General features: G+C 34.7%; 36 protein-coding genes, 1 long non-coding RNA gene and 1 pseudogene across 71 annotated transcripts; 18 read left to right on the plus strand and 20 right to left on the minus strand.

Moving 5' to 3' along the window:
• Positions 1-2242: 2242 nt before the first annotated feature.
• On the plus strand, positions 2243-3836 carry LOC140817394 (uncharacterized). Its single transcript, XM_073177052.1, has one exon. The coding sequence runs from the start codon at positions 2290-2292 to the stop codon at positions 3625-3627; it is 1338 nt and encodes a 445-aa protein (XP_073033153.1). The 5' UTR covers positions 2243-2289; the 3' UTR covers positions 3628-3836.
• Positions 3837-4145: 309 nt separating this feature from the next.
• LOC140816376 (uncharacterized RNA-binding protein C1827.05c) lies at positions 4146-7059 on the plus strand. 2 transcript variants are annotated; one of them, XM_073175599.1, is made up of 9 exons: positions 4146-4294; positions 4511-4645; positions 4738-4852; positions 4959-5014; positions 5160-5207; positions 5298-5395; positions 6324-6393; positions 6512-6622; positions 6790-7059. In XM_073175599.1, the coding sequence occupies exons 2-9, from the start codon at positions 4550-4552 to the stop codon at positions 6838-6840; spliced, it is 645 nt and encodes a 214-aa protein (XP_073031700.1). In that variant the 5' UTR covers positions 4146-4294; positions 4511-4549; the 3' UTR covers positions 6841-7059. The 2 variants fall into 2 exon arrangements, with proteins under 2 accessions (XP_073031700.1, XP_073031701.1); XM_073175600.1 differs by having other exon boundaries at positions 4147-4294; positions 4546-4645.
• Positions 7060-11344: 4285 nt separating this feature from the next.
• Positions 11345-13287, plus strand: LOC140816826 (cytochrome P450 77A2-like). The gene has a single exon (XM_073176299.1). It carries the CDS (start codon positions 11583-11585, stop codon positions 13149-13151), a length of 1569 nt encoding a protein of 522 aa, XP_073032400.1. The 5' UTR covers positions 11345-11582; the 3' UTR covers positions 13152-13287.
• A 732-nt stretch (positions 13288-14019) lies between these two features.
• Positions 14020-17341, minus strand: LOC140817389 (E3 ubiquitin-protein ligase ATL59-like). Of its 2 annotated transcripts, XM_073177047.1 has the most exons (4): positions 16703-17341; positions 15545-15642; positions 14462-14623; positions 14020-14365 (listed from the first exon to the last, which is right to left on the minus strand). In XM_073177047.1, the coding sequence occupies exons 1-4, from the start codon at positions 16859-16861 to the stop codon at positions 14212-14214; spliced, it is 573 nt and encodes a 190-aa protein (XP_073033148.1). In that variant the 5' UTR covers positions 16862-17341; the 3' UTR covers positions 14020-14211. The 2 variants fall into 2 exon arrangements, with proteins under 2 accessions (XP_073033148.1, XP_073033147.1); XM_073177046.1 differs by having other exon boundaries at positions 14020-14623.
• Positions 17342-21090: 3749 nt separating this feature from the next.
• Positions 21091-25596, plus strand: LOC140817392 (uncharacterized). The gene is made up of 6 exons (XM_073177050.1): positions 21091-21113; positions 21252-21295; positions 22391-22541; positions 22654-23081; positions 23409-23727; positions 24426-25596. Exons 3-6 carry the CDS (start codon positions 22434-22436, stop codon positions 25437-25439), a joined length of 1869 nt encoding a protein of 622 aa, XP_073033151.1. The 5' UTR covers positions 21091-21113; positions 21252-21295; positions 22391-22433; the 3' UTR covers positions 25440-25596.
• Positions 25597-25748: 152 nt separating this feature from the next.
• On the minus strand, positions 25749-32307 carry LOC140817393 (pleiotropic drug resistance protein 2-like). The gene is given in 19 exon segments (XM_073177051.1): positions 25749-26199; positions 26390-26644; positions 26742-26913; positions 27003-27230; positions 27307-27440; positions 27527-27610; positions 27689-28032; positions 28223-28559; positions 28643-28935; positions 29050-29215; positions 29321-29424; positions 29503-29663; positions 29779-30679; positions 30770-30860; positions 30942-31232; positions 31360-31444; positions 31533-31621; positions 31713-31833; positions 31925-32307. Coding segments are annotated over 19 exon segments (4509 nt in total). The 3' UTR covers positions 25749-25929.
• A 2859-nt stretch (positions 32308-35166) lies between these two features.
• LOC140816578 (serine/threonine-protein kinase AGC1-5-like) lies at positions 35167-37009 on the plus strand. The gene is made up of 2 exons (XM_073175930.1): positions 35167-35853; positions 36138-37009. The coding sequence occupies exons 1-2, from the start codon at positions 35402-35404 to the stop codon at positions 36931-36933; spliced, it is 1248 nt and encodes a 415-aa protein (XP_073032031.1). The 5' UTR covers positions 35167-35401; the 3' UTR covers positions 36934-37009.
• Positions 37010-37309: 300 nt separating this feature from the next.
• Positions 37310-39695, minus strand: LOC140817015 (pentatricopeptide repeat-containing protein At3g53360, mitochondrial-like). The gene has a single exon (XM_073176570.1). It carries the CDS (start codon positions 39534-39536, stop codon positions 37425-37427), a length of 2112 nt encoding a protein of 703 aa, XP_073032671.1. The 5' UTR covers positions 39537-39695; the 3' UTR covers positions 37310-37424.
• A 413-nt stretch (positions 39696-40108) lies between these two features.
• Positions 40109-41317, minus strand: LOC140817016 (copper transport protein ATX1-like). Its single transcript, XM_073176571.1, has 3 exons — positions 41248-41317; positions 40651-40726; positions 40109-40456 (listed from the first exon to the last, which is right to left on the minus strand). The coding sequence occupies exons 1-3, from the start codon at positions 41254-41256 to the stop codon at positions 40200-40202; spliced, it is 342 nt and encodes a 113-aa protein (XP_073032672.1). The 5' UTR covers positions 41257-41317; the 3' UTR covers positions 40109-40199.
• A 13159-nt stretch (positions 41318-54476) lies between these two features.
• On the plus strand, positions 54477-59746 carry LOC140816187 (uncharacterized). 5 transcript variants are annotated; one of them, XM_073175279.1, is made up of 5 exons: positions 54477-54929; positions 55954-56665; positions 57143-57512; positions 58519-58924; positions 59304-59746. In XM_073175279.1, exons 1-4 carry the CDS (start codon positions 54662-54664, stop codon positions 58567-58569), a joined length of 1401 nt encoding a protein of 466 aa, XP_073031380.1. In that variant the 5' UTR covers positions 54477-54661; the 3' UTR covers positions 58570-58924; positions 59304-59746. The 5 variants fall into 5 exon arrangements, with proteins under 5 accessions (XP_073031380.1, XP_073031378.1, XP_073031379.1 ...); XM_073175277.1 differs by having other exon boundaries at positions 59307-59746; XM_073175278.1 differs by having other exon boundaries at positions 59350-59746.
• A 457-nt stretch (positions 59747-60203) lies between these two features.
• On the minus strand, positions 60204-62814 carry LOC140817518 (endo-1,4-beta-xylanase 5-like). The gene is made up of 6 exons (XM_073177243.1): positions 62633-62814; positions 62379-62434; positions 62027-62276; positions 61723-61892; positions 61552-61650; positions 60204-61471 (listed from the first exon to the last, which is right to left on the minus strand). Exons 1-6 carry the CDS (start codon positions 62685-62687, stop codon positions 60338-60340), a joined length of 1764 nt encoding a protein of 587 aa, XP_073033344.1. The 5' UTR covers positions 62688-62814; the 3' UTR covers positions 60204-60337.
• Positions 62815-63801: 987 nt separating this feature from the next.
• LOC140816905 (diphosphomevalonate decarboxylase 1-like) lies at positions 63802-68418 on the minus strand. Its single transcript, XM_073176401.1, has 10 exons — positions 68006-68418; positions 67198-67396; positions 66531-66594; positions 66178-66241; positions 65994-66074; positions 65299-65385; positions 64989-65146; positions 64791-64839; positions 64479-64600; positions 63802-64360 (listed from the first exon to the last, which is right to left on the minus strand). The coding sequence occupies exons 1-10, from the start codon at positions 68222-68224 to the stop codon at positions 64138-64140; spliced, it is 1266 nt and encodes a 421-aa protein (XP_073032502.1). The 5' UTR covers positions 68225-68418; the 3' UTR covers positions 63802-64137.
• Positions 68419-69571: 1153 nt separating this feature from the next.
• LOC140816880 (ACT domain-containing protein ACR12-like) lies at positions 69572-81226 on the minus strand. 4 transcript variants are annotated; one of them, XM_073176373.1, is made up of 11 exons: positions 81144-81226; positions 74540-74693; positions 73948-74011; positions 72083-72205; positions 71667-71761; positions 71343-71427; positions 71130-71189; positions 70681-70736; positions 70404-70509; positions 70222-70290; positions 69572-69780 (listed from the first exon to the last, which is right to left on the minus strand). In XM_073176373.1, the coding sequence occupies exons 2-11, from the start codon at positions 74683-74685 to the stop codon at positions 69718-69720; spliced, it is 867 nt and encodes a 288-aa protein (XP_073032474.1). In that variant the 5' UTR covers positions 74686-74693; positions 81144-81226; the 3' UTR covers positions 69572-69717. The 4 variants fall into 4 exon arrangements, with proteins under 4 accessions (XP_073032474.1, XP_073032477.1, XP_073032476.1 ...); XM_073176376.1 differs by lacking the exon at positions 81144-81226 and having other exon boundaries at positions 72083-72202; positions 74639-74707; XM_073176375.1 differs by lacking the exon at positions 81144-81226 and having other exon boundaries at positions 74639-74707.
• Positions 81227-82829: 1603 nt separating this feature from the next.
• On the plus strand, positions 82830-91398 carry LOC140817436 (uncharacterized). 5 transcript variants are annotated; one of them, XM_073177106.1, is made up of 17 exons: positions 82835-83042; positions 83118-83158; positions 83669-84168; positions 84523-84763; positions 85273-85550; positions 85717-85875; positions 86060-86821; positions 86916-87007; positions 87420-87482; positions 87569-87657; positions 87744-87818; positions 88104-88751; positions 88989-89063; positions 89224-89294; positions 89405-89462; positions 90040-90253; positions 90454-91397. In XM_073177106.1, the coding sequence occupies exons 3-17, from the start codon at positions 83756-83758 to the stop codon at positions 91116-91118; spliced, it is 3903 nt and encodes a 1300-aa protein (XP_073033207.1). In that variant the 5' UTR covers positions 82835-83042; positions 83118-83158; positions 83669-83755; the 3' UTR covers positions 91119-91397. The 5 variants fall into 5 exon arrangements, with proteins under 5 accessions (XP_073033209.1, XP_073033207.1, XP_073033211.1 ...); XM_073177109.1 differs by having other exon boundaries at positions 82836-82991; XM_073177108.1 differs by lacking the exon at positions 83118-83158 and having other exon boundaries at positions 82830-82991.
• A 1627-nt stretch (positions 91399-93025) lies between these two features.
• Positions 93026-93513, plus strand: LOC140816295 (uncharacterized). The gene is made up of 2 exons (XR_012114527.1): positions 93026-93210; positions 93272-93513. It is a non-coding gene; the product is annotated as an uncharacterized lncRNA (long non-coding RNA).
• On the minus strand, positions 93334-97156 carry LOC140816293 (uncharacterized). The gene is made up of 5 exons (XM_073175458.1): positions 96898-97156; positions 96423-96555; positions 94699-94943; positions 94022-94193; positions 93334-93702 (listed from the first exon to the last, which is right to left on the minus strand). Exons 1-5 carry the CDS (start codon positions 97017-97019, stop codon positions 93451-93453), a joined length of 924 nt encoding a protein of 307 aa, XP_073031559.1. The 5' UTR covers positions 97020-97156; the 3' UTR covers positions 93334-93450.
• A 175-nt stretch (positions 97157-97331) lies between these two features.
• LOC140816294 (uncharacterized) lies at positions 97332-99261 on the plus strand. Its single transcript, XM_073175459.1, has 2 exons — positions 97332-98036; positions 98817-99261. Exons 1-2 carry the CDS (start codon positions 97493-97495, stop codon positions 98999-99001), a joined length of 729 nt encoding a protein of 242 aa, XP_073031560.1. The 5' UTR covers positions 97332-97492; the 3' UTR covers positions 99002-99261.
• A 4826-nt stretch (positions 99262-104087) lies between these two features.
• LOC140816827 (vesicle-associated membrane protein 727) lies at positions 104088-109581 on the minus strand. 2 transcript variants are annotated; one of them, XM_073176302.1, is made up of 6 exons: positions 109405-109581; positions 108591-108835; positions 108308-108506; positions 108092-108212; positions 104493-104555; positions 104088-104402 (listed from the first exon to the last, which is right to left on the minus strand). In XM_073176302.1, the coding sequence occupies exons 2-6, from the start codon at positions 108778-108780 to the stop codon at positions 104274-104276; spliced, it is 702 nt and encodes a 233-aa protein (XP_073032403.1). In that variant the 5' UTR covers positions 108781-108835; positions 109405-109581; the 3' UTR covers positions 104088-104273. The 2 variants fall into 2 exon arrangements, with proteins under 2 accessions (XP_073032403.1, XP_073032402.1); XM_073176301.1 differs by having other exon boundaries at positions 104089-104402; positions 109300-109576.
• A 432-nt stretch (positions 109582-110013) lies between these two features.
• LOC140816901 (large ribosomal subunit protein mL43) lies at positions 110014-112630 on the plus strand. The gene is made up of 3 exons (XM_073176397.1): positions 110014-110299; positions 111431-111537; positions 112234-112630. Exons 1-3 carry the CDS (start codon positions 110220-110222, stop codon positions 112404-112406), a joined length of 360 nt encoding a protein of 119 aa, XP_073032498.1. The 5' UTR covers positions 110014-110219; the 3' UTR covers positions 112407-112630.
• A 330-nt stretch (positions 112631-112960) lies between these two features.
• On the minus strand, positions 112961-115874 carry LOC140817080 (uncharacterized protein At2g38710-like). The gene is made up of 5 exons (XM_073176649.1): positions 115585-115874; positions 114707-114826; positions 113858-113972; positions 113595-113688; positions 112961-113400 (listed from the first exon to the last, which is right to left on the minus strand). Exons 1-5 carry the CDS (start codon positions 115686-115688, stop codon positions 113192-113194), a joined length of 642 nt encoding a protein of 213 aa, XP_073032750.1. The 5' UTR covers positions 115689-115874; the 3' UTR covers positions 112961-113191.
• Positions 115875-117047: 1173 nt separating this feature from the next.
• LOC140816843 (transcription factor SRM1-like) lies at positions 117048-119143 on the minus strand. The gene is made up of 2 exons (XM_073176324.1): positions 118670-119143; positions 117048-117540 (listed from the first exon to the last, which is right to left on the minus strand). Exons 1-2 carry the CDS (start codon positions 119044-119046, stop codon positions 117351-117353), a joined length of 567 nt encoding a protein of 188 aa, XP_073032425.1. The 5' UTR covers positions 119047-119143; the 3' UTR covers positions 117048-117350.
• Positions 119144-119619: 476 nt separating this feature from the next.
• LOC140817473 (transcription factor DIVARICATA-like) lies at positions 119620-121887 on the minus strand. The gene is made up of 2 exons (XM_073177179.1): positions 121386-121887; positions 119620-120082 (listed from the first exon to the last, which is right to left on the minus strand). Exons 1-2 carry the CDS (start codon positions 121757-121759, stop codon positions 119812-119814), a joined length of 645 nt encoding a protein of 214 aa, XP_073033280.1. The 5' UTR covers positions 121760-121887; the 3' UTR covers positions 119620-119811.
• Positions 121888-129933: 8046 nt separating this feature from the next.
• LOC140816876 (serine--tRNA ligase-like) lies at positions 129934-135014 on the plus strand. Of its 5 annotated transcripts, none has more exons than XM_073176362.1 (10): positions 129934-130131; positions 130274-130436; positions 130520-130590; positions 131350-131511; positions 131600-131704; positions 132094-132288; positions 133507-133610; positions 133770-133953; positions 134149-134328; positions 134541-135013. In XM_073176362.1, the coding sequence occupies exons 2-10, from the start codon at positions 130304-130306 to the stop codon at positions 134745-134747; spliced, it is 1341 nt and encodes a 446-aa protein (XP_073032463.1). In that variant the 5' UTR covers positions 129934-130131; positions 130274-130303; the 3' UTR covers positions 134748-135013. The 5 variants fall into 5 exon arrangements, with proteins under 5 accessions (XP_073032463.1, XP_073032466.1, XP_073032464.1 ...); XM_073176365.1 differs by having other exon boundaries at positions 129936-130131; positions 134544-135011; XM_073176363.1 differs by having other exon boundaries at positions 129937-130089.
• A 3427-nt stretch (positions 135015-138441) lies between these two features.
• LOC140816899 (transcription repressor OFP13-like) lies at positions 138442-139356 on the plus strand. Its single transcript, XM_073176395.1, has one exon. The coding sequence runs from the start codon at positions 138543-138545 to the stop codon at positions 139281-139283; it is 741 nt and encodes a 246-aa protein (XP_073032496.1). The 5' UTR covers positions 138442-138542; the 3' UTR covers positions 139284-139356.
• Positions 139357-140149: 793 nt separating this feature from the next.
• LOC140816406 (eukaryotic peptide chain release factor subunit 1-3-like) lies at positions 140150-143400 on the minus strand. Of its 3 annotated transcripts, none has more exons than XM_073175652.1 (2): positions 143292-143400; positions 140150-141708 (listed from the first exon to the last, which is right to left on the minus strand). In XM_073175652.1, the coding sequence occupies exon 2, from the start codon at positions 141679-141681 to the stop codon at positions 140368-140370; it is 1314 nt and encodes a 437-aa protein (XP_073031753.1). In that variant the 5' UTR covers positions 141682-141708; positions 143292-143400; the 3' UTR covers positions 140150-140367. The 3 variants fall into 3 exon arrangements, with proteins under 3 accessions (XP_073031753.1, XP_073031755.1, XP_073031754.1); XM_073175654.1 differs by lacking the exon at positions 143292-143400 and adding an exon at positions 142934-143265; XM_073175653.1 differs by lacking the exon at positions 143292-143400 and adding an exon at positions 141835-142156.
• Positions 143401-143802: 402 nt separating this feature from the next.
• LOC140817428 (protein SMAX1-LIKE 3-like) lies at positions 143803-147048 on the minus strand. The gene is made up of 3 exons (XM_073177096.1): positions 145579-147048; positions 145231-145468; positions 143803-145119 (listed from the first exon to the last, which is right to left on the minus strand). Exons 1-3 carry the CDS (start codon positions 146751-146753, stop codon positions 144004-144006), a joined length of 2529 nt encoding a protein of 842 aa, XP_073033197.1. The 5' UTR covers positions 146754-147048; the 3' UTR covers positions 143803-144003.
• Positions 147049-155480: 8432 nt separating this feature from the next.
• On the minus strand, positions 155481-169427 carry LOC140816643 (uricase). Of its 3 annotated transcripts, none has more exons than XM_073176036.1 (9): positions 169109-169427; positions 168185-168277; positions 167075-167150; positions 166523-166632; positions 166089-166180; positions 165772-165945; positions 165578-165671; positions 157006-157107; positions 155481-155499 (listed from the first exon to the last, which is right to left on the minus strand). In XM_073176036.1, the coding sequence occupies exons 1-8, from the start codon at positions 169301-169303 to the stop codon at positions 157024-157026; spliced, it is 918 nt and encodes a 305-aa protein (XP_073032137.1). In that variant the 5' UTR covers positions 169304-169427; the 3' UTR covers positions 155481-155499; positions 157006-157023. The 3 variants fall into 3 exon arrangements, with proteins under 3 accessions (XP_073032137.1, XP_073032136.1, XP_073032135.1); XM_073176035.1 differs by lacking the exon at positions 155481-155499 and adding an exon at positions 156581-156599; XM_073176034.1 differs by lacking the exon at positions 155481-155499 and having other exon boundaries at positions 156819-157107.
• A 1103-nt stretch (positions 169428-170530) lies between these two features.
• Positions 170531-173974, plus strand: LOC140817483 (uncharacterized). 2 transcript variants are annotated; one of them, XM_073177194.1, is made up of 4 exons: positions 170531-170717; positions 171849-172105; positions 172689-173134; positions 173566-173972. In XM_073177194.1, the coding sequence occupies exons 1-4, from the start codon at positions 170605-170607 to the stop codon at positions 173821-173823; spliced, it is 1074 nt and encodes a 357-aa protein (XP_073033295.1). In that variant the 5' UTR covers positions 170531-170604; the 3' UTR covers positions 173824-173972. The 2 variants fall into 2 exon arrangements, with proteins under 2 accessions (XP_073033295.1, XP_073033296.1); XM_073177195.1 differs by lacking the exon at positions 170531-170717 and adding an exon at positions 170782-171557 and having other exon boundaries at positions 173566-173974.
• Positions 173975-175300: 1326 nt separating this feature from the next.
• LOC140817285 (uncharacterized) lies at positions 175301-176068 on the minus strand. The gene has a single exon (XM_073176926.1). The coding sequence runs from the start codon at positions 176066-176068 to the stop codon at positions 175301-175303; it is 768 nt and encodes a 255-aa protein (XP_073033027.1).
• Positions 176069-179370: 3302 nt separating this feature from the next.
• Positions 179371-182753, plus strand: LOC140816926 (uncharacterized). Its single transcript, XM_073176434.1, has 4 exons — positions 179371-179579; positions 179964-180220; positions 180820-181265; positions 182243-182753. The coding sequence occupies exons 1-4, from the start codon at positions 179467-179469 to the stop codon at positions 182498-182500; spliced, it is 1074 nt and encodes a 357-aa protein (XP_073032535.1). The 5' UTR covers positions 179371-179466; the 3' UTR covers positions 182501-182753.
• A 1047-nt stretch (positions 182754-183800) lies between these two features.
• On the plus strand, positions 183801-187368 carry LOC140817186 (vacuolar protein sorting-associated protein 60.1-like). 3 transcript variants are annotated; one of them, XR_012114728.1, is made up of 6 exons: positions 183801-183997; positions 184681-184832; positions 185424-185517; positions 185947-186029; positions 186229-186298; positions 186397-187368. XR_012114728.1 is itself a non-coding variant. In XM_073176821.1 (5 exons), the coding sequence occupies exons 1-4, from the start codon at positions 183929-183931 to the stop codon at positions 186025-186027; spliced, it is 396 nt and encodes a 131-aa protein (XP_073032922.1). In that variant the 5' UTR covers positions 183801-183928; the 3' UTR covers positions 186028-186029; positions 186397-187368. The 3 variants fall into 3 exon arrangements, 1 of the variants encoding a protein (XP_073032922.1); XR_012114729.1 differs by having other exon boundaries at positions 186244-186298; XM_073176821.1 differs by lacking the exon at positions 186229-186298.
• A 2323-nt stretch (positions 187369-189691) lies between these two features.
• Positions 189692-191235, plus strand: LOC140817184 (uncharacterized; annotated as a pseudogene).
• Positions 191236-192010: 775 nt separating this feature from the next.
• LOC140817114 (uncharacterized) lies at positions 192011-197428 on the plus strand. Of its 5 annotated transcripts, none has more exons than XM_073176712.1 (10): positions 192011-192227; positions 192412-192553; positions 193508-193568; positions 193715-193847; positions 194122-194245; positions 194462-194518; positions 194665-194761; positions 194977-195184; positions 196180-196240; positions 196974-197428. In XM_073176712.1, exons 1-10 carry the CDS (start codon positions 192055-192057, stop codon positions 197037-197039), a joined length of 1122 nt encoding a protein of 373 aa, XP_073032813.1. In that variant the 5' UTR covers positions 192011-192054; the 3' UTR covers positions 197040-197428. The 5 variants fall into 5 exon arrangements, with proteins under 5 accessions (XP_073032813.1, XP_073032814.1, XP_073032815.1 ...); XM_073176713.1 differs by having other exon boundaries at positions 192415-192553; XM_073176714.1 differs by having other exon boundaries at positions 192031-192227; positions 192395-192553.
• A 413-nt stretch (positions 197429-197841) lies between these two features.
• Positions 197842-201249, minus strand: LOC140816799 (uncharacterized). Its single transcript, XM_073176255.1, has 4 exons — positions 200639-201249; positions 199882-200037; positions 199113-199793; positions 197842-198934 (listed from the first exon to the last, which is right to left on the minus strand). The coding sequence occupies exons 1-4, from the start codon at positions 200960-200962 to the stop codon at positions 197924-197926; spliced, it is 2172 nt and encodes a 723-aa protein (XP_073032356.1). The 5' UTR covers positions 200963-201249; the 3' UTR covers positions 197842-197923.
• Positions 201250-208271: 7022 nt separating this feature from the next.
• On the minus strand, positions 208272-216033 carry LOC140817470 (nuclear pore complex protein NUP1). Of its 4 annotated transcripts, none has more exons than XM_073177173.1 (9): positions 215643-216033; positions 214440-214486; positions 213576-213670; positions 212918-213116; positions 212467-212769; positions 212291-212389; positions 211485-212195; positions 210769-211208; positions 208272-210384 (listed from the first exon to the last, which is right to left on the minus strand). In XM_073177173.1, exons 1-9 carry the CDS (start codon positions 215929-215931, stop codon positions 208671-208673), a joined length of 3897 nt encoding a protein of 1298 aa, XP_073033274.1. In that variant the 5' UTR covers positions 215932-216033; the 3' UTR covers positions 208272-208670. The 4 variants fall into 4 exon arrangements, with proteins under 4 accessions (XP_073033274.1, XP_073033273.1, XP_073033276.1 ...); XM_073177172.1 differs by having other exon boundaries at positions 213576-213685; XM_073177175.1 differs by lacking the exon at positions 215643-216033 and adding an exon at positions 214935-215047.
• Positions 216034-216279: 246 nt separating this feature from the next.
• On the minus strand, positions 216280-223291 carry LOC140817471 (calcium-dependent protein kinase 1-like). Of its 3 annotated transcripts, none has more exons than XM_073177177.1 (8): positions 222848-223291; positions 221819-222684; positions 220843-220986; positions 220566-220718; positions 217968-218083; positions 217715-217882; positions 216915-217139; positions 216280-216797 (listed from the first exon to the last, which is right to left on the minus strand). In XM_073177177.1, the coding sequence occupies exons 2-8, from the start codon at positions 222600-222602 to the stop codon at positions 216666-216668; spliced, it is 1722 nt and encodes a 573-aa protein (XP_073033278.1). In that variant the 5' UTR covers positions 222603-222684; positions 222848-223291; the 3' UTR covers positions 216280-216665. The 3 variants fall into 3 exon arrangements, with proteins under 3 accessions (XP_073033278.1, XP_073033279.1, XP_073033277.1); XM_073177178.1 differs by having other exon boundaries at positions 221819-222706; positions 222979-223290; XM_073177176.1 differs by having other exon boundaries at positions 221819-222706; positions 222848-223290.
• Positions 223292-224409: 1118 nt separating this feature from the next.
• Positions 224410-225260, plus strand: LOC140817286 (uncharacterized protein C9.08c-like). Its single transcript, XM_073176928.1, is given in 3 exon segments — positions 224410-224763; positions 224766-224844; positions 224847-225260. Coding segments are annotated over 3 exon segments (477 nt in total). The 3' UTR covers positions 224891-225260.
• Positions 224997-227909, minus strand: LOC140816669 (GDSL esterase/lipase At5g33370-like). Its single transcript, XM_073176061.1, has 5 exons — positions 227585-227909; positions 227160-227290; positions 226760-227002; positions 225585-225837; positions 224997-225452 (listed from the first exon to the last, which is right to left on the minus strand). Exons 1-5 carry the CDS (start codon positions 227823-227825, stop codon positions 225220-225222), a joined length of 1101 nt encoding a protein of 366 aa, XP_073032162.1. The 5' UTR covers positions 227826-227909; the 3' UTR covers positions 224997-225219.
• Between the last annotated feature and the right edge of the window lie 13761 nt (positions 227910-241670).

Here is a 241670-nt window from a genome sequence, read left to right on the forward strand (position 1 = left end):
AATTTTATGACAAAAAAATTATTTTTTTACATTTCCTTGTTCATTTAATTTAGAAAATTAATATGTCTTTTTAAGGGTTTTTTTGTAATTCATTGTCTATCTTTGATAAATTTGGACATTAATTCACATTATTCTTTATTTTCTAAATTTTATGACAAAAAATTATTTATTTACATTTCGTAGTCGATTTTTGTGATTCATTGTCCATCTTAAATATATTTGGACATTAATACACATTATTCTTTTTTTTTCTTCTAAATTTTAAACTAAATTTATGATATAATCTTTTAAAAAAATTTAATCAATATAATCTTTATAATAAATATGAACTATATTGATAGTTTGTTATATATTACAATTTTTATATAATTTTTTTAATTAAGTATTACATATTATTTTATTTATATATATTTTTTACTATATATATTTATTTGAGCGGTATTATATTAAAGTTTTATTTTTCTTAAATTATTAATCATCAATATTAATTTATAAATGATTCATTCTGATATAAAATTAATTATCTATAATATGTATTCTAAAAAAACGTAGAAATTAAATAAAATCCGCAATGTGTTAAAAGTTAGTAAAAGCAAAAGTGATATTTACCTTAAAAACAAGTTTAATGATTTTATTTTAACATTATTATGATGATTTAGTAAATTAAGAGAATTTTATTTGACGTTTGTCTATGTATACTCTATTTAAGTCAATTTAGTTTTGATTTTGGTAAAATTCACTATTCTGATAATTTTATTTTTATTGTTTTTTTTTTCATTTTGAATGAAAAATAATTTTGTTGATTTATCATTTAATTTTGATTTATCATTTAAGAGAGCTGTATTATGTCGCGGATTGAAAAATGTTATATAAATAAGTGAATATATATTATTTATAATCATGATGTACTTTTATGTTTTGTGTTTCGATATATTTAGATTGATAAATACTTATAAACATTATGTTATTTAAACGACTTTAAACAGTATCTAATTCTCGTTATTATATTTTTCATTATTAGTCACCTACGTGCATCGCACGTGTACATTCCTAGTATATATATATATACTAGCCACCGAAGCACACGCGTTGTATGTATCATTAATATATGAAGCTAATATATTAAGCATTCATGACACTTAGCCATAATCACACCCAAACACATAATATATATTTATGTAAATATCGTTAAAATGTCACTCACCTACTAATATAAAAAATTTGTATATCATTGACCGACACTTCATCGATGTCCAAATAACTTACACGATAGATGTGTAACATATCAAAATTATACATCGCTCTAGGTTCATCATAACAAAAAATTAATTTTAAAAAGTACATTTATCTCTCGAAATTGTATCAAAATTATATTTATACTCGTTAACTTTAAAATTTACATATATCTCTTTATAGTTTTTGTACAACTCATATTAGTATCAAACTTATATTTACACCAATTAACTTTAAAAATTACATATATCTCTTGGTACATTTTTAGACACCTTACAATTAGTCAATTACTACATGTTCACAATATTACAGAGTATGGAAATTTTAAAATTATATTTCTTTAAAAAAAATTAAAAATTAAAACAAAACCAAAATAGATATTTTATTTTGACTGTGAATGTTAAAATTCAAAACAATATATTTAGCCGGTATATTTTAAAATTAAAATCATAAAAGCAAATCAAAATAAATTTATAATTAGATTTTTTTAATATGTTATTTGCTTTTGTTTTAATTTTTTGTTCATCATCAAACGTCTCGAGATGTAGTTCATAGCTGAGAAAAAATATACAAGAAAAAATAACAAGATAAAAAAAATATTTAAAAAACTAGAATATAAAAAAAACCAAAAAAAATGAAACATAAAAAAAAAAGTTTGATTGTGTTATCTTTTTCCTTGTTAAGCCCTTTTTTATTTTTATTTTTTAACATTTTTTATAAATTAGATTATTTCTTATATCCTTTAAAAAAAAATATTTCTTGTATTATATATCTGTGAAAAGAAAGTCATATTCATTTAGTCACTAGCTATTTGAATTAAAAAATTGAAATTTTATTGATATATAATAAAATAAAAATAGACGATGACACGTTACTCTGTAGGAAGAAACTTTATAATAAGAGATATAATCACTAATTTTTATAAAAAAATTAATCATCAAGCATTATAAACATTAAACTCTCCACACACAAAAAAAAAAACTATATTTATTTGGTAATATATTTATGTCATAATTTCCGAGAATATCTGCCAGTGCAGCACAAATCTATGCTAAAATGTCAATTCATCCCTCCACCTTCGCAACGATCGAACCATCCCGCTACATCACCTTCACAATCCCAAATTCTCCGGCCTCCCGCCACCATCTTCTCCGCATCGCCGTCCTAGATTCACCCGCCGTGACCATCAGCGACGCCAATGGATTTGACGCCGCCACCGCAGCCATGTGGGTGCCAAAAGGCCGCGAATCAGATTGGATTTTCTCCACTTTCTCCGGCCACCTCCACCTCCTCCTTTCTTCGCCAACTTCCTCGCCTCTCTCACGTTTGATCCTGATTTCCGATTCACAATCATACGCCTGCCACGCTTCCTCAGTCCAACCAAATGTCGCCCCTCTGGTATTGGCGCTGACCCCCAAATCTGCTTTTCTTGATAACGGTGAAGTTCCGGAGATACCATTCTTGATATACGAAGATGAAGTGGTCACAGGTTCAATCTTGGAGACTTGTGAAGGGCCTTGTGTTGGTGAAATGCTGATAGAGAACGTTGAGTTGAGGAATGACGATAGCGTTGTTCGAGAATTTAGGAGGAGGTTGAGGTTTAAGAGAATGCCGAATTTGGTACAAACCCAGATGAGAATTCGCCCGAAAAATAAGTTTTTATGCGAAGAATTGCATGATATGGAATTTGAATTAGATGACGATGTATTGGTCCATCCATATCTGAGTCCCATGGTGGCTGGCATTTCAGTCATTAGCGCATGTTTGGAAGAGCGGATTCAAGATGGATTTAGGCCGAAAGCTCTGTGTCTGGGGGTGGGAGGAGGGGCATTGATTGGATTTTTGAGTAAAAAGTTGGATTTCGAGGTTGTAGGAGTGGAAATAGATGTCGTGGTCTCGGAAGTTGCGAAGAGGCATTTTGGACTGGGGAACAATGAGCTTATCCATCTACATGTCGGTGATGGGATCGAATTTCTTAGTGATCTAGCGATGAAAGTGGACGGGGCTTTTAAGTTAGACGTTATAATGGTTGATCTGGATTCATGTGATGCATCAATGGGAAGTTATGCTCCGCCTATGGAGTTTGTGCAAAAATATGTTCTTTTAGCTGCGAGAGCCATTCTCCATGAGACCGGCGTCGTCGTTATAAATATCATTCCTTCGAGTGAGTCGTTTTATGGGAGGTTGATTAGAGAGTTTGAAGAGGTGTTTGAAGAGTTGTATGAGATTGATGTTGAAAATGAGGAAAACCTTGTTCTTATTGCCACTAAATCGAGAATTGAGTGTTTTGATACCCGCAGTGACACATTCTTTGATAAGTTGAAGGCGTGCGTTCCAAGATCTTACATGGATTCCATGAGGAAGATTTCAAAGACAGGTCGTCCTGTACTCTAACCAAGCCTATGCACGAGGAGGACTTGTTTTTCTCAAGTGAATTCTTGGAGAATGCTAATGTGACAAGGGACACGGATCAAAAAAGAAAAAAAATTCCAGTTTTGCTTTTGAGATTTGAGGAGTTGATTAGCCCGTAGGCTCGAAGTGGATCGTGCTGATACACTGGCTAATGTGTTTTGTTCAGTGTTCTTTTACTGATGAGAATGTCATTTTGTAGCTCTATCATATGCCTCTCTGACGGCTTCTTGTTTGTTGATGAGGGGCGAGCATGTATAAAAAATTGAATATTTCTTCCAAAAAATATAATTCCCTCATTTTACTAATTATCTTACTACTATTTGATTAAATATCAATATAAGATATTACTATATTTTTTTATTATATAATAACCAATAAACCAATCCACCGTTGTTCAAAAATAAATAAATAAATAACTAACATACAAGATTTATAAGAGAGTAGATAGCAACCAAATCTTTGGTGAATTGGCCCAATGGGCCAACATATATCAGGCCTCATTATAGTGAGGTGATGCACACATTATTAAAAAATAAAAAGTAAAATAGGTTAAGTCTGTCTCTTGGCCGCAGCCGTCTACTTCCGCTGTTGAAGTATCTGGAGAAGCAGAAATTTTGTGGAATCAAGAACGCGAAACTTGAAGTTTGAGGTAAAATTCGTAATTTATATCATAATTTTTTGGTTAATCGAACGATTGTTGTTCTTTGTAATTCAAATCCCATAAATTCGTTCAGTTTGAATGAAACAAAATCTAGCCTAATCCCTTCAAATATCAATTCTGTGTTCCAAACTTGCAATCTGGTGCCTCTAAACAGAGGGTTAATTATTCTTCCCGTTATTATGAACTGCTCTTTTATTGGCATAGATTCGATCAACAATTATATCCACGCTTGTCTGTAGAAAAATGGGGATAAAAGCTAAGAAGAGAATGATGGCCAAGAATTTGAAGAAGGCCTCTGCTGATATCTCTGCTTCGAAAAAGGAATCACGTGATTTCCTGGTATGCTACTGCCTGTTAATTTATTATAATCGATCAGTGAGTCGGGAGTTGTGACATGTTTTGAACTTTTTGTTTGGAAAAATTATTTTTAGCCGCTAGAGGGTGGTCCAGCGAGGGATATTCTGAAAATCGAAGATAAAGAGAACAAAGCAACCGTCTTGTATATTGGGAGAATCCCGCACGGATTTTACGAGAATGAGATGGAAGGTATTGGTTTTTCGTTATTTGGCTGATGTATTTGTCGAGTTCTTGAATTTAGCTCCGCAGGTATTGTTTTGTGTCGCATTCCCATAAAAGATGTGTCGATTTACAGGTTTCTTCAAGCAGTTTGGTTCTATCAAGCGGCTTAGAATTGCAAGGAATAGAAAGGTGTGTTTTTTCTTGCTATATTTTGTAATTTTTCATTAGTTTTTGAGCTTTGTTGGTAATGTTAATGTGCATGTCATCAACTCGAATTTTATGCCCATAGCCTATGAATTCTATGATTGATTTCTTTTTCTATCTTGCGTGACAGACCGGAAAATCAAAGCATTTTGGATTCATCGAGTTCGAGTCTCCCGAGGTTGAATTTCTGCAAAGATATTATAATCTCACTTGCTTCAGGATGCGCTTTTGATAGTCGGAGTCTTCATTCTTTTGTTCTCAACTGCAGGTTGCCAAAGTTGTTGCCGATTGCATGCATAATTATTTAATGTACGAGCATTTATTACAAGTGAGTCTTGTTCCCCCGGAACGTGTTCATCCGCAATTGTGAGTAATGACATTTTACCATTGCAATCCCCTTGTTATGCAATTGCCTAGTCATCCCATTTTATGATTATAATGATGCTAAAGTTGGAAGAAATTTCCTCTGGAAATCATTCATACTTGGCGATATCTTTTCTTTGACGTGAATAAATGAATAATCAATCCTATAGTATGTGATAACCTATGTAGCACGGATACCTTAAATTTTTTTTTTTTGGAAGTATCGGATACAGATACGATACGGATACGGATACGACACGCGGAAACACGTGTCGGATACCTCAAAATCCGTATCGTTGACTTTGTTTAGGGTTGACCAGCCGGATACGTTGTGGACACGGCGAGGACACGCCATGGATACGGCTTGGATACGTTTGAGCAAAATTGCAAATATTTAAAAGTTTTAGGGATTAATTAAAAAATTAAAATTTCTAGGGACTAAAAGAAAATAATTTAAAATAAATTGGGCTGGATTTTAAATCCCTAAATAAATTTGTCCATCTCTTTCATTCCATTTCTGCGCAAGCGGCTCTCAATTCAACCGATATAGATGTTTGATTTCTTTTTACTTAAAGATGGATTTTGCATTTAATATTTTGTACTTGAGATATTATGATTAATGAAATATTACATCTATCTCTATAATTTTTACTTTTCAATATTAAATTTATATAAATATAAATATATATAATATTTATATATATTTTAATGATTTTCGTATCATAACCGTATCGTGTTCAAAATTTGACGTGTCGTCGTATCCGTATCGTATTCGATACGATACTCGTACCCATATCCATGCAACATTAACATGGGCTTGATTCTTATTTGATGATGGGTCAACACTTAAACGAGACATCCTTTTACTTGTAAAGATGCAAATCTCGAAGGCTCGTTGAATTGGTCATTGATTGTGGCTTGACTATTTCAGATGGAAAGGCGTGAACCGCACTTACAAACCCTTGGATTGGGTTCAAATCGAACGGAGACGTCAAGATAAGGTATAAACTTAATTTGAACTTATCATGCTATTTTGTTTAAAGATTGACGTAAAGTTTGTGAAAGCACAAATCTTGCATATAATTCTTAATCATAATTTTTGAATCCTACGTCGTCCAGGAGAAAACTTTTGAACAACAGCAGAAATCGGTGATGTCTGTACTGAAAAGAGATAAGAAAAGACGAAAGCGGATTGAGGCTGCTGGTATTGATTACGAGTGTCCGGAAATTGTAAGAATTTACTGGCACGAGAACATTATAAAATCCTCATACGTTTAATGCCCATGTGCTTTACCTCAAAAACTATTCCATATTTTGATCAAATAATAAATTTATAGTGTCGCAAGTGTTTGATTTCTAGATTTAAAAACTGAATGATTTGACTGAACTTTTTTCAGGTGGGTGGCGCCCACGGTGTTCCGAAGAAGATTAAGTTTGATTTCGAATAGGTACTATGAGTCTCTTCTTTAACGCCATCATACCCTTTGTCTGATGGCTTTTGAGAACCGCATTATCATCTCATCAAGCAATATGTTGTGTTTATCTAACGCCACCATATCTTGTTATTTTGGATGAGACAAGCTTCATTTGTTTCTAGTAAAACATGATTTTGGAGGTGTTGGAATTTCAAACAGCCCCATATTCTATTTGAATCTTGCATAACTATTTGATCAAATTTGTGGTTGTGGTTTTATTTAGATTTCATTTTATGTTATGGCTAAACTTGTTTGATTTTTGTTTGACCTTTTTTCTTTATATATATATACTTCATGTCTTTGTAGAGTTCATAAATATAATTTCAGTTAATATACATACGCATGTACTTGAGAGTCATGTCAAAAAAGTCTTAATTCGTTGAAGTGGTTAAATTTAAGGAAAAAGAGTAATTTTTGGGGACAAGTGAAATGCCCGCTATTTATGAGTAATAATATTAACACAGGAGTGTGGATTCGATTGGGTTGGTGTATAGTACTATTTAAAAATTGATCGATCCGAACTCGAGTCCAATTCAACCCGAAAACTTCCAACCCAGACACGACTAACTTGTTTAACTCCATTAACTCGATTTTTTTTAAAAATCTAATTATTAAAAATAAAATATATTTATAAAATTAAATAAACAATTGATTAATGAATAAAAAATGTAGAAAATAAATATTAAATTATGACAATTTATGATATAAATATATAATATATATTTTTCAGATATACAATATATAAAAATATAGATAATATTTATTAATTATTTTTTAAAAAATTAAAATTTTCGAGTCAACCAAATATGACTCATTCGTTCGTTTTTATGGGATCAGCTATCGAGTCTATCTTTAAGAATAAAGAATAGATGTGTCAAAATGAGTCAGCAGAACTGGTCGATCCGGAGTCTAGCAACAACCCACCATTTGGCGGAGCTGGACGGGCCGACCACCATTTGGGCTGGTTAGGATATTGCCAAGAGCGGGACGAGCAAACACGTCAATTTTAATTATATTTGGCGGGGTTGGGGTGAGACTACCACGTTAGAAAGCGTGGTACAAAGAGGAAAGCACAATGTTCAACACTTTTCGCGAGTGCAAAAAATTCAATTAAAATATTTTGGATATTGTTCAATTTATATTACAAGTCCCCACCGAGGCATCATGTGATGTGATATATATATATATATTCAATTGATATAACAAGTCTCCACCGAAGCATCATGTGATGTGATATATATATATAATGTGAAACGATTTCACATATCTATGTGAATGAGAAAGATCGACTCGGTCCATACATATAATGAAAAAATACTATTATTTCATGGTCTGAGTCAGATCATATTACAAAATTGATCCGTCACAATATCTCATAATTTTTTTTGTGTTTTTTTAATATTTTATATTTAATATTATTTTATAATTATGGATTCACCCTCAAATGTTTGTAACCTATGTACATTTTAAAAGATACTTTGATTTCAATTACATATCACATTCAATATTTATCTTTGCATGCCAGAGAGTCCCAAATTTAGCATACTAAAAATTTCACTATCTGAATTAAAAAATAAAGTAGATGTTACAAATGTCATATGGAAACAATAAAAATAACTCATAAATCAACGAAGTTATGCTACTCATCGGACAAACTTTTTCAGACACAACAATAGAATAATTCAATTTTCCATTACCAGCACCCCATTTGGTATCAGTAATTTTCATAGAATAATTTATTTTTAAAAATTAGAGACACGAAGATAACTTATCACCACACATCGAAAATGTAAAATGAGAAAAGTTGCCCGAAAGAGTGTGTGTATATAATGACAAAAACTTGTGTGAGACGATCTCACGAGTCGTATTTTTTAGACGGATCTCTTAATTGGATCATCCATGAAAATATTATTTTTTACGCTAAGAGTATTACTTTTTATCGTGAATATCGGTAGGATTGACCCGTCCTACAGATAAAGATTCGTGAGACCGTCTCACAAGAGACATACTCGTGTATAATATACATCACGTGTGTGTGTAAAATGGGAGAAGTTAGCTAAAAGTGCAATCTGGGGAAAAAAATATAACATGACATCGCCCAAGTATAATAACAGCAATTACTATGGCAAAAACTCTGTCAATTTCCAGACTTGTTTTCTCGGATGTCATCTTTTTACCCAATAAAAAGAACCTGTCAGAAAACAGAAGAGATTGTTAATTTTTTTTATTAAAAGCATACACATTCACCTACAAATATTTCAGTATGAAAAACATTTTATTTTAATTTTTTTAAAACAACATGTAATATAAAAAAAGAATCTCATTTACACTCCCTGATAGATAGATACCTCCGTATATCACAAGTATTCACGTCTCTGTCAAGATTGGAACTTGGACCTAACTCAACCACAAAAGTTAGTTGGGGAGGATTGTCCAAGCTCATATATACAACTCCCAGGTTATTGATCCAACCGATGTAAGACAATTAGCACACCCCTCTCACGCTCAGGAATGAACATCTAGAGCGTGGAATTTACAAATGACTCAATTATGGGCAAAACGGATGGCCTAATTATAGGCAGTCTAGCACATAATGGTGGAACCTGGGCTCTGATACCTTGTTAAGATTGAAACTTAGACCTAACTCAACCCCAAAAACTAGTTCAAGAGGGAGAGAATTGTCCAAACCTATATATACAACTCCTAAATTATTGATCGAACTTATGTGAGAAAATTAATCATCTCTCCCTATCTTGGGCTAGTCCACCATCATGTTTTTATTATTAGGATATCGTCGAATTAATTTATTATTTAAAAAGGTGCCTCATTATAATTTTCACAAATCTTGTGCAACGTCACGTGCATCCAACTGATTATTCAGTCAATAAATGAAATCATTAAATACTCGATCCATCTTTTTGACTTGTTTGATTGAAACCATGCATGGTATTGCATTCGACATTAATACATTCCATTCAACGGTTTTGTGAATAATTTAATTAAATAGATTCATGTGAAATGTTTTTATGAGTCGATTTTGTGATATTGATTTTTTATTTTATGTTATTTATAAAAAAAATATTATATTTTATTGTAAATATAGACCATTGAAATTATAATTTATTATTAGATTGATTCTCCAAAAAAATTTAGGACTCGGGTCTTTTCAAAATATTCCTAGGCAAACCGATGACTATAACTTATATGAGGCAGACCTCACTTTTTTCGGATAATTTTTTAGTTGAAAGAATTATTTATTATAATTGAATATGAATTTAAAACCTTTGTACCAGAACACCTATTACAAATATAACCTCTCTACCAGGACAACCACCAAAATTTAATTCCCGCGAGTCAACCCATTTGACTCCAATTCACACACACATACATATATATACACATACATACATATATATATATATATATATATACACATATACATACACAGTTTTGATATCCTGTACACCTACCGTACACACTTTTGTGGCACCGATGAGGTGTCATTCACCAATTGGATGCGCAATTTTTCTATATCTCATCACATCCAATGGGTGAGTGACACCTCATCGGTGCTCACAAAAGTGTGTACGGTAGGTGTGCAGGATATCAAAACTATATACATACATATATTTTGTGTGGCTAAAAAAATGTTTTGGAATACAATATAATCTATTGACAAATACTGAATTATTTTTATTCCCTCAGTCCTAAATATATATTTGATTGTTTTTTCATAGATTTTAAAAATACTTTAAAAACCAAAATTGATATATAAACTTTCTATTTTATCCTTGTTTAATTTATTTAAAAAATGATTGCACTTTTTAAAATTAATATATATATATTAATAAAACCAAGATAAAATACAAATAAATGTACAAATTGTTGACCCAAAAAAAAAAGAAAATGAAAGCCTATATAATTGAAATATTTGCTGATATGCAAAAATTTGTGTAAGACGGTCTTACGGATCGTATTTTGTGAGACGAATTTTTATTTGAGTAATCCATGAAAAAAAAATACTTTTTATGTTTATGCTAAGAGTATTAGTTTTTATTGTGAATATGAGTAGGGTTGACCCGTCTCATAGATTGAGATCCGTGAGACGGTCTCACATGAGACCTACTCTTGCTAATATTAAAGACAAAATTTTGTGTGAGACGGTATCACGGGTCGTATTTTGTGAAACAGATATATTATTTGGGTCATCCATGAAAAAATATTATTTTTTTGCTAAGATTATTACTTTTTATTGTGAATATCGATAAGATTGACCCGTCTCACGGCTAAAAATTCTTGAGAGCTTCTCAAAAAAAAAAAAAAAAAAAAAAAAAACTGTTCACTATTATATTACCTTCTAGAAAACAAAAACTGGCGGTAAAAACGTTGTTTATTGGCACTGCAAATTAAATGATTGACGAAAGTGGTTGAAATTTATTAATAACCCCCAACCTCTTCTCTTTCCGCCGTATTCCACTTGCCACCCAACTTCGTTCACAGCTCACTGCATGGATTCTGCTTAATGAAATTCAGTGAAAATTGGTATATTTCTACGCTTATAAATACGAAAATACAGAGTAGCAGCATTTAACGCCAATGTGCTTTATTGTTGAATATTTTCAATAGCTTTAATTGATCCTACCCGTAACTTCGAGCTTTCCCTGTTGATAAACTCGCTCTCCAGCACCAGGCGTCTTCATCTCTTGCTTTCATCGATGGATTCACTCTCGTCTTCCCCGCTTTCTCCTTACTACCATCTCATTTTCACAGCTTTCGCTTTCCTTCTCTCCGGTTTGATTTTCTTGGTTACGTATAAGTCTCAGTCCAAGAAGCTGAACTTACCGCCGGGGCCGCCGGGATGGCCGGTCGTGGGAAACCTGTTTCAGGTGGCGGGGTCAGGGAAACAGTTCTTTCAGTATGTTCGGGACCTTTTACCTGAATATGGCCCGATCTTTACTTTGAAAATGGGGACAAGGACCATGATTATAATCAGCAGTGCGGATTTAGCTTACGAAGCTTTGATCGTGAAAGGTCAAATCTTTGCCAGCCGGCCGAGGGAGAACCCGACGAGGACAATCTTCAGTTGCAACAAATTCACCGTCAACGCCAGCCTCTACGGCCCTGTATGGAGATCCTTGCGGCGGAACATGGTTCAGAACGGGCTCAGCGCCACCAGGCTGAAAGAATTCCGGAACGCGAGAGAGATGGCAATGGAGAAACTTGTCGACAGGCTGAAGAATGAAGCGGCGGCCAATAACGGCGCAGTTTGGGTTCTCAAAAACGCACGATTCGCCGTGTTCTGCATACTCTTATCCATGTGCTTTGGGGTCGAAATGGACGAGGAAATGATCGAGAAAGTGGATCAAATGATGAAAACTGTGCTCATTGTTCTCGATCCAAGATTGGACGACTATCTACCCCTTCTAAGCCCATTTTTCTCCAAACAAAGGAAAAGGGTACAAGAAGTAAGGCAACAACAGATCGAAACTCTAGTCCCATTAATCGAGAAGCGCCGCGAAGCACTTCGAAATCCAGAATTGCACAAAAACGCCGCTTCATTTTCATACCTCGACACCCTCTTCGACCTCAAAATCGAAGGCCGCAAATCATCCCCGTCTGACGCGGAGATCGTGACCCTCTGCTCCGAGTTCTTAAACGGCGGGACCGACACCACCGGCACGGGCATCGAATGGGCCGTCGCTAGACTCATCGAGAACCCCAAAATCCAATCAAGATTGTACGAGGAGATCAAGTCCACAGTAGGAGAAAACAAGAAAGTTGACGAGAAAGATATCGAGAAGATGCCGTACTTAAACGCCGTCGTAAAGGAGCTCTTGCGCAAGCACCCCCCAACCTATTTTTCACTAACTCATGCAGTTACCGAACCCGCTAAGCTAGCCGGGTACGACATCCCAACGGATGCAAATGTTGAGTTCTTCCTACCGGGTATTTCGGAGGATCCGAAGATATGGTCCGACCCGGAGAAATTCGACCCCGAAAGATTCTTCCCGGGACGGGAGGATGCCGATATTACCGGCGTAACGGGCGTAAAGATGATGCCTTTCGGCGTGGGGAGGAGGATCTGCCCCGGTTTGAGCATGGCCACGGTCCATGTGAATTTGATGCTGGCCCGAATGGTTCAAGAATTCGAGTGGTCGGGTTACCCGGATGAAAATGGTAAAGTGGATCTTAGTGAGAAGCTGGAGTTCACTGTAGTGATGAAAAATAGCCTGAGGGCCAAGATCAAGCCAAGGGCACTATCCCTCGTCTATTTTAAAGACTAACTTTGGGGTAAGAGAAACGTTTCATTTCTTGATATGTGTTCAGAGTTCCATCATGTAATAATTAATACTAAGATAATTTGTGATTTTGCGCTTCACTTTTATTACTCAAAGTTTTAGGCCACGTTACTTGTTATTATGAATATATGATTTCCCGACTCCAATGGAACAATATACGATTCTGCATATACATAAATGCACATGCGATGGATGTTTGGCCTTTGGACTTAACCATCAACATATCCAGGGCCATGCTTATTTGGAGTCAAATGAGTCCAATGACTCAGGCCCATCTCTTTTTTGGAGCCCAAAATTTTTTTAAAAAAATTATTATATATAATACTAGATAGCCCCCACATATGCATATATGGAAGCGAAAGGAAAAATCCAGTTTGTGAAGAAGTAGTGCGGCCAAAACATGAATTTTATTATTAAAAAATGATAGCCCCCACATATGCATATATGGAAGCGAAAGGAAAAATCCAGTTTGTGAAGAAGTAGTGCGGCCAAAACATGAATTTTATTATTAAAAAATTCACTCGTAAAATTTTAAGAAATTATCGGTCCTCTTCGAAATCAAAGTCAGGAGTGGATGAAATAATCTAGTTAGCAATAAGTTATTGGTATGATTTACCAAGGCCAATTGTATTTTTATGGTTAAAATCTTACCCGTAAAAAAAAGAAACTCTCAATGTTGACAAAAACTTGTGTGACCGTATTTTGTGAGATATATATTTTATTTGAGTCATCCATGAAAAAATATTGTTTGTCATGGTAAGAGTATTATTTTTTATTGTGAATATCGGTAGGTTTAACCCTTCTCACAGATAAAAATTCATGAGACCGTCTCACAAAAGACCTACTCCTCAATGTTTTGCACACATTGGATGTGAAGAAACATATCAAAATTATATATTTTATAAGTGATCATCACCTCTATTATGGACATGTACATGGATAGATACGGTTGGTAGAATATACAGAAAAAAGAAAAGAATGAAGAAACATTGTGAAAAAAAGTTAGCACACTAGGATCGTAGTGCAGCTGAAAAATGGCTTGAGCTCACTGATTCGACGGGCTCTCGACTTTCAAATTTACGGAATCTTTATCCATCCGATCTCGATCAATCAAGATTGTGCCACCGACTCTACCATCAGGACCATCCCTCTCCTGGATTGGGCCCATTATTCGAGTGTCATTGGATCTCAACGAGCACCTATGCTCATGAAACATACAATGACAGTGATGTGCATTGATGGATTGCATGGTATACTGGGACCGGATAGCAGAACTATACATCGGTTGCACGTACCATTTTCGCTCTGGAAGATCCCGAAGAGAAATTCTACAAACAGGGCACGTGATGTGCTGGTGCAGCCATGTGTCAATACACGCAGAATGAAATGAGTGTCCACAGACAGGCAGGATGCGTAGCATATCCTCATTGTGGTATTCCGAAAGGCAGACGGTGCACCTGAGGCAAATTTTATCTGATATTGAAAGGATGACCAGAAAACAACAGAACAAGAACTGCAAATGATAATTTAGCAACGATGATATACATTAGATTTCAATGATAATCGAGACTAGTATTTAAATGATAATCGAGACTAGTATTTAGGCCACTTCAACGGGAACTGCACCGGGGTCTGGCCCAGTTGAATAGTTGAACCGATCAATTTCATAGGTTGAATGTGTAAAAAAGAGTCCAAGAAACATGGAATGATTCGAAATCCAGGGGTGAAAACAAGGCATACTTGGTTTGTGAGATTACATGATCAACAAACATAAGAGCCCTGAGGATAAAGCTACATCATGAAATTTCAAAAACATCATTAAGTCTTGGTGACACATCAAACTCTGCAAAGAATACTAAGAAAAATAAAGATGTGTAGAATGCTATTCAGACAGCCTCTTTAATTTTTAAGAAGATTGTGTTGGGATCTGAACTCTGAGAATTTTAAGCTCAATAAATTCACTTTTATTGTTTGGCAAAATAGCTTTAAAAGCTGACTAGTTTAAGTGTTCGCTATACCATTCAGAAGACGTGAGCATTTTCCCTCTTTTTTCTATTAGTTTCCAAGCTAAGCACATGGAGTCCATTGTAGTTACGTTTTTTTTTTTTGCTTTTAGAAAGATAGTTCTTCATATTTGCAGTATATAGTTTACCCTGAGAAGAGGAGCGATATGCCCCCCAAAAATTTCCAAACATACCCGTGAAAACATCGTTATTTAATCACACGTCACATTTCTTCAGAGAAACCATTACCATGTGACACCATGAACCAAAATAAGTAACAAAATGTGCATCCCCACAAAAAAACCTAAATGTTTTCCTGTTTAGCAGACAAGTTTCGTGTAAACTCATAGGATCACAGAAGATCGATGAACTTACAGAGCATTTTCTTTTGAGGATGAGCACAGTTCTCCATACTTTTTCACAGGAAATTTGGATACCTCGAGAGGCTCAAGACAGTGAAGACCACGCTCCAACTGTACGAAAAGGTCAGAAAAACAATCCTTTAGATCTGAGTTACAAGTGGTTCAAAGCAAAGATAAATCAGGATTCTCATGTGTCATTACACCATGACAAGACACACACACAAAAGGATCAAGTATCAACAACAAAATTAACAACAGAATGGTAGTGTCTTGATGTGGTTAGCAACATAGTACAAGTTGGTGTGCTAGCCTGTAACAAGGATGTGATACTGACGGTGTGGACTGAGTGGGGTAATTAGCAGGAGCAATTGGCCCCCTTACATTAGAAACAAAATCAAACGCCCTACGCAATTATCTTAAAATGAAAATTCAGCTTCCAAAATATACAAATGCGAGTGATTGGGTGAAGAATCTAACAGTGAAAAGTAGAAATAAAAGGTTAATAAAAGTTACAAAGACTCAAAAATACATTTCCTAAAAAATATTCAAACATGAGAAGACTTCAGAAATTGCTCGAGCAAACAAGCAGAGAATGAGCAGGTGGCAAACTTCAGCTTCTAAACCCGTTGCTCTTACTCCTATCGATCTGAGCCGAAAACCCAAAAAGCCTCAATTCGAGGAAAGAATATTTAGTGCCATGCTTCGCATGATGTAGTGGAGCCAAAGTTCATTTCTAGATCCCAATGAACATGGTGGTTGAGGTAGAATCCAACTTGACATGTACATAAATAGAACAGGCACAGGATACACAGAAAGGGTGAAATTTGATACGTAGAAGTGGTTTTCAAAACCGATATAACGCAATAAATCTGTTTGGGAGCAAAATACTAGTTTGTTAGGTGGAAGAGCCCCAATCTTAAAAGCCACCACGTAATTGCTTGTCAACCACCATCACAAATATCCAAAAGAGTCGCATACTATACATGACCTAGCTTTAACAACCCAGAATAAATACAAAATGCAGCTACACAGTAAACAAAAGACATTGAAGTACGGCAGAGCAAAGACAAGCCAACGAATGTTTAACACATCATGGGCAAAACATGTGAATCAAAATCTTCAACCAAATGAAATTCCTCAGAAAAAAAAGGTAGTGAAAACAAGTTCTTACGATGCCAGCATCAGATCTGGAAGCCCTGGCTAATGACCGCCTCGTCGCAGTCAAATATATCCGAGCCCAAATGAGCCTTGTGCACACAAATACAATAAACAAAGTACTCACCGCAAACCCAATCACCATCATCACCAAATTAATACCTGAAAATATCATTTTTTCTCCTTTTTCTTGAACTTTTTCTGTCCACGAAAACAACCCAAATTGTAACGTTATCCCTGCTTTCTATGATTTTCCATACCCCGAAATAAAATTCCAAGAGAAGTAGAACTACTGTAATGCTTTACATCACAACAAAAACCCCTTCTCAGGAAACCAATACTTTTCAACCTATAAAAGCGTAAAAGGCAGCATCTTTGATCATCAGTCCTAATTTTGTCCGTTCCACGACTAGAAAAAATCAGATCTTTGTTCTGTTCCTCCACCCTCCCTCACTGTTCCCGGTAAAGTCTCCTTTTTCGCTTCCCTCTGATTTCCTACGAGTACAGGAGTGTGTAATATTCAATGGCGGCAAAACAGAATCTTTTATGGAAGTGGGGTGAAGCAAAGTTTAAGGGTTACCCACGTTGGGGAAGAGAAGACACAGAGGAATAAAGATTCAGCTTTGAAAATTCGATTGACTCAGAAGCAGGAATTATTATTCAAAGTAACAGTATGTTTTAAAGTAATTTTATTTTAAAATAACATAATTTTTGTATTAAATATAATATTTATCTTCGACCTATCTATTTCAAATCCTGCTCTTAAAATAATTAATATCATATTATTAATAAATACGATAATATTATTAAAATATTTATCTTTTATTATATTTACATTTAAATTATCTGAATTCGAATTCGTATTTTTATTTTAACTGTATACTTGAATGTTTAAATATTATTCAATAAATTTGTGTGCTAGATTTTTAATTATAAAATTATTTTAACATCTATTTATCAATTTTCATAATTAAATATTTCAATTTTTATAATTAAATATCTAATTATTAAAATAATATAATAAATATTTAAATATTTGTGTGTTAGATTTTTAATTATAAAATTATTTTAACATCTATTTATCAATTTTCATAATTAAATATTTCAATTTTTATAATTAAATATCTAATTATTAAAATAATATTATATTATTATATAAATAATATTTATAATTTTTAATACAAATCTTAATAATAAAAAAAAGTAGCTTCCCCTGCACCAATAGAAAATTGGAGCAGCGTCCGTTGGAGGACCCCTGCGCCAAAAATGATGTGAAAGTTGAGATGCCCTAATAAGGATGCAATGGACGTTCTTATTTCCAAAGGACAAATATTATCCAATTATGTTTGTAATATATATATATATATATATATATATATATATAATCCAATTATGAAATCAGGTCAATCTAAATTAATATTTCATTAAATAAATTGATATAATGTATGTAGAATATATAGATAATTACATTAAACAATTTTTTTTTTAAAAATGAGAATCGGTGACCTCCAACTTTCGGAGTACATCCTTAAATCTCAATATTAAAACAATAACCTGCATACTACGTTAACTAAATAAATAACATCAAACAAATTATATACAACAAATTCTTCGAAAAATGTTAATAAAAGAAATAATACATTATACATATTTGATACCATAGACAAATATCCCATATATTTATATTATATATGTTACTTGATGATGTAGGTGGTATATATGTCTTTGTGGGACGAGTTCGTGCCGATGATTTTGGATAATATGTTAAAATTTTAAACCAATCCCAATATGTTCTATGATTTAATGTTTTCAAATTCATTCATTTTTGTAAATAATTCATTCTACAATTGTCAAAATCCCTTTTAATTAATAAAAATAACCAAAAAAACGTGAAAAAAAGGTTGTAAATTTTTAGTAGATATTATTATGTTCTTGGTATCAAAAAAGAGTATATTTAGTTCAAAATGTTGACAAAAAATTAATACAAATTCTTGAATTCATATTTCACAGCAGATTTTGATCACACCAACTGCTTACATCGACACACAACTACATGTCTCTTTATCCACGAACGTGATCACCCATAATCTAGTATAAGATATATACAAGTTCTCACCCGAAAAGTAAAAAAGTACAAATAAATCAATAATTGAACAGTACATTTATTTATAAAAATCAGCCAATATTTAAGTAAGAAAAAGTTCAAAAAAATGGGTTGAATTCACTCTGAATCCTTAGTCGATCCCCCGAGAGTTGTAGTACCACCTCGGCCGTCTTCCTCGATCACGATCGGAGTCTTGACTTTGAATCTCTCAAGCTTAAACTGATCATCAATCCCATCATCCAACCCTCTTCCTCTGACTGCATACGCCGGGCCAATGCTTTGGCTCCGCCGCATGCTTTTCTTCGTCTTCATCTTCATAATCTTCTTCATGGAAATCGCATCCCCGATTTTTCGGAACAACTCGTCATGATCCCCCGGGAAAATTTTCTTGAATAAACCACGCCTTTTCACATAAATTTCCTCGAACGATTCCAACAAGGCCAGAAGCCTCGGATCGACCTTCTCGCCCGACGTCCACCGAATCGTTTCGTGCGTTTCCGGATAGCTACCAGAATTAGATGGTACTTCCATATAACAAAAAAGAAGTCTTCTCTCTATTCTTGAAAGTAGCTAACTCAATTAAACAAGAAATGGGATTTTGCTTAGGTAGTTTGAACTTCCAAGGAACCGAAATGTTGTTGCGTAAAAATTTGAGTGCGCGTTTCTTGGAATATATGAATTTTTTATATTAAGAGAAAGAGTTAGGCAAGACAATGGCAGCCGCCGCCGCCGCCGCCTTCAACTCGTTGTTCTTGTTTGACAGAAGAAAATAATTGGTCTCGAGGAAAACGTGGTTGACTTGGAATTATCCATACTGTTCTGGATAAACGATCTTATAATTCATATTACATAATTTTATGAAAATTATTTGTCTGAATTCTATTTTAATGAATGGATTTTGAATCGATATTTAAGCTCATTATATTTTTTTTGGAGACATGTAATTTTTTCCAGAATTTAAATTATGTCTTATTTATTTTAAGCTAGAGTTGCAGCTATTTCCATGGATTAAATTATTCTAGAATAGAGTAATTTGAAATTCAATTTCACGTATAAATATGTAGTAATTTCAAGATAATCAATTTGGTTGGATTGGTGTTACGTCTTGGTGATAGTCTCCCTCTGTTCGTCTTTTTTTTTTAAATAAAAATAAATAAACAGTGATTTTAGAAAAATAATAATTCGTGTAGATGTTGAAAATTAATTTATTATCAGCATCTGTTGGAAACTCAGATGTAGAATATTCATATGGAATAGAATGAATTACGTGTTGTGATATTGCCTCTTTTATAATATAATAATAATAATATTAGCACACGGAACATATGCTAAAATGTAAACATTATTTAAAAATTTGTTAAAAGTTTTTAAGTTAACTATTTATTTTTTTGCAATTTAATTATTGAATATAGTGAAAAATGATAAGGGTAAATTTGGACATCCATTAAAATGACAAAATATAATTTTTTTCTTAGCAATACACATTATAATATAGAGTATGTCTCTTGTGAGACGATCTCCCGAATCTTTATCAGTGAGATGAGTCAACACTACCAATATTCACAATAAAAAGTAATACTCTTAGCATAAAAAATAATATGTTTTCATGGATAGCCCAAATAAGATATATGTCTCACGAAAACTTGTGTGAGACGGTCTCACATATCGTATTTTGTGAGACAGATATCTTATTTAGGTCAATAGGTCATCCATAGAAAATATTATTTTTTACTATAAGATTATTACTTTTTATTGTGAATATCAGTAAGGATTGATCCGTCTCACATATAAAGATTCGTGAGACCGTCTCATAAGATACTTACTCAGTATATTAAATATTATTATAGTTATAATTTAGAAATGTTCAAGTTGAATCAACCAACCAAAAAAAAAAAGATCTATTGTTGAAAGGGTCCAAGCCGAAACAGCACGTTGCTCGTTTATGACAATAATATCTTTTTGGACAGATCAATAGTTAGGTGGATATTTGTAAACTTTTTAATTGGGGAAAAAAAATGAGGAAGCTAAAAATTTATTTTTAGATTTATGTTTTTTCTTTTAGAATTTTTTTTTATAAAAATAATATTTAAGCAAATATTTGACAAATAATCATATATTTTATTTTTTTATCAATATTTTTCGAACGAAAACACGTGAATATAGTTCATCTTCATTTTTTTTTTTAAAAAAAGAGTAACTTGAGCAAGAAGGATAAAATAAAAGAAACCATTGGAGTACTTGTACAATGACACTTTGTGATCATTACTGAATTTAAATCGATAAAGAATCACCATTTTTGTGGCAAACTCAGCCAACTTCTCCAGTAAAATCTGAAGTGAAAATCATTGATCTGATTCGTTGGTTCTATTTCTAAATTTTAAATTCTTTTCACTGTGTATATTCAGATACATGATTCAATTTACTTTGTCTTGCCCTTGAATTTTGTTGTTGCTTCTTATAGGAGCTAAAAAATGCCAATTCGGTGAACGGAGGTCAAGAACCGAGGTAATTTCTTCTTTCCCTTCGTTATTAACCAGATTTTGTTTTTTGTTTTTTTTAATCGTGATTTGTTTTAGTTTATGATGTCCAGGCAATTTTCCCTTGGGTCTTTGATCAATTTTGGTAATTTTCATTCCGAGTTTGTCTTTATGCGGGCTCTAATGTTTGGAAATGTTTGAGTTTTGTTGCTTTTGTGGGAGCTCTCTGCCTTTGATGATTTATTTATTGGGGTTTAGATGGTTTGTAGACGAGCACTGTATGACGCGAAAATGGATAGATTTTGTGCCGATAATGGACCACTGTTGGCCAGTCAAGGCTTCTGCTGGCAAGTTTTCAAATTTTCGGATATTCTGTCTTTCCTGTGGTTGAATTTTTTTTAGGCTTTAGTTTTTCCCCAAAACACGAATGCATATGGTCGAAGAACCTTTGAAGCAGAGTTTCTTGCCTCTGGCTGTGTGCATTATCACAAACCAGTTCAACTATTTTAGCGCTCGCTGCAACACACGAAAAGATGTCACAGGGTTGGGTTCATGTGGTTGTGCCCGTTATATAGAACCTACTTAGAAATTCCATGTATTCTGCGAAGTCACTTAAGCTGTTCTTGTTGGTGTCATCAATTGAATACCCCCATGGTAGAAATATTTATTTATCAGGATATAGGTTTGAATTTGAGTCATTTTGGGTGCCTGAGTATGATGTTTTTTTTAATGTTGTTTTGTTGAAGATTTCACTGCGATTTGCCTTCTAGGTGACTATAAATTGGTGGAATGACATTTCATCAGCTGCTCAGATTTCTTTCTATATATTTATTTAAGCGTATGTGTGAGAATTTTTTTTTGGACACAGAGTAGCGTTTGCCATGAACTTAAAAGCTTACTCTCTACTCAACAAAGTCGTTCTTCTAAAAAATGTACAGTATATTGAGGGAACTTATACGTTGATTATTTGGCATCGGATATAATAATTTAGATGTTATATTTCTTGTGTTATACTACTAATATAATGGCAATAATTGTTCTGAGAAATCAGTAATAATCTTTCTAATCGTCAAGAACAGGACATATTATGTGCATTTAGCTTGTACATGTTGTTTTGTACTAGTTCTCAGCCTTTGAATTACCATAACATCAGAAAGAGCACAAGCATGGAAGATTCAAATGCGATGACAATTGAATTCCTCCGGGCAAGGTTGTTATCTGAAAGATCCATCTCAAAAACGTCCACGCAAAGAGCTGATGAGCTCTCCAAGAGAGTGAGTTCATGGCACATATGTGAATATGTGCATATTTCACTTCCCTCCTGTCCCCTGTCCCATCCAGTCGTCATTTCAAAATAACAGTTTCTGAAACTATATGTACATCTAGGTGTCTGAATTGGAGGAGCAACTAAAGTTTGTATCCCTTCAGAGAAAGAAAGCTGAAAAGGCAACTGCAGATGTTCTTGCAATTCTTGAGAACCATGGAATAAGTGATGTGTCAGAGGGTTATGATTCAAATTCTGACCACGAGGAAACCCTACATCGATCTATGACTGACTCGTTGATGACAAAAGATATGTCAACCAACTTGAAAGTAAGAAGAAATGAAATGGAGTCTTACTCTAGCTCTGAACTTGAATCATCTGCATCAATTGGTAGAAGCTTGTCCTGGAAAAGTACAAAAGATTCTCAGTGTTCTCTCGAAAAGAAGAAACATGTGGACCCTGTTAGAAGAAAATATAATTTTCCATTAAATGGTTCTTCAGCTAGACGGGTTGGTAAATCATGTCGCAGGATAAGGCGCCGGGAGACTAGGTCTTTTTCCAACCTTGGACTTTGATCTCTGGCCCATTATAACTTTCCTGTTGGCAAATATAACATGTGATCTTTAACTCCTAAAATCTCTTTGGTGCATAACTGAATGAACTCCTTCATGAAATCACATAAAAGTTACATCTTAATGCAATTATTTGTAATTTCTTTGTAATTTCTATTATTCCCTTTGGTTTCATTTGCCCGATCAATCAACACAATTTCTAATTATATATATACATAATAGTAATTGCATTTAAACTAAGTCATTAAGCTAACCAAAGTCTGTCATGCTGCACCAAGGATGCTACCGTCTTTTTTGTGTATCAGATCAATGGAAGAGTTTCAAAATGATAGGCCTGTGAAAGCCACATCTTCAAGAGATGTTTCCAACGGCTCTTATTCTAATCCCGGATCATTGAGAGAACACACGGAATATGATAGTGAGAAGCAGCCTATAGAAAACTTGATGCTAGAATCAGGTAGTGAAAGTCGGAAGATCAATGAACATTATAGTAGTGAACATGAGAGAGATGATATGGAAAATGCTTTGAAACATCAGGCACTACTCATTGTGCAATTTGAAGAAGAGGAGAAGGCCCAGAGAGAATGGGAGGAGAAGTACAGAGAGAATAACAGTGGCACACAGGTATGCTTTACCAGCCTCAGATGTTACACCATTAAAGTAATCCAAATGTCTTCAGTTCATGCACCCTTATTTTTCCATAACTTCCACGTTTTGGATTTAATATAATATGCTCTTATAGGTCTGTACTAGGCTGAGTTTATATTATATGTTTTTAGTAAGTTTAGAGACGCCAATTTTGCACGTAAATAGACGAAAAGAGAGGAAAGAGGGAGGAAACCGGGTGATGAAGATTTTCCAGGAATATTTATGATGGAAAGAAGGAATGATCATATTTTGATATGTTGGGACGGAAAACATGAATTTAAAAGATACACTTTTTTCAGCCAAAATTGAACGGAGCACAAACTATGTGTTCATTCTCGAGTGGAAGCCAATAACATTTCCTTCACTTGAAAACTGAAACAAACAGCCGATCTTTGTAGTTATTAAATAACATTGAGAGCAGATACTCAATGTTATCATTTTCTCCATGATTATTAGGATTAATCAGTCCATGTATGAAACATTTGAGGTTGGTAGATTTTTTTCCTATTGTCCTACTACTTATGTTTAAATACTAATTTATTTTCCTATCATTCTTCTTTATATTCATATGATCATATATTCTTGAATGTAGCTTCATCCAAATCATTGCTGTGACATATTAATGTTGTTCAGAATAATTTTAACCTTCCGCTATCTTGTCCATGAATCACCAGGATTCATTTGATCCCAATAGCCATTCAGACTTTACAGAAGAACAAGAGGAGATGAAGTTACATGGATTTTCAGTTGCTGGTGGAACATTGAGTTCAAATAAACTAGAAATGAAAGGAAAGTTACTGGAAACTCACTCTGGTGAAGAACTTGAGACTCACCAAAGTTTTCTATCGCCCCCAGATGAAAAAAAAGGATTATTTCAGGATCAGGGGTGCAGCCACGTAATTACTCGTGAACCTCCAATGCTGGAGTCCTCAAGGAAAGATCACGAGGCACCAAGTTTGCCCATATATTGTACTATGACACACTCTTCAACAAATATTTCTTCTAATGCAGAGAAAATCTTTCCACCGATTGTTTCTGCGAGTAGCTCTTCATCCAACAAGCTTCCAGTTGTCCTGCAGGAAACTTCGAAGGATTTAGGATCAGTTCTGGAGGCACTTCAGCAAGCTAAATCTTCACTGAAACAGAAAATCGCTACCTCGCTACCAATAGCTGGAGGAACTTCAAACACTTTGGACACTTTCAGGTTTCCCCCAAGTTCACCGGCCCTTTTCAGGTTGCCTACGGATTATCAAGCAACTTCGACAGCCAAACATCCTGTCATTGATGCAAAGTCAAGTTTTGCAAATTTCTCTCCAGAAATTTATGGTGATAAACTGTATCCCAAACCTTATATTGATCCAAGAAATGCTTTATCTGATGTCACACTTCTCACATTTCCTTCCAGCCCTTCAACTGAATCCTGGCATGGAGCTACTCCACAGCAGTCCCTCAGTTATCCAAGACCTAGTACTGGTCCACCGTCTCACAATATATTGTACAACACTGCTCCTTACACAAATACAGTTCCTCCTGTTCGATATTCTTACCCGTTTCTCCCTGACATTACACTTCAATTACCATTGAGCGATGGAACATCAAGAAGCCTTTCCAGTTCTGAAACCAGTGTACCTCCAGTTGCACGCTTTTCTTCAAACGATGAAAGTTTTAGGCGATATATGAACAGGTAATCACTTGCTGTGGCAAGGCACTGCTGATAGTTGGAGGATGAAGGACACTGTCATGTAATTTTGTCTGTTCTGTTCTCATTTGATTTTTGTCATGTTAACTTGACTAATTTTGTATTTGGATACCGTGTGTTTTGGTAATTTTAATTTGCTTCAGCTATCTTTTATGGTTGAAGCTGAGTTAGTTAAATTTGCAGAATCACTTGCATTTTAACCTTGAACTTGTGCATACTCTTTAGCGTGTAGAAAGTGGTAGTATTTCAAGTGATAGCCGTCCTTACAATTTGGAGATTTATAAAGAATGCAACACAAAGAGAATTAAATTTTATTTCCTTCAGAGTCCAAATTACACTGTACAATCACATTAAAAAATCAACAATTGAACCATGAAAAAGGATGTTAATAATAAATCACATTTCCATCATTGAAATATTTACTTCTCTGTTATTTAAACTGAAGGATGCTAGCACTTTCTTGAATTCTTGAATCCTCCCTATCTTCTCTGAAAGTTCAAGACCTTGATGCCATACACAAACACAAAGAAGAACAGCAATACCCATCCAACATGAGCCAAAGCAACATATCCAAGGAAATCAGAATCGTAACCTAAGAACTGTTTAAGGTAGTCCTTAATTGGGATGTCACCATGTTCCGGCACATGAACATTGTCCATTTTATCACCTAGCTGAGATGTTACAAGGCCGTAGATCGTCCATGCCACCGGAGAACCCCAGTAGTACCACCTCCACCAGATTGGAATTTGCTGCAAATTTTGAGAGATTTTGTCAACAAAGGTCCCCTTTTATGTCCAAAACACAAATTTGGGATAAAAAATGACGACAAAATAAAGGGCTGGACCCAGCGAGGGGCTAACACGGTAATTTTTCCCCTCAGTTAAATTCTTGGATCCATGCTCGGAAAAACAAGTCGTATAGTTACTTCAGTATTTTTACCATTCTTGGAATGAGGAAGCCAGAGAAGAGGTTCCAAAAGCTGAGGAAGAATGACATGACAATGGCAGCTATCTGGTAACTTGGTGTGAGTGCCACAAGCATCATCCCATATAATGTGAAGTACACAAAGCACATGAATACATAGTAATAGAACCACATGAACTTGGTCGCCCCCCATTCAAATCCAATCATTGAGTAAAGGAGAAGACTGTACACAAATGTTTGGATGCCAACATAAATTGTTTCTACCGTCACCTGTACAAGAAGGAAAATTTGTAAAGATAGGTTACAAGATAGAGCTCGTTATATCTATGCTCGTCTTGAGATTATACTGTCAGCTTTGATTTTTTACCTGAGCAAATGCATAAGGCAAAGCTGAGAACATCCCAGCTGCTTTTTCCCGATAAAATACAGTTCTTTCAATTGCAACTACCGATTGCACAGCTGAAGTGTTTGTTCCTCCAAGGAATAGAACGGCAGCATACATGGCTCCTAGAAGATTTGAAAGGTCTTGCTGTTTGTGTCTGTCGAAGGCGGTGCTTCGTGTCAAATATTTAAACCTTGGAGCTTAAATATGCAGAAGTACATTAAAAGATAGCAGATTATAACTTACATCTTATCTCCTTTATTCCAGAAGATGATTCCAAATATGAGACCAATAACTGTTGTCATGAAAAATCGGATAACATTGTACTGTGGATTCCTCCAGTAAGACCAGTGCTGTTTCCAAATGCATGCCTTGATTTGTGTGAGGAATGGTTGAGAGTATTTAGTAGGGAAGTATAAGTCTTGGGTTTCTTGTGTTGGAGTGCTTAGCTTTCTAATAAGTTCTCCATTCCTCCTGAAATTTGGAGAGCGTAAGTAAGAAATCCATGTTTGAGTATTATATGAGATCTTGAAACATAATCTACCCATACCTATTTAAGTCAGAGTTGGAGTATATTTCCACAAAATCCAAGTCAAGTTGAGATTCAACTGCTGCAGAACTAACTTCCAGCATCCATGTGGCTGGATTATAGCCGTATTTTATCTTAGACACGCCTTCAATCGCCTGAAAGATACAAAAGTCGAGAAATATTGGATTTAGATCATTTTTCAGTTCAGAATGATTCAAGAACCTTAATGAATAGTACTTACTTCAAAGTATTCTATCAACAGTTGTGAATTTTGTCCAAGAGGTCCTGCGTAAATAACTTGTCCTCCTCTCTTCATCAGAAATAGCTGCAGGGACATTCAGAGATCTCATACTTTTGTTCCTAGAATATCTGGGTATCTGTATACCTCAATAAACAGAAGTACCTCATCGAATGATTCAAAAATGTCAATGCTTGGCTGGTGAATTGTGCACACTACAGTTCTTCCTGTGTCCACAGTGTTCCTGACAGCTCGCATGACAATTGCAGCAGCTCTTGCGTCAAGGCCAGATGTCGGTTCGTCCATGAAAATGATAGACGGATTTGCTACCAGTTCAACAGCGATGGTGAGTCGTTTTCTCTGTTCAGTTGATAGGCCATCAACTCCTGGAAGTCCAACCAACGAGCCTTTCAACGTGTTCAACTCGACTAGCTCCATCACTTCCTCGACAAACATCTGAGGAAAATAGGTTGGTAACGATTACAGGAAGGAAATACGATTTATTGCATCTATGTTTTAAGAGATAAAAAGTGATCCATGAAATCATGTGGTTGCCACTAGGTTAAAGTCCATAGCTATTAGTTATGTTGCAGGCTTGCAGTGTCAGGTTACAGCTTTGACACGATCTTCAGGCATTTTTTGACAGGGGAAATGATGTCTAGGCCAAGCAAGATGATAAAAAGTATATGGTAGAATGACTTGCCTGTCTTGTCGCCTTGTTCACATCTGCTGGAAGACGCAGCCAGGCTGAATAGAGAAGCGACTCGTAAACAGTCACATGAGGAGAGTGAATATCGTTCTGTTCACAGTATCCACTCACACGAGCAAACGTTTCTTGATTCTTGGGATAACCAGATATACGGATATCACCTTCTATATACCCACCGGTTTTCCTTCCTGCTAAAACATCCATCAAAGTGGTTTTTCCTGCACCGCTCACCCCCATCAATGCGGTCAAGACTCCAGGTCGGAAAGCACCACTAACGTCTTGTAACAATTGGAGTCTCGTCTCCTCAACTCCTTGGCTCTTCATTTCCTTGAAATTACGCAGAACCAATGATGAGGGACAAAATTAGCAGCAATTTGACAGAAAAAGAGAAACAAGATTCAGTTGCTTACTGCTGGCATATCAACGTAGTAATTCACGTGATCAAATGAAAGGGATAATGCCTTGAATGGAAGCACCATTCCTCGTTTTTTAGTTGCAGTAGTTGCATCACTTGCATTCGCTTGTTCTGGTGTGGTCCTCCCTGCATTATCAATAAGGTTTGACGTTTGCATAGATTCTTGAAATGAAGAAAGAAGAAAAGAAAAAAATTCAAAATTCCCACCTTCCATTTTAGAGCACGCCGACTTATTTTTCTTGCTTTCATTTTCTAGGTTTGAACTAACCGATTTGGACTCTCCCATTGCTGCATTGGAGTTTGGATTCTAACTTTAATCTTCTTCGAATTAATGAATCAGAAAGCTAAATTCGTTTGGTTTCTTAATATTTATATCTGATCAGTATTGAAGTTTAAACTTACGTTGTAAGAATGTCAATGCGGCAACAAAACAGAGATTGAAGAACAGAGAAAAGCCAAACAGCGCAATGACACAAATCCAATACCAATGTTCTTCAGTAAACATTCCTCTGGCTGCTAAAAGTTCCAACCCTGCTGAGCTTCCGGCAAATCTTTTATCGTCGTTGGGCTAAAAAAACAGATCAAACATCACGCGATGATTGAAAAATATGATATTCACCATGACACCATATAAACTAGAATTTTTGTTTGATAACAATTGATTTAGCTTTACCGTGGACCATCTTGGGTCAAGAAATTCTACGAGTACAATTGCATTTTGTCCATAAGACATGGGTGAAAGATAGTAAGCCCATTTCATCCATGGTTGAAGGTCATCTGCAGTTAAACGACAGAATGATTTATAATGAACTGTGTACATGAAATAGGACTTTAAAGAAAATATACAATGGTAACCTTTGGCAATGATGAATCCACCAAGAACGAAAACCAGTAACAAAGTGAAGGTTCCAAGAGTATTGGCAACGACTTGTGTTCTTCCAAGGGCAGCAATGAAACGAAATAGGCCTAAGGCCATCTGATGAACGCCCACAAATGCCAAGTATTGCCGGAAGAACCTATAATATTTATGCATCATTCATTGTTCATTGAGTCTCCATTCTTCTGAGTATTTTTTGTATGGTTAAGGTGTATAAATATCAAAGATAAAATGTTCCAAAATTTAAATATTACCTACTAGCTGCAGGGGCAAATCCAACGGTGTAATATGTTAGTATTACCCATATTCCTGACTCCATTATCGAGATGGGAATCCTAAGGAGCCAAATGGGAAGAGCAAAAGCCCACGCCGGGTAAAATAAGGCATCCCTTTGTTTGAAAAACACGGGAAGTCTGAAAATTGTCATGGCAAGCTCAGCCATACCGTTGAACATGACATTAATGAGACTAAAGAAAAGGGCACCATAAAATTTTCCTCCATCGTCTATATAACCAGGCTTCATTTGTGTCCTGAAGAACACGGTGAATGTAAAAAGAGCCATAATTGTGATCTGTGTCGTCTTGAAAATGTACACAAACGAGTTACGTTTCATCAGCAACCATTCTCTTGATAAGCATGCCTTGAACAAGTCTTTGTTTGAAATACCATATTTCTCCTTCACCAAGGCTGCTGGATGAACTTGGCTCTTCTCGTAAGGGATTCTAAGTTCTTCAAAGATCTTTTGTCCAATGTAGAAAGATTCGAACCGATGGACGAATTCCGTTACTGAAATGTATCGGTAAGGTTCAGTTTTCCTTGACCAGTACTGCTCTTGGTCTTTCTTAGATGTAACCTCTTGCAGAAAATCAGCCACTCCTTTTCTCTCGGGACACTGGAATCCTACACTCTCGAAGAAGTCAAGAACTTGATCACGTGGACCTTGATAAACAATTTGTCCTTCAGAAAGCAATATCAAGTCATCGAAAAGATCGAATGTCTCAGGGGCCGGTTGTAAAAGGGAAACGATCATTGTTATATCCATTATGTGAACCATTTGCTTCATGCATTTGACAATTTGAAATGTGGTGGAGCTGTCGAGACCGGTCGAGATTTCATCCATCAGAAAGACTTTAGCTGGCCCAACCAACATTTCTCCTGCATATCAAGCAAATATTCAAAAGCCACATTAGCATATTCAGATTCTAGTTTTGGTAAGTATTGGAAAAATGAAACCAGTGCACATACCAGTGGTAACACGCTTCTTCTGTCCACCAGAAATACCCCTTCTCATTTCGTCACCCACCATTGTATCGGCACAGATATCCACTCCAAGAACCTGTTAACCGAAAAACATCAATAAACAGCTAAAACTGCGACGTTCATTCGATCAATTCAACATCTTGAAAAGGAGACGAACTTTGAGCACATTATCTGTGACTAAACTGGTCTTCTGTCCAGCTACTGCAATGGCTTTCATGAATGAATCGATTCGAGGGTCTGGTTTGATCCCTGACTGCTTTTCACGCCTCGATAATTCTGCCAGCATTTCATCTCTCGCACCGACTCCAAAGCAACGACCCGAAAAATTCAAGGTTTCTCTTACTGTCATCTCACCATGGTGAAGATCATGCTGGCTGATGTAAGCACAAGTTCTCTGAGGAATAAATTCCCTCAATTCGTGACCACAATAAGTGATCTTTCCACTCACCTAATGTATTGGAATCCAGCAGAAATAGGCGATTCAGAGCAAGTTTATGCATAAAGAATCACATATTATCAAGATATATTAGCAAGCGCCTTGAGCAACGGAGTAGATTTTGGCATAAATTTCTCACCCTAAGATCTTCCCCCAGCTTTCCAGCAAGCGCCTTGAGCAACGTAGTTTTTCCTGAACTTGGAGGTCCCAAAAGAAGAGTCATCCTGGTAATTACAATGTATATCCAATTTCAGAAAAATTGCATGATAAACACTAGACTAAGAAGCTCATTTCTGATGCATGCAGACGTACCTCGATGGCTTTACTATGCCAGACACATCATTTAGTATTTTGACTGCCTTCTTTTGAGATGGGAACAGCCTCAAAAGGCCAAGAATTCCCTATTTAAAACAAGGATTATTGGCTAGATAATCGATGTCTTATTCTACCGCATATCACGAAAAATATAAAAAAGATGACAGGAAAGACTACCTCCAGCGCGTTTATGGTAGAATTGTATAGAGTTGGAAGTGCTCTGCTTCCGGCAAATGCATCACCTTCAACTGACAAATGCTCGAACCTGATCTCACATCGTGGGACATTGATTCCGACCCTATTCGCACAAACCCGAAATATCTCAAGAAAACTTTACTTTTCATCCAAACTAGATCAGATAAACAAAATCACAACAACATGTTTTTTACCTATCAATTCGCTCACGGAGTCGTAAAAGCAACCTCTCGTTGTCATCTTCGAAAGCTTTCATCATCCCATCCATAATATGCTTCTTATCCTGCATGCTTAGATGAGTAAAATCAACTTCTTCATGCACAACCCTTCCATTGTCCAAAACTTGCTTCAAGATTCCCTTTCTCATTCGATCATAAGTAGGGAGCCTCTCGATGGCCGCCCACCGTAGCTCTTCCTCGTCGTCCTGCCTCCCGCTTTTCTGAAAAATGTCGTCTCCTGAAGCCACGATTGCCTCATGAATACTGGCTGAAGCCCAACCTCTTTTGCTCGGGGACGAAAAGCTGGATTTCCTACTCATGGATCTTGCCAGCTCATCTCTTGTCACTGCAGCGGCCATTTTAGCTCACTGCAGTCAGTGGTGTGTCGACTGGACAAGATCAAAGGAAAAACCTGAGTTTTGTGGAAGAGCAGAAGACAGATTCAAGAATGCAGATTGTTAGTGTTGATTAAGGTTCTTTGGATGGTGTTGTATATATAGGATTTGGTAGAAAAGTTTCAAGAATGGTATAAGCTAAAGAATTTGAGAGAGCGCATTTTTTATATCAGAGTGATACTATATTTTGTCGGCTCTTTGTGACAATCTCAATAAACTACGCTTTCTTAAATATTCATGTTTTTGTCTTTATTTCTTTTCTTGAGCTATTTTTATTATAATTATAGCAGCGGTAAAAGAAGAGTGTTTCGCTTGATTTTCCTAAATTTTTTATGAGTGAGTCTCGTATGAGACCGTCTCACGGATCATAATCGGTGAGACGGATCAATCCTAACCATATTCACAATAAAAAGTAATACTCTTAGCATAAAAAATAATATTTTTTCATGGGTAACCCAAATAAGAGATCCGCCTCACAAATACGACCCGTGAGACCGTCTCACACAAGTTTTTGCCATTCTTTATATATATTTTGAGTTTCTTCTCTCAGGAACATTTAAAAATTAAAAGATTATGTAAAAAAAAAAAAATTTGAGAGATATCTGTAATGAGTATCTCTACCCCAATATATACTAGTAAATTGATCAAATAATATTAAACAATTAATACAAAATTATTTTCAATTTAAAAGAGTTGTTCGATTTAAAAGTGAAGTTTTGTTTAGATTTTTTTATATGTAAAATATAGAGTGATTTGAGGAGATTTTTAGTAGGGTAAGAAGAATAATTATGGTATTAAATATTTTGATGTCCTTTAAAATAGTTACTCTAACCGTCTCACACTTGATAATATAGTATAGATTAAAAATAAATATTCTATTTTTCAATAAATACTTTACTTGCCTTAAATATTATTTCATTTTTCACTTATCTCAAATATATAGTCAAATATTTATATTCACAGTATTTATTATATATTTTTTTAACTAAAATGCCTTTATTGAATAAATGATTTATTTTCCACAATTGTTTGTTATCATTAAAATACTCAATAAATTAAAATGAGATTAAAAAAATTTATTTATATAATTGATATTTCCAATTAAAAAACAACGATGTCAAGGACGAGGTAGTAATAATTTGGGTTTGAAGTGGTCAAGGAGAAAGACAAGAGCCGTGAAAACTTGGCAACGAATCAGAGCCCAAAGCATGTGTATTTCGATTTGTCATTTAAACACAGTCTAGCTTAGCCTAGCCCAGCCCAGCCCAACCCAGCTGAGCCCAGAGTATATGGGCTTCGAATTGTATCCTTTGGAAGCCCGAAACATATAGATTAGGGTAAAGTTTAATCTGGCCAAACCAGGGTTTGTTTCACCCTACCCCTACGGGCACCGCAGGGTCAATGAACGGCCCGGATCACTCTACATGAGTGTTCTGGGCCCACCTCCATGTAAAAAAAAATTGACTCGGAAAAATTCGAGCCGTTGAATCGACCCCTGCGGACACTGCCCGCTTGTGAACTGGATACAATACAAAGCTTCCGCGGAGTAACAAACCACGTAATCTTGATTCGGGATAGATTCTGAAATTTTGAGAAGAGAGATTTATGATAAAATAAAAGTTTAAAATTGTGTCAAATAATAGGAAAAAAAATACGTATGAACTAGGTTGACCCGTTTTATGAATATAGAAGTTTGAGACCTATTTACAAGAGAACTTCTCTAACATTGATATTATAGATGTTCATCGGTCGGTTCGGTTTGATTTTCGATTTAATAAATATATAATCCGATATTCGAACCATTTTCCTTCGCTTTGGTTCAGTTTTATACCAAAACAGTTCGATTATTTCGGTCGGTTAATTCAATTTTTGTATAATTATTTAAATTAATAATATAAATATATTATAAAATATATTATGTTAACTTTTTAATAGTTTTCTTAGTAAAGAAATATTTAAATATAAGTTATAAATTAATTAAACAAACAACAATTAACTAAATTTTTTTCAAAATGGTTCTTCATTAACTAAATATTATATCAAAATATATAATATAAATGAAAATAAGAAATTATTAATTTAATGAAATTTCGATTTTTTCGGTTTTGACATATAAAATCCGAAAACAAACAAATAAACTTCGGTTTTAATATTTATATCCGAATTATAAATTCGGATCTTGGTTCGATTCAGTGTTCGGTTTTTTCGATTTAAATTTTTGGTTTTTTTGGTTTTATCTCAAGTTTGAATACCCTGATTAATAATATTCACGTGTTGAGAAATGAACATCTGGATACATGATTTGAGCATTACCTTAAGGTCACATGTCATTAACAAGAACTACTATTCGTACTCGATCTTCGCTAAAGGCGCCAAATTGTGCAACACTAAATCCAATTTTCTTGTGGCAATACCTCTGCCGAATCAATCGTTAGTAAAACAAGAAAAATATAATTTCGCGTGAAGATAGATTCAGAATTTTATCAAAATATTAATTTCTTTTTTTTCATGTATGTATTTAAACTTCAATATTCTGAAAGTTCATTATTCTAAATGTTGCTATAAGTATTAACTACATTATCTAAGATTTAGAATCATAATCAATAGATGCTCTATCGACATTATTTATTTGGCTTCATTCAACTTGAAAATTTAGTCAAATTAATCAAAGATTAAAAAAATAAATAGAATATATTATCAGTCTTATTTATTTTAAATAATAGAGCCAAAAACTTAAGGCCACATCTGGGCCCCAACCCAACTAAAAATCGCCGGCATGGAGACCCAGCCCTCTAATTGCCGGCCCAAAACGTTCCCCCTCTAGACTCTTCAAAAGATCCAATTCTTGATTTCTCCCCTCCTATCTACACATTCAACAACACTCGTCTCCTTACATATAAATCATCATAAATACTTCTTTCTTGGTATGAAATTCGCCCCATCATGGAAATATACGTATTCGATATGGCCGATGAACGCAAAACCCCGAGTTCCGCATCTACCATTACTACCGCCACTACCACCACTACTACCACGACTATGGCCATGAACTGATCACATGGGCGAGGCTACCAATCCAAAAACGAGCTTTGGCTCTGAAACTAGTCGTGATATCGAATCCATCGCCGTCGAAATCTTTCGAGATGCCAAGAAACGAGGGTCCGAGACTGTGACACAAAAGCTTACTCTGCATGACTTCTCGTTCATCCGGAGGCTCGGTAGCGGCGACATAGGCACGGTTTACCTGGTGGAGCTAAAAGGATCTAAAGGGTCTGTCTTTGCAGCTAAGATGATGGACAGGGAGGAGTTGGTTTGTAGGAATAAGGAGGGTAGAGCAGGGACAGAGAGGGAAATACTTGAAATGTTGGACCATCCATTTTTGCCTTTCCTTTACACCACGATTGAATGTTCGAGGTGGTCTTGTTTGTTAACCGAGTTTTGTCCCGGCGGCGACTTGCATATTCTCCGGCAACGCCAGCCGGAGAAAAGATTCGATGAAGACGCTGTCAGGTGATTGTTATCATCATCTTATTTTTCATGTGTTCATAATACATATTTTTTCCAATTCGAAAACGTCATAAGTTGTTGATTTTGATGAGATAGATTCTTGAATATGACATTCTATTTACTTGTTTAACAAAATCATGGAAATATAATATTTGATTATTCAAAGTTTTTAAAAGTCCTCTAAGAATGGTGAATTTAGTTAAACTACTTGAAAGAATTGGTTTTAATAATTATTATAAGAATTCTGATATACATGAGGCTTGATAACTTTGAATGTAAAATTTCAGGTTTTATGCATCAGAAGTGATTGTTGCACTAGAATACCTACACATGCTAGGCGTAGTTTATCGAGACCTGAAGCCCGAAAATGTACTCGTAAAATCCGACGGTCATATAATGCTTACTGATTTCGACCTCTCCCTAAAATGTGATGGTTCGACATCAAAGCCACAGATCGTCTACGATCGACTCAATTCAAAAACTCACAAATCGTCTAGTTCCGATTATTCATCTCGTAGATTCTCCATACCCTCGTGTATGTTACCAAGTTGTGTCGTCCCTAGCGTCTCCTGCCTCCGCCCGACCCGGAGGAGGTGTAGGAAGGGTAGTAGAAGTACCATAAAGATAGTAGCCGAGCCCATCGAGGCACGATCAATGTCATTTGTCGGGACGCACGAGTACCTAGCCCCGGAGATCGTATCCGGTGAAGGTCATGGCAATGCAGTCGACTGGTGGACGCTCGGGGTTTTTATATACGAAATGTTCTACGGGGTGACACCATTCAAGGGGACGGACAACGAATTCACCCTGTCGAACATCGTGGCTCGAGAGCTCGGATTTCCGAAAGACGTCCCGTCGGTTCCGGCTTCGGCTAAGGATCTGATCATCCAGTTACTGAACAAGGATCCTACTAAAAGAATGGGTTCTACCATGGGTGCAGCTGCCATGAAGCAACACCCTTTCTTTGAAGGTGTGAATTGGGCACTACTGAGATGCACGAAGCCACCATATACACCAATTTCTAAGGATTTTGCTTCATTTAATAACGATGATCCATTCGATGTAAATGTTGAGTATTATTAAAAATGCATGTGTGCGCACTTGCGCACGTATTGAATTTAAGTAGCTACATAGGAGTATCATTTTTATGTTTTCAATTAATGTTAAAAAAAAGTCAATTTCGTGAGACAAACATTATATTTGGATCATTCATAAAAGATATAAGTATTATTTTTCATTTCAAAAATATTAAATATGATTGTTATCCAATAATTTTAACATTCATAAAATTTCTACCACGGACCAAATGAAATATTAAGATGGCATATTGTTAAGTAAATAATATAAATTTGAGACATCATGTGGGGAGTGTATAGAATAAACTTTTCTACCCTAACCCAGGTGTATATGACTTTTCTCCCACGATCTTTATAGGCTAAAAAATGGTTTAGAAAGCTAAAGCCATAACTTCTGAACACATTATATACATCAGAATTCAAAACACACTCTTCTTATTTTGGTCGGTGAACTATTTGCCTTTGATGTTAAGCAGGAAAAGTCGCTGAGATGATGTGTTAATTGTTTAGGTCCCCATTAACCAATGATATCAAATCATCAGAAACACATCCTTCATCTAACAGTTGAGCTGACAGTCCAGTCAAAACTTCGCGCACCCCATTACCTCGAAGCTGCAAACAATCGTCGACAGAGAAACACGATACTTTGTCACGCAATTCTGTCCAGCTATACCCAGTTTCTTTTTTCAGCGCCTTCTCTTTCATTAGTTTTCTGACCTGCGAAGATTCTTTCCACATGTTTGAATCTGCATAAATATTTGATAGCATGATATGGGCAGATGTGTCATCAGGATCAATGCTCAAAATCATTTCAGCAGCATACTTAGCTAACTCCAGATTTTTGTTAGTGATACAGCCTGATAAAAGACATCGCCAAACTACTTTATCGGGCTTTACAGAGAAACTTCTAATGAAATCATAAGCTTCTTTTGTTTGACCTTTTCGCGAAAATAGACTGACCATACAAGCTAAATGATCAGTTTTTGGGATAATTCCAAATTCTTTGGTCATTGAGTCAAAGTGATGCAATCCTTCAGCCAAGCTTCCTACATGGGCGCAGGAAGATAGAACTGAAATGAATGTGACATCATTTGGTTTAAACCCATTCCGTAGCATAATGTCGTAAATGTTCAGGGCTTCTCTCCCAAAACCATGTTGAGCATACCCAGAGATTATGGCATTCCAGGAAATCAGATTCTTATAGGGAAGGATGTTAAAGACTTTTCGAGAATCATCGAGTCTCCCACACTTTGCATACATGTCAATGAGAGAACTTCCGACTACCACATTGAAATCAAATCCAGGTTTTATGATGCAGCAATGAATTTGCTTACCCCATTCAATTGCTGGTAAATCCCCGCAAAAGCTTAAAAGAGAGGAATATGTGTAAGGGTCAGGGTCAAACCCATCTGAAAACATGTTCTGTATAAGTTCAGTTGCTTCTTCAAAACAACCTGAGTCCGTAAATCCAGCTATTAAAGCATTCCAACTAACATTATCATGACTATTCATTTCACGAAATATTACGATGGACTCCTCAAGGCGATCAATTTTTGAATAAAAATCTAAAATCGAGTTGGCAACACAAGTAAAAGCTTTAAATCCCAATTTTATAATCAAAGAATGGAGCTGCATCCCACCCCAGGTCTCCTTCTCCTTCCCAAAGGCTCCAAGCACAGAAGCAAATGTGAGCTCATTTGGCTTCAAACCTGTACAGAGAAACTCTTGAAAAAAATTGATAGCCTCTCTGTATCTTCCCAGCTGCGCACAACCTCCGATCAATGCAGTCCAGGCTGTCAACCCTGGATTTTCTGCCTCTTTCAAAGCTCTACGTGCTAACTCCAATTCTCCACATTTTGCATAAAAATTAACCAATCCAGTCACAACAAAATGATCCATTTTAACACCACACTTGATGGCAAGGCATTGCACTTCCATTCCAACTTCCAGAATCTCCAACGCAGCACAAGCACCTAATACAGTTCCATAACAAAACTCATTCATCTTTACTCCCATCCTCAAACACCTCAAGAAAACTCTCAATCCTTGCTCATTCTCCCCACACTGAACACAACTAGCAATAAACGAAACACAGCTAATTGTACCGGGCTCCGCTATGGCATCAAACACCTGCGCTGCCATCTTCAATGACCCACATTTCCCGTAAAAGTTGACCAAACAATTAGTAATAAAACTGTTAACATTTTCTCCACTCCTGAACATCCTTCCATGTACTTCCTTCCCAATTCTCAACGCTCGTATTCGAGCACATGCAGATATCACGGCAACATATGTATAATCATTCGGAGAAATCCCATCATCAAGAACCATTGATCTAAAGCAATACAAGGATTTTTCCGTGAACCCCGCGTTAGAATATGCGGAAATTAGTGATGTCCAGGAACAGATGTTTCTCTCAGGCATTTTTTCGAACACATTCTCAACGTAATTAATTCTCCCAAATTTACAATACATAGCGAGCAAATAATTGTTTGTTTGAACATCTGGATTAAACCCGGACACAATGATCCGACCATGAACAGATTTAGCGTCGAAAATGGATCTTGCTTCAGTGCATGATCGAATGAGTCGAAGTCGAGCGATTGACATATAAAGAAACGTCTAGTGTACATTTGCTGGCAGTGGCTGATCTTTTGCTGTGGATATTCAAGTTTCGGACCAACGGCTTAAACTTCTATAAAAATCACTCAGTTCTCTAAAGTCTGCCTTGTAAAGGTAACTCTCGAGGAGTTCAGCACCAACAATTTTAAAATTACCCATTGACACCCGTGGATGCCCGTTATCTCATGCCACTCTATTATTTTTCAGCAGCATCTTTACTGCTCTTCATATTTTTAGTCTCTGACTTCATCGTCGGAAGACTTACACCAAGACACTATCCTGGCCTCGCGGTCTTATTCGTGATTCCAGGCTCAGTATAACTCTAAAATCTGCGTCTGGACTAGTGACATTGCTGAAATTGGACTCTAAATTTCCTGTGAGTATCACTCATCTACCCAAATTTACGTGTCCAACAAGTTGTAATACATATTTTTGTCATAAAAAAATTTTGACCAATGTCATATTCCGTAATAAAATATGAAATTCGGGATTATAAATTGTCATACATACTCATTATATAGAAACTAAGAAGTAAAAATACCGTAATCCAAACACGGACGAACCCATAACAATTGTTCATAACATCGTTATATAAACTTTATTTTTTTTATTCCAAATACTTGTTAAATAGAAACATTTCTTTTCGGTACACTATGCAGCAACAACAGCGTCAGCAGACTTTGATCCCGACTCAGGTGTGGCCTTAGGGTCGTTAGGCTTTGACACTGGTTCAGGTTTTGCCTGGGGATCATTAGGCTTCGGCACAGTTTCGGGTTTCGCCTCGGTTGCTTCCCAGAAGGAAGTCACCTTCCCAGTCTTCAAAACAGTCTGTAGAACAGACTCTGGCTTCACATTGCCCTTCACCGTCACCTTTTGCTGCTCCAAATTGATGTCGAACGAGTTGACGCCTATGAATAAGGAGCAAGAAATCAATGACCACGGAAATATTTAGCTAGACAACGGCAGATATGCTATTTGGACGCATCTTTTTGCAATATTCAAATATAATTGAAGCTATCAGTGAACACTAATTGCCATCACTTCAGAAGTACGAAGTTTCTATTAAAAATAGAATCAAGCAATCCAGACGGAGACGTCGAACCTTCCATTTTCGAAAGAACCCTGTTCACAGCCCCTACGCAACCTTGGCAAGACATCTTAACCTTGAGCACAACAGTCTGCAATTGATCACAAAGCTATGAATATATGTTTCCCAGAAAACAGATCAATGTTACACAAGTGTTGTTTCTTGGTCAGATGTAAACACAGAAAGTACTGCAAAAGATGCAGCATTTGTGCACAAAAATGTACTAGATTTCTCACAGAATAAACTCCCATAATAGCTACACCATCATTGGAACCAAAAGTAAAGAGGAAGATTCAATGCAGTACTTGACATTGTTTAGCTCAAAAATCATCTCTACAAAATGATAAAACAAACACTTTTGAATCTACAAAAGGTCTCGTCTTGCTCCACTTGAAATCAAGAAACCAAAGATAACTCAACCGACGTACAATTTGATTTCCAACCGTAGAATAAATTTTTGATTGATGACCATATAACAAAATCAAGTTCGCAGCAAATTTCAACAGATAATTGTTATGGGCAATGGCAGAAACTCATGCAGTATATTCAACGTGAAAATAGCATGTGATGATTTTAATATTCTAGAAAGAGAATTCAAAAACTGAAACTTGCCTCAGACATTTTGTGTATTTACGGTATGTATATTCCAACAAGAGCAAAAATATTTTCTTGAGGGAGAGAAAATGTGGTGATAATGAGAGAAGCTTCACTCATTGTTGCGATATTTATAGAGGAAGAAAATTAATAAAGAAAGAAGGTAGCGTGTAAGCTGAAGTATCATTTCATCGTGATCATAATTATTATTAGTTCATTTTTAGAAGATTTAGTTAAAGTCGTGGATTTGTTCACAGAAAATCTTTTCTCACTTTGAAAGCGTAAAATCCTACACATGACGCATGAAACTCGCTGTCACTAATTTTCCATTTTTGATTACTCCTCTAAGTGATTTTGAATTAATATAAATTATATATGCAGATTTTTTGTCCATTACTTCTTTCTCGTTATATGGTAAACCTTTAACGAAGAAGATTTTGTATAGGATGAAAAGAAATTAAAGAATAAATATTGACGTTGAGTTTGAATCTGATTTAGAAGAAGTATTGAAGAAATATATAAATAAACATAAAAAGTTAGACATTTATGATTAAAAGCAAAAACCTGCCTGGTTGTTAGATGACGGGTGACCGTATCGCCTATCGTTTTTTAGAAAAATGGAACTTAGTAACCTGAAAACTATTTTAAGAACACCTTGTGCAAATCAAGTATGACAAACTCATCTGACAATGTGTTGGTTCGGAGAATTGAGCTCATAGTAATTGATTAAACTTTTACTTACTTCGTTGAATCAACACCAATCAGCGTACCAAAAAATAAATTATTATAGCTACTAGTGCAAAATATACATGTATAATAAAAAAATGTAGTATTTTTTTTAAATAAATGGCATACCAAAGTACCAAACCAAATTAATAAATTCAAACTCATCTAGCTTCCCTTCGTCTTTAATCACATTTTTGGTTGTAATACCAATCAAAATTTCCTCCCAAGATTGAATGTGATATGGATTAGATGGCAAAACCGTTGTTAGTTAAGTGTACGTCAATGTGACAGTATCGAAAAAAATGTTTTTATGAATCCCGAAAGATCAGATGATGTGATAGGTCAATTGTATTAAAAAGATGGAATATTTATATCAAGTCATTATTGATGGAATATACGTGTTGTACTCGTTATTCGAAATAAAAGTGGATGTCGTTATAAAGGATATATACGGTGATTAGTCGATCCGATATGAAACAAGAAGGTGGAGATGGATTGACTTTGGTATGTTTGGCTAACAAATTTTGTTGGACACCAACCCTTTAAGGAAAACATGTGCTCTTGGTGAACTCATACCAAAAGCAAGCTTCTTTTGATTGGTATTATGTGTAGTACAAGACCCTTTATGCCATGGTACTGCATGAGAAAAGACGTACCACTCTTTTACCCTGACGTACAAGCGTGTAAATTCATTGGGTAACTTATTAATTTGTGCTTTTCACTTTAAGAAAGAAAGAAAGAAAGAAAGATTGCCATTCATACTCCCCAAAATTGTTATCCATGAGCAAAAGTATTACTCGAGCGTAATTGATTTTAAAGTATGTCTCTTGTGAGATTTTTTATCTGTGAGACGGATCAATCTTACCGATATTTATAATAAAAAGTAAAAAAACTTTTTCATGGATGACCCAAATAAGATATCTGTCTCACAAAATATGACTTATGAGAGTGTCTCACACAAGTTTTTACCTTATTTTAATATACAATGCAAATTTATATGAATTGAAAAGAATTCAAAAAATATATTTATGTCTTTGTAATTATGCTCTTAACCACTAACCACTAGAGTATGTATTATATGATTTGCAAAAATAATTTTTTAAATCTTTAAATTTTAATATATATTTAAAATATTATCCAAAACACTTTAACAAATTTTGGTAAATCAAAATTTTGTAAACCCCATAATTTTTATGTATTTGATATTACAAAAAAAAATTGACAAATCTTTTTTTCACCCTACAAAATCTTGAGATAAAATATGAATAATAATACATTTTTAGATTTTTAAAAATTATTATTTTATATCTTATTTGCATATGAAGAAAAATTATGACAAAGAAAGCTACTGCGTTTTGAGTTTTTTTTTTTTTTAAGCAAATAGAGATTTTATGAAAGTATTATTAGAGGTAATCTCGTCCACAAGGAAATTAAACAGAGAAGGTGGAGTGATATTAATATTTTTGGAAATAATTAAAGTTAACCACGATACACTGAGTTTATCCATGCGTTGCTCCGTTTTGATTTACGCTCAACATCTCTTCCTCATCTTCACGACTTATCGAAGTCGTTGCCAGAAAACAACACGAGAAACACACTTGTGAATGGTACTCAATAATCGAGAAGACGTGTCACGGTGCAAGACTAGGAACTGTGAAGCTGTTACTGCTGGAGCTCAAGGTTCTGTCATTCACTTTGCTGCCAATCACGACATAGATCTCAGATTTCCCCCACTAGACTTTAGTGGGTTTTTTTTTGGAAACATCGACGGTAATCAACCAGCCGTTGATGATCTGAAAGAACAAAAAAGGAAACTTGGATAATATTGTCAACTGTGAAGTCTTTAAACAATTTTTGAGAAAGCTGTGTACGGGTAAACCAAGTTCAGCCACCTTGCCATTCATCTCACGCATAGCAGTATTTGCAGCCTCCTCGGTCTTGTACTCTATGAAAGCGTAGCCTTTGGACCTCTTAGAGATCTTGTCCATTATGTCTTTAACTGCAAAGAAAGGAAACTTAAAAACAAATAAGGCAATATATGTTTATATGACCTTCTTCTAACGTAAATAATCACTACTCCTTCGTCCATGGCATTGTACCTTCAACTAGATCACCAAAACCAGTAATCAAGGTTTTCTCAGGTGTGTATGAGGATAGGCCTGAAGAGAGAAACCACACAGCAAAAATACTCAGATTTAGTAGGAAAAAAGTGTATTATATTGTGTAACGTATATGGATCCGCAGCCCGATTGCACATTAAGCGAGGATAAAAAAAGTCATGGATCAAGACTTTAGTGGGTTAATTACTATCATCTCGTGTAACATATGTATGCATTCAAAATTGTATAGTAGATTCAAGAAACAGCACCCTTAACGTAGCCTTGTCCACAAACTAAGTCTCCTATAGAACTCTTTGTTATTTATTCACTTAAAAGGAGAGCAAACTGACATAATCAGTTCAAGTATATGCCTACAGCATAGAGTTTCATTTCATTTTCTTTGTTTAAGAATCTGTTTTTGACAGTTGTTAGCACATATCATTCATTTTAAACAATTGACGCAGAAAAAAATACTAACCAGCTAACTCTTGAGCACATTCATTGTCTAGTTCACGACAGAAACCATAGTTAGATTCCCAAGAAACATGATACATGCATATCTGAGCATCTTTCTTACTGTAATAAGGATACGTGGTATGACATAAGAAAACTTCACGGAAGAAACAGCAGAAAATAAAAATTCAAAACACAAACATGGCCGCACTTCCCCAAAACCTCAATAAGACTTGGCTGTAGTAACCAACTTCACACGCCTTCCTAATGGCTCCAACTGCTGGCCTACCCATTCGAACAAGCCAGTGTTGAGTAGTTCCAGAAGGAAACAATAACGTCTTCCCATAAAAATAAGTTGATTGAAGATGGAAACCATTGTTCAAACTACTGTAGTTTTTTTGTACGGAGTCAAAGTCGGGATCTGGCTTAACCAATAGTACCTGAGGCCTGCCTATGAAGAATTGAAAGCAAGTATCGATAACTCAAGATCATTCAAATACACTTCGAACTTGTAAAACTTCAATAATAAAACCGGAGATCATCCTTAAAACATGGTGTCAATGAATTGAGAAGTACCAGATAGTTCATTAATTAGCAGTTTCCTATTCGATATCACAGCAGAAACCAAAATGAGTATCAGAAGAAGCATCATGCATACACCTCTGAGCAGTGAGCATCCTCCTTGCTGAACAAACCATAAGTCAGAATATAAATCCCCCCAACAAAAAGAGACAGCAAATGCAGAGTAATGATCTCAAGAAAAAAATACAACTCCATCATCGAAAGCAAGTCACCAGAAAAAAATGAAAATGATCAAAAATTGAGATGTTATAACAAAAAACTCACCTGCCTAAAACCCTTTCAAGTACATGGAAATAATAATCAATTGCTTGAGGTCTAGCCGTGAGTTTCTGTGGCGGGGTTATGTGACATGTTCGTCTAAAAATTGGTAGATAATATTATGATCAACTGATTAATTACAAATATACACAAGTTTATTTTTCTTAATATTTTTTTTTATTAAATATAATTTCTTAATCTTAACTCCACATACATTATGGATGAACTAGGTCTTTAATTAATAGGCTTCTAAATGTGCCGATAATTACCCGACGAAAACTCTACAACACTTGAGTCAACAATTACTTGAAAAAATTCTCCCGAGAAAGCAAATTTCTTTTAAGAATAACACCGAGAGCATAACTTCAAAATACGAAATGTTTCCCTATTTACAAAATTTGTGATGGAGTGTGAGCTTGACAATATACATGTTCATTTTTTTAGTAAATGATAAAATACTAGTTGGTTACACATATTTGTTCAATCAAACGTCTTAATATATATAAAATATTAAAATTATATATATATATATATATATATATATATATATATATATATATATATATATATATATATGTACATACTAGGAACGAACACGTGCGATGCACGTGTGTGACTAAAAATGAAAAATATAATAACGGGAATTAGATAATATTTAATAATCGTTTGAATAAAATTTTGTTTATGAGTATTTATCAATCTAAATACATAAAAAACAATACATTATGACAATAAATCATATATTCACTTATTTATATGACATTTTTCAATCCGCGTGATTATAACATAATGAAACAAAAATATTTTCATCCAAATATCATTCAAAATGAAAAACAATAAAAATAAAATTAATAGAATAGTGAATTTTATCAAAATCAAAACCACGATGCACTTAAATAGAATACATACAAATTTCAAATAAAATTATCTTAATTTACTAAATTGTCATAATAATGTTAAAATAAAACTGTTAAAACTTGTTACTAAGTTAAATATCACTTGTGCTTTTGCTAACTTTTAACCCCTTGTGGATTTTATTTAACTTTCTATGTTTTTTTTTAAAATACATATTATAGATAATTAATTTTATATCATAATCAATCATCAATAAATTAATATTGGTGATTAATAATTTCAGTGAAATAAATTTTTTTAACATAATATCACTCAAATAAATATGTGTAGTAAAACACATATATAAAATAATATGTAATACTCAGTTAAAAAATTTCCTATGTAAAATTGTAATATATAACAAATGATAATAAATTATCAATATTATTCATATTTATTATACTGATTATATTAATTAAAAAAATTATCAGGATTATATCATAAATTTAGCTAAAAAGTAGAAAGTAATTTTCATTCTTTTTAATTTATCATTACTTTTTATTTATATGAATAAAGTTGAAATAGATCAAACTAATCAAATTATACTGTAAATAAAATATAATTTATTTATTTTTTTTTTTGTAAAAAATCATATAGAATATACATGAACTCAATGTTCATTTTCATTGGAAAAGTATCATAAGATAAATGATATTTACTGACATTATTTTAATAAAATTTGTAGAAAAGTATAAGCTTGAGATATATATTGAGATATTAATTAAATATCATAATTTAATAAAATAAAGTGTAATATTAAGGTATTTTGTAATATTTATCGTTAATTCAACCAAATAATGAAATAAGGTTATTATCATTTTCAATCAAAATCCTTAAATATATTTTTCTCAAATAATTTACAACACGTTATTAATTTAGTTAAATTATAGTTATATTAATCGAGTTATACCTGATCACAAATCAAATGATCTCATCCGAAAGCAAACCAATATACTATCATAACCACACTTTACCTCAACTATTTCATCATGACAAATTTTGAGTGGAGATGATAACGATAATCATTTACCCACACATATGCTCCGTTGAGTTACAATAATAATAATAATTATTATTATTATTAGTAATCATGACTTAGTTAATGTGGTGTGGTAAACAACATGAACAATTTTGAAATTTAAAAATGAGGTTAAAAGTTCTTGATGTAACAAAACTAAAATAAATATTAACTAATATATAATTCGGAAGATGAGAACTTAAAATGACTATCAAAATAAATCATCGGAAACTAATATAATCTCATAATTTTGTGAAAGATGATAAATTTATTAAATAGATTAACCGAACTGTAAAAAAGATGAAGAAAAAGAAATGGTAACAAAACACGAACCATCGATAAATTAAATTAATTAAATTAAAGAAAATAACGTAACATCAAATAATTAAGTTAAAAAACTAATAGAAGGAGGAAAATAGATAATCACTAAAAGATCCAAAACATTAAACAAATTAATGTAATAAAAGTAAAATAAATATACACTATATAGTTTGGATAGCGGAGCTCAAAATAACCATAAAAATACATCCTTAGAGACCAAGATATAATCTTCAAATTTTGTGAAAGCGATAAGAAATTACCGAACTCTGAAAAAAAATAATTCGGAAGAGGAGAACTTAAAATTACTATCAAAATAAATCATTGGAAACTAATATAATCTCAAAGATGATAAATTTATTATATAGATTAACCGAACTGTAAAAAAAGACGAAAGAAAAAAATGGTAACAAAACACGAACTTTCGATAAATTAAACTAATTAAATCAAATAAACTAATGTAACATCAAATAATTTAGTTAAAAAACTCATAGAGGGAGGAAAATAGATAATTACTAAAATAAAATGAAACACTAAAAGATGCAATGCATTAAATAAATTAATGTAAAAAAAATAAAATACATATACACTATATAGATTGGATAGAAGAGCTCAAAATAACCATCAAAATAAATCTTTAGAGACCAAGATATAATATTTAAATTATGTGAAAAGTGACAAGAATTAACCGAACTCTGAAAAAAAAAACAAGAAAAAGCCATGTAGAACTGCAAGACGGAAAAAATAGGAATGAATTCAATGTTTTCAATGAATATTAATGCTCATATATTAATAATAAGTAATTAGTTATAGTTATTTAAGACAAGCAAGTAAATTACAAGTTAACCCATATTAGAATATAACTTGTTAAGCTAGATAAAGAAGGACATATAGAGAAATTCACAATTGGAAGTGATATATTTATATTTATAAAATAAAATAAAATAATAAGTAGATAATTATAGTTATTTAAGACAAACAACGAAATTACAACTTAACCCATATAAGAATATAACTTGCTAAGCTAGATAAAAAAGGGCATATGGGGAAATTCACAATTGAAAGTGGTATATTAATCTCAAAGATGATAAATTTATTATATAGATTAACCGAACTGTAAAAAAAAGACGAAAGAAAAAAATGGTAACAAAACACGAACTTTCGATAAATTAAACTAATTAAATCAAATAAACTAATGTAACATCAAATAATTTAGTTAAAAAACTCATAGAGGGAGGAAAATAGATAATTACTAAAATAAAATGAAACACTAAAAGATGCAATGCATTAAATAAATTAATGTAAAAAAAATAAAATACATATACACTATATAGATTGGATAGAAGAGCTCAAAATAACCATCAAAATAAATCTTTAGAGACCAAGATATAATATTTAAATTATGTGAAAAGTGACAAGAATTAACCGAACTCTGAAAAAAAAAACAAGAAAAAGCCATGTAGAACTGCAAGACGGAAAAAATAGGAATGAATTCAATGTTTTCAATGAATATTAATGCTCATATATTAATAATAAGTAATTAGTTATAGTTATTTAAGACAAACAAGTAAATTACAAGTTAACCCATATTAGAATATAACTTGTTAAGCTAGATAAAGAAGGACATATAGAGAAATTCACAATTGGAAGTGATATATTTATATTTATAAAATAAAATAAAATAATAAGTAGATAATTATAGTTATTTAAGACAAACAACGAAATTACAACTTAACCCATATAAGAATATAACTTGCTAAGCTAGATAAAAAAGGGCATATGGGGAAATTCACAATTGAAAGTGGTATATTTATATGTAAGTAGATATATTGGTTTATTATCCAAATATTATACATCATTCGTCAAAGTTAATATATTCTATTGATACCCCCGGATTGAGGATGGGCTCGGCCCGCTCTCGGTAGCCCATCTAGTTGAGAACTCGACATTCAGGGAAGCGCGAGAGGTCATCTGGGAGGTCATCCCAGCCGACCTCCCATAACAGCAGTTCCGTAGATCGGGAGGTCAGTCGACCTCCCACGCCGAGCTCCCATGCCGACCTCCCAAGATGATGCCGAGCCGACCTCCTATAACAGCAATTCCATCGATCGGGGAGGTCAGCCGACCTCCCTCACCGATCTCCCAAGGTCATCCCTGGCCGACCTCCAAGAAGGTGATATCGGGATGATTGGAGATTCTCGGCCGAGCTCCCATAAGGTCCTGGATTCAGGCGGGCTCATACCTACGAGAGCTCTTACTCAGATATTAAGCGCGTAGCCCACAGAGATCAAAGCCCAGAAAGGTAAAGCCCATCAAAGATCTAATCAAATCTGGCACGATATCTAAACCAAATCTGGGCAAGATCTAATCAAATCTTCTGAAGATTCTGAGGATCCTAATATGCCAAACTAGGACTCTATTGTTCTCCTATAAATACCAGGTTCCATTCATTGTTTTATTGATTCATATACACACATTCTCTCAGCACACACGTTCTCTCAGTTTTCAATACTCTGACTTTAGCGTCGGAGGGGCTACTCCAGAACAACCTTCCGGCCCCCCTTCTAACACTCTTGTTTGTGTTTCTTGATTTCGAGGTGTTGGATCTGAGCTCCATAGGTGACGTGCCGACCTCCCAGCCAGCGTATCGCGGTTAGATCTGAGCTCTCCAAGCAAAGACCTAACCTCCCAGTTAGCATCACCGATTTTAGCAATATCAATTGGCGCCGTCTGTGGGAACACTGAGCAAAGACGTAGACGTGAGAATGCAAAAGGAAATTGGGTGGAAGAGCTCCCAAGCATGCTATGGTCGTACATAACCACTCCGAAGATGGGCATCAGGGAGACGCTTTTCAGCTTAGTTTATGGAAATGAGGCAGTGCTCCCGGCAGAGATGACGAAGAGACCTCCCGAGTAATATTCTATGATGAACGAAACAGTGAGAGGCGAGCGGCGGACTTAGATTTCTTGGAAGAAAAGCAGGAAGCCGCGGCCATAAGGATGGAAGCTTACAAGAGACGCACAGCCCAATCGTACAATAGAAATGTCATTCAGATGGGCTTTCAAGTGGGAGACTTAGTTTGGAAGAAGGTTCAAGATGTGGACGTGGGAAAGTTAGATCCAAGATGGGAAGGACCATTCAAGTTGATGGAAAAGCTTAGTTCGGGTGCCTACTACTTCGAAGATCTGGCAGAGAAGAAATTGAAGAGGCCATGGAATGCTTACAACCTCCGCAAATAACATCACTTAGATATTATACCTTTAATTTCTTTTATTCTGTCAGTTACTTTTGTAGAAAGAACCTAAGTATTCGATGCTATATTCAGTTACATTATTAAAATTACACATTTTCTTTCAAAATTATAGAAGCTTACACGGGTTTTCACCATGTCTTGCAGAAGCCCCGGAGCTCACCTCGTCTTGGTTACGCCAAGTTTGAATAGGGTTTTCACCCTCAGTCAGTTCAGGAGCCCAGAGCTCACCTCATCTTGGTCACGCCAAGTATGATAAGGGTTTTCACCCTCAGCTAGTTCAGGAGCCCAGGGCTCACCTCATCTTGGTCACGCCAAGTATGATAATGGTTTTCACCCTCAGTCAGTTCAGGAGCCCAGAGCTCACCTCATCTTGGTCACGCCAAGTATTATAATGGTTTTCACCCTCAGTCAGTTCAAGAGCCCAGAGCTCACCTCATCTTGGTCACGCCAAGTATGATAAGGGTTTTCACCCTCAGCTAGTTCAGGAGCCCAGGGCTCACCTCATCTTGGTCACGCCAAGTATGATAATGGTTTTCATCCTCAGTCAGTTCAGGAGCCCAGAGCTCACCTCATCTTGGTCACGCCAAGTATGATAAGGGTTTTCACCCTCAGCCAGTTCAGGAGCCCAGAGCTCACCTCATCTTGGTCACGCCAAGTATGATAAAGGTTGTCACCCTCAGTCAGTTCAGGAGCCCAGAGCTCACCTCATCTTGGTCACGCCAAGTATGATAAGGGTTTTCACCCTCATCCAGTTCAGGAGCCCAGAGCTCACCTCATCTTGGTCACGCCAAGTATGATAAGGGTTTTCACCCTCATCCAGTTCAGGAGCCCAGGGCTCACCTCATCTTGGTCACGCCAAGTATGAAAGGGGTATTCACCCTCAGTCAGTTCATGAGCCCAGAGCTCACCTAATCTTGGTCACGCCAAGTATGACAAGGGTTCTCACCCTCAGCCAGGATCCCAGAGCTCACCTCTTCTTGGCTATGCCCAGCATGACAGGGGTCCTCACCCTCACTCGGTTCAGGAGCCTCATAGCTCACCTCAGCTCGGCATAAATTTTACGGTTCAAAGTTATGGCTAAGTGGCTGACCGAGCTCCTATGGACAAGCTGAGCTCATCGCTATTTTATTTTTACCCGGTCATTATCGTTAAGTGGCTGGCCGAGCTCCCATGGCCGAGCCGAGCTCAGAAATGTTTTTTTTTTACCAAGTTATTATTCTATTAAAAAGTTCAGCCGACCTCCCATGGCCGAGCCGAGCTCCCACAGCGCGACCTCCCATGGCCGAGCTTACCTCCCACATCATGATATTACAGAGTTATTATTTTATTGAAAAGTTAAGCCGACCTCCCATGGCCGAGCTTACCTCCCACAGCATGATCTTACCGAGTTATTATTTTGTGAAGGGTTGTGCCGACCTCCCATTGCCGAGCTTGCCTCCCATGGCCTAGCTTACCTCCCACAGCATGATCTTACTGAGTTATTATTTTGTGAAGGGTTGTGCCGACCTCCCATTGCCGAGCTTGCCTCCCTTGGCACGCTTTTACCGAGTTATTATTTCATTAAAAAGTTCAGCCGACCTCCCTCGAGATGACCTCCTCGGGTTATCATCTAAGTGTTGGGCCGAGTTCCCATAGCCCGATCGACTTCTCTCTGGATGACCTCCTCGGATTATTATTTTATGGTGTTGGGCCGAGCTCCCAATCGACCTCCCTGAGGATGACCTCATCAGGTTATTATCTATCAAGTGTTGGGCCGAGCTCCCATAGCCGGACCAACCTCTCTCAGGATCTCCTCGGGTTATTATTTTATGGGGACGTTCTCCCAGCCGACCTCCCTGAGGATGACCTCATCAGGTTATTATTTATCAAGTGTGGGGTCGAGCTCCCATAGCCCGGCCGACCTCTCTCAGGATGATCTCCTCGGGTTATTATTTTATGGTGTTGGGCCGAGCTCCCAATCGACCTCCCTGAGGATGACCTCATCAGGTTATTACTTTATGAAGTGTTGGGCCGAGCTCCGGTCGACCTTCCTCAGGATGACCTCTTCGTATTATTATTTAATGAAGTGTTGGGCCGAGCTCCCGATCGACCTCTCTCAATATGACCTCATCATGTTATTATTTAGTGTTTGCCGAGCTCCAAGTGCCTGACCGACTTATCTCAGGACAGCCTATGGGCCACAAAGAGCTCAAACCACAACGAGCTTTGGTCTACAACGTCAGCTCGACTTGAGGGGGGGACTCGTGATACCCCCGGATTGAGGATGGGCTCGGCCCGCTCTCGGTAGCCCATCTAATTGAGAACTCGGCATTCAGGGAAGCGCGAGAGGTCATCTGGGAGGTCATCCCAGCCGACCTCCCATAACAGCAGTTCCGTAGATCGGGAGGTCAGTCGACCTCCCACGCCGAGCTCCCATGCCGACCTCCCAAGATGATGCCGAGCCGACCTCCTATAACAGCAGTTCCATCGATCGGGGAGGTCAGCCGTCCTCCCACACCGACCTCCCAAGGTCATCCCTGGCCGACCTCCCATATCAGCAGTAACGACGATCGGAAAGGTCAGTCGAGCTCCCAAGCCGACCTCCCTGGCCGACCTCCAAGAAGGTGATATCGGGATGATTGGAGATTCTCGGCCGAGCTCCCGAGCCGAGCCGAGCTCCCATAAGGTCCTGGATTCAGGCGGGCTCATACCTACGAGAGCTCTTACTCAGATATTAAGCGCGTAGCCCACAGAGATCAAAGCCCAGAAAGGTAAAGCCCATCAAAGATCTAATCAAATCTGGCACGATATCTAAACCAAATCTGGGCAAGATCTAATCAAATCTTCCGAAGATTCTGAGGATCCTAATCTGTCAAACTAGGACTCTATTGTTCTCCTATAAATACCAGGTTCCGTTCATTGTTTTATTGATTCATATACACACATTCTCTCAGCACACACGTTCTCTCAGTTTTCAATACTCTGACTTGAGCGTCGGAGGGGCTACGCCAGAACAACCTTCCGGCCCCCCTTCTAACACTCTTGTTTGTGTTTCTTGATTTCGAGGTGTTGGATCTGAGCTCCATAGGTGACGTGCCGACCTCCCAGCCAGCGTATCGCGGTTAGATCCGAGCTCTCTAAGCAAAGACCTGACCTCCCAGTTAGCATCACCGATTTTAGCAATATCATCTATCTTATTAAAGTTGAAGACATGATAGTAACCATCTAAGAAGGACACCGATTTTTTTTTCCAACTTTACCTTTATATGATATTAATATTACATTTTTATTTTTTTGTTTTTTTTATTTCATTACATATTTTTTTTTCAACAATTTAAATATCAATTTAGTCCCTCTATAATTTGTCAAATTTCACTTTAACCCACCGATAATGATAAAAAAAATATGTACACATATGTATCACATGTGCAGCGTAACTAGTATTTAGAATGATTTAAGACCGAATTATATTTTTTAGAACACTAACATTAATGTTCAACATCACGTGTTCGAACACAAATGTGGTTTCATAACCTATTAGTCAAAAGTTCTATAAAAATTAAAGCAATACATAGAAAAGTAATTTTGAGCAACCTAAATTAAACTTTTTACAACATACGATTCTGCATCACGTGCTACTCACGTGCCAATCCACATTGCCAATAAAAATATCCTCAAACCCTATCTTCATTTCGTTTTGTCGAAACCCTAAATATTATTTTCTGGTCTTGTAAATCACCCAATGATTTGGATGACATTGAGCTGATTGTTCAAATCTAGGCCTCGGAATTCTCCTGGATCCAATGATATGAAAATCTGACATCGACCTCTAGATTGTTGGAGAAGATTTCATGGAGAGTGCAGCGGCGACGTCCTTGGATGCGTTGGATGACGGTATCGCTCCACCGGAGTCGTGGGAGGTTGCCGATGTGGACGCCAGCATGCGCCGCCTCATGCTTTCTTCTAGAAAAGATCCAAGCTCTACTAATACTAGTTCGAGTCAACCTGAGATAGCCGAGGGCTCGGTGTTGGTCTCAGACTCTAATAAAGATGATTTGATTATGTCAGTGGATCAGTTTTTGCGGGAAGCCATACAGAATCCTCGCGAGCGGCTCTCCGGTGAGGCTTTGTTGGAGGCAGTTAGGATTATCGATCTGTTCGATATTTTTACCTCTTTTTATTTCGTTCCTTCTGAATACACTATTTTTTGCTGTTTGCAAAAGTTTTGAATTCAAGTTTTTTTTAATACGGCTCTGGTGATTTTTGTGTAAATTATGATTGTATATTTGTTAAACATTTACCGGGCAAGTAGTTAAATTTTAGATTTCACGATAAAAAAATTGCTAGGAAGGCTTAAAATTCCATGCTCCCAGAAATAAAACTTGTCAGTTTGTTGAGTAATTGGAAACGGAATTCAATGAAATTTCATATTAAATTATTTTTTCTTGAAAATGGAAGCGTTTGTATGTTTCTCTAGTTTCTAGCATTTTTCCACGTTTCACAATTTTCTTCAATTAGCGAGTTTTGCTGAATTTGACTGATTTCCCCGATGTATTTGGCATTTGATAATTATATCCTTTCAAAGAGAAAATTTAGTCAATCGGTTAAATACACTGATCAATAATTTAATGTAGTTTTCAAATGCAAATTTGTGACACTGGATGGGGCTCACACGCTATTGTCAATAAAATGAATTTAGACTGTATATGCACGGCACTTCACCAGCACCTGTTTTTGAATCTCTAAAGACCTTCCATATGCGATAAACAATGATGTGTTCATACATTATATTGAATCCAAATTTCTACATTATCTGAATATACAGTCGTGAAATTTATTAGTTTGTTTTAAAGCGATTTTGAACTGTAACATCGGTTGCTATGCATGAGTGAGATAGCCCCATCTACTTTATTTATGGTCTGATTTTGTGTTGTTTCTAATCCTACATTTGTATCCCTTTGGTTTGTTTAAAAAATAATGAATTTGATGATATGCAATGATGAGATGGCTTCAATCTCCTTTCCTGATGGCTCTGTGCAATTTTTTGATCCTATCATTGAGCATTGTCTGTCTTTATTTCTTTGTTCTGGTTTTTAATTTGCCTTTGATGCTTGTGAGGATAATGATATTCTGGTATGTTCAGTCCTGCGAATGGAGCATGATGTTGAAAAGTTCATTCGCGATCCAACTAGGGAACAAATGGAATTCCAACATCTTCCTACTTCATATTTGAGATTGGCTGCCCATCGCGTAGCCCAGCACTATTTTCTACAGTCCATGGTTTTATTGGATAATAATCTTCCTGATGGATCTTGCTCTAGGATCATTGTTCGGAAGACTTCTAATATTCGGCTTCCTTTGATCCGTTTGGCTGACATTCCTGTAAATCTTCCTACTGAAGAGGGTGGAGATTTTAAGGTTGCAATCAAGCAAAGGCCACAAAAGGGATCACAGACTTCAAACAACTCAAATCTGCATTTAGCCAAATCCAATAGTTCTAAAAGTGTGGAGGAAAGAAAGGAGGAATATAATAGGGCTCGGGCACGGATATTTAGTTCCAGCAGTTCTGGTGGAACTTCCAGTGGGAAACCAGAAACTGAACATAGGACTCAGGATGGTTTTCAACTTGGCTCAATGGGGAATAAAAGGGCAGAAGAAAGACTTTTTCCAGTAGGTGTCTCTGATGAGAATATTGGCAGAAGTTATTCTGATTCTTCTGTAATCAGCAATAGAATAACTGGAAGTATGACTGAGAAGGAGCCCATGGGTAGGCACAAAACAAATAATAGAGTGGCTATCTTTCGGGATCGTGATGGTGATCGTAAGGATCCCGACTATGACAGGAGATACGACAGGTATGATGGACCCTCTTTCCCTCCTTGCCGATTCCACCTTTTTGTTCATTTTCAATATCGTTATTGCTTGTGCTTCTCAAGATATTTGTTATCATTGTGCTTTTTTGTTTTTGAAGACAGGATCACATTCAGATTGTTTTCTGCTTAAAGAGCTTCGCTCTTCTGTTTTTTATTTAATTGTGTTTGTATTTTGGTTTATTATTACTCTTTGCATTTCGTTATATTTAATCAGTGATACAAAATGGATCTTATTGATTCTGTTAAATATGAAATGTTTTAAATTCTTTTAATAATGATGGTTTTCGATTAACAGGCAACAACTCGTTTTGCTGATTGTACTTGGATATTCTTTGGGATTACTTTTGGACACGGATCTAGCTTTGGTCTACTAAGTTACTTGCAAGAGTGTGAAAAAAGGAAAACAAATATTTGGTCATCATTGGTTGGGTTGGAGCTAATGTTTTACAATTTTCTCAGGTACACACAAAGGTTTGACCCTGGTTTTGGATTTAGTGGAGGGGCTTACACTATTCAGCCTATGTATGCACCTGCATTAAACTACAACACTGAATTTCCACAGCTTGGACCTAGTCACGGACAGTCCTCAATTTCTTCTGAACATCAGCCTCGACCTGTTCCCCAACATCTACCACCATGGGCTTCACAATCAGCTCCTACTGGTATTGGGTATGGTCCTACAGAAGCCATGCTGTCCCCATTTGGCCTAGGTAATGTCAATGTGCACGCAAACTCTGGGCTCTACTTGAATTCTCCTCAGTATCCTTGTCAACCAGCTGGATATCCTTACATCCACCCTCACGAACAGATTCACCAGCCTTTTTCACAGGTATGATTTGTAAGGATGTCCTATAAATTTCTTTGGTTTGATTAATTTGGCTACCTATGAGCGACTTCCTTCCCATTAACGAAAAAGTGGCTCCCTTGTTCACAAGGGTTATTTTTTTCATAGAGCGAAGAAATTGCACAATACGTGGAGGTAGGCTTATAAGTTATGTAGGGTTATAAACTTTGGTGCCCCTTTTTATTATATTTTATTAGGACTTTGTATCACATTATTGATAGCTCTGCTTGTACTTGAAAATCTTTCAGTAAATTGCTATTGTTGTGCCTGACAGATGATGTTAGTTCATAGCATTCTGCTTAACCCCTCGAGACAATTATTAGATTGTAAAGTTTCTGTTGATCTGTAGTTATTTGAAATTCACAGAATATTCTCTCTTCTTTTGGAATAATTCTCACATTTCGGCAACCTAGCCTTAATTGTTTGTGTGAAATGATTTTGGAGCCGCGATAGTAATACTTTTTTATACTTGGAGTCACCAGTATATACAGAGGTATTAAGTCGATGGAGGAAGGGTATGGTGGGAGTGGATCAAATATAGTGTAATGCTACTGGAATATTATGGCAAGTCCAAATTTCATAGACAACCAATTTACCTATGGGCGATTTTTTATTGTTTTACTCCCTCCAAGAAAAAAAATCCTTATCTAGCGTGGGGCAATGTAAGAGGGGATCTTATGGACTAGAGTAAAAACATATTCATTTCTGTTCATCATTTTTTTAAGACCCTATTGTTTTGAGAATTTAAATTCTGATGAGGCATTTATTCATTTGCAATGGTTATTATCTTTGGTCAAAGGCAACTCGAATAATCTACGCATTTTTATTCTACTTCCAGTTTAAGAGTTCTCTGTAATTAGACAAAAATACAAAATGAGATATTTTTTCCCTTTGAAATTGTCCCTGTTTGATATTCAGTATTTTTTTGGAAAAAATTGTTGCTCAGACATATGGCCACAGTCCATAACCTTTTACTAATTTCTCATTTCAGTCTCATCAGCAGCAACATGATGCTAGTTTTGGAGTAGCCCGGCCTCGGTGAGGGGTCTGGGCCATGCCTGCACCCAGCCAGGAAGGTTTTGGGCTTCCTTGAATGTGGCTGCTAGGGTGGCATATTAATTCCCTGGCTACGGTGCAGGCATAAGTTACTGAGATGAGCTGGGTAGTGGTTCTGGATTTTGCATTCCCTACTTTTGATCCATCCAGCGAACCTCAGTTTGATTGGGAGCGGCTTCATGCTTGATGGAGTTTGTTGCAGCGGCATTGCTAAAGATAGGCGACTTGAGCTCCCTAGGGCTCCGCCTTTCTGCTGCTGGTACAGGTGACGATGATGATAAAAATCAACACTGAAAAAGGAATATCAAAGCTGTAAACTTGCATACCGATTGTGGCCCCAGGTATCTTCAGTAACTTAATACTTCATTTTTGCCAAGTTGCAAATGTCATCTACGTCTACTGATGTATGTTTGCAAATTACACAACCCATCCTCCGAAAATTGTAGATTTAGGGGTGGTAGTGAGTTTACTTCTCAGCAATTCAGTCAAAATTTGAGTCAAGCTTGACTGGTCGAGCATTTTATTATAGGTGAAGTGCTAGCTTAGCTACTAGAAATTTATTGTTCAATTAGCCCCGCCTGAAAATGACATCTAGATGATCTGTGCTCAACCTGGCTCATTCTCCCCCCTCTCATGGGGTTTGTAAATTATTCTCACTTTGGTAAAAATAATTTAGATATATGTCGAGAGATAAATGTGATTATCTGTTTTCAAAACCAGCAGGTTATCTTTGTATTGAAAGGATTTTCACCATACTGAATTGTAGAGTGAATTTAAACTGTGGCAGCACCTGTGCTTGTCAAGAAAAGAGATCCAGGGTGCTGTGGTGAAGGGTAGACTATTGTTCGGTCATTCACAAAAAGCGCCAGCGGGTGCGGTGGCTTCAACAATGTTTAAAGCTCTGATATCACTTGTCTTACAATTTCGGAGTGTTAGCTTAATATGTCAAACAATATCTAAGTTTTTTCCATATTAAATGCACTTTTTTAGGTGCATTCTGTTTGTTTGCATCGGTTATCAGGAAATGTTTAAATTTAACTTTTAACGGGTGATTGTGCTTTTTGAACTTGTTTCATGTACGTAGATGATGACACACTGTTTTAATATATATAAATCGTAACATTATTTGGAACGAAGTGATTTGGCTATCAATGATTTTTTTTTTCATACCGCTACAAGTGTATGAGTTTATGGTCTGTAATGGTGAAATTAGGGCTGTAATTTGTGTGCAATTGCACCATGGCTGCGACACCTCTGGATTCTGTCTACATATTCGGGCGTACATTTTGTGAGATGAAAACAAATTATTTATAAAATTTTGATGCAAGTAAATTTAACAAGTTGAAACAAAACCAGTATGAAATTTCGATTTAAAAAAAAAAAGAAAGAAAGACTGTTTCTATTGATCAAGTATTGGTGCAACATTATCCATTCAAAAAATCCATCATTTATAAAAATTTGATGCAAGTATGGAATTAAACTACCAAATACGATGTCGATGTTCCCCGACGTGTTGAAGACATCATCTTTTTTAAATGATAGCTGGAGGTAATATGGGAAATTGCATGTGTTCAATAAGTCATTTTTAAGATAATATCGAATATTAGAGTTGGTACTAGCTTTTTTATCCCCATTGCAAGAAGGTTTTATTCCTTTTCACAAGCTTTGCACAAGTTCATTAGTTTTTACATCTCGTTTACCCAATTACATACATACATATTTTCATCCGAATTCTTGGTTCTGTCATTTATTTATCACGCGACCGGGAGGATCACCGGATCTTGTGGCTCTAGAGTTGGCAACACCAGGAATCTCTCCGAACCGGAATTCGTGTCGACATGAGCTTCGTATTCTCCGTGAAAGAGCGATGCCTCGAAATAACCATTGCTATCAGTGGTTCCATGCACACCATCTCCATGTTTCACTTCATCTAAGAACTTGTCCAGCACATCTCCTGTAGCCAAGTTCTTGAAATTATCATCTGTTAAGCACATCCTCCAGCACCCTCTTGGCTGTGGATGCCATGAACCCCAAAGCAGCATGCCTTGAACAGTAGGGTGAGAATGAACCTCCCTGATCGCATTGTTCAAGGCCCACACCCTGTCCGGAGCGTAAACGGAGACATCCAATTCAGTCACCCAAACAGGCAACTTCGTGGAAGCGAGCACATCCAACGAAGCTCTCATATACGGAAGGCTCAACCAGGTGAGATGGCTCTGCAACCCGATACCAATCGTCCCGTTGAACCCCTTTTTCCTCAGCTCCGCGATCTTCTTCAAATAAAGAGGTGGGGATGCCAGCTTGTCCACTGCCTTCTCTATAGTGAAATACTCATTCAGAAACAGTGGGGTTTCCGGGTCGATCTCGTGCACCTTCTTGAACAAATCGACAGTCGTATTAGGGCCCAATTTGTCTTCGTAGAACGAGAAATGCATGTTCTCATTCAGGACATCCCAGTGAATGAATTGGCCCTTGTATCTGTTGACCACCGACTGCACTCTCATGTCCACTGCTGCTTGGAAGTATTCACGGTTCTCGGTAAGGTTTCCGACCCAAGGGGGTAACATTGCCGGGTTTTCCCAGAGGATTGTGTGGCCTCGGACGTTGAGGTTGTGTTCCTTGGAGAATTCGAGTAATCTATCCGGCACCGAGTAGTTGACGACGCCTCTTACTTTCTCTGTGGCCTGCCATTTGAGATCATGGTCGAAGACCGTGTATCGGAATCTGGGGAGGAACCAGTTCTGGTACGCCGTGTTGTTGAGGATGTGCTCGGTTAATGCGCTACCCAGTGGGAAATGAGGCTCCATCTGTTTGATGGATAGTTTGGCGTTGGGTACGGGTCGACCTGCTTTGTCCACGGCTTGGAATTTCACCTTGGTCTTGCGTACCTGAAATGGATATATGAATTGTTGGCTCTGCTGGCATTATATCATGCATGCATGAAAATCTAATGAGAAAAATGCTGTACATTTTCGATGGTTTCATATTGGTGAGATCTCCATTCTTCATATGTGAATGGCTGCAATGAGATGCTATCTCCCCATATTTCAGCAATGGAAAGGTCGCTCTGAAAATTCGGAAAAGAAATTAGTAGAACAATTACGAGGATCTTTCAATGAAGATAACAGAATAAAGTCACCTCAAAGTAAAGGGTCGCGGGACCGGAGACGTCGACGATGAAGCCACCCTTGAGCATGGACCAACAACCTTCTCGAGCCTCGACCCTGCCAATAATAATACTGACATTGCTCTGTTTTGGTTGGATCCTAGCTTTTATATGGGCCTCTCCATCCCTTACTTGCAACCAAGCTACACAAAATTATAACAATATATGTTATATATAGTTTCAGAAAGCAAGAAATCATAAGATAATGAATATTAATGCAATCAGAGAACTCATGGAAAAACAGTACTGGTTGAAATGGAGTTTCGGTTGAACGTACCAGAGAAGGAGTAGAGCATGTCTTTGTCGAGATGAAAATCTTGTGCAAAGCTATGAAAGGAAATGTTGGTGCGGGCGGAAGCAGCCAAGTCGGTGGTGGCAGCAGTGATGTATTTGTTGCCATCTTCATCAGCTACTCCGATCCTGATTCTGGCTTTTCCATATCCTTTCCAACCAGTCAATCCTTGACTCAGTTCAGGATTCACAACCATCCCTCCATCGTATTGGGGTTTCAGTGGTGTTTTCAGACACTGCATGCATGTAAAATTCAAGATCGGTGATAAGATACACGATAATTAATACCCTGTCCTACATCGGTTTATTTACGAAATCAAGAAGAGAAGCTAGCTTGCCTCAGCTGTGTATGAGTAATCATAAGGCCGTAATGCGGCATAAACTTGGGAATTACCTGTGAAACACACAAAAAACAGCGTGCAACTATTTGAAACCATTCTGAATACTATAGCATAAAATCTTATTGAAATACCCAGTTTGAATCTTTAAATACTCTGCACTATATTTATTAATAGTAAATATTAACATGTCATAAAATTTTGTTTGGAAAAAGTGAAGGGAAATGGATGTACAATATAATTAAAATTCGTACCAAGAACAAAAACAATGACAAAAAGAAACAGGCAATGTTTCAGGAACTTCGCCATTGTTGAAAAGTTTTTGGTGTGTTTCCAAAGAAACGAATGGAAGACGAATTTTTCCGTTCCACCAAAAAACTTCACCTCCTTTTTGGTGGGGTGAAAAATATGAATTGGTTATTTTGATCCCAAGGGTTTAAATGGAAGAAAACTCGAGATTTTTGGACCACAATTATCTCTTTTTTACACGCATATTTGTATGGTTCATTCTTCGTTGTGTATTATTCCCTTCCATTCCCTCCACGAGATATTGAAAGGCGGGGCCTGATTCTTCGAATTTAATTGTGAAAAACTATTTTTAGTAATATTTTCTGTAAAAAAGAAAGAAACAACGAAAAATTAAACATACTAGCATTAGCATAAAGATATTTTTATAAAATAAAATCACAGAAAATCAATCTTGAATTATTTTGATTTTTCAGCTTCCTATTGCTTTTGTTTCAGGAAAAAAAAAAGAGGGTACCTATTGCTTTCACTAGCTGTATCTACGAGTGGGTTTATTTATATGGAATAGACATTCTTCTTTCATGAACAACAAACGGAGAACATCCAACATTCTTCTGCACAATAATCATCTTTTCTTAAAAGAAATTATTTAAGAGATAAAATTGTTGTAATTAAATTTCGAACTCGATAAAACGTCTCAAACATTAGACTTTATTATCTCGAACTATTTCTGTTAAATGGAATATAAATCATGTACAATAATTATCCATGATTACTCTGTTCCAATGTTGGTTCCACATCAATTCAAAGCCTGAATAGTGTGCGTGTGTGTGTGTGTGTGTGTGTGTGTGTGTGAGAGCTAACACCATCATCGTTGGTTCCTTATATATTTCCAATGATTACTCCTATGTACACTAGCTAGGCTACCTATATGTGTGTGTGAAAGGTCTGGAATTGGAAAAAGAAATGATGCTGTTCCTTTCTTCCCACGATTCATACTTTGTGATACATTGCATCGGAACTAATCAACCCAAAAAATTATTGATGCTTCATTTTCTGTTTTTAAATGTTCAGCAAGTTTTTGGTTTCAAATATGGTTCCATCTTCCATTGCATGAATTTCCAATACTCCCTTCCGCTAAAAGTTATAGATAATTTTGAGAAGCAAACATCATTCGTTACATATACAAAATATAAGAGGAATTAATAACAAGAAACACGAGTTAAAAAAATGAAGGCCGAAGTTAAGGGAAATTCGCCGTTAAGATTACATCGGTTTTTAACCAAGAATCGAAAAACAAAAGAAGCCAACTTATTACATGAGCCGTTGACAGACTCAATCACACTGGAATATTTATTCGGCCGAAGAAGCCGGAGATTATGGTATTCAATATTATCAAAAATAAACTGAACCATGCGTATCATATTAGTACACTTGACATCAGAATATTGAAAAGGCTCGAACTTAGATTAAGTTGGGCTAAAACAAATCCAAACAGTAGAACCTTTTCTTTTCACTTTGGCAACCCTGTCTTGGTATCGATAAGAGATTGGTTTTCGTCTGTGAGTACTATAGGACCTCTCCCAGGACCCGTGCAGATAAAGTAGCTAACGTCTCCCTTGTATCTATGCACTGGAACATTAGCATTGATCTCCGGGGGTGGAGCCAGTGTTTCAATATCCTTCACTTCCTGAATGCCGGCATCTTGTAAAATTGTTTTGTCACCAATAACGTAACTGCGAAAGGGGGTAGCATACATCCGAGGATACATGAGATGGATTCATATCGCCACAGATTGGAGAAGTGAATAGTAAAGGTGACATGCTTGGAACAAATTTTGAGGCTGAAAAACACCTGTTCAAATCGGTTTCTGGTGGAGGGAAGTAAAAGAGCAGCCTCTGAAGCAGAAGAGCGGCAGTCTTCCTGTCGCGTGAAATTAAAACTGCATTTGGCCCGGCATCGAAAGTGTAAGCAACCTGTCAAATATCTCGTTGTTAGTTGCTTTAAATGAATTCTAATTTAAATGTGGTTCAGGGAAACAGTAACCATGGTACTGATTGATTCTGCCATGAGTAACAATAGGCTTTTGAGAAACTATCTAACTTATTTGAGTTGGACACTGATGACTAATTAGCTCAAAGGTCAACTGAAGATAGAGAAAAGAACCTGAGGTGTCCCTTCGAACCGATTCCATTTCTCGACGCAGCTGATTATTCTGAAAAGTAAATGCCCAGACTAGATTACTACGAAGTGCTCCTTTGGTGGTGTGGGGGGGGGGGGGGGGGGGGGGTATTGATGGTTTGGAGGATTTGCATATAATAAGAAAATAGACAACCATAATTAAAAACAGAAAAAGGAACTTGCCTATGGGAAGTGTCATTCATGTAAAATATAGGAGGGCAGGTATCCAGAGCAACAGCATGAAACTGATTACTATCAGCACAAGTCAGGGCAGCGAAAGCAGGAAAATCACGATTTTTAATTGCTTCCTCCATTTGTATTATCCGTTTTGGCACTACTACCTGTAAAATGAAAAGAGGGGCGACCCTTAGAAGTTGTCAAAAGAACAGTAGAAACCATTGAGGTCCTTAAAATGACCGAAAAACAATAACCTTTCTGATATCTAAGAAGCATTCCTATACATCTTAAAACTACTGGGAGGAACATAATATACCTTTGCTCTATGTTCTACCAATGCACTGGTTTCAACGGTATCACGCATCCCTGAGGTACTACTTGTTTCCTTCTGTCTTGAACTTACCTGAATTCGACATAAAGCCCAAACACAAAAGTGAGATATAGCTAGTCTCACAAATAATCAAACAAGGGATCAATTAATACATGGATCATTATCTTCATCTCAAAAGAACAAAAAATGGAATAAAGGAAAAAAGAAAGAAAGACGTCGATGGGTTTACATGCTGTAACACATGCGAAGCTACACCACAACAGCTTAAAAAGCTAAGGAACTTTATAACAAATTATTTCTAACACAATAATTGGACTAAAATGAAGACAGTAATGTTGAATATACATCTGATAAGTTTATCATTTTTATGAATGTCATTAAACATTTCTCACTTACTCCCTATTAATTAGCAATAGATAATTCACACTCAAAGTAAAGGACAAAATAAAATCTGTCATATAGATTACTCAACTGAGCTAGCAAAATTTTAAAAAAATATTTAGACCCCAAAAGTGATAATGGGATCAATTAACTAAGTGCAATTAAAAGGGAACCCTGTGAGTAAAATCTATTTCTAATGAATTGAGATAGTTTAATACTATTGAAAACAAAAATAGATCAGTTACATGCAAACTAAGTGACTTGCATTTTAATCAGAGAAAAGATGGAGACACACACACCACTGCAATGATAATAACAAGGTCATCCCAGTGCTTCTCGTCTGCAAGTTGAACTGCAATGCTGTCACTTCCATTTTCCTCCTTCAACCATAAAGAAAAGTAATTTGAGAAAATTTTGAAAAAAAAAAAGATATTTACATACTTTCAAAAGAATCCATGACAAAAGATAAGAAACTATACACACTTTTCCCATGATCCACTTAACAAATCCACCATAGAGACTTCGGCAAGCACTTCCAGAACCTTGCCTGGATATGAAAACATAAAAAAAATTCTTTACGTCTGCTGACATCTTTTAAATTTTATACAGAACAAGGATCGCCAATTAACAAAATATAGAGACATCGTCAATTACAAACAGAAACAAATACAGAGAGTGTGGTGTGTGTATTGGCATGCATCTGTGGACTTGCACGTCCAGGAAATAGACAATAAGAATAAACTTTATCAGGGCACTAAACTAAGCCTGCAAACTAGCAGATAATGCTTGAATAAATAAAATGACTCGGATTTTTTAAATCAAGAGGCAACTGTTACCTGGCTATAGCGGATAGTTTGCTATGATCTTCTTTGACATTCATAAGCTTGGCAAGGGAAAAAACTGGAAAAAACATAAATCTTAGTTTTTGTTGCTAAAGTTAATTTAAGTAAATAAAAAAGTAAGATTTAAACCCTGCTATTATAATAGAGATAGCTACATAATAAACACTACCAAATCTACATATCGAATTGTACTTTACACTCACATATGAAAACTGTTGTCAAACTGAACAAGCAGATTAAACCAAAATTGGAGTTGGGTCCCAAAATTAAATGATCCTCGGTACCATGAACTCAATTTTATTCGAAAAATAAAATACAATCAACTAGGACATATACATTTTTAATATCGATTGCAAAACAAGATTATTTCTTATGTTTAACAAGGGTGATACGAGGTGCAATCAACTACTTCACGAAAAATAACAACGGAGGATAATCAGAACTATCACAAGAAACACCAGCATAACAAATATCTCTGATCGGTAATCCACCTCCTCTTATCTCAATGGTTTTCAGTGTGCAAAGACAATAATAGCGACATCCAGTCAAAATCAACCAAAAATTTGCTTATTGGTTGCTTATTGGTGATGTGCCATACTTGTCCCAAAAATGTTAAAAAAAACTCTAGTGAATTCAAGTCATGGAGGGACATTCAAGTTACCTAGGCAAGCCAAGCCAGCAGCTGAGGAAGCCAAGCCAGCAGCGGTAGGGAAATTGTTATAGGAAACTATGTGCACATGCATCTTGTCCCAATCCTTTTTTGCGATCTTAATACCTTTCTCATCATCCTCAACATCATTAGCACGGAAGCGAAGTTCCCTCAAACAATTTTGGAATCTGCCTCCAGAAAGAGAGATCTCCTACACTAACCAGAATTCATACATTCACTAATATATCAGAATCTCTTATTATCTGCATCTCGCTCTGTGCCATGATCAAAAAAGAAACCCAAAAAACGTTTCAGGAATATGTTAAGGATGCCTCCAGTGACTGGCAGATTCAAACACAACAATAAAAGAGGGAATAAAATAGTACAATTGCACAATTCAAATCTATTAAACTTTATTCAGCTGGAATATTTCTTTAACTGGCAATCTTTTATCTGTTATGATAACAGACTTATGAATTAATTCAAGCCATTTAAAATTGTAAGCAAACTGGACCCCCTTCCAGCTAATCGAAGCCAATACTTCAGCTCAGGAAGAACAACTAAACATTCAGAAACTGCCCAATTTAAAATTCCCCTCAGTTTTGACTCAATGGTTCATATTTTGCATCAAAATATCAAATGAGAATGCAAAGAAAATTATAATGAGTGCCCAAAACCAAAACTGAGATTCAAGGCAAATTCAAATGGTAAATAGCATTAAGAAAGCCGAGAACAGTGGAAAAACAATGCTTTCAGCTCAAAACAGAAACATCGACATAACGCCAGCAAAGGAAAAACAACGTAAAAAAGGAAACTTTACCTTCCCATTCAGCCACATTCGATCGTGCGTGAAGGAGGGGCTAACACCAACGGAAGTGGTGGTGCAGAGGTGTGCCGGATCGAGAGTAACGCTAATACTATCATTAATAGGGAGAATAAGGGATTCATCCCTTTTTCCCCAGTACTTAATCACAGCTATATTCGTCGGCGTCTGCGCCGTCACCGCTAACACCCAATTTTTCACGCCGTCTGCCTCCATTTTGCGTCACTGCAAGAAAAAAGAAGAAATACTTTTGCTTCTAGCTCGGCGTACGTGCGTGCGCGTTGGATCGGATCTCGAAATTGGGAGGAAATCAAGCTTTGGTAAATGCGATTGTGGGTACACTTCTCTCTACGTATATGCGCATGTGTTTTAATTGCGTCGCTCTGTGTGTGTGGTCAGAGAAGAAGAACTGCCTTGATTTAGTAAATTAGGTGACAGAGGGATCCCTGTACCATTAATTTTGTATATGATTTTTTTTATATTTATTTAGAAAAGCAACAGAAATGAGAATAATAATAAAAAAATATAGCTAAAACTTTCTTTAATTTGATTATTTAAAACTTATAATTTTATTTTTCCTAGTAATGTTCAAACAAGCAAGAGAATTAGTTAAAAACAATAAAAACATATCATTTTATAGCATATGACAAAATTGGTTATCCTAGTTGAGTTCAAACAAAATATTTTACATACAAAATTTTATCGATATCAACTGCATACACATCAAAAAAATATTAGTGCAGTAGAAAAATATTGTGTGTTTGTGTGTATAGCCATGGGGCTGGTGTGAAGATATTAGTTTTCAATTTGACGATTATAATTTCTTTTCAACAACGGGTCGTATTTTGTGAGACAGATTTTTTATTTGGGTCTCTATGAAAAAATATTATTTTTTTATGCTTAGAGTATTACTTTTTATTGTGAATATCAGTCGGATTGACCCGTCTCACAGATAAAAATTCGTGAAACCATCTCGCAAGAACCCTGCTCTCTCTTTTCCAACCAACCAACATGAATTTCAGTTCAAATAATTCACTCTCATAGTTAGTTAGGCACAAATCAATTATCGACGTTAATGGAAAAGTCAACTAACGGCACCCAAAATTTGTGGCTATCAAGATTCGTATAGTTTGGACATTCGACAAATTCCATGATGTTTGAATATAAACTAATCGCCACAAGCCAATTTTTTTTTTTTTTTTTTACAATTGAAGACCTTGTGTCCCATTTGGTACTTGTGGGCGTAAAGAAAATTTGCCATTTCCAAAAAAAAAAAATTCATATTAAAAAAAAACCCATCAAATAAAAGTTTTCGAGTAAGATATTTAATTGATAAAATTGCAAGAAAATTGATTTGAGCAAATTTGTCTCAAACAGTGTCTATGATTGATCAAAATTTCTGGACGATCATCATCATGATTGTTTTTATTGAAGATATTTAATAATTAATTGGATCTTTTAAAGCAATGTTCCCGAGCGATAAGGATGAACAAAATGACACAAGGTTTCCATTATCTTGATATAACTCAAACTCAGATAATTAAAATAAGAAACACACAATAATGACAGGAAACTCTTATTACACTCACAGCAAAGTTGTATCTATCATACAAGAAAGGCTTTTCTTCCATACATAACATTAATAACTGAAACAGGAACAATCAACCACAAGTCCCAACCAACACAACGAGTTCATGGAATAGTACTATTCAGTAGCTCTCCTCATCGGTTTCTGGCCGCCGCAGGTAGTAACGCAGGCAATTCACAAGAACCTGCAAGTTCAAATCATATTTTGTTATTGATGCAATGATGGAGCCATTGAGAAGACCGAGAAAAAACAAGAAAACAGAAAGAAATCGAAACCATTTGATCCATTCACTACTTATTTAGTTATGTAGGTAAAAGGTGGACACTGCTCATCACGGTGAATTTCCTTAATTCACCATTGCATAATATTCAATTCTGAATTCCAAAGAATCTATACAATTTGCTACTCTACAGGCATCCTTCCTCGTTTCACAAAAATTATTGTCTCAAGTTGCCAAATGAATTCATTACGTAATCCTGTAAGGCCTTTCATACCTGTCACACAAGGACAGAAGGATCGCCCCTTCCGACAAGAATTTGTACAAAAAATGCACAAATTGCCGCACAGGAATGCAGAGAAAACTATGTAAAAATACCAGCAAGTAGAAGAAAGTAAATTCGATTACCTGAGACAAAGAACTGTTCAATGCTGCTCCACGATAGTTGACATGAAACCGGTCTTTGGCGACCAATCCCTATATGGGTTTTACACCAAGAACTGAGTATATGTAGCTAGCGACAAAAAAAGAAGGAAACTAGTCGAAAAATAAAGCTTATCCGAGTGATCCACACAGAGAAAGAGGCCTACCTCGGTGTCAATCTCCGCTGATTCAACTGTTACATTGATATCTGACATTATTTTGATTATCTCTAACAGCAGCCCAGGTCGATCCGCTGTCTCTACAGAGAGTAAGCTAAAAACACAACAAAAATGTATATCATAAAAATTATGTTCCATCTGAACAAGTGGATTTCGAACCAAACTAACTCTCATTACAAATGTAGTTTATAGGCTTTTCGAGTTTCGATCTAATTAAAAACAAATATGAAAATATTCGAGAAGTTGACCATGGGAACAATAATACCTCCTCCTAGGTCCATCTTCCTTAACATGTATATGAGTAGCAATTTCAACATCGATCTGCACGAAGAAACCAAAACCAAATTATAATTTGTCGTTGTTGAAAAATTAAGCTGTTTCTTCTGTTCAAGTATATCACTATTGCGAAAAAAGTAGTAAACCACTATTGTATAAAGAAAAAGTATACAGCTATTGTGCCAAGAAGTAATAGACGGTAGCTGCAGATAGGTCAAGATTATGATACCAGAATTCCCGATTAATAACAAATTTCTTCAAAACTTTAGAACGGAAACAAGTTGCGAAATTTAAACCAGTAGAAAAATAAACACTGCAGAAAATAAACATCAATAAAGCCCGACAATCGGGAAACAGATGACAAACACATCCAGAAGAGGATGCAGACAAACTGGAGAAGAAAATTGAAACAAGAACTGATATTTTGTTTGACATCACCTTTTTTTCCGGGGGTTTTACTCCAAAAGCTTCACCCATAGCAAGCCGTTCACTTGATTCCTGTTATGACAAAAGTTTCAGGTAAAGACTCAACGCCATATGAACATGGCAATTAATTTTCTTAGATCAGACAAAAAAAATCTCCACAACCATAAATATGGCCTGAAAACAGGAGATGTTTATCCAATATTTGAATCAGTTATATGAAAATACCGGATGATACTTGAGAACCTTGTTGATGATGGTCAAGCGAATCCTTTCCAAGACATCAGGATCTTCGACTTTACGTCCCGTGGATCTGAATAATATAATAAACATTATAATTCTGAACAACTCAAACAGAAGAGAGACAACTTTTAAGAGATCATAACATCTCATAAAATAAAAGGAACAGATAAAACAAGATACGGGGGGTGGGGGAAGTAAAACCAAATTCTGGATCAACAAGATTCAAGAAATTGATATTCTATATAACTAGTAATTGCAAATCACTTACTAGTAGAACAACAAAAATGCATAATGCAAAACCATACTCACAGTCTTGTGATAAAAAATTTAGTTTGTGTGACAGAGTTCTCAGTAGTGACAGTTCCCTTTAAAACATCCAAGCCTAGGTCCTTAAGTGCCTTCATCTGCAGCAATGAATAAAGGTTTCTTGATGGCAAACTTTCAACTAGAAGGTATAACAGACTTACCAAGTAACGTTAATGTGTTATACATAAAGACAGAAAATTAAACAAGCTGATATACAAGTCAGCATGAAAGCAACACTGATAATGAACAGAAAAAAACACAGATTGGGTCGACAATAAAGAGAGAGAAATATGTACTCCATGAACAAAAATGAGACGCCAGTCTCTTAACTGCCTCATCTCAAAGTGTTGTGCACACAAGTGAATTTTTAAGAAAAGCCCAGAAATAAAGAAGTGGAAACAAAATAGAATAAGATTTACCGTGTCAAGAAGAGCACCAAGGCGATCTCCAAAGCTAAGTTGCACAATAGTTGCATCAGGATCAGTATCTTGATCTATCAAGACGATTGGCATTGGAACATAATCAGTCTCTGGCCCAAACTTCTGTGGCGAATTGTTTTTTCAATGTCAAATTTCTTGAATTTGAAGAAACAAATATATTTTGCCATAAGTTAAATGTGCCAATATAAGGAACATGCGAAAATTGCATATAATAATTTTACAAATTGCGACAACAGTGACTGGTCACATTGCTCAATAATAAATAACTAAATCGCAATTTTAGTGTCCCAAATTTCCTTCTTCAAAAACTATTTCAACAAAAAAGTTCAATTCCAAATGAGCTGCTGGGCTACAAAGCTTACAACAAGGTGTGAGTGTAATTCCACCAAAAAGCTCAAAAGATAAATAATACTCTACTACGTAAAATAGTTGAATTGCCCGGAGGATGTAGCTCAAATTTGAACATTCATTTAGTTGTACGCTGTGTCGTGGTCCCGATGAATATCAGATCAAAGTTTTAAGGCAGTATCATAATCAAGGTCTTTACTTGTCTACTCTAGTTTGCACTTTTCACTGACACTAATTACTTAATTGAGAATGACCAATTCACTATCTAAATTCTAAACCAAAATAATTCCCTGTCAAGGAACAGTTATCTTTCCTCTCTACCATGTACAATCTAGGTCCTTCAAGAGTCTCCCCCATTGTTAGAGGTAGATTAGTAAGCATATATCATACACCATGAACTGGTCTTCACTCATTTGAGTAAGATGTCATAGTGTCAAACTAAAGATCCATCAAAAGCAATAAATAATCAATTTTGTGATCCTTGACTGTTTCCAGCAGGAGCCATAAGTACAATTTAACCATGCAAATATATCCAGTCATCCATTCTAGGATACTGGCAAATTTGCATGCTTTTCTCTCCCATTTAATTGTTCGAGTTTGAAATCTCCGATTTCCTCTATTTTTTGAGTTCAAAGCAAGCCTAGCACTCAAAATATTGAATTAAGAAACAGATGATGTCTGCATAACATGAGATTATGCTACAGGCAATATAATGATTTCACATTTAAAGTCGTCTCAATCTCAACAAACCAAATAGGCGATATAATTATTCAAGGTGCGAGGAACGTGTGGCCCTCAATTATCCACATATGAATAATATAAAGATAAGTAAAATTGGGCAATACGTAAACACACTGACCAATTTTCATTTGACTGTGTAGGGAAAACATTAATTCCGTGCATTTCAAATTTATCCTGCTAAACTTCTCATTAAATCCATGGATCATTCAGAAAAACTTGAAAGTCTTTCCTTGAAAAGGTCATCTGGATTAAAGCCTATTTCCCTCTTTTACATGAAGGTAAAAAATTGATACCCAGAAATAACTGTACAAGTTTAACCAGTTAGAGTAATTTAATCACCAAGTCCAGAAATAACTGTACAAGTTTAACCAGTTAGAGTAATTTAATGATATAAATCTGAAAGGCTCAAGTTACACAGTAGATACCCAAATTCAGTTTTAGCAGGACAGCATAAAACTTGGAAAGGATAACAATTTGGTCCCACAACCCGCTTCTCTCTTTATTAAGAAAATCATTCATGCATCACATCCAAAACTCTATCAAGTATTTTCAGCTCAAGAAATCAAAGAACAATAGAGTTTACTAGAAAGTCTTTAAAAGCTACAACAGTTCATCAACTTTCACCTTGAAAAAACTCCTTACATAGACAAATTGATTCAAAGCATATCAATTTCCAGAAAATGAAACTACGGATCACCATTTTCGAAACTCAAGCGCATTAGAAATGCAAAAAATTGCAAGAGAGACCAACTTACCAAAGAAAATGAACGTGAAGTTATTGAGTCCACTCCATCAACAGAGGCACACATCATAACATTCCTACATGCAAGTTCAAGCAAGTCAAATTGAATAGCATATGGGTAATGCCTCGAAAAATCAATTTCGGAATGAAATCAACGCAAAATTTTGAACTTTTTCCCCCAAAATTAACACTGATCGCCCCTGTGGCTGCCCTAACTAGTATCGATCTATTCACATAAAATATCGATAAATGTCAAGAATAAGCCATTTTTTAAGACACAAGACATCATTTATCAATCATCAAACTAAGACGACGAAACGCTTTTGACCAAAAATAAAAAATAAAGCCCAGAAATCAAAAGGATTGAATAAGCACCCACATCCTAAAATCATAATAACACCAATCAGTACTGCGACAGATTTTTAAAAAATGAATTTAATATACAAATGATCGGGCCATGAAAAAGCACAACCATTGCTAGCAACTAAACGTGCCAGGAAACTCGGTAAGCCAAAAAATCAACTCGCACACAATTTTTTTTCAAAAAAAAACCCATAAATCATAATATTAAGCTAACATCCGCCGATAAATATATTTCACTATACTTGTTGCGCGTTGAATCGATTCTCGGGGAAACCAATAAGTAAAGATGAGATTTTGTGGCGGGGAAACTCTTAACAGAAGAAAAATCTGAAGATCTCAACCGGATTGAAGTGAAAGAAGAAGTGAGGTGAGCATTAGCCACCGCCATTGATGCTGCAGAATAGTTCAAGTTTTCGGGAAATTTAGGAAGATAGCATCCAACAACATCATATTTAAAAAACTAACACTCACATTTAAAATGTCTATTTTACCCTCATTTTAAATATTTTCAAATCTTTTTTTTTCTTTTCTTTTAAATCCTAAACTAACGTTTCTTCCTTTACAGGGCCTCCTTTACACCTAATTGTATTTGACGTGGAAGTCGATTGAATTAGATGCGTGGACCACCTTTTTTTAGGTGAATTTTTGCTTTGATTCAGCGGTTTGTTTCTCGAATTATCGGGGCGATGATGATGATGCTATTGATGGATTTGTGGGTAAAATAATGAATTTGTTTGGTTGATTTTTGGATGAGTTTTCGAGTGAAGTGATTCTTGGAAGTACGACAATGAGCAGCGAGAGACAATCTGTGAGTGTGCGAGACCTCGTGGATGAAGCTAAGAAGCGGATTGATGTTTATTTCACCTGATAACTAACGAGATTGTGCTGCTTTGGATCACAAGTTGTAATTGCATCTTTAAGTTTCTGCTCATTTTTACGCATGCGCTACGGCGCTTGAAAAAAATGCCTTTTTTATTTTGTGAAATAGCTTCTTGATTTATACTAATGTAGGGAATATCATGCAGGAATCTAGAATTAGTTCGATGTTCATTTTACCTGATATTATAGTATGTTTTCATGTATAAGAAATTATGAAATTAAACATAGTGTGAAACAAGACAAAAATGACTGAGGGCGACCGAATGGCGACTGGGAGCGACCGAATGGCGACTGAGTGATATGGTAAAAAAAAATGAGCAAATTCGTGTTTTATATCATATTTACTATATTATGGTATGTTTTCATGTATAAAAAATTATGAAATTAAACATAGTGTGAAATAAGGCAAAAATGACTGAGGGCGACCGAATGGCGACTGAGAGCGACCGAATGGCGACTGAATGATATGGTAAAAACAAAGTGAGCAAATTCGTGTTTTATATCCTATATACTATATTATAGTATGTTTTCATGTATAAGAAATTATGAAATTAAACATAGTGTGAAATAAGGCAAAAATGACTGAGGACGACCGAATGACGACTGAGAGCGACCGAATGGCGACTGACTGATATGGTAAAAACAAAGTGAGCAAATTCGTGTTTTATATCATATTTACTATATTATGGTATGTTTTCATGTATAAGAAATTATGAAATTAAACATAGTGAAATAAGGCAAAAATGACTGAGGGAGACCGAATGGCGACTGAGTGATATGGTAAAAACAAAGTGAGCAAATTCGTGTTTTATATCCTATTTACTATATTATGGTGTGTTTTCATGTATAAGAAATTATGAAATTAAACATAGTGTGAAACAAGACAAAAATGACTGAGGGCGACCGAATGGCGACTGGGAACGACCGAATGGCGACTGAGTGATATGGTAAAAACAAAGTGAGCAAATTCGTGTTTTATGTCATATTTACTATATTATGGTGTGTTTTCATGTATAAGAAATTATGAAATTAAACATAGTGTGAAATAAGACAAAAATGACTGAGGGCGACCGAATGGCGACTGAGTGATATGGTAAAAACAAAGTGAGCAAATTCGTGTTTTATATTATATTTACTATATTATGGTATGTATTCATGTATAAGAAATTATGAAATTAAACATAGTGTGAAATAAGGCAAAAATGACTGAGGGCGACCGAATGGCGACTGAGAGCTACCGAATGGCGACTGAATGATATGGTAAAAACAAAGTGAGAAAATTCGTGTTTTATATGCTATTTACTATATTATGGTATGTTTTCATGTATAAGAAATTATGAAATTAAACATAGTGTGATAAGGCAAAAATGACTGAAGGCGACCGAATGGCGACTGGGAGCGACCGAATGGCGACTGAGTGATATCGTAAAAACAAAGTGAGCAAATTCGTGTTTTATATCCTATTTACTAGTGATATACCTATTGGTGTTTCGGCAGGCCTTTTGATAAGACAAAAATGACCGAGGGCGACCGAATGACGATTGTGTGATATACTATACTAAAATAGAGTAAATAGACCACGAACGTGAAGTTGCTCCTATTTTCTATTATAAGAATCATATATCACTCAGTCGCTCTCAGTCGCTCTTTGAATTATTTTACGCCACTTTTACATTTTATACTCACACGATTATAATATACTATAATATATTAAATAGTTTACAAAACATTAATTTGATAACCTTTTACACATTGAATAGTACAAAATATCTTCGATTCATTCATACTAAATCATTAATGTTCAATTACATTTTAAAAAAAATCCAAACTTGCACTTCCAAAAAACTATATTGTATAGAACTTCAAGTGGTTCTATTAGGATCACTCATATATCATTCAGTCGCTCTCAGTCGCTCTTTGTATTATGACATTATTTTTATATTTTACATTATCAATCCGTTATACTATACTAAAATAGAGTAAATAGACCACAAACGTGAGTTGCTCATATTTTCTATTATAAAAATCATATATCACTCAGTCGCTCTCAGTCGCTCTTTGAATTATTTTACGCCACTTATAATCAGTCATCATCCTAGCCGGAAAAAAAAAACCGAAAAAACACAATTAAAAAAAGAAAAAAAAACACGAGCTCCAAATGAGATCAGATGCTTTCCCAAAAATAAAATAAAATGAGAAGTCCAAAAAACATTCATTACAGTTTCATCAAATCCATTTCCCTGCGTTTGCTGGGGGAAGACATGATTCTTGATTTCTTTTCTTTATTATTTTCGATTTTTTCTTGGGATTTCAGACTGATTAAAATTTGTAAGCTTTTTTCTAAATTAATTAATTATTTTTTTAAGTGAGTGTTATTTATCAAATTTTGAGTTGTAAAAGGCTAATTTTTAAATCTAATATTTATTTAAGGTTAGTTTTCAAAGTGGCCCCAAGTTTTCGCCCGATTCACCAAGGAATATTTTGGTTGCTTTTGGCGGAATGCGAAATTTAGGGGAAAGGGACTCAATCCTGATTTATTTAAAAAAAAAAGATTCACAACTCAATTTACAAAAATATCCTTTTGTTTAAGTGTAAATTAACTATTGACTTAAATTTTTAATATTAAATTCATTTAATCGACTCTAAATTAAATTTTTCTTCCCCAAAAAAAATGGTCGAACGAAGCGTTTTTGAACTTTACGTAGGTCGACCAAAGCTTGGTCGACCCAACATTCTGGTTTGGTCGACCCAAATTAGCGACGGTTTACCAAACTAAGTCGTCGCTAATTCAAACTTTGCGACAGTTCTATTAAACCGTCGCTAAAAGAAGATCTGCGACAGTTTTTTAACCGAAGATCTGCGACGGTTTTTTAACCGTTGCAATTGGCGACATTTTAAAAGAACCCGTCGCTAATTAGCCACGGTTAACTCATAACCGTCGCAAATAGATTGTGTAGACCATAATTCTGCTTGGTAGACCCAAACTTTGGGTAGACCAAACGATCCAGCAAAATGTTGGGTCGACCAAAGCTTGGTCTACCCAGAGAATATGGCTTGGTCGACCCAACATTCTGGTTTGGTCGACCCAAAATTGAGGCAAAGATTTTTTGGTCGACCCAAATTAGCGACAGTTTTCAATTCAAAACCGTCGCTATGTCATCATTGGCGACGGGTGTTATAAATAGTCGCGAAACTTCGTGTTGCGACGGTTTAACATTACCCGTCGCTAATTAGCGACGGTTAGCTCATAACCGTCGCAAATAGACAAGCTCTATCCAGCAAAATGTTGCTTGGTCGACCCAATATGTTGGGCGATCCTGTTGATCTCTTGGTCGACCCATGTTGATTTTGGGTCGATCAAGGTTGTTTTTGGGTCGACTCTTTTCTGACACATGAATCCATAGATTTGACAAATATGACCGATAATTACTTAATTTTGACGGATAATTACACAATTTTGACTAATGTGGCATGTTTTTAACATATGAATCATATAATTTCACAAGTATGTTCCATAATGTTACTTGTTATGACATATGAGTCACAATTTCACAATTATGTTATATGTTTTGACATATGAATCACAATTTCACAACTATGTTATATGTTTTCACATATGAATCAGAATTTCACAACTATGTTACATGTTTTAATATATGAATCATAATTTCACAATTATGTTATATGTTTTTTAACTTATGAATCACAATTTCACAACTATGTTACATGTTTTTACATATGAATCATGATTTCACAATTATGTTATATGTTTTTTAACATATGAATCATAATGACCAATGTTGCTCGACAACCGTATATGTTTAATCCATTAATTGATTAATATATGAATCATATAATTTCACATATTTTATAATGTTACATGTTTTGACATATGAATCACAATTTCACAAGTATGTTACATATTTTAACATATGAATCACAATTATGTTACATGTTTGAATATATAAATCCCAATTACATAATCACATGTATAGTATGTTCTATAATGTTATATGTTTTAACTTATTGTGTTACATGTTTTGACATATAAATCACAATTTCACAACTATGTTACATGTTTTAACATATGAATCACAATTTCAATTGAATTACATGTTTTAACATAAAAATCACAATTATATGTTATCACAATTTCAATTGAATTACATGTTTTAACATAAAAATCACAATTATATGTTTTAACATATGAATCACATTTATGTTACATGTTTGAATATAGAAATCATAATTACATAATCACAAGTATAGTATGTTCTATAATGTTATATGTTTTAACTTATTATGTTACATGTTTTGAAATATAAATCACAATTTCACAACTATGTTACTTGTTTTAACATAAAAATCACAATTATATGTTATCACAATTTCAATTGAATTACATGTTTTAACGTAAAAATCACAATTACATGTTTTAACATATGAATCACAATTATGTTACATGTTTGAATATATAAATCACAATTACATAATCACAAGTATAGTATGTTCTATAATGTTATATGTTTTAACTTATTATGTTACATGTTTTAACATATGAATCACAATTTCAATTGAATTACATGTTTTAACATAAAAATCACAATTACATGTTTTAACATATGGATCATAATTTCACAACTATATTGCATGATTTAACATATTAATCACAATTTCATTACATAATATTACAAGATTTAACATATGAAACACATATTTAACTTGGGTCGACAAAGTAACATTTATGTACCAACTTGGGTCGACCCAAAGTGTCAGCCTTTTGATTAGACCCAAAATTCCAGTCTTTTGGGTCGAAACATGTAACATTATAAAGCATACATGTGAAAATATGTTATTCATATATTAATCAATTAATGGATTCATATACGATTGTCGAGCAACATTGGTCAAAATTGTGTAATTATGATTCTTATGTTAAAAAACATATAACTTAATTGTGAAATTATGATTCATATGTTAAAACATGTAACGTAATTGTGAAATTATGATTTATATGTTAAAAAACATATAACATAATTGTGAAATTTGTGAAATTATGATTCGTATATTAAAACATGTAACATAGTTGTGAAATTCTGATTCATATGTGAAAATATATAACATAATTGTGAAATTGTGATTCATATGTCAAAACATATAACATAATTGTGAAATTGTGACTCATATGTCATAACATGTAACATTATGGAACATACTTGTGAAATTATGTGATTCATATGTTAAAAACATGCAACATTGGTCAAAATTGTGTAATTATCCATCAAAATTAAGTAATTATCTTGGGTCGACCCAAAATGTTGGATCGACCAAGCAATATATCTTCGGTCGACCAAACAACTACCTAAATTTGGGTCTACCCAACTTTTCTTGATCTACCCAAAAATCTGGGTAGACCAAGCTTTGGTCGGTCGACCCAACATTTTGGGTCGACCAAGCAACATCCTATAGGTAGACCAAGCCTTGATCGACCCAACACTTTGCTTGATCGACCAAAGCTTGGTGTATGCAAAATGGTATACACATATTTGCGACGGTTATGAATCACCGTCGATAATTAGCGACGGTTGTTAACCATCGCTAAAAGCGACGGTTAAAAAACCGTCGCCGATCTTTTTTTAGCGACGGTTTTTTAAAGAACCGTCGCCAATATTACGTTTTTCTCGTGTCGACCATGCCAGAATATTGGGTCGACCAACACCAAATTGGTCCACCACAAAAAATTTCTTCTTGGTCGACCGAAAAAAATATTTGGTCGACCAATTTTTTTGGATGGAAGAATAAATAGGCGGAAAAGAAAGAGAAAATAATAATTAATTTATTAAGTTAAAAATTTAATTAAAGTTTAATTTTATAATCAAGAGTCAATTCCTTCTTTTTTTTAAAAAAAAGTCAAAGTCCTTCTTTTTAAAAAACTTTACGTCTCAATCCTATTTTTTTAATTGTCCCCAGAATAGCTGATGAGCACATGTTGTGTGTTGAAGATGGATAATTTGAGTTGTCTGGCTTTGTGGGCATTTCCACGTCATACGAGGCAACTTTTTTTATTTGCTTACGGTAATAATAATTGAAGTTTTAATATTTTTTAAGTCCTCGATTCATAGTTTTTTTTTTTTTAAAGAAAATTATCCTTCTAACGATAATTATTTTCTGATTTCAATCATCAAGGTTGATAATTATTATCGACAAAATCACATGGATTTGACGAGGCAAAAAGAGACAGTGTGGTATGTCAGAAAAGTATGGTATGGACAATCATCTTGTCATAATTAGTAAGTGAGCACTGAAAACAAGGTAATCATTGACTTTCTTTCTATAAATATCAAGTTTGTTTAAACATTAAGGGATTCATTCATATAGATTATGTCCTCATCATTTACTCTCTGAAAAACACCACCAATATCGCATTTCTCCTTGCTATATTGATTTTCTTTATTCACATGCTGACTTTAGTATCAGAGTGGCCACGCCGGACATTCTTCTGGCGCCCATTCACGTGGTTATCCTCTTGTTTGCAGATCAGCAACAGCTTTTCTCGAGAGCAAGATCTCTGTCGTTGTGCTCTCATCTCTTATCTCTTTTATAACCCGACCATGTGAAATTGCCAACATATATCACACTCATTTTTACCTGGTCACATCAATGTGTCATGATGAATTCTAGTAGTAAACACCCTCATTGTTTATGGAAAATGAAATCAACCGCCGGTGCCATCCATATACCAGTCCCACTTTGAGCAAAAAATTTTGGATATCTCACTCACCTCCTCCCAACAAGCAGATTCGAGATTCTGGGTATTTGATTCAAATGATTTATGTTAAGGTTGGTTACGATGTCGAGATTGGAAGCTACGACCCATATTATTGTTAAGAAGTGCATTTTATAAGCTAGTGAAAATTTCTTTTGTACTATCACAATCTCACCTAAAGTTAAAAGTGTTCTAGTGGAGAGTGCTTCATAATATTATCCATATGAAAGCGAACCTGATCGCTCACCATGTCCTGGCACGAGGCTCCTGCACATTATGCTAATATGGCCGTGACTCAACATGTCATGCGTTGTTTGGTGTCCCATTATCAAACCTTGATCGAAGAAAACAATATTATAACAACCTTTTAAACATGTTAGACATTTCGCCATTATCGATATATTTTAAAGAGAATCTTGGTTGAATGGTGCATTTCTTTACTAGATGAGTTTCAACACACTCGTATTTCATTGAATACGTCTCTCCGTCTTTCAGCCGTCGTTATTACGCTAGATTGGATAGCTCCTTCATTTAACCAATTTAGATTGGATGTAGATGCAATGTATAACGAGAATTCTAATAATCATATGATTAAAGATGTGGTGCGTAATCATGAAAACATATAGTTCTAACTTTCGGAAAGAAGATTGATAAGCATCTTTCGATTGTATTTGCAGAACTTGTAGCAGTCATAGATGAATGGCGCACGAACACATGTTGCAAGTCCATCAGATTTCAACTAACTCGCTCTTCTTGACAATACAAATAGTCACCAGCCTCGTGGAGGATTTAAGCTACACTGGTGCCATTATTTTGGATACCGGGACTACAAATATATCAATGTACTTTTACTATTTTTCGATATTTAAAAACTTACCCCCGTAGTTTTTCTATTTTCCATTCAGCGGCGCAAGAGTCGTCAGAGCAGAAACGAAGATTAAAGGAGAAGAAATTAACAAGACCCAGTACGCGCTTTCGCGGTCTCTCTCTAGATTTTACCATCTTCATGTATTCTCTCTCTTCGATCCCACCTCGATCGATGAATGCAGGTTAATATCTTGACAATTCTCGTAGTCGGCGTGATAGAATTGTGCTATGAGGTGCGTAATAAGTTCAAAATTTTGAAGAAAGGGGGATTTATGGATAAACCCTAGTTTTTGCTTTGCTTGATGTAGTGTTTTTGAGTTTTGGAATGAACCGTGGAAGTGTCTGACGGGTATGATTTGCGTTATTTATACCTTTAATTTGAGTTTTATCTGCTGAATTTGATGAATTCTCGTTTTTTTCCATGGCTGATTTTACTTGGAAATGTTGTGCTCAATGCTGTAGTTTATCGGATGGTTATTATTATTTTATGGTTTTTGTTTTATCTTTACGTGTGTTTGTGATTAATCAAGGGTTTATGTTCTCTCATGAGGAGCCTGTTCAGTTCGTTGTGTGAATTGATGGATATTCCTAATGAATGATGGTTGTCATATGTCTTACTTGTTGTGAAGGCGTGAAGCCTGGGGAAAATTCAAATGATAAGAGGACTTTTTATTGCACCATATACGGGATATGGCTGTCAGTTTGTTAAAGAAAAATTTTCCACCCCGTTGATTTGTACTTCTATTGCAGCTCTTTTTTTTAAAAAAAAATGTTACAAATCATTAAATCTGATGTGATGGACAGAAGATGGGCTACGATTTATGTCTGATTTGGCTGCTTATATGGCTTGTTTTGTTAGGTCTTGTGAGTTTGTGGCTGCTTAAACAGCAGACAAATATTGTTGAAGAGAAAGGATTCTACAAATGTGGAATATAACATTCTAATAATGGCTGGACATGCTAGATATGAATTGACATCAGCAAGCCCTGACTCCAGTTTTTCAGGGAACTATCAAAATGGTCAGAGAAGTTACTCGGGTTCCACTCTGGATAGGCCTTCAAGCTTCAGGGAAAACGCAGAGAGTAGGATGTTTGGTTTTGGGAAGGCAACTCCTAGAGGGAGTGCTACATCTTCTGACATGCCTACACTATCTCAATGCCTGATGTTGGATCCAGTTGTCATTGGAGATAAAAAAAATGCACATTCTGTTGAGTTAAGGAGGGTTCTTGGTTTTTCTGTCGGGAGCAGTTCCGAAGACAATTCTTTTGGTGCTGCTTATCCGAAGAATTTATCTCCATTGGCTGTGGAGGAATTAAAACGACTGAGAACAAATGTTGCAGATTCTTGTGTTAAAGCCAGGTTAATTTTTAATATAATATTTATTATCTTCAGAACGGATGAAGAATTGAATTTTCGGTCAGTTTCAGTTCGAATTTTCTGCCACGTCCATGTCTTTTTTGTTGTCATATAGATGAAAATACCGTCAAATGGTTAAATCTGTTTAAAACATGTGTATTTGTATCTTTTGTGTCACTGTACTGGAAATTTCACACTAGAACACTAAATAACATTTGCTGCAAGGGGTATGCTTGAAATGCGTTTACGAAATCTAGACAGTTGCTTAGGTCATTATTTTTTTACGAAATCTAGACAGTTGATTTGGTCATTATTCTTGTTCTTTATAAACTGAAATATTACCTTTTGTTTGGGTAGTGGTAGAGCAAAGAGGTTGGATGAGCATCTGAATAAATTATACAAATATTTTGATGCTATGACCTCTAAGAAGCAGCAGCGTGTTGAACTGATGACCAATGAACGATCAAGTGGTTCAAATTTGAAGATTGGATCCCAGATGCATCGAAATTCATCAGATCTTGGAAATCAGAAATTAGATGATCGGTCTAATAATGTTGTTCTTAACAAGCGCATGCGGTCATCAGTTATGGAAACCCGGGTGTGTGATAACCGTGCATGCTAGTTTTTACAGAATTTTCTAGTTAAGATGATATTTTTTTTTAACAGAACACTTGAGTCTTTATCTTGACAACTCTTGATGGCAATGCCTATTTGTCACAGAGCATATTTATCAGGGTTAAAAACAACTTTTTTGGTGGGAAGAGTATGCCACTATTTTACATTGTTTAGCACATCTCATCTCAGAGATTTATGCCTTTCTTCCTCTTGAGATGTATTCTAACATTAGCCATGGAAATGTTATTTCAGTTTTTGCTTGAATCTGTGGCAGACATTTCTATGCAGGAAAACCAGCCAAGAAATGCTCAATAGGAAAAAGAAAGAAAAAAAATCCATGCAGAAAATAGTATCATGTTTTCTTCTGACATTGTTTTACCTCATAAATGTTTTTCTTATGTTTCAGCAGTTATGAATTATGTTGCAGTGGACATAACATTTTCCTGTTTTATTTAATTTGTCGAAATAGTGTAAGACTCTTCCCATTTTCAGGTTGAATCCCGAAATAATGGAGTACCACGATCATCTTTGGTGGCAAAAGAAAGAGAGCTTGTTAAATATAATAATGCAGATCCTGATATGGCTGAAGAAAAGATAAGGAGATTGCCTGCTAGTGGAGAAGGCTGGGACAAAAGAATGAAAAGAAAACGTTCAGTTGGTGCTGTATTCTCTAGATCCATTGAATGTGACGGGGAAGTGAAACGACCTATGCGTCATAAGCTTACAAGTGACTCTAGTCTGCAGGTCTCTGATTCTAATATTGGTTTCAGGTCAGTAATGGTTGGTGTGCTTATTCTGCCTGTTATTAGGCCAGCCCTGGTTTTCTCCTGTGAAATGAATATTTCTGACTCGAGGCATGATTTCTTTAAAGAATTCCTTTTGTATCTATTATTTAGTTTTAGTGTCTAAAGTTTTACCCTGGAAACTTACTTTCAGATCTGGGGCGTCTAGTGGCAGTAAGAAAGTGGATTCTACATCTCCTGCTGTCTCTAATACTCGGGCAACAATTAAAAATGATCAAGAAAAATCTGCACTCTCAAAGGATTTTTCCATTGGACAAAATAAGGAGCGAGCCTTTGGGAAAGGAAATTTAAAGTATGTGTGTTTCATTTTTTTTTAATTATTCAGGAAATTATTGGATGTACCTGTTTTTATAGCTGGTTTGTCTTTAGGAAATCCCCTATTTTTCTATCACTTGATTAGTGGATGGTTTTGATGTTGTTTATTTTCCTTGAACCGGATGTTTCACATTGGTGCATCTTCTGGATCATTCTATTAGGTTGAACAATCGTGAGGACAACAACACTAATTGTCCTAGTCCAATAGTTAAAGGAAAGGCTGCTAGGGCGCCGCGAAGTGGCTCCACTATTTCAACTAACTCTGCTTCTAACATACCTCGTGTGCTTGGAACTTTGGAGAGTTGGGAACAACCCCAGGGTGTAAATAAGGCCCCTTCAGTTGCTGGGGTTAACAATCGCAAGCGTGCTATGCCTGCAGGATCGTCTTCTCCACCTATTACTCAATGGGGTGGTCAGAGACCAAATAAGATTTCTCGAACGAGGAGGACTAACCTTATGCCTGTGAACCACGATGAAGTGCAGATACCGTTCGAAGCATGTTCTCCTTCAAGTTTTGGTCCTCGTTTAAGCACTGCAGCGACCAATCTCTCCAAGAGTGCATCGAATGTAAACCAAAACTTTAAAGCTAAACCTGAAAGTGTTCTGTCTCCTTCCAGATTGTCTGACAGTGAAGAATCTGGCGCTGTTGAAAACAGAGATAAAGAGAGAGGTGTTGGGAATGGAGGCATGGAGGAAAAGGCTGCAAATGCTGGTATGAATGTGACACGTTCTGTAATTCCTGTGAAAAAGAACAAAAACATTGTCAAAAAAGAAATTGGTGATGGTGTGCGGAGACAAGAGCGTAGTGGAAGGGTCTCAGCTTTTTCTAGGGAAAGCATTTCACCTCTGAGAGAGAAGGTGGATAATGTGATACCAGCCAAGCCTCCGCGTAATGTGAGGTCTGGTTCTGACAAGAATGGAAGGTAACAAATTATTTTTATAGCACTGAAACTGACTTCTATGTATAAGGTTTCTAGTTTTTTCATTCTCGTCATAAATATTTCTGTACTTCCACAGCAAGTCAGGTCGTCGTTTGAAGAAGCTTGCAGATCGCAGAGGTTTCCCTCGTCTTGGCCATTTAGCAAATGGGGGCTCGCCTGATTGTAGTGGTATACCTTAAAAAAGAATTTTCTTTAAACTTGATTCAATTTTAGCAATTTTTTTTTTGCACCCTTCATATTATCAATTGCAATACAAGTTTTGATGGGAATAAGTCCACGTACCGGTCTCGTTGTCCATTTTTTTCTGCCTCTGTGGCTTTGTAAGGGATGTGCTGCTTGCTTATGTAAGCTCTAATGCCCTTGGTTTTTGGAGATTTGTGATTGTTGCTGTTCTCTGCGTGGTTTTATGATTGCTGAGTCTCTAGAACAGGATTAGTCTGGAGCTAATTTAGTTTTCTTAGGGTCCGAAGTATTAAGTTTCAGCATCACTTACATGCTTTTAGCTGAGAAAAGAGGGAGAAACAATTCGATTGGTTGATTAAAATTCTGAATTCCTAGTTACTAATGCATGACTTTTCAGGGGAATCTGAGGACGACCATGAGGAGCTTTTAGAAGCTGCAAATTTGTCTTACAATTCTAGCTGTATGTGCTATCTTTTTGGTTTCATACTGACATTAAATTTTCATGTCTACTGGAAGTGATTTACGGTCAATTTTTTCTTTATGCAGTGAATGCATGTTCGAGTGAGTTCTGGAAGACCGTTGAGCCCTTGTTTGCTTCAATGAGTGAAGAGGAAAAATCCTACTTAATACTGCAGGTTTTGACTTTAATGTTTTCATAGATTGTTCTGTTTTTGGTCTATGTTAATTCTGAAATTTTTGCTATTTTGTTTTGAACTACCAGGTGAAACTGGCTGAAGAGTCATGTGGATGTCTGTCTCAAAACTGTTGTCATGGCAATAATCTTCCTGTGAGATTGGTTTGTAGTTGCAATATCTTATCTTATTTTACTTGCACATCCTTATTCATGAATTTCTTCGGCGTGTTTCATTTTGCATTTTTCAATTGAATAATTCAGCGCATCCTCTTTTCAAAAGGAGAGAAACATTTTTGCACACTCGATTGAGCACTTTTTCTTGCACTAGCATGTGTTTGTCTATCTAATATGTTATGCTAGATCCTTGGAAAGAAAAATTAGTCTGAGTCTATGTAATTCTATGAATCTGCTTCACAGTGTTTAAAAAGCATACCACTTTTGTATCAGGATTGCTTTGGCCAAGATGAGATTTGTTCATCTGATGTCTTCTCTTGCGAAATAAGTAGACACATGAAGAAAGAAATTGGGTCGAAGGACTCATTGGATAAGGCAGAATTTGTAGACCAATTTCAGAATTCTTCTTTATTTCAGTGTCCAAGTGAGCAGAAAGAATATGAGATTTCTACTCCATTTTATCAGAGGGTTCTATCTGCTTTAATTGTGGAAGTTGACATTGAAGAATGTGAAGAAACTGGATTTGGAAGACCTGGGAGTTCAATTAATGATACATGTCTCTTCATTGGCAGCGAAAGTAAACAAATGGATATGCTCGAATTCTGTGAGCCAATACTTGGTTCTCAAACTCAGAAAAATGGGAATCCACGTACTGTTTTTTCCTTTAACGGAAATAGAGATTTCAATAGCCGCCCTAGTGCTAAAGATCATCTCTGTAATGGCGAGCTGTTTCAAAAGGATGGTGAATATTTGCATTCAGAGATTGAAGTGTCAGTCAGATTCACAAGAGGCGATTATATTCCACCAAAATTTCCTGCAAATAATTGTAATGTTTTTCCCATTGATTATGCATACAAGCAGATGTCCATTGATGAAAAGATTGTACTAGAATTGCAGAGCATTGGACTTCTGGAATCCATCGTAAGTCTACTATTTTGGGGGCATGTGGTGATGGGTACTTTCATCTTTAAGTGAAAATGTCTGTGATACGTTTTCATTACCCTCCACCTACTTCTTCCGTTAGCGGTCATTGACTTCTCTGTATGAATTGCACAATTTGAAAGACATACTGCAAATTTGAATTATATAATGTATTTTGTTAAGCTTTGAACTGGCAATTTTTCTAATATGCAATTCTTATTTGTTTCTATGTTGCAGCCTGATTTAGATGATAAAGAAGACGAGCCAATTAACCAGGATATTGTTCAGTTAGAAAGGAGACTTAATGAAAAGGTCATTTTGCATCAGACCATTTTGATAAATTCCCTTTTTTAGTGATTATGCCAAAGTTATTGCTTCCTCGGTTTTCTTTGTCATATGGATAATTATGTTGCAGCATTCATTTTCCATTAGTTACTGAGTGCTTTTTTGCAATTTGTGCTCCATGCTTCAGAACGGAAAGAAGAAGATGTCCTTGGATAAAATATGCAAGGCTGTTCGAGAAGACAAGAATGACGGAAGATGGTAAAATACTATGTATTGAACTCCTTCATGAGCATTAGGTGTCACTAACGAGATAAAATAATGTTTGAATCATGTAATAAGACCTACATTTTTGTTGGTTATGCATGCAGTGAACCTGAGCAGGTTGCGATGGACAGACTTATTGAGTTGTCATACAAGAAACTTTTGGTGAGTGTTGATTACTTTGAGCCTGTCCCTTGACTGGCCTCAAAGGACTTAAAGCTGTATTGACACGTACATTTTTCATTAAACTGCAATTTGTACCAGGCTTTTTTGGTCATTTTACTCTTTAGATATATATATATATATATATATTTTAATTGATGGCATAGCACTTGAGCCTTTCCTTTGTTTTATCATAATTATAATTATAAAAGACTAAATATACGCTTTCTTGTTATTTCAGGAGAACCAATTGATCCAGATGTTGGTTCTCGTATGTAAATAATAGTAAATTGCTGATTAGCCATCAAATGCCTGTTATAGATAAACTTTTTACAATTATGTTCTGAGAAAATGCTATGCCTTGTTTCATCACAATCAATGCTATCCTTTTCATGCAATCGTTGAAAATATTGACAGTTTTGATTTTCTCTATCACGCATACTGGAAAGCTCAGTCTTTCATTTGCTGTTCCAAATTGCCAGAAAATTCTCAAAGACACTTTCTGCAATAGTTTTTTTATTGTGAATTTCTTAGCTTTTTTCCTAGATTAAAAGTTAATTTTATTTGGAATGATTGGCAGGCTACCAAAGGAAGCTTTGCTTCTAAACATGGGATTGCTAAAGTGTCGAAACAATTTGCTTTGGCTTTTGTCAAGAGGTCCCTCGCAAGATGTCGGATGTTTGAAGATTCAGGCGCTAGCTGTTTTTCTGAGCCTCCGTTTCGAGAAATTATTCATGCTACTCCACCTCGGTCCAATGAAATAGAGCCCCTTTCTAACCTGGGAGTTGCCAAGGGTAAGACAGCGCTTAAATCTTTTACAACTTAGCATCGGACATTTTCGTAAAATAGTGCTGTGGCAAGTTGGTTATATGGATTTGCACTCCTTTTGTCTGTTCTCTGCTTATATTTTTCTGAATTTTGTTTATGTCTAAAAAATGTTCTTTTAACATTGTTCTACACTATTTAACAGACTATTCTTTTGATGGATATGCAGATGGTATTTCATCGGATGCTTTTGCAACTTTGACTCATCAATCTGATTATGCATTTGCTAAAAAAGGGCCCATATCAAACAGAGGGAAGAAAAAAGAAGTATTGCTTGATGATGTTGTTGGGGGGGATGCCTTTAGAGCCACGCCTGCTCTTGGCAGTTTGGGTGGTGCGAAGGGCAAGAGAAGTGAAAGGGACAGAGATAGAGACACTTCAACCAGAAACACCGTCACCAAAGCTGGGCGGTCAACTATGGCCAGCTCTAAAGGTGACCGGAAAACAAAATCAAAGCCCAAGCAGAAAACTGCTCAACTTTGTACATCAGGTAATGGGTTTGTTAATAAACTCACAGACGCCACAAATCCGATCTGTACCTCGGCCAGCGGTTCTGGTGACTCCGGCAACGATATTGGCAACAGGAAACGAGATGTTAGATTTAAATCGACAGGTAATATCCCCCCAAGTTCAGCAAAAGAAACAAAAGAATCAGCGGACGCCACAAACTTGTCATTAAATGATATCAACGGTATGGAGGATCTAGGCATTGATTCTGAGGTTGGTGTGCCACAGGATTTCAATTCTTGGTTCAGTTTGGATGAGGAAGTGGGCCAAGAACATGATTTTATTGGCCTACCGACTCCTATGGATGAGCTTGCAGATATATTTTGATTGTAGCATTGCCTTGTACAGCTTTTGCGTATATAGTTGACTGGCTAGCAGCGCCTTTTTTTCCCCCGCTCAATGAGTGGGGGGGGGGGGGGGGGGGGGGGGTAGAGTAGGGTATGATTGCAGTTTTTAAGATATGTCCTCGCCCAAATGGGCAGTTGTAATTATGCAATTCTTTTCTGTATCCTGCTAGAATGTTAGAATATCTTAGTTTCCATTTATCCCTGACAATTTTTTTGGGAATAAACATTATACCTCCTGTGGCATCTAATTTATCTTATCTCATTTTTGTACTGACAGTTTCTTACGTCTGAGGTTCAATGTTGAGATAATTTCAGAAATTTTCCTGACCGTTGACTTCCCCACACTACGAGTGAAATCGGCATTCAATGCAGGCCGAAGCATCTGGTTGCCGGGGTTGGGTCGTCGGCTCCCTTGTCATCAGGTCACTAACTTCTTTGATTTATTACAATATTCACCATCCAATAACCAATTTGGTCCCAAGATAAAGAATAACCAGCGACCCAACCCCATTGCCATCAGGTCACTAACTTCTTTGATTTATTACAATATTCACCGTCCAATAACCAATTTGGTCCCAAGATAAGGAATAACCAGTTTGTAAGATATCTAATGATCGGAAATAGAATTGACTAGCGATTCCGAAAGAAATGGAGATCTTTTCGATGACGGACACCGTGTTTAAATAAGGAGCAAAATTGTAAATAGAACTATACTAATAAAAGAAAAATTGGTGTGCGAGCATTGTGTTGTGTGTGTGTATATATATACGCGTTAACGAATGCATGGTCATCTATATCTCTATGTATTCACAAACTTTTCAAGTATTCTAGTGATTTTTTATTTTTTTCAACTTCCTTCTATTAACTAACATGAAGTACGTGCCAACTATATAATATATATACTAAAAATTAAAAATTTAATATATGAAATCAAATACACAGTTAAAGGAGATAATATTAGCAGGAATTCATATATTTGATCTCCTGCTAATATACGAAAATGGACACATTTATTATATTTTCATGTATTTATAATTTAATGTTACTTTAGGCAAATTTGATGACATTCAACAATTGAGCATAATAGAAATTCAATTTCCTTGGTGCATTTAGACTCGTAGCCATGTTCCATTATCCTAAATTTTATATTCCATTTTTCTGAGTTTTGGCACCCATTTTCCATCGAATGTCCATGCAATTAATTTAAACAACACACTTTTATATCTAGAATAGATATATCAATCTTATATGAGGTTAACTTCACAAAAACAATGATGATTTGAAAACTAATTAAATTATTGTGCTTAATGTGCTAAACTAAAAAAATATATACACCAATTAAATGAATAAGCGACACATTGATTTTCACAAATTCAATATCTCAAATTTAACCCTAAATTTTCCACCATTTTTCACTCAATTCACTAATATAAACAATACATAATTTTTGGGCAAAATAGTAAAAACACAATACAAAAATTTGCTCATCATTCATAAAAAGAAGTAGATATTCTATTTTCTCACCATCTTTCTGTTATTTTAAATTCATATTTATTTCAATTTATGTTTTCAACTAAAATAGTTTATTCAACAAATTTTTTCTTCACACTTTAAATTAAAAAAAATAATTCTTTGACATACATAATTTTGTTGAGATCAAACGCTTACCACTAGTCCAAAAACTATAGTTGTTAGCTCATACGCAACTTTATTTTCTTATACTCATGGCCGCGCAGACTCCACATACTTGAGTGCTAATGAGTCGAGATGGTTAGGCCATGAGTCTAGGGAGGTACGTGTCTATCTGCTGGAACTGCCTCATTTTCTTTAGAGATCAGTATTACATTTTCTTTTCCACAGGTCATGTCCCTAACATAGAAAATATTACTCGTTAAGATCTGACGTCACTCTTTTGTGGCTCACCAAGTCAACTAGATCAATCAACGCAACATCAACAGTTTGATGCACGAAAACTTCCCAAAAAGTCACTCGTCCCAATATTACTTTTACTCATCTATGTTTAACCCAACAAACTTTATTTTGCACATGTGTTTCGTATGCATTGGATAATAGTGATTTAATATGTTGGTTTTTTATTTTCCAATCTCGAATATGATTGTTGTTATTTTTGAGGTAACAATGACAAATATGTCAAGGTAACTCTCCAATTCCCAAGTCTTTTATGATCTAGCAGATATATATGATCATTATGTTATATTTCACAACCATTATATATGTTTTTGGACAGTCCATGTTGCAGCATCTGCCTTCATAGACTCTATTATACAACAGATATGTAGCCAAAATCATACTCATAACTCCGAAAACCTGGCTTCCTCCTCGTAGTCACCATTTTTGAATTCGAGATGGTTTCTGGATAAATCAAGGGATAACCTGTCCAGCTTACGCTGAACCGGTACAAGATCCTCGACAGTCAAAAATATGAAACTCGAATTTGGAAGATGGAGCCCCATGTTGTACACGTCCTTGTCAAATTCAGTCTGTTTTAGCGTGCTCTTGTAACTAGAGATGGCAGTTCTTGGATGGCCTCTGGCAATGGATAACTATAGCAAGAAATGAAACGCCCCTTGATCAAGAACCAATCAATAGGGTTTGACAATAAAATCAAACACTTCGCAGTATAGACCAACTAGTGAACATAGAAAGGACTATTAAAAAATCCAAAAAAATCGACAAACTCATTAGATCATGCAGCCTGAGGTTTGTTACCTGACGCAGATAAATTATTGTAATAAAAGAACTTGGAAAAAACTATATCTTTTCAGCAAAAAGGGACTGGTACTACATATTAATTTATCTAGAATACCACCTTCTATAATTTTGAATTGAAAATAAAAGCAACGGGAAACTCTGAAAACTAACCGAATGGTGTTGGTCCAGTTCTAGTAGCCAGAATTTCCAGTCTTTCAACTCTATTCCCGCAACTTTGGCAGATATGTTTTTCCAATCCGTGTGGTGGAATTCAACATCATCCAACTTGTAACCTACACCAGTACCTAAGGCCTTGACATAAGCTTCTTTCAGACACCAATATCTGCAAAATTGACAACTTCACAGTGAAAAGGTTTTCATTTTCTGAGTGTCATCCTTTTGATTACTGAAAAAAGAGTCACGATAGCAATAATTTCACCCGCTGTCATGTCTAATTACTTATGTGCCACAATAACTGATGCATAGCATTAGGGTTACTGACGATTTCAACAATTTATCATCGCCATTATGGATTTTGGTACAACACCAAATACTCAGGTCCTACAATTTAATTGTTTGCTAGACATGCTTTCACATCTCAATGTTTCACAATTGGATTCCAAATTCACTTCATATCAATTAGATTGAAGGAAAACCGAAGGTGATACCAAATGGGAATGATTAGATGTTAAAGTTCCATGATTATAATTTATTTGTCCAAAGAAGTATCTCAATGTTGAATGGTTTATAAAGACAAAGATTGCTAAATAAAATAAACAAGTTGTTACTACTTACTACACTAGGGAAGTTTCAAATAACTCAAGGATTTAAAATTAAAATTAGCATACCTGTAAAATATTTTCAGCTTCTCATCCGAAGAACCACCACTGATAATATGATACCATTCTAAACTAGAGAAGTATGAAGAGAAGTTTTGAATGAACTCCTGAGCTGTTTCATTTGTAGGAATGGAATGAGAAACGATATCCAAACCGACAAGGCATAAAGGTTCTGATGCTATTGCAACGTAGTCGCCATGATGGGATGCATTAAAATTAAAATTTGGAAATCCAATCTCCGTGTTTTCACAAACCTAGCAAAAATAAATACTGAAACTTTATAGACATACACACACACACTCTTATGTATATATTTTAATATATTCATGTCTTGTGGTGGTGAGTATGCATGATATATTGCTGTTTACAAACGCAACAAAGAAAAATAGACAAAAACCTTACCAACCAGTTCCTATTCATTCATGGAGAGATTCCCTTTTCAACAAAGTACATTGAAAAGTTTAAATAAGCTCTCGTCCAGAATGATTATGGAAAGGAAAAATTACTAGGCCAGAATATCCAGCTCAAAACATCATGCCAAGACCTTGGAAAGGGTAAATGAATCCCATGATGATTCATTCAGCCTTTGAGCATTTCATCACACAATATTAGCTAAATATCCCACATTTCATGGAGAATAATAATAATGGTAGCTATTGGCTCTCTTTACACTCGGATTTCAGAAGGGGAAACGTCAGAGGCCCTTTCCAGATTTTAAGTTATCTTTTTCCGTAATCTTCTGATATCTCATTAGAGGTAACCACAAGAAAGCAGGAGCAGTCCACTTCGAATAGGAGTGACAAGATGGCAGTTCACCTTGAGATTTCATGATAGTCCTTATGGCATTGAGAGATTTGAAACGACGTGGCGCTTATTAAAGTTGGTTTTATAATTTTCCTAAGATGCACATCCTAAGAAAGCAACTCAAAGACCATGACATTTTCTTTGCGATCAAGCTTCCATTCATTTTTCTCTTCTTCTTTTCATCATATCAAAGAAAGATAGAGAATAAGAAAACCCAGCTTGTAATAGATGAAATTAGTTGTATCCCCGGCCAAGTAACTATGACATTTGCACTCACTATGATAGAAAGTTAGAAACTTTTCTTGACATGACTCAAACACCTCTTTATATCATTTCATAATTCGTAAGTGATGAGAAGAATCATAGAGCTAAGATCCTAAAACACAAGCAGACCGAACAAAAAAAAAGATGGCCTATTGGTGTGACTACTCAGACCCATTACAAGCCTTGGATTCAGTTAAATGAAAAATACAGATTAGGATTGAACATGCACTGTCAATGATATACTCGTAAGTTGGATAGTATTTTAAGAATAAAACTCTTAAATCACAAAAAAGGAGCTAGGAGGTCTTCAATGATGTGCAGTTTTCCTCAATCTCCCTCAAAACAAATCATTCTATCAATTCTAGTCTTCTATATATAGCATTTCTTCTGATTCTCACTACCTTATTTATATAGGTGACACCATTTTTGTTTAGATTTCTCTTTTTTAAGATGCAAGTTTTTCCATTACCTAAACACAAATATTAATTATTATGATTGATCTCATTTTACCTTATATCATGATGCTAAGTGCTAACTCGACTAAATTAGCTTAACGTATGATATCTTATCCTTAAACATCAATAGTTTTATCCCCATCATGCACAAAAAATTGAAGCTTAGCACAAGCCAGAAGTAACAATACTTTGATCAAGGCGTTAATATACCAAATAAGGTTTTCCCTCCACCGTGCGCCGAATGATGATTTCATCAAATGGGATCCCTAGTATTTGATGAACAAGGGCATACTGCAACAACCGGCTTACTAGAGCACGTTTTTGATCCTCCAATTTCACAAACCTGATAAATCAAAGAACCACCAACTAATCCATTGCCATCCTCTTAACATGAAATAAGAATGGTTCGACAGTTCATACTCCATTACAAGATTTTCTTTTTACTCTGTGAACGACAAGAACAGGAGTTTTTTTTTTTTTTAAATTAACTAAAACCAACAAAAAGGATCATGGCCGATTTAAGATTCTAGCTCATGGAGACTGAATGTATTTTCAGAACAAACACGTCAAATTCGAAATTCTGTGTCCAAGGAGCCGCACACAGTAATCTCTTTACACAAAGCAAACTAGTTGAATAAACTGAGGAAATGGAAAAATTGAAACACACACATGGCATAAAGATTACCTGTTGATGGAGGAGTGCTCATGCTGAGGAAGAAGGGAAATGAAAAAGGACAAGTGATTGACAGAAGGCTTCCACTTGGATATGTCAACAACCCATCTCTGAACCCCCTTTGCCACTTCCATTTTCTTGGATTCTCTATTTTTTAAAAAAGAACGAACTGTTTGTGCGCACCTGATTTCACAGTTTCTTACGGTCTTGTTTTTACCGGCGGAAACTTTCAGTCAATATGGAGTTAGAGCCACAGTCTAGTGGGTCCTCTAGTGGGTGGGATTATTTCAGCTCCAGCGTTGAATAACAATCCCTTTTCTTCGGTAAATAAATACACGTAGATTTATAAATTCAGAGAAGAAAAGGTATTTCGCGTGTAGTTGAGGGGACAAAGTGCAATTCGCAATCATTTTTATGGGTAGATTTTGGAAAAAAGTCGCCGACCTCGATTACCTATTGGTGTGACAGGTCGAAGCGATCACAAAGTCTCCTCCTTTGTTCGTTCTAATCTTTATCTGTGCGTCTCTCCATTTCTGTTAACTCAAACATTACAGTTTTCAAGAAGAAAATTTTCCACGCACAATTGTCTATCGATTTAAGAAAATTAATGGGTGTCGGTATATCTTTCCTCATAGGCCTAAAGGCAGCAACTTTATTTATTTTATTTGCATCTCTTAGAAATTTCGGCTTCACTTTGGTATCAATACCAGTTCTGTATGCATCTTTAGTATCATTATTGGTTGCAATTGCTTCCCATCCTTCCATAAATCTACCAATGCTTCTAGGAAAAGGTTCAGATGGGAAGTTCCCAATTTGGTCTTTGGTTATGTTCAGTCCTTATTTATATTTCGTGAGAGCATTTTCGGCTGTTAGAAGATTTACTAATAGAGAGGATCCGTACAGTAAGATCAGTGAAGGTCTGTATGTAGGAGGTTGGCCTTATTCACCAGATAAGTTGCCACCGGGTAATCTGGCTATAATTGATTGCACATGTGAGTTGCCCAGGAAAATGGAGGTTTCAGGGCATGCATATTTTTGCATTCCTACATGGGATACACGGGCGCCTCAGCCGGGCGATATTGAGTCTGCGGTGAAATGGGCTTGTCGAAAAATTGCTCAGAAAACTCCTATTTTTGTTCATTGCGCATATGGTATGATATTAAGGGCCTGTTGTTAGAAATCATGAATTGCTAGTTCATTGAGAGTATTTTTCATTTTATTTCATATTACTTCATCATGATGTTTTCTGACTTCTGCTGGATTTGAATAATTAGCTTGTGGGTCGGTTTTGCTTTTTCAGCTTCGATAACCTGATACTACCCACCAAGAAAAAAAAAGTACACAGTTCCGCCTGTGCATTGTATATGTTTCATGTTTTCTCTTCTCTAGGATACTATGCTATTGAACATTAAAAATGAGATGCAATAAGTTTAAAGAGAAAAGGTTTTTATCGCTTGTGCATGGAAAAAGATGGATAGACTTAGCATACTGGTTGTTTTAGGCTTTTTGAAAGTTGACTTGTTTTGAGAACGATACCAGAGTTTCTTCATTCAAATGAAAGATTAGGCTAGGCTTATGTTATGTTCCAGAAAGACGGTGAGCAGGCTTTCATTGATTCTAATTTGGCTTGGATCTTTACGTTCTCCAATGAAGTTGTTTCTCTCTCCTTTTCTTCTTTAGTTTCAGCCGAACTCACTTCCAAAATTTGGTTTGAACCTATGCAATTATCTATCTTTTGACCTGAATTATGAACAGTTCTTGTTCAGTTTTCCCCCTCGGCACAAATATTTATGCTATCAAGGTTTTTTACATTACATCGAATGACTTCATTATGTGAGCTTTGTTACCGTGGTGAATTAATTCTAGTCCAAAAGCTGAAAACATTTTGCAAGTTGATGAATTTGGTACTTATCATTTTTATCATGCTTTAGGACATGGACGAAGCGTTGCAGTAATGTGTGCTCTGTTGGTGGCTCTTGGCCTAGCAGAAGATTGGAAAAGCGCCGAAAAATTAATTCGTGAAAAAAGGCCTTGCATTCGTATGAATGCTCTTCATCGTGAGACCTTGGAAGAATGGTCGAAGCATAGGTTGTCACCATTGAGAAGTAATGGATAGAGTCTGGCATGAGTTCTGTGATTTTTTCTTGTACTTCTGGACAATCTTGATTACACTGGTCATGACACTTGAAGTGTGGAATAGTTTCTTCATTTTATTGTAAATTCGAACTGAACTTCGCAAATGTTTATGTGGAATGCTGTTAGAAAATTCGCTGATGTCTCTTTCTCAGTGAGATGTATCCTGGAAAAACAGTTGTGAGTCTATTTGTGAGCCTTTTGCACTGGTTCTAAGCTATATTATTCGATTCTCTTTTGCAATTACTCGATATCACACTTGAACATGTCCCGACATTATTTTTGAGCCAGAATGTGAGTTAAAGTTATTTTATTCCATGTTTGCGAGTCATTTATGAGTTCTAATTAATATTTTATAAATATACTCATAATTGTACGAGCATATATAAAATGTGATAATTAAAATTCGAATGAATCAAATTGAGCTCAAGCTCCAACTTCAGATCAAGTTATTAAAGTAAAAATGTTTTTTTTATTTTTTTTATATTTAGTTTTTTATGAAAAAAATGATATCATAGGAAATGAGTATTTTGGAAATGAAAATTGGTGTCTTCAATTTTTTTTTGAAAATTGGTTTCTTGAAGATCAAGAGTGATTAGTACAAGAATTTTGGTGATTTATTTCTATCCAGAGAACCTACCAAATCAGGACTCCATAGGCCGGTTTAGTTTCTTGAACGTAATTTCTGCTTGGTTTTTCTTCCCTCTAGCATGCGCGCTGTTCTACATATATGTTCTTGTGTACATAAGAAAATAAAAGCTCAAAGCAACTCATGATCACGACCTACCACCTTGCTTGGCTGCTTCAGAATTGTTCACTGTCAAAAAAGACTCTCCACAGCCACACTGCCCTTTGGAGTTTGGATTAATGAATATGAACTCAGATCTGCTCACGGGTCGTATTTGTGAGACAGATTTTTTATTTGGGTTATCCATGAAAAAGTATTACTTTTTATGCTAAGAATATTATTTTTTATTGTGAATATGGGTAAGGTTGACCCGTCTCAGACCGTCTCACATATTAAGATCTGTGAGACGGTCTCACATGAGACTCACTCCAGTAATTGACTCATGAGACCATCTCACACGAGTTTTGTGAAATACATAATATTAATTGGCGCATTAAGCTGTTATTATTACATCGTTCCTTGTATTGGAGTTTTTTAAGGTAAATTTACAGCCAAAAACCTCAACAAATATGTACATTTGCAATATTAAATAATTTCATGAGATCTTCGACTTATAACGAAGAATGTGGTGTACAAAAATATTATCTACTTAACTTATTTGAGTTTGTTCTTTTTTAAAAAATTTGGTTTTAAAGTTTTTTTTTTAAAAAAAAAAAAACAACACTTATATATATGTTTTATGTTTAGTAAACTATACGCAATCAAATATTTAATATAGATTAAAATTAAATGTAGACCATTAAATAGATTTGATATTGAAAGGGAAAATTTGCATTTGGAATTTTAGTCTATCTTTATTATAAAATTTTACTTTTAATCGCATATAATTTAATTTCAGGCAATTTTAATCCATTTTCATGATGTTGTATTTGACATATTGACACCTCGGACACAGGGGCGGAGCCAGGATCTTGGTTCAGTGTAGGCAACAATATATTATAATTAATAAAGAAAAAAAAACAATGATTAATCGACATCTAAAAATAATGTGTCATAAAGTTTGAACACAAATTACGCACAGCTAGTAGCATTGAAAACAATTGAATGATCGACAAACATTGAACGAAAAAACGAACCTAAAATTTGGTAACATTTTGGATTTTTTAGAGATTATGAAAGATGAAAGCAATAATTAAAATGAATTTGAATGATTGTTAATCAAAGTATATGACGTTCATGTCTCGAGAAGAGAAAACACATTAAGGAGGCTATAGAGTATATACTTGGATACTAATAACATGTAAAAAATGGAGTCTAAAATTTGGGTTTACAAAATATTAAAAAAAAAATTGGATCAGTATAGACAGCTAAACATATAATAATAACTTACACAAATTAAAAATTTAGACATAAATAAATATATATATATATATATATATATATATATATATATATATATATATATATATATATATATATATATATACATAAACATATAAAAAAAAATTTTGGCCCAGTGTAGGCACAAGCCCACACTGGGCCTGAGCTGGCTCCGCCAGTGCTCGGACATCAGAACTGTATCGACACCACATCAATGACACATAAGAAAAATGATTAAATTTAAAATAATGTAATAAAAATAAAAAAAAAATTAATACTAAAATTCGACGAAATTATAGAAGATAAAAATCGGAAAAAAAATAAATATATCAATTTTTCCCCATTCTATACTACCCACATATGGATTTGACGGGAATAACCTTTTTTTAAATACGAAAACTCAGATCATATAATGTGTCAATTTTGTAAGACGAAATTCGAAAAATATTTACTTGTAACTATATATATCTATATAGTTATATATATGTATGTATGTATGTATATATATACCGATCACCCGTATTGTGAGGAGTCGCTTATTTCAACGCATAATAAAAACGTAGCTAGTCTTGACACGATAATTATTGTTTTTAAAAATTGGATTTGTAGATTATTCGTATTTGTCCACTGTTTGTGCATCTCAGCTGCTGATTTTGTCTTTTTCGAAACAAATCAATTATCGATATATAATATAATTGTTAAAATAAACGAAAAAAATGAATTGTTAATTAACCAAAATATAATTATTCAATTATGCAACTTTGTTGTTTTATTAGTGTATCGTTATGTTTAAGAATATACGTGACGACATAATTGTGCCGATTCTCGTCGGATACGCATGCATAAAACATTTGTCATATAATTCTAAGCAACATTATTAATCTAAACAAAATTATTAATTAATACTTTATTATAGATTTTCCAATTCATTTCATTTATATTTTAAAAATATTTTCAGACATAGATTAACTGTGGATTAATATCAAAATATTTGATTCGAGTTAAAATTCAAAGGTCAAACAAATATTAATGTGATTTGGTTTCCATTTAAGTGTCCGATTTAATTCTAAACCGCATTGATTATTTGACATTACTCATAAATTCAACATTGACAAATTCAATTCATGGATAATATCTTAATATAAGATCGTATTTTTGTTAATAAAAACAATAATTATTTCTTTATTTTAAATCTAGAATATATATATATATATATATATATATATATATATATATAATAAATGTATATATACACAAATTATGATATATTTTTAGAACAAATGAAAGGATAATGATAGAAATTTTTTTAAAAAAATGTTTACGAATTTAAACAAAACAAGCAATGGGAATCCCAATGTGAACGAATACATACAAACTGGCTTATCAAATAATCAAAATTATTGTCGACGATTGATTTTGACAACTTACCCAATTTGAACCGGTTCGCAACATCGAACCCACCGGTTCAACCACCATTGCCATTTTGCTTTTTCCTTGATTGACGTTTCCCGGACCCCGTGGGAAACAATGAACCGAACAATCTCGAAAACCCAGTTTTCTTACCGTCACCGCTCTTCAAGCCAACCTTTCCGGTACAAGAAACCCGAGGCGACCCCGGGTCAGAAACCTGTGGAGCCATATTTCCTTTCGGTTCAGACCGGCTCCTAAACAACCTCAACTTTCCGACCTTGTTTTCCCCAAGATTGCCTCTAACAACACATGATATCTTAGCGTTATGAAGCACCGATGCTTTAGTTTTTCGATCGAATCGGAGTTCAGAATGATGAGAAAACGAGTTGGATGCGTGATGTAAACCGAGTTTCCGAGATGTTTTACGTTGCATGATTGCATGACGATGATACCAATCTTGCTCGTTGTCTATCGGGATAGAAAACGATTCTGGAGGAAGATCGTAGAAGCTTTCAGATGATTCTAATTTATATTCAGTTGCCATTTTTGCTAATGTTCTTGCTTTGGTGCAAGAGTGGGAAAGAGAGGAGGATTTGATATATCGAGGGAAGCACAATATTACATTGAAAAAGTGATTGCTTAGTTTTCCACGAGATAATGACAAGGATTCAAAAAAAATTAATTTCAAATATAAAGACAAATTTTATACCCTCCTATTCAAGATGGCGTTTTGTCAAACTCTCTAGTATTTTACTATTATTATAAATAATATCTTTCTTATGTGACGATCTTACGTATATTTATCTGTTCGATGAATCAACTTTGTCAATATTTATAATAATAAGTAAATTTTTAGCACAAAAAGTAAATTTTTTTTTATTAGTGATCCAAATAAAAGATAAGCCTTACAAAATCGACTCGAAAACCTTCTTGCAAATGTTTTTTTGTGTATCATACAAGGTAAATTCATTAACATAATTTTTTGTTTTCTAATCGTCGTTGTTAGGAAAATTTATACGACATGGGAACCGATGACTTTTCGTCCATACATTTTTTGGCTGTAACATACATTATCATATAAAATTTTAATTAACTTAACATTAAATATAACTCTATCCAGTAATAAATGTTTTATATGAATTATAATGATATTGAAATGATTTTTGTTCGCAATAAATTTCATCTCGAGTTTTATGTAATATATATATATATATATATAATATATATATATATATATATATATATATATATATATATATATATATATTGAAATGATTTTTGTTCGCATAAATTTCATCTCGAGTTTTTATTGTAATATATATATATATATATATATATATAGACACACATATTGTCACGGCTAATTATATGCTGCTGATGACATAGAAATAGAATAGGTATGAACGAGGAGCTTGTTTGAAATTAATGAAACCCAAGAAATTTCAAGTCAACCTAAGAATTTCCAATGAATTTTCAAGTCCAAGAATGAAATATTCAAATAAAAAGGCGTACAATTCAATCCTCAAACCCCACACGCATGGGTTGGGGTGTCAAATATCACATGAAATTGTAAAATCCTGAGATATAGACGACGACACCTTAGCTAAAAGAGCCTTTGCAGATCGATCGTGCGTAGTACCATCCAACACCAAAGTTCGCATAATTAATAAGATGAAATAAACTGATCCGGAAGGAACATACGTGTAATGTGCAAGAACTTTAACAATGCCATGGTGTTGCACCAACAACAAATATATATACAGGAACATACAGTGTTAGTACCAGAAAAGAAACGAAGTTGACTCACAAAACGATATAGATCCAAACTCTGACAAGTTTAGTGAAATATGAACCAGAGGATGAAGAGTAGGACAAGAACAGCTCCTCCAATCATCAGCTTCATGTGAAGATTTTGCAGCCACATTTTACGGCGAAGCTGCCTTCCTTGCCTTTGGAAGCTGTCAGCCTGAACAAGATATCCTCTTGAACATGTTCTATAACGTGAAATCCAAGCATCTATATTTTCCTGCAAGTTTAGACAGAAGAAAATTCTCACCTGGAACTGAAGAGTTTCTGTTTTATCGACCAGTAGCTCAATCTTCTCACCACGATCCAAAACCTGAAGGCAAAAAATTAGTTCAATTATTGGTGCTATGTTGAAACTGCTTAGTGTAAAAGCTTGAACTCATGTCAGACAACATAACCAATAGCTTTGTATTCTAATACACCTCCAGATGTGTTAGCCAAGAGCTGGGAATATATATATATATATTTCAAAATCCAAGTCGTGAGTCAATTTAAATATGGGATTTTGCTCTCTTCCCAGAGTCTCGAACCTTTGACCTCTTGGCCATAACCATATTGAGTCAGTTTGTCTCAAAAGCACGAGCTAGTGGGAGGCTACAAATTCATTTGTTTATATTTTACAAACCTCACATACTTAAAAGGAATCATTTGGTGAACTTGAATGAGAGAGGAAGCCTTTTAAATTTAGGTCCCGTAAGTTAGAAGAAACTGAAGTTGATGCTTCCCCCAGGCTTAGATACCAACTTACATAGATGCAACAGTGATACATGAACTTCATTCTTTTTTTTATACAATCCAAATAAAGATAATCTCACAACATGAGTCTCGCTCTGACATAATTTTCTCAGGTCGTCTCGGTGGATTTTAAAAACAATCAAGGTCACTTGCAGCCTATTCCCTACCACATAGCAAAGTAGAATATTCTGAATTGGAGTTTTCTAAGTCTGATATGTTTGGAGTGAATCATAGGACATGCTAAACCCTCAACACACATTTTTTTTCCTGAGCCTCTTGCGTATAGTACTTTTCACCTTGAGAACAAATCTATACATCTAATTCATAAAGCAGTCCTAACATCCTAGTAATACAGCATATCTGTTATCCTCGAGATAAATTCTTCCGTAATAACCTGTAACAACCCAAATAGTAGCCAAACAGTTTTTAAAATAAAATTCAGTGATATAGTTATGTGTAAAGTTTAATTTTGGATAATAATTTAAAAACAAATAAATCATGCATAATATGATTTTGGTATTATCATATAATTAATAATGAGCTCTTCTAGATAAACATCATTAATGTTTTAGGTTAATTTAATTCTTTAATTTTGGACTTAAAATATAGATTGAATAAAATCCCTTTTCCATAACAATCATGCGTTAGAACCCCTAGTCCTAAAACTATATGTGCCGTACCAAAAACCCTCAACCCCTAACATTTTATGTGCCCGTTTAAGAAAATTAATAGAAGAAAATCATCCCAAGCTTCCACAATTCCATCAGATTCTATTGCTTTAAGATACTTGTATTTCAACTATGGGTTATCTTGGAATTTGTCGGTTTGGGAAAATATTTTATAGATGATGTTGAAATAAGTGTGACTATAATGAAGTTACGAGATTATTTTAATATGGTATTATGAAAATTATTGCAACTGATAAGGATGTGAATGTGAGTTGAACGTATTAATTCCTCATAATTGCTAAATACTATTTTAATTAACTAGCACATAATTGCGTACTTAGACTTTAAAAAATTATTATTAAATTATTGGATTTAAATCCCAATTCATGCACGTACATATTTATAAACAACAGTGAATATTTAGAATTTGTTTTTGTATAAAATTTGATTTATTGTAAAAGTGGGACTTAGAATAGAATTATATTACAATTACTTGAATGTTAAATAGCCATCATGCACTGGTTACATTTTATTTGATATTCTCATGGTTTCGACTAATTATCACATTAAGCTAAGATCCAATGTGTATACTCCTTTCAACATTTATTTTGCAAAGCTCACATAAGGATTTAGATCATATTGTTGTTATGGTCTTTTTTTTTCTTATCTGTTGGAATTCTGCATTCGGCTATGTTCTGGTGATATTCTAGTTGTGTAATGTGCACCACCTCTTGGTTCTTACGGGTCAAAGTGCTGTATGTGGAGATGCATGTGAGCCACCTCTTATTTTCCCATGGTCAAAGTGTTGCATGATAGGTCGTTATGTTATGTCTGTCATGTGAATCACCTCTTGGTTCCTACAGGTCAAAGTGTTGCATGTGAGGAGCATATAAGACATCTCTTGTTTCCCTATGGTCAAAGTGTTGTATGTCAGAGATTCTGATCAGGATTTTGTTATTTCGTTCCTCTTTAATTCTGACATCTTATATGCATGTGAATTTATTATTTGTTATCATGAAAGCTTTTGTCGTTATCTTTGAGATCGATTTAGTGGTTGAATGTAAGAGTCTACTGGATAATTTGTCTTTAGGTAATGAAACAGATGATGAAACAGATGATGAGGAAGAATACATAAAATATGTCGGAGAGATTGTCAAGGAAGAAAACAATCCGAGACGTCAATTTGTATGGCATGGAGATGTAATAATTTTCTATTGTAAGTTTCAATTAATGATATTGGAAGTTTCTATTCAGAATCTAACTAAAATAGGATGGGCTTACTTAGAAATATAACTATTTTTATTAACTATTGCATGTGATTCGAGTGAGGAAATATGGGCCTTACATTTTGGTATCAGAGCATAGGCTTAAGGTCTTTTGTGGATTTTAGAATTGGGATATGACAAGAGGGAGATGTTAGCAGCGATCTGCATATGGAGTGTTGGGAGAAGTTTATGATTTAAAGTAGCAGGAACATATGTAAAATTATCAGAGTGCGTGGAGGAAGCATTGGTTTTGTTGAAAACTAGAAATTTATGAAGAAATCATAGAAGTGTTACTCTACAAATAATGGACGGAAAAAAATTAGTTTGGGTATGAAAATTATACCAAACTAGTTCAAAAATTGCAAGGACGTACATCAACATTGATTTACAAACATGTTATTTTGTTTGATAGAAAAGTAAGAAGTAACTAAATCAACACATCCTTATTTTCAAATTATGCATGGCATTAAATAATCTATCTGTATGTTTTGCATGAGCATATGCATGGTGTGCATTTCAAAATATGGGTCGAAATTTTTATAAAGATTAATTTATAACAAGAAGTTTGGCATTTTCTGCCTACCCATCGCAACATAGTGCTTGAATATCCTAAAAAAACCACATTCCAAAATGGGTACAACATAGGGCGGACTTTCGGGAACAAAATGGTGAACTGAAGTTCATCATTCGAAACTGCTTAGTGGCATGCATTAAATGCTAAGAAACAAGAAATAAAAAAAGGAGCTGATTTCACTATTCTTAATCTAAGATCCCTAATGATCGGAAAAATTGAGAGGTCCCTCCTTTAAGAAGCGCACATCCTTTTCACTTAGTTCTTCAACACATTTTAGAATCTACTGGTAGTGATTCATGGACCATTATGTGTGCATGATAATATGTTAGCAGAAAATCTTCTTCTGGCTCAAAATTTAAAGCCATGCTTGTTCGCAAAGGATGAGAAAACAAACAGGTAAGTGTGAGATAAATTCAATATGACGATCCAAGTGTTTAGTCCGAAGTCCAGCTCACAAAACTTCAGAAGAAATTCATCGTACTCAAACACAATAAATAAGCATTTTTATAGCACACGGACATGATCTTCAGCACATTTCTTTAACACCCAAGCAACAATTGACCTACATTTACATTCCATCTAACATTATAAGAAATGAGACGATTACCTTCTCTATATTGTCCATCATGATCCCTTTGACCTCTGTTATTTGTGTCTTCAATTTGGATAGCTTATTGATTTCTTCAGGATGATTCATGCAATATTCCATGTGCTCTTTAAGCCTTGGCCTAGTAAAGAATACAATACAAAATTCAGCAAATGTTTGGACATCAGAAAATTTAAATCATCATGCAATTCCACTCTAAATAAGCTATTTACGCACCCAAATTCTCGGTCAAGATTATATGCAATGCTAAATCGATCCTCAAACAAATCATCGTCCTCATCATCATCTGCTAGAGGGTGTTGATCATCATTCTTGATGCTCTCTCCATACCGTTGTTTGAAATCATCCTTCACTTTCTCAAGAAATATGAAAGGTACACTTCTTCCCATTGATTCGTCCGCAACAACGAGGAAGACTGCAAATCAAACGAGTATTATAATGTTTCTAAACATAATTTGAGCTGATAAGGACACAGTGAGCATGTTAAAGGATCAAGTACCAAATCCATTGTCGAGGAGGAAATTGAACGTGTGACCATCGCATGAGTAAGTATACTTGCTGCTATTAGAAGGAAGCTTTTGCAAGCATTGGACGGCAATTGTACTAAAGTTTCCAGAATAAGGAGTGTGCTCGGCCAGAACAACAGTCCCTTTGGCAACAAAGCTGTAAATCAAACCTTTTGGACTCATTTTCCGAAAACCAATCCCAGAAAACGAATTATCCCCAGAGACGAGTCCTTTTCACCTAAAGTAAGAGGGGGAAAAGCACTTAGGCTGTTAGGCAGACAAATGAACCACAAGCTCAGTAAATGTACTCCCTTTAGCAGAACCCCAAGCAAAGAAAAAATACAAAAATAAACTACGAGACCTAAGACCCAAATCAGCTTCTGCATGCATCTATACAATTTCTTCAGAGCCAAAAGAATATATAACCCCATAACCCTAACCACGAGCAGTCAAAATAATAAAATTAACTACCACAAAACCAACAAAATCAACGACATCGCAACGAAAACCAGTATGCTCGCATTGCAAGTCGACAGTAAATGAGTGAAAATCGAAACAAACCCAGATAACAATTGCATACCTCAGGCCGAAAACGACGATAACAAACTGTTAACTCAAAATAATCACAGTAAAACAACAGCATGGTAATTATCATCATCAGATAAAAGCTAAATCAAATCGATAAAACGATTAAACTGAAACCTGTGATGCGAAGAGAAATTAATAGATTCCGATCAAGTTCTGGAACGATATCAATTGATCTGGGCGGATTGCGTCGTGGTTAAGAAATCGGAACTAAATGAATACCAGAGGATAGTAGATTGAATGATTGCCACCTATCTATTTCATTTCCACCAATTTGCATACAATTTCTCCTTTCTTAACCAAAATTGTTCATATAAAAACAATCCAAAACTTGACCAAGATGAAAAATGTATCCGAAAATTTTTATCCAAATGTAATAAAGTTCGACCTAAGTTATAAAAAATTGACCCAAACTTAAAAAAATGGGACTCAAAATTTACATTTTTATTTAATGAAATATGTGAGAATGAACCATAAAAATAATAATTTCAAATAAATGTAATTAAAAAGAAACTTATTTTCAACGGTTGGAGGATTGACCCAAAAATTATCTTTTCCCGATCAGACCCGGTTCAAGAATTCCAAAAATCTTAAAAGTAAGCGACAGTTTATCATACACCGTCGCTAATATTCAGCGACAAGCTTTGTAGACCGTCGCTATTAAACCGTCGCCGATGCTTATGTGCGACTGTTTTTAAAAGCCGTCGCTCTTACCGTCGCCAATAGCGACGGTGTACTTAAAACCGTCGCTAAGGGCGACGGTGTTTTCATAAACCGTCGCTATGATTCTATATATAACGAGTTTCGCGAACATTTTCCTCAGCGATTTTCGTAATCCAAAACACGTTTATCTATTTTCATCATGAGTTTGCGCAAACTACCAAATTAACCTGCGTGCATCCCATCCCATCCCCTTTTTTTTTTTTATTTTATCATCGGCCTCCAGCGTTGCTTCAACAGTGAGAGTGAAAACTCTGCTCAGATTATTTCCAGTACAGTGTTGGGGAAGCTGCGATATTTGAAAAGAAGAATTGAAAATGTCACTGAGAGGTGTATGGCAACTACAGAAGCTGGTTGTGAGTTTCTGTAATTGGGGCGGCAGTAGCAGAGGCATCAGGTCGATCAATCTTTCCACACTTTGTTTGAGCTGTTAGTTTTCTTGGTTGATTTGTGGATTATTCTATTTGATTGGCTTTTTTTAGATGGTTTATGGGTCTTGGTAGTTTTTTTTATTTTTTTATTCAAGGAATTCGCTTATGAAGTATTAATGATTTTGATAGAATTTGGGGAGAAAAGTTTGAGTAGTGAACTTTTTGTCATGCATTAGGAAATAATGAAGATATGGATTTTTTTGGGATTGGTTTCAAGAACTGTAGTTCACCTGACCTATAATAAAGAAAGGGAGTTACCCCTTTGTTTTGAATTTTTGGTTTTGGTTATATGGGGAATGAGAAAGAAGTTGTAGAATACTAGAATAAATTCATAGCTATGAAGAGTTGTTTAATTGTTGCGCATTCTAAGAAGAGGAGGATATTTAAAAACACTGATTCCATTGGTCGTGACATTATGCTTAAGCTACTTTAGATTTTGTTCAGTTTGTTGCTGATAGAAGTTTTATGTGTATCCTATAAAATTCAATATTTATGTTCAGGTGATGGAATGAGAAATATGACTCAATGTGTTCATATGGGTGTCTAAATTTGCAAAAATGGTGGTATATGGTATGATAAGGACGCTAGTGATATGTCCTTAATTCCTTAGAATACGAAAAATACAAGCGTGTTCAAACCCCCCAACACATTGAACGGGTTTCATTCCACCTTTCATTTTGCTCCATGAATGGCTAGTCATGTGATGGATGAAGCTTTTGTGAGCTTAGAGATTAACACATCAGATCTAGTATATTATTTCTTTTAAGTGCAATTTGGTATTGCCACGAATGAGTACCTTTAATTCTCTATTATAATTTGAAGTTTACTATTTTCCCTTGGTTAAAAGCTGTGTCTAAACATATCGGATGATAGTCCACAATTCTTGTCTCGGATAGTGACATAACACATTGCCGTGTAGTTATTGTGTCTCATGGTAATATGTAGTGGCTGGATTTGAATATCGTAAGAATTTCACGGTCATTTTTTGCATACTTTACGAAATGGATCAACAATTTATTTTTTAATGAGTGAAATGGTACTGATTACTTCTTTATATAACTTATAAACAGGACTGAGTATTTTGACTTTGATTTTAGGGAATTTATGGAATCTCATCTTCCAGCCTTTAGAGAAAAAAATCCCCATCTGGAGGTGGTCACTGAGCTTAATCGCGGTTATCATCCTCTTTTAAAGGGTTTATATCGTGAGATCTCTACCTAGTACCTCCTTTATGTCTCGTTGTATGTCTATGAATGTTTTAATGCTTGCACATATGTGTTGGAAATGTTCATACGGAAAAATATGCTCAGCTTGGAATCAATTTACTCTGGTAACATCTGTTTGACATAGGAGAGTTTATTTGGAGTTTGTTACAAATTTTTTTGTCTTACTTTTTGCAGTTGTAAAACACGACAATTTTGCTGGCTGTTATCTCCATTTTTAAATGATATTTTAAGTGGAAAAAGGTGAAATTACTCGAACCATTTTCCGAAATACTGATTTTGCAACATGAATGAGAACATCGGAAGAATGGAGATTCCAAATTTGACATGAAAAAGGGGGAAAGTGTTCAACATTTTTGAGAGAAAAATAAAGAAACTTGACTTTTTGTCAAAAAAAATACTGGAACTATAATCGATCATCTTTCTTTCATTGAGCTGAACACCAACAAGTCATAGTGAGAAAAATTACAATCTAATGGTTTTAGATACAAGTCAAACACTTATACGATAGAAAACTAAATCTCCAATTGCAGTAGGATGGAATTGATGCACATATAACATGCGAACTGACCATACTTGCCAATTATCCCAAGCTGCGTTCTTTTGTGTTCTTGGTGCTGATGCAAGTGATTCGTCTGAAATAGATCAGAATGTTTTATTATTTATTTGTTATACAGGAAACAAGAATGAGCGTGTAGTCTGCATTAAGAATTTGACTCCAGACGAGATACTCCAATGCGCGACCAGGCTAAGAAATTCTCAGGGAAGAAAGGTGGTAAAGCTGAGGACAAGGCATGTTACAAATAACCCGAGTGTTCAAGGGACATGGACAACCAGCACCGTGATTTGAAATGCAGCTTGGTGTCAGCTGCTGTGTTTTGAGGGAGTGTTGAATAAGTTTTATAATCAAATAGTGTACGAAGTTCCTGGAATTGTTACAAAGTCGGGAGGGTCATTCGGTTGTGTCTTTTCAAGACTTTGATTTTTTATTAGCATTCAATTGGATTTTGCGGTTCTGGTCCTTCTGGATAGTATGTTTACTGAACTTTGCTCTAATTTTTAATTTTTAATTCACTCACGGGCTAGCTTCTTGCTCATGCTTGCTTTGGAATTACTTGAAATTTGTATGACCCCCCTACCATTTTAAACGAGGACATTTGAACCCTGTTTTTATAAGGTATTAATACCAACTAATAAGTAGATATATATTACTTTTTTTTGGAAACCGAATCTATAAATATTTTTGAATTTGGTGCTTTTGAATCGAATATTGCAAACGATACATACGATTATAATAATAGTTTTGGGGTAATTTGATTATAATAAAATATTCTATTTAAAAGGTTAAGACCTTCAGCTCCCAATGGAACTAACCTTGAGGTAAACACCATTGACAAGACCATATGCTAACACGCTTTAAATCAACAATTAACCAAAATATGATAATTAAATAAAATGAGTGAGACCAATAGTTTCATTCGGGGAAATTCAAATAAATAGCATCTTGACAATGAAATGGCTTTTATGGACTTTGGTACATATGCAATCAGTCCCATTCAGCTTTTTGCTGAAATCAATGATACCTTCCCTTATAATCAGCCAAATAGTTCGAGGCTGAAACAGAAGGTGGAGGAATTACCAATAATTGCTCGGTTTTGCCCCAGAAATAGTCGGAGCAGCACCTCGAGTTGTCTTCACATAGGCAACATAATCACTGTATCGCATGGTAAATAGAGTGCTCTGGTAACGGGTCAGTCGAATGCGTCTTCTCAGGGGTTCGGTTATGGGGCCGTTGTAGCCTGCCTTTCTCATTAATGAGTCAACCGCTTCAATCTTTGTCCAGCCTAACATGATAAAAACAAGTTAAAATGTTGGGAGTGTGGAGCCAGATGGTATGCAATATGCACTAGTGAACAGTCTTCCATATTGCTGAGTGGTTCACTTAGAATTTCAAGAGTAGGGATTTAAGGGGCGCAAGTATTTTGGAGTCAAGTTTTACACAAGGGGGAAATCAAAAGGAACAGAACTCAGAAGTCACCTTCATGGGCAGCAACCTCAGGCAAGTAGGTTGCGCTTCGTGATGTATTGTAATCAGGATCAGTAAACTCAATAATTATCCCATGCTTCCCCACCTGCCAGGACGATGTAAATACTAGAGATTTGAGAATAAAATTTTACGAATAAGGTCACATGCACATCATCCGTATAGTTTGATACATGCCAAACCCGAAAGTTGGACGTCAGGCATACATGCATTTACACATATTTCACAACAGCTTAAATTTCATTAAAAGCTCTGACCTCCCAGTCAAGGTAGTCACGAGCAATTTCATAATTAATCAGGATGGAAACTGTACATTCCAAGTTAGGTAACTCCTTTGCCTGTATAGGGGGAAATCGTCGGTCTCTCAGGGCACTGCAAAATGTGAAAAGGTGGAAATATATAAGATGCTTAATGATACAAATAAAGGCACAGACATCTGCACTATTGATAATACTCGGTTTGATATCGAGTCAAGTGTACAACTATTGCAGCAATGCTTTTGATTAAGATGATTTAAATTAGGAATAGTCGAGAACAATAAGAAGTTAAATCACATTAATTATTCATAATTCTGTTCCCACAGGCTAATTATAAAGTAAATACTGTGAATACTACAACATTTTATTGATGACTTGAGAAAGAAAAGCGTTTATACATGTGTGTACCATCCAAAAAAATGTATATAAATATGTTTAAGCACAAGACTGTCAACTTTACAGGCATGAACAGATTTGTAATTTTTCTCTGGCTCCATTGTAGAGCTATTTCTATCACATACTTATCAACAGACATACTTATAGAAGCTTATCAGGAAGGAGACAGCAAGACACAAAAAGGCAGCAAAAGAAGGAAAATCGAGAATCCAGGAATAAGCATATGGAACTGGAACCACTTTTATCATGGCACTAGTCTTGCTAAATCTCACCCGTGGATCAAAATCGCAAGTGCCAATCCGAATTCTGTAGTGCATGATAGAATAATCAGATTCAACATATGATTCACGAGAACATATGATAACACTACACCTGCCTAACGTCTTAAAAATGCCAAGCACCAAGCAAAGCAGACATGCAGTACAATGGATCAACATATCTAATTCAAACAACCTTGTCAAAGCATAGTCCTTGAATCCATTAATTAAGCCACGAGCTTCAAGAGTTCCTATGCATCCACGTAGTCGAGGCTCTCCACCATTTACTGCTTTCTTCCAAGTCACAAACAAGGGGCTGAAACCAGAGTAAACTTTCAGAGAGGTATATGTCACATATCAAAAAAATTCTGCTTGGTCGCCATGCACTTCTTTTTCAGCAAAAATCCTCAGACAAATTGAAAACATTAAATCCATATTTTCTTAGATTAGGAAACGAGAAAGGGTAACCATCACCGTTGTACAGGCAAGCCAAATTTTAGAAAAATGAAAAGCAAGATGTGAATGTTTGGCATCTTACTCAGGGGACTCTAAAGTATGGTCAAGACGCCAGAATTATTATTTTTTTTCCCAACCCTTCAACTCAATAAGGGGTGGAACACCTGTTTCCGATAGTGAAAACTTGTAGTTCGTACAAGGCAATCAAGAACAATTGTTCAAAGACACTGACTACCAAGCAAATAACTAGCGTCATACATAAAAATTAGACCTTGATTTCACAGAAACTAAAATCAAGTAAGTTACGATTTCTTGACAGAAGGAACCAGAAAGAAAAAAGAAACAAACAAATGTAATACGGCAAAAAAAAACACCAATTTTGGAATCAAATAAATGAACAGAAAGTAAAAGACACAAGTCAAACATCACTGAGAAATGTCAAACAAATTTGTGCCAGATCCATCCATTGATTGATCCAGCTACAATTTAATAAAATTTGAGAAGAGAACCAATAAATTTTAAAAAATTTCATCAAATTCTGATGCTCCTTAATCATACCCATTAAACTTAATTCCATAAAATACCCCATAAAAGCAATTTAAAAAGGAAATCGCATACTGTTGACCCTCATCAAAAGCAGGGGGCGGAGCTTGTTCGCTGTTATAGTGCGCCACCAGAGTGTCGAAGCAGTAGACCACCATCTCTCTGTTAGCCGACACCATTGTGTTCGTTTCGTCGCCGATTCCACAACAAATTCCAGAATCGGTTGATTATGATGATCGATTCGTATGGCTTTGGATGGATTAGGTGCCTGACTAGAGGAAATGTTGGTGTGAAATGGAGATGAAGAAGGGAGCTTAGCTTCGCTTGCTTTATGCTTTTTGCTTCCGAGAATAATGATGGGTCGGCTGGCCCTTCAAACATAATATTTTTATTATAAAAAATAATTATATCTTTAATGTAAATTAAGTTAAATTGAGTGAAATAATAAATATCTTGAAATAATAAATATCAAATAAAATTGATTTATGATATAATATTTTTGTTATTATAATTTTTCTTCTTAAAAAACATAAACTAACAACAACGCAATAATAATAATAATCATGATGATGATCAAAAAACAATTTTACAAGCTTTAAAAAATATGCAAAAATTTATGTGAGACGATCTCACGGGTCGTATTTGTGAGACGATCTCTTATTTGGATCATCCATGAAAAAGTATTACTTTTTATGCTAAGATTATTACTTTTTATTGGGAATATGTGTAGGGTTAACCAATCTCACAAATTAAGATCCGCGAGATGGTCTCACATGAAACTCACTCTAAGAAATAAATATATATGTTGTTGTCATATGATTTTTCAATCCTTCGATTAATTCTACCAAAATATATGCGACTTTCCTAACATATCTCCTTCAATTTGTATTAAAGGATTCAAATAGGGTTTGTTTCACTCTGTCCGTGCAGGTACAATGAACGGCCCGGATCAGTCCACATGAGTGATCCGGGCCCACCTCTATGTAAAAAAAAAAATTGACTCAGAAAAATTCGAACCGTTGGATCGACTCCTGCGGACAGTGCCCACAGGGATAGGGTCGACCGTAGATGTTCATTCACCTTTTTATGGAAAAATCATCACATGTGTTTGGTAACAAAACCAAGCGACCATTATGCAAATAATAAAAAATGGTGATTGATAGAAAGTTATTATTACTAAATCATTGAATTAATCAAATTAATTTACAAATTTTATGATAAGTTATTAAAAGTTATTAAAATTAATTTAATGTGATGTGACAAATAAAAAAAAAGTCAAACCCAGAATAGATGTTCAATTTGATGAAATTGATCATTTAACTAATATTCATGAATTCAAGTTTCTTTATCAACATCTTATCCTTATCCAGCGAATGTATTGCACAAGACTTGTCTAATGCGATTTATCTGACTAACATGATTTGCGGACTACTGCGTAAGCCTGAGAGTTTACTCGGTGCGTATCGAAAAATAACGACCACGAGTTTCAACATGTCGGAAAATTTTTAAAAAGAAAAAGTAAAAGAAAATAAATGAAAAAATATGAACAACCAATCCTTATAGATCAAACGTATTATTTACACAATCTAACATATGCATGTAACCAAAACCTACTACCTTGAAACCCCAAATGCCAATCTATCCCTGCCAAATTAAACCTCTAATCACTAGCCATAGAAAACCCCCCCCCCAAAAAAAAAACCTTTACAAATTTGAACAGCAATAATCTGTCAGCTCTATCTAACTAGAAGGTACATGATCTTTTGATTTACAAATGTCAGACTGGAAATGTTGAAAACTTATTTGATCTGGGACTGGGAGATTCAGCTGTGCGGGCACGGTTAAGCTATCAATGGCAGTTGTGATGTCATTGATGCTCGACTTTTTTTTTCTTTTTTCCAATCAGATTGACGGAGGAAATATGTTTGAGCATGACTAGCGACTTGGGCCGGAGTTTTTGAGATGACAACGTTTCTAGATATGCTTCTCCAGTCGCCTTTGCCATATCTATTGAGTCCGATTAAAAATAGCCTGTAAAAGTTTATGTGAATGAGTTCATGTACAGAATGGATCACAATCACATGATGCATGCAACAGATGGTATCAGCAGGACAGGTCAAAGTTTGGGTGAGGGCAACTTAATATAATTAAGGGGATTGAAACTTAAATTTTTAGAAAGATTAAACAATCATAAAATGAATTTTCAGTAGACGAAAGAAAAGACAATTAATGGGCTGCGTCAACTAGTATCCTTTGGTTCCTTTCAATTTTCATAGTTGACTTTGATCCACTTTTACAATCAAGTTTTTCAACATCCTTACATCATTCACCATAAAAAAACAAACCCGGAGAAGCAAAAATATTTCACCCACAACACACTAGCAAATATCACAGTACCAACTTTCCATTTTTCTTCCCCAGCACACTTAATCATTTGTTCAAAATACTTGAACAATAAATAGTAAAAAGAGCAACCAACGTGAATGGCAACCCTGAGGGGAAATCTTATAAGGACTGGTTCTGATTATAGTTCACCATTGGATCCTTCCAAAGACTAAACAAATCCCTTTTTTCCGAGACCTGTCTTTGGCCTTCTTGAATCGACAGATATCAAAAGTCTTTCTTTTCTCCTCTTTATTTTCCCAGCATCATTCTTAAAACACATGGATCTAACGGACAAAAGTTCAAACTGCCTTTCCAAACTCTATGAATCAATTTTTAGTACTTGCTCAATTGCTCTATCTCAAAGCTTGATAGTTTGTTTGGTAAGTTTGTTTGGTAAGCTAAAATCTTCTAAACATCATATTGTCAAACATTGTTATCTTTTATCATGGTAAATATTTTTTTAGTTCTGGCTTCCCTAGCTTCTTTTATCGCCTAGTTTTTCTATAACTAATATTTCACCTCCACGACCTTTGACCTTCACATGACGGGCCAAGCAATTTCTCTCCACAAATACTTTTCTAGCCACGATTGTAAGTGTAATTCTCTACCAAACCACCACAAAATCCTATGAACAACGTCTTCCTATCTCTAACACCCTTGGCCAATACGAGAATCAATATTAAATTCGTTTTTTAACATAAACGAACAAAGATCCATGTCACGGTTAAAGAGAATAATGACAAGCATGAGTGAAGAGATGCGAAGGAGAAAAAACCTATGCTCATCTTTTGTCCAATGCATCCTTTTCTTCGGCTCAACCCCAAGATGTCTGCTCCGATCCGGTGCCGATGCGAACGAAATCTGACCGGAATCCCTCAACTGTGACCGATCATCACAACCAAGAGAGATAGTTTCATCGGGATAACTCGGCGGCGCGACCTTACCAGAATCAATCTGCCACACATCGAACAACAGAGCCTGGTAATGAACCCTCACGTCTTCTGGTGATTTCCCAGGGATACATCGAGCGATCATCTTCCACCTCTCCACACAGTCAGGAATCTCCACCAGACAATTCTCGAAAATCTTGTCCTCTCTCCTATCCCAAGTCGCCAAGTAATTCAGCGCCATTGGTGAGAAATTGGCGTGCATCGTGAAGACAATTTCTTCGAATTCTTGAAGTATTCTTTGAATCGGGGTTTATACAGGAAGATTTGGAGGGAATACATATTATATATACAGAATATGTCGGATGGTTTAATTAAGCACGTTTTTAGTTATTAATTAGTATAACAGCATCTTTCCTCACTGGTGAGAGTCGAAGCCAACTTCGTTAGCCACGTCACTCTGGAGTTTTCTATTTAATTATTTGATCACAAAAAATCAGATAAAAAAAGGTCAATTTTACGAGATAGATTTATGAATCAAGTCGACTCATAAATATATTATTTTTCTTTCATTATAAATATAATTATTATCGACTCGTTTCACAAATTAATATTCGTGAAATCATCTCATAAAAAATATATATACTAATATGTGATTGATGATGCTCTAATCTCAAGGACACCAAAATTTTAATAAAAACTCATTACTAAAGTCCACCAAGATTAGAGACAGGGCTCATCAGGCCCACTTTGGTAAATAAGATAATATCATTTTTTTGGCTACATTATATATATTAGACTTATATTGAAAATATAAAATAAAATTGATAATATTTCAAAACCTGGCGGGTATTATTTTGAATAAAAGTTAAAGTAAATTACATTTACATATTTATTTACATCTAAATATATCTGAACAAATCGACTGCCTATAATCTGTAGTCCACCATATAATAAACCTTTAAATACACAAAAACTCATTAAACTGTGTGATCTGCAACTGTTTCTAACGGATACAACAAATGTCTATTTACGGAGTGGCATCTTGAAACTGGAAAGTTTGAAAGCTTCTTTGATTTGGGGCAGGGAGATTTGGCTGGGCTGGCACGGTTAAGCTATCGACCGAGGTTGTGATGTCGTGAATGCTCGACCTTTTTCGCTCTTTCTTTTCTGCAGATTGACGTATATAATATTTCTGTGCGTGACTAGCAACTTGCGTTGGAGTTCTCGTGATGACAACATTTCTTGATATGCTTCTCCAGTCACCTTTGCCAAATCTATCGAGCCCGACTAAAAATAACCTGTAAAAGATGATGTAGATGAGAGAATGGATCCCAGTAAAATAGACTTCGGAATTCTGGTGCATCAAATTATGTAAACATAAGGATGATTTTACAGTAGGTGCAAGAAAAGCCAATTAATCCATAGCACCGACTATTAGCTGTTTCTCTTCATCTATTTCTATCTGACTACCGAAATCAGGTTACTGACACCATCTTTGCATCAATATTTATAAAATAAACTGACTACACTAACACGATTTTAAATTCTATATACCTATGCGCGGAGTCACTTTTATATGACAAAATAGAACAGCAGCTCTCGATTACTTTCCATACACAGCAATCATTCATAGTTTCAAAATACACAAGCTGCGAAAAATAAAAAAGTTCAACCAAGCATGACATTAGTGATCAAGTTACAATCTTGCAGCTTAATAGCACCCAAACGTAAAATTCCTTGAACATTGGCTCCTGTTTATAATTTGTCACTACTGCCAAATCCTTTCTCCAAAGCACTAACTTTTAATTAGAATTTTAGATCCATCCTCATCAAATCATTCATCATTTGAATGTTTTCCATTTATACAGCCCAACAGTCTCTATCAAACAAAATAGTTGCACCTATAAAACTTTATGTTTTAACTAAGGAAGCATTTGTGATCTCGTAATTTCACATCGCACTCTTTCACTTTACACATCCAACTTGATCGTGCTGCAGCTTTTATTTCGTTTTGTGGAACTAATACGAGATATCAAAAGGCTTATATGCATGTACTTGAACTCAATCTACACTCACTTCCCACTTACAGTCCTAGTACAACTTAATTGGCAACACATATGATTCAGTCAGCCTTACTTCATGATTTTAGCATTGCATTGAATCAAGACTTTACTACCATCCTCAAACAAAGAATAGCATAAGCTTTTGTTTGTTTCTAAGCACGTTCCAAACACTGAGAAATGATGTTGGAACATGCTATTTCTCAGTGTTTGCTTCGTTATTATATCCCAAAATCTGAATCATTTCTCAGTGTTTGCTTAGTTATCATATCCCAGAATCTCCTAGCATAACTTGTAAACTAAATTCCTATTGGAACTTTGGAAATCCCCTTATTTACGGACAAGCATCATATAAAGATACTATTGATTTACTATAAAGTCACTGTTGTCATAAGAAACTACGAGGTTTGGTTATAACTTATAAGGCCTACCACCATACAAAGAATGCACAACTTGCTAAAACTATGAGTAATCTTCGTCAATTTGACTGACTCTCCCAAAACCAACTGGCGACGAGATGCATATCCATTTCATAACCAACCTGTGCTCTTCTTCAGTCCAGGGAGTGCCCTTCTTCCTCTCAACCTCGTTATACCTACTCCTACTCGAACCCGGCCCGAAAGATATCTCACCGGAATCCCTAGCCCGTGCCCGATCATCCCATCCAAGAGGCGCCGTTCCATCGGGATAACTCGGGGGCTCGACCAGACCAGCATCAATCTTCCCCACGTCGTGCAACAGAGCCTCGTAATGGAGCTTCACGTCTTCCGGTGACTTCCCCGGGATACGATTAGCGATGATCTGCCACCTGTTCTTCACCGAATCAGGGATTTCCACCAGACAATTCTCGAAAACCTTGTCCTCTCTCCGATTCCACACCGCCGAGGATTTCAGAGCCAGCTGATAATCATGCATCGTTTATCAGAATTAGTTATCCCTCTGTCGGGGAAATCCGAGATTTGTTAATAGCAGGACGAGTTGAGAATTGGCAATCGAATTTGGTGGGATTTTGTTTAAAAATCATATCGAAATTAAAATCGATTGTCTTTCTTCCACGTACGCACACGTGTGTTTGATGTTAATTACTTGGACGATCTTCCAAACCTTTGGACCTCTTTCTTTGAAATAAAATATTTCTTTTTTATAAATATATTTAAAAAAAATAAAAACATCTCATATATCGTATTTTGTGAGACGAATCTCTTATTTGAATTATCCATAAAAAAGTACTACTTTTTATACTAAGAGTATTACTTTTTATTATGAATATTGGTATGACTGACCCGTCTCACAGATAAAGATTCGTGAGATCATCTCACAATAGACATACTCTTTAAAAAAAACTAGGACCGAGCTTTACAACAAAAATTTAACATGAGATTTATTCTTCAATACAACATATAATAATATATGAACTATAATAGTCTATAGATATATTTTAAACTAGTTTCTAAAATACCTGAATCACGAAAAAATTTAAGACCAAGTTTCAAGCTTTATAAATTCAAGCAAGCTTGAAACGATATCGACTCATTTTTAGTTTTTACTATGTCAAGTAATTAATATATTAAATAACTCTCGTCAAAAAAAAATATATTAAATAACTTATAAACATAAATATTTTAATAATAAATGCATATATTTCAAGTCATCAAATATATGAATGTGTAAATCATAAATTGTGTAGAATCAAAATTTGTCGATTGTTAAGTCGCAGAAAAAACAAGAAAAGATTGTTAAAAATAAAAATAACGTGGCCGTCTGAGCAAAGATATAATAAGGCGTCTTGGATAAGAATCAAAGACCAATTCTTCGACAATGCACACGTTTTTTTGTAAGGATATCAAAATTATTGTCCTTATTATAAAATAGTTTGTGTGAAGCTGACTGAATATCGTATTTTAAACTTATATATAATCCACTTTTCAGATATATTTTTATTAGAAACTAAACAATTATGAAATCAATATCTTGACTGACTGCTGTAAAAAATTGATCTACGATTGCTTTCGGGTTGGTTATTATTTTCTAGACTGGACATAGAACATAAGATTATATCACTTTCATGGTGGAGGAATGAATTGTAACACACCAAAGTTATATTGATGTAACTAGTCAACCGAAGCACACGTTGCGTACTTGTATAATATTTTTTTATAATTCATTTGATTTATATTTAAATGAGGATCAAAATATAATTATAAGAAATAGTGAGAGACTACACTGTAATTTTGATATTAAATAAAAAATCAATTGAAAAATAAAAGAATAAAAAATGACCTCAATAAGAATTAAACTTATAACCTAAACCCCAAGAAACAATGATTCAATCCGCTGAACTGCATATAACTTGCATTGAATTTTTAACATTTTTATTAATATATATAATATTTAAAACAGTCCATGACATCAAAGTTAGTTACTCTAAGTATCTGAAATTAATAAAATAGTATAGATTCAATAATAAGAGTTAATATTTACGCTGAATTGAAATATAAATGCGTAGATTTCGGTTTTCGATTGAAAATTAGTTTATCTAAATTTTTTTAATTCCATCTACACAAATAAAATTAAAAAAGGAAAACCAAATTCCACAAAAAAATTGCAAATTTCAAGCTATATTTACTTGTGGATATTTTCATTATTTTTTCGTTAATTTTTTTTTTAACTCACAACTAAATAATTTCAGTGGTTAATTTTATTTTGGATAAAAAAAGGCTAAAATCTAAAAAAAAAAATACAATTAATGTATTAAAATACAAATGAACGAATAACTGGATTAAAATTGACAAAAAAAAATATATGTTTCATACAAAAAAAAATTAATATAAATAATGAACTAACAAAAATGAAAAAAGAAAGAAAGTGTTGAAAAATAATTTAAAATGTGTGTATTGAATATTTGAATGTTGAAAATAAGAGTTGTAAATATTGAAAATTAGTGTGTGATGATGTAGGTGATGATGAATTTTATTTTTGGATTATGTGTAAAGAAACTCTATAAATAGATCTCTCATTTGTGAAGAAAATCACAATTGAGTAGAGAGAAAAATATTATAAAGTGTGTAGTTTGGTAAATTTTGAGAGTTTGAGATTTTTACTTTTTACCATAAATTTTTACTTTTTCACAACACGTTATCAGCACGAAGCTCTAAAAGTCCTAGATACTTTTCCAAGCTCCAAACAGAAGAAAAAGGTAACAAAAGTAATAGTATTTATTTTACTGTTATTTATTTATTATGTATTTATTTAATATACAATATAATATTATTATTAGAAATAATAAAAATAAATTTTTCATAAACTTGTTATAAATCTTGGGAGGATGTTAAGACGACATCTCACACTCCCGGTAAGAGATACGACAAGTATAAAAGCTTATAAGGTTTTTAAACAAAATAAATTATGACACTCATTATAATATTATGATATGATATACATAATTATTTAAACATGTCTAATATTATATATACCATATTATTACCATAAAATTATACAAATACATACCTTTATTTTTTTGTACACCAACGGTCATAAATAGTAAAAAAACGGCTAGTTTTTGCCCTATAAATATGATCTCACAAACACATTCAATCACTCCAACTTTCTCTTCTTCTCTAAAAATTATTCATCATCAAATTTTTCGAAGAAAAAAGAAGATGGCTTTCTCAAGGATATTTTTAATTATTTTGGTTATCATACTCACGAGTCTTGTATTTATCGGAGAATATGCTCCTCGTACGTTTTCTTTATTTTTACAAATACTTGTACTTGTTGTTTATCCGTTACTTTGTATTACAATATTTATTAACTAATAAAATGTATCGTAATTTTTTTAGTACCACCATGTCAAATTTAACAAAGCTCGAATTTGTTGCGCTCGACATCACGGGAAAGAATTATATGCCATGGACTCTAGATGTAGAAATGCATATTGAGTCATTGGGTCTAAGCGAGACCATTAAAGAAAATGGCATATGCACGTCACAAGAAAAGGCAAGAGCCATGATATTTTTGCGTCGACATCTCGACGATGGATTGAAATGTGAATATCTAACTGAAAAAAATCTCATGGCTTTGTGGAATGGATTAAAAGAAAGATTCGAACATATAAGAGAAGTTATACTTCCGACCGCCCGGATGAATGGAATACATTGAGATTCCAAGACTTTAAAAAAGTCATTGATTACAATTCGGCGATGTATAGAATAATCTCGCAATTAAAATTTTGTGGACATGAGGTCACAGAATCTGAGATGCTTGAAAAAACATTTTCCACGTTTCATGCATCAAATATTACTCTACAGCAACAATATAGAGTACGTGGATTTGCGAGATATTCTGAACTCATCGCCTGTCTTCTTGTGGCGGAAAAGAACAACGAGCTATTAATGAGAAATCATCAGTCCCGACCCACAGGATTAACAGCATTTCCAGAAGCAAATGCTGTAAGTAAAAATGAATTTAAACCTGGAAACCAAAATCAATTTCAAAGACAAGGTTTTGGTCGAGGTCGAGGTCGAGGTCGTGGACGTGGACGTGGAATTGGTCGTGGTCGTGGACGCGGCCGTGGTTTTGAAAATAATAGAGATAGTTATTTTTATAACTCATCTCAAAAGAGCGTCCCAAACCATCCACTGAAAAGGCATCATGAGAATATAAGTGTTAATGAGAATCACTCAAAAAGATATGAAAGTTCTTGTTACAGATGTGGTACTCCAGGACATTGGTCCAAAGTTTGTCGAGCCCCTGAGAACCTTTGTAAACTTTATAAAGAATCATTAAAGGGGAAAGAAAAGGAGACCAACTTCACTGAACGCAGTGACCGTTTGAGTGATTCAACTCATTTTGATGCTGGTGATTTTATGAATGATTTCTCTGGAAATGATCAACATGTTGGTGGGATAGAAATGAACAATTTTGATGCTGCAGATTTTCTCAATGATTTTTCTGAAAATGAACCATATAGTGGTAGAATATAAATGTACAATAATTTGTTTTTCATATATTCATATAATAATATTTTATTGTACAATTATGATATGTGTTATATTTATATAAGTATTGTCAGTAATTTTATTTCATTGCATATTTTTTTGAAGTTCAAATATGGAAAATGCTATGAGCAAAGCTGAAGTTTGCATACCCGATAGTGGTACAACGCACACTATCCTCCGAGATAAAAGATATTTCTTGGAACTAAAACCAACAAAAACAACGGTGAATACAATATCAGGTCCTGTAGACTTGATTAAAGATGTGGTAAAGCACAATTTTTGTTACCTAATGGTACAAAATTTTTGATCAATGATGCTTTATATTCACCACAATCGAAAAGAAATTTGTTGAGTTTTAATGATATATATTCTCATGGGTTTGATACTCAAACAATGAATGAAGGAAATGGGAAATATATGTGTCTTATCACATATAAATCATGAAAGAAATATGTGATTGAAAAACTACCAATGCTCCCTACTGGATTGCATTATATACATATAAGTCACATTGAATCAAACATGATAGTTGACAATTCTTCAATATTAACAAATTGGCATGACCGATTGGGACATCCTGGTTCAACAATGATGCGAAGAATCATAGAAAATACACATGGTCATTCACTGAAAGACCAGAAGATCTTTCAGAATAATAAGTTTCAATGTAAAGCATGTTCTCTTGGAAAACTTATTATAAGACCATCACCAGTCAAAATCCAAACTGAATCACCAATGTTTCTTGAACGTATTCAGGGTGATATTTGTGGACCAATCCATCCACCATGTGGACCATTCAGATACTTTATGATATTGATTGATGCCTCCAGCAGATGGTCACATGCATGTTTATTGTCAACTCGAAATGTTGCATTTGCAAGATTACTTGCTCAAATAATAAAATTGAGGAATCAGTTTCCCGATGATGGTGAATTTACTTCCCAGACTTTCAATGATTATTGTATGTCTATGGGAATCATTGTTGAGCATCATGTTGCTCATGTACATACACAGAATGGATTGGCTGAATCATTGATTAAACGTCTGCAAATGATTGCTAGACCAATGATTATGAAAACAAAGCTCCCTATTTCTATATGGGGACATGCAATTTTACATGCTGCTTCATTAATTCGCATCAGACCAAGTGCATATCATAAATATTCTCCATTACAGCTTGCATTTGGTAAAGAACCAAATATTTCTCATCTGAGAATTTTTGGATGTATGGTGTATGTGCCTATTGCACCACCACAACGAAAGAAAATGGGACCTCAAAGAAAGGTTGGAATTTATATCGGTTATGATAGTCCATCAATCATTCGATATCTTGAACCTCAGACAGGAGATGTGTTCACATCACGTTTTGCTGATTGTCATTTTAATGAGGAAATCTTCCCAATGTTAGGGGGAGAACATAAACATACCGAAAAAGAAATTACATGGTATGAATCATCATTGTTACATCTGGATCCAAGAACAAAACAATGTGAAAAAGATGTACAACAAATTGTACACTTGCAAAGAATAGCAAATCAAATACCAGATGCATTTGCAGACATAAAAGGGGTAACTAAATCATATATACATGCTGCAAATGCCCCTGCTCGAATTGAAATTCCAAATAAACAAATTGAAGATACTCATGATGTCATTAAACGCTTGAAGCGTGGAATGCCAGTCGGTTCCAAGGATAAAAATCCTCGAAAAAGAAAATTCATAGAGAAACAAGATGATCACAAAATAAAGAATGATGTTTCTGAAAAAACATATGATGATCACAAAATAGAGAATGGTGTTCCTGAACAAACACATGATGATGAAAATGTTCTGTCAGAACCACAAACTGACGAGAATCATGAAATCTCTATCAATTACATTAATACTGGAAAAATATGGAACCGAAAAGATATAGAAGAAATTGATGATATATTTTCTTATAATGTGGCAATCGACATCATAAATGATAATGAAGATTATGAACCAAAATCTTTTGGTGAATGTAAAAATCGGCAGGATTGGATAAAATGGAAAGAAGCCATCCAGGTTGAATTGGATTCGCTAAATAAACGTAATGTTTTTGGACCTATAGTCCTTACACCTGAAGGTGTAAAACCTGTTGGATACAAATGAGTTTTTATTCGAAAGCGAAATGAGAAAAATGAAATAGTAAGATATAAAGCTCGACTTGTTGCACAAGGTTTTTCTCAAAGACCTGGAATTGATTATGAAGAAATGTATTCTCCCGTGATGGATGCAATTACGTTTCGGTATTTGATTAGCTTGGCGGTATCTGAAAATTTAGAAATGCGTCTTATGGATGTTGTTACAGCTTACTTATATGGATCACTTGATAGTAATATATATATGAAAATCCCTGAAAGATTTAAGATGCCTGAAGCACAAAGTTCAAAACCCAGAGAATGTTATTCTGTGAAATTACAAAGATCGTTATATGGGTTAAAGCAATTAGGTCGAATATGGTATAATCGACTAAGTGATCATTTGATGAAAAAGGGATATGTAAATAATTCAATATGCCCTTGTGTTTTCATTAAGAAAACAACATCCTGGATGCATAATTATTGTTGTATATGTTGATGATTTAAACATCATTGGAACGAAAAAGGAAATTCAAGAAGTTGTGTCATACTTGAATGAAGAATTTGAAATGAAGGATCTTGGAAAAACCAAGTATTGTCTGAGTTTACAAATTGAACAAAAAGAATGCGGAATGTTTGTTCACCAGACAAATTATACAGAAAAGATCCTTAAACGTTTTAATATGGATAAATCAAATCCTTTAAGTACTCCAATGGTTGTTAGATCATTAAACATAGAAAAGGATCCATTCCGTCAATGCGAAGATGATGAAGATATTCTTGGTCCAGAAGTACCATATCTAAGTGCCATCGGTGCCCTTATGTACCTTACAAATTGTACAAGGCCTGATATATCTTTTGCCGTGAATCTGTTGGCAAGATTTAGCACATATCCAACAAAGAGACACTGGAACGGAATTAAACATATATTCCGTTATCTACGAGGAACGACAGACTTGGGACTTTTGTATTCAAAAGATGCTAATCCAAGTATAATTGGTTATGCCGATGCTGGATACTTATCTGATCCACACAAGGCACGTTCCCAAACTGGATATGTATTTACTCGTGGAGGCACTGCAATATCTTGGCGTTCACAGAAACAAACGCTCGTAACAACTTCATCAAATCATGCCGAGATTATTGCACTACATGAAGCAAGTCGTGAATGTGTGTGGTTAAAATCAATGACCCAACATATCCAAGTCTCATGCGGATTATCATTCGATGAGAAGCCTGTGATACTATATGAAGATAATGCTGCATGTGTTGCTCAAATGAAAGAAGGATACATAAAAAGCGACAGAACTAAACATATTCCTACTAAGTTCTTCGCATTCACCAAGGAGCTTGAGAAGAATAAATGTATTGATGTTCGTCACATTCAATCAAGTGAAAACTCATCAGATCTCTTCACAAAGGCACTTCCCTACGGTCAATATTCAGAAAACACATATATAATATTGAGATACACAATCTACGAAATTTGTAAAGAATTGTTAGTGTCAACATGAGGGGGAGTTTACGTGACTGCACTCTTTTTCCCTTACTATGGTTTTTATCCCAATGGATTTTTCCTAGTAAGGTTTTTAACGAGACAGTACAAAAACACGTAATGAAGACATCATCGTATCATGATCATCATCACAAGGGGGAGTGTTGAAAAATAATTTAAAATGTGTGTATTGAATATTTGAAAATAAGAGTTGTAAATATTGAAAATTAGTGTGTGATGATGTAGGTGATGATGAATTTTATTTTTGGATTATGTGTAAAGAAACTCTATAAATAGATCTCTTATTTGTGAAGAAAATCATAATTGAATAGAGAAAAAAATATTATAAAGTGTGTAGTTTGATAAATTTTGAGAGTTTGAGATTTTTACTATTTACCATAAATTTTTACATTTTCGGACAGAAAGAAATTCTCCAAATTACGTTGGCCCATTTGATTAAAAATAAACGGGCCCACTCCCTTCTCTCTCGCAGTATCTCTCCCAGACTCCCACATCTCTTCCCTTTCCTCTACACAACAGCATACGGGAAAATTAGGGCAATAAATTGACCGACTCTCCGTTATAACGGCGTTTTTTCTCGCCGAACGCCGACTGAAAGCACCTTCCTTTACACCCCAGAATTTCGTCCAGGTGATCTTCGTCCCCACTCCGATTACGGATTCTGCGAAGCATGTAATATATGTGCTGTTCCACTGAGTTCATATCGATTCTACAGATTATTTTAAATTGTATTCATTATTTGTCATTTGGCATTTCAATCTAGTAAAGATCATAACCGCTTTCCAATTTTTTTTTAATTATTTGATTTTTGCAGTAATATAATAGGTAGGAGGGGTAGATAAGCATGTTGGACATTAATATCTTCCGGAAAGGGAAAGGCGGGAACCCGGAAAAAATCAGGGAGTCTCAGCGTCGTCGTTTCGCGAATGTTGAACTCGTCGATGAGGTCATTCAACTCGACGGACTTTGGCGGGAACGTAATTATTCATGTCAACTTTCTAGTTCCTTGTTCATTTCGGTCTGTGGCTTTGTATGCAACTTTGATGGGATATTATTGCAGGACAATTTGAGCTGGATGAGTTGAAGAAGGACTTTAATCAGATAAACAAACAAATAGCCAGTCTCAGAATTGTGTGTACTTCTTCATACTTATATAACACTTTTTTCTGGTGCGAATTTTCTTTCTTTCTGTTGGTTATTTTTAGAAGCAGGGCTCTACTAGTAATATTGACTATGATAGAGAATGACAAAAAAACAAAACATGAATAAGCATATGCTGTTGCCTAATTATTTATGGTTTTTGCACATAATCATTCTTTCTGATTTCAGAGGTAGATTTGATGTTTTATTTTCCATATTACACTGTCTGTATGGTCCGGATGTGAAGATTGCACACACTAGTAGGAGCAGTAGCTCTGCTAGTAATATTGACTATGATAGAGAATGATAAAAACAAAACATGAATAAGTATATGCTGTTACTTAATTATTTATGGTTTTTGCATGTAATCATTCTTTCTGATTTCAGAGGTAGATTTGATGTTTTGTTTTCCATATTGCACTAACTAAACCAGTGTATCTGTATGGTCCTGATGTAATGATTGCACACACTAGTAGGAGCAGCAACTGTAAATATGAAAACTGGCTAATACTGAGGTTTGCACTCTAGCCTTGTCCAATACAGTATATGCCATATGGAAAGCCTGCAACATTATTAGAAACAAACCAATTTCTTTGTCATTTAAATTGGGGGGCTTTGTAGCTATAATTTATGGAGTTTGACTCACACCACCCTTTGGATCTATTAGGATTTATCAACGTTACCGAGTTTTCTGCTCCTCTCATTAATATTTTGGATATCAGACTGAATACTTTTGTTGGATATTGAAAGTCAGGTGATGATATCAGTAAAATGATTGCAAGTACAGAGGAAAAGAAAGAACTTATTGCAAAGAAAGAGGCAGAGGTGCAAGAAGCTCTAGCAGCATTGCAGTCTAGATTGCAAATTATAGGAAACCTTGTACATGATTCTGTCCCCATAAGCAACGATGAGGTATGCCGTTTTCAGAAGTTGTTTATCTTCCGTAAATCAGTGTTTTCTTTTGATGAAACATTCCTTTGAGAGATGAAATATTTTGTAGGCAAATAATGCTGTTGAACGATCATGGGGAGAGAAGTGGACTGCACCAAAGCTGAAAAATCATGTTGATCTTGTAGAGCTTCTGGGAATTGCGGATGTAAAAAAGGTATGGAGCGTTATTATTTTTTATATTATCATGTCTTGTGCACTTCCATACTGTGTAACTGTATAATAATCCTGATAGTGTTTAGGTTGATGTCTAATTTCTTACTTTTGATTTTTCTTTTTTATTTTTTGATGAATGAAATCTGTTTCTCAAGGAGACTCGAGTATTTCCGTAGTTCACTTGATTGATGTTATGTGTGATTCTGTTTTCTCGATAATAAGTTACTGATTTGGGCATAACTGATTATTATCATGCGTGAATGGATGGGTTTCAGAGCCTCACTGGCAGCAGCTGATGCCTCACCCCCAGTCGGATATTTTGAACTTTCACAATTATTGCACATTTTTATTGTGGTGGCCTACTAATTCAAGTAGATTTGGTGTACTTTAGGAGCAAATGTAGCCGGAGGCAGAGGTTTCTATCTCAAAGGGGATGGTGTGCTACTTAATCAAGCTCTGATCAATTTTGGTATCAATTTTTTGGGAAAGAGGGGATTTACTGCATTGCAGACTCCATTCTTCATGAGGAAAGGAGTTATGGCCAAGTGTGCTCAATTAACACAATTTGATGAAGAACTTTACAAGGTAATTTTTAACATGTTTTACAACTCAAAACCTAACTGTTAGAGAAATTTCATGCTACACTTGGAGCTGTAATGGGCTTGAGTGTTGAACTGGTGAAAATAAAATAGGAGGAAAATAAAACAAACAGTCCATACTCAACACTTAGTAAGATTGATATGTTGCGCACTAGAAAAAATTTTAATTGATCAATGGCTCGGATGGGTTCCCGGGTTTTTGAAGAGCTTATCCTAACTGGCCACTATTTGCTGCTTTTGTAACGTTTACTAGTGCGTTTTTGCTGTTTTTTTTACGTTTTCAAATGTTTAACCAACTCGAGATTAGTATTATGAGACAACTGGTGTAGAGAATGCATATTTCTTTGAAAAGACCTCTGAGTCATTGTTATTACAAAATCTATACGGTGGCTGGAGACAGACCTTACTTCATTAAGCAATTCGAAGCGGCAAAGCATGTAATTTGGAGACCATATGTGAGTTTTTAGTCCCAAATGGCTACCTTCATTGTCATACATTTTGTGTTGCAGTGCCATATTTTACTGAATTTCCGGTTGGTGTCTGTCCCATGAGAATTATCATTTTGCCAAATATTCTTTGAAAATTTACTGAAATCTCATGAAGGTAACCTGAAGAATAGAGTTATTGTGATTTGATGATCCGAGGAGTCGTAGAAATTTTTGCAAGATATATATTTTTGTCCTCGGTACACTTGCAAACTGGAAGTTACCCGATCTTGAAGTTTTTAAATTGGCGATGTTATCAATGTCAAGAGAAAGCATTATTAGTAATGTCAAAAAAGGTAATGTTAGAGGATACTCATAATCATTAAGGTTTGAAATGGAGAAAGACAGTATTTGAGTTTAGTCAGACCGCCTTGAGGTTAGCGTGTGAAATGAGTTGAAATATTTGTTGGTTTAGCATATGATTTCCCACTTTATGAGTGTTGGTTCACTACATGTCTACATCATGTAAATGCTATTATTAACCGGTCGAATGAACTTATTCAATTTGAGACTCTCGGATCAGGTTTATATTTTGTTTGATAGGAGTTTCTTCATACTATCATATGATAAATTTATTGTGCTGAATCCCACATTTGGAATTTTTTTCTTGATGTGGTGATGATATTGCTTGCAATTTCGTTCATACACTTAATGGCTGTCTTAATGGAAAAATTAAATTTTTTGGTTATTACAAGTTTGCCTGATTGTATGTTCCACAGGTAACTGGTGAGGGAGATGACAAATATCTGATTGCCACTGCTGAACAACCACTTTGTGCATATCACCTAGATGATTGGATACATCCTTCGCAACTGCCTTTGAGGTAGATTATCTCCATACATTTATCACCAATCGAGTAGCTTGGCCTGCTATAGTCTTATAGCTAGATTTTTGGGTTTGACTTGTTCTTTTGCAGTCATTTAAGACTTTATTTTGTTTACTTTTTGTTTTTTCTTTACTTGTGAATAATGTGTTCTATCAGATATGCCGGATATTCGACATGCTTTCGCAAAGAAGCAGGTTCACATGGTCGAGATACTCTTGGAATTTTTCGTGTTCATCAGTTTGAGAAGGTGGAACAATTCTGTATAACCAGCCCAAACGAAAATGACTCATGGGACATGCACGAAGAAATGATAAAAAATTCCGAGGACTTCTACAAAATGGTAATCTCCTTCAATTTACCTTGTTTTATCGATGATTGCGTCAACTATGAAAATCACTCTATATGGGTTGTAGTAAGATTATGTTTTGAAACCAACTCTATGCCTGCTGATTTAAAGGTCACATTTTGTTTTTCTTTATATTCACACCATGAATTAATTTAAATTATCTTTATGGATTATTTATTATGTGAACAGCTGAAAATTCCCCATCAAGTTGTAGCCATTGTCTCCGGGGCACTAAATGATGCAGCTGCGAAGAAGTATGACTTGGAGGGTTGGTTCCCCGCATCAAATACATACAGAGAACTGGTCTCCTGCTCGAACTGTACAGATTATCAGGCGAGAAGATTGGAAACTCGCTATGGACAGAAAAAGGTAAAATTAGACTGCATGGATTTGGCAGCCTCTCTCCATGAATTTTACACAAGGCCAAAAGACAATTTATTCCAGGGCCTCTTTAGAATTAACAAGAAAGACAAATTTATACAAGACCTCAACACTATCAATATTGATTTTTCATTGTTGTAGCCTCACAATCTTTATTGTCTCCCAAAGGCGTAACTTTTCTCATACAAGTACATGTGCAGCAGGGTAACGATAAACCTAAATATGTGCACATGTTAAACTCGACCCTCACAGCAACCGAAAGGACATTGTGCTGCATCCTCGAGAACTACCAAAAGGAGGATGGGGTTGAAATACCAGATGTTCTAAGATATTACATGGGCGGTAAGACCTTCCTTCCTTTCAAGAATGACCCTGGCAAGGAGACCAATGGAAAGAAGACTAAGTAATGAATCCCAGTTCCTTATTCCCCATAGATTGAAGACGAGCAAATGAATTTGAATTAGCGCCTTGACCAAGGTTTTTTTACTTGTCCCATTGGCCGCGCCTTTTCCATGGCAACGATACATTTATTGGCGCTGTATATGCATTGTGTCGAATTACATGTTATGAGATTGTTGTTACGATTACAACTGTTTTAATTTAAGAGTTTATGTTCAGCAAAAACTAATTTTGATATATATAGACACATGCAGTGTGGTAAGTACTAAGTTGGAATAAAATTGCAAACGGCAAGGTAAGCAATTGTTCTTGTTACTATGACTTAAACAAGATATAGTAAGTTATATATATATTTATATATAAAGTTTTGATATGGTGAGCATCCTATCTAAGCACTGTTGAGATAACGTCGGTTTATTGGATTCAGGTATTCTGGGTTTATTGGATTCAGGTATTCTGGTAGAATACCCTTTTTATTGCTTCCTATTTCTGTAAAATAATCTCATGTCGCAAAATCATATGCAACCGACCATAGGCATCAAGGATGACCAACGTCCATCTTGCATTAATTTGTTTTCCAAATTTTAATTTTTTATATAAATAAATATAATAAAGATTTATAAATTATATTCTCTCCGTCTCAAATATATATAAAAAAAACATATTTCTTTTTTCATATGTAATATTATTTTATCAATCAACATTCATCATTAAATGCATTAACTACTTCCAATATTTTTTCGTTATCATGTTAAAACACTCATTGAATAATGGTGAAATGAGAATTTTTTTTCTTTGTAAAATTTAATTTTTCAATAACTTTGTTAATCTGTGTGAAAACACACACAAGCTTAAATATACGATACACAGAGAATTAGATTATCAATTATCCATTAAAGTTCTTACCCACAGTTAATTTTCTCTTAAATTAGATCTGGAAAAATGTAATGAATATGTTTTAATTTTCGTATTATTTTCATTAAAGTAAAAATTTTGTTCAAAAGGTGATGTAAAGCTAATTAATAAATTTTCGAAAAATATAATCAATCTCATCGCCACTAAACATGCACTAAGTACACAAGCACATGCTTTTTAATTATTTCAAAGGAAAGAAGCATGCACGCTGCATTTATTATTACAATGCATGGCCCATGTCTCGTCTCCATTTTATCGTAAGTTCCAAATACGACAAAAAAAAAAAAAAAATTAATGAGATGTCAACCTTATTACATTATCTTAACTCTTAAGATTACTTACAATGATTACTAACATAAAATTCTCTGGAATCAATTTGGTCTTTCATCTGACTTAACTCGTTGAAAAAATATTATTTTTTGTTATTACTATTTATAGTAGTTATGGATCAGATTAACATATCTCACAGTTACATATTTGTGAAACTGTCTTACAAAAAAAATTACTCATACACTAAATCAAGTCGATCTCAACCCGAAAAATAAGGGGGATACACACTTGCCGTTATAATTAATTTTTTTACATATTTCTTTTCAAATAAGGCGGGGTACATGAAAAATAAGCTTCTTAATTAGAAAATGATTAGTTCAAATCAGGAATAAATTAAGTCAACTTAGCATGTGCATGCTTATAATTAATTTTGAACCTTCTCCATAAATCATAATTCATGGTAGATGCGAGACACACCAGTTCATTACAGCGCACAATGTTTTAATCTTACGAATGATAATCGATAAACTATTAGAAGACAATTTCAATGTGTAAACTTAATGATCGAAAAAATTCGACTAACTCGCTTTTGAACTATTCGGTTCGATATGTTCGGTTTAATCTGATTATCTACCATTAGATAAACATCACATCCGAGACGAATGGTATACATTATTCAATCTTCATTCCTCTACTTCTTTCACAATGTGTTATTTAAAAATAAGTGAAAAAAAGTAAATTAAATAATAAGAAGAACAAAAGAATGATAAATTAGTTTGTGCAGAAGGGGAACATGCTCTATTTTTGTCTACAAGTATGGAAATGTGAGCTAAGTTATGTCATTTTGTTGAAAATAGAAAGTATACGAAATTTAATAAATTATCGATGAAAACGTAAAAAGAATTCACATTTGGAAATATCTCCACAGAGTTGAAATCGAGTTTCACTTTATACCCACTCCTGTTTTTGAGCCAGCACAGGTGGGGGTCTACTCCCTACAAACCAAATGACAAACCAAATGAAATGTCACTGCACCTCATTTTAAGGGTTTGTTTCAACCTACCTGTCTGTACGGATAATGAACGGTTCAGATCACTTCACATGAGTGATCCGGGCCCACCTCCATGTAAAAAAAAAAAAAAATTGACTCGGAAAAATCCGAGTCGGTGGATCGACTCTTGCGGGCAGTGCCCGCAGGAATAGGGTCGACTGAACCCATTTTAAGTTGATAGTACAAAAATATTTCTATATATATATAAAAATTATGCATAATTATTTTTAACAGTGATTTATAATGTAGTTACCAAAATATTGACACTTTTATTATTATTATTATTATTATTATTATTTGGATCGGAGAAAATTAATATAACGGAGTCTCGAACCTCATATCTTATCTCAAGTTTGAGACATTTATGTCAGATGAACTATATGTCATCGACCATAAATCGTTAGTTAAAAAATTTATATATTAACATAATGTATTTTTAAGCATATATATCTTAAAAGATACTTTTATATATATATATATATATATATATATATATATATATATATATATATGTATGTATGTGTGTGTGTGTAAAACACCATTTAATGTGTTGGCAAGGACAAGTAAGAATTTTGTGTACAATCAACTGTTTATTTATTGACTCACATGATATCTGGCTCTTCAATTCACTCATTTCTAATTTTATTTTATATTTTACTTAAAAATTTGTAATTAATCTCTGATTTTCATCACTGGTCAATTATATATAATCCGACATGACAGACATTTAGAAAATACTTTCTATAATATTTTATTGGACGGCTTTAATTCTTGAATCTAAGTGTATATATAGGATCAACGAGAGATGGTTGATGAAAGGAAATTACAGAGAGTAGTAATTAATGTTTTATTTTAAAGAATGTGGTCGGGTCATGGGTTTCCCATGATAAATAAAATTAGAGAATATATAGAAAAGAGTTGACATTAAATAGAAGTGGGGACAATCTGTCATTTTAATATTCCAAATTGAAAATAATATAAGATTTGAAATATATTATATGTATATATTTGTGTATTAAAGTTGACATAGTGTAGTGTTGGTTCATTTGTTCTGTACAATAATTCTTTAGTCGCAAACTCAACTAATGAAAAAATATTATTTTTTATTATATATATATGAGTCTCGACCTGATTATCGTGAATATAGGTACGTGAGACGATGGGAAGGGACAGATTCTCTTGGTCAGAGGCGGAGCTATGGCCTCTTGTACCCGGGCTGTCCAAATTTTTTTAAAAAATTTATTGGTAAATTTTTGTATGATTTTGGATAAATTTGATATTAGTCTAGGAAGATCAATTTAAAATATTAAAAGATGTTAGAGTTTAAATTTCTAGCCCGAGAAATACCAGAATCTTGGCTCCGCCAATGCTGGTTGTGAGGTTGCATTAAATAATTGTAAAACTGAATTGAATATACTCATGTGAGGTTCTACCACCTCAATTCATTTCCTCTAGCTTCCCACCGATTTATATTATATTATACGGTAGCCAATATTCCTCCTCGTTACTATTAAAAGCTATCATTTTTCAAAAGAGAAAAGGGAAAAATAATCAAACATCATCCCGTATGATGTCCAAGAAAATGAAGATCCCTTCGATTCTCAAGAATAGAGAGGCAAAGCGACCATATTGGCAATGGCCCTCATGCAAGAATCCTAGAACTCTCTCTTTTCGAGCGGGCGACGACAACATGTTCAAGACCGTTAACTCGATATACCTCGACCCGGCCTATGTGGTGGAGACGCCGGAGTCATGGTTCACCAACACCTCGGAGAGCGCGAGCTTCTCGACAGATGAGTTCTCCGAGGAGAACATGAATTCGGGGGCGGAGTGGTTGGAGACGATCATCCGTGGGGTGAGACTATCAGAAAGGCTGTTTTTCGAGCCCGGAGGCACGAGTTCGATAGTAAAAGTGGACGAGAAGGACCAGGGAGTGTTGCCATTCAAAGAGAGCGTGGCGTTGGCGTTGGAATCCAGTGATCCTTACATGGATTTCAAGAAATCCATGCAAGAAATGGTGGAGAGCCAAGGGTTAAAGGATTGGGATTGCCTGGAAGAGTTGTTGGGATGGTATTTGAAGATGAATGGGAAGACGAATCATCGTTACATCGTCGGTGCATTTGTAGATTTGCTTGCCGGACTCGCTTCTGCATCTCCTACAGAATCCTCTGCGACTCTGTGCTGTAACTCAGACTCCACTTCCTATTCATCGGCAGCGTCGTCTTTTTCTTCTTCTCCACTCTCTCCGACACGAGTAGTAAGTCCGGAGAGAGCCATTGACGGGGAAAATATTGTATTACAACCTTAACTTTTTAATGCATCGTAAATAATTTTGTGTGTATAGCAATATATACAACACTTATTAGAACCTGTAAAAACAAGTGTTTTTCTTTCTCCCTTTCTCTGCACATTACTTTGAGGAATATCTTATTTTAGGATTCATAAGAAACATCTGGTAATTTTGTGAAACTTATGAATCTGTACGAATAATAAAACATTAAATATGGTGGGAAATTATAGCAATAGGATATGAAACAAAAGGAGAAATTTATACACACACACACAGAGACACCACACACACACATATTATTTTGTACTTGATGTAAAATAAAATTTACATCATTTAATTAATAAGGTGTACAGCTTATCTAAGATGGTCCTTAATCCTTATCGAAGATAACTAATCTATGATCAGATGGAAGCATAGAAGCAAATGAATCACGGTTTCGCATAAAATATGACGGGTCCAAGTAGTCCAAAGATGCTACAGGACGAGTATGGCCAAAATCGTTAATTGAATAAGAAGGAAGAATAATAATTGAAGAGTACATAAATTTGACGAAGAGATGACAGCATTTTTCAATCAGAAGTTTATATATGTTTGTCCAGACTGCATAAGATTTGAGTACGCATATTGAGTTTGTTACCTTACATTCTCCACATGTATTTCTGATCTCGACAATGATCAAATTGCACAGTCAACAGATCATATCTAAATAACTAATCATCCCATCAAGTTTACCACTATCTTCTCATTATACCACGTTCTATACCATCAGTAGGCACGAGAAGCCATTGATGTTTCTTGAACACAAATCATAAAAGTTTTTCACTTATCATGTGCCCGCAAAAGTTTGCTTCAAGTAATCACCAAGATCTCACGTTTGCTACTAGTAAAGGAACACACAACTGGACTTCATAAATATAATATCACAAAACAGGTCCTACTCAAAGAACCGGTAATGGTGACACAGAAATTTCAAAAATTTTAATTAAAAAAATCAAAAAGAAATTTAAATCCATGTAATGGAAACTCAAAATCCAAGCTACACCATCTCCAAGGGGTCACAAAATGTCTTGATGGTCATCAGTATTCAGTAAGCCAGGAGAGCCTAATCTGAATCCTCGTAAATTTCTCCTTCATCAGATGGCTCGTCAAAGGATCGCATATCAAGTTGGTAGCGAAGAATTCCACCAATGCCACCAAATCCTCGGCAAAACTGGGATCCTTCTTGAGATCTATTAGTGACAAACTCAAGCGCACAGCCAAAGTTTTTGTATTCATTGGCAAACCACTCGAGTAACGGCATTTTGTCTTGAACCTCCAATTCTGCAGGAGTAGCCGAGTCCTTGAAGTTGTTCTGGTCAGTCTCTTGATCCTTAGTCAAGTATTTAATGACGGTCTCATTGGTCACACTGTTTTTGAAAACATAACGATTTACATCCAAGTTTTCCCATACAATTAACGTTTCAACAGCTCCCATTTCTAGAGCTTTTATAGTGTCATCCACACCAAAAACATATTTTCCAGTGTCTTGACTGATTTCTTCAAAAAATTTCCCTATCAAACGCTTCTCTTGTATAAACTTCACGTTGGATAGAATCTCAGCAGATAATTCAATGGCCTGATTGAATCCATTTTCCCCTCCATATGACACATCAGCCACATTAAGTATCTTGGCTTGCAGGCGAGGATCAAACATGTCAGATTGACTCAGCTCAGTTTTAAAATCAGCAGAACCGGCAAGTATCAGCCCCGATACATTTGGCTGGCTGGTAGTAGGATTAATAAAGAACTGAGTTGCAAGCTCAGCAGTCTTCCGAACATAATTATGGCGCTTTTCCATTCGAAGACGAGCGAATCGAAGAGCTGATTGCCCACCTCTTCCATGTTTTTTAGGGAGATCAACCGTGAACTTGTGAAGCACTTCGCGAGTGTTACCACTTAAGGTCCCGAAAAGGGTACCGTTGCCATCCATGACAATAAAACCAAATTTTTCATCAGATTCTAAGAGTTGAGTCAGAGGTTCGGTGTGAAATTTATTGTCACAAAGGTACAAGGAAGCATTTATGGGCTTAAAAGGCATAAAGTCAAAGGTGACCTTTTTTTCTTTTCCATCATCAGTGACTATAGTTCCGGTGTAAAGAACTAGCCCATTTTGGGGTACTTTGTTGTACAACTTAAGCCTCTGCTGTGCAGAGGTTATAGCACCTAAAACAGATTGACGATTCACCCTACTTTTAATATTTGAAGCTGTGCCATATTCTTCAGCGAGCATTTTAGTTACCCGGGAAACTTGATCACCAGGGGGAATGATAAGGGATATCATGCTAGTACCATTTCCTCTAGCAGACTCTAAAGCCTTGATCAATTTCTTTATTTTCCATATCTCGATATTCTTATCATTTTCTTGACCATCAGCCATGGTGTTATCTTGTCAGCCGCAAACAACCTTAAAAAAGAACAAATTGAAAAGAAAAAGTTTATAGAGATTAAACAGAAAAATAGTACCAAGCCCAAAGATTAGATATGCTAAAAAGAAACGAAAAATAGAAATGCCACCAAGGAAAAATTCTACCACTATACAGAGAACTGTGTCTTAGCCTTCCAACACGAGAAGCTCTTCCTCCACCACATTGCCAAAACAAACATTTAACAAAGCAACAATTCATGATGCACAACTTTAAGCATGAAAAGCTAGGAACAATACCGGGAAAAACAAAGTTAACATGTGATTCTTTTTACTACTGCAAATTGATGTAATGGACTGTTTCCCACAATCCATATACTTTCCACAAGATAGGATGAAGAATTCAAGACCCCTACCTATGACCAATATGGATAATCTGATCAAGCTAATGTGTTCATCACTTAAATTTTTTGAAGGTAAGAAAGTCTCTCCTATTTTTTTGAAGGTAAGAAAGTCTCTCCTATTTTCCTTAACATTCACTAATTCACATAAGCCTCATCTAACTTATGTTAAAAAGTTAAGGCTTAGCAGAAGTATTACTTCAAACTTAATATCTATGTAAATTGCTAAGGATTTAATACAAAAAATTTTCAACTCTAGATCAATGTTAGTGCTCCAAATCCGATTAGAAAACAAGGAGTTTTAGAGTTGCAAACCAGGCATTGGACCCAAATTTAGTCAATGAGAAGACATTCCCGAGAAGGAAAAAAGAACTTCAGGAAATAGAAATAGAATGACCATTTTGTCATCAGATCAAGGCTTGCAACGGAGATGTAATCCGACCACAAATAAATAAAATATAAAACTTCAGATGTTACTTGTTAAAAAATCGAGTTTCATGACTTTCGTCCCCCTAATTCCCTAATTACATAGTCACTCCCCCAAATTCTATAGAGGCTCCCTTAACCTATTTTCGACCCCTTTTCCAGGAAATGGCCCTGCCGTTATCTACTTGTGTACATGTGCGCGCACACATGCTAAATTCACACTTATGTTTGTCTGAACGTCTTGACACAAGGGACTTATAGTGTGTTTTCTTCCTTCACGACTCCCTTACTGCTTTGTACGAAAGAAAAACAAAATTTTAGCAGACAAGGGAATCAGATAGCAAACAATTTAGCAAATCTTTCCCTCTGAAACCATAAAATGACCGCAAAAAATAAGAAGAAAACTTCAAAGTAAAAATTCGAAAAACCATAAGTTTTACCAGAAATACCTCGACACCCTTGATCAATTCACTGAACGGGCCTTTTCATTTTTACCACGTTCATCTCCACTCTCCTCATCGATCTCTTGAATACACATGAAATAGGGCCCGAGAGACAAAAACAAATCGAAAACAAAAGGTAGTAATCCCGATATAAGCACGTAGAAAAAAAAATCTAAATTCAGACCCATCATAAAAGGGCTGAAAATATTCAATCTTTACATCAATTCAAACCAGTGGATACACTAAAATAAATAGAAAAACGATATTAAAAAAACGCAGTGATTCATATAAGCCAAGCGTGTTTAAGCACAAAATAATCCAAGCAACATCAACCGCGGAGATGTAGCTCACTCACCTCAGATGGGAGCAGAAAATCCAGTTTAATTTATGAACGAGTTTGAAAGAGCTATTTTTACTAGCAAATGGCCGCAGCCATCCACCGATACAGCGTCTCAAAATTCCTCCTTTTAACTATTTTAATTTAATTTTTATTTTATTTTATTTTATTCCATCTAAATTCCTCTTTATTCATTTATTTTTCTCTTTTTTTATTAGGACTAAGTTTAGCAATATCGATTCAACGATTTATTTTATTAACGTGGAGATAAAATTCTTTAATCTATTTAAAATAGGTCCTGTTTCACGAAAGATTCGACGTACTCCGATATGATCCGTTCAAAAAGGTATCATATCTTAAAAATATTCGACCATGTCAAACTAAAATTGAAATATTCGTCCAATATTTGTTATTTCAAAATCACATGTCACAATCTAACAATTTATGATTTATTGGTGTGACAAACATATAAATATGAGAAACAAAAACAATTAATTGTTAATATAACATGGAATGAAAACATCATCATTTGATTTATAACAAGTTACAAATTAGTCTAATAAAGAAACAAAGAGGAAGAAAAAGAAATAATAGTGTATAAGGTTAGACTAAGATCAAGTAATAAAACTTACAACTCAAAAGTATACCATCACCCCATATGAACAAAGGTCTTAGGTTCAAGACATATAATAAATAACAAAACAAAGATTTTGCACCTTTTTCTTACAATTTAAAACACCTGAATCTTGAACACAAACTGCTCGTCCACTAGCTCTAGAATCTCATTATCAGAAACTGAATGTTTCTCACCAAGATTATGCTCTTCTGTTGCAATATTCAAATCCAGCAGGCCACATTCTTCCTCTGTCATTTTCTCATTATCCATTTCTTTGATTGGAGGAGAACAAGCTCTTGACACAGAACTAAAACTAAAGCTTTCACAACTGAAGATGACAATGGCATCCTTAAAAACAATTTCTTCTTCGCTGTCTGGAAGTTTAAAAATCCCATCTTCGGCTGCCTTTTCGAAGCGCTTGAGAGAATGGTGATCCATTTGATTGAAATCTTCCAAGAAAAAAACCCGACTGGGATTCTCCTGGACGCCTTCCAAGAATCTATCGAAAGGGCTTCCACCATGCTCGTTTCTTGCCCTTTTGTTGTTGCTCACTTCTTCAGTTGAATCGGCTCTGGTTGACGAGAAATTGCTGAGATATATCGGGTTGAAACTGTCGTATGAACCGAATATGGTCCTGGCAAGTTCTCTTGCAACTGTTTCTTTGCCATCAGAATCAACTCCTAAGAAAAGAAGCCAACTTTCTTCTCTCTGTTTGATCATATTCTTTTTGCTTTTCATCATCCCAGACCGGCACTTTAAGACGGTATTTGCTATCTCAGGAATTATATCCCTCTGCCAAGGAGCATTCTTTCCTAAAGTTTTGCAAAGGATCTTTATGTTCTCCCTATTAAACTCCTTAAATCTGTGTGTTAGCTCCATATCTCCACTTGTTTCGCTAGAGGAAGCTGAATTAGGACTAGAATTTGGGTTAGATAAGAGGTCTGGCTTTGTTTCTGTCAAGTAGTTCTTAAAACATGGTTTAGAAACTTCGGTTTCGTTATTGTGTAGAAAGATTTGGGGCTCAATAGGTGTATCGTTTGGTTCAAAGATCAGTGGCCAATCCAGAAGGCTTTTTTGAAGCTTGGATTTGTTCTGATCCTTTGAAGATATAGAGGTCGCAGGAGATTGTGCAGGTAAATCGAAGATTTTTTCAAGAAAATGCGGCTTTTTATGAACAGATGTGCAGATTGAGTTCCATTTCTTGCAAAGATCTTTGATTTTTTCATATTCCTGAAAAACCATAATGATATCACAAGAAAAAGATCAGATACCACCTATATATACATCTCATTGAATTATAATCAGTTTTCAATTCAAACACGAAAGAAATAATAAGTTTACCTGATCATTGCTAGGTTGCTCCATGTTCTCTTTTTTGTACTGTTGGAGCCATGAAGGCAAGTTCGAGCTGCAAGAAACAGCGGTGAACTCTTGATTCGGGCTCGCTAATCCACGAGCTTCTCTCTCGAAGTTTGCTGAACAGTCCGAACAGCAAATCAGATGTTTCTTGACTCCAGCCTTTTGAAATAGCCACTTGGAATCATCAACTGCCTCTTTGCTGACCCGATCATACTTCTCACTGCTTCGAATAAAATAAATAATCATTCAGTGAAAAGAAACACCGCAAAATCAGAATCCAGATTCCAACATCCCATTGTAAAAGATAAGAAAAATGCAAATAATTTTTACCCGTCGAAGCTTAAACTAAGCGCCAAGCTGCTGCTATCCTGGATCGTAAGAGGATAAAGACTCCAAAGTGTCTCTAAAGAAGGGTGACCACTTCTGCATTTTGCATAAGTTTTAAAATTAGCAACTCCCATAAGCCACAATCTTCTGTCTTCTCCAAATCCATTGATTAATCTGCTAAGTTCCATCATCATATACTCAACAGGACATGAGTAAAAAAATCCTTTTCTTTGCTCTCTATACTTGCACCAAAACTCAGAAACCCAGTCGAGATTTCCCAAGTACAAAACCACCCCACTATTCACATAAGCTTTTACGATGGACCTTAGCTCTCCAAGCTTCACTTCAAACTCTTGTTTTGAGATGTTTTGTAGTGTAAAAAGTGGGACACTTATGAATTGCACGGACTTCACGCCACTAGGAACGTCTCTCCTGTCGAACTTATCGATCACTTTCCGAACAATCCTCTCAGCAGTAGATGAGCACTCACTAACAATGACAGCGTTTCTTGTTTTCTTGTTCATCAGTGCCTCGAAAACACTCGTCACATCATCGTTCTTGGCTAAATTTTCGGTTCTGCCGAGTGACAGACCGTTTCCAAGAACCAAGGATTTGGTAATTTCCTTGGAGGGACAACTTAAAGCTGGACTCTTAGACCTACAAATCTCCAAGGAAACAGCTTGCTCCACATTGATTTTCACTTGCGTGCTTGAAAATCCAGCTTCCCTCATGACTCGACTAATGCTAGGATCATCTAAAATCGAAATGATCAGCTGTTCAATCTCGATTTCAAGTGCTAAAATCGGCTGCTGCTGCTGGTTTTCAGTCGAGCCACAACGTTGGTGTGCTTGAGCTCTTTTAAACGCTGCAATAAGGGCGTTAGAAAGAGAAAGAAAATGAGAATGAGGGTTTGAAAGAGGACTGGAAACAGCGGTAGGAAGCCGATTTAGAGCAACATTGAAGCAAAGTTCAAGTGCTCTACACTGGAGTGGATGAGAATTGGACTTAAGACAAGCCCTTTTTAGCAAACAAGTGGATGAAGCAAGCATAGTACTTGCCACATGAAGAGGGGTAACTTGTGCATGTCCCCTCCTTCGAGCAAAACTGATCGCTCGCTTAACTACAGCGGCCGATTCGGGGCTCAGAGATTGCTGAAGTGTGTATCCTCCACTTCTCATGGTTGTTTCAAAATTTCGAGTTCTGAAGCTATTTTCTAAAACGCCAGGCTCGTTTCTAAGGATGTTGTGCTATTTTCTTGATGATAGTAAAACTAGCTAGGTAGATTAAGGCCGGGTTTTCTGAGTTTCATGATCTTGTGCGGTATTGGGTATGTGCATGGGAAGTTTGAGTTTTAATAAGAGATGAAATTAAGTGTGAAGTACTGGATGTGTTTGTGCTTTCCTTGTTGTATTAGTTTCGAATGCTAAAGTTGTTTTAAAGAAAATTTGCGTGAATGCATGTGAAACAAAGCTAAATTGTCTTGTCTCTTTTGCTAGTACAGAGGATAAAGGTGGATTGATAAATTTGAACAAGTTAGATTGCTTTTTTTTTTTTCTTTTTAGAAAGTAACAATAATATTTGGTGCATAAAATATGCATACTTCATTTGTACAAAAGGACTCAAAATGGGTACCAAAAAGAAACAAAAAGAAAAGAAAATGAGTTGAAATAATATATTTTCTGTCCAATCCTAATAAATTATTTAATTAGTGGCAATCTTTGTCGATAGAAGATACTATGATCATCTCGAGCATCGTTCCCATTATGGAATGAATGATATAAAAGTAATTACCATCAACAACAAAAGAATTTATACATACAAAAATATATACATCTGATTAAGGAGAAGTTGTTTCTTTCATACATAAAATAAATTATATTTTTAAATTAATATTTTTTGCTCAAAATATAGTAAATGATCTTTATTCTCAAAGATATATGAAACTTCCACAAGGGAGGAGGCATATATATAAATGTGGTCAAAAGAACTTTGGTAAAAACTTGTGTGAGACGGTCTCACAGATATTTTGTGACACAAATCTCTTATTTAGGTCATCCATGGAAAAATATTATTTTTTATGCTAAGAATATTACTTTTTATTGTGAATATCGATATGGTTCACCCGTCTCACGAATAAAAATTTGTGAAACCATATCACAAGAGACCTACTCAAATAACTTATTTTCCTTCTTAAAAGACTCGTTGCACGTTTGCTTTTAATTATCTTGTTTGGTTCAAACTTTTAATGTTTTGCCAGAAAAAAATAAATTATATAATCTGTTGGTGGAATGTACCTATATATATAATTTGCGAAGTTCATCTTGCCTGGATTGTGTTTAGTCTGTTGTCATTTCCAATCAAATATTTTAAGTGCGAAAAAAGAGTGAAAAAAATGATTATGCGTGAGCTTTTTAGATAAAAATTGTTTTTGTAATCTCTACTATTTTATAAAATTTGAGCACTCTGTACACACTTTTTTAGTTCGACCTCATTACACCAACATCATTTTATATTTCTATCATTGAAAAATATTATTTTCTTCCAAAAATTAATAGACAAAACCGACAAAATTCCACTCACTCTCTCCACCAAAATCACATATCTATGTATCATCCTCTTGAGTAACTCTTCTCCCCCTACAATACAACAATCTCCTAGATTTCTCATCATTTTCTCTTAACACCATAATTGCTCAACTTCCACTCAATTAATTTTATGAGTAAGTCTCTTGTGAGACAGTCTCACGAATCTTTATCTGTGAAACGGATCAACTATATCGATATTCACAACAAAAAGTAATACTCTTAGCATAAAAAATAATATTTTTTCATAGATGACTTAAATAAGAAATTGCTTCAAACTTTGATTAAAAAAATTATTTAGACACCCAAAAAAATTTGGCTAGTAATCCTAAGAATATAATTTGATATCAACCAAAATTATATAATTTGATGGATTGTTTTTTAGAGAGAGGGGAAATGAATGAAATAGGGGTGTGATGTGATGTTATGAAACCTTTTTTGCTTTCACAAAAAACAATGAAAGGCTTTGGATCCCTCATTCACTATTTGGATTTTGTAACAAATAACCAAGAAAAAAGAAAAGTGTATCCAAATTGTGTTGTGGGCCTATTTCTCAATATGGATTGGGTTCATGACTTGGTCAAAAAAGGACACTTCAGTCTTCACATTTTAAAAAAAATATATCTGAACGAGAATGTTTCCCTTTTTCTTTTCATGAACTAATCATCGTTTGATATTTTTTTAAGGAAAAAAAACAAAAGTTAAAAAATTTATAACTTTTTTTAATCAAAGTTTGTCATCTATGATTTTTTTATAAATAATATTTTATTTCAAAAATTTGAAAACCCTCAGACACACATTATTCAAATTTAATAGGAAGAGACTCGCTAAATTCAGAAAATGATATATGTAAATTGAGGGTTATAAATTGAGTTATAAAATGCATTTGAAATGATAAAATTATCCTTACATTGTATTTGGAAAGATCTTCCACAAATGTATTTATTGTTGAAATATTATTTAAAATGTGAAAAATATTTGTGTTGAAAATGTGAATGTTGAATGTTGAAAAATAGGTGTTGAATATTGAAAATTAGTGTGTGATGATGTAGGTAATGATGTATTTTATTTTTGGATTATGTGTAAAGATTTCCTATAAATAGATCTCTCATTTGTGAAGAAAATCACAATTGAGTAGAGAGAAAAATATTATAAAGTGTGTAGTTTGGTAAATTTTGAGAGTTTGAGATTTTTACTTTTTACCATAAATTTTTACTTTTTCACAACACGTTATCAGCACGAAGCTCTAAAAGTCCTACATACTATTCCAAGCTCCAAACAGAAGAAAAAGGTAACAAAAGTAATAATATTTATTTTACTGTTATTTATTTATTGTGTATTTATTTAATATACAATATAATGTTATTATTAGAAATAATAAAAATAAATTTTTCATAAACTTGTTATAAATCCTGGGAGGATGTTAAGACGACATCCCACACTCCCGGCAAGGGATACGACAAGTATAAAAGCTTATAAGGTTTTTAAACAAAATAAATTATGACAGTCGTTATAATATTATGATATGATATATATAATTATTTAAACATGTCTAATATTATATATACCATATTATTACCATAAAATTATACAAATACATACATTTATTCTTTTATTCACCAACGGTCATAAACGGTAACAAAACGGCTAGTTTTTGCCCTATAAATATGATCTCTCAAACTCATTCAATCACCCCAACTTTCTCTTCTTCTCTAAAAATTATTCTTCATCAAATTTTCGGAGAAAAAAAGAAGATGGTTTTCTTAAGGATATTTTTAATTATTTTGGTTATCATACTCACGAGTCTTGTATTTATCGGAGAATATCCTCCTCGTGTGTTTTCTTTATTTTTACGAATACTTGTACTTGTTGTTTATCCATTACTTTGTATTGCAATATTCATTAACTAATAAAATGCATCGTGATTTTTAGTACCACCATGGCAAACTTGACAAAGCTCGAATTCATCGCTCTTGACATTACTGGAAAAAATTATATGCCATGGACTCTCGATGTAGAAATGCATCTTGAGTCATTAGGTCTAAATGAGACCATAAAAGAAAATGGCATATGCACATCACAAGAAAAGGCAAGAGCCATGATATTTTTGCGTCGACATCTCGACGATGGATTAAAATGTGAATATATGACTGAAAAAGATCTCATGGCTTTATGGAAGGGATTAAAAGAAAGATTCGAACATATAAGGGAAGTTATACTTCCGATCGCTAGGGATGAATGGAATACGTTAAGATTCCAAGACTTTAAAAAAGTCAGCGATTACAACTCGGCGATGTATAGAATAATCTCGCAGTTGAAATTTTGTGGGCACGAGATTACAGAATTGGAAAAGCTTGAGAAAACATTTTCCACTTTTCACGCATCGAATATAACTCTACAACAACAATATAGAGTGCGTGGATTTTTGAGATATTCTGAACTTATCGCCTGTCTCCTTGTGGCGGAAAAGAATAACGAGCTATTAATGAGAAATCATCAGGCACGACCTACTGGTTCAACGGCATTTCCTGAAGCAAATGTCGTAAGCAAAAATGAATTTAAATATGGCAACCAAAATCAAAGTTATAGACAAGATTTTGGTCGAGGACGAAATCGAGGTCGTGGTCGTGGTCGTGGACGTGGTCGGGGACGTGGAAATAGTCGTGGTCGTGGACGCGGCCGTGGTTTTGAAAAGAATCGAGATAGTTACTTCAATAACTCATCTCAAACGAACGTCCCAAATCATCCACCGAAAAAGCATCAAGAGAACATGAGTGTAAATGAAAATCACTCAAAAAGATTTGAAAGTTCTTGTTTCAGATGTGGTACTCCAGGACATTGGTCCCGTATTTGTCGAGCCCCTGAGCACCTTTGCAAACTTTATAAAGAATCAATAAAGGGGAAAGAAAAAGAGACCAACTTCGCTGAAAACAGTGAACCTTTGAGTAATTCAACTCATTTTGATGCTGGAGATTTTCTGATTGATTTCTCAGACAATGATCAATTTGCGGGTGGAATAAATATGTAAAACATTTTATTTTTCATGTAATTGTATGATAATATTTTATCGTGTGTTATATTTTGGCATATGTATTGTATTGTATTTTTATAAATGTATTGTCAGTAATTTTATTTTATTGCATATTTTTTTGAAGTTCAAATATGGAAAATACTATGAACAAAGATGAAGTTTGCATACCTGATAGTGGTACAACGCACACTATCCTCCGAGATAAAAGATATTTCTTGGAACTAAAACCAACAAAAATAATGGTGAATACAATATCAGGTCCTGTAGACTTGATTAAAGGTTGTGGTAAAGCACAATTTTTGTTACCTAATGGTACAAAATTTTTGATCAATGATGCTTTATATTCACCACAATCGAAAAGAAATTTGTTGAGTTTTAATGATATATTCTCATGGGTATGATACTCAAACAATGAATGAAGGGAATGAGAAATATATGTGTCTTACCACATATAAATCAGGAAAGAAATATGTAGTTGAAAAACTACCAATGCTACCTACTGGATTGCATTATACATATATAAGTCCAATTGAATCAAACATGGTAGTTGATAATTCTTCAATACTGATCAATTGGCATGATCGATTAGGACATCCTGGTTCAACAATGATGCGAAGAATTATAGAAAATACACATGGTCATCCATTGAAAGACCAGAAGATCTTTCAGAATAATAAGTTTCAATGTAAAGCATGTTCTCTCGGAAAACTTATTATAAGACCATCACCAACCAAAATCCAAACTGAATCACCAATGTTTCTTGAACGTATTCAGGGTGATATTTGTGGACCAATCCATCCACCATGTGGACCATTCAGATACTTTATGGTATTGATTGATGCATCCAGCAGATGGTCACATGTATGTTTATTGTCAACTCGAAATGTTGCATTTGCAAGATTACTTGCTCAAATAATAAAATTGAGGAATCAATTTCCCGATTATACAATCAAGAAAATTAGACTTGATAATGCTGGTGAATTTACTTCCCAGACTTTCAATGATTATTGTATGTCTATGGGAATCATTGTTGAGCATCATGTTGCTCATGTACATACACAGAATGGATTGGCTGAATCATTGATTAAACGTCTGCAAATGATTGCTAGACCAATGATTAAGAAAACAAAGCTCCCTATTTCTATATGGGGACATGCAATTTTACATGCTGCTGCATTAATTCGTATCAGACCAAGTGCATATCATAAATACTCCCCATTGCAGCTTGCATTTGGTAAAGAACCAGACATTTCTCATCTGAGAATTTTTGGATGTATGGTGTATGTGCCTATTGCACCACCACAACGAAAGAAAATGGGACCTCAGAGAAAGGTTGGAATTTATATCGGTTATGATAGTCCATCAATCATTCGATTTCTTGAACCTCAGACAGGCGACATGTTCACAGCACGTTTTGCTGATTGTCATTTTAATGAGGAAATCTTCTCAATGTTAGGGGGAGAACAGAAACATACCGAAAAAGAAATTACGTGGTATGTATCATCATTGTTACATATGGATCCAAGAACAAAACAATGTGAAAATGATGTACAACAAATTGTACACTTGCAAAGAATAGCAAATCAAATACCAGATGCATTTGCAGACACAAAAGGGGTAACTAAATCATATATACATGCTGCAAATGTCCCTGCTCGAATTGAAATTCCAAAGAAACAAATTGAAAATACTCATGATGTAATTAAACGCCTGAAGCGTGGAAGGCCAGTCGGTTCCAAGGATAAAAATCCTCGAAAAAGAAAATTCATAGAGAAACACGATGATCACAAAATAGAGAATGATGTTCCTGAAGAAACACATGATGATCACAAAATAGATAATGATGTTCCTGAAGAAACACATGATGATGAAAATGTTCTGTCAGAACCACAAACTGACGAGAATCGTGAAATATCTATCAATTACATTAATACTGGAAAAATATGGAACCGAAAAGATATAGAAGAAATTGATGATATATTTTCTTATAATGTGGCAATCGACATCATAAATGATAATGAAGATCATGAACCAAAATCTTTTGGTGAATGTAAAAATCGACAGAATTAGGTAAAATGGAAAGATGCTATCCAGGTTGAATTGGATTCGCTAAATAAACGTAATGTTTTTGGACCTATAGTCCTTACACCTGAAGGTGTAAAACCTGTTGGATACAAATGGGTTTTTATTCGAAAGCGAAATGAGAAAAATGAAATAGTAAGATATAAAGCTCGACTTGTTGCACAAGGTTTTTCTCAAAGGCCTGGAATTGATTATGAAGAAACGTATTCTCCCGTGATGGATGCAATTACGTTTCGGTATTTGATTAGCTTGGCGGTATCTGAAAATTTAGAAATGCGTCTTATGGATGTTGTTACAGCTTACTTATATGGATCACTTGATAGTAATATATATATGAAAATCCCTGAAGGATTTAAGATGCCTGAAGCACAAAGTTCAAAACCCAGAGAATGTTATTATGTGAAATTACAAAGATCATTATATGGGTTAAAGCAATCAGGTCGAATGTGGTATAATCGACTAAGTGATCACTTAATGAAAAAGGGATATGTAAATAATTTAATATGCCCTTGTGTTTTCATTAAGAAAACAACATCCGGATGCGTAATTATTGCTGTATATGTTGATGATTTAAACATCATTGGAACGAATAAGGAAATTCAAGAAGTTGTGTCATACTTGAAGGAAGAATTTGAAATGAAGGATCTTGGAAAAACCAAGTATTGTCTGGGTTTACAAATTGAACAAAAAGAATGTGGAATGTTTGTTCACCAGACAAATTATACAGAAAAGATCCTTAAACGTTTTAATATGGATAAAGCAAATCCTTTAAGTACTCCAATGGTTGTTAGATCATTAAACATAGAAAAGGATCCATTCCGTCCATGTGAAGATGATGAAGATATTCTTGGTCCAGAAGTACCATATCTAAGTGTCATCGGTGCCCTTATGTACCTTACAAATTGTACAAGGCCTGATATATCTTTTGCCGTAAATCTGTTGGCAAGATTTAGCACATATCCAACAAAGAGACACTGGAACGGAATTAAACATATATTCCGTTATCTACGAGGAACGACAGACTTGGGACTTTTGTATTCAAAAGATGCTAATTCAAGTATGATTGGTTATGCTGATGCTGGATACTTATCTGATCCACACAAGGCACGTTCCCAAACTGGATATGTATTTACTCGTGGAGGCACTGCAATTTCTTGGCGTTCACAGAAACAAACGCTCGTAACTACTTCATCAAATCATGCTGAGATTATTGCACTACATGAAGCAAGTCGTGAATGTGTGTGGTTAAAATCAATGACCCAACATATCCAAATCTCATGCGGATTATCATTCGATGAGAAACCTGTGATACTATATGAAGATAATGCTGCATGTGTTGCTCAAATGAAAGAAGGATACATAAAAAGCGACAGAACTAAACATATTCCTCCTAAGTTCTTCGCATTCACCAAGGAGCTTGAGAAGAATAAATGTATTGATGTTCGTCACATTCAATCAAGTGAAAACTCATCAGATCTCTTCACAAAGGCACTTCCTACGTCAATATTCAGAAAGCACATATATAATATTGGGATCCGCAATCTACGAAATTTGTGAAGAATTGTTCATGTCAACATCAGGGGGAGTTTACGTGACTGCACTCTTTTTCCCTTACTATGGTTTTTATCCCAATGTGTTTTTCCAAGTAAGGTTTTTAACGAGGCAGTACAAAACACGTAATGAAGACATCATCGTATCATGATCATCATCACAAGGGGGAGTGTTGAAATATTATTTAAAATGTGAAAAATATTTGTGTTGAAAATGTGAATGTTGAATGTTGAAAAATAGGTGTTGAATATTGAAAATTAGTGTGTGATGATGTAGGTAATGATGTATTTTATTTTTGGATTATGTGTAAAGATTTCCTATAAATAGATCTCTCATTTGTGAAGAAAATCACAATTGAGTAGAGAGAAAAATATTATAAAGTGTGTAGTTTGGTAAATTTTGAGAGTTTGAGATTTTTACTTTTTACCATAAATTTTTACTTTTTCACAACATTTATGATAATTTTGTCATTTTAAATGCACGTTATAACCCAACGTGTAACACAGATTATATATATAGTATGATCCTTATTTTTGTGATCAGGGTTGTCTTTTAAGTACTGTAAAGCTTGCGGCAAATGCTGAATCTGCGGTGCATCCAAATCAGGACCACTTGCTATTCCCATATACTCATTTCTATTATATCCGATCTTCCGTATGTTTCCCTCATTCGCGTCACCTGTGATTTTTAGTATGCTAATTATTTTTAATCAATAGTTGAAAATATATGTCTAAACGATGATTAGTTAACATGAAATGAAATTATCAGGTGGAATTCCTTACAAAATCATATGTTTGGAATGGAATAAGGGGTTTTTACCAAAAAATTGAACTTGAGGAATGTAATCCGGTAGATGATATCGGAGCGATCGATGTATTTTTTATGTTCATAGAGTGGGGAGATATTGGAGGAAAGGGGATGGTGTTTCCCCAAGAAAATGAGGAAGCAGAGGCCAAATTTGCTGCCCAAATCATTGTGTAAAAGAATAGAGACTGCAAATTGCTCGATGATATTATCAAGTCATGTGGAAACATACATGGTATAATGTAGAAAAAAGAGAGATTCAGATGATGAATGGGATTTGGCATGAAAGTGAAACTCAAAAAGTATATATAATCAATTCTATCCTCTTTTAGTTGTGATACACATTTTGAATGAGTTTAATGATGCAAAATAACTCTTGTAAGATTGTCTCACGAGTCAATTTTGTGAGACATATATTCTATTTAAGTCATCACTTATACCCTCAAAATATTGTTTTTTATTATAAATATGAACATAATTGACTGATTTCGCAGATAGAAAGATACTCTTGCGATAGTTAGACAAGTGAATTTAGTCGAAACTAGTGAATTTGTAAATATTTTCCGATAGCATACTTAATATTAGATAAATGTATTCTAATTTCTAATTAGTGTGACAAAAGGTCCGATTGATATTGATAGATGTATTAACAAAGAAATCGTGACAAAACATAGAGGAATAAGTCAAGAGGTTTTAATTTTTAAATATCAAATCGAACAATTGCCAAAAAAAAAAAATTAAAATGAAAGGTTATAAATATTTCTTGATTTGAAAAAAAAGGTTTGAGTGAAAATTTATTCAACTTAATCTATACTAGTTTTTGCGATATGTTAAATATAATATATAGTTTTTATTACACAACTAAAATATCCATTACATAGTTGAAAATAAGATTATAAGGAATTATTAAATTAAAACATTTACATTATGAATTACTTTTCAAGGATGGACTATCACTGAATTTCACCCGGAACCTAATGAATGCAAGAAAACACAATAGTCTTATTGAAAAAGAATGTATTCGTAGCACCAAATGATCCGATGAAAACGACAGGAAACAAAAACGTTGCACACAATCAATTTGACAATGAAAATAAATTTAGAGAATGCCAAAATCGGATTCAAAATTAATTGCAACTGAAAGAAATTTAAAAACACCAAAACATGGTAATTGGGGTGGGGGAGTCGGAATATAGAAGTTAGAGCAGGCCATTTTCTTTAATAAAAATCACATTTTTTACCCTCCCAACTGTTGTAAATATTCTGAAGCATGTCTAAATTAACATATTTTAAAACTGAGTGCATGAAAAAAAGAATGAGCACCAGGAAGAAGTACTTAAGGAAAATGGATCGTTTTTATTGGTATTTCAGGAGATATACCTATAATTGATAGAAATTTCACATCTTGGACGAGATGCGGCTCAAACTAGCTTCAATAGTTCCATGGGGTTCGTCTGTTGGTAAATATACATCGTCTTCAAACTGCAACAACAATCACCAAATTTGTGAACCATCAGCTCTTTCCTCCAAGTTTGGATATGACCAAGGTGTTGAAAATATGGACAAGCAAAATTGATAAGAAAAAGTAAGAAAAAAAACTACTTGGATGTTTGATTCTTTGTCCGCTTGACAGTTCTTTTTATTTGAACAAAAAACTAGGTGATAGTGATTCCAACAAAAGCTTTGAACATATGGCAGCAATCTATACTACTCCTTTCAAATTTTTTTTTTTTTGATCTACTGGGTGGGGATACCAATTACAATGTATCTATTTTATTATCACTCTACGGCATATGGCCGGTCCTAGTCTGTCTTCTTCCATTATCTCCTTCAGTCTTGGCGGAGGGTCTTCGATAATGCTCCATCCTCGATCATGTTCAAGGGATGCCGATGCCAAAAAGTCTGCTGCTCTATTCTCCTCTCTATAGATATGATGTACTTTGACTTCCCAATCTTTAGCAAGTAGGTTCTTGCATCTTGATACTAAGTTGAGCGATGACGAGTATGGTGTCCCTGCGCTTTGTATCCATTTTACGACTATCTCAGAATCACATTGTAGCATAACCTTTTTATGTCCTAGCTCCCAAGCTATTTCAAGTCCTTTGTACACTGCTCATAGTTCTGCTTCCTCGGTTGTACAATTGCCAATGTTATGGATGAACCCTACGATCCAATCTCCAAATTCGTTTCTCAGGAGTCCTTCTCCACCTGCCCTTTGGTTTTGAGATGTAACACTCCCATCCACATTCAGTGCGCACCAATCCTTTGGTGGCGGATAGAGCTGTCAATATGAGCTGGGCCCGCTGGGTTGGCCCAGCCCGACAATAAAATTTAATGGGTTGGGTTTTTATTTTGTTGGCTCATTTTAATTCGGGCCTAAACGGGCCCAGCCGCTCGGGCTGTGGGTTGAATTGGGCCTAACCCGATGGGCTCGGGTTAGCCCATGGCCCATGATTAAATTTATCCTACATTATGGGAAAACTTCCTATTCTACCGAGAAACCTAATTTTCTCCAAAGCTTCTTCCTGTTCGGCTGTTCCAGAGGGCCCTCACTCCTCGCCGGCGGCCTACTGCACCAAAATTATTTACTAAAGACTCTTGATCCATCTAAAGGTATTCCATGAAATGATGTTTTATTATTTAGTTTTGGGCTACGCAGGGTGAAAGGAATTGTGGTGGAATAAAGATTTTGTGAATCATCGAAACATTTCGAAGAGTTTTTAAAAGATTGAGATGCCTTACGGAGGATATTTGTTGATCGATTTATTATTTGTTAATTATAATATCAACTAATTTTAGCTTATAAATGATGTACAAAAAACTGAAATAACAGGAGACATTTAAGGTTTTAAGAAATAAAAATTGGGATGTGTTCTGTACTTCTGTTTCGGTATTTTCTCCCCGCTTTTACTATTGATATTTATAATTTTTGGATCATCATGTTTTAATAAGGATGCAGGTTTTAATAAAATTGGATTGATCTGTGATTAGAATAAATGTACATCATGTTAAGAAATGAACAAAGCCATGGCACCGGTAATAAGCCTTAAGCTAACAAATGGAATTACTCACAATATTTAATAAAAAATTAACACTTATATTTCAGACAGGGAATACAAGTTTTTTGGGTTTTTATTATTAATATAAAAAATAAGTAATTTTAAAATTAATGTGGAAGGTAGAGTTTGGTAGCCTACTGGCAGCTTTTTATTTCTTTTTGCAATTCGTTTTTTTTTCTTTTTGGACTTAAATGCCACATTCCTTATTTAATAAAATTTATATTCCAAGTGATAAATCTTACTGTTGTTGGTCTGGTAAAGCATTTCCTGATGATGAATGGACCTAAAATAAATGTATTTGAGGTGTATCTTTGTTTGATTCAAATTTTGTTCTAAGCATGTTTCCTGTTCGGCTGTTCCTATAGAGTTGAAGTTTCAAATTTTAGAATATTTACAAAAACGAAATTGACTTAATAAAATTTCTCTTTTGGCAGTTACTTGCACTTCCCCATATGAACTCACTCACTGTTGAAATGGACGTTTCTTCTCAAACTCAAACTGCCGATGTGGATGTTGATGAACTGAAAAATCCTAAGAATGATGAGGGTTCAACTAAACCAAAAAGACGTAGAGAAACTTCTGATATTTGGATGTATTTTAAGAAAATCAAAGGGATTGATGGTTTAGGTAAAGCTGAATGTAATGGATGTAAAAAACAGTATCAATGTGGGACTAAACAACATGGAACTTCTACGTTGTGGCGTCATCAGAAAACTTGTAGCAAATTGAAGTTCCATGATGTAGGACAAATGATTCTTGATCAAGATGGGAAGATGAGGTCTAAGAAAATAGACCAAAAAATTGCACGTGAATTATTGGCTTGTGCAATCATTAGACATGATTTATCATTTTCGTTTGTTGAGTATGATGGTATTAGAGCTTGGATGAAATACATAAATCCCGATGTTCCTTGTATTTTTAGAAACACTCTTGTTTGTGATATTAAAAGAATCTATTTGAGGGAAAAAGAGAAACTTAAGCATGTTTTGGCTACTATTCAGAATAGAGTTTGTTTAACTTCGGATTTGTGGACGTCGTGCACTAGTGAGGGTTATATTTGCTTGACTGCTCATTTTGTTGATAATGATTGGAAGTTGAATAGTAAAATTCTTAGCTTTTCTCATATGCCTCCACCACACTTAGGAGTTGAATTAGCAGCAAAATTATTTGAATTTTTGAAGGAGTGGGGAATTGAGAAAAAAGTTTTTTCTTTGACATTGGATAATGCATCTAGTAATGACAACATGCAAGTTAATTTGAAAGAGCAACTCTCTTTGCATGATAGCTTATTGTGTGACGGTGAGTATTTTCATGTTCGTTGTTCTGCTCATATATTGAATCTAATTGTCCAAGAAGGTTTGAAAGTCGTTGTTGTTGCTTTGAATAAAATTAGAGAGTCAGTCAAGTATGTTAAAGGTTCGGAGACTAGGATGAAGAAGTTTCAAGAATGTGTACAAGCAGTCGGTAGCATTGATACTAATATTGGCTTGCGATTGGATGTGTCTACTCGTTGGAACTCGACATATTTAATGCTTGATAGTGCCATCAAGTATAAGAAAGCTTTTGTTTTCTTTCAATTCAATGACAAGAATTATAAATTTTGTCCTTCAAGTGAAGAGTGGAAAAGAGGAGAAAAAATATGTGAGTTCCTTGAGCCATTTTATGACACTACCAATTTGATCTCCGGTTCTTCTTATCCTACATCAAATTTATATTTTATGCAAGTCTGGAAGATTGAAGTTTTGTTAAAGGAAAACTTAATGCATGAAGATGAGGTGATAAGTGATATGTGTAAAAGAATGTTGGGAAAGTTTGAAAAGTATTGGACACAATATAGCATGGTGCTTGCATTTGGAGCCATTCTTGACCCACGGATAAAGCTTTCGATGTTGGAGTTTTTTTATTCTAAGGTTGAGAGTGATTTTGTTAAATGTCTAGAGAAGATAGAACTTGTGAAAGCAAATTTCTATAAGCTTTTTGATTAATATTCTAAGACTGACAATGCAAGTTCTTCACGACCACGATCTTCTTCTAGCACACAAATTGCTCCCCAAAGTGCAGGAGAAGGTAAAGGAAAGAGCAAAAGCATTTTTTATGTAAGTATTCTAATACTTTTTTTCTTGTATCATTTAACTGGTTTATATTTTCATATCATAATTATTGCAATTAATATAGGAAATGATGGCATATGAGAGCCAGACAATTACAAATGTTGGAAAATCTCAAATTGATCTTTATTTGGAAGAGCCAAAACTTGAATTTGCATATCATCAAGATTTGAATGTTTTGGAGTACTGGAAGGATAAAAAACATCGGTACCCCACCATAGCAATGATGGCATGTGATGTTTTGGCTATTCCAATTACTACTGTTGCATCAGAATCAGCTTTTTCCATCGGTGCTCGTGTGCTTACCAAGTATAGAAGTTGTACACTTCCTGAAAAAATTCAAGCTCTTATTTGCACTCGAAATTGGTTGCATGGTTACGTTGGTAATTTCGTTTGCAAATTTGTAGTTTGTTGTTGACTTAGTTGATAAATTAGTTTATTATTATTTTAATTTTAACCACATTCGTATTTTTGTATTTTAATGTTGATCAAGGTAATGAAGACGACACAAGTGTTAAAACAGCGTTGTCTAATCAGGGATCAAATGCTGATATTGATAAAGGGGGAGAGGATGAAGATGGAGGAGAAGAATTTGATATGAATGATTTCATGATTAATGAAATTTAAAAAATTGTATTGTTTTTTTTGTTTAGTTTGATGAACTTTAATTTCTTTGAACTAACTTTTTAGCACTTTGTTCGTTTATTTTACTGTCAATTGTGGCATTTCATGTTTTAACATTTACTAATCTTTGGATTCTTTGACCACCAACAACCCTTTTTTATTCAGATTACAGCACAGCGTTTTTTGTCAATTGTTTTGGGTGAACTACAGTATGCAAAACTAAGCAAATGTATTGAAATTGTTTAGATTTTTTTAGACCCGTGGGTTGGCCCAACCCAACCCACGGCCCATCTTTTGGTGGGCTGGGCTGGGATTTCCCGACCCACCAACCCAATCGGGCCGGCCACTTCTCAACCCGAGTCAGGCCGACCCAACCCGACACGGGCCGGCCCGATTGACAGCTCTAGTGGCGGAGTCCACTTGATGTATTGATCTTTGTAGACGTTCAAATTATTCGACAAAACCCTTCTTGTAGAGAAAGCAGCCCTAATGTCCCAGTATTGTTCCTTAATCCACCGAACCTTCATTCTAGTATCCATCTTCTTACCATTGAACGCATATTCATTCCTCCATTTCCAGATCCACCAAATTGCAATCGCAAACATGTTTTTCCATTCTATTTTACCGTCTTTGTGTTTATTATTTGAAAGGTTTCCCCTCAACCAGTCATCAAAGTTTCTACTCAAATCCACTTTATTCTTACCTGGTGATATCAACTCACGCCATATGCCTCTTGCTTCAGTGCATTTGCGGAATATATGATCCACATTTTCAGTTTCATGTAGGCATATAGCGCACCTACCATCCATCGTAAATCCTCTCTTTACTCTGACATCGTTACTCATGATCTTCTTATGGCGTACAAGCCATAATAGAGCGCGCATACGGTTAGGTACTTGCAGTTTCCAGATGTCATTCCAGGTATGTTCTTTTCCTTGGTTCGATGAGTTATTGATCATGTCATAAGCTGATTTTACTGTGAAGTGTCCGTTGTTGGTTCCTCTCCAACATCTACTGTCCTCTACATTATCATCGTCCATTAAGGAGTACGCTGCCAATTTGTTCTCTATCTCGAGAGGCAGGATTCCTTCTAAAGCTTGCCAGTTCCATCCTTCTCCTTTTATCCAATAATCGTGGACTTTTTTGGTTGCCTCTTCTCTTGTGATATCTTTGATCAAGACCTTTTGTAAGGGATCCTCAATCAACCACCTATCCATCCAAAATAGAATAGATTTCCCGTTTCTAGCTACCGCTTTACTTCCTTCATCCAGCTTCGCTGCTACTTTAGAAATACCCTGCCATGCATTCGATGCGCCCTGTTTAGCTTTTATGCTCTTGTAGCTGTCAGCATTGCAACTGTATTTTCCTTGCAGGACTTTTGTCCATAGATTGCCTTTTTCCTCCATAAGTCTCCAACCCAGTTTCATCATGAGTGCCGCATTCATTTGACTTAGGTTTCTCAAACCCAATCCTCCATTATTTGTTGGTTTGTTCACTGTCTCCCAATTGACCAGATGACACTTTCTCTCCCCAAGTTTTCCGCCCCATAAGAAGCTTCTGATAATTCTCTCCATTTCCGAACATAGGCCTTTCGGTAGTAAGCATGTTTGCATCGTGAAAACCGGAATAGCATTAAGAACTGACTGAATTAACACTTGCCTTCCTGCGAGGTTTAAATATTTAGTTTTCCAGCCCTCGAGTCTTGACTTTACTCTCTCCAGTACTTGTTTGAAAAGGCTTCCCTTGGCTCTTCCATGTAGCAAAGGTACCCCAAGGTATCTCCCCAAATCATTAGTTAAAGGAATTCCTGACATGGAGGACAGATTCCTTGCCACTTCATCGTCCACATTGTTGGAGACATAAATACAGGATTTCGATGTGTTAACTCTTTGTCCTGAACTTGAGCAAAATTTGTGTAAGCATTCAAGAATGACATGTATTTGTTCGTTTGAAGCCTCCGCAAATAAAACCATGTCATCTGCAAAGAAGAGATGTGAAAGAGAAGGTCCATTTCTGGATATTCTGATAGGTTTCCATTCCCCTCTATCCACTGCTTGGCAAATAATGTGGCTTAATCTCTCAATACACATTACGAATATGTATGGAGAGATTGGGTCCCCTTGTCTAATACCTCCTGTAGGTTTGAACCATTCCAGTTGTTCTCCATTCCAGGTGATCGAGAATCTGCTGGAGTTAATGCAACTCATGATATTACGAGTCCAATCTTGGTTGAAGCCTATGTCAATAAGTGTTTCTCGTATAAGCTCCCATGAAAGTCTGTCATAAGCTTTTTCTAAATCTATCTTTATAACCATATATCCTTTCGCCCCCTTTTTCTTTCTCATCGAGTGTAAGATCTCTTGGTAGATTAGATGTTGTCCGTGATTTGTCTCCCTGGGACAAAGCTGCTCTGAAAAGGGCCTATGACATCTGGCATAAGTCCTTTAAGTCTATTTGTCATGGCCTTAGAAAGGATTTTATAAGTTACGTTGCATAAGCTAATTGGTCGAAGCTGGGTTATCTTCTCCGGTTTCTCGACTTTAGGTATTAGCGTCAGTAGAGTATCATTGACTCCTTGGGGGATAGTACCCGTCTCGAAGAATTTGAGTGCAAAATTACAGATAGATGCACCCACTACAGACCACATTTTCTGAAAAAAACCAGCTTGAAGGCCATCGGGGCCTGGAGCTTTAAATGGAGGCATGTCAAAGAGGGCTTGTTTTAGTTCTTCGATGGAAAATGCTCCCTGGATGCTCTTCATTTTATTATCATCTACCCTTGGGAATAGGCCTTTCTGCAGAGAAGAAGGATTATCACTCGAGCTGGATTGGAACAGTGAGGTAAAGTAATCTTGTGCTAGTCTCTTGATCTCTTCCTTATCGGTTATCCATTGTCCATTATCATCCTTGAGGGCATTTATCTTATTTCTGCTGCATCGTACAAGGGTGGAGGCGTGATAGTATTTGGTATTTCTGTCTCCTGATAATATCCATTCCTCCCTCGATTTTTGGAACCACATAAGTTCTTCTTGTTCTAGTACTTTGTCCAGATCTTTCCTAAGCTTGTATTCCAGTTTCAGCAAACCTTGCCTGGGGTTTCGATTCATGCTTCTTTGGATGCCTTCAATTCTAGCTATAAGCTTTCTTTTATTCTTGTGAATGTTTCCAAACGTTGTTCTATTCCATTCGGGCAGAACCTTCGACAAATTTGCAATATTTACTTCCATCTTTTGCCTCTCATCCCATTCCTCCTTGATTACCTTTGGAAACTCTTCATGAGTGAGCCAAGCTGCTTGGAGTCGAAATGGCCCCCTACTGGCTGGTTTTCTCTTGTCTTGTAATTGTATTAGTAAAGGGCATGATCTGATTGGATGATAGGTAGATGGATAACATGATGATCTGGAAACATTTCCTTCCATTATAAGTTACACAAGCCTCTGTCTAATCTAGCACTTTTATAAGTATTAGCGCTTATTAACATTCCATCTTGCAAAACTTCCCCTATTAAGATACTGAATATTTTCCTTCCATGAATGACGAAGTCATCTTAGAAATGTACGTAGTACCTAAAAGCCAATAAGACATGTATCTAGGCTCAAGGCACGATGAAACTTAGTCCTTGTACCTGGACACAAGTCAAGCTGCAGCCCTTCTATGAAACAAACACTTGAGCCATGGACCACGATCCTTGGTGTTTTCAAAAGACAGATGCTTTCTAATTGCGTCTTAAAAGGACATTCATTTTTTGCTCGAAGGCTAATAAATTTTTGTTCATGGTTACCTTTAATAATGTGTAAAAAGTATACAATGGAAAAAATGTAATAATTTTTTTACAAATATTTGATTTCCAGTACATTATTCCTTAGTTCGCCTCACTTCAATAAAAACATGTGCCCTACGTCTTAGACATTACTTATGAGTGTCATACTTGAACCAATAGTAAATATGGTTATGTAGAAATTAGAATGATACAGATGTTAACATTGGGATCTGTATAGATTCCTAATATTCACAGTAACATGACAAGTGTAGAATAAAATTCAAGAAATAACATGCTTCACCAAACTCTGCAAAGTTATGGCTTCCAGTCACAAGGAAGAGTCACAAGGCTATTTCAAAATATATTTTGCTCTGTTATGCTGCTATTAAAAGAAAATTCTACCTGAACCATAACTGGGTTATCTTTGCTAGATAATTTGGCAGGCAGAAAGTGGATATTTGGCATTTTCAACTGCACTGATGATATATCAGGAAACCTGAAACAAAAATTTATCTAAGATTCAATATATTTATGCATACACATGTTGGGGTTCAACTCAATGGGGTGGGGGCATAGGTGGGAGAGATAGAGAGGACCTGACAAGAATTGCGTTTGCCATATGATAGAGAGTACTCTGAACAGATGGACTGTACACTCCATCCTTAGGAGGACCAAAGAAAGTGTTCACCAATACAGTTTTTACATCCATATATCTCTCTGTGAAGTAGAACTTTTTTAGAGGGATACTTGCTAGAGCATTGAAAGGATACCTGAATTAAAAAATAATCTTGTGTTAAACATGATAGAATCCTACAACTTACAAAAGCTCAGGCGGGCACATAAACAAAAACTGGACATATGACTTACAACTCCAGATCTAAATTTCGTAATTAATATATACTGTGTTAATTACCTCCAAGAAGCTGTGACCTCCGTTGCCAACATCCTCTCTCGTGTGTCAGGCAATATTGTGTACTTGTCTCTTATGAATCCTTCAAAACCTGACTGTCGAACAGTCAAATTTGGAATGAGAGTCAAATAGGGAAATCAGTCAAATAAAATCAAGCTCCAAATTTACAACTCCAGGTGAAATTGCAATGTTATAGTCAGATCACTTTTTGGGACGAATGATCATTACTGCTGACATCTTTTTCATGATATATGAGTGCTCTGAATAAAAAGATCTTGATGTGGCTAAAAAGGGTTGCATGAAAAAAAAATGGTCACTAGAAGTTCTTCAGAAGACAAACGACAAAGACGATGTTACTCAGCAAAAAATAAAAGGTCTGAGCAGATTAGGCACAATTGCACAAATGTTGAAAGATTTTTAATTTTACAATAACTCACTTTGGTTGTTTTCAGTAAGGCCAATCCTTCAAGACCAGAAACCACTTGGACTTCACCAGATTTCTTTATCATGACTTCAGTCGTGTGCTTCTCTGATCCGAGCTTAAAACCTTAAGATGAGATATCATTGACGCTCGTTAAATGAAATTCTTTGATCTCCCCCATATCCTCTCACCTTCAGCAAGCACACTCCATAAAACATTCCCGTCCCATCCCAATAGCAAAAAAAAGTGGGAAGAAGTTAACATTTTTCATTAAAATATTGACAGAAGTGTTTTTATTTTAAAGCAGAAACCAAGAGATTTTTTCATTTGAAAAGTTAATAAACAAGCCTTGGAGTCTAAAGGATTAGGATTTCGAGGAGTTTGTTTCAACTCTTGTCATTGTAAGAGAAATGGATATCAGAATAAATATTTTACAGGATGCATTGTGCAGTTTCAAATCCTCCTTGCAGCACCATTGAATCATGGTTCGTTGCTTGGGGATGATTGTTCATATGTGTCTTCTTTAATCAACATTAATCAATTCAAATAGTGCCCTAAATTAACTTACCATGTTCATGAGGTTGACCATTCACATAAATGCGCTCCCATGGCTTCTCGACTATTTTGATTATTGCAGCAGTGACCTACAACATTTACGAGATTAAATCCAGTGATCATACTGTACTGCCAAAAGCTATATTTTGTCCCATGGCCATTTAATAATGCGGGTCCTTGCAGAAAGATATACTGTTTCTATGCAGCAACAGTCACTGTAAATATGAAAACCCTTGACTTGACAAAATACTATAAGTAGCACGGGACAAGTAGAACTGCAAAATCACTTCTAAGGATGTCAATAATATCACGAAGACATAGAATAAGAAATGGATTACATGTTTTTAAGTGTACCCTGCTGCATTTTAGAGTCGAGCATAGGAAACAAGCCAAACAAGATCGCAGTAAAGCATTGGCAGCATATTACTTATCTGAAAGGACTGTTATGGTCTTACCAGGGATGGAGGTCTGAGGTCCAATGGATTTTAAGGTTCCAACCAATAAAGTATATCGAAGAAAGGTCAGGACCCATTTGGGTGGGTGGAAGAATTGGTTACTCAGCACGTGAATGATGAAAATGAGAAGAATAAAATGAAGGTTAATCAATACACTTCATATTTTACTTCATTCTTTTGCTTCTGTAGGATATTTGTCTGTGGATTGTTTTAAAAAATTGCAGGTTACTAGGAAGAAAGCTTGGGTGGTCATGTCATATTAAATTTTAGAAATGGTAAACAATGCTTTGCTAGCTCATATCATAAATAGGAGAGAAAATTACAAGGCAAAAGGAAAAAGAAAGAAATGGGGAATAGAAAGAGTGGAATTTAATCCTTTGACTAGTCTATCAATTCATTAGTCTTATACACAACAATTTTTCCATCCCTTCTAAACTGACTCACTTGAAATCCAAAAATCGTTTTAGCAAAACACTTTATTCATACAAAGGCATTTTCAAATCTTGCTGAAATCTCCATATTCATGCGCTCAACAACTGTGAATAATCCCAAACCATTACTTTCAGTCAAAAGCAATTCCAGCCACCTTCATTGTGGTTCTTTACCGAACCGTCTGACTATGCAGGCAACAATTAACTGCACTGGAAACAAACTTTTACTAGAACTACCTGCTGATAAAAGGAGGTAAAGTGCTTGCCAAGTATAATAGCAAAGTCCTCCACTGAAAGTTGTTCGTTGCATTCTTTAGCTTTCACATATACCTGCATCACGGTCTGATAGTCAGTATCCAAGAGACAAAGGAATAAGGAAATCAATAATGGCGTTGCAACTAAAGTTACAGAACATCCTGAGATTATCCATCCTGTGATGGACATGAAAGTATCATAAAAAAATTGCATGACCGCGTCTTACAAGCTAAGAAAAGCACAACATACTAGCAATAAGTCAACTCAGGAGGGGACTCAAAGAAATAACAAAACTCGTGAGTTTAAAAGTTGAAAGAAGTACATAAAAAATAAGCTAACAACAAACATCAAAAGCTGTTGCATTTACATAAGGAATCACACATGCTCTTCTTCTGAATCTCTACGGTGATACAACCGAATGTAAAGTGTCCGAGTCAGGTTGAGGAATGCATCAAATGACAGGAGATATGTAAGACTTTAAAAAGCCTCTTTTTCTTCCCATCTCTTTCTGCTAATTATTATAAGATCATACTGCAACTCCACTCTCGAGTGCAAGGTATAGGGATTCAGCTGATATCCAAAACACAGACACACACACATAGATATTTCCTAGAAAAACCATGAAATTTCCCGCTGTTGGCCATCTTCAGGAGTGTCAACTCTAACGTCTATATGAAAAAAAGTTCAGTTTCCTGATACAATAATCCAACCCAGAAAAATTGTTAGCCAGACATGAAAACATATATAAGTAAAGCCAGTCGCTCGCTTAACATGAACCAAATTTCCAAGCAAATCAAATCAATAATAAAAGAAACTCTCCAGAAATCCTGAATTACATAGTGCACGATCATGAAGAGACATCTGATTCGTATATGAAAAAAACAGTGAACAGATCAATCGAATTACGGTGTTTTTCATGGTATCCGTGGCCACGATATCGGAATTGTCCCCACTAGTATACGCGGGGATGCAATCGGAGACGAGACTGATGCTGACGTTCCATTCAACGAAATGCTGAGTTCCGCTGCCTGGTTGTTTCCAAATCCTTCCAACTCTCACTCTCGATTTTCCGTGTTTCTGCTCGAATTTCAGACCCACCATTTTTAGCACAGAGTTAAAAGAGGTAAACTAACGATGGAGGCCGAGATTAGGCTTCGATCGATTATTCAGTCTCCGTGACCGTATATTCGATTTTCTCAATCAGTCTAGCATCTAGTGGTTTATCCTAATTAGCATAGTGTTGTTTTTGTAACTGGAAAAATACAAAATATTAATTTTTTCGGATATAATGGGATTATCATAAAATTAACTTTAAGATAATATCATATTAGCTTTTGTGTAATGAAAAATAATTAATTTTCAATTCATCATTATCACTTTTCGATATTTACTAACTAAATTTTTGGATTAATACAGTAGTATGTAAATCACTGTAACCATTGAATCGTAATAGATAATCACAAAAATTTTGCCCGACAAAGTGTTGCCAGAAAGAAATCTAACTTATAATTATTGATCACGCGTTTATCTAATTCTCAACTCAGACACTTGTGATATCCAATGGGTTTCTTACTGATGTTTTGTATATGTACATTGAATTGAAATATAGTAAAGTAGTCTAAATTCCATTCATGTAGATTTTTATTCTACTAGGATGGGAGGAGTCTTTTTGTTCCATGTAATGTGTGAACTTTTCTTGCAGACATATTGGAGAAGGAAGAAGATTGCCAAGCCCACGGTTCTACTGGAGGATCAGATGGCGACGCCAAACCAAAAACGTTTCTTTATAATCACTATTTATCTATTTTATTAATAAATAAATAAAAATTAAAAGTAATAGAAATCACCCGATCCAAATCCGATCCAAATGAATACCCTACACTTGAATAGGTAGAGTCGAATCACCCGCCAAACCTATTCAACCGTCTATTTCAGCCTAATGACGGCTAAAGTACCTTATTTCTTCCAAATTTATCTTAATCTATTGGGGTAAGGTCCAAAAATTTGTTGTGCAATTTTTCCTTTATATTTCTCTTGAAGCCTTTACTACCCATTTGTTTTCAATTCATGTTTCAAGCATTAAATAAGATAGTGATTTTAAATATTTTAAAAATATATATTATGAATTTTTATTTTACAAATTTTGTAAATTTGAAAAAAAAAACACATTTGCAGGCACTTATTTAAATCATTTTTAAATATTTAAGGAATTAATTGTAAGATATAATATCTCATAAAAGAAAAAAAAAGAATTTAAAACATTCTAGTAAAAGGAAAATCAATGCATTGTGGAAAATCATAAATGCTGTCCGTTAAAATTTATGAACCTGTATGCACTTGCATAATATTGTGTGATAATCGTCGAGGAGAAGGGTGTAATTAACTTAGTTTTGGCGTGAGAAATGGAGCGCTTGGTCGGAGAAAAGAAAAGGGTGGTGGTGGTTGGCGGCGGAGCTGGCGGCTCGCTCATCGCCAAAACGCTTCAAAACGATGCGGATGTTTTCCTCATCGATACGTCAGTCTTCTATCTTTCTTCGATCCCTTTTCACAATTTTTTTAGCTCTTGGGGTCGCAATGTGGTGCGGTTGATTTGTTTTAGCTGGCATATCTTCGATCAGTTTTTGCCTCGATGAGGGTCCGGCTACCGGGATATGATAAAAGAGCCATTTTTATGTGCGTGTGTGTGTTTGGTGGCAAATTGCGTATCAAGTTTTTGATGAGAAATTTCGATATAGTGGCTTTTCTTGTATATATTCATGTAATGTGAAGGACACAATCCCTTTTATATGGATAGATCTGTTTAAATTTGGTCTTGGATAGCTCACATCCAAGATGTGTATAATTTTGAATCATGGGAAGCTGAGGAATGTTCGAATTAGAAATGAGAACGAATATGAACTATGAAGCAACTGAAAGGTTATTGAAGCAAAACATACTTTATGCGTTTAGTGAGTTTGAGCACACTGACATGTTTGACTAATGTCATGGTGAAAATTGCCTCTGGGATACGGTTTTTTGTATTGGCTTTTGATTATTTTGCGATACTTTTGAGGTTTTAGTTGAATATGTACTATGTATTTAAATTGAACGTACCCGTAGGTTAGGTTGCATGTCTGCTTTCATCAAACTATTCTGTGTTGCGTTTTCCATATTCAATAAACTTGATACAGTAGAAACTGAGCCACTGCTGATGAAGTAGAATGATGCACCATAACCTTGTGTAATATTAGCGGCTCGATTTGTTTTGTACAAAAGCATTAAACTCCGTGACTTCATCTTGATAAACTGTCTACATTTTGGTATTGTGACTTATATAGATACATATACATATGTGGGGAAAATGCAGCAGCATAAGGTAATCAATTTTCTTAGATGGTTGATTCAGTTATTTGTCTATGCTCAGCAATAAAAAGCAGGAGTGGAACTATTCAGGGAGAATTTCTACATTCCTTTTTTTTTTCTCTCTGAAAGCGAATTTCTACACCTTTTGAATGTGCTGAAAAAAATGAATTCTGACTAAAATCAGTGGAATAACTTTTTGCTGTTGAAATTCAGTTTTTTCTCCGAGTGGTTTGTTTTCTTATTTTTCTCCAGCTGTAACCTGTAAAGAGTTTGGTTTCATTCGATTAATCGAAATAAATTATAGGAAGGAATATTTAGAGATGCCTTGGGCAAGTTTGAGAGCAATGGTCGAACCTTCATTTGCCGAAAGATCTTTGATCAATCACTCAGAATACCTTCCTAACGCTCAAATTATTACGTCTGCTGCAACTGGCATCACAGAAAATAATGTATTGACTGCCCAAGGGCTTTTAGTCGGTTACGATTATCTTGTCATTGCGACAGGCCATGTACACGCCGGTGGTTTTACAAAAGCTGAGAGGCTTCATTACTTCCAAGCAGGTGAGATTGATAAAACGACACAGCTGCGGGAGTGTGATTACTAGTTACTTCATATACGGCATGACACCAATTCAGTGCATGGCTTGGTCAAATCTACGTTCTACATAGCATACATTTCTGGATGAATCAAAATACATATGTGGGCTCTCCATGAAAAAAACATCTGGGATCCTCCTATATAAAGATGTGCAATATACAGGAGAATTTCTCCTGTTGTGGCATAAAATAACCTTTCGAAGAACTCCATCACGTTGCCTTCACTTGCATGCGTTTATCCCTCATTTTTAGTGAAATGTTATCCATTTAAGCCTATGATTTCCATTTGGACCTTGATACTATAATGTTCTCAAGTTGAGTACTGTTTATGTATGTACTAAGACTCTGGTCTAACATGATGCACTCATTCGTAATTTAATTTGACCGAGAAAAACTCTTAATGACATCCACAAAAATTTATTGCCTGCTGCATTTGAACAGCTAGTTGTATGATTCTCTCTTTGCATTATTTGAGATTCTTCATTTAAAATACACAAATTTTAATCGCTATTGCCTTTCTGGCTTCTGACTTTCCTGTATATTGCAGAGCAAGATAAGATAAAATCTGCCAATTCAATTTTGATTGTTGGAGGGGGGCCGACTGGTATAGAGCTTGCTGGAGAAATCTGTGTAGATTTCCCTGACAAGAAGGTAACACTGGTGCACCGAGGATCAAGGTTATTAGAATTTATTGGAGAAAAGGCGGGACAAAAAGCTCTCAATTGGTTGAGTTCAAAGAAAGTTGAAGTCATTTTAGGACAATCTGTCAAGCTGAACTCTCAGACTGATGGTGTTTATGAAACATCAGGTGGAGAGAAAATTGTAGCTGATTGCCATTTCCTTTGTGCGGGTGCGGGACTTGGCTCGTCGTGGCTAAAGGAGACCATCTTGCAAGATAGCTTAGACATGGGAGGGAGATTAATGGTTGATCCTAACTTGCGGGTCAAGGGCCACCCAAACGTCTTCAGCATTGGAGATATAACAGATATTCCAGTAAGTTTTTTTCCTCTTTTATGAAATATTATTATTTTTTATTTATAAGGGAAGTAATATCCTCAGATATATCCTGATAAAATTCAAGAATACATAATAAACCTATATTTACATTAACATGTCTACATTGGCAGGACAAGTATTTTTCTGATGAAGACCTTAATGTTTCTTATCCCACAAAGGCTCGTGGAATGTATTTATACTTGTAAATGTGGTCTGGCTTACTGCTAATAGAAATACCTTTGTTATTTAACGTTAGGATTTGAAACTTGAGTTGTAATTTTTTAAAATTATTGGAAATCAAATTAGAAGGGGATGATGAAAATTTCCTAAAAAGACTATCCCCTTTCCTCCCAATTTTCTGCAGTGTCTAGGATTACTGCCTATACTTGAATCGCTTTTTTTATAACTCCAAAACACTTACCTTGTAGGAATTAAAACTGGCATATTTGGCTCACAATCAAGCCTTGGTTGCTGCCAAGAACTTGAAGTTGCTAATGAGTGGTGGAAACAAAACTAATCTGTCTACCTACACGCCTGCTCCACCAGTGGCAATCGTTTCACTTGGACGAAGAGATGGGATTCTGCAATTTCGTTGCCTTACTCTTTCTGGGCGTATTCCTGGTATGATAAAATCTGGAGATATGTTTGTGACAAAATCACGTAAGGAGCTTGGTTTGAGTTCTTAGTTGATTCATATATAATAAGCTCTTTTCTTGATTTTTATATAATAAGCGCAGGAATCCTGGGTTTGATGAACTATTTCTCTGTAGTTTGACAGTCTGAAAGTGTTTAGAGTTTGTCATGCGGATACTCATGTCGCAAATTTAAGAATCTTTCTCATAATACTTTGTGCATCGATTAATTTAGATAATCTTTAATGATATTTGATTAACATCGGTTTTAATTAAAATGCAAAAACAATGTGAGACGGATCTCTTATTTAGGTTATTCATAAAAATGTATTATTTTTTATGCTAAGAGTATTACTTTTATTGTGAATATGAGTAGGATTGACCGTCTCACAGATTATGATCCGTGAGACGGTCTCACACACTCTAATTAAAATTATTTATCAATCTAAATAAATCAAAAATCAAAAGATAAAATATCATGACCACAAGCATGTTCACTTATAATATCATACATTTTTCAATACTTTTTTTTATTTTTTGTGTGATTTTTTTATAATTGCAACCCTCTTAAATCATAAAAGAATTTTTTTCATTCAAATATCAGTCATAAAGAAAAAACAATTAAAAATAACATAATAATAGATTTTATGAATGCACAGACCACAATTTACTCATCGACCACACATATCGATAATTAAACTTTTGGTCTTTGCAATTTATATATTTTTTAAAATTTTGGTTTTAGGTGACCGACGCAAATGCTGACATGAATTTCTAAAGAAAAACTTTCATGTATCGTGATTTTTTTAGAATATTATGTTGTCTTTCAAAAATCCATGTCAACACTACTCACAACCACCACATAAGCAATTTTCAATAGATAGACGGGACATCAGTCAATAAATGCCCAAAAATGAAAAAATAAAATAAATTATAGAACAAAAAATACAAATTCATTGTTAACACGACTAAAAGTCGAGAAGTGCAAATAACATGTCTTAAGACTTAAATTGTGATTTTCTCATATGTTTAATGATTCTCAACTAAAAGACTTTTAATTTTAAAAAAATATCATATTAATATTAAAATAAAACCACTACATTTTATTTATATTTATATTTAATTTTGATTTTTAAATTTTTTAACTTCTCATATACATGAAATTAGTTTACATTTCTCTAGAATTACATATTATGGACAATTAATTTTATATTAGAATTTTTTTTTTTTTTTGCAATTTTCTATTGATGACGATTAATCTCATGTTATTAAAATTTAAAATACTACGAATAAAACAGATATATGTAATAAAATATAAATTTAATTAAGAAGATAATACGTTAAATAATAGATAAAAATATTACAAGTAAAAGCTTTGATCTAACAAATAATAATAAATTATCTCTATAAATTCATATTTATAAGATTATCTCATAAATTAAATAAAAAAATAGAAATGGATTTCTTTTTTTATTTCCTTATTAATTTTTTCTATAAATAAAACTGAAAATAAATCATACTATATTAGAGTTTAAGCATTTTTGATTGCAAATGCCATGTTTCTGCTTGATGTATTCATGGTGTTATGATTACCAATGGCTCTCTGTCTTTCTTCTTGTACCACAAGAGCAAACACTCTACTGATCGGGGGCAAAGGATCAAGAAGCAAGATTTGACTTCTAACGTGATTGAATGAATCATTTAAACCCATAAGAAAAATCATGGTATAATCCATTTGAACATATTCTTCCAAGTTCTTGACTCCATCGCAACTACATTTCCCACAGCTACACATAGGCCTAAAATGATTCAATTCTTCCCAAATTGCTTTGATTTTGGTAAAGTAAACACTAACCGAGTCCTGATCTTGTTTGAGAGTAATCAAGTCTCTGCGCAATTGAAAAATTCTAGGGCCATTGCTTTGCTGAAAGCGATCCTTCAGATCGTTCCAGATTTCTTTTGCCGAGTCCGCAAATAAAATGCTTGCTGAGATATCCTTAGATACTGAATTTAGTAACCAAGAAATGACGATGTTATTGTTTCTGATCCACGCATTTAGCAAATCTACTTCCGAATCTGTTGGTTTGAGAATCGATCCGTCAACAAATCCCAGCTTGTTCTTGACAGAAAGAGCAATACGCATCGCTCTGCTCCATGACGCAAAATTATCCCTTGTGAGTGGCTGAGAAACGAGTACAAGTCCAGGATTATCAGAATAGTGTAGAAAATATGGACTGGAAGGATCATCAGATATCGATCGAATGGGTGAATGCCACACCGATGGATTTGAGTTCGCCATTGATATGAGATTTTAGAGGTCTGAAAAGAAGCCCGCCTTCGAACCGAAATGCAATTGAAAAATGTCTATTGAATCACCGATCAAATTCGAATCGTAGGCTGATGTTCATCACCTGAAAAAAATAAAAGCTCTGATACCATATTGCAGCTGATGAACGAAGAGAAAAAAGTATTTTTTGTATTCAGAAAAAGTGAAAAATGAGTTACAAGCATCTCTCATGTTTTATCTTCTGCATGCATGTGCTAATAACCGTTTCTAACTAACTCCAACTATCTAACTTCCAATCTATTTTGCTTAAACTCTAATATACTAATCTACAAATAAACGTTATAAAAATTTACAAAAGAACACCTAGAATTTACCTACTCTCAAAGTCTAATTTCATTTCAAAAGTTCCTATTTTAAAAAATATAATAATTGAATAGAAGTACTTTCATTAGGTGCCAATTGAGTGAGTATATTTCTTATTATTTGGTCTAGATTATACTCATTTTCATCTTTCATACATTTTTACAAAATTAAATGCGAATTTATAATATTGGTTAACTAATTTATTATTTTAATTTTTCATTCGTTTGTGTATATATATGACGGAAACCATTGAGAACATACTTAAGTGCATGAATTAATTCTTAATGAAAAATAATGTGAATTTTGAAGTATAAATGAATGGAAGAAACTCGAAAAATTGAGTGATTAAAATAGAAATGATGATAATAATAACAATAATTTCAAAATTATTTAAATAATTTATATATATATATATATATATATATATATATATATAAAGTTGATATTTACACTCTATTTTTGTTATTTGTATTTATTGTGAACAAACTTTAAATACAAAGTGAAATATAGATAATACAAAATAAAGTGTGAATACCAATTTATAAGTCGATGATAATGTATTTTTTTAACGGGAAAACAAATAAATCACATAATAAAAACTCAAATTGCTTTCACTAATATGATCATGTTATAGGTAAAAACTTGTGTGAGACGGTTTCATGGGTCGTATTTGTGAGACGTGTATCTTATTTGAGTCACTTATGAAAAAGTATTACTTTTTATGATAAGAGTATTACTTTTACAGTGAATATGGGTAGGGTTGACCCGTCTCACAGATTATGATTCGTGAGACGGTCTCACATGAAACTCAATCCATGTTATATCTACTTGTGTCAAAAAACATCTAGAAAGACTCGGATCTTAAAAAAAATTTAGAAAATTATATATTATCGTTTCAAAATACACGAGTTGAGTTTTCCTTCCAATCCTTAAATTAACTTAAACTTTGACCATAAATTGCTGGTACTTGGAAGCCGCCGATCGAGATTGAGGAAATTGTTTTTCTTTTCAAAGAAAAATATTTCTTTGACAACAATTTTTAGCATAATTTCATCCATTGATTAGTCTGTTGTGTCTAGAATCTACCAAACCCATTCAACGGTCGATGTAACGTTAAAGTCAAAATGTTTGAACCTTACTTTTCTTAATATTTTTTATTAATAATAATGGTGCCCTTCAAGCCTGTCCAGATCATGTAATCACGAATTTTTATAGTTTGAATCATATTTTATATTATTGATATTTATATTATGAAATTTTGAAACAAATTTGAATATGATATAATTAAATTTAATATAAATGTTCTATTTGATATACTTTATAAATGGTTCAAAAACTATGTATCTAAGTATATTGTTAAATACACATGTATATTTCTACGAATTTTTTTTAACCATGTAATTATAAAAACATAATGATACAATTAAACATTTATTGCTTGACTATTGTTGATTCAATTAAAAATATATATATGATTGAAAACAATAATACTTACATTTCGTTTGAAACTGATTTTGTCATGACTCCCTGATTTGAAAATTACAAAGAAAAAAATAAAAAAGATTTAAGTATTTTAGAATCAGATTAAAGTTTGGAAAGGCAGAGAAACTTTTTAAAAATTTATAAACTTTTAATCGTTCTTAATAGTTTTAAAGTTGTTAAGAAATATTCTTGAACGATTAGATTTGTTGGACTATTAAAAATAAGTAAGTGTGGAACAGTCCGACTTCACTGTTGATGAAATATATTTGATATAAACGGTTTGAAATAAGATTTGCAAGAATGTAAAGTGTGTAATAAAATAACACAAGTATTTTTATGGAGGTCTGCATATAAAAATAATATGACATCCCTTATTTCACTTGGATAAATTTCCACTAAAAGATTTTGGTTTTACAACGTCTTGTAACAACTCATTTCAGTTATTACTTATCACTGAATAGATTGAAATTCTTAATGAGCATTTTACAAATCAAGATATTTAAGAATACTCTATTCACCACACAACGATATAAAAACCTGGCCCTACGGTCGGTTTGACAGCTGAGTTATTGGTGTAGCACGAAATGATCCTCGATGATCCGATATAAACTGAGAAGAACTTGCTTAAGTGAGCAGGTTGTCATAAAAAATATTAGGTGTACTCGAATATATTAAAATATGAAGGATTGAGATAAATTCATTGATGGAATCTCTAGGCTTATTCTCTTCAAAGTTTTGCATATTTATAATTGAAAGCTCAAACGACCGATTTTTTTTTTCAACGATCATTTGTATTATCACTCGACATAATGGACATGTCGTTTTCGTTCGTCATATGTATCATTAAATGCTCATTTAATGATTTTTGTGCTTTCGCTACTTTAATCTTTTGTTTTTCGTAAAGTTGATACACCATGTTCGAAATATGTAACTTTATGTTATTCCTAAGTTGATAAGATACTATATATGAAATCATTTTACATAGGGCAGACATTTGAAGTACTTGACTTCAATATCTTTTATGAAAACAACTATTTTATGACCGGTGGTGGCAGTGCGAGATATCAATAGTTTGAACACATGTACTACATGTGAGTTTGACATATGATACCTTGCAATCGGATTTAAAAATTATTGCCAAAACATCTTAGTCTTCTAATGGTATTGTTTGAATAGTTTGAACTGACCAACGGTGTGAAAACCTGAAAATATAATAAGAGAACGACCAGACCTAAAATAACTCGATGTTGTTATTTTGTTCCTAACCCAAACTTAGAATAATTTAAATTAATATGTTATTGTTTGAAAATGTTTAAAAAGTGAAGTGTTAGAATGTGAATTTAGATTATATTTTTTTATATTTGTTGTAAATAAATATATTTTGAAATTAATTATATTGAATTTGGGAATTGGGATTGCGTCAGTGTTTTGAAAAGTTTACCTCTTGCTCAAGCAAGCAGTATGATTATATATCCGACAAGCATTTGGCTCCCTTCCTTACTACGAATCTACGATAACACAGCACAATTGTTCATTGCTCAGTTACTTTAGTTTTGTGGTGAGCGATGGAGCGCTTAACCGGAGAAAAGAAAAGGGTGGTCGTGGTTGGCGGCGGAGTCGGCGGTTCTATGATTGCCCATACGCTTCAAAACGATGCTGATGTTGTCCTCATTGATCCGTCAGTCTGCTATCTTTCTTCGATTCCTTATTTTTTACAGTATTATTGGGTGTGTGTTTTAGCTCGATGAGTCGTTTTACACGTGGCTTGATTGCTTTGGCTGGCCTTTCTTTGATTAGATTTACGAAGTACTTGGTTTCGATTTCGATAGTGTTGTTGCCGGGGTGTAGATAAACGAACAATTCAATGAGGGTTGGTGGTATTGACCTAAAATATGATCATGATTGCAGGGTAAATAGACTTCTGACTGAAATCAGTAACAAAAAAGAATTAACTTTTTATTGTTGAGATCCAGTGTTTTTCACATGATTTGTTGTATAATCTTAATTGAGCTGTAACCTCCTAAGAGATTGGTTTCATTTGATTTGTCGAAACATAATACAGGAAGGAGTATTTAGAGATCCCCTGGGCAAAATTGAGAGCCATGGTCGAACCCTCATTTGCGGAAAGAATTTTGATCAATCACTCAGATTACCTTCCTAACGCTGAAGTTATTACATCTGCTGCAACTGGCATTACAGAAACTAATGTATTGACTGCCCAAGGTCATTCGATTGGGTATGATTATCTCGTCATTGCCACAGGCCATGCACACACCGGTGATTTTACGAAAGCTGAGAGGCTTCATTACTTTCAAGCAGGTACAATAGCTAAAAGGAAGCAACTGTGGAATGTGATTATTACAGTATTGGCATAGCAATTCAATGTGTTGGTTGTTCGAAGCTATATCTTGTATTGGATGAATCCAAATATATGTGGGTTCTGCATGAAAAAATACCTCTGGGATGTGTGATCCATATCTATAATACAAGATTATATCTCCTCTTGTGGTATAGAATAACCCCTCAATGACCTCTGTCAAAGTTGTCTTCATTTGCTTGTTTTTAACCTTCCTTTTTAATTGAAATTGCATGCTTTTAAAAACCATGATTCCCATTTGGCCAGTGATGTCATAATTTTCTCATGGCGTCTGAGTACTCATGAAATTTTATTTGTTTACTTGGGCTATTGGTCTGATATGATGCACTCATTTATATATGATTTGACCGAGTGAAATTCTAGATGGCATCCACAAAACATTAATAATTTGCTGGATCCGAACAGTTAATTTTTTACTTCCATCACAGCTGCGTATTTGTTTGTATGATTCTCTTGTTGCATTATTTGAGATTCTTCATTAAAATGTATAAATTTAATTGCCGATGCCTTTGCTGGCTTCTGACTTTCCTGTATGATGCAGAGCAAGAAAAGATAAAATCGGCCAATTCAATTTTGATTGTTGGAGGGGGGCCGACTGGTGTAGAGCTGGCAGGAGAAATCAGTGTAGATTTCCCTGATAAAAAAGTAACACTGGTGCACCGAGGATCAAGGTTATTGGAATTTATTGGAGAAAAAGCAGGGAAAAAAGCGCTAAATTGGTTGACTTCAAAGAAAGTTGAGGTCATTTTGAACCAATATGTCAATCTGGAATCTCAGAGTGATGGTGTTTACGAAACATCAGGTGGAGAGAGAATAGTAGCTGATTGCCATTTCCTGTGTGCGGGTGCGGGAATTGGCTCATCTTGGTTAAAGCAGACGATCTTGAGAGATGGCTTAGACACGGAAGGCAGGTTGATGGTTGATGCTAACTTGCGGATCAAGGGTCACCCAAATGCCTTCGCCATTGGAGATATAACTGATATTCCAGTAAGCTTTCTTTCTTTAATGCATCATTTAATTTTACTCTTAAGGGATGTAATATCCTCGTATACATTATACCTTTATACACGACTTATGGAAGGCCTGCTAGTTGGACAAAATGACTTCGTGATCAACGAAGGAAGGAAAGATCAAATAAAAATCAAGATACTTAAGAAACTTTTATTTAATTTGACACAAGTTTCTCTTGCTATGTTACTTTTGTCAATTCTATGTCTGCAACATATTTGGGAACACATAAGCACTGATGTTTTCAGATTTGAAGCATGAGAAAGGCTAAATTAACTCTGTCCCGGTTTTTTTAATGATCTCATGGTAGAGTATTGCTAAATCAGCTTGGATGCAGGTCCATGTGCCGAAACACTGAAACCTTGATTTTTTTTTCCTTCCACACAAATATACAATATGTTGGCAATACAACAAAATCTAGATTTTGCTGCTCTTGAAAGTGCCGCCTAATATCAAATTGATTTGCATATCAGTCTTGTTCAATAAATTATGAGTGCCACACAAACTATTCAATATTATCCCACACAAATCTTTACATGTGGGTGAGGAATATTTAGATACAAGTTTTGTTGGCTGGTCCAGGATTTTTCCGACAAAGACCCCTGATGTTTCTTATACTGCAAACGCTCGTGACATCTATTTATACTAGTAAATGGCCTATCTATGGTCTTGCCTTTTGGTAATACAAAATTACAAATACCTTAAAATGGAAACTTGAAACAATAATGTTTTAACATTTTTATTCCCTTTTCATTGCGTCAGTATGCTTTATAATTGAAAAAATGAGACTAATTTAACTTTTTATTCTGTTGTCGTGTCAGCATTCTTTCTCATTGAAAATAGGAGACTATATAAATCTCTACTTGTGTCGCTCGTCGCTCTATGTAGTGAAGAGTTATGTACGGAGAATACTGTACTTGAATGGTTCAGTTATTATTTGAAATCGCTTCTTGTAGGAACTGAAGCTAGGATTTTTGACCAATAACCATGCCTTGGTTGCTGCCAAGAACTTGAAATTGCTAATGAGTGGCAGAAGCAAAACTAAACTGTCTACTTACACGCCTGCTGCACCAGCAGCTATCGTTTCACTTGGACGACGAGAAGGAATAATGCAAATCCGTTGTCTTACATTTTCTGGGCGTATTCCTGGGATGATGAAATCCGGAGATTTGTTTGTGACAAAATCGCGGAAAGAACGTGGTCTGAGGTCTTAGTTAAGTTATTGAAGATTTTCTGTGGCGTGGCTATATATTTATATGCGTGTATTGTGTGTCTTTTCTTGATGTATTATTATCAATGGATTTGATTGAACTATCTCCCGCGTTGGGAATATTTGATTCACTGGTGCAGCGTGTAGCAATGCCCTGTAATTTTGTGTTTTCATGTGTAATATTTGAACAAGTGTAGTGTTTGAAGTTGAAATAAATCGGGTCAAAATTTCAAAAATGACAGTTTCTACTTTCTATATCTATACTATCTATACTATCTGTACTATTATATTAAAGATGAGCACAGATTGTACTACCTAGGATGGGACACCAAAATACTTTACTTCTACCATAATTCAAACTTTCAACACTCCATATTTAAAAGATAAAAAAACTAATTCTGTAATCTGTAATTTATTATTATTTAAACAAATTAAAAATAATAATAGCACATGCAATGCATGTGCATCTTTTACTAGTTATTCTATACTATATTATTAAGTGTGAGGACCCATAGTAACTACTAGAGGACACAATTTTTCTAATCTTACTATTTTTTTTTTTTTTCAAATTAAGATAAATATCCAGATGAGCAACCAATGATAGTAACTACACTGAGTGAGACACCAAGTTTTTTTTCCAATTTTACCCTACAGATATTAATATTACACTTTGGTTTTTTGTTATTTTTTTTTCAAATTTCAACACACACTTTTATTTTATTTTTTTATTTCACACAATTTAAATATCAATTTAGTCACCCCATAAATTATCAAATTAACTTTAGTCCATTGATAATGATAAAAATATTGTACACACGCATCGCGTGTGCATAGTCACTAGTATATAATAAAAACTTAATGTTCTTTTCTCGTTTTATAACACCTAATAATTGTTCAAAACATTTTTATGAAAAGATCTTACTTCAATCAAGAAAGAAAACTATGATTATGTTATATGTATTTGTTATACAAAAAAATAGATCTCTTGTGAGAGATTTCACAAATTTTTATCCGGTCAACACTGCTGATATTCACAATAAAAAATAATATTCTTCACATAAAAAGTAATATTTTTCATAGATGATCAAAATTAGAGATCTGACTCACAAAATACGACCTGTAATACCGTCTCACAAGTTTTTGCCAAAAAAAAGACTAACTAAAAATGAGTTCGATTTTGTGACTTAGTCCAATTAAAGCAAGTTCGATTTTTTCGGATGAAATAGAAAGACCTTTCACGCGGTAAATTTCATGTTACCATAGTAAAAATATCTCCATATTTAATCACAGAAATGGGTCCCTCGTATATTGCATCTCATTACCCCTTTCACGCCGTTCCCATTTCCCTCTCAGTCTCACGTCAAATTTGCGAGCTCGGCATTGATTTCCTTTGGAATTTGTTTTGTCATTCAATCACGGTTAGAGCGAGAAGATGATGCGAGTTTTTGGTGCGAAAAAAGACAAAGAACCACAACCATCACTTCAAGAATTCTCCGACCGGGTATGTCGTTTTAGTAATTCTGAATTCAATTTTGCTCAAGGTTTGGAGGATTCACTGATTGCTGTGGTTATCCTTTTTTTTAATGTGACGATCTCTGTTCTGTGCATCAGCATCCATTCTATATATCTATGTGGTATCAGTATTGCTGATTTGCTGGTTTAAGTTTAGTCTTTAGGCCCCATTCACAAATGAAATTATGAACACGTGTTTCTCTACCGTTTCCTGGTTTCTTCTTTAACTTATCGTTATTTCCTCGCATGTGCCTTTCACTAATGAAATTGTGCCTTCAATAGTTTTTTTTCTCCTTTCTCTATTCTGAATTTTGTCATAACTGATTGAATTGTTTAGTTGGATATTATCTATGTTTGATATTAAGATTCCTGACATTGTGAAATATTCCATTACCTATATGAACCAACTTTGTTGCCACCTGCCAGTAAACTTTCTTTAGAATCTTTGTGGTGATTATGTGACTAATGTGTTCATGCATGCTGGGAGTCTTTAGTCTTCTATTCTTCTCCAAAACATGGTGAGAACTTGATAGGCTGCTAAACTTTCTTAAGTTTCCATGTACATATCCAATTTGTGTGATTTTGTTGTGTAGTTTTATAGCTGATCATCCTCGCGGCATCGGTAATTACTCCGTTGGATCATTAAACATCTGCAGATGATTTTAATTTCAGATAAATAAAAGAGGTGACTCCATTGACGAGAAGATAAAGAAACTTGATGCTGAACTTGCTAGATACAAAGATCAGATCAAGAAAACTCGACCTGGTCCAGCACAAGAAGCCGTCAAAGCTAGAGCCACGAGGATTCTCAAGCAAAAGAGAATGTGAGCTACTTCCTCTGTTTGAGTGGTTATTAGTTTCCATCTCTACTTTGTACATTTCGTTATCGAATCATTCTTCTTGCTAACGGTTTAGATGGGTAATTTTCATGTTGTACATGAGGTGAAATCTGGGAATTCTTAAGGAAAGTTGATCAGGGAGTGTTTGGTTTCATTAGATTTGATTTTTATATGTTGGTAGCTTTGATTTCCACTCTGAAGTTATCTGCATCGATGATTAGAAATCCAGCTCAGATTCCATGGCTCAAAGATGCTCTAGTGAACATAACCCTTTATCTGTCTTCGAACTGTTTGATCCTGCTGATGTGAACTATGCTATGGGGTCGGAAAGCAGTTTGTGGCTTAGTGGAAGTTTTGACCTAGATGATGTGAACTATGCTATGAAAAAACTCGCTATTTAGTTCATTGGCAGTGTGCAATAGCAAGGAAATTAACATCCACTAGAACAGTTTTCAAAAAAAAAAAAAACAATTTACTAGAACACGCTTTACATATTGCCTGAATGGCTACACACAAATAAGATCAGGTCACTCACATTTTGATAAAATTGACAGTTTCTCGAATATATTCGAACAGATATGAAGGTCAACGCGATGTGCTATACAATCGGACATTCAACCTAGATCAAGTTGCCTTTGCTGTGGATGGAATCAAAGATGCCCAACAAACAGTATGTTTATCTTCTCCGTAATGACTCCATGTCAAAATGCACATTCAGTCCATTCCCAGTTTCCCATGGTTGTTGCCAGGAAAATTAAATCATTATCGTTCTATTTTCAGATACGCGTTTTGTAGAAGTCGAATGTCATAGATATCTGTATTATAGATTGTGTTGTTTAAGTATCCACAACCCTGATCAACAGATATTCTGCATGATATTGACCTTCTATTGGCTTGTGTAGTTATTTTATGGTTTAGAACGTTTGTTTTGTTGCGATCTAAAGCAAATTTTTTTTTTATGTTTGTTTACTCAATTCGTATAGTCCGTCAATTCTGGAGCTTTGTGATGAATGCGTTATAGAACTATTTATGATCCTGTCATCGAGTATCACTTTTCTGGGTTCATCAAGTTCACACAACAATGTATTTTCCTTGTTAGTTCCCCACAGGGAAAAGTTCAAGACTTGTGGGGCGGAGCTTACTCTGTAACGTGATTGGAAACTGCTGCCTACCTCCTTAGAGGTAGGGGGATCACCCAGTTGTCATGTAGAAGGGGACTTCTGTTGTGATATTTTGTGACTAATCCTGCACTAATATTCTGATATGCTATCATGTTCCTATCAAAGTTTCAAATGTTTTAGTGGTTGGCACTTTTAGAAACTCAGATACATTTGTTTATCACTTTTGCTAATTAAAACTAATTATATCACATACTCTCAACATGTCTGCTTTGAAGTCGGCGAATAAAGATCTCAAAGGAATGATGAAGACTGAAAATTCAAGATATAGATGTGTGTAACCTCACTCGTAACACCTTTCTCTTTTGACCAAAGTATTGTTTTGTTTGATATTTTTCTTATATTTCCTAGTGGAATTTGATTGTTTGTAGAACTTACAAGATGAAATGTTGGACTTCATGGGTGTGAGCAATGAAATCCAAGAGTCTATGATGTTCCTGATGACATCGATGAGGATGAACTCTTGTGTGGTAAGATTGAATCTGAACTCCCTTATTAATTTAAATCAAGAGCCTTTAAGAATTATAATGAAGGGTGTTGGTATGATACTTTGCGTTGATGAAATACTAGAATTGTACTTCTGCGTAAATAATGAGAATCTGAAAATTTAAGCTGCTCATTCTTTCGTTCCATCAAATGATAAACTCGGTTCTTATTTCAAACTTTGTGCTGTATTAAGATGATCTACCACCCATCTTCAAATTTCCATCGAGGGGTTCATTCATGTTGTGATAAATTCTTATCTTTCTTGCTTTAAATGTGCAAACATATGCTTTTATACCCTCTAATAATCAATTGATGGTGATAATAATTGTTTTGATTTTGATGTTGAGTGACACATATTAAGGTACTTGTAAAAGCCAATCTAATTTTGCTACAAGTGATAGAAGTACTCTCACATTATTTAACTTGGCTAGAGGTGCAAAAGTTTCATGGTAGTCAATACCATAAGTTTGGGTAAATCCTTTAGCTACCAATCTTGCGATATATCTATCACGTGACCCGTGTGACTTGTATTTTGTTGTAAACACCCACTTGTATCCCAACCCTTCCTTACCTCTCGGTAGGTCGACCATCTCCCACGTCTAGTTCTTTTCAAGAGCTCTTGTTTCCTCAAACACAGCCACTTTCCACTTCGGAACTTTTAGAGCATCCTGCACACATTTAGGAACCTCCAAACAGGAGAGCTTTGATGTAAAGGAACGGAAATTAGGTGAGAGCTTATCATACGAAATATAGTTAGAAAAGGGGTGTTTGATACACGACCTTACACCCTGTGCGAAGATCAATGGGTATATCTAAATTCATTAAGTTCGCTAGATTCAGATATGAAAGGACTGGAATGTGCAATGTTCAATGTGGTATTCCTGGCGAGCCGGGGGTTGAGTCATGATCACGCAAAGGAAGCAGCGGATTTCTCCATTTTAAGTGTCCAGTCGTGAATAGACAATATCATATGGTAGTACTCTTGTGTTTATGATTTATTCTAAATTTTATGCACCATTCCTGTTATTGTATATTTTGTATGGCCATCTCTTTCCTATCCTTGAGATTGAGTACTTTCGCTGACAGGCTTGGATGAACTGGATTACTTATTTCCTTAACATCACCCGAGGTTAGAGTCGGTTCATGTCTCCAACCGGACGGATGGCCGTGGACCGGTTACCGAACTCAGACCGGTCGGATATAATTAAAAACCGAAAAGTCTGGGTTAAACCTTGAAGCATGTTCAAGCATGTTTCTTTTATGATTATATAAAATAAAAAAATAGGTTTATTGAGACCGTCGTGGAACGGTTGCGTTGAACCTTTTTAGACCTTGGTCCGGTTATAAAAACACTGATCAGTTGCAGACCTTGCTAATATCATATATTCATCTGTCCCTATCTTTGCATTCTTGATTTATTGGTTGTTTGACACAATTATCGAATGGTATTTGATGATGTGCAACAGCTCAGGATTAAACGAAAACCAGTGTTATAACAAAAATATGTTGTTGACATGTCAGTGGACCGATTCTTTTTCTTGTTTTTGGTATGTGGTCTTATTGGGGTTTTCCATCTTATTGGTTTATCTTTGTGCAATCTGTCGCTGACCATGGTTCGCTTTGAACTATCCACTGAAAGCGGGCCATGGCTCGATTTGAACAGTAGGTTGAAATTGTCTATTAAACCGGAATCCGAGCCATCTTTTCAAAATTAGAACTTGAATAGTTGCCATCTTCAACTATGACACCTTTTTGCCCTAATCTGCAGTCATTTGAAACATTATATATAAAATATAACACCTCATTTTCAGTCAGATCAATTATCACTCGACCATTCACGAAGACCTTGAAGGGTTGATTTGTGCTGCAACTATCGTATTCCCCTCTCGACACTTCAACCACATCGTAATGTCCTAAATTGAAGTCGAAATCTGTATGCAAATCGAAATGAAACCATAAAAGCTTGGATTAACGACTGTCTCAAATCTATATTTTTTTTTTCTAAAAAAAAGAAAGAAAAAGAAAAGCCCATCAATTGTGAAATCTTTTCCTTTCATCATAACGAATGTAAAATGCAAGAAAAATAAAGAATTACATAATATGTCACCGATGTGAGAGGAATGAGAGGAGGACCAATTGGCATAGAAGCCATGTACTGGTTGGATGGACCAGATTGAATCTCCAACGACATGTTGCAAAATACACGAACCATCCATTAACACAAGCAAAAGTACTGTGACTGTCAGTAAAATCTCACTTTGTTTTGCTATTTTTTTTTTATGTTTCGAAGAAGAAGAACAAGAGTAGATTTTATAGATGCCAGTTGTAAGTTTGTGGAATAGTGCGACGGTCGAGGAGAAAGCACATATACATTGTTTTAGATTATATTTTCTGTTCAACTTTTTGTTCTCACTAGTTAGCTTCTAACTTATGTCCACTTCGCTCACTAATTTGCAAGCTACTGCATCAACACAGAGTTTATTTAGTGCACGATAGCGGCTGTTGTTCTATCGTCAATTTTTTTAAAATTAGTAAGGCATTTTTTAATATTGAATTGGAGAGTTCTTTTAGAACTTAAGCAATAAGGCATTTTCTCATATTTTAATATTTAGACTAAAATAACAGTTTTCTCATATATTAGACTAACAGTTTTCTCATTATTCAATGAGAGTAGATTTCTTGTGAGACAGTCTCACGAATTTTTATCTGTGAGATGGGTCAATCCTACCGATATTCACAATAAAAAGTAATACTCTTAGCATAAAAAGTAATACTCTTAGCATAAAAGTAATATTTTTTCATGGATAACCCAAATAATATATATGTTTCACAAAATACGACACGTAAGACTGTCTCACACAATTTTTATCATTTAATGAAGTACATGCAAACAGGTAAACCACTTTTATAATTAATATATAATATGTGTATATATATATATATATAGTATTATAAAATATATTTCATTAGCCTTAAATATAAGAGTGAGTCTCATGTGAGACCGTCTCACGTGAGATCGTCTCACGGATCTTATTCTGTAAGACGGGTCAACCCTACTCATATTCACAATAAAAAGTAATACTCTTAACATAAAAAGTAATACTTTTTCATGGATGACCCAAATAAGAGATCCGTCTCACAAATACCGACCCGTAAAACCGTCTCACACAAGTTTTTGCCTAAATATAATACTTGCAATTGGAATTATAATATATAATTTCTAAATTGGGACCATTACGAAAGGTTGACCTGGGAAAAAATGAAAAACGGTTGGTAATTCAGCTGGCAAACGACCTCGATCATTTTCAAATAAAAGGAAGCACGGGTCTTACTAGCCGTTAACACCTGCAACATTATCTCCTCTCTGGATCCACACCCAACACTTTTTTTTTCTTTTGTAAATCCTTAAACCTGTAAAATTCATTTCAAACTCTTGATCGGATCCTTTTTTCTCTGAATCTTGGATCTGAATCAGTAGAGGTGGAAAAAAATGAAAGAAGTGAAAGGGAAGCTGATGAAGAAGTTTCAAACAATCAAGGAAATTGGGTACTTGAAAACTGAAAGAATCCTTCAGGTAAATGTGTTAGATTATGGTTTTTATACATCGAAGTTGATCACGGGTTCCGCAGCGGGTTTGATGCCCATTCGGAAAGAACCTGTAAACCAGCTATCTGATGACAAGTTTCAAGTTCAAGAACCTGATATCGTTGAGGCATCAAAGCTGATGAAAGGCCTTGATAATCAAAAATTGGAATTTGCAGGTGATAGTGATGTTAAAGAACATATCAGGCCGGAAATGGAGAGAAAGTTAAATGAATCGAAAGAAAATTCGAGGTTAATCAATACATGGAGGTCCAAAGTTGAGATCTTGGAAGACAATGAACTCCGAGAAGTGGAGAGGGAAATAGTCCCTTTATCAGAGATTGACGTGTCGTCTTTCAGGCGGCCAGATTTGGATTCGAGGACCCTTTTCGATCCCAGACTTCTTGCAGCTTTTGAGCTGGCGGTTATGGAAGTTAAGGCCCTAGAGGCAGAGAGGAGATCAAGAAATATGTTGAAAATCTTCCAAGAAAATGATGGCAACGAACAACCCCCAATAAAATCCCGAAAATTGGACGAAACCACCGATCCCCTAGATGAATTTGCAGAGAAATGCCCGCCAGGGGGGAGCGACTCAGTCGTTCTTTACACAACCGGCCTAAGAGGGATACGGAAAACATTCGAGGACTGCCGTAGGATCAGATCATTGCTAGAAAACCTTAGAATCTTGTTCTTCGAGAAAGACATATCGATGCATTCGGTGTTTAAGGAAGAACTGTGGGTCATTTTGGGTGCTAAAGAAGTTCCCCCAAGATTGTTTGTAAAGGGCAGATACATTGGAGGAGCTGAACTAGTGTTGTCATTGCATGAATTAGGCAAACTTAGGCCACTTTTTGAAGGGATTCCAAGCTGATAGGAGTGAAGGGCCTTGTGAAGGGTGTGGTGGGATAAGGTTCGTTGTGTGTTTTAATTGCAATGGCAGCCATAAAATAATGGTCGAAGGATGTTTTGAGGCAATAATTTGCTCAGAATGTAATGAAAATGGGGTGATTATATGCCCATTTTGCTGTTGAATTATAATCCAAAATGCTGTTAGTGTCTGTAGGGATGATATATTCTTTCATTTGTTAATAATAAAGGGCGTAGTGTGCGACTTGGGAGATTGGACTTCCATTGTTGTGTAATGTATTTTTTTCTGAAAATATTTATCAAAGTTCTTTAATTCATTTTAGTTACATGTTAGAATTATATATTTGTTTACATAAATAGAATGTTGTTTCCGAGGTTACTTCAATTTAAAATGAAAGTTTGTAGTAACTTGATGAAATATGAGGGCGACTATTAGAGGTGCAAAATTAATTCCATTTTTGTGACGTATAGGAAAGTATACTCTATATTAGTTACTAACTCACACTATTATTAAAACTAAAATTATAGTGATGACAAATATAAATTATTTTTAAAAAGTAATAAAACTCGTAGAAGTATGCAACACATGCATAATAACACTAATATAAACGTTTCGTCAATATACATAACGATATATAAATATTGTTATAAATATCTTTAAATAAAAAACATACATTATTGATAATACATCTAAGGTGAGGTTATACAATGAGGATTCTTTAGTGATTTGATTATATTTTTTCCGGTCTCTCAAAAAACGATGAAATGTTGTCTTGCCAAAGCTTTTTGCACACTCGTTATTCGAGCTAGCACCTAATTCTCTTCTTATTCGGATGAGACGGTAGACGAGTTGGTTCGAGTGGAGAAAATAATGGTTTTATTCCACTTTAAAAAAAAAAACACTCAACTTCATGGTAATGATGTCATATTTATACACACAAAAAATTTTATTACTAGATATAAATTTTTAAGCCGGTTTTTCATAAAAAAAAATATTTTTTATCAAAAGTATATTCCACCTATATGACATTTATAGTCGGACTCAAACCTAATCATACTCAAACCTATCGGATCGGTTCAACCCAAACCCGCCCATGAAGGAAAACAAGGAAGAGCCATGGCTGCAAAATGACTGTCACATATCATTTACAGTTCTTCTTCTTTCCTCTCTCATGAGAAATCTGATTCGCACTTCAATTCGTCCAATTTACTCTGAAACAATTTTCTATCCGCTGCCTCGATTTATCCCTTTCTCCTTCAAGTTCAGGTGCACCATTTTTGTTTTCCACATTATATGCATCACATGAAAAAATGCATGGAATTTACACAAAATTTTACAGCATATATTTGATATACATCGTCACGAATTTATTATCTCGCTTGTTCCATTAGTGGGTTGTCGTTATTTTGGTGATTTGATACACTGCGTGACAGAATAGAGTGTGATGCAGAAGATACACCAAGAGTGGAAAACATCAAGGCGAAATCATGGAGCATGTTGTGTTTGACGGCGTTGAAGTAATGGTGGGTGACCCTCAGTTTCTTCAGAGAAAAATATCCGCTGTTCGATTTGAGGGTCCAGCAAAGCTTCAGGTTTTGTTTTGGTCCCTTATGTTTTAATTAGTTGTTTCGGTGCGGATTTATATTAATAACAGCAACTTGAGCCAGATTATGAAGCTCGTGTGTTACATTGTTTGATTCTTGTTACCTATGACTTATGCTGGTAATTTTGGTTCTTCTTGGAGACTTGATGGTTCAACCACAACCTACTTTACGTGGCTGTAATTAGATGAGCCAGGCTCGAGATTTCGTGAGGGAGGAAATATATTTATCGTCGCAATTGCATTTTTAGAACCATAAGTTCAAATTTTTTTCCTTAGGAGAGGATGAGAGAGAGAGATTTTGATTAGTTAATATGATTTGCATATGATGTCTAAGAGTCTAAGTCGGGATTCCAGTTTCTTCAAGGTTGTGATGCACCAACCACATGAATGACACTTTGAATTCGATATGAAATTTTTTTGTATTGTCCCCTCCACCCCCCCCCTCCCTCCACCTCTCACAAAAAAAGAATCGATTATGATTAAATCATGTTGACTACTCTGAGCTACCTAAAGGCTTAACCCTAAATTGATGTCCGTGAAGTGTTGTATTAAAAATATCATTTTTTTCAACTGAAAAATCTAATATTACCCCGCTTGTAAATTGTTTTTTATGAAAGTTCGTTCATCTGAGAACTAACTTCCACAAATGCCTTATAGTTTCAACAATAAGTAGGGTGAGCATCTGCATCACTGCATCAGCCATTTGGGCATCGTTTGCAAGTGTGCTTTATGCACACTTTTAGACATACAAAAATCTTTGGAAACACATCAATCTAGTTGATCTTGTCTTGTGGCCTTGCATTGTCAAAGCAGCCAATTTTATTTGTTTTTAAATGGATTTTGCAATTAATGGTTTATCTACGTGGTTGTCAATTATGTTTTTGATAGTTTTCTTTTTGGTCATGTATGAATTTGTCACTCGTATCATATTTCAATATAATAGGTTATTGCTGATTTTGATGCTACTCTAACAAAATACAGGATCCATGGACAGAGAGGGCAAAGTATGCATCTTCCAGTTTTTCATTCAATTTCCTTCTTTTATAGAATTCTAATCGCATTCAGAAACATTAGTGCAGCTATAAATAAGAAACACTTGTTGAACAGTTTTCTTTTTTGGTTATTGAATTGTTGAGCTTAAACTGTGTAGGTAGTCATGGAATTCTGCAGCAGGGGAATCCTGAATATGATCTCAAGAGGCAAAACTTATATGATTATTATCATCCTTTAGAAATCGACCCCACAATTCCACTTGATGAGAAAGCCAAACTCATGGAAGAGTGGTACGAGAGTTTCATTCTTTGAAATTCATACAGGATCTCAGCTAGATCACTATCCACGCAATTGCTGAAATTATATTGTGATATTCTATAAAAGAATATGCTAGATCCCTATTTCAATATTGCAGAAATTGTCGTGTTATCTTCTATGGAAGATTATGGTTTCTTAGATTTGACCCTTGCCCTTTTTTCATGCTGTCAGTATACTAGATTTAGAATTTTTGGTTTAAAAATTGCTTGGCTTTTGGTAGCATAAATGTTTGATTCTATTTATTAGGTGGGAGAAAACCCACGGTCTTCTTATTGAGGGAGGACTCACTTTTGATGCAATAAGGAGCTCTGTGGCTAATTCCAAGATTGCTTTCAGGGATGGTGTTATTGAACTTTTTGAACTTTTGGAGGTATAATTAATGGTTACCTACTGGGCTTCTCTTTTACATGTAATAAAAGGAGAGTTTCAAATTAAATTGGTTGTCTTACCGCGAAAATATGCAACATTTGCCCAATATAATATTTCCAGTTCTGGTTAAATATGTTCTGATGATGGTGGCAGAGCAACCAAAATTCACGCAACAATACTATAGTAATTTTCTGAAGTAGATTAGTGTTTCTTGCAGAAGAGCAATGTTCCTGTCCTTATATTTTCTGCTGGCCTTGCGGATATAATTCAAGAGGTTGGTTATCTGAGTTGTAGTTGTTTTTCATGATTCTGAATTTCTGTCGAGTTATATAATAATCTTTTGTGAAGTTATAATCCCTTCGAAAAGTGGAGGTAGAAAACATTTCTTTTTGGGGCTTATATTTGGTGGCTTCTTATCAGGTGCTGAGACAGAAACTTCATAGGTCTTTTGATAATGTTAAAATTGTATCCAACCGAATGGTTTTCGATCAGAGTGGCAATCTTGTGTCATTTAAAGGTAATGTTCTTGTTTTCACTAGAAGTATCAGTTGAAGTAATTTGTGCTGCCTCGAATACCTGTGATGAATATTCTAATACTATAATAGTGTCGTGTTTGGAGGTTTGCTTAATGAAAAATCATTGAAAGTTAATGAATCTGAATGGACCACCCATTTTTTCTTCTTCCTTTCTTAGAAAAAAGTATCAGTGAGGATAATCCATTTTTTATTACAGGGAAAACAATCCACGTACTGAATAAGAATGAGCATGCGATTGATATGGCTGGGCTTGTCCGTGGTCAATTAGGTGACCCAAATGGAATTACAAATGATGCATCCTCTGTGAAATTGAGGACGAATGTGCTACTTCTGGGTGATCACATCGGAGATTTGGGAATGTCTGATGGATTGAACTACAATACAAGAATATCTGTGGGATTCCTGTGAGTATCAATCGTTCCTTGAAAATTTCATGGCTATATTGCATCTTGAATTCAATTTTTCTTAGCAGGGAAATGTGTTATGAGCTTAGCTGGCACCAGTGCTTTCGATTTTTGTTCTATTAATTTCCTCGTTTAATTTATTAATATCTTTTCTTTTGGCAAGTTAATATCTTTTTAACAGAAGTGAAATGTCCATATGGGTGAAATTATTGACAAAATCATGCGTAGATAAGTTATGTTTCTATATGATCTCATTTTTCATCTTAAACTTCTTCACTTGGACCTTATTATATAGACTCGTGATATGTTTTTGTAATTAATGATTCTGTATATTATTGAGTGATCAAGACTTGTTATAAAGGTGGAAAGAAGTATGGGATTTCTTCCCTGGACACATGGAATTTGATCTATATCTATCATCTGATAATAGTTTTTAATCCATCTAGGGATAGTTCTTAAGTATGTTATCAGTATCATTGCAACCAAACTCGGTATGATGGAATTTAGCATGTAAGGATAAACAGGAATTTGATCCAGACTAGGACTGGCATGGATCAATTAGTCTTCATTGCTCCCCTATAGAGTTGCAAGAAGTTGGTTTTCTTACAAAAGTATTGCATAAGTTGGATTTGAGTCCAATATACATGAGCTGGGAATGAGTGATTGTATTTTATTTATCTAGGGATAATACATGTCTATCTATGTTGTAGATTGTACTTTGCATAAAAATGAATTTTATGAAAATAATGTAGTGGAAATCTTTGCCCTTAAGACTCTAATCACTGCCCTATAAAAGTATATACACCTATAATGGAGTATGAACGTTTAGTTGCCAAGAATTCTCTAGTATCAGTTGTTTGATGAGAAATTCCCTGTTATTGGAACTTATTTTTTGTCATTTGTTATATTCAGTAATGAAAAATATACTACTGCAATTCTGAGATGCATTCTTCAAACTATTTTAGACACATGACCTTATCAAGTATTTCTTGCAGGAATGACAACATTGAGAGCTCTCGTGATACCTACCGTAAATCATTTGATGTGGTGTATATGGTGAGTACAAAGCTTCTGATAACTTACCCCTTTATCTCTTCTCTGAAGCAAATATTTGCAGAATGGTTATCCGTACCACAATGCTGAAAAAAAACTGATGTTTCATCGCATTGAAAAAGGGTGGCCGCTGTTCCCATTGCTGGGAAATATCTATATTTCAGCTTAGTTGATATCGATTATTTTTGCCAGAGACAAGTGCAAATGTTGAGCTTGTCTCCTTGATTTCACATGTCAAATGTCAGAATCAAGTTCATGCATCTTATCCATGTGCTGGTGTAAACCGAAAAAAATCTGCTATTTCACAAAGATATAATAAAAGAAGAATAACTCACCTTATCCTTCTGCAATGGGCATAATCTTAAAGTCACGAAAGAGTTTATCTTGGGATGTCTTTCTACTACACCAGATGCACTGATTGTAATTTGATCTTGTGAGTTTTGTGTTCCATTTCATATGAAGAAATAGTTATCAATTCACTTGTTGTCTCTAAGGAAAACAGTTCCCGGTAAAAAGAGTAGAGGGCTTGATGGTATGATTTAGTTATCACTCGAGCACTTGATGCACATGATCTTTTGCTATTTTTGTGTGTGTCAAGCATTTTTAAGTGCATGAGACTCAATGATTTTTGAGTCATTGCAATGGAAGATTTTGTACCGTAGCTACATTTGAAATTATGCACTTGGTTATAGTTAATTAATTTTTTTTTGAATTTCTGGAGTGCTTTCTCGTGCAGAATGATGCACCAATGTGGGGAGTTGTGAAGCTTGCTTCTCAGCTTTGTTCACCTGTATGTGATTGAAAGTTACGGGTCTCTTGCAAAATAACATGGCTCGAGTTGTTCCTTGTTTCCAAGGTGAAATGACTAAAACAGAGCTTGCTTGCCCGGACAACGAGTATTGTGCAAGCTATTTCGGTTGATGGCTTCTCGTCATCAGTACTGTTTTTTGGGTTCTGCTCTATTTTTGCTTTACCAGATGTTCATACTGATAAACTCGGCCTCAAATTTAGGATTCAGTAAGTCATAGATTATTATTTCAAAAGGTTGATGCAGTCATCATTCTGTCATGATTGAATTGTTGATTTAGAGGCCTCGTTTAATCGAGTCAGATTTGAAAAGATCTGCCTCACTCTCTTTTACTTTCCTGTTCATTTTAATTCATGTCAGAAAGTGTAAGAAATTTTGCAGTTTTATCCTTTTTTCTTTTGTGCATATCAAATTTTCGCTTTACTAGTGGTTACTTTGGACGAATAATTCTGTATAGGACTTGAGATGTGTATATCCTTGTATCTCATAAATTTAGAAGTAACAAAAAATTATTTAATACAATTTTTTTATACGTATGCATGCATCATATGCCAAGTGACACATGCTAGTATATACTAAAAATTAAAGTAACTAACAAACTTTAACCATAGTTCGAACTTTTATTTATTTTCAATATAGTTCGAACGTTTATTTTTTTGAGTTCACTGGTTAAATTTAAATTAACCGAATCGAGATGCAATGCAAAGCCTAGGTTCATCTAAACTTAATGATCGAGTTCAAATGTGACAGGAACATTCACCTTGATTTGGCTCCTTGGACTAATTCACAAAACAAATGAGAGAAGAAAATATATTTGTCAACTTTATTACTTCATTAGATTACAATGTAACTTTGCTTTTTTAGATTACAATGTAACTTTAAGATTCATCAGATTCAGTTGGTGCTAATGATAACACTGGTGGTGATTCTGTTTTTAGTATTGGCAAGCACCTAGTGAAATGGAATTCGATTTGCAGCCGGTGATGAATGCTCGTCGATGCAACCAATCCCTTTTTCAGATCATCTTCCAGCTCCCTGATCGGAATAGCAGCCAAGAAGCTCTTGATGTACTCTTTGCACGAATCTTTACCCATACATAACATCGATGATTCCTCGTCATCGTCGTTTCTTGGAGCATCATCGTCTTTTTCGGATTTTTCATCTGATTTTTTACGGGCCTCCTTTTCAATCTGATATATAGTTGTATCTTTATCAAACTTCAAGATAAAGGCTTGGTTGCAGCCCTCGAAAAGCCTCTCGCCCAGAGTGTCGATGACGTAGAAACAATCGTGTTCAATCTTCAGTACAAAGAAATGGTCGTTCCAACTGATGATATAGAGCAAGGGGTCGTTGGAGGAAGTGTCGTTTTTTGAGGCACAAATGCATATCTCGTCCCATATGCTGTCAAACGACATTGCCCCTTGGAGGAAATCAAACCCTTTGTCCTCTAGTCCATCCGGGCGGAAAAACCCGACAAAGGATTTTTCGGGTACAACGGAAAGTGGGCGAACTTCAGCCTCGAGGACTGTCTCGAGATCAAAATGCTTGTCGGGGAACCTTTCTTGATAAGTCTCATTCTCACAGAGATTCCTCCACTCGAGTGAACCTTCACGGATCAGGCTGTCGAGTTGGGATTTAATCGGCATTTCATCGTGGTTGGACTGTAACCAGTCGGCAATCACTGCTACGAGGGCTGTGCATGCACTTTCACCAGCTGCTCGTTCGCTCCTCTGGTCAATTGAAGCAAAGAAAACTCGAGTTTTCAACTTCTTTAATCCATCGCGGCTGACGATCTCCTTATCCTCCCATACACCAACAGCAAAATTGTCTTCTCCAAATACACACGAGGATGGCTGATCAGCAACTGAATCTTCTTCAGTTTTTTGCTCCTGTCACATTTATAGACAACATTAAAAACATGAAATTGTCACATATTTTGAAGTCGGTATCCATTAATACGAGCAATAAAGATAATTAAATGAATCGTGGAAGAAAAAGTACTATCTGCTCGGACGACATCAAGATAATCACACGCGTGAATAGAAGGGCAAGGAAATGAAAACAAACCTCAAAAGTGGTTTCATCCGAAGAGCCAAGTTGTCGACGATCAAAATCAATGTCATCTCCTCCTTCCTCTCCATAATAATTTTTCAACAATGGCTCTCCTTTAACTTTTGGGGATCTGAAGCTTAGCTTTCTTTTCCTCCAGGGTAGAAGCCTGTTCTTGAAACCATGTGGCGGTGACTTATCTGGCTTCGATGCATCAGAATCCCCGGAATATACTTGCCCCACGTCTGAGTTACGATGGCTAAAGTAAATCCAGTCCTCATCCTCACTACTGCTTGTGTTCGAGTATTTTGAAACACCAGCATGATTTGCATGGGCCAATGTTCCATAGCTGAACGATTTTCGAACAAATGAGACATCTTTTACGTCCTTAGATTCCCTTTCATCGGAGTCATCGGATGATTCAGTTTGAAGTGGGAAAGTAAACTCGATGTCCTCGCTTTTACTCGAGCTCCTTCCATCACTGACTTCCTCTTCATGACCGGTCCTTTTACCTCTTTGTGCGAACATCCCGTTAAAGGTATTTGCTTTTTTTGAACCCGTCCTAAGATCAGGTAGCTCCTCTTTGTCCTTTGAAATTACATCTCCATAACAAGGGGATCGAGGAAACAAAAACATCGATCTCGAGGTCGTTTCAGAAGTTTCCTCGAGATTTTTCAATTCTAAAAGGAAAATTGACAGCTGCAATCATGTAAACGAACAGTCTTAGCCAAAATTACGGTACAAAAAGAGTCATTAACGAACAAACGGAAGATGGCTAGTTGCTTACCGAAAGAGATGTAATACTGCAAACCGTGTCACCGCATATCGCCAGAGGGACGTTAAGTTCACTGCCATGTTTTGTAGCTGTAGTGGCAAAGTCAGCAAGGTTCAGAGATGCAGTGGCGAAAATAGAGGCCCTGTTCTTTGAATCCTGTTTTGAACCCTGATTCAGGACACAATTCGCCAGCATTTCAATGCAAAGAATTTTATCCAAAAACGACATGTCAAATAAATTTAATTCTAAATGTACCCATGAGATCAACATATTGTTCTTTGTTCTACTCGTTAATTCAACACAATTCTTAGGCTGAAAAAATAGTAAAACTCTATATAAAAATAATTTTCCACTACAAGGGAAGAACACAAAGAAATAGAAAAAAGATGTTAGTTCTTCAAATATGTTATGTATGACAACCTTTCAATGATCAGCAACCAAATATGTGAGAAAAATAAATTTTAAAATAATTTTTCCCGCAGATCATCCTCTCAATCCCAAAACAAGTCATCGATCCTAAAATATGGGTAGAAAAATCAAAGGCCCTTTTTCTCTCTAAATGTGAAAATGCATCATTTCTTGATTATAAGAACCAAGGTATGTAATTCACCTCAATTTCTATATACAACAAATTACACTGCTTCGGTATGAAATACTGCACAACAAATTTTTTTATAAAAGGTCAAACCACATCACTTAACACCAAAAGAAGCCCCCAAAAAAAAAAACCAAAAAGCAAGAAAAAATGATACTCATTACTCAAACTCACATTGAAAACTGTAAACGAAACCTCCCACGGATGAAAGACACCATCCTTGCAAATGGACAAATTGCAAACATTTTGAAACTCCTCATTCCACTCAACAACCCCATCTTCTTCTCTTATTATCTCCTCTTTTGTGAAATTCCTCCTCACGCTTCTTCTCAATGAAGTCAAAGCATTTCCCTTTGAACCTTTCCACTTTATTTCAACTGAAAATCTCGGAGGATCTTGGGGTTGTGGTGATGATTTGAGGCCTGTGAGTTGATGAACCGTAATATTGGCTACGAATTTCTTGAACGAGGGCCTCCAGTTCATCATCTTCACCACCATTTTCTCTCTTCTGGTGATGAACTCTTTTGACTTTCACAATAAATATCACCCAGAAACAACAAATGAAAAAAGAATCGCTTTTTGCAGATTTTTTTTCTTGTGAAATTGAGGGGTGGATGATCAAGAAAAAGGGAATTTTGGGAGATGGGACTTGGGACTGAATCTAAACGCGGTATTTGAACGTTAGTTTGGATACCAAGAAAGGAGAGATATATACAAATAGTGTAAGCATGTTCGTGTGCACAACCACTTTCAAAGAAGAGAGGCCGGCCTATGTCATAAGAACCAACGCCTTTGCCAGTTGACTTTTTAACATGAAAGTGAGACGCATGTAAAAAAAATAAAAGAAAGATGCATGTCATAAAATTACAAGACATTCCTATTGTATATTTGTTTTTTTTCATATTTATTTTTTTATTATCAAATTTAAGTCTAAATCTGATGATTTTGTTTATTGGAGAAGTTAGTGAAAAATTCTCAATCAAAACATTTCTTTAGGTTCACTTCCTATCCACAAAATTGTGGTACTATGTCATACAAAATGTGGTACACTTCATGTGGAAATTTGGTACTAAAAAAGTACCCAAGAACTGAACACAAAAAAAACGATGGCCGGCGATTGAAAGCCAATTTCTCATAAAAATTATTAATTCTGATTATTTGTGTATTTAATATGTAGCATAACCCGGATATTTTTCATCTATGTGGATATAGAGTTTGAATTATATCACTTTTGCGAGGTGCAAATGCAATTTACCCATTTGGTAAAAAAAAAATGAAAACATATTTAATAATGAAGTTTCCTTGAATTGGAAAAGGGATTGGGTGGGAATCTTGGAATGAATCGCGCTGCTTATACAATCATCGAACCTATATATAAATATAATTTTAGATAATTAGTTATTTATGGTAATGACAGGTCTATTAATTTATATAAAATTTTTTAACAAAATTATTATCTTATTAATTTATCAAAATTTTTATTTTAGTCCACTGGCCCAAGCCGAGACCAATAAAAATATTATTTTATAGATATTATTAATTTGTGGAGTTTTTAATATATATATATATATATGTATATATATATATATTAAAAACTTTAACGTCTATTATATGTTATGAAACATAAAAAAATTTCTCATTCAATAAGTGAGTTACATCATCGATACTCACATAAATAAATGTACACAGTAAATGTACAGTATATCAAAAAACGAGACATGTCTGTTCGGTTCATATCTATAATGAAAAATAATACTTTTGAGATTAAAAATCATATTTTTTGTAAATCAGGATCATTCTTACAAAATGAACACGTGAGAAGATCTCATAGATACTCGCATAAATTTGTATGGGAAGTCTGCAACAATCAGTCGAGGTGAGCAACAATCAATACACATACATACATGATCTGATCCAACTAATAAAAAAATATTATTTTTTTACTACAAATATAAGATGGGATCGATTTGTTTTATGAATATAAATTCGTAAAATTATTTTATACGATGATATCTATTCATATATTAGACTAGACGACGTCGATGACCATAATAATAATGATATTATCTAGGTTTCGATGTATCGTGGATGCCATCCATCATCTGTTTGGAAATCACGACGAAATATCATTTAAATTTGTTTAGGGCATAACTTCTTGTTTTTGGATTATTCATTGGGGGTTTCCATACTTTTGTCTTGATTTTCTCGTACAGCTCCTCGCATGTGTTTTATCATTAATATTTTTTTTAATTTTAAAAATATGGGAAAATTGATTATATTTTGTTAAATTAATACGGGTAAAATAAAATTAAATAATTGTGCACAACGTAAATTTTTCGAGACAATAATATTTTCAAATAATAAGTTTTTAACACCCACCTATATAAGAAAAATTACATTGTTGTTATTGTAATTTACATTTTTTCTATTTAAATTCCCTTAACGATGAATTGGTATTTTTTCTCTTGTAATTATATATATATATATATATATATATATATATATATATATATATATATATATATATATATATATATAATATATATATATATATATTTATATTTATATTTTTGGTCATGTGACGATAAATTTCACTTTTAATCATGTAATTTATATATAAAAATTTTAAAAAACATACAAGTTGTAGAACGAAAAATAAAAATTTATATTAATATGATAAAAATGAAAAACATACAAATTAATTTTTAACCTAACTAAAATTGAAATAAATGTAAATTATTTCTCCTTTATATAAAGAAGTGCATCGAGTCACGCTATTTATATTTTATTACATGTTTAGCAAAAAAATTATTATATTAATTAATACTATTATTACATCATGATAATGAGTAGGTCTCATGTGAGACCGTCTCACGGATCTCAATCTGTGAGACGGGTCAACCCTACTCATATTCACCATAAAAAGTAGTACTCTTAGCATAAAAAGCAATATTATTTCATAGATTACCCATATAAAGATCCGTCTCACAAAATTTGACCCGTGAGACCGTCTCACACAAGTTTTTGCCCATGATAATTAGACGATTGTGACTATCGAAGATATTTTAACAGAAAAATAATAACAAATCAATCCTACTTGGTCGTTGTCTAAATTTTGATCACATAATTTTTAATATTTTAATGTTATCATATATAATCTAACTTATTATATGTGTAGTATATGCACTATTAGATAATTTTATAACAATAAAATATAATATTTAAATAATATATAAAATATTACGCGTACACATTGAGTAAAGTCGGCTGATTAAATGAACATTAAGCTATAAACAGATTTAACAGAATTGGTCAATTCATTTATGCATTTATCGTGCGGCGTAATCAAACTCCAAAACGATCCAAATATTAACCATGTCTATCGGGGATCGACAAGTTCGACTTAGTTAAATAGACGAGTGTTACATCAAAGTCATGAGTTCGATATTTTTTATCAATATTTTTAAACGTTAATCTGTTTTACATATTTTATCCGTTGAAGTTTAACCGACTAATATGATTTGTACGATGTTTTACCTAATACACATTGAATGATACCAATTTTTAGTTATATCATCATAAAAATATACAGTAATCGAGTAACTATTGTTTTTAGAATTGGACCAGACTGATTGGTTATTTCTTGTATTTAAATTATTTCTTATAGTTGGAATTTTATTTTGGTTATATGTACATGATTATTTGAAAAATTGAACTTTGTTAAAAATATTTTTTAGTAGTATTAATGTTTATTTGATTTACTTTTTGTTTAAAAAATATATATATAATTATATATGATATGTTGATTATGTATTTGTTATTTAGATTTTAAACTTTAGTATATATATACACGTTATTACATATATATATATATATATATATAATATAATATTTTAAACTATACTATATTATTATTTTATATAATGTAAAAGTATTTCGGTCCGATTGTCCGATTGAACAGTTATTTCTAGACAGATCGATTCGGTAACTCATGGTAACCACAATATATAATATTATATATTAATGATTTTATAAGACAAACACCTTCTAAAATTAAAATAAATATTCCATTTTTCAAGCTTCCCAGCTTATGGCAAAGTTTGACTAAGCACAAAAATAAAAACGAAAGCAAGCAAACTTTTCCAGCATAATATTGATTATTCTATAGGTAAGCTTGGATACATGTTCATCCATTATGTATATACTACATAGGTTTGAAATTGCACTATTTATTAATTACTATTATTATATAAATTAATTATATGTTATAATAATTTTTGTACTCGAAATACTAGATGTAATTCTAGCCTAAACATGGATGGACTTTTTTGAGTTGGGTCACACTATAGACTTTATTTCTGATTAAATGATCTACTAAGCACTATTTGATGTTACAATATAGTAGTCAAATGATGCCTAATATTACAGGGGTTTAGAATGAGTAAATAGTACCGAGTGACTTTCTGGAACGTTTTCTTGCATCAAGTTATCCACGTTGTTGTCTCACTTGATTTGGTGGATTAGTTGATCTGTAAAAGAGTGATATCAGATCTTAACGGATAATATTATTTATGTTAAGAACATGACCGATGGTTGGGAAAGTGTAGAACCGATCTCCAAGATATATAAGACAACACTAACAAATAGACACGTACTTTTCCAGAATCATGTGTCTAACAGCCCGACTCAGTAACACTCAAATAAATGTACAACGCACTGTCACAGTATAAGAAAATAAAGTTTGACATTGACTAATTGCCGTAACTTTTGGTCTAATAAAAATCACTTAATTCTAACATATTATTTTTTCTGCAAATTTATCAAGCCTAAGGAAAAAAACAAAGGGAATGATATTTTTTCTTTTGTCTACTAAATCGTGGAGCAGTGAGCACTAAGAAATATTTAGAGCATCTCCAAGACTGTGCCAAAATGGCTTTGTTCCTTCAATGGGGGCTGCAATTTTTTTTTTTATTTGTATTTGTTATAAATATTTGTATTAAAAATTATAAATAATACTTAAATAATAATATAATATTTATTTTATTTTTTAATAATTATATATTTAATCATAAAAATTTAAAAAAAATAATTGTTGATTTTTAAAATATTTATTTATTTACGTTAATTATTAATATTTAAAAAATATTTTTATTTAATGATTTTTAATTAATATAATTTAATAAAAATACAAAAAATTAATATAACAATATAATTAATTATTAATACATGTAAAATAAAAGAAATATTTCGAGAATATTTTTTTTTTTTTTGTAAGATTTGAAGTGAATGAGTTGGAGATTGATGTTGTATTTGGTGCAGAAATCGCACTATTTTAGTATAAAATTTGTATTAAAATAAATTTTATGATCAGAGATGACCTTAGAATTCTAATTTTACCAAACGATTATATAAATTTTAAAATAATATTATGTTCACCACTAAAAAGGAAAAAGAAAAAGTGTTATCCCTCTTCATTTACAAATTAAAGCAATAAATGGGTGGTTGCTAAATCCTATATGGGTGCCCCTCAATCCTCATAGGCTTTTTGACTTGGTGAATTGACCAATCAATCTATCAAAAGGATCATCAACTCGAGTCTGACTCACCTTTCTTTGCCCCTAAGGAGTAGGGTTTACTTTTTGTCATTTTTTTAATATAAAAATAAATAAAATTAAAATTGAACTAAAATATAGGGATGACATTGAACTAAAAATCTATGGTCAAAATTATTTCATGATTTGATATGTCGTTTAACCCAAATTTATGATTTCTCAAAAATAATTGTTTTTGTTACCATCACATAAAAAAAATTACAACGATCGGATTTAGTTCTTTCACGTGATGCTCTCAAATTTGTAAAATTGACATGTAAACATTGAAATCTACGGAATGAATAACGAGTGAAAATTGGATATCAAATGGTATATGTCAATTTGATATATAACTGCAATGAAAATTATTATTTTTTACGTAAAAATAATTATTCAAGAGTTGATCTGGATATTTGTCTTATAAAATTAACACGTGAGATAGATATTTGATCTAAGTCATAAAAAATATTAAGATCAAGTTAACCACTTCGCAAAACCATATTACATGATACTTACTCTTATCTTACTTGGAGGCATATTACAAAGAATTTTTTAGTTCAAGAATTTTCTGTGTTAGCATTTACATACATGGATGCTTAACAAAAGTTGCGTGCTACAACTTAATAAATAGTAATGTTTCTTATGGAGCTACCGTGTGCTCTTTCCGAAGCAACCACTCGCCTCTCGGAGTTTGATGTCTGCGTATGTATCGAGTCTGTAATGTGAAAACTGGTAGTATTATTGATATAGATCGATGAAAGCTCCTTCCCTGGTGGGTTGCTCATGTTCCATGAGTCTGAGCAAGAGAAATGTTGGGATTTTAGGCGTAAGCAAGAGCTCAACTCATTTAGTCTGTTGGATGAATCGTGCTGCTACACATTACCTCTGTGGGGGAAGGGGCGGAGGCTGGTTATTAGTTTTTCAAAATTTGCTTGTCTAGCCCTTTCTCAACATACTAACTTGCTTTCCATGTTGGATTTTAGATATTTTAATTTGAGAGTTAAAGCATGTATTGTCAAAGTTGTTTTTATGTTCACTTATAGTTTGAGGCATATGATCTGAATAATTGGGTGATTTGAAAACCTGTGAGGTGCCTTCCCGTTTTAGAATTTTGTCACAATTTGAAGTACCAAGAGAAACTATCTTCACTTCGTGCACAACAAGCTAGTAGAAGAAAAGAGTTTCTTGGCAAGGAATTAGAGGAAATACTACGAGAATACCAAGAAGCTGAGAATGGCATCCCTTTGATCACAAGCGTTCCAACTGACCCACACAGACACGCTGGAACTTATCATATTGCACATACTAATCGTTTGGACTCTTACAGAGAGAGGGCGTCATTTCCTAGGTGGAACCAAGGTGCTGAAGGAGAAGGGTCGGGGACGAGACTATGACCAAACTGGTGCTCGGTACTAGCGGACTTGTCTCGAAAGGAAGCAAGACTCTGACTTCTCACAGATACGACCCCCACGTCGATCAGACATTGTGTCTAAAATTGTTGGCAGTTGGAGAATAACAAATTCTTATATATTGCTTCTTGAAATATTTTTGATCCGGTATTGCAAGTCATCAACTACGTCATGTTAAGGTTCATGGTAAGAAGAAAATGTTTACAGGTTACTTTATGATATGTAAGACGTTTATTTTGAAAACAAATGGTTAGAGATGATGACTGCTACTATCTTGGTTCTCTCATTAAGTTCCCATGTACATCATGCGACAGCAAATTTGAAACGACGAGACGGTAAGTGTCGATGAATTTCTCATACGCTCTTAAATATTGAATCAAGCACACTTTAAATAACAATGACATTAAAACCCATAAATAACAATGACATTAAAAACCCATAATTCTTTTTTTACCAACTCTGAATTAATGGTAAAAGAACGCAAGAAACGCCACATACGCCATGCTCTTCAATACATGTTTTAAAGGAACATTAACCTACAGGTTCGGTTAACACCTTAACCACCAAAAAAGAAAAGAAAAGAATATTACGCCACCGTTGATACAACCACTCGTATCGCATAAAAGTGCTTTTATAGACAACGATCCTTGGGATTAGAGCAAACATTAAATATTTTACTTTTACAAAATTTAGATTTTCCTTATTTTTTCATTTAATCACCCTTGACAGAGTCGTACAGCATAAACGGTCAAATGATCTTGTACAGCTTAGGAATCAGTAAAACTGAAAACAGGAGACTACACAGTATGATCCAGAAATAAGTAGACATATTTTTCAAATATCATTTGCAAGCAATTCTTTTATGTTACACAAGACAATACATAATATCAATGGTCAATTTACACAATTCCATGCCATGAAATTTGAAGTATTACTACTTTACTCATACAATGCAATATTCTTGATATCAACGGACAACCATTCTAAATTGCAACAGTTTTTTTGCCAACCAAAATTTTGCTAAATTGGGAAATAATTTTTTTAAAAAAAGCAGCACATGGAATGATAACCTAACTTCCAAAGCCAAGGCGGTGGACCTCACGGATATTGAGACTTCCAAACACCAGCTGTTAATATCCGCCAACAAATCTGCTCAATAGTGATGGCTTTCTTTAAAAAAAAATACAAGTACACCATTCGAAGGCTTCACCTCTTCCGGTTCTTATTTCTATTTACTTTGACAAACTTTCGATTCGATTTGTCAGCACCACCACTCCCCAATGAGAAACTACCACCATTATTGAATTCTAGGCTACCTGAAGCCTGAAAGGTAGATGGATTTAGTGGAGCAATTTGATTTTGTTGGCCGCTAAATTGGAAAGGATTTGACAAGGGTGGAGCTGCTGATCCAAACATAAAGCCAGCAGGGGGAGGAGAAATGGTTGGTTGACCAAATATAGGAATAGAAGGTGCAGAGGATTGCACTGGATCCTCAGCCATGCTGTCTTCGGCATTCATTTGGTCACCGCCACTTGGAGACGCTGTAAAACTAGGTGGTCTATTACCAAATATTGGCTGGTTAAGGGAAACAGAGGGTAAAGAAAATGCAGGAGAAGATGTCGAAAATGGAAAAATTGGGCTGGATGAGGAACCAGACTGTGAACTAAAAACTGTGGATGTAGCATTTGCAGGAGCAGTGGTAGAAGCCGACGTCCCAAATGAAAATACACTGGATGGAGAAGAAGTAGTAAATGTTGAACTAAAGGCCAAAGACTTCGGACTTTCCCAAGTAGAGCCAAATATGTTTAAAGCTGCTGGTGTGGAAGCTGAAGAGCTAGCACCAAAATTAAATATACCAGATGTGCCAATGCTCGAAGAGCTAGCGTTGTTAGTTACTGAAGTTGCCACGGAATCATCACCATAACTGACTACTGGGGGAGTGACACCATTTGTCGAGCCAACTGCACTGACTGGATCAGCGGAGGAACTTAAACCTAAACCAAAACCAAATATGCCAGGGGTAGCAGGGGCGTTCAAGCTGACTGCACTGTCACCTGATAAAGTGGAGTTTGCACCAAATTTGCCAACACTCGATGTTGGTCCACTACCAGATTTAACCATGCTGGTCTCTGATGAGGAAGCTGAAGTAGTAAAGCCCAAACTTTGGTTTGGATTAAACTGGGGATGGGACAGGGAAGTGGTCAAAGACATGCTGCCACTCATCTTAAGGGAAGGTAATGACCCAGACGCACTGATTGGAATGGATGTACTCTGCGAGACAAGTCCAAAATCAGGCACTGAAGATTTATTGGCAGTTGCAGGAAGAAAACCTTGAAAATTATTTGCAGATGAATTACTAGGGCCACTTCCAGAGTTTTTAGCCACAAATGGTGTAACAGCTGAATGCATTGCACTAGAGCTGCCAGTATTTGGTTCTTTCTCAGCTTTGTTCTTTAGCTCAGACACTTCTGAGATAGTAGTAGTTGATGGTGCAAGTAATGCACTGGATGGATCCACAGAGGCACCAAAATTGAAAACAGATACAGCTGCATTTGACCGAAAACTATTGTCATTGGAAGAGGAAGTGTTGCTATTGCCGAAGCCAGTAAAGCCAAAGCTTGCCATGCTGGTCGAAGAGGTAGCGTTGGTGCTGGCCCCCATCCAGCTAAAGCTTGCCATGCTGGTTGAAGAGGTTAAAGGACTAGAGATAGCTGTCGATATCTGATTTGCATCATGAGAAGAAGTTATGGTAAATGACACTGCGGGAGCCCTAGAAATAAGGGGCCCATTTGATACAAATGGTGCATTATGAGCCTTTCCATTTGCATCTCTTGTCTTCAAAGGATCAAGGGATACAACTTGATCAGACTCGGGTGTTTCCATCTTAGAGCCATCAGCAGTAGAAACAGCCTTCAATAAGCTGCACATGAAGTCAGCATACTTCAAAACAAAGATAAAGTGGGAATAACACTGGTTAGAGGGGAAGCTGGAGAACAATTTTCCGGTTTCGCCAATGACAGCTTTTGCCAAGAATTGTTAATAATGCCACGTGAGTCCTAATATACCTAAGGTGGCGCAACACAGTTCATTCACCAAGTCTAGAAGCATCATCATCATCACACGACTCGTGAGTAAAAAAAAACATCACACAACTAAAAATAACACAAGGTTAATAGCAAATATTGAGGCACATCCAACTTCCTTTCTAAAAAAACCACGAGGCAGGGAAACAGTGAAATAACAAGCAATGGAACAGTTGGAACTGAAAACCAGTTCCAGATAAGTATTGGCGGTCACTACTAACCTGATAGAGTTCTCAGACTTAGATTCTGGTTTCACATTGACTGATACCGAAGGCAACGGAGGAGTATTATCAACAGCTTGAGAGCCCAATCTGAACCCGGAAACTGAATCATTAGTTCCATTTGCTTTTTCAAACGAAATGACCGACTGAGAAAGAACATCTGATTGGATTGCTATATTTTCTCTCTCTGAAAAAGAGAGAGAAATGCCATCATTTCCTGTTTCAATCATGGGAGCTCTAGGATTACTGCTTTCAGTTGTTTTGCTTGATACAACAGGTAACTTCGCTTCTGGTTGACTAGTAGTTTTCAAATGTTTGGGTTCTTCATTATCAGAGCGTTTGTTTCCGAGAGTATGTGCATTAGGCGGTCCTCTCCCTTCTGCCAAAGGTCTAGTTGCAAGCCCATAAGAATGTTCATCATCATCCAGCTCCAAAAAATCCTACAAACACAGCAATAAATTATAAGTCCATATTTGGATAAAAGAATATCAAATTTAATTGAAAACTGGTTTGTTTCAGCCATCGGAACAAGATAGATATAAATCAAGGCAGTCAAAGATGCACAATTCGGCATCGAGCCATAAAGCTCAAAAGCACAAACATAAACTAAAATTGCACCGTAAAAAGAATATCAATGAGTAACAGCAAGCAACTCAAATAAAGAGAAACATGAAGAAAAAAATTATTTCTGACAAGTTAAAGGAGACAACACAAACCTCTTGCGCACTCATCCTAAATGCACTCTTAGTTTGAGGACGTTCAGCTACACTATTTTTTACTGCTGAATCAGCAGTTATACTGGGGCTAGGAATCGAAGAGGACTCAAGAAATTCATTCTTCACTGCAGGATTCAACATGGCAGAGACTATTACAGTTTCTTTATCGCCATTTTCAACCTTTCCGGTCCTTTCAAAAGTAGAATCTCGGTCATGAGATAAAGCGACATCAGACCTATCCTCCAACTTTTGATCATCTTGAACAGCCAGCAGCAACTTCGAAGAATCTACATCCTCCATGCTCCTGAGAGCTTGTCCACGAAGCATACTGGGTGTCAATCTAAAAGTGGATTTCTCTCGCACAGTAGCCAGCTTAGATTCAGATGACTTTTCCTTTGGAGTCAACTTTTCAAGATGCTGCAAAATTCTTGCAGCAACCTCAGTAGATTTGGAAGAGACACAAGCATAACTGGCACTTGGAATGCTGTCATCCTCATTTTGCCCAGCAATTTTTGAGACCCTATTTTTCTGTTCAACAACTAAAGGAAGCTTTTGCTTTGAAGTCACCAGTGCAAGATCAGAACCACTTTCCACTCCATGTGCCATCACAGGAATTTTAGAAGCTAATAGATAAGGTTTCTGCCTGAGTCTCCGCATGGGACCAACAGACCCAGGATCATCATCTAAGACCGAACTCCTGCGTTTCAAGGTCTGATACACAAATTGGTAACATAATAAATGAACAAAAATTAAAAGAAGAGAGAATCAAGCTCTAAAGTTCAAAATTTTAAAAACAATAGATCTACCATTGACTTGGCTTCCATTCTTTCATTTTGCTCCACTAGAGAAGAAGATGATGAGGGTATTGACAGTCCACCGTAGAAATTGTTGGTCGATCCGATTTCCTAAAATCAGCCGAAGGAGAAAAATTAACTCCAAAAATTACTTCTATTTTGCAGATGCAAATTGCAAGACGTGTAACCTTTTTAATGGAAATTGGATGAACTCTAGAATATGGGGTACGAGCCATGTTGTAAATCGCCGATCTGCCTCGAGATTTTGGAGTTACAAAACCATTTTTAGGATCACCACGGCCAACAGAAGTAGTCATATTCAATGACATGTTGGGAGATTTGGAAGCGAGAGGTACATTAGAAAGCAATCCTGCATCTTCTCTACGAACTTGATTACGAGTCCCTAAGTTTGATGGGGATATTTTAGAAGGTCTATGGCCCATGTAAGCTTTTGCAAGTTCAGCTGGAGGCGCCATATCATCCTCAATGACCTGGAGGTATTTTTTTCAGTTTGCTACCTAAAAACCTTGAAGATGCTACAACATAGCTATAAACATCATCAAGAAACACAAGCACAAAAGACAGCATGCCGCGCGTGTTGGACAATGGAGTATGTGAGTGGTGTGGAATTTAACTTACTGTTGAATTTATAATAGGAGATGACATAACCCTCAACGATCTATCCTCGACCTGCATACGTTCTTCCGACAGACTACTTGCAAATGGTTGATGCCTTTCAAAATCTGGTGCTCCTCCTTCACTTTTTTTGGGACCAACACTGGGTGATTCTACAGCAGCCCTTGATTGCAATAGTCCTGTCAGATGATCGATCTCAGACCTGCATAAGGAAAGCATATTCTTCTAAAAAATCATTTAAAAAAAAAACGTGTAAAAAATATACTTAGGCACTGTATATTAAATATTATAACTCCTACAGTTGCATAGGCAGGACAACAACATTAAGTTGTCATATCATAAACAAAGTTAATTCTCAGGAACAACACATTGAAACAATTAGTTACAAAGAAGTGATATCAAATCCTGAACAGTGAAATTACACATCACACATTCGTCCACATCCCACATCAGCAGCAGACACTTCAGTTTAAAACAAAGGCAGATAATTCCCTCCTGGTCCTTGTTTGTGGCACCGCATATAAGAAATTTTCAAAAACTTGCTATAGGAACACAATCTCAACTACAAGATAAACGAATACAAAAGTAACATTTCCAACAAACAAAGACAGCTTGAAAAATAATTCAGCATGAATGACAATACATTCTTTCAAGAAATTACCTGCTAAAAGTCTTCTGCTTCAGCAATTGCTCGAGCTCAGAGATTCCATCATCAGCTGAACCACATAACAACAGGCTGCTAGTACCACCTCCGCACTTTAGCACATCGCACTAATTATTCAACAATTGAAACAAAAAATGGACAAAAACTAAAGATTTGAGATAAATAGATAACCATAGATATAGGACAAATGGAATTAAATGTGGAAGGAAGATGATAGGGGGGCTGAAAACAACTGAACATTTCAGTACCCGGGTCTAATAGGCTTGCCTTACAAACAAAGTACAACCTAAAAGACAACATGGATTGCTCTCATATACATTTTGTTTATAATAATTTCATTAAATATTACATTTTTTACATGAGTTAAATAATATTTCATCCATCTGAGTTCTCAGCAAGAGTCCAATTGAAAAGCACAAACATCGCTTCCTACAACCATATCGCCTCTCACTACATGGATCAGCTCAAACTCACCATGCACTCGACGATTCAACAACATCGACAATTCTACTTCCTATAATTGCTAATTTAGATACTTTATGGGATCCAGTTACAAATAATGCACAATTATCATAAAATAACTCCCATACTTTTAGATGAACCCATCTTAAAACATCTCCTTTCATTCTAGCAGAATTTTATCCAGCACTTGCAAAAAGGAATTAGTATAGAACAAACTAGCTAGAACAATTTTCTGTAAATCCACGCTGTACGTGATTTTGACAATTCATAACAAGATCACTGCAACACCAAAATAAAATCTCCAGACTGCACTAGAAAACATAGACAACAATTTCTGAACAGTGATACAAACAAATGCCATAGAAAATAAAGCTTAAAACAAAGGAATGCATGACTTACATCAGAAATTGCCACCTGAATCTCATCACTCAAAGGACAATTTACCTCTGTTCACATCAGAAGACATGTGTCATCAGTCAATTACTGCCTACATCATGTAAGACCTAGGAAGAACAGCAGATGGCAAAAGTAGGAGTAAGGTAGAAAGAACAATTTAGCTTTTATTTTATGATTTGTGAGTTTGTATGGGAGGAAGTCTTATGAGTTATAATACATACTTTATGGTACTTATGAATGAGTTTCGTTTTGTTATTTTAGGGGATAAAAATAGTTAGGCAGAGTTTGGATTCAGAAGTTGTTGCTTAAAAAAACTATTAAATAAATCCAACTTTTTAAAGTTTTTATTAAAAAAAACAGTAGCGGTTTTTCTCATTTAGATAAATGTTGAAACGTGCTTTTATTTTTATTTAAATAAGAGTAGATGCAAAAGCCCAAAAACTAGAAATTCTAGCTTCTAAAAAAACTTTTTAAAACAGCTTTTGTGGAATATCATACCACATGGCAGTTGTGGAGTATCACTTTTTTCAGGGCGACCTCCATACATGAAATATAGCACAACCATGTCATCCACATGGCAGTTGTGGAATATCATACCAATTGACAATGATTGAATTCTGTGAACATGTTCAAAAATTAGAGTATATGCCAGCAGAGCGTAGGCCGTAGCATACCCTGATATTCCACAACTGGGGGAAAAACATATCTCCTTAGAAAGTTCCAATACAATCAATTTCAATATGGCTTCAGAAACAAACAAGTATAGCAATTGAAAGTCCATCTCGGCGACTTTCTAAATTTTACCCGAAAAACTACTGACAGAAATGAGGAATTAAAAAACAAATAACCTCGGGAAGGTCAAGTAAACTCATTTAAGATGAATACAATAATCACAAATCGAAAAAGAATTCTTCTGTATAACACATCTAAATCCTACAAAACAGTTGAAATATTGTCGATGATTAAACTTTAGGTATATCCTCAAGCCAAGTCCATATTTTTCAACGAGATAAAGCTATTCACCACTCGACCAGACAAAGGAGATTTAAGTTTCCCAATTATATAATTAAAAGATACGATGAACACATAACACAAAAGTAGTCGGACAAACCTAAATTAAATCTCAAAACCAAGTAACCTTAGCTAATCACACGACAGCATGAAAAAAAAATTGAAAGAAGAAAATGAAAAAATCAACTCAGCTACCTTGTGCCTGCGGAGGCGGCGGAGGTAGGCGTTTGCGAAAAACCGAGGAGAAGAAGCGGCGAGCCCCATATGATATAAGCTTGGAGGCAGGATCCACCACGAGCTTCGCGAACAAGCCAGGGTTTTTACTGCTACCATTGTATGAATTGCTGATTCCCGCAGTGAGGGGACGATCGTAAGGCGTCGTAGGGAGGTGCGCTCTGCGGAAGGGCTTCTTTCGGAACTTACCTCCTGCTCCAACGCCGCCGTATGCGGCGGCCGAGACTCCGTCTTCACTCGACGTCGCCATTTAATAGTTCAAGTTCGGGAGAGAAGTAATTGAAGACGAGTGGGTGGAGAAGCGAGACAGAAACGGAGGCCCAATTTTAGGGTTTTTATTTTGCTCACTGAAAGCGATTGTTGTGCGTACAAATATTAATATCAATGTTCTTTATTATTTTGTCAGGTTTCTTTTTTCTCCCCATAAAGTTTATAGTAATTTTTAAAAATTATTTTATAAAATAAATAAATATTCATTTTTTGTTTAATATTTAATTTGCCTAAATAATTTAAAATTTTCTAACCAAGTTTCATTTTGATTTTTTTATGTTTGTTTTCATTTAGAGAAATTAAATTCAAATTAATTAAGATTTTTAAATATAAATTTTTATATATTAATACAAATATTTCAAGTATTTGACATTTCAACCCTCATGATGCATGTATACACAAGCACAAGTCCATTCCACTAAACCAACTAGATTCGAAAACAGACGCTGGGAATTTTTAACTGTGAACAAAATCCATATTTGAACCAACCAAAGGTTCAAATCAAGGAAAATAATTAAAGGGATTTTCTTTCCGTCTTAAATGATGTGTTCTTGATGCAAACAGAAAACAGTCATAACCGAATCCAGATTCGTCCCGGAGAAAACCTGAGCAAGGCTGATTCACAATCGACTATACAGCTATAGCAGCATCACAGCCATTTCATCTGAAGTGATCGAAAATGAACGAGAAAAAAATGGAGTGGTGTTTTGAAGGCTATGTGAGTTTCAAGGCATCCCTAAAGTTTATGCTGAAACTTTTCTCCAAGCTTCGTTTACCACCTCCACCAGCAACCGGGTTGCCCTTTTGCATCATGGTAACAAACTCGTTGTAATCAATACGTCCGTCCTGAAAGAGAGTTGAAGAAGCCAAGTTGCAGGTTAACTTTAGTTGAAAAATGCAACACACAACTCCCACGAGATGCATATAAGTTTAAATAGCACTCTAAAAAAAGTATGAACTAACATTGTCCTGGTCAACTTCTCGGATCATCTCTTCAAGGCGGGAATCATCGAAACCATACTCCTGACACACGTGTTGAAGCTCATCTGGGGTGATATAGCCACTTCCATCTTTATCAAAGTATGAGAAAGCAGCAAACAGGTTATCCTCTCTCTCGATTTTGTTGAGATGCAATGTTGCAGCTACAAACTCTCCATAATCGATTGTTCCACTGTTATCAACATCAGCCTGCAGTATGAGAAAGTGGGACAGATTACACACAGAATGGAAACAAATATTTGAATTATGACAATGAGGTTGATGTATTCACGACATACACAGAAGGAAAATTTTCAAATAATAATATTAAATGAGTTGGATGGGAGATGCAACAGACTGCTGACGAGAGCCAACGGCGTAGGTGGGTGGGGCTTCAGGTCTATTTTAGCCCAGCCCAGTGGTTACGAAAATAGCTTTGCCTGGTTATAAATCGATCCAGCTATTAACAAACAAAACCAAATTGACAACCAGGTTGAACCAGTAAAGGTTCAAATGGGACAGTTTTTATAGATGGAAGCAGGCACTTTTATTTAGGTTCACACAATTAATACTCCCAACAGTTGTCACCCAAAGCTCATATTAAACCACTCAGTGGAAGTTAAGAATACAGGATTTTGATCAAAGAAAATACGTTATCTTGTTGAAGTCATTCCCTTTTTAGTTAATTTCAGTTCAAGTCTCAAACGTTAGAGATCGTCAATGTATTAGAATATATTATTCTGAAGAAACAAAAATCATAGAAAGCTTTCTTGTTTAATACTCACTGCTTGCATTAAATCATAAATCTCAGATTCATTTAGATTGGCACCAGCTCTCTTAAGTCCAGCTTCAAGCTCTTCAAAAGTGATTTGCCCACTATTATCTACATCTATCATTTTGAACATTTGTTTAAGACCGGCGATTTCTTCTTCAGATAATGATTCCGCAATGACCTGAAAGATAAAATCCCTCCTTGATATATATAGCACCATCAGATGTCATATTTCACTATATTTGCACGTTGATATTAAAACTTACTCTAAGAGCCATTTTCTTTAGCCTGTTCATCGCCGAAAATTGTTTCATGCGACTTAAAACTGCAGAGTCTAGAGGTCTATCTGGTGCCACACCGTCAACTTGAACCCAAGGGTGACCTAAAATAATTCAACAGACACAGTCAATTCAAATTAATTTCACACAGAGATACCGAATCTTTTAGATTGCATAAAATAGCAAATGAAAATAATTGTCTATCCAATATTTAAAAAGATCTGAATTAATTTTCATAAATTTTTTTGGGCATATTAAGATCTTAAATAGGAGAGCAGATTACTGTCGTGAGGAATTTATTGCTTTGATTGAAAAGTAAATGGCTCTGCCTGCTTTGACTAATCTATAGTAACAAGGTTCACAGCCCCGTACATCGGATCACTGTATTTTATTCTAGAAATCATATCATGATATTCTGACTGGTTAGATAATGTTTGCCCAGTATGTCCTGAAGTCATCGATACATTGTTCCAAAGTCCTGACTGATTAGAGAGAGTGTTTTCTGGTTATGTCCTTCTATACTGGTTTGCGTCCATCTCAGCGATCATGAGAATATTAAAGAACGATCAAAAGAGGAAATAACTTACAAAAATTAAAGCCAGTTGGGCTATATGATATTTGCTCGTGGCTTAAAAGAGAGGTTATTGAGCCAAAAATTAGTAACAAATGTGAGTTTGACTACTCAAATAAATTGCGAGGAAGATGTCTCTCATATAATTTCCCAGTCTCAAGAAAGCATTTCAAAGGTTTCCATAACCAAAAGGATCCAACAACATCAGGACATAAACCGTTTAAAGCCAATAGACAGGGAATTGTGTCAAATGACCAGACCTCAAGCAATTTAGGTAAAATTATGGCAGGGACTTGGACAGTGTAAATATTCTAAATTACAAGGTTATCCCAAGAACGTAGGAGAGAACATTTCAGATATCTTTCAAATAATGTAGAAAATTTTCAGCTTACATGATGTTGATCACAACGGAAGGAGAATTAACTGTGTGTTTCTATCTTGTTACATGATAAATCATTTTGCACAAACTATAAAAGAAGTAATGCAAGAGAAAGCGCATTTAAAAAGGAAAAACACGAGTTAGGAAAGTAGATTAATTGCCAACTGATAAAAATATGACATCGAGTTAAATAGGTAAGCTGACTCCATGATATGCTCTCAAGAATATAATTTATTTTTGGATTTATTTTGTCATTCTAAAAGAGCTATACCTGAAAATCATGAATTTGGATCAAAATCATGCATTTTACTAATTCATTCAATTATGCCAAAGGCCTAACTATTAAACTCTGAATTTCCATTATAAAACTATTCTCCTTGGGAAATCTAAAACCCAGAGATTTTGGTGGCATTCCTCTTCCTTAATCTTTCAACAATTCACCATACCTACTAGTTCATGTCCTAAAACGAACAACCAAAGAAACTTGATACTTTAAATTATCTTCTATGGCCCCCATTTAGTATTCTTTATTTGATTCTCAATTTCTTCACATTGTTGATAGATTTTTCAAAAAATTGAGATGCCACATATGTAGCCATAAAAACTCGTGCTAGGACCTTAATTGCCAACAAGAGTATTAGTTGACTCAGATCTATGGGCGATTTGTCCTTTCGGATGACTGGCATGGGTGGAGAAACTCAACGGATTTAGGGAGCCAATATTTTATGCAAATCACATAAACTTCAATCTTTTGTTTGATCAACCCCTCCTCACACTCAATCGGGTCCCTCTAATTTCATAGACCAGATTGGGTTGAATATGGACAAGATCATTTCATCCATTATCCAAGATTTTGAGGGACTTGAACAATTTCGTTCCTTATTGGAATTGTCCACTTAAGGTCCCAAAAGTGGAATCTTAGGAAAGCAATTAGACAGCAAAGATGGGTACCAATTCTTTTTTGATAACTAATGATATTACATGTTTAAATAATTGAAAAATAAATACAATATGTAAAAAGACCAAGGATTTTTTTACATGGAGAAGCCCCTTCGAGAAGCTTATTTTCCATGGAAGCAACACTTCAAATCTTCATTGTACATGGAAAAATAAATAACTTACAAATAAGTGTAATACATGCATGCTTTAACATACATCTTTTACGACATACCGAAAGTTGACCTCTTGAAAGGAAATTAAGATGTATTGATAGATTTTGCGTAAAAAATGACAATGTATGAAATTAGATTATTGGGATAAAACTATAGATATTGCCAGATCAAAGCATTTCCTTCATGGTTGCAGATTGGACAGGTTCAAAATCCTTAGTATACCAAATCCTAAACAGTTCCAATTCCAATTCATAAACTCAAATTAATCCCTTAAACCACAGAAGTGTGTTGGTGTTAGATGCAATAGGTTGGCAGCTGGATCCACAGTTGCATCCAGATATTTATGAACAAATTACAATATAATCAAAACAAAAAATTCTCCTAAAAAAAGTAAGAATAATTAAGCTATTAAGATTTTTTTTAACGAAAAATTCCCTAATCAGAAAAAAATTTAGATGAACTTGAATGATATCCAAATGTTTTAATCTAAACAATTTAGAAAAAATTCCATAAGAAATACTCACAAAGGACTTCATGAGCATTTAATCGTTGTCTAGGGTCTCGAACAAGCATTTTCCTTACTAAGTCTTTTGCACTTTCTGAGATACTTGGCCAGGGGTCTGATGAGAAGTCAAGTTCGCCATCCAGGACTTGTTCAAATATTCCTTGCTCGGATTCTGAAGTCCAGGAATTTGATGATTAAAAAAGTGAAAGATCATGCAAGGATAAATCTTCTTTGTGTGGTCTTGGTCGGATGAAATAAAAGGCTATATTTAAACAAATGAATACAAAAATCCTCACCAGCCCAGAAAGGAGGAACTCCACTGAGTAAAATGTAAACAATTACTCCAGCACTCCAGACATCAGCTTCTGGACCATATCGCTTCTTAAGAACTTCAGGTGCAACATAATATGGGCTGCCTACCACGTCAGCAAACTTTTCTCCTGAGAAAAGTAAAATATAGTTTTTAAATGACCAAAAAGACATAGATAGCATGCCTATCTTTAAACAAGGAAAAATAGTTAAATTACATCAACAACCTGATATTCGACCTAATTATAAATCCGATGACTCTCATGTCCTTGGTGACTAAAAAACGTTTCTAGTAAATTTAAGAGGATCCATATAATTATGTCCAGCCTCAAGAAACGCCATCATAAGCAATATAAGTCCCTTAGGTAGTGACTGGGAGAGGAAAGGTAAGCACCCACATTTTATACAAAACAAAAAATTTCTTTTGCCCTTCAAATTTGTATCACTCTTTGTTCAAGAAGTCAAAGAATGTGCCTAAATTTATACTATCAGTTTGGTCAATATATGTAATTAATCTGAAACAACGAATTCACAATTATAGCAACCGATCACGTAGCTCTGGTGTTTAGGTATTAGCTATAAACTCAATGATTCAACTCTATTCAAGTAATTAAATACTATGAGCAAAAAAGTGATGGCTATTACCCGATATCCTCCTCCCAATACTTACTGGATAATACCACGATAAAGTATATTAATTGAGAAACTTTAGTTCTAAATGACTAGTTGATAAATATCAAATACACATAACTATCCCAACAAAGCATTTTAGTGCAGCTCCAATCCAGATCATGTTGGTTTTCTCAGCAAACTTTATTACAATATGGAGGTGGTTAGCATGCTCATTTCTAATCCAGAAAATGCAAAACCCAATCAAGAGAACAACACGAGCTAACAAGAAACATGCATCTCTTCAACATAAACTTCACTCTTAAAAACACACGATAGATTTGATTAGCATACCTGGCTTGAAGAATATCGACAACCCGAAATCAATTGTTTTGAGAAGTGATTCTTCCTTTTGATCAACAAAAAGAAAATTTTCCGGCTTAAGATCACGATGCATAACACCCAATGAATGACAAGCTTCTACCACTCCAACAATAGTCCTTGTAAGCTCGGCTGCCTTCCGTTCAGTATAATGCCCACGTTGTATTATCCTGTCAAAAAGCTCTCCCCCCGCACATAACTCCATGACAACATGAACAGCGTTAATATCTTCATATGCCCCCTTAATGGATATAACGTTTGGATGACCAGCCAAATGGTGCATTATTTGAATTTCCCTTCTGACATCCTCCACGTCATCATCAGTCAATAACTTCCTCTTTGCAATTGATTTGCATGCGTATTCCTTTCCTGTCGCCTTCTCGACGCAGAGGAATGTTATTCCAAATTGCCCTTGTCCTAATTTCTTCCCGATACTAAAAAACTCCTTCAAATTCCCAGTTTTCCTTTGTAAAACCGAACTAGTCCGAAGTCCTGCACTAGTATTCCTCTTCATAGGCTTCTTTGCCTTTGCTGGTTGCTCCTGTTTTGTTTCCGACTTTGGGATTGTCACATGTTCCGGAGGTGTGCTTTGAACTGGCATTGCTGATTCGTGCTCTTTCGGTGTCTCGTTTTTAACATTCTCTCCATTGACTGAAGATTCTGTACCATCTGGCATGCGAGATCGCCACACTGCAGCAGAAACCGATTGAAAGATAGCATTTTTTGATATGCTAGGTCCAACACAAGAATTCCCCATCTATCCCCAAACTAAAATAATTTCTTCTTCAAAATTCCACAATCTCAACCATCAATCTAACTCTGCCACCGGAAAGAAAGCCCTGGTGATGAGAGAAGATCTACCTTTTGATCCATATTCAAAGCAAAGTCAAAATTTTCCTTTTTCATTCAAATCCACGATAATAAATGCAGAAGCACATGCAACAACAGAACAATTGCTAGGAGAATATCAAACTCAAATATCGGAACATAATTTTAGCTTACCAGAGATTGCAAATCAGTTCATATAGGATAGACAACAAAATATCAACCACGAGTAAACATCAAAATCCAGGATTTCAACCATTAATACAGGCATCAAGAAAATCATAAAACAAGATTGGGAAACTGTCAACAGGTTCGAATTCAAAGGGTCCAAACTAGTAATAAAGACAGCAAAGAGATTGTGAGCAAAGAGCAAAGCCCATCAAGATAGCTGTGAGTAATCGTTCGTTTCTTTAGGACATGTTTTTTCTTGGAAGAAACGGTACGGTTAAAGACTGAAATTGAAGCACATATGTGCAGGCTAGCCGCTAGAATACACTGGAGAAAGTTGAGATCTTGATAAGAAAGAAGGTCAAAACCGATCCATCTCCTTGGTGGGTTCTTATAAATTAAGTCTTCAATGTGTATATATGATTGTGTGCGCGCATAATCATATATCTAAGTAGACACCGGAGTTGCGGAGCTTTAGATGCATTCGGACAAGCTCCCACAAGAAACGTGCTTGGTCATGCATCCAAGTAAATATCGTTAAAAGTTCTATATTTAAAATTTTTAATTAATTATAAATTTTTAAAAAAATAACTGGTATTTTACCGTCTCACATTTTATATTTGTAAAATGATTCGTTCACAATTATAACATAAAATAATATTTTCAATCAAATCAATGATTATTAAATAACATATTTTTGACATAAAAATTTTATTTTTTATTTGAATCAATATATATCGAATATATTGAACATATCAGCGAAACATATATTATATAATTCTATCATATTCACAAAACTAATATGTTCAAACCAAGTCCAAAAAAATTTCCCAACATATTATAGAAAAACACATCAAAAGTTTTGAAAAAATTTGTTCTAAAAAGAGCAAGATTTGGTTTAATAATTAATAATATATTAAAATAAAGCATTTAAAATTCGAATATAAACAATAGAAAATATATTTTACAAGATTTCAACTGTTATTGGCATAAACAGAGGTGGGTTTGAGTGATTTGGATATAATTTTGAAATTTTTATTGGGATTGATTTGTTCTTTTTCCTTTTTCTTCTATTTTTCCAAAAACAAGATTCGAAAATAATAGAATTAAGTAATTAACAATCTTAGCCATTTTTCTCGTGACATTGATATGATGCTGATATGTGTAGTATCGCATTAACACTCCTTATTAAAAAAATACTAAAATTTTCCAAAATTGAAAAATATGTAAATAAGATTGAAATTTGATTGAAATGTAACTTTTCCTATTTTATTATTATATTTTAATCGGCCTTGTTTTAATTTTATGGCTACATACCCGCTTTCCATTTGAACTTTTTCCGGTCTTGAGTTCAGAATAAGGGCCCAAATCAACAGTGCAAATACGATTTACAGGCTTGCCCCAAAAATGTAGACCAACTGCACAAGTTCCGGGTTTACTTACGTGGGCTGGGCTACCGGTTCTTCCGCCGGACCCACCAAAATTGTCCATTTAAATCTTTTTGTCCAATTTGTGCAATCACCTAATATCCAATCTATTTTCATATAGAAATTGACCTCAAATTAACCAAAATGTATTGTATTTTTCAGGTGTTATTCCTTCACAGATTCAGCGGATATATCACCCTTTCACCCATCTACCTCACCTCGTCCGCTGCTATGCTTTATTTCCAACACGAAACTCAAGGCTTCTCCGACCCATCGACGGACCTGAAGTACGTCGGTCTTGTGACGTTTTTGGTCGGAATCAGTGGCAATTTTTATCACCGTTACCTACTTTCGAAGCTTAGAGAGAAAATGGTTAAAAGACCTCCCCACAAGATTCCTAAAGGTGGCCTTATTAGCAAAGTCGCATGCCCCCATATTCTTTTTGAAATTATTGGTTTTCTTGGATGTGCATTAATTTCCCAGACTCTGTTTGAATTTCCTATTCTTGGGCTTATGGATCAGCATTTTATTTGGTTGGGAGGAGCCATGCAACTAGAAAATGGTACGTTTCCAAATTTGAAAGTTTCCCGACAATGTCAAGGCTTTGATTCCATATATTTTATAGACTGAAGATATAGATATAATCTTTACGGATATGAATTCATATTACCTAATTCAGAGGATGTACTCAAATGCATATTACGGAAATTCCGACTAACTGTAAACTTGAAAAAAAAAAAAAAACTTGATTTTGCTTTATATGGATTGGAGTGGACTTCTACACCAAATCACATTTATTCTAGCAAGAAAAACTCTAAGAATCTTCGAAAAATAAGAGAACAGACGTTCGTTCACAATCGACGGCTTGTTAATGCCGGAGAATCAATCTCAAAAATGACATAAATTCAACAAAATACACGCATGACCTTGACGAGACTGTATGTTATATATATATTATGTCTGACCATCTAAAGCCAAGATGGTGCTGAGGTTCACAGGGTTCATGTATTCGGTTGTGCCCGAGAATATCCGATTGACGATCAATCGGTTAGCCCTTTCGGATGGATGGAATGCATCCCAGAATGCAAAAATGTCTCTGTTGGGGCACAAGTTGGATAATGGTGTGCATAGTCCTAGTCCATTGAAAGGCCCTTGTCCACAACATGCCACCTTTGAGGTAACAAATCCTACGAAGAGACCAAATAAATATAGTGAAATAAAGTATTTTTTTTCCAAAGTAAAAAATTACATTTATTTTTTATTTCCACCTTTTAACGGAATATATTAAAAAAAAAAAGAAAAAGAAAAGAACTTCTTACCATATGCTTCAGGATTGTTGATGAAATCATAATGAGCGGCTTGAGTGTTGGCAGCAATGAAGACGGTTGCACCTATTTCACTGTTCAACCTCTGTATCATTTCGCTGAGCTGTGGATTAAACAGTGACGCTGCATGTTGGAGTTCAACTGAACATTCGCCGTTTCTACCTCGCATCGCTAGTTCCGCGGGCACGCAGCCTATCGGCCCTGTCCCGGTCACCAGGACTCGTCGAGCTCCTAGTTCGTATAGTCTCTGCAGAGATCATTCATTCGACTAAATTGTCGTCCTCATTTCATAAAAATGATTGATTCATATCAAATCATTACAAATATTATTAAATTCTTCCCACAAGCTAGTGACCATATATGCTAATTATTATTTGTCCAGGTCTAGCGGAAATCTGCATTTGTGTATAAACGCCAAAGACAAAAATTTGTTTGAGACAGTCTCACAGGTCGTATTTGTGAGTGAGACGGATCTCTTAATTGGGTTATCCATAAAAAAATATGATTTTTTATGTTAAGAGTATTACTTTTTATTGTGAATCCGTGAGACGATCTCGCATGAGACATATTCAATACTAAAACATGAATATTTAAAATAAATAGAGATAAGGCATTTATTTGAGTGAAGATAGGATAAAAAAAGTTAAACCTGGCAGCAAATGATCAATAATAATTATTATTTTTCACAAAGAAACCGAGACAGGATATTCCACTACGGTCACATGCTCGTGTACTATTTTATTTAATAAAAACTTAAATTCTAGTAATTGCACCCACCTACACACCATTCCTCCTATTGATGCATTATTTGCTTTTATTGCTTCCATAAATTCGTGCAACCCCACCAACTTTAATAATAATAATAATCATGCAATTAATTATATTATAACAAATAAAATTTATTACATGAAAAAAGATGCAATAGTGTAACCTAATTCTAGTGCATTTATATATGAAAGATATAAACAGCAAAAAAGTTATGTTTCATATGCCGACATTATAAGATGAGCCACACTTAGTTCCCTATAGCATAGGATATATAAGAGTGTTGTATTATCGACCCGATCTATGAATGTAAAAATTTGGATGTTGGTGTAAGATGAACTATAAGTTATGATCGACCGACAATGATATTAATTAATATAATGTATAAAATGATTGAGAATTACCACCAAAATCTTTTCGTATTCGGAGATGAGAAAGGGGACGTAATCTTGAATAGCATATTGTCGAGACCTGGCGGAGACAGGGACTAGATAGTAATTATTGACAAAATCGTTGCCTCCCAATGTGATGAGAATCAATGCTTGATTCACGAGTCCTTCGGTCTCCGCTGCTCCGATCAATGCAGCCACTCTTTCCTGATATTGTTGGAAATACGCCAATTGTTGGCCGATCCTTATTATGTTCACCTGAATCCATCCACCATCAGTTTTGAGAAACATATCGATATTTTACGACTTATATTTTAACATTTGCATGGTTGTTCATCACATATATATTTATTAGTACTCCACTGTTTATTAAACTTTAATGTTAATAAAATATAAATTTAATAATAAAACTCACAAATTGTACGCCAGTGTCATTAAGAATTCCAACTCCTGCCGACGCAAAGTTGGCTCCCACCAATAGCCTTTCCCCGTTTAGCGCCGGACTTAGGTACGGCAACGGTGATTCACTACCACCAATTTTCTGACCTTATAAAACAACCAACCAATCATAAACTTAGATAACCCGAATATATTTTTTTCTAATTTTTTTTATCAAGCACTAATTAATTAATACTCACCCTTGGAAGAAGATTAAGACAACTTATAACACGTGGGAACTATAATTTTTTTTTAAAAAAAAGTATGTATTTGAACAACGTAACATATAAAAATAAAAATAAAAAGGGCTGGGACTTAAAAGACTAATATTTGAAGATTTGAACTCACACATACATAATCCAAATAACCAAAAACAAAAAAAGACAAATGTGGGGTACTCACTGATAAGATCCGGGATATTGAAACCATTGGAGAAACGCCCGGTCGGCCGATGCGTCGGATAATCGAGGCCGTATGGAGGTGCATCCGCGCGAGCTGTAGTAGCTAAGTAATTATTGTTCCCGCTGTCCACGAGTGAATCCCCGAACACAAAAAAAGCTCGAGCCGCCTCGACTCGTTTGACTACAAGCAATGTTGCTAAAAAGAAGGCAAAAAGAATTCTATAATGTGGAGACATTGGCATTGTAGTTTTGCAAGCAATGCTATTAAGGGTTACTGATCGAGGAGTGTAAATTTTTAATAGTTGGGATGTATGCACACACAACCACGAACGAGATGCATAAATATATATTTGTAAAAGCTATGGTTGGGAATTTAATGTGAGAGATGTGTGTGACATAGCCGAGAAATTAAGGACCACTAAGAAAATAATACTACAGCAAATATAATGCTGGAAGATATATATTGTATTTAATTGGACAGCTGATGGGCAGGTAAGCTTGTTTAATATTGATGGCAAAATTGAAGAAACCCTATAAGTTATTTTTTGAGGAATTAAAAAAAACACAAAAACGGATGGTCTCATGTGTTAATATCGTGAAACAAATCTTCTATTCAGATCACCTATTAAAAAAATAAAAAAAAATTATTTTTAATGTCAAAATATTATTTTTTATTAAAAATAAGAGGAGGGTTGACCAGTATCACAGATAAATATCCGTGAGACCGTCTCAAAAAATATATGCTCTTAAAAACATGATGTAATTAAAGTTACTCCTAACTTAATTAAACTCTCATTTGGAACTTTGATATGTCCATTGATTGGAATTGTATGAAAATAGCTGACTTAGAAGGAATTTTTGTTTTACCCTTATTTAATGAGTGTTTAGAATCTTTGGTGAGAAGCAAGCATGCATGCATGCATTGGGATTTAGGTAAAAATATTCCAAAAGGATTTTAGTATTTTTCAAGGTAAACTAACAAAGAAGATCGATGGGAAGGGTTAGATGCAGGTCCAAATTAAAGGTAAATGGATTGATTGAGAAAATGACAGCATAGATTTAGATGGAGAGCCATGTGAGCAAAATAAATGAAGCTCAACTAGATATCAACCACTAACATAACTCGTGCTCTAGAGTCAAGTTATCATAATTAAAATTACAAGAGAACATCATGATATCAAAGCCATATTTATTTTGGGGGTTTAATGAAATCGATTGGGGTGGCCCACGACACGGTAAGTGATATATAATGTCAATATTTCACGCCCACGATGTGTGTGTAAAATAATTTACATGAAAAATTAGCTTTACGGTTTTGAGCGGTTTCAAGCGGTTGAAGTCGGTTTATTGTTTTTTAATGAAAAATATTAAAAAATATATTCTAATTTATTTGAAAACGACAACAATATATTGTCTTCGAATATAAAATATAGTTCAAAGCATATAAAGATCAACATAGATAAAATAATAATCAAGATTCAAAACTAAGTTAATAATTAACAACACAACACATTCACAACAAAAATGACATTTACACTATTTTATCTTTCTTTTATTTACTTTTAAACTTCAAACAAAATATTGTAGCAAAAGAAATAAATATTTTAATAAAAGACTAATATAAAGAATAATTAAGAAAAGATAAGTTTTATTTGTAAGAATAATAATTTTAAAGAGAGTTGAGAAATAATTAATGATAACTTCTTTATTTGAATATGTTATTGACAAATTATTATAATTCTAGGTCCAATATTATGGCAAACGGTTTATGCGGTGCGGTTCTTGTAAAAAAAAAAATAACCGAACCGCGTATGCGGTGTAGGTTTATGATTAATATTTTTAATCGCGTTTTTATAAATATTATGAAATGTGTGGTACAATTCGGTTTGGGCGGTTAATAAAAAAAATTAATCTCCCCTAAAAGTAAGCATAAAATCTCTTATAAATAAGGAAAATGTGCTCATATTTTTTTTTAAATTTATTAACGCAATAAGTACGGAATCGTGCTTTACTATAGATTAGTTGTTATTGAGTTTGGGAACAAAGAATTTAAAAATCTTAAATGGCGTTCAAAGGGAGGGAATGATTAATTGATTGAGAAGGACTGTGACAATCACAAATATAGAAAAGACATTTTGTATAAAGAGAAATGAAATTAAGACTTGGTAATTCTATTGTCTTCATCTGATTGAGCTAAGCTTTTATTTTTTCATTAAGAAAATGGAAATTAATTCAAGGATTGGATTATTTATATTAAATTTGATTATTAAATTCAGATGTTTTAAGAGCAAAATGGAAATTAATTAAAGGATGGGATTATTTATATTAAATTTGATTATTATATTCAGATGTTTTAATGTATATATGGATTTAAAAATAATCGAAAACGCATGCTAAAATCTGAAAGCTGTGGGGCAAACAATAACCTCGATCGGATCGGCAACCGCCAACCGAAATGTTATTAGGCCAGTTAGACTTGATTGATGCATCCACATTAAAATTATAATATAATTTTTTGTACTATTTCTAAAAATTTAATGCAAAATTGAATTTTGGGCCAAAAACTCTTTTTGCCATTCGTAATTTTGGAGTGTCAATGACTTGTGAGTTGTCCTGTGATCCATGATAACTATATCACATACATCCAACGTGAAATATTAATTAAATATTCAATGAGAAATTTTTTGCTTTTCTTCTAGGTCGCACTAGTAGGGATGGAGTATTTGAGATATGGATTTTGAGTAACATGTCCGGAATGTATTTGAAATCTACTATAATTACTATTATAATTGTTTCGTCTAAAATTCATCGAACCAAATACAACAAGTTTAAATTATTTCGGCTAAGAAGATGTTTGTTACAAATAAATGTCGGATTCAACACCTAGTCTCAAATCAAGACTTTGATATCAGATGGACAATAAATCTTCAGCATATTTTATATTGAGTATGTCTCTTGTAAGATGATCTCACGAATCTTTATCTGTGAGACGGGTCAACTCTACCGATATTCACATTAAAAAATAATACTCTTAGCATAAACAGTAATATTTTTTCATGAATGACCCAAATAAGAGATCTGTCTCACAAACGACTCGTGAGACTGTCTTACACAAGTTTTTGTCTTTATATTTTAAATGCTTAGATTATCTGAATCTGACATGTATAAAAAAATATAATTAATCATGGACTGATCTTAGGCCCAACACATTAAAAAGTCCTTGGGCTTCTGAGTTGGAACGATACTTTGGGTGCAGTTGGTAGCCCAAGAAACAGGGGAAAAGGGATAAGAAAAGAGGCCCGACAAGAGCATGCGTCTGTACCATTATATTTTTTTATTAAATTAAATATATTAAACTTAATACTCACACATTATTTTTCAGTGTAAACATGCACAAAATTCAAATATCATTAAGATTTTATACGATTTTGGTTGACATTTTTGGGTAAAATGTCAAAACTAGAAAAATCAACAGCTGCCGCCAATGTCTAAGATCCATGTTGAAGGGAAATATAATTTCTATATTAAATTGATTTCCATAATATTATTTTTTTTTGTTAATAACTCTTACACATGTAACATAATCGAATCCAAATATATGAATTTCAAATTCATCGTCCTAAAATAAATAAATATTTTGTAATTTAATTAAACACACCACCCTACAATATCACTTTCCCCATATACTATAATTTTTAAAGCGAAAAAAATTATCATAAAATAAAAATTAGTTATTAAAAAAATATAAAATTTGCTCATCACACAAACAATTGACTTAAGCCACATTCAAGGGCGTAGCCAAGATTTTAAAATAAAGTGGGGCATTGAAAATGTTAATATATTTAATGTTATTTTTTAAATTTTTTTGTTTATATTTTGTATAATATGGACTAGATAAATTTTAAAAATCATCTTAAAAATCTAATATATCAAGATACATGATAAATATCATTTATAATAATGGACTTTTAAATAAATGCGTAGTAAAGTAAGTAAAAAAATTGAATGTACATATGACAGTATTCAAATAATTTAGTTACACAATTTGTACTCTAATAATTATCACTTAATTTTATTATTATTTAGTATTTATATATTTCTTGTTTATTCAATATATTTATGTAAATACATATTTATAATCAGAACAACACAAATATATATATAAAGTGTAGAACTAGAATGCGTAAATATGTAAATTAAGATAACCATATAGATACCGAATAAACTCAAATACTATATTATTTAAAATTCATAGAAATCCATATATAAAATTTTGTTCAGTGACTAAAATTCTTAAAATACATAACTCTATATACATATTAATCCCCAGTGAAGCTACGCCCCTGGCCGCATTGCCTCGTATGAAATGGGATAGCCTGATATTTGAAATGTTTGGTCTCATTTTCCATGCATATGCTTGTGTATACTAACTACGAACATATTACTTTTTTTTTTGAACTGACGAACATATCACTCTACTCATAAAACATTGAATTTTTTTTAAAAAAATTAACTATAAATTCCAATGTAAACTTAACTTATATGAGTCGTATTTTTTTAATAAATATTATTATTTTCAAAATTTAGGTATATATAAAATTAGTTAGATATAGTCAAACACATACGTAACGATCCCACGGCAAACTCATGACTCATTGAAACCAACCCCTTATTCATTGAAATGTTTGGCAATATTCCAATAATCTTTGTGTCAAACGCTGTGCGTTGAGCAAACATTCGACTTTTTATTCTAATTACAGAGTCAACACCTAACTTATCTCTACATTACAAAAACTATATATATATAAGTCAGTATTCCACACATAAAATTAACTCAAATTCAAATTATATAGGTACCCTTCACCCTATTTTTTTAAAATTTTATTATGGCTAATCATAGCCAAATCTTCAAATTTAGCATTAAATTTGAGATAGTATTGGTTTTGATCTTAATATTACTATTCTGTCAAGAAATTTTAGCTACGAGTAGGCCGATGGAGGGCAAGAAATGGCGACGACAGAAAAGACTTGTGATTCAGTCGCTTCCTAGGGGTCCTGTCCCCTCTTCCGGCAGCAATCCATGCACGTATATTCCCGGCGGAAAGAAGCGTGGCCGGTGTACGTTGGCTGCAAATGGAGGCCGTTTTTCCGGCCACGCCACCGCTGCACCGCCCGGGTGGCGACGAGTTAAGGTTAATTTAACAATGCTAGGAAAAAAAATATCGATGAATCCCAACTAGTTGATGGTTCTTGATCATAATTTAATTTGAGGTCGTGGGATTGAGGAAGTTAAGTTATTCTTTTATTAAGCTCAATGGATGTAAATTTTTTTTCCAGTGGCATCAAATTAAATCAACTCCAGAAAAATTCTTGGTTGTTCGAGTTGTAATTATGATGGGCAACAAAGTGAATTGGGTAAATGACAAGATAGATTTGGAGCTTCATAGTCGAATATTTACTTGAATTCTTCGGTTTTTAAAATTATTATGTGGTTCATTCAAAAATTTACTGCTTTCCATTTAATTAGTTGGAGTATTTTTTACCAAAAATGAAATTAATTAGGGAATGAGTTGTTTAATATATGATATGTTCAAAGATTTTTATTTTTAAAATTATATAAATACATAAACTGAACTATAAATACATAAACCTTAATTAATCATTTCGTAATTTAATTTATTTCCTGTATTTCGCGTTTTGCATTTATTAAAAAATGAATGTACGAGAATTAAAGATGGCCACGGGACGAGTTCGGAGCGGGTTTGGCCGAACTCGATACCCTCTGATCAATTGTCATCCCTAATTCTCATTTGGCCAAACTCGAGATCCACCCAGCTAATCCTGTGAACAAGACGGGTTCAATTTGGATTGGAACTATTGGATTGATAAAAATAATAATACGTTTTTAAAACACAACAGATCCTGACTGTTTAAAAACATTTTATTCACAAGAAAATAATACAAACACCAACTGTTAGCTTTAATGATTTGAGTTGTTAGGGTAGCTTAAATTGATATTTAGAATATTAGATGTATAGTCTGATACGTGTGTGCTAAGTTGTGCAGCTTGATATTTGACTAAATGAGACTGTTGGAGATCTTATATATTGTAAATCAGAAAGACGTAATGTTCTCTTTTTGTTATCTATCGATTCATTATTTGTTCACTTTCGAACTTGCATATTTATGGTTGAAAAGTTTCAATGGACGGATATATTTTTCAACGATAATTTGTACTAACTCCCGACATAATGATCTTGTCGTTTTCAATCATCTTACACTTAAATAAAATGTCATTTAATGTCTATTTGATTTTTTTGAGTTTAACTCTTTTCGTCTCTGAAGATTTGATTGAATTTCGATACTTTGTGAAAAAATCTGTCAATCGGGAGTTGAGACAATATGGTGTTTTGATTACTTTAATTGGTAGTATTTGAACAGCTCGAGTTGCAATATCCACATAATTGATCAGCTAAACTCTGATCGGTTAAACTCGAACAATTAAATATTGATCATTTCAGCGGTTCAATTTGAAACAAATTCTTAAGACGATCTTCCGATGTTATGCAGCTTCAACTCTGGATATTACGTTGAGTGGTTTGAGTTATCAAATAGCTAGAAACTTGTATATACATATATATATATATATACACATATATACATATACATATATATATATATATTTTTTTTAAAAAAAAACGGATATCTGAAAAATGTTAAGTGGTTGATATATATACAGAAGAAGACCCCTAATTGTGTATCTTGCTTTTTGATTGTTTTTGTTCTTTCAAATTGGTCCATCAAATAATATCACAATTATCCGTATGAGATCGGTTTAGAATTATATTTCGAGTTGAATAAAATATTCGTATAAATATTATTTAGGACTCTATGAGAATTTTAATTAAAACAATAATAAATAAATACGATATACGTGAAAATAAACAAATCATATTTTACGAAAAAATACCTTTAGATTTATTAAAAAAGATGTCTGTATTTTTATCAATAGTATTGCAATATGGTTTATATCTCTCGAATTTTAGATCGTGTAGGTTTGTCGTATGAAGAACACACGATGCGTACCCTAATTTCATCATTCCTTCAACTCTGCATTATGATCAATTTCCCCCTAAATTACCAATCAATTTTTTAAATTAATTTTTTGGGTATTTATAAATTGAGGCTAAGCAAAAGTAATGACGAAGTCAAAGCGATCGAATACTTTGTGTGATGACTACTAGCTAGGGTACTCATATATTGTCCCCTTTGGTGGAGTCACATGTAAAATACAGTTGTGCTTTGACAAAATATAAAGCTGCAAAATTAGTACTTTAATATTATATATAAATAATTAATTTCTGAAAGAAAATGAAGGTCACATCCCTATCATGCACGAAAATAGAAAGGGATTTTCATATATATTTTTTGAAACAAAGAATTTTGGACATGTGAACTTTAATTGTCACATAGTTATTAGCTGTCATCCAAGATATGTATGTATTCCCATTCCCATTTATATATATATATATATATATATATATATATATATATATATATATATATAATCTTAGGCACTTTTCTCAATGTGGTTTAATCATAAATTCATACGTCTATTCTACATCAAACATAAGTTTGGGGACTCCATAATATATGTCCATGGGACCCTTCATTAATTTATTCAAATTATTGAATATGAAATTTTTCTTCATTTATTAATACTTTTTAAATTTATACAAATCGACGAATATAATATAAAGTTACAAATGCAAGGGAACATCTACAATATTCTTATCAAAATCTCAACTTGTCTTCTTGTTCGAAATTATATAAACTGATGCCGCGCGCCTACATTTCACATGCGTCTTTTACATGTTTACCACTTTTAACGGCGTGATGAGACGATGATTTGAATATGAATATGTGGCGATAGAAAAAATATCAATAGATATGATGAAACGATGACTTGAATATGAATGTGTGACGATAAAAGAAATATCGATAGATAGGGGTGGGCAACGGTCGGTTTGGTTCGATTTTAGTCTACAACGGTTCGGTTTTCGGTTTTGAATATCTCTAGTCCAAAACCAAACCATTTTATTACGGTTCGGTTCGATTTTTTTGTAATACGGTTCGGTTTTTACGGCCGGTTATATACGGTTGGCTAAAATTTATTGAGAGATAAAATTATATGTCACTTTATGTCTTTAAAATCTAAATCATAGTATTTTTCAAATATTTAATTTGTGAGACTAGATCATTTATATATATATATATATATATATTTTTATATATAACATGTGTTGTGTATAAACATGTCATACGAATATAATAACTATATATAACTAAGTACCCATGTAAACACGGAAAATGCATGAATCCAACGGAATATTCAGCTGATGAGTGGTGAGAAATAAGAGAAAACGATCGGATTGAAAAATTGAGGGTTAATGATACTAAGTTCCTAAATCTTAATAGGCCCATTATATATAAAAAAGACTTATATTTAACAATAATATGACCCATTATACATAAAAACCTTATATTTAACAAAAATATGGCCGGTTCGGTTTTTCGGTTTTTTTGGGACTTAAAACCGAAAACCGAACCGAAAAACCGAACTTTATATATTTTAAAACCATAACCGACCAAAAAACCGATAAAACCAAACCATTTAAACCGAATTATTCGGTTCGGTAGGTTTTTTCGGTTTTTCGGGTTTTATGCACACCCCTATCGATAGATAAGGGAAGTTTATATTGTATAAAGATTTAAAAAAAAATTGATATTATATATGAGTTGAATAATAAATGTGATAAAATATAGATGAAGTAGAGATATTGATTAATGTATAAAGATAAATAATATATTATTGATATGTTTTTTACTTACATAATTATTATGTTTACTATTTTATAATATCTTAAATATGATGGCAAAATTTAAACCAAACAAGTCAAAAAGTATAATTGTAAAAATTCATGTTTATTATAGTTACCATATGCTTATCATGTGAGTGGAGATATACGTACGTATAATATGACAAACATATAGTGTCACTAATTAATGAAATCGAAGTGATTTAAAAATGAGAATACCATGAGATAAATAAATTTTTTTTTTACCACACTTTCATTAAGCCAATACGCCAAAAACAATATTTTTATTTTATAGTGTTCCGTGTGTAAAATGATCGCTATTTGAAAAATCGATATTTATCTTATCAATAGCAATAAAGACTACTTAAATATATTAAAATAATTGTTGGATTAAAGGTATTGGATTGTGAGGTTTATGGACTTTTCATATGAGTGAATAGAAATCCGGAAAGGTGAGTTTGTCCCACGTCGAAAAAATAAAGTGATATAGATAAATTTATATTATGTTACATTTTATGGAAATGTGACAATGATTGATCAAGATGCTCTCTCTTGTGCACGTCAGCGCAAAGGGTGCAAATTATGGACCCGATTTGAACTAGAAAATGTTTGACTTGTGTGCAAGTGTACGAGCGTGACTTGAGTGCGTCGAATGTCGGATCAATCAAGGCAAAAATCGCCTAGCCAATCTATGTCATCTTTTGTTTTATTTTTGTTTTTTTCCTTGGTTGAGACCTTTCACATGTCCTTGAGACCTTTCGTCTGTCCCAACTTTTGGTGCTTCGTCTGCCCCAACTTTTGGTTCTTCGTCTTCCATATTTATAGCAACCTTTAGATTTTCATATGGCTGGTATTTATATGTATAAATAGAGGATGTGCCAAGCCTAAAAGACACATCGAAATCCACTTACTCCTACATCTCTGCATCTTGCTGCTGCATGTTTCCTGCACCTCTGCTCCTACTTCGTCCGCTGATAAAGTCCATGAACTGTTTTGTTCGCTAGCATAGTGATTTGTGCAACATCATTGTTGGTCTATATATATGTCTCGGTTTGGTTTTGTTTTCCTTTGTACGATAATCATATTGTAAACAACACACTTGTTTCGATTACTGTTTTATCTTTAACAATTCATTTATATGTCATTGTAATTATAATTTTTTTTAACAATAATGACATTACATTTTTTAAATTTTAAATAATGTTCTTTTTTCTCCCCTGAACTTACATGTTACAAAGTTGACTGATTGTTGTAAAATAATTAATTTTGGTTGATGTAGTACAACAAGTGGAAAAGATAGAGGAAAGGACGTACAAAGATGAACACAAAGAAACAAAATGAAAAATGTAAGAGAACGCACCCTAAAAACCCTTCATGCTAGGATAGACGGGAGCACCACCAACCTTTTTCATGACAAGATTCGAATATTAATTATCGACCATGACTCGCTCTTTTTTCTCTAATTGCAAAAAAATAATAATAATAAACAGTAGTGAAAATTTCTGGTAAATTATGAATTGATTTTCAAATATAGAGATAATTTTTCTCCAAAAATATTTTCTAAATCGTCGCGATTTACTGGATGATTTCTTTTATCCCAAATTGAAGAAACGATCCCATGTAAAATGATCGAAAAATTACAATTTAGAAATATATTTCATCTTTATCTTTATTTAAATAATGATCATACGACTTGTGAGACGATCTCATGAATCTTTATATGTGAGACGGATCAACCATATCGATATTGACAATAAAAAGTAATAATCTTAGCATAAAAAGTAATAATTTTTCATGAATGGACCCAAATAAGATATATGTCTCACAAATTAATATGATCCGTGAGACCATCTCACCCAAGTTTTTTCCATAAAATAATTCAAAAAAAAAAAAAACGGTTTCACTTTTCCAATACTTATAGTTAACACGTATAAAAATCAGGAAAAAAACAGCTAAATATAAAAACATAACAAAATTTTGAGACAATCGGGAAAAAAATTACACAGAGTTTGTGTCGGAGGAAAACCTATATATATATATATATCTATATATATAAATTATAATATGTATGTATATGACACAATAATAACACCTATCTTTTAATATTTGTGCATTTATATTCCTATATGTGGAATCAAAACAAAGTGTTTCTACTTTGTATCAGTGATTCAGTAACGTTGCTATCAATACCACCCAACGCCCATGCAAGATCATGTTCTTGAAGTTTGACCAAACCCATTAATTTGACCGAATAATTAATACATATTTCGATTATTATTACTTTTTATTTTCGTGCAAAACAACAAATGAAGTTAATGAGTCGGGAGGAAATTTTTAGGGCTTCCAGGATTCCTTTCAGTGTCGTACCACTGTTTTACATGAATAGGGGCCCTATCAACCATGTGATGCAATCCATGCACATACAGCAGTACTCACGTACATACATACATACATATGTATATATATATATATATATATATATATATATATATATATATTTAAGTTTATTTGATTTGAAATGAACTTTTACAAATGTGATCAGATTAATTCCTTTGGTTCGAAGAAATGCGAAGCCAGATTTCAAGAACTCGTGATTCGGTTTTGATCTTCGGAGACGATCTATTGGAGTCATAATCGAAACAGAAACCTTCAAAGAATATCTTATCTTGTATTCAACAGAAATAAAATTAAGAATTTGAAATCATGGATTTCATTAATTTACGGAACAAGGATTTGAGAAAAATTAACATTTAGTTATTCATCAAATGCCAACACATATGCAGTTTATAAAAAAATGATGAGTAAGTGTTTGAGAGACGAGTTGATTTGATACACATTTTTAAAAAACAATGTTACTTTTGACATATAAAAAAAATTATTCTCTTAAAAAGATCATATAAGAGTTTGTGTTTTCATAAATACCCCTGATCGAGCTATAATAAATCGGAGGCGTTTGGCCGATTAACATCATCATTGAATTATGAAGAATTGATATCTCCTCTTAGTTTTATTATATTCTTTATTTCCACCAAACTTTTCCCCTTTAGATAGGAATGTACACCATGATTTGTACTAGGGTTTGTGATTATAATTATGAAGCGCGTTCCATTATATATCACCATCGATAACAAACTTTTATTGTATCCATTCCATGGAATTATTAACGATATATCCTATAAACTTAAACTAGAGCTAAACTCCTTAACTAATTATCAATTAACTATATATTAACCAACTATTAATCGTTTAATGCACCAAGTCACCAACTATTAATATTCTGATACTCCCGTCGAGATGGACAGTATTCTTTACTGACATCTTGGATGTTAATTGCGATAAACGAGATAGATGGAAGTGGTTTTGTGAAAATGTCTTGAGTTGTAAATATGAACGGATGAGCATGACTTTTAGTGATCCTTCTTTGATTTTATCACGTAAAAAATGACAATCAATCTCAAAGTGTTTTGTTCGTTCACGGAATACCGGACTGTTGGCTAGAAGAATGGCTAATTGGTTGTCACAGAAAATGGTGGCTGGCGCCGATGTGGTTTTTCGAAGATCCTTTAGTAGTTGATTGAGCCAAAGAACTTCACTAGTGGTAGTTGTTATGGCTTTGTATTCAGCCTCAGTTGTCATTTGCTTCTTGGTTCTCCATGAAATAAGAACATCTCCAAGAAATACACAGAAAACAGTGACCAACTTTCCGGTGTCCACACTTACACCCCTAACTGCATCTGAAAAAACTTTGTGATGGAGAGATGCTTCCGGGAAAAATACTCTTTGGGATAGCTCGTTCATCGAAAGATATCTGTTTACCAATGGAACCACGGAGACGCTTTGGGAGACACTCTTTTCCTAGCATGTAAACCCGAAGCTTTACCAATGGAACCGCGGAGTCGCTTTACTTCCAGTGATGGTGACACCCTTGCAGACATCAGTCAATATCGTTCGTGTTTTTTTATATATGCATACTAAAACTATAGCTAAACTACTTAACTAACTATGTATTTACGAACTATTAATCGTCTAATACACTAACTATTAATAGTCTAATAATACATATAAAAATTAAAATATATACCTAATTATACTTTAATTTAATCTCGAAAAACTTAAAATGCAGAAACGAACGAGGGTGTCGAGCTCGAGCTCTTAGACCAGGCACATAAATTATATGCAGCTCGCCCAGTACTAATTCCGGCACCAACTCCATGACAACAAATCTCTTGTTTTTGTTATAATAAAAATAAAAGAAAAACTCCGACATCGACCCGAAAGATTTCAGTTGCAATAAGATTACAACGAAAACATTTACTTCTTCATTTATGTAAGGTACAGATATAAAAAGAGAGAACTTACTATGCTCCTGTTTAAGATAGAAGATCGGATTCGGGTCAGCCCACCAGAAATCCCCCCTCCCCCGTCGCTTTGGGCTACGAGTCAAGAAGTGAGAGCCACGTCAAAAATGAGAGCGTGGCGGACACTTATGATCAGAACAGAAGTTGATCCATTGAACGGTAAGGATGTGGCGCGTAAGTACTGTGTAAAAGGTCAGTGACGTCATGGGTGAGTGAGTGACCAATCGTTGGTGTGAGAACCGAGGTGGGGGCGGCTCGAGAACCAAAGACTGTTGCATGTCTCTTACGTGGTTATTTGTGTCCCCCTATTAATTTATTATTATTCATTTTAATAATAATATGTCATGTAATAAAAACATTGGCTTACACATGTATATATAATTAATTAATTATAATGTCATAATAATAAAGAGATCGAGATCACTTTTATTTCATATTATAATTCAAATAAAATCATAAAATTGTAAAGATAGATATGATTAGATTATTTTTAACCAACTTAGAAACGAATAATTCTTTTTGTTGTACTACGTGCATGGCTTTTTACATTCTTTATATTATAATATTAATTTATATATAAACAAATTATAATGTATTGATGCTTTGGGAAAGCATCAATCACGTTCTACGACAATCAATCATCTTTTGGAACGCGATGTCTTTGTTGTGATTTGTTTGGTGTGTCGAAAATCTATAGATGATTTCTATATGTTCAAGAGTTGGCTCGAGTAATGTAACACTTTATCTCACGAGTTCAAAAAATCACCTAGATAACACTATGATTTTTGTTGATGATCAACTCTGATACCATTCTATCATACATTAGGTCTATGTCCATACATGCACGACT

This window comes from Primulina eburnea, chromosome 16 (assembly GCF_022965805.1).
Source record: "Primulina eburnea isolate SZY01 chromosome 16, ASM2296580v1, whole genome shotgun sequence".
NCBI classification, from domain to species: domain Eukaryota; kingdom Viridiplantae; phylum Streptophyta; class Magnoliopsida; order Lamiales; family Gesneriaceae; genus Primulina; species Primulina eburnea.

Coding starts and splice junctions, on each gene's coding strand:
- LOC140817394 (XM_073177052.1), top strand. CDS start 2,290: ATGTCAATTCATCCCTCCACCTTCGCAACGATCGAACCATCCCGCTAC.
- LOC140816376 (XM_073175599.1), top strand. CDS start 4,550: ATGGGGATAAAAGCTAAGAAGAGAATGATGGCCAAGAATTTGAAGAAG. Junction 5,396..6,323: donor GAACGTGTTCATCCGCAATT/GTGAGTAATGAC, acceptor TGACTATTTCAG/ATGGAAAGGCGTGAACCGCA. Junction 6,394..6,511: donor AACGGAGACGTCAAGATAAG/GTATAAACTTAA, acceptor TACGTCGTCCAG/GAGAAAACTTTTGAACAACA.
- LOC140816826 (XM_073176299.1), top strand. CDS start 11,583: ATGGATTCACTCTCGTCTTCCCCGCTTTCTCCTTACTACCATCTCATT.
- LOC140817389 (XM_073177046.1), bottom strand. CDS start 16,861: ATGATATTTTCAGGTATTAATTTGGTGATGATGGTGATTGGGTTTGCG. Junction 15,643..16,702: donor CCAGATCTGATGCTGGCATC/GTAAGAACTTGT, acceptor CTTTTCGTACAG/TTGGAGCGTGGTCTTCACTG. Junction 14,624..15,544: donor TCCTCAAAAGAAAATGCTCT/GTAAGTTCATCG, acceptor AATTTGCCTCAG/GTGCACCGTCTGCCTTTCGG.
- LOC140817392 (XM_073177050.1), top strand. CDS start 22,434: ATGGAAGATTCAAATGCGATGACAATTGAATTCCTCCGGGCAAGGTTG. Junction 23,082..23,408: donor ATAAGGCGCCGGGAGACTAG/GTCTTTTTCCAA, acceptor TTTGTGTATCAG/ATCAATGGAAGAGTTTCAAA. Junction 23,728..24,425: donor AGAATAACAGTGGCACACAG/GTATGCTTTACC, acceptor ATGAATCACCAG/GATTCATTTGATCCCAATAG.
- LOC140816578 (XM_073175930.1), top strand. CDS start 35,402: ATGGGCGAGGCTACCAATCCAAAAACGAGCTTTGGCTCTGAAACTAGT. Junction 35,854..36,137: donor TTCGATGAAGACGCTGTCAG/GTGATTGTTATC, acceptor GTAAAATTTCAG/GTTTTATGCATCAGAAGTGA.
- LOC140817015 (XM_073176570.1), bottom strand. CDS start 39,536: ATGTCAATCGCTCGACTTCGACTCATTCGATCATGCACTGAAGCAAGA.
- LOC140817016 (XM_073176571.1), bottom strand. Junction 40,457..40,650: donor GGTTCTTTCGAAAATGGAAG/GTTCGACGTCTC, acceptor CCTTATTCATAG/GCGTCAACTCGTTCGACATC.
- LOC140816187 (XM_073175279.1), top strand. CDS start 54,662: ATGGAGAGTGCAGCGGCGACGTCCTTGGATGCGTTGGATGACGGTATC. Junction 54,930..55,953: donor TCCTCGCGAGCGGCTCTCCG/GTGAGGCTTTGT, acceptor TGGTATGTTCAG/TCCTGCGAATGGAGCATGAT. Junction 56,666..57,142: donor TATGACAGGAGATACGACAG/GTATGATGGACC, acceptor CAATTTTCTCAG/GTACACACAAAGGTTTGACC.
- LOC140817518 (XM_073177243.1), bottom strand. CDS start 62,687: ATGGCGAAGTTCCTGAAACATTGCCTGTTTCTTTTTGTCATTGTTTTT. Junction 62,435..62,632: donor TGTCATTGTTTTTGTTCTTG/GTACGAATTTTA, acceptor TGTGTTTCACAG/GTAATTCCCAAGTTTATGCC. Junction 61,893..62,026: donor CATGCTCTACTCCTTCTCTG/GTACGTTCAACC, acceptor AATTTTGTGTAG/CTTGGTTGCAAGTAAGGGAT.
- LOC140816905 (XM_073176401.1), bottom strand. CDS start 68,224: ATGGAGGCAGACGGCGTGAAAAATTGGGTGTTAGCGGTGACGGCGCAG. Junction 66,595..67,197: donor TGCTGGCTTGGCTTGCCTAG/GTAACTTGAATG, acceptor TGTTTTTTCCAG/TTTTTTCCCTTGCCAAGCTT. Junction 64,601..64,790: donor GGTTCGAAGGGACACCTCAG/GTTCTTTTCTCT, acceptor GATATTTGACAG/GTTGCTTACACTTTCGATGC.
- LOC140816880 (XM_073176373.1), bottom strand. CDS start 74,685: ATGGCGGTGGCTAATGCTCACCTCACTTCTTCTTTCACTTCAATCCGG. Junction 72,206..73,947: donor CTTCACGTTCATTTTCTTTG/GTAAGTTGGTCT, acceptor AATTCGCCACAG/AAGTTTGGGCCAGAGACTGA. Junction 70,291..70,403: donor CAGCGGAGATTGACACCGAG/GTAGGCCTCTTT, acceptor AAACCCATATAG/GGATTGGTCGCCAAAGACCG.
- LOC140817436 (XM_073177108.1), top strand. CDS start 83,756: ATGGCTGGACATGCTAGATATGAATTGACATCAGCAAGCCCTGACTCC. Junction 86,822..86,915: donor GGTTCTGACAAGAATGGAAG/GTAACAAATTAT, acceptor GTACTTCCACAG/CAAGTCAGGTCGTCGTTTGA. Junction 87,819..88,103: donor ATAATCTTCCTGTGAGATTG/GTTTGTAGTTGC, acceptor CTTTTGTATCAG/GATTGCTTTGGCCAAGATGA.
- LOC140816293 (XM_073175458.1), bottom strand. CDS start 97,019: ATGGAAGTGGCAAAGGGGGTTCAGAGATGGGTTGTTGACATATCCAAG. Junction 94,194..94,698: donor AAGCTGAAAATATTTTACAG/GTATGCTAATTT, acceptor TCAATTTTGCAG/ATATTGGTGTCTGAAAGAAG. Junction 93,703..94,021: donor AACTGGACCAACACCATTCG/GTTAGTTTTCAG, acceptor TTCTTGCTATAG/TTATCCATTGCCAGAGGCCA.
- LOC140816294 (XM_073175459.1), top strand. CDS start 97,493: ATGGGTGTCGGTATATCTTTCCTCATAGGCCTAAAGGCAGCAACTTTA. Junction 98,037..98,816: donor TTTTGTTCATTGCGCATATG/GTATGATATTAA, acceptor ATCATGCTTTAG/GACATGGACGAAGCGTTGCA.
- LOC140816827 (XM_073176302.1), bottom strand. CDS start 108,780: ATGAGTCCAAAAGGTTTGATTTACAGCTTTGTTGCCAAAGGGACTGTT. Junction 104,556..108,091: donor TGATGGACAATATAGAGAAG/GTAATCGTCTCA, acceptor TTTTGCCTTCAG/GTTTTGGATCGTGGTGAGAA. Junction 104,403..104,492: donor CAGAAACTCTTCAGTTCCAG/GTGAGAATTTTC, acceptor TATCTTGTTCAG/GCTGACAGCTTCCAAAGGCA.
- LOC140816901 (XM_073176397.1), top strand. CDS start 110,220: ATGTCACTGAGAGGTGTATGGCAACTACAGAAGCTGGTTGTGAGTTTC. Junction 110,300..111,430: donor GGCAGTAGCAGAGGCATCAG/GTCGATCAATCT, acceptor CTTTGATTTTAG/GGAATTTATGGAATCTCATC. Junction 111,538..112,233: donor TCTTTTAAAGGGTTTATATC/GTGAGATCTCTA, acceptor TTTGTTATACAG/GAAACAAGAATGAGCGTGTA.
- LOC140817080 (XM_073176649.1), bottom strand. CDS start 115,688: ATGGTGTCGGCTAACAGAGAGATGGTGGTCTACTGCTTCGACACTCTG. Junction 114,827..115,584: donor GCTTTTGATGAGGGTCAACA/GTATGCGATTTC, acceptor CTCTGGTTTCAG/CCCCTTGTTTGTGACTTGGA. Junction 113,973..114,706: donor AAGGACTATGCTTTGACAAG/GTTGTTTGAATT, acceptor CACATTTTGCAG/TGCCCTGAGAGACCGACGAT.
- LOC140816843 (XM_073176324.1), bottom strand. CDS start 119,046: ATGCACGCCAATTTCTCACCAATGGCGCTGAATTACTTGGCGACTTGG. Junction 117,541..118,669: donor TGGACAAAAGATGAGCATAG/GTTTTTTCTCCT, acceptor AAACTTTTACAG/GCTATTTTTAATCGGACTCA.
- LOC140817473 (XM_073177179.1), bottom strand. CDS start 121,759: ATGCATGATTATCAGCTGGCTCTGAAATCCTCGGCGGTGTGGAATCGG. Junction 120,083..121,385: donor TGGACTGAAGAAGAGCACAG/GTTGGTTATGAA, acceptor CATCTTTTACAG/GTTATTTTTAGTCGGGCTCG.
- LOC140816876 (XM_073176362.1), top strand. CDS start 130,304: ATGTTGGACATTAATATCTTCCGGAAAGGGAAAGGCGGGAACCCGGAA. Junction 132,289..133,506: donor TTGATGAAGAACTTTACAAG/GTAATTTTTAAC, acceptor TATGTTCCACAG/GTAACTGGTGAGGGAGATGA. Junction 133,954..134,148: donor CCGAGGACTTCTACAAAATG/GTAATCTCCTTC, acceptor TTATGTGAACAG/CTGAAAATTCCCCATCAAGT.
- LOC140816899 (XM_073176395.1), top strand. CDS start 138,543: ATGATGTCCAAGAAAATGAAGATCCCTTCGATTCTCAAGAATAGAGAG.
- LOC140816406 (XM_073175652.1), bottom strand. CDS start 141,681: ATGGCTGATGGTCAAGAAAATGATAAGAATATCGAGATATGGAAAATA.
- LOC140817428 (XM_073177096.1), bottom strand. CDS start 146,753: ATGAGAAGTGGAGGATACACACTTCAGCAATCTCTGAGCCCCGAATCG. Junction 145,469..145,578: donor CTTAGTTTAAGCTTCGACGG/GTAAAAATTATT, acceptor TATTCGAAGCAG/TGAGAAGTATGATCGGGTCA. Junction 145,120..145,230: donor AGCAACCTAGCAATGATCAG/GTAAACTTATTA, acceptor ATGGTTTTTCAG/GAATATGAAAAAATCAAAGA.
- LOC140816643 (XM_073176036.1), bottom strand. CDS start 169,303: ATGGTGGGTCTGAAATTCGAGCAGAAACACGGAAAATCGAGAGTGAGA. Junction 167,151..168,184: donor TTACCTCCTTTTATCAGCAG/GTAGTTCTAGTA, acceptor TAAATGTTGTAG/GTCACTGCTGCAATAATCAA. Junction 166,181..166,522: donor CCTTACTGAAAACAACCAAA/GTGAGTTATTGT, acceptor ACTGTTCGACAG/TCAGGTTTTGAAGGATTCAT.
- LOC140817483 (XM_073177194.1), top strand. CDS start 170,605: ATGGAGCGCTTGGTCGGAGAAAAGAAAAGGGTGGTGGTGGTTGGCGGC. Junction 170,718..171,848: donor GATGTTTTCCTCATCGATAC/GTCAGTCTTCTA, acceptor AATAAATTATAG/GAAGGAATATTTAGAGATGC. Junction 173,135..173,565: donor GAGATATAACAGATATTCCA/GTAAGTTTTTTT, acceptor CTTACCTTGTAG/GAATTAAAACTGGCATATTT.
- LOC140817285 (XM_073176926.1), bottom strand. CDS start 176,068: ATGGCGAACTCAAATCCATCGGTGTGGCATTCACCCATTCGATCGATA.
- LOC140816926 (XM_073176434.1), top strand. CDS start 179,467: ATGGAGCGCTTAACCGGAGAAAAGAAAAGGGTGGTCGTGGTTGGCGGC. Junction 179,580..179,963: donor GATGTTGTCCTCATTGATCC/GTCAGTCTGCTA, acceptor AACATAATACAG/GAAGGAGTATTTAGAGATCC. Junction 180,221..180,819: donor GCTTCATTACTTTCAAGCAG/GTACAATAGCTA, acceptor TGTATGATGCAG/AGCAAGAAAAGATAAAATCG.
- LOC140817186 (XM_073176821.1), top strand. CDS start 183,929: ATGATGCGAGTTTTTGGTGCGAAAAAAGACAAAGAACCACAACCATCA. Junction 183,998..184,680: donor TTCAAGAATTCTCCGACCGG/GTATGTCGTTTT, acceptor TTTTAATTTCAG/ATAAATAAAAGAGGTGACTC. Junction 185,518..185,946: donor TCAAAGATGCCCAACAAACA/GTATGTTTATCT, acceptor TTTCCTTGTTAG/TTCCCCACAGGGAAAAGTTC.
- LOC140817114 (XM_073176712.1), top strand. CDS start 192,055: ATGAAGGAAAACAAGGAAGAGCCATGGCTGCAAAATGACTGTCACATA. Junction 192,554..193,507: donor AGGGTCCAGCAAAGCTTCAG/GTTTTGTTTTGG, acceptor TCAATATAATAG/GTTATTGCTGATTTTGATGC. Junction 196,241..196,973: donor CATTTGATGTGGTGTATATG/GTGAGTACAAAG, acceptor TTTCTCGTGCAG/AATGATGCACCAATGTGGGG.
- LOC140816799 (XM_073176255.1), bottom strand. CDS start 200,962: ATGGTGGTGAAGATGATGAACTGGAGGCCCTCGTTCAAGAAATTCGTA. Junction 200,038..200,638: donor TTTCGTTTACAGTTTTCAAT/GTGAGTTTGAGT, acceptor GTCCTGAATCAG/GGTTCAAAACAGGATTCAAA. Junction 199,794..199,881: donor GCAGTATTACATCTCTTTCG/GTAAGCAACTAG, acceptor ACATGATTGCAG/CTGTCAATTTTCCTTTTAGA.
- LOC140817470 (XM_073177172.1), bottom strand. CDS start 215,931: ATGGCGACGTCGAGTGAAGACGGAGTCTCGGCCGCCGCATACGGCGGC. Junction 213,117..213,575: donor AAGCAGAAGACTTTTAGCAG/GTAATTTCTTGA, acceptor TTCCTTATGCAG/GTCTGAGATCGATCATCTGA. Junction 210,385..210,768: donor AAGTCTGAGAACTCTATCAG/GTTAGTAGTGAC, acceptor CTTCATGTGCAG/CTTATTGAAGGCTGTTTCTA.
- LOC140817471 (XM_073177177.1), bottom strand. CDS start 222,602: ATGGGGAATTCTTGTGTTGGACCTAGCATATCAAAAAATGCTATCTTT. Junction 217,140..217,714: donor TTTATGATTTAATGCAAGCA/GTGAGTATTAAA, acceptor CTCATACTGCAG/GCTGATGTTGATAACAGTGG. Junction 216,798..216,914: donor GAGAAGTTGACCAGGACAAT/GTTAGTTCATAC, acceptor ACTCTCTTTCAG/GACGGACGTATTGATTACAA.
- LOC140816669 (XM_073176061.1), bottom strand. CDS start 227,825: ATGCCAATGTCTCCACATTATAGAATTCTTTTTGCCTTCTTTTTAGCA. Junction 227,003..227,159: donor ATGACACTGGCGTACAATTT/GTGAGTTTTATT, acceptor GGATGGATTCAG/GTGAACATAATAAGGATCGG. Junction 225,453..225,584: donor CAACAATCCTGAAGCATATG/GTAAGAAGTTCT, acceptor GTCTCTTCGTAG/GATTTGTTACCTCAAAGGTG.